General features: G+C 43.7%; 18 protein-coding genes and 2 pseudogenes across 35 annotated transcripts; 13 read left to right on the forward strand and 7 right to left on the reverse strand.

Moving 5' to 3' along the window:
• Positions 1 to 6,198: 6,198 nt before the first annotated feature.
• Positions 6,199 to 7,081, forward strand: LOC121603682 (gustatory receptor for sugar taste 64a-like). Its single transcript, XM_041932770.1, has 3 exons — positions 6,199 to 6,215; positions 6,372 to 6,646; positions 6,727 to 7,081. Exons 1-3 carry the CDS (start codon positions 6,204 to 6,206, stop codon positions 7,013 to 7,015), a joined length of 576 nt encoding a protein of 191 aa, XP_041788704.1. The 5' UTR covers positions 6,199 to 6,203; the 3' UTR covers positions 7,016 to 7,081.
• Positions 7,082 to 9,578: 2,497 nt separating this feature from the next.
• On the forward strand, positions 9,579 to 10,761 carry LOC121603681 (glutathione S-transferase 1-1-like). Its single transcript, XM_041932768.1, has 3 exons — positions 9,579 to 9,820; positions 9,898 to 10,320; positions 10,406 to 10,761. Exons 1-3 carry the CDS (start codon positions 9,731 to 9,733, stop codon positions 10,559 to 10,561), a joined length of 669 nt encoding a protein of 222 aa, XP_041788702.1. The 5' UTR covers positions 9,579 to 9,730; the 3' UTR covers positions 10,562 to 10,761.
• Positions 10,762 to 19,366: 8,605 nt separating this feature from the next.
• Positions 19,367 to 21,197, forward strand: LOC121590554 (gustatory receptor for sugar taste 64e-like). The gene is made up of 7 exons (XM_041910330.1): positions 19,367 to 19,397; positions 19,467 to 19,733; positions 19,809 to 19,897; positions 19,928 to 20,430; positions 20,510 to 20,675; positions 20,814 to 20,903; positions 21,065 to 21,197. Exons 1-7 carry the CDS (start codon positions 19,367 to 19,369, stop codon positions 21,152 to 21,154), a joined length of 1,236 nt encoding a protein of 411 aa, XP_041766264.1. The 3' UTR covers positions 21,155 to 21,197.
• A 1,022-nt stretch (positions 21,198 to 22,219) lies between these two features.
• Positions 22,220 to 25,793, forward strand: LOC121603683 (gustatory receptor for sugar taste 64e-like). The gene is made up of 3 exons (XM_041932771.1): positions 22,220 to 23,801; positions 23,867 to 24,021; positions 24,090 to 25,793. Exons 1-3 carry the CDS (start codon positions 22,971 to 22,973, stop codon positions 24,445 to 24,447), a joined length of 1,344 nt encoding a protein of 447 aa, XP_041788705.1. The 5' UTR covers positions 22,220 to 22,970; the 3' UTR covers positions 24,448 to 25,793.
• A 134-nt stretch (positions 25,794 to 25,927) lies between these two features.
• Positions 25,928 to 27,621, forward strand: LOC121603679 (CLIP domain-containing serine protease B9-like). Its single transcript, XM_041932766.1, has 5 exons — positions 25,928 to 26,113; positions 26,182 to 26,565; positions 26,632 to 26,728; positions 26,799 to 27,082; positions 27,171 to 27,621. Exons 1-5 carry the CDS (start codon positions 26,023 to 26,025, stop codon positions 27,497 to 27,499), a joined length of 1,185 nt encoding a protein of 394 aa, XP_041788700.1. The 5' UTR covers positions 25,928 to 26,022; the 3' UTR covers positions 27,500 to 27,621.
• Positions 27,131 to 32,789, reverse strand: LOC121590556. The gene is made up of 9 exons (XM_041910333.1): positions 32,292 to 32,789; positions 31,873 to 32,205; positions 31,696 to 31,798; positions 31,022 to 31,625; positions 29,068 to 29,317; positions 28,534 to 28,926; positions 28,365 to 28,464; positions 27,998 to 28,299; positions 27,131 to 27,929 (listed from the first exon to the last, which is right to left on the reverse strand). The coding sequence occupies exons 1-9, from the start codon at positions 32,365 to 32,367 to the stop codon at positions 27,622 to 27,624; spliced, it is 2,469 nt and encodes an 822-aa protein (XP_041766267.1). The 5' UTR covers positions 32,368 to 32,789; the 3' UTR covers positions 27,131 to 27,621.
• A 1,638-nt stretch (positions 32,790 to 34,427) lies between these two features.
• LOC121603680 (CLIP domain-containing serine protease 14D) lies at positions 34,428 to 36,349 on the forward strand. The gene is made up of 4 exons (XM_041932767.1): positions 34,428 to 34,757; positions 34,840 to 35,003; positions 35,316 to 35,566; positions 35,641 to 36,349. Exons 1-4 carry the CDS (start codon positions 34,682 to 34,684, stop codon positions 36,230 to 36,232), a joined length of 1,083 nt encoding a protein of 360 aa, XP_041788701.1. The 5' UTR covers positions 34,428 to 34,681; the 3' UTR covers positions 36,233 to 36,349.
• Positions 36,350 to 37,413: 1,064 nt separating this feature from the next.
• Positions 37,414 to 41,432, forward strand: LOC121590557 (annotated as a pseudogene).
• A 124-nt stretch (positions 41,433 to 41,556) lies between these two features.
• LOC121589736 (CLIP domain-containing serine protease 14D-like) lies at positions 41,557 to 42,634 on the forward strand. The gene is made up of 2 exons (XM_041908847.1): positions 41,557 to 41,954; positions 42,031 to 42,634. The coding sequence occupies exons 1-2, from the start codon at positions 41,644 to 41,646 to the stop codon at positions 42,608 to 42,610; spliced, it is 891 nt and encodes a 296-aa protein (XP_041764781.1). The 5' UTR covers positions 41,557 to 41,643; the 3' UTR covers positions 42,611 to 42,634.
• Positions 42,635 to 42,957: 323 nt separating this feature from the next.
• Positions 42,958 to 48,181, forward strand: LOC121590565 (annotated as a pseudogene).
• Positions 48,182 to 52,117: 3,936 nt separating this feature from the next.
• Positions 52,118 to 105,916, forward strand: LOC121589535 (neuropeptides capa receptor). 3 transcript variants are annotated; one of them, XM_041908530.1, is made up of 10 exons: positions 52,118 to 52,277; positions 67,213 to 68,250; positions 74,115 to 74,265; positions 84,385 to 84,675; positions 84,867 to 85,043; positions 85,201 to 85,272; positions 87,947 to 88,091; positions 97,541 to 97,736; positions 101,904 to 102,014; positions 103,904 to 105,916. In XM_041908530.1, exons 2-10 carry the CDS (start codon positions 67,945 to 67,947, stop codon positions 104,591 to 104,593), a joined length of 2,139 nt encoding a protein of 712 aa, XP_041764464.1. In that variant the 5' UTR covers positions 52,118 to 52,277; positions 67,213 to 67,944; the 3' UTR covers positions 104,594 to 105,916. The 3 variants fall into 3 exon arrangements, with proteins under 3 accessions (XP_041764464.1, XP_041764465.1, XP_041764466.1); XM_041908531.1 differs by having other exon boundaries at positions 52,124 to 52,203; XM_041908532.1 differs by lacking the exon at positions 52,118 to 52,277 and adding an exon at positions 67,090 to 67,110.
• Positions 105,917 to 106,887: 971 nt separating this feature from the next.
• Positions 106,888 to 109,178, reverse strand: LOC121589488 (DAP3-binding cell death enhancer 1-like). The gene is made up of 3 exons (XM_041908433.1): positions 108,662 to 109,178; positions 107,803 to 108,486; positions 106,888 to 107,726 (listed from the first exon to the last, which is right to left on the reverse strand). Exons 1-3 carry the CDS (start codon positions 108,983 to 108,985, stop codon positions 107,379 to 107,381), a joined length of 1,356 nt encoding a protein of 451 aa, XP_041764367.1. The 5' UTR covers positions 108,986 to 109,178; the 3' UTR covers positions 106,888 to 107,378.
• A 233-nt stretch (positions 109,179 to 109,411) lies between these two features.
• Positions 109,412 to 111,778, forward strand: LOC121587762 (another transcription unit protein). The gene is made up of 3 exons (XM_041904860.1): positions 109,412 to 109,544; positions 109,615 to 109,741; positions 109,803 to 111,778. The coding sequence occupies exons 1-3, from the start codon at positions 109,514 to 109,516 to the stop codon at positions 111,679 to 111,681; spliced, it is 2,037 nt and encodes a 678-aa protein (XP_041760794.1). The 5' UTR covers positions 109,412 to 109,513; the 3' UTR covers positions 111,682 to 111,778.
• Positions 111,779 to 111,857: 79 nt separating this feature from the next.
• Positions 111,858 to 127,447, forward strand: LOC121587761 (katanin p60 ATPase-containing subunit A1). 5 transcript variants are annotated; one of them, XM_041904857.1, is made up of 6 exons: positions 117,060 to 117,994; positions 118,169 to 118,241; positions 124,706 to 125,163; positions 125,489 to 126,419; positions 126,506 to 126,739; positions 126,821 to 127,446. In XM_041904857.1, exons 1-6 carry the CDS (start codon positions 117,826 to 117,828, stop codon positions 127,017 to 127,019), a joined length of 2,064 nt encoding a protein of 687 aa, XP_041760791.1. In that variant the 5' UTR covers positions 117,060 to 117,825; the 3' UTR covers positions 127,020 to 127,446. The 5 variants fall into 5 exon arrangements, with proteins under 5 accessions (XP_041760793.1, XP_041760792.1, XP_041760789.1 ...); XM_041904859.1 differs by lacking the exons at positions 117,060 to 117,994; positions 118,169 to 118,241 and adding an exon at positions 111,858 to 112,270 and having other exon boundaries at positions 126,821 to 127,444; XM_041904858.1 differs by lacking the exons at positions 117,060 to 117,994; positions 118,169 to 118,241 and adding an exon at positions 113,588 to 114,692 and having other exon boundaries at positions 126,821 to 127,444.
• Positions 127,448 to 127,621: 174 nt separating this feature from the next.
• LOC121587763 (protein jagunal) lies at positions 127,622 to 131,281 on the reverse strand. Of its 3 annotated transcripts, none has more exons than XM_041904862.1 (4): positions 131,186 to 131,281; positions 130,805 to 131,118; positions 129,548 to 129,926; positions 127,622 to 129,228 (listed from the first exon to the last, which is right to left on the reverse strand). In XM_041904862.1, exons 2-4 carry the CDS (start codon positions 130,891 to 130,893, stop codon positions 129,097 to 129,099), a joined length of 600 nt encoding a protein of 199 aa, XP_041760796.1. In that variant the 5' UTR covers positions 130,894 to 131,118; positions 131,186 to 131,281; the 3' UTR covers positions 127,622 to 129,096. The 3 variants fall into 3 exon arrangements, with proteins under 3 accessions (XP_041760796.1, XP_041760798.1, XP_041760795.1); XM_041904864.1 differs by having other exon boundaries at positions 129,554 to 129,926; positions 131,181 to 131,280; XM_041904861.1 differs by having other exon boundaries at positions 131,181 to 131,280.
• A 274-nt stretch (positions 131,282 to 131,555) lies between these two features.
• Positions 131,556 to 133,667, reverse strand: LOC121590936 (uncharacterized protein C11D3.03c). Of its 2 annotated transcripts, XM_041911132.1 has the most exons (3): positions 133,441 to 133,667; positions 132,218 to 133,312; positions 131,556 to 132,150 (listed from the first exon to the last, which is right to left on the reverse strand). In XM_041911132.1, exons 2-3 carry the CDS (start codon positions 132,878 to 132,880, stop codon positions 131,962 to 131,964), a joined length of 852 nt encoding a protein of 283 aa, XP_041767066.1. In that variant the 5' UTR covers positions 132,881 to 133,312; positions 133,441 to 133,667; the 3' UTR covers positions 131,556 to 131,961. The 2 variants fall into 2 exon arrangements, with proteins under 2 accessions (XP_041767066.1, XP_041767067.1); XM_041911133.1 differs by lacking the exon at positions 133,441 to 133,667 and having other exon boundaries at positions 132,218 to 133,322.
• Positions 133,668 to 139,264: 5,597 nt separating this feature from the next.
• On the forward strand, positions 139,265 to 183,962 carry LOC121590935 (uncharacterized protein ZK1073.1). 7 transcript variants are annotated; one of them, XM_041911127.1, is made up of 10 exons: positions 139,265 to 139,352; positions 146,204 to 146,451; positions 176,074 to 176,124; positions 177,126 to 177,189; positions 177,329 to 177,446; positions 178,068 to 178,350; positions 179,725 to 179,736; positions 181,782 to 181,894; positions 181,977 to 182,139; positions 182,229 to 183,962. In XM_041911127.1, exons 2-10 carry the CDS (start codon positions 146,389 to 146,391, stop codon positions 182,466 to 182,468), a joined length of 1,107 nt encoding a protein of 368 aa, XP_041767061.1. In that variant the 5' UTR covers positions 139,265 to 139,352; positions 146,204 to 146,388; the 3' UTR covers positions 182,469 to 183,962. The 7 variants fall into 7 exon arrangements, with proteins under 7 accessions (XP_041767061.1, XP_041767059.1, XP_041767064.1 ...); XM_041911125.1 differs by having other exon boundaries at positions 139,310 to 139,457; XM_041911126.1 differs by lacking the exon at positions 139,265 to 139,352 and adding an exon at positions 144,037 to 144,125.
• A 156-nt stretch (positions 183,963 to 184,118) lies between these two features.
• Positions 184,119 to 186,621, reverse strand: LOC121590932 (tubulin alpha-3 chain-like). The gene is made up of 7 exons (XM_041911122.1): positions 186,513 to 186,621; positions 186,207 to 186,447; positions 185,717 to 186,137; positions 185,435 to 185,640; positions 185,164 to 185,369; positions 184,843 to 185,092; positions 184,119 to 184,740 (listed from the first exon to the last, which is right to left on the reverse strand). The coding sequence occupies exons 1-7, from the start codon at positions 186,513 to 186,515 to the stop codon at positions 184,706 to 184,708; spliced, it is 1,362 nt and encodes a 453-aa protein (XP_041767056.1). The 5' UTR covers positions 186,516 to 186,621; the 3' UTR covers positions 184,119 to 184,705.
• A 148-nt stretch (positions 186,622 to 186,769) lies between these two features.
• On the reverse strand, positions 186,770 to 188,382 carry LOC121590933. The gene is made up of 2 exons (XM_041911123.1): positions 188,015 to 188,382; positions 186,770 to 187,946 (listed from the first exon to the last, which is right to left on the reverse strand). Exons 1-2 carry the CDS (start codon positions 188,197 to 188,199, stop codon positions 186,806 to 186,808), a joined length of 1,326 nt encoding a protein of 441 aa, XP_041767057.1. The 5' UTR covers positions 188,200 to 188,382; the 3' UTR covers positions 186,770 to 186,805.
• Positions 188,383 to 199,151: 10,769 nt separating this feature from the next.
• LOC121588974 (lachesin) lies at positions 199,152 to 262,913 on the reverse strand. 3 transcript variants are annotated; one of them, XM_041907472.1, is made up of 10 exons: positions 262,716 to 262,913; positions 251,889 to 252,071; positions 250,878 to 251,707; positions 245,170 to 245,508; positions 229,314 to 229,487; positions 217,623 to 217,751; positions 215,852 to 216,056; positions 215,226 to 215,374; positions 206,253 to 206,312; positions 199,152 to 205,394 (listed from the first exon to the last, which is right to left on the reverse strand). In XM_041907472.1, the coding sequence occupies exons 3-10, from the start codon at positions 250,987 to 250,989 to the stop codon at positions 205,213 to 205,215; spliced, it is 1,350 nt and encodes a 449-aa protein (XP_041763406.1). In that variant the 5' UTR covers positions 250,990 to 251,707; positions 251,889 to 252,071; positions 262,716 to 262,913; the 3' UTR covers positions 199,152 to 205,212. The 3 variants fall into 3 exon arrangements, with proteins under 3 accessions (XP_041763406.1, XP_041763404.1, XP_041763405.1); XM_041907470.1 differs by having other exon boundaries at positions 250,878 to 252,071; XM_041907471.1 differs by having other exon boundaries at positions 250,878 to 252,071; positions 262,592 to 262,913.
• Between the last annotated feature and the right edge of the window lie 22,648 nt (positions 262,914 to 285,561).

Raw genomic sequence — 285,561 nt, forward strand, 5'->3', positions numbered from 1 at the left:
CAGATAACGATCAATAACGTTTGTATTGGCAAACATTGAACATTCCTTTGAATTTTATTATAGTTCAAGAAGCTTTGATTCTAAAAATATGAACCTTTTTTACCAGGAGGAAAAGTGTCATACTATTAAGTGAAACATAAGTGTGTGGTATATGTTGACGAAAGATCCTAGCGCATTTTATATTGTTCTCTACTTGCTTATAAATTGTTTCCCCCTGCCAAATGCTGCCACTTGTAGAAATTGCATATGACTACATATGTGGTGTGCCAATTTGATTTGATGCCAATACTATTATCGATATCTTTAATGACCTTATTTGTGCTCAAGAATGTTTACCATAACAAAAATTCAATTGTGATGAAACTGGCTTATTAAAAAAATATTACTGGGAATCAACTACAAAAATCTTCCCAATTATAACTATTACAAAGATAATATTCATTTGACATTTTCAGTTGCGTATATGCCCTTTTTAACAGCACATTTGTGGTTATGGAACCAATGATTTTAATTTTTCTACGTATATGTAAAAGAGCCAGCCGCATAATGAGTTTATTTTCATAACGAAAGAGTCACTGGAACGAATTAAACTCATTATGAGGGGTTCCCCTGTATTTTTTTTTATTAATAGTTTGCTCTTGCTAACCGTGGAGCTATTAACTGCATCTATAAGAGGAATAAGAAGATATAAAATAAATTTACATCCATCCATACATCTATGCTTAAGACAAATACAACCTTTGAATAGTTCGATAGATATTCATCGCTTAGCTACACCTGTTGAACAAGTGGTGTTAAAAAGCTCTATTACCATAATCGCTGATAAGCGTGATGAGTGATTTGCTGTGCGGTTTTACCGAACGACAATATTTGCCTAACCGCTTAAGCTAATTGGTTGTCATGGATTACCGGTACTTAACGTTCGGGGTGATGGATGTCCACCGGCAATTGCATATCGGCGTACGATACGCAACGATGGATGGGAATGGGCGCGTAATAACTTCTGTGCAAGGACATCTTTTTGCGTACATGTCTTTTGATGAATGAAGTGTAATGTGAACTGGAATTTAAAGTTGATACTTTATTGTCACTGTATAGTAGTAGGAGGCCAAATGATCGCAACAAAGTTTTGCTGACTAGGTCACGAATTTTTTAAAGTGCTTTTAAACAGTCATATGCATAACTAAGATTAGTAAACTTTATCATATTATATATCTTATGATTGTAACTTTAACTGTTTAATAACTTGCGCTGTAAACTACCGCAAAAAAATCGATAAGTAAGTTCTGAATATAAACTTCCCTAATTATTTTTTAATTACCATCATTTTATCAGAAAAATTTTTAAGTTGAACGGAAAAACAAATTGAATAACAAAAATTAAACCAAACGTTGCTCGTAGCACAAGCGTCTATACAGAAAGTGGTAACTGGAAAACAACTTTCCTACCAGCTAACGACCTTTTCCATCACGTGCAGCAAAGCATATGTCTGTCCTATGGTTAGAAACGGTGGTAATTAAATTATTTAACCCTCCACCCATGTATGTGTGTTCGATCGAATCCCGATAAGGAAAATCGCGCACCTGCGCTCGAATCCGTGCGAACCCTTGCGACCACAATGTGCAGATCGGTGACCACAACCGCGATGAAGCTCGCAGCGAAAGGATACTCTCTACGCCAGCGAGTGCGCCAGAAGTTGTGTCCAAAGATTGTTGACGACGACCGGGACACCTTTCTGCGTGGTATTCGTCCGTGTAAGTTGTTTTCGTTGCTTGGTGTGGTTATGGATACAGCATATTTTGCTGCATTACCTTTCCTGTATACAGTTGTCATACTCGGGCAGATGTTTGGTATATTTCCCATCTACGGTGTTACCCGAAACGATCCGGAGAGATTTCGCCTGAAATGGTTTTCGCTGCGCGTCATTCTTAATCTAACCGTTGTGGTGACGGCCCTACTGCAGGCATACTATGAGTATGGGCGGTTAAAGACGATCGGCATTAACGCGAAGAACGTGAGCAGTTTAATCTTCTTCATTGATGCCTGTCTAATCAATGTGCTCTTTCTCAACCTGGCCACCAAGTGGCGCTCGGTAGCGATGAAATGGGACGAAGTAGATGACACGTTTAACAGACCTCCGTACCACATGCAGGGCTGGAGTCTCCGGAAGCGTCTGGGTGTGGTTTCCTTTACGTTGGTATTTCTAGCCGCTGGTAAGTGGATCAATAATTCAGTATCTATTGAATAAGTGTTTGACCATTTCACCTGTACCTGCTTCAGTCGAACATATACTGTCGATTGTAAGCAATGTGCACAATCAGATGGTGGAAATCAAGTACTGCAACTGGACGGAGCCCAACTACTTCCAGCATTATTCTTTGCGTAGGTTTGCGAACATTTATCTAAACTTCCCCTACAATAGCTTGAGTGCAGTATTCTTTACGGTAAGCGTGTACCCAGCGAACGGAAGGACGATTGTCCCGATTGAATGGATGTGTTTGTGTTTTGGTTGCTAATTTCTTCCCCCAGTACGTATCTTCCGCACTGACCATGTACTGGAACTATCAAGACATCTTCATCATCATGATCAGTATCGGGTTGGCGACACGGTTTCAGCAGATTAACAACTACCTGAAGATACTGTCGGACGGAGTGCTCATTCCTGGGGAGGACTTTTGGATCCGAGTCCGCACCAACTACGTCGCGGTTTGCGAGCTGCTGGACGATGTCGATCGAGCAATATCGTGGACAATGTTAATCTCGTGCGCCACCAACCTGTACTACATCTGTTTGCAGATTCTGCATGTCTCAAAGTAAGATCAGCTGAACCCGCGAGGTGAAGGTGTGATGGTGTATGATGGTGTATGAATTATGTTAACAATTTTCCAGGAAACTGGCCAACACGGTCGAGGACGCTTACTATGGGTTTTCGCTGGGCTTCTTGATCGTGCGCACCGTCATTGTGTTTCTGTCGGCAGCCCACATACATGACTGTGCGAAAAAACCATTGGATATTATTATGAAAATTCCCAACGTTGGCTGGTGTGTGGAGGTAGCGCTATTCATTCTAGAATAGATAGAATAGATAAAGGAGAATTGTTTTCGAACGCTCATAAATGTTCTTTTTCTCACAGCTTGAACGATTTTCTACGCAGCTGAAAAGCGAAAAGGTTGCCCTTTCCGGAATGGGCTTTTTCAGTCTTACGCGGCAGCTGCTCTTTTCAGTAAGGAAACAAAAATAAGCAAACATTTACATTTTAATAATTACTCTTTTTTTACAGATGGCTGGAACAATTGTAACGTATGAGTTGGTTATGCTGAAATTCGACCAAGAATCAGAAAGCAAGGGCAACATACCACTTTGCACCAAGTTTAGACGATTGGAACACGTGTCTGTTTAATTCATTTGATAATTTGCAACATAAAACATACTTTATGGCACCCAGTACAATATGTTTCAGCTTAAGATGAGATCATAGCCCAGCTCTTTTATCTATTCTTCTTCACTTTTACCAACAGTGGTACTATGCGACCGGTTTGTTATTTTATTTCCGTATGTGTGTTTGTATTTGTGTGTGTATGTGTGGGTTTAATCATCAATAAGCATTCATCAACGAAGCCACGATTGCGTTATGGGACGGCTTTTTGTATGCCTTCAATCACCGCGGATAAACATTAGTAAAAGACAACCGTATCCCAAAGGGTAAAGTCTGGGGAAAAGTTTTAAACTTAGTTCTAAGCAACCGTACCGATGGCATGTAGAGTCTTGAGCAACGAACCGGTCCGTCTAGTACGTCCGATAACTTCATCATCATTTTTTTTTTCCTTCTGACGTTCTCAATGCTGACTCAACAGCACTGCGTCAAGAGGCGGCGACCTACGTGCCCGTACCATACCGCCCGTTCGTACTTCTCTGAATGGTTAAGAAATCACTTCAAGCTTCGTTGCGGTCGTTGTGTTGGATTTCAGGGATGGCAAAGTTCAGCTAACAAGTTTTTTCGCGTAGATTCGAATTTGATTCCATCCGAAACCGATGACATTTACACCGTTCGGATATGTGGTGGACCTTGAGGGGCTCTGTGGGCACTTGTTTGTTGGGCAGGAGGTGATTGCCTCCTGTGCAAGGGATAATTTCTGGTGGCTTGATGTTGTAACACAAAGATCGAATGAAGAAAATGGTGGGATGAAATCCTGAAGGTAAAGGAATAAAAATAAATAAAACTGCGTTTAAACTGTTAACCTTGGATTGGCAAACTTATTGTATGTGTTGGTATAAAGAAGTGATTACGAAAGCATGTATTTTGTTAAAAAGCTATTGAACCACCAATTCTATGACTGTCAATCAACAATATATTTTATCATTATCCTTACAATATATTTTAATCAATAAAAGACCTGGACTAAAGACGTTGACATACTAAGTCATAGAAATATCCGTACAATGTTTATTGCAATACTAACATTGTATATTTAAACAAGTCGTTTGATATTATAATATGCGAAATAGCGTGCAAACGGTCGCTTAAATGTACACAAAAATATGCAATCGGTAAGTTTTGCATTATTTTAAAAACAAATCAGTATTTGGTTGATAACTGATAACTTTGGGTCTGGTATTATACATATATGTGAAAAAACGGGGTGTCCTGAACAAGTGATTTTCTATTGCTAACAAATCTCAGTCAGAGCATCAAAATTATATTTTATTATCCTAAGCACAATATTTCGAGAAGCGTAAAAAAACAATAGTTTCATGACAGTATTAGTACACAATTTTGTTACAAATATCCTTCGAACAAATCAATAGTTTAAATGGGTTTTCGTGCCTGCCGAGCAGCAAATTGCACCAGCTACCTCAATATCTGACGTTATTTTCTCTCTCGCACTGTTATATCTTTGCTTTGATCATGTGTACCCGTAGCGAGTAAACAAATCGAAAGGATTAATTTCGTGTTATGTGATTCTATTTGTTGGAGCAAAAAAAATCATAGAAAAGCGAAAAAAACACACACAAACACACGCACCAACCACGGATCCAATGTCAAGTGCTTCAAGTGGCGGTGCACTTTATGGCGTGCAGTAATATCATTAGATTATTAGGGACCTGGGTGGGTTGCTGCGTGTCTACCAAAACAATCTGGCTCGATGTGTACAATTTGACGCTTTCGATGGCCTTGCTGCTGCTTACGCTTTGCTGAGGTGCACCGGCGGACAAGCAACTCATTGGATGGTTATCCAGTGAGCGTGATTTATCCATACCATCGCGTATATTGTGCCGGTAAGATTCCAGCAATGGCGTTCGCCGGTGCACGATGATTGAGGTCGGTTTCGGGTTTCGTATGGTACCGGGGCCGGTGCGTTCAAGCAACGCAACCCGGCCCACCCGTTCCCGGTGGCACTGGTTGCGGAAGCGTGGCAACGTCACATTCGTTAGGCCTGCCGCGGAGATCGATGATCGGAAGGAGCGCTTCTATCTGGCCATCGCATCCGGTAAGCGTTTCTGTATTTATGTGCTTTTAGGCACAATATCCCAGTAACTGGAGAGTTGTCTATTTTTCTCTACATCCCCGGCCCGCCATCGTTCGCTGGAAAAGTGCTGCGCTGGGCTCGGCTTTTCGGAGTGTTTCCGCTGTCGAACATTGCGGCCACCGATCCGGACGCGTTTCGATTTCACCATTTTTCACCGTACATCGTGCTGAGCGCGCTCAGCATTGTGGGCGGTTTGTTTATTATGGCGGCGGCGCTGGTGCGGCTTAATCGCGTCGGCATCAACGCGATGAACATTGCCGAACCGATCTTTTTCGGGATGTGCACGCTGCTGCAGCTGCTGTTCGTTCGATTGGCCCAGGCGTGGCGTGGCTTTATGGTGTACTGGGCCGAACGGGAAGAGATGTTCTTTGCCCGCCCGTACGGTGCCATTAATTTGCGGCGAAAGGTGATCGGCTTAGCGGTTTGCATCCTTACGTCTGCATTGGGTAGGCATGTGGAGACGGGCGGTGGTGGCTTATCGTAGTTTCGATTTGATAATTTTGTATCGCAACTGCTTTTCAGTGGAACACGTGGTGTACGTGATCAACCAGGCGTACAACGTGTATCAGGAAAGCTTGACCTGCCAGTATAATGTAACGAATCCGCTCAAGCTGTATGGCACGCTGACATTCGGTTCGGTTTACCAATCCGTCCCGTACCATCATCTCTTGACCATGTACCTACTGGTGAGCATCTCCATCTACAAACACTGTTTGAGTTTACGGGAAAAAAAATCTAAATAGAAACATTTTGGCTAGCAGATAGCATAACTCTAGGCGATTTCGTTTGGTTAAATTATCTGTTAATGTCCTGAACTTTCATTCTTTCAAACATAACCACAGTACACGACAATTTCGCTTACATTCATTTGGACCTTCACCGACCTGTTCATCATGCTGGTGGCCTCCGGTATAGCGTGCCGCTTCGGCCAGCTAAACAAACGCATCAACAGCAACCTACAAAACGGCTCCGAAGCATTCTGGGGCGAAATGCGAACACACTTTGTCGGGCTGATCGAGCTGGTCGAGCGGACGAATCGAATTGTCGGCCCATTGTTGATCGCTTCCTGCGCAAACGATATGTACTTTCTCTGCCTGCAGACTCTGAACGCGCTGGAGTAAGTAACCTTATGATAATCAATAGATATGAGCTTGAGTTTCCCTTCTCTAAAAAAAAATAATAATAATTCCCCGACAGAGATAAACCGTTTGACATCAACGATTGGTACTTTCGATACTCGTTCACCTTTCTGATATTACGCACCTCCGTGAAGCTATGGTTTGCAGCGGACGTGGACGAAAAGTCGGTGCGAACGCACAAACTGGTGCAAAAGATACGCAGTGAGCACTACAACGATGAGCTGGAAATATTGCGCATTTGCTCGAGCGGTGGTGTATCCATCTCCGGAATGGGATTTTTTACTATTACCCGCAGAATATTTCTTACCGTAAGTGAGTGTTTGTTTGGGGTGAAGTGTCAAAGGTAATCGTTGGTTCCTTCATCCACAGATGGCTGGATCTATCTTGACGTACGAGCTGGTGTTGATGCGATTCCATCGCTCCTCGAAAGGCGTTGGAGTAGACCTTCCCTGTGGCTATATTGATTGAAGTGTTCGGCTCGTTTAGTTGGTTGTGATCTGCATCTTGGGCTGGAAGAGAAACTCCTCCGGGGAACATGCACGCACGATACCCTGGTTGGCGGTGCTCTGGGCAAAGTGTAGCATTACTAGCTCGTACGTAATAACTGCTCCAAGCATCTACAAATGAATGCGAAATAGATTTAACGTTTCGCATCGCATTTTGTTGTATAAATAAACTCTTTACAAATCATACCGTAAGCATTGTTTTCTTGGTCAGCCGGAACAGCCCCATTGCATTGATCGCGATTGAGCTCCTCCGGATGAAGCTGTAAAATCTTTCCAGCTGCAAAAAATGCCACTGTCAGTATACAAAGGTGACGAGGAAGGCATTCATTTAGGTGCTCAGCATTGGATTAAGTATGAAATTTGCATATTTACTGTTTAGCGGCTCCTACAATGCGGTTTGATTTGGCTGGAGAAACCTACCTCACTGCACCAATTGGTCGTTGGCACACGGCGGAATAGTTTCAGCGGTTTACGGGCGACCTCATGTACGGCTGAACAGTAATGCATCGTTAGAAAAGTTCTCAAAATTATGAAAAACAGGGAAAAGTAGGTAAACACCGTCACAATAATAAAATCATCAGTTCGACTAAAATACGTAAATAAAGAATAACATCAGGGACACTAACACAACGGTACAGAGCAACTTACTCAACGAGATGGAACAGTTGATAGCATATCAGGTACAGGTTAGTGCCACAAGAAACGACCAGCAATGGAGAGCAGATGCTCATCACATGCTCCAGTAGCTCGCATACCATCACGTAGTCAGAATGGATTTCGCTCCAGAACTTTTCTCTAGCAACAACCTGAACTGTGGTGTAGAATTGAATCCTTGAATTGATGCGCTTAAAGTAACCTGCAATCGAATTGCTTATCATAATAAGCAACACATCCTGCACGGTCCAGGCCATCGTTAAGGCTGTGTTTGCGTACTAAACAAAGATACGGGTGACTTGCTGTAATTTTCATGTCGGAAAATTCATATATTTACCTCTAAAAATATAAAGGATGGAAAGTTGTACGGTACTCTTCGGAAAAAGAACCCGTAAGTGCGCAGCGCATAGTACTCCGGAAGATTGCTGTAGTTCCAGTGGCAGGTGCGTGCTTCATCCACTCTCGCGTTCACGGTTTTCCCGATCGACAGCATATGTTCCGCTACATCCAATCCAATTGCGTTGTACAATATATATTTAAATATAAATAAATTCTTCTTTCCTTTCTTATTTTCATACCAAATCCCAATACCATTAGTAGCAACGCTATTGCACGGATTCTACGACACGATCGTGCGTTTTGTTGGCGTGCATTGTACTGCATCACCTCGAGCGACTCTATCTGTTCCCATTTCGGAACGACGGTTGGCCACCGATAGGCCACACGAAGCAGCAGCAGCATGATGATGATCACATCCAAATAGAACAGCGGTCCAATCAGGTTGTCCGCATTGACACCTATTGCATTAAGGCGATCATACTCCACGAAACACAGGAACAGTCCCACGTGTATCAGTCCTAACGAGAGCACTGTTTGAAGCGAACACCATCGAAAGTGCCAGCGAAGTGGTTTACGGGTCACGACACCGTACAGTGGAAATTGTCCAAATAGCAAAAATATGACCAGTATCGGACGGATCGTGTTGTGGAAATTCATCGCACTTTTAACCGTTCTGTTCCGGTGGTTACCGTTCTACTGCGAGGGAAATGAGATCAGCGGACAAATGACTTTGTTTGTGCTGGGTGCCTAGTACGTAAGTAATTAATTGTTCACGAATTACCTTTGGGTGAAAAATGGAAAATTCTCATAAATAGACGGAATGGGTAGATGAAACAGATTGTCGGTAGGCGCTGATGATTTATGAGCTGTAGTAGTACAGGTGGATGGGACAATGATTGTACTTCAGTAAGCTGGTCTAGAAATGACACAGACCTTGGCATTCCTTCTTTAGAACATTATGTAACGTGTTTTATGACCTAAACTGGTGTTGTTGAGTCAACAATGTGGTAAATAAATATTCTGTTTTTAATTTTACACCAAAATTAAACCACATTTAAGATGTTGACGAAAATTATACATTTGGGTGTTTTGAAACAAATAATTACTAAAATATATATTTTTTGTTTGTGGATTTTTACTGATTTTATGCATTAATACGACGAGAACAATCCAACTTCTGTCATCACACCGAGTGATAAACGATGTATGCAGGTATCGCACTTCAAGGAAAAGATAACGAACCCCTGGTAAAGCGCCACTGGTGAAGCATAATCAATGCTCTAATCATCGTTCAAAGCCACCAGCAAAAGCATATCACTTATCGGTCCTATCGCAGAAGCAGAAACGTATGGTGAGTGTGGGATATTCTCTTATCTCTGACCTAGCTACGGTACTGTTTTAACGTTTACCGGCCAAAATCCGAAGCTAGAATGCATTCGAACACATTCGCCAGACGCCTCACCTTGTTCAGTGTTCGACCGTCTGGACAGTTCGTCGCGTTGTAGGAGGCAGAAAGGATAGTGTTTTGCGTTCCCTTTTTAAAGATTACCACCAACTATCAGCATGCCCGTCCCAACACTGTACTACTTTCCGATGAGCCCACCGGCCCGTGCGGTGTTGCTGCTGATGAAGGAGCTTGAACTGCCGATGAATGTAAGTATATGCGAAAAATGTACAGCCAAGTGTTTTGCAGGCAGTGTGCACTAATTGTGTTCGATTATGTTCGCTAGCTAAAAGAAGTGAACCCACTCGCTGGTGAAACGCGCACCGAGGAATTCATGCGCATGAACCCGGAGCACACGATCCCAACGCTGGACGACAATGGCTTCTACCTGGGCGAATCACGTGCCATTTTGTCGTACCTAATCGATGCCTACCGTCCCGGGCACACGCTCTACCCGAACATTCCGAAGGAAAAGGCCCTCATTAATCGGGTGCTGCATCACGATTTGGGCTCTTTCTATCCCAAGTTCTTTGGCACCATCGGTGCACTGTTTTCTGGTGCAGCGACGGAAATTTCAGACGAAATGAAAACCACCACCCAGAAGGCGCTCACCGATTTGGAGCATTATCTGACACGGAACGATTACTTTGCCGGGGAAAATCTCACCATTGCAGACCTTTCCCTGGTGCCGACGATTGCTTCCGCCGTTGTAAGTAACACTTTTAAGACCACGAGTGTTCGTGCGTATTGTTTCATCGGAAAGTTTTAAACTACTGCCGTACTTTGGTTTACAGCATTGCGGTTTGGATTTGACCAACTATCCACGACTAAACGCGTGGTATGAGAGCTGCCGGGTGCTGAAAGGATTCGAGGATGATCAGGAAGCTGCCCGCCAGGTTGCTGAATATTTGCGCTCCAAGTTTCCCACCGGTCTGGAGGCGTTGAATTGACGTCAGATTCCGTTGAAAAGCCGTTACCAATACTGAAAGAATGTGCAAGATAATGATTGTAAAAATTGGCTTTGCTGTGAGATAGACTGTGCGGTGATGAAAGCGAGATAAGAAGCCGAAGTTGTTAAAGATTTACTGTGTTGCATTGATGTGCTGGGTTGGTATGTATGAATAAATGCGCGTTTGTTGTATTTGTGAGACATTTCTGAGCCGTTACATTTGATTATCGTATCGTGTGAAGGTTGAGACAAAATCCACGTAAGTAGTTGTAGTGAAGGGGAGTTTACTGTTACAGTTGAATAATAGTTTAGTGTACTTTAAATCCTCAAATTTTGCTAGTCGGTTTAGAAGGACGAACTGTGTAATTTAATTTAGTTTAGAGCTTAAATTACGGCTCGTGGATGCAGTGGTGGGTTGAGCTCGCGAAGCCTAAAATAAGTCGTTTTTCCGTTTTTCCATAAAACGAATGAACGGTACCAAAGTTTTCGCTTGCATCATGAACTGCTCTGAAGGGGGTTAAAGTCCGCCTATGATCGATATGTCACGGACCCTAACGAGTTAGCAAATATAAATAAATAAAAGGACAAATGCTTCTCCTTCAGAGACGTTTTTCCGAGAACTTCACCCGCATTCATAGTGTTGGTTAGGAAGAGGAAAGGAGGCTGTACCATGTCTGCATTTCGACCTATATCACTCCTTAACGCAGATTACAAGCTTCTGTCGCGGTTGGTCAAACACAGACTCGATGGCATCATCGGGAAGTGGGAGATTATTTCGGCAGCGCAAAAATGTTGTAATAAACCACGCAACATTTTTCAAGCTGTTCCTTCCGTTAAGGAGAGAGTGATTGATCTGCAGAGGAAACGAAAGTGTGGTAGGCTCATTTCCTTTGACCTTTCGCATGCTTTTGATCGCGTCAACAGGAATTTCCTTTTCAAAACCATGCTCTCTTTGGGATTCCATCCGAGGTTGGTAGGCCTTTGAGAACTATTGGTGAGCGGTCCACCTTCCGCATCCTCATTAATGGTCACCTCTCTCCTTCCTTCCCGATCCAACGTTCTGTCCGACAAGGTGACCCTCCTTCCATGCACCTTTTCATCCTTTACCTTCAACCGCTTATCACAAGACTAGAAGGCATTTGCTGCGGCCAGGATGACCTGGTCAACGCATATGCTAACGACATGTCTGTGGTGACAACCTCTTCTGACAAAATCGAGCGTGTGCGAGAACTATTTGAGGCATTTGGAAGTGTCTCTGGTGCTCGTCTCAACGTGGACAAAACCAACGCACTCGACGTAGGAATCGTTAGTGCTTCCACAATAGTCCACAATATCTGTCCCATGGCTACAAACTGTTCAACGGCTTCGACTGCTCGGAATTTTATTTTCGAATAACATCCGAGACGACATGGGACAGAATTGGGACGTCGTAATCCAGCACTTTAGATCTCCTGTGGCTGCATCGCATGAGAGATTCAAATCTTGTGCAGAAGGTATACCTTCTCAACACCTTCCTGCTACCGAAGCTGTGGTACGTGGCGTCAGTTTGTGGCGCCAGAGCATTGGACTTTACGAAGGTCACTAATGTTATTGGTTCCTTTCTGTGGCATGGCACTGGAGGAATTCGGATCTCATTTCATCAGCTGGCACTACCATGGAAGCGAGGTGGTCTGAATCTGCACATACCAGCAGTTACAGTTAATGTTCTCTTGACGAACAGGTATGTTGCAGAACGAGAGTGCCTAGCAATCGGTGAGCCACACATCATCAGGGCCGGTAATCCACAGGATCTCTCAAGCATTCCGACTACATATCCCTGCCTGAGAAATGTGATAAAGCAACTTGCGTACGTTCCACCAGACTACGATCAAAGGCCATTGTCTCGGCTGTTGCGGCGTATGCTTACGAGCAGACTATCAGATGCTAAGATAGTGCGTGAGACACGACAACACAGCTGGAGAAGGATCTGGAAAAGCGTCAATTGTCCAGCCTTATCATCCCTTTAACGTTCGACACTTTTCCTGCTGGTCAACGGAAAAATTCCTACATGCGATCTCCTTTTCCGAATGGGGCGAATTGTTACCAACTCTTGTTTGTTTTGTCCGTTCGTGGAAACCCTGGAGCATAAATTTTCATGTTTTCAGAAGAGTTTCTGCGGCTTGGGAGCTATTGCAACAGAAAATTACTGCGTTAGCTCCAGGTTGTGCTCGTTCTTTTAACTGTTTGCAATTCCCAGTACTAGCCGGAATTAGTACTGAACAGAGAATAGGTGTTTTGCGTTTGTTTGTAAACTATATCATCCACATCGTTGGTAGCAACGATGTTATGATTGATCTAGGCGTACTCAATTGTTGTCTAACGTTATAAAATATGTTATGTTTTTTCCCTGCGTTATTCTGTTTTTGTATATAAAGTCGTTCATAAGCATTAGACTCTACTCCCAAATATATAAATAAGTTTTATAAAAAAAAATCTGAACAAAATATCAAAATTCCTCCGTTTGTTCAAAGACCGATGCCATTTTTATATGTCTAATTAACTCTGGTCGGCAGCAACTGCCAAGCAACGTCTGCCAAGCGTCATAGGTACTGCAGTCAGAATTCAATAGTTGAACGCTTTTTAGTTGGCATGCTTTTTAGTTGAACGCTAGATAGTTGGCTGACAGTTCAATTAAAAAGCATGCGTTTGTATCGAAAAACCGTTTGAAATAATTAATAAAAAACAACCATGAAATAATTACAAATATGCTCAACAGAACCAAGTCATGGAGAAGGTGAAGACAACTGCCTAATTGTAGTAATTATGTAGCAGGTCTAATGTGGGTCAACAATTGAACGAACTAGAAAATAAATGAATCGTCATATTTTATGAGCGTCTTATTTTTAGAGAAATAGTCATATCATGCCGATTTATAAAATCATATCTTTTGATAATTTCGATGTCAGAATATTCTATTTTTTCCAACTCTAATTTTCATCTGGAGTCAAATCTTTAAATTTAACGCTCGTTCAATGAAAAGTAACGATAATTAATAGAGACATTCATTTTCCGGCCTATCGCAACACTAAATTTATCGAAACCATTTCCTGGTTACGCAAACGGCACCCTCACAACACACGTGACGATGCACGGTACAATCTGTAGTCACGCATTTTCGTTATTAGGAACCTCCAATAGGCGATCGCCCGAGGTCGATAGCGTAGCGTAACGTACAGCGCCGTGGAAGTAGCAAAAGTGGCATTACCTCTTGCGTTCTGGTTCGCGTTCGCATTCTCCACCGTTGCCTGCACACAGCGGTAGTAGGTAGCATCGGTGCAGATGTACGAAAAAGCGGCAAACCATTTCAACAAAACCATGAGCATCGAGAATCCCCACATTCGCCAGGGCAATGGGTATGGGCGTGGAAATTGGAAAAGTTTCGGTCGACAGTACGTTCGCCCGTGCGTTGGTTCGTTCCATCATGCCGTAGCACCGGGTAAACTGGAGAAACACTCTACCAATATTACACGTGATTTGTTTTTTTTTGTTATGTTTGGTGAAAATTGCATCATCTCTTTTATTGTTCTGCTTTTTCCTCCCGATCACGTTCAACATATTCCGGGCAAAAGTTCTGCTGCTCGGTCAGTGCATCACGTTACTGCCAGTGGTGAACATATTCAGTGCAAATTACCGCACGGCTCGCTTCAAGCTGCGAAGCTTCCGCTGCATCTACTCGCTGGTGTATCTTGCACTGACCGGCATTTACTGCACCTTCTTCATCCGGTGGTACATTAGGAAGGGACTGAACCTTGCCTACTTCGGTGCGTCGGAATGCTGCGAGTGGTTAAAAGTGTAATTGCAATAGAATGGGCTTTTTTAATGTGTGTGTGTATATCCTACCACATTCTCCTCAGCTAACTGCATCTATATGGTGGTGGTGTACCTGTCGGCCTGGCTGTTCTTCTTCATTGCCCTCCGCTGGCAGTCGATACTGGGTGCGTTCAGTCGCTGTGAGCGTTCATTTTTGAGCGACCACTATCGCCGCCAATCGAAGGGCCGCTTTGCGCTCGGCTGGAAGATACGGTTCACCGGCTTTGCCATCTTTGCTCTGGCCCTAGTCGAGGACTGGCTGAACTACTACTCCGCGTACCAGAGCAACATCGTACAGATAGCTACGTGCAATCGGACCAACGTGACGGTATGGCAGAACTTTTACCTTCGCGAGCACCCGCACGTTTTCCATTGGCTACCGTTCAATGGGTTTACGATTGCATTAACGGAGGTAATACATGATCGAGTTCAAGAGTTGTGGATTTTAAAAGAGTGACTTTACTTCAGTGGATCAACCGTTGCATGCGCTACACTTGGACGTACCTGGACATCTTCATCATCTCGTTCTGCTACGGTGCCCAGTTCCGGTACGAGCAGATCTTTCGACGCTTGGTCGCCGTGCAGGGTATCGCTTGTCCGACCAACTTTTGGCACGACGTGCGCATGGACTACGTGGCCGTGTCGGAGCTGGTGCAAATTTTGGACGCCCAGTTCGGACACCTGATCCTGCTCGCCTGTGCGAACGATATGTACTTCATCGCGACGCAGCTCTTCAATGGGTTTCAGTAAGTACTTGTTGGTGAGTTGTTTACAATGATTGGAAAAATTCATTCCCACTCCCCCCACAGACGCCGCAGAGCCATTGCAAACTACGTGTACTTCTGGTACTCGCTATTGCTTCTCATGTTCCGAACGATCGTGATGCTTTATGTTGGGTCGGGAGTGTACGCCGCCTCTATCAGCCCCCTTCAGCTGCTGCGAAACGTCCCTTCCAAGCATTGGGGCATTGATGTGAGTTGGTCCGGTGAGTAGAAATCATAACCATACTAATCGAACTTTCCCAACACTTTGCCAGCTGCAACGGCTAACGGACGAAGTCGCTTCGGGTGAAAATGTCCTTTCTGGAAAACAATTTTTCTTTCTAAAGCGTCAGCTAATTCTAGCGGTAAGTGATTGTTTGTATATGTTCAGCCCGTGGAACATGCAATGCAAGCATCAAATTGCAGTAATGCTTAGCGGTGTTGTTGTTTATGTCATTCCAGATGGCCGGGACATTGGTGACGTACGAGTTGGTACTGCTAGATCAGGTGAAAAAAATACCCGACACCTCGACCGACTGCTCGTACTTTTGAGTCGGTTGGATTTGATTTCTCCCTTCTGTAATCGCGTGACACTCAACGCACACACAGCACCGTAAACAGCACCTGCAAGCATTCGCACGCTTCGACGCTCTCCCGCTGCCGGGAGATTAATTAATCGCTTTCTCCTCGGGCCATGCTTGAATGTTTGATTGTTGGCGAGCCAGCCCATTTGACCGCAACCTTCACTAGCACCAGGATCCTTCGAAATCGTGTAGCGACGGGCAGCCAAGGGCACAAGCCACATTCGTTTCGTAGCAAAGGGCCGAAGCAGACGATACCACACCGCACACCACGCGGTAATGATACATGGTGGTAATTAACGCGCCGATCCCGATCAACCATGGAATCGCCGGCAATTGATGACTTCCACCGGGCGGTGAGGCCGTTTCTGCTGATTTCGCAACTGTTTTCGCTCTTTCCGCTTGGCGGCCTGTACGGTCGAACGCTGCAGGATATTCGGTTTCGGTGGTTTGGACCGGGTACCGTCTACAGCCTTTACTTCTTCCTGTCCGGGCTGCTCACGCTGGTGGCGCACATTTATTACAGCCTGACGGTGGACACGCTGGGCACCTCGGAAATCAGTAAGTAGCGTCGCGTATGGCCTGTGCGTAGAGCAGTAAGGCTCACTCAAGTGTCGCGTCTTCACTCCCAGGTAACATAATCTACTACATGCTGAATCTGTCCGGAGCAATCGTACTGCTGGCCATAGCGGCACGCTGGCGAACAATCATGGAGAAGTGGCGCAGCTTGGAGGAAAACTTTCTGCATCCTCCGTACGCCGAGCGACGGTTTTGGAGCTTGAAGCGTGTCGTCGCGGCGATTGGCAGTACGATGATTGTGCTCGCTTTTGGTAAGCTTACTTTAGGCGGCACACAACGAACGCGCACTGTTGCCATTTTACTACACATTGTATTCCTCATTTGCACCTCCCCCTTCAGTGGAGGACGCATTGCACGTCGCCTCGGTGTACTACACCAACCTGCAGTACTTTAAGCGCTGCGACAACAGTACACCCTTCTGGACGCTGTTCTACCAACGCGAGCATCCCAAGTTCTTCCACTATCTGCCGTACAGCTTGCCCGCTGTGCTGCTGCTCGAGCTGACGCACAAGATATTCCTGTACGTGTGGACGTTTATGGATCTGTTCATCATTTTTGTGGCCCTCGGGCTTGCCCGGCGGTACGAGCAGTTCTATCGCCATGCGGCCCAGTACAAGGGACGGCATGTGATGGGCCCGGTTTGGCAGCGTTTGCGGCTGGACTATGGCCGGATCTCGAGCTTGGTCGCGTACATGGAGGGCATCATGGCACCGATTATCGTCTGCACCACCGCGTCCGATCTTTACTTTATCTTTTACCAGATGTATAACGCTTTCCAGTAAGTTAGGGATTTTGGGAAGCTTTCCAGACACTAAAACACGCTTCTTCTCTACAGGTTCTCTGCCTCACTCATCTCGGAGTTGTACTTTAAATTTTCACTCGCATTTCTAATTTTTCGAACGCTCGTTATGCTGCTGATCGCTTCCAACATACATGTGGCGTCGTTGCGGCCGCTCGACATCTTACGCTCCGTGCCGATGAGCTGCTGGACTATCGATGTGAGTATGACGAACAGTGCGTGTTGTTCAATTGCAACTGAAGCTGGTTAATTTCAGGTACAACGATTTACGCAAGAGCTTCTGTCTGGTCGGAACTGTCTCTCGGGACATGGATTTTTCTTTCTCAATCGAAGCGTCATACTTGCGGTAAGTTGGATAAGTATTTTAACTCATTTTTATGCAACACTTGTTGCTTTTCACAGATGGCAGGCACGCTCATCACGTACGAGCTTGTGATGTTGAAGGAGGTTAACCCATCTTCGGAAAAGAGCGATTTTTGTGATGGTGTAAAAAGGCTTTACTGAACACCTTTCAACATGTGTGCATGTGTATTTGCGTGTGCCTGAGTGAGACTTTTATGCAGCACTAAAGCTCTGCCATTGCTTGTGATAATAAATCAATACATTTAAATGAGGTTCTTCATTCCACGTCATTTGCGCTGTTTGTGTTTTAATAAAGAAACCATTCAATCGCAAGAAACATTCGGCTGATTTTCATATGCACGATGATTTTACAAGTAGAGAACCTTTATTCAACGAAAATTTTCTCTCGACTGGTCTCGACATAAAATCGTCGTTGAAATTTCTCTTAAAACTGCTACCTATCGTTCTATTGAAAAATTTCAGCCACAAAGAAATTGCTTCAACTCAATATCTTCCCAAACGTACATTTCTTCTCAAATGAATTTTGCTAAGGCTGCTAGAGAAATAGCTGCAATGAAGTGGAAATAAACTTCTCTAGAAGTAATACTACTTGAACAAAATGAAGATGGAATAGTACATGTATAAAATGTAAATATCAATTGAACTTTTTCACCTACGCTTAGAATATAGAATTCTATTGCAAATCCCGCCACTCATAGGAATTGAAATATGAACATTTTCATTATAAAGTATAGATCAGTTTATAGGGTTGGGCGGCTTGGCCACTGCCAAGGGCGCCCGACCTTCGAGAACTACAAATTAAGAAAACGTCAGCCGGCTCTAGAGTTATGTTCAAAAGTGCTTAATATTCATATTGATTCAAATTCTATGAGAGCACACTTTAAATCCAATTATTGTAAACCCTCCAACACAATGAAACTGGTGAACATGAGTACTGAAGTGGATGTATTAGGACAGTACAAAACGCTGTTACATTACACGTTGGTCCTTGGTTCGGGTTTTCCATAAAATAAGTAGCAAACATATACCTATTCCCGGCCGCCAACGATAAACAAAATACTGTCGTAATAGTGACATAGTGAAAAAAGGCCGTATAATAAAATAGTATCGAAACACTTATTTTTGTTTTACTCATTGAAGAGTTAATTAAAATGAGTGTTTTTTTACAAAATAATTTAAATTTATGGTACCTAATCGTGAGAACTGAACTTCATTGTTATTTGTTTTTTAAATATTTGTTTGAAATGATTTTCGTTTCGTTTTAAATGTTGTTTAGAATTTGTCCTTAAGTTGGTTATTAAAACTAATAAAAAAGTGACGTAAAACATAATACTTGTTGCTGTTCAATGGTTCACCTAAATGTGCTTCTTGTGATAGCCTTTGAACGAGTTGATTTACTTATAAATTGCTAATATTATCGGCCGTTGTCAATACATTGTTTTAAGAAACAATTTCAATATCAAGTAAAATACGAAACTCTCGGAATAGTCGCCTTATTAGACTTTTCACAAGCTTAAACATTTTATTTAAAGAAACACATGTTTGTATCCGTTTGCGTTAACTATGAGTTTGCAAAATAGTTTTCTCCCTTGCATTGCTATACATTCAATGAACTTCCCAAGATGATTGATATCATAAGACATGTCTTCAACCATTCCCTCCAAACGCGCTCTTATTCACATTTTCTTACAAATGAACTTACATGATCATAAATGATTTGCACATTTCCTATTGCATTTCCAGCCAGGGAAACGTTTAAATGTTCCGGTCTGTATGTAGTCTCGGTTTAGTAATGTTTGTGTCGTTGCACCATCGCAGTTTCAATGGGTTTACAGAAAATATATCCAGTAGAGAAAAACAGCAATTCAACGGAAATGCTTTCCAAAACTGTGCGAATTCTTGAGAGTAAGTCGCATGTTTTGAACAGCATTATAATGTGGTGATGTGCTACAGCAATGTTCCCTTTGCTTACAGAAGAGTTTTACCAACCGCCAAACCGGCCGCGGTTCATCAACGGTGGAGGATACTTTTGCCGCTCAATCCAACCTGTGCTGATTGTGGGTCAAATGTTTGGGCTACTACCGCTCGATGGTGTGTGGTGTGGTCGTTGGTGGAGTATCCATTGGAGACTGCTATCGTGGCGCAACCTGTACGCACTATTCGTACAGCTGAGTGCACTCATAATGGCGTGCTTTTCCTTCGCCACCTTCTGGTATAGTGGTGTTGAGTTTGCTAAAATAAGTACGTCATGATGGTGTTGGCACAGCGGCTCGAGCAACTTAATTTAGGGCGATTTTTTATTACATTATATTCCAGTGTCCTGGTGGTTCTTCACTCTAAACCTGCTAATATCAATCAACTTTGCGGTACTTGCACGCAACTGGCCACAGCTTATGTCCCGCTGGGTATAGCTTGAGCAATCCCTGCCGGATCAGCCGAGACTGAGCGCTGCCTGCCGCAGAAATGCACGACAGGTCGGGCTAGTGGCGACAGTTTTGCTCACCAGTGGACTAATTGAACATGTGCTTTCGAAGCCGGCTGGACTGCATCGGGCCTACCGGTGTCCGATCCCGAACCTGCTGGAAGCACACTACAAACAAGCGTTTCCGGAAATGTTCTCCTTCGTGCCTTACAACCCATACGTTGGCTTTTTAGCACAAACGATCACGTCGCTGCTTACGGTGTACTGGAACTATGTGGATCTGTTCTTGATATCCGTCAGCGTCGGCCTCCGCACGAACTTGGCGCAGGTGAACGATGTGATCGCAAGCTCCGAAAAGCTGTACCATCGAGGCATCTTTTGGAAGGACCAATGTACGCACTACCGGCGTGTACTAGGTTTGATACGGCACGTGAACAATCATATTGGCGTGTTTATTGTCATTTCTTATGCGAGCAATCTGTTCTTCATCTGCGTCCAGCTAGTGAATGTTTTCCAGTGAGTTTGCTGGTTAGATCGGAGCTGTATAAAAGCACATCTTCATCAATCCGACATTCTATATTCCTTGATTCCATAGACAAAATTCGTCTTTCATCGTCACTTCGTATTTCTGGTATTCGCTGTTTCACCTTATTGGGCGCATTGTTGCCGTTTCCCTGTATGGTTCTGCAATCCATGACGAGTACTGCCGGACACGCGCCCTGTTCTACAATCTACCGGACGGGTACGGCTACACTGACGAGGTACGCATGATTTCGATGCTTATTTTACCAACATAACCGAAACCTAGCACACGTCATTTGAAGCTAACCTTTTTGGGACTGCAGAAAGTCAACATAAGATGTAACGATAGCATCTTTCTACATTCTCTCACCCTGCAGGTTCAGCGGTTCCATCGACAGGTCGAGCATGACTCGGTAGCATTGAACGGCTATGGCTTTTTCTATTTAACGCGCAAACTCATTCTGAAGGCATGTTTTACCATCACCCTCCGCCTACCATTACTTTCTCTCCTTTCCGATCACATCCCGGGTTAGAGGATCCTTTAGCCATGCTTTTTCCCTAGGTTGTTGCCATTTCTTTTGCCACCCTTTGCTAATCCAGTGTTTCTTCTAACCCCTTTCTTCCCCAGATCGCAGCTACAGTCGTAACGTACGAGTTGGTTTTGACGCAGGTTAACGAAGCGGAAGCCAAAAATGGTGACGATAATCCTTGCACGTGAGCAGCCTACAAAACAGTGTGCCAGCGTGTCTATGGGGTTTCCTTTTCCGGCCCGACCCGGCCCGGACGTAAGGCCAAGTATGCGAACCGGAACTTGGTGATGACAAGCGATGATGATGATGATGCTGATGGTCAAGCCCGTGCCGGTTGTCGCATTGGTTGTCGGAGAGTAAAAGTGGCAAGAAAAAATAAATTCAATCGATGTCACTGCGAAAGTAGCTGCGCTACGTTTGGTCAACAAGGCATAACATTCAAGGAAGTAGTTGTGGTGAAAAGTTTCGAACATAACGGAGGCGGTGAGGGTTAGCATAAGAGATAATGAAAAAGTAAGTAGATAATAAAACTTGACAGTAATACTCAATGGGAATGTGTGGGAACTGAATTGCTTCTAGCTGGGAAGTTGTTAGTCCACTTTAGCAATTCTTGTCGGTACTGCAGTCTCTCATTAATAAACAAAAACTCAAGGAATTGAAAGGTTGGTTGTTTTCTGCCAACAACGGCTTATAGTAACGATTAACAACAACTTCTGTAGTATACAAGATTCGTCTATTTCTATCGTTAATTGTATGCTGCAATGAGTGTGATAATTTTGACTTTCAATTCATCCATTTAATTAAATTTAGCTAAACAAAATTCCAAGTGACACTCATTGTTAATACAACGCTCAATAGTGGGACTGAAGGATACATTTTGATCAATTATGTCCTTGATAATTTTTGTTTGTATCAATTTTCTTTTGTGTAGTAAGTTCTTAAAGCTATTGTTCTAATTATTCTATTATTATGAATGGTGTGTTAAACTATCTATCAGCATAGTATGTAGTAGAACTTTATTTTAATTTAAACAAATGTATATTGGCACTTACATTCAGAGCTCAAGGATTTATGTTTAAGGGCATCCAAAATGTAAGTTGATCCAAACGAATTGAGATTTTCTATGAAAAGAAAAAAAAGGTTATTCAAGGGTAGAAGGCATAAATTTACTATCGTTCTGTGGGCCACATAATAAGAAAAGTATAAAAAAAAATTAAACCTTAAAACTGTCTGGTAGCAATTACCAGCTGTGGTGACAAATTGCGAAGCATAAGACAGTAGGATGTACACTTATGTAGTTGATTATGTAAACTGACTGATTCTATCGTTTATTTAAGGTTGTTAACTACCATTGGTTTTGGGAGGGTTGTTGTGAACTTATAAAGTTTAGTTGTTATTGATTTTTTGCTATGTAAGTTGATAAAGATTATAATAAGATAATTCATTTTATACAGTTTTTTCATTCTAATATAATAATAGTGTTCTTCATTTTGATTACCTATCTATTTTATCTCTTTAGAAAATTAATGGAAGTTTTATTGTATTCGAAAGTATTGTATTACATATTTTTGTATTGCAAACGGACACAAATACTTGTGTAGCGTAAGTGAAACAAACAATTATTATGACAAAGCAGGGCTCTAGGCTAGAGTCACATTACCATTTAAACTATGTTGTTTACAGCAAACGGTTAGATAGGATCACAATTGCATGTTCAAGGATTATAATGAGCTCATAAGTTATGTATTCTGCATGCCTGCTTTAAGGCCGCGCAAAACAGTGACTAATCTTTACCGCAGTCGTGTTTTGAATGCACAATACGCTTGAAGCTGTAGAATGGCTCTAAAGCTTCTCGAGAACAAACTTCTATTTCGGCGAAATAATGTAATAAGGTAAAAAGTGCAACATCAATTGCAAAAGTTTGTTCAAAGAGTTGCATTTCTTGTTATTTTCTTATTTTGAAGTCTGCAGATCGATGAGCTAGTGAGCGAGAAGCGGAGAAAGATGGGATTTGCCGTGAGTGAAAACCACGACACCAAACCACTAATTCAACCGACCTGGCACACCTTTCTGAAGCGCTGGTGTGCGTCCTGGCTCCACTGGCCAAGGGCGCAGCGGCGGGCCAGTCGCGAGGACTGGCTGTTCAATGGCACCTTTCACGAAGCGTCCCGCGGCGTACTGATGATGGCTCAGCTGTTCTCCATCATGCCCGTCTGTGGCATACTGGCGAAGGATCCGCGAAAGTTGCGCTTTTCCTACACGGCGGGCCGTGCGTTCTACGCCTACTTTTGTGCGATTGGCATCGGCTTTCTCACGACCATGTCGGTGTACTTCTTCGCCAGCAAGCGGTACCACTTTCAGAAGATGGTGACGGCGTTCTTCTACTGCTACAACCTGTATGCCATGTATCGGTTCGGCCGGCTCGGTCAACGGTGGCCAGCGTTGATGGTGAAGTGGACCCGCGTCGATGACTCGTTGCCACCGCAGAAGGGTCTGTTTGAGCGGGCGGTACTGGCGTACCGGATTAAGCTCTGCTCGATCATGGTGATGGCACTGTCGCTGTCCGAGCATTTGCTCTCGATCGTGGCGGCGGTACACTACTCGAACAACTGTCCCGCCGTGCACGATCCGTACGAAGCGTTCTTCAAGTCCAACTTTGCATTCGTGTACTACTACTTCCCATACTCCACGTGGCGCGGCTTTCTGACCAAATTCTTCAACGTGATTTGCAATTTTATGTGGAGCTATGTCGATTTGTTTGTGATCGTCATCAGCATGGGTTTGTCGCACGCCTTTCGACGCATCAACGCCCATCTGATCCTTCACAAACGGGAGGTACTTTTTCCGTGCAGATTGTTGAGGATGTGAGTAAATTTATTCGATATCTTTCGTTGCGCCAGAAAATGACGGAGCAGTTCTGGGACGAACAGCGGCAAAAGTATCGGAATGTGTGCGATCTTGTAACGACGGTGGACGATCACATCTCCGCCATCACGATGCTCTCCATTTCGAACAATCTGTTCTTCATCTGCGTTCAAATCCTCAACAGCATGAAGTAAGTGGCTCGGTGCTGGTGTCTGTCTAGATTCTTCAACTGCGTACAAGTGCGTTACTTTCTTCTAGCTCGCGACCCACCCTGGTGCACACAGTGTATTTTTGGTTCAATCTGATCATTCTCATCGGCCGAACGCTAGCCGTAGCCATGTTTGCGGCAGAAGTGAACGACGAATCGAAGCGCCCGATCGAGGTACTGCGAACGATTCCGCGCGAGGGCTGGTGTCTGGAGGCGAAACGGTTCGCCGAGGAGGTGACGACCGATACGGTCGCCCTGACCGGGCTCAAGTTTTTCAGCATGACCCGCCAGCTGGTGCTGAACGTGACGGGGGCAATCATTACGTACGAGCTGGTGCTGATACAGTTCCACAAGGACGAAGCATCGGATGTGGATTTGTGTAAGCTAAAGCGCATGGACACGTTGTAAGCGTGGTTCTGAATTGTTGCTGCGCTTGTATACGATGAGGACGATTGGTCGCTTTCCGTGTTTTTTGTCGTTGGACGTCGTTTGCTGTTTGTGTAGTTTGTATTCGATGTACTCGTACCGTAGCCGTTCCATGTTGAGTGTGAGTGTAGTGCCACTCCCGAGAGCTTGCCTCTAATATGGTTTCCCCTTTTTTTTGGGGTGTTTGATATAATTTCAGGTTTATTTGACCCGTTTGATGACAAATACTAATAGTGTAAGCATTCTGTTGCTTGTGTGAGCGTGCTTTGGATGTTTGGTGTTTACTATTTTCATTGGCGTTCATCCTTTCCCGATAACCCTTCCGGCAAGGGAAAACTATTTCCAGCGAACAGTGGGGAAAGACTGTATCTTATTTACCTCTCCAAAGACCCACGGTTTAAATTTGATCATCTAGGCTTCGCTTCAAAAATCAAACTGCGAACCGTCCTTCCTGGAAGCGTCTCTAGCGAGACATCTTTAACCGGGTATTTGGTATTAAACCGGCACCATCCTTCGCTTCGGTATCGGAAAAAGGGCTGAAATCTAATCGATTGTAAACGCTCCAACCGAGCATGCCGAGCTCATTAATAAACAATCGTTTCGGTATCAATATTGCATACCGTCTGTGCTGTCTCGCCTGGAATGCAAATGTGTGAAAAAGTGTACCGAAAAAAAAGAAGAAAAAAAAAACGATGCTTTGTCTGATTATCTGCATTTTTTTTACAAAGCCAGGCCACGGAGGGCCGATATTCATCATCTTTTCCCGATAACTTTATGCAAAGTTGATTCTTCCGCTGAGACGCCGTCGGTTCAGTTCGCTGACCGGACTGGACGGGCACAATGAATGTGGAAAATTTAATTAAATGGAAATGAGCAGCAGCGGCAGCATGGGTTTCAGTATCACCCGCCCCAAAAGCCCAATCTCGTTTGGTGATGAAAACTCACACCCCTTTTCACCCTCCCCGCCTGTTGGGGCCAGTGTGAAGACACACCGAAAATGAATTAACTCCAACGCACTAATGGCGATCGATGCTTGGGAGGAAGCTTGAATCTAGGCTAATTTAATAATAATTGTCCGGACGGAGGTCACGCAGCCGGTGGCCCGCGGACGGAAGCGACCTTTCTCACGTGCAGATGCTACGGAATGATGGTGTTTATTATGGTCAGCTTTTAGAGTGGTAGGTAGCCAATAACAGAACGGTTGAAAAGACAACAGCCACCATGGGTCAAGTTTGTACGTCGCTACGTTCCGGAGGTCATGAAAACGTCACGATCACATTCGAGCAGGGGAACTGTTAATTGTGGTTCAATCATAGAAAAATGGCTCGATGCGCCACTGAAATCTGAACTAATCAATGAGTTGGCGGCTGTGTGTCTGTGTTGCACAGTCGTGGCGCAATAAAGAGGAAACAAAAATTCCCCACTTAATCAGCGCGCCTGTTTGCGCAAGTATATAGCGCAGGTCTGCTGTGCGACCTACAGTGTGTGGAAGTTATCAGTACATCCCGCAGTCTTGAACAACTCTCAGCTGTGGTGTTTGTAGCGCATTGCAGGACGATGGTGAATTGCTTGCTCGAAGTAACCCGCTACCAATGGCTGGGTGCGATCGTGTTGGTGCTGCTCGTAGTACCAGGCTATGGCGGAAGACGTAAGTGATCCACATTTGCTGCAATTGTAAAGCATTTCCGGCCACTAAAAGGCTCCGTTTGGGCGTAGACTCTTTCCGACAGCTGTGCATCACCGAGGAGCAGCAGCGCGGACGCTGCGTACCGGTGAAACAGTGCGACAGTGTGATGACTACGCTGCGCAAAGACACGCTCACGCCTGAAGACATCCAATATCTGTACGGTACGGAGTGCGGTCGAACGGCGGAAGGAAAGGCTCTCGTCTGCTGTCCCCAGAGTTCGCTAGTCCCGGTGGGAGGACCGACGGAGAGCGGCATCAACACAACGATCCGAGTGAACGCCGAAGAGAAACAACCCACAGGAACCGACCTGGAAGTTGCTCCCAACGCTTGCGGATTGCAATCGGCAGTGAAGCTGACAAATTTCTCCATCGGGCATCATCCTTGGACGGTGCTGCTTCACTACGGTGGTCAGGGTGTGTTGAATACTTGTACTTAGCACGCTTTCGAGATGCCTGTGATTGACCCATTTCTTTTTCTAGCCCACAGTACCCAGTTTAACTGCAGTGGCACGCTTATCGCACCGAGCTACGTACTAACTTCGGCAAGCTGTGTGGACGATGAGGCGGCGTGGAATAAGTAAACCAATCTTTGAAACCTACATCCTTCAAGAACAAATTGAACAACAGTGCTGCAATCTCTCCCCCAGCTTAACCGTACGGCTTGGCGAGTGGGATCTCGAATCGACGGTCGACTGTATTCTTAACCCCGACAGTGACGATCTCGTCTGTGCCGACCCATCGTACGATGTACCGGTGGTGCAGGTGATCCTGCACGAAGCATATACCGGACGGCGGAACGATATTGCACTGCTGAAGCTGGCTCAACCGGCGCAGCTAAACGATTGGGTTAGTCCGATCTGCTTGCCCGAGTCGCCTGTGTTGAACGAAACGGCGAAGTACGGTGCGGCCGGTTGGAACCAGAACACTTGCGGTAGGTTGTGTGTGTATGTGTGTGAAACGGCAATACGAACTACATTACTGATGGCAATACTTGTGTGTATATTTGTCAAAACCATTAGCGGATCCAAGCAGCCGGTACAAGCAACTGTCCAGCTATGATGCACTCAGCCAGAAGGCTTGCGAGCGGTACGTTCCATCGGTAGCGGGCACCTCGTACGGATTTGTGTGTGTCGCAGTCGGGGAGGAGCAGCCGCTGGGTGATGCTGGCGGTGGATTGACGGCAGTGAGAACGATCGACACTGCCGGACGCTCGGTGCACGAGCTGGTCGGTGTGCTGAGCTCACTGTCGAGCTGTGCCAACTTTCAGGGTGTTTCCGTTTACACGCGAGTGGCGCAGTACGTGGATTGGATCGAGCGCAAGCTAGTAGCGTCGTCTGATGGAGCTTAACTCACATCACACTAATTGTAATAGATAATTACTTTTTTTTAATCGTACGTACACACTTAAATGGTAAAGCTTATGTAGCGATAACTTGCTAACTGAATAAATCACACACGCGACAGGTGCAATTACGGTTCTAGATTACCAACGATCCAATCGACGAACTGATTGACTCGGGTGTACACGCCCGGCACTCCCTCGAGCCCACACTGGCGGCCGTAACTGACCAGCCCGCCGAGATACATGACGCCTTCCGAGTTGCGCTGGCCCACGTACATCAGCGGTCCGCCAGAATCGCCCCGGCAGGAGTCTTGTTTCGCCGTTCCGCCGGCGCAAACCTGCGTCCGATCAATGCCGGCCTGTGGATACTGCTGCTGGCAGGTTTGTTCCGGCACGCCCGACACACCAACGTACAGCTTGTAGCGGCTTCTCGGTGCTGCAAGGAGCAGTGCAGAGTTCGGTGGTTAGTACGAACGCGGCTTGATTGCAAACGCCGCTACCTACCGTCCTCCGTTTGACCCCAGCCAGCCACGACGAACCGTTGGCCATCGTAGGAGATGGTCCGCTGCGCCGGCTCCAGCGGTAGACAGATCGGCTGCACGTAATCGTTAAACACAGCCGGCCGTGCGAGCCGTACCTGGGCGATGTCGTTCTTTACCGATTGCTTCTGCACGGAGTAGCCGGGATGCACGATATACTTCTCGATCGCAATGTCCTGCACCGGGTCGGCACACACACGCTCCCCGTACGAGTTGGCACAGTCCAGGTCGGAATCGATGTCCCATTCACCTAGCCGTACGGCCGTTCTGAAAGCAATGGCATTGTTAGGGCACTGGATCTGGTTTGTCCCTGCGCCGACCCGCATACTTACAGCGTCCAGGATCGTTGTATGTTCTCGATGCAGTGGGCCGCCGTCAGTACGTACCGGTCGCTAATGAGTGCACCGCCACAGTGGAACTTTAGCTCTCCATCTGTAAGTGGTCAAGGCTCGTGCGTTACATGGTGGCGAATGTTTTGGGCATGTTTCAGCCGCCACTTACTTTTCCGCCGATGCTGGATCAGAGCGGTCCACGGATACTCATCGAGCTGGGCTCGTTCGCCCCCGATGATACGGTCCGTGTACTGCACGCCACATTCGTCGGGCAGCAGCCGCAGCTGTGTCTCGTACGATAACCTATTGCCTAACGGTGTACTGGGGGGCGGACGCGTCTGTACGGGCAGTGGAGCAGCCGTGGTAGCTGGCTGGACGTTCTCGGGCTCGGCACAGCACACCAGCACCTTCCGGTCCTGCGCTCCACACCGACTAGCCTCGAGGAAACGGACCACGTTCGACGTCAGCAGCGGCTGGTTGAGCAGTCGCTGTATCAGCGGACATTGGGCAACCGTAACGCAGAGTCCGTTCTTCAAATCGGGCGTCCGGCACGGGTTCTGAACTGAGCGGAGAATAGAGCAATGAAAACACAGGTTTATCGTAACACGCACGCTATCCCGTCATGCACCTGTCAGCTGCTGTATGGGAACGTTTCACCTGACAGGCGAACAATAACACCAAGAGCCACAGCAACACAACTCACACTGCGCGGCGCTGGAATGTAGCACGCACATGATGACGGTAATTATCGGCACCAATGCTACCCCTCGTCCGAATCTACCACCACCACCACCACCACGGTGACGACGTACTGCTGTCATCTCGCCACGAGCCGGTTCGACAGGTCGGCGGATCGTCCACCACTTACGTTTACCGATCGGTCGGACAGCACAGGTAGCACAGCACACTGGTCGATGCGTATCGGTCGAGTGTACAACGGAAACTAACGCCGGTTAGGAAACTAACGTGAGCATAAGCAGGTGGACGTTTCGTGGACGACGTGCCGCAGGGGCGGACGATGAATCGGGCATATCTACCCCGGCTGCCAGGCGCTTTAGGGAACTCCTTTTGGGTGGTGGAAACGGGTTTTGCCTTCATATCGTGGGGATTTTTTTTAGTTTCTCTGTTCCCTAGGCTCGAATATATGTAGATTTAGCGTCGAGCATTTGTAATTACGCACGTGATTAGCATGTAGTTGTGTGCTGGGCCCGTGTGGGACCACACGTTCGATGGTTTCGTATTTGTACGGATTTGAAATCGGCAAATTTCACCAGCGCGATGACAGGTAGAGGGCTTTTCCCTTTCGCTGAGCTGCTTTCCGGTGCGTGCAACAAGTGGTCGCGTGATTCATGGAATAGGTAATTCACAATGGCAATCAAGTGCATTCTAAAGGGTTGCAGGGTTGCTCACTTAATCTCAAAGCGGTAGAACCCATTCATGCAGCGTTGTAATGTGAGAATGCAAAACAAAACACCCGAGCAAGTGCGTCATTATGAGGCATATTCTATAATGGCAATAAAGTCATATAGACGTCATTTTTTTTTGTTGTGTTTTCTAAAGAAATATTTGAAATTAATTATTGAGAATTGAGTCAAAATCTAAATAGTTTATACTTGTATGTCACAAAGAATCGAAAATCAGGTTTGTAATTTTTTCTCATTTATTCATTCTCACCTTAGCTCAAACAACCGGAACTAAGATAAAAAAATCCGTAACCCACAAACACAAAATCCCTCAAACTGCACAGTTTTAGCTAGTCATTTAAAATTATCCTTTGTCAGAATTTTTTAGTTGTTGTTTTTTTTAAGAGCGTGTTAAATTGTAGTATTGTAAAGTACCAGAATACTCTAAACGATTACTGCTCGCTTAGTGTACTGAAAAAAAGCAACAATTCGAATGAAATGAATAAAGAAACCACACCGTGCGATCTGGTTTTTATTATTTAATTATTTATTTATTCTTAATAATATTATTTCGCCCAACAACCTAAGCGATCTTGCCGTCTAATACAGGCTTTCGAGACTTATTAAGCACCAAGCAGTCGCTCAGTACTTGCTACAGGGGTTGGTCCACATGAGGCTTGAAACTACGATGGGTATGGTGTTAAGCCGTGCGAGCTGATGACTGTACCACGGGATCGTTACGTGGTGCTAATGCGACTCGGAAGCCTGTACAAATCGATCATGCATGACCACGCAGATAGGTATGCCAAACAGAAAAATTTCGAGGTTCAAATTTAATTGATCCTAATAACAAAGGAAAAAATAAGATGAAATGAATGTAAAACATTACCAAATTTCAGATAGATTGGAATAAAGGTTAACTATACCGTAGGTTATTTTGATTAGAACGAGTTTCAATGATGGTTGGATTAGAATTTTTTAAAGCTGTTCTTCAATAAAAATTTTAATGCATCCAGCATAGAATATACGATCTTTATTTCGATCAAGAGTCATTGGGCAAAACATATGAAACCCAAATTATATCTTATAAAGTGATATGTTTAAATCGATATTAAAATTCGTTTGATTGATCGTCAATATTTTTATTTAAGTCAATTATAGAACGCATCTAAATAGTCTGCTTCGTAGCTGCTTAAATGTTCCCTCTTCCCACTCTGCGATTCGCAATCCTGCAACTGCCACTCACCACGTCTACTCCATCGTATCCAGCACCCAGTCCATGTATTCGCTCATGCGCGTGTACACCCCGGGCACACCGTCGCTACCGCACTGCTCCAGCCCGAAGCTGACCAACCCGATCAGGTACCAGTGCTTGGAGGACGAACGACCATCGCCGTACCGCATCAGCGGTCCACCGGAGTCGCCGCGGCACGAGTCCTTACCCTTCTCGCCGCCGGCACACAGCTGGGTGGGAATGATTTCCAACCGTATCGAGCTGAACGCATCGGCACACACCTCATTGTCCACCACCGGCACGCGCAGATGGAGCTTCTTCGTGCTAGAGGTACTGTTTTCCGTCTGGCCCCAGCCGGCCACGGTTGCGTACTTGCCGGTCAGGTTAGCCGCCCTGCTTTCCTCGCTGGTCGGCAAACAGATCGGCCGTATAAAGTCGGTAAACTCGACCGTTTCCGACAGCTGCAGCAGCGCGATGTCGTTGTAATCGGCTCCGTTCTGTTTGTAGTAGTCCGGATGCACTACGTACGCATTGATCAGCACATCGCGCACTGGATCGGCACAATCGTCCTCCACGCAGTCGATGGTGGTCGTGGTGTCGAACTCACCGAGCCGCACCTGATACCTGAAACGAAGGCAAAGCAGGCAAATGGTGAGGTGAGCTGAGGTGAGGTTCATAAGATGGCCAGACTTACACGATCCAGGTTGATGGAACGCCCTCGATACAGTGGGCCGCCGTCAGGACGTACTGGTTGTGGATCAGTACTCCTCCACAGTGGAATCCATACCGGTTGCTGCCTGCAAGCGTCGAATAAAGGATGGAAAAACAGTGCTAGGGCCTAGAAACATCTTACTACACCACTCCGTCTTACCTTTGTAGTACTGAATTCTCGTTAGCCAAGGATAGCCATCTATCGAAGTGACTTCCCCACCGACGATACGATCCATTTGCATCTTGCCACACTCACCCGGTGGTGGCAGCTCAACCGGTGCATCGAACCGGCCGGTCAGCTTGCGAACGAGCGGGCAGCACACCAGCACCGAGCGGCCCTCCTGGCCACATTTCGATTTCATCACCAAGCTGCGATCTTCCGGGGTCATGTTCTCCTTCTTCAGCAGCACGTTGCGGATCGAGAGGCACGATCGAAGGTACACGCAGGTGCCACCCTTACCGTCCGGTGTTTCGCACGCATCCTGTAGGAACACTGCAAATTGTGGCGTGTAAAAAACGGCAGAAAACCCCAGTAAATTAGTTACCCGCGGAGGTCGAACCATCGCTTCCCATACTTACACGCGTCAGATGAACCGATCACACCGCAGACGACGCACACTAGCAGCAGTAGAAATCGTCCCGCCTGGGGTGACATTTTGCTGAGAGGCTAAATAGCAAAACGGCACTTTGCAAGGACAGGTGCGGACAGGACAGGGGTTAGGTGGTGCGAAAACAAAAGCGCCAAAAACGACTGCCAACCCGAATGAACACACAGTGCGCCCAACAGCCTCCGAAACAGCGCGCTACCACGAGCTCTAGTGTGTTTCGTAAGCCCGCTGGCACGGTTATGTTCGGGTCGTACGTGCTGCCCCGAAAGCTACCCAACCGGTCCGGCCGTGCGATGGCGCGCGGGAGCGACCAGACTGGTGTCGGGTAGAGCGGGATGTGCACTGCTCCGCGGAGATCTCTGCGGGAATCTCCCGTTGCGCCTGCAGCGCGCCCATCTTGCCGAGCAAGTGGAGGACATCGGAGATCGCTGCCAGGAGATGAGTAGCAGCGCTGTTCGCAGCGAGAGACTTTTTGGACTGTCATCTCCGTTCGGCTGTGGCTGTGGCTGCCGGTACCAATACCAATTCACGGATCGGTGGCGCTATCAGTACACTGCCGCAGAGGTCATTATCGAGGTGAGGCTTAGCGATATGAGTGACTACACACAGCGCTAGGCTGCACTAATGTACGTAGGCTGCTGGGTGCCCATGGGACAGTGGCTGTGACAAAACGGTGCTCGATCGGGAAGCAAACGGATTGCAGGAAGAATACGTCTCGTTTACGAAGGTTAACTGGTAGCCTTGTATGATTAGATTTCCGGCATCGGCATCTGTTTGGATGTTTTCGGTTCCCCAGACCGGTGGCTTCCTGGAGGAAGATGCGCGATTAGATGCATTTATTCTTCTTGAATGTGGTATAGTTTTTGGTGCTCCATTTGTAACCATATAAACATCGATGGCTGTTCAACGAATTGTTGTTGGTTCATGTTTTCTTTTCTTTTACTGTGAATTACATTCAGTAAGCTCTTTTCGTTCTCGTGCTATCCTATCATCCATCCTCCTTATCACTATCTACATATTCTTAATTTTCTTTCATTTTCTCTACAAATTTACGATTTTCTTTTGATGTTTTGCATTGTTTTCTTTTTTATTTTGTTCATGGACATTGCTATTATTTGTATTATTTTTGTTCTAATTTAGTTTTAAGATGCAAAGTAAAATTTATAGGCAGTTTTGGTAATTTACAAATGAAATGAGATTAAATAATTTATTCAAACCGTAATCTAATTCAATTAGGAAAACAGCCCTCCACAAATGGAAAAAAAATCTTACCCAGTTTGAAAAGCAGTCGTTCAAATATCAACGAGAAACGACGGTTGCCAAATTGGATTTCCCCAAGATTACATTAGCCCCTCCTTTTAGAGGAAAAATAGACCACTTGAAAGAGTTAACACTATAACCATAAACATCATCACGTATAAGAAAACCCCACACCTCCTCACATCAGCTGGAGAGCAAACCCAGCTCCCCCCCCTCCCCCACTCCAATTGAAGCAGGTTCTGCCGAGCACATTGCCACAATCAACGGTGGCGGTATTTTCGCTGGGAATTCCCCGATCGGTACGGTCGACGGCTCGCGATCGGGCCTACGCGCGCACTGGAACTCCCGAGTTCGGGCTAGAAACCCGAGAGCGTCGGAGCTGGAGAGAGTTGAAAACAGCAAGGGGAGGGGTAAACCGTCCATGGCAAGACGTACGAGAGCGATCGTTGTCACGGTCATTGGTGGTCGTCGTAAGATCGTCCACTGGCGTATACACACACCCGAACGTCAAGAACAAGTTTGCGCGCGTGCTGTGATCAAGTTCCACCACCCCCCACGCACCGGGTCTGCTCCAAACACGCCAAAACCTGTTCCGGTGCCCGGGGGAGGGATGAAGATGATCGCTATAGTGACAAGCGATCGAGCGGACTGCGCGGAGGCAACAGGGTTCACCCGGCACAAGGGTGGTGGGTTATCAACGATCGAAGGCTTTTTGTTGTTTTGTTATTGTTTTTGGGGCCACGGTTGCTTCTGCCGACTGGTCTTGATGGTGGTTATGGACGAGCGGGCGAGAGCGGACCCGTCGCCGAAAGCCGAGAGCAAAACCGGCCGACTGGTTGGCAGTGGTAGTGCGGCGAACAGCGCTGGAGCTGTAGCACCTTAGAAAATAGACCGATAGTTCTAGCAGATACAGTCCTCCGCCAACGCTGAGGAGTAGCGGTCGTGCATCAGAATTCGTGTGGCCCTCGTGTGGTCAATCAGCCAATCAGCGGTACGGAAGCGCATCGCGATTCTGTCTCTCTGTTGTGTGTGGATCTCTCGGATCATCGGTTTACGGGGGAAAGCGTTGCGTTGCACAAAGGGCCAACAGCAAATAAAACGATGACCGGTAATCGTGTGATCAATCTGCTGATCGTTGCGACGCTGGCTCTAGCAGGCCAAACAGTGCTGGCACTAGGTAGGTGTGGAAGGGTTTAGATGGGATGAAACACGGATTTGAACAACAGCCAAAGTATAACCTAATATTCCCATCTCTCCAGAGCTAGGTCAGGATTGCGTGAATCCGGTTGGTGAGGCCGGCAAGTGTGTCCTGTTTCGTGAGTGTCAACCCTTGGTCGACATTTACAACAAGCCGGTCAACACGCCGGACGATACGCAATTCCTCACCGAGAGTCGCTGCGGTCTCTTCGAGCGTAAAACTTTGGTGAGTATTGATATGGTGGGCTTTGATATGGAGTAACGTTGTGTGTGCGTGTGTATCAGAGTGCGTTTTATTTTTATCAAGTTCGTCCTAATGTGAGGGGCTCTTTACTATGTTTGGACTGCAAATTAGCTGCTGAGAAAAGAACATATTTTTACTAATAGTAAAAAGATGAACTTTGAAAATTAGTGCTGAGAAAAGTAATTTTACAGTAAACCGCCCGACAAAGCAGTTTCCAAAACCTGTTCCTGTTTTGCCGTGACATCCAACTCAAACCGTGAGCTCGTCGCTTTTGTTTACTCGCCTACGAAACAGGTTTGCTGTGCGGGGGTAAGATCAAAAGGCAAAACTTTGCTCCCAGAATCGCCAAACTGTGGTGTGCAGCTGACGGACCGTGTCATCGGCGGACAGCCGACCAAGATCGACGAATTCCCGTGGACGGCGCTGATCGAGTACGAGAAACCGAACGGCCGGTTCGGATTCCACTGCGGAGGTTCGGTCATCAACGAACGCTACATCCTCACCGCAGCCCATTGCATCACGTCGATTCCGCGCGGCTGGAAGGTGTAAGTGTGACGTGACTGTGCGCATAAGACCGGCTCCGAATGATTCTAGCTTTTCCCAAACCCTCCCCACACAGGCACCGAGTTCGTCTGGGTGAGTGGGATCTTTCCTCGACCACCGACCAGGAGGATGACTTCTACGCGGACGCCCCGATCGATCTGGACATTGAAAAGATTATCGTCCACCCCGGCTACAACCTGCAGGACAAGAGCCACCATAACGACATTGCGCTGATACGCTTCAACCGCGAGATTAACTACTCGAGCACGATACGCGCGATCTGTTTGCCGCTGTCCAACTCGCTGCGCAACCGGAAGCACGCGGGCCTGTCGAGCTACGCGGCCGGCTGGGGCAAAACGGAGACGGCTTCGGCGAGCCAGAAAAAGCTGAAGGTGGAGCTGACCGTGGTCGATGTGAAGGATTGCTCACCGGCGTACCAGCGCAACGGCATCTCCCTCGACTCGACACAGATGTGTGCCGGTGGCGTTCGTGGCAAGGATACGTGCAGCGGTGACTCGGGCGGCCCGCTGATGCGACAGATGACCGGATCGTGGTACCTGATCGGTGTGGTTAGCTTCGGACCGCAGAAGTGCGGAGCGCCTGGCGTGCCGGGCGTGTACACGAATGTGGCCGAGTATGTGGACTGGATAAAGGACAATATATACTAGGTGGGCGGGTTGTACTGGAGGGACCGCATTACTAAAAACGCGGACAAAATGATGCGCGGATTTGTACGACCTGTAACGAGCGATTCAAATAAAAACTAATGCATTTTAATACTCAAATGAAATGAAACGTGTTTTTAGTAGTAATTGATCGGAGAAACTGCTAATTGTCCATTTTGTTCCTCCTCTTCGATATAACACGACCGACGTGATCATGACGACTGATTCTGCAAAACTGGTTCTTATTAGAACTATCAAGCTGAAGAGTCAGTCATTGCTACAGGTCTGAATGTCAATCGAACTCAATCGGCGTTGAAAGAGACAGTGCGTAAGGATTGTGTATCATTTGTTTTTAAAACAGGGTGCAATTACAGCAGTGTTCTCCAACCTTTTTAGGAACGCGTACCACTTGGCTCTGTAAATACATTTGTCGTGATCCACATACATTGAGGGCACTCATTGTGCAGACGTAGTTCAACGTTTTTGATCAAACATATGTTTAAATGCCATATCTCATTCCTGTTGAAAATTTAAATGGCTCAATATGTATAGTAATAAGCTTTTAAAGAAAAAATACTTTCGCCGACCTCATCTGTTAACGCTACGGACTACAAGTGGTCTGCGGATCACAGGTTGGAGGTTTTAAGCATTCAACCATATGCACCATATGTATGCTATTTAAATACAATGCACCATATGTATGCTATTTAAATACAATTTCATCGTTTATGGCCATATTCATGGTTTGAAATCTCAATGTGCCCCAATATTAGTCATGCAAAAAGAGCATAAATAGGTAAATAGAGGATCCAAGGATTTTCTTGAAAAAAAGAAGAAGTTTATATAATCCGCTTTTATCGTTATTTATCGCAGATAGGTGAATCTTATCTGTAGGACGCAGAACATTTTTTACAGCCAGATAAGTCAGTTATGTCCCAGATCTCCCAGTGCTCACATGAAATAAAACGTGTTTAAATAAAACATACACATGTTCTTTATAATCAGTACTACAGCATATGCGTGAGTGAAGAATAAAAAAACCTCATTGCTATGAGCCGGTGAGATGCTTCTTATCGGAACCTGCTGGCAAAAATAATGGAGCATTGTCAAGGGGTCAAGCAAATCAGAAACTGGTCCTCTAAAAACTGGTTGTTATATACAGCGCCTTGCGCGTAATCTCGCCACCAGTAGGCTGACCAGGCGTATTGTAAACAGTAGCTTTGATGAGTTTTAATGTTTGCCTTGCAACAGTCTTCGCCGAGCGGTTGAATCCTCTGGTAGTGGTCAGTTCATAGCGAAAGCGTGTCAAATTATCACATGATGCTGTTAGGAGGTGTTAAAGTGCTCCGCGTATCGGGTGCTCCATTGCTCTTTGTGTTATTGTGGATGGAACATAGTGTTTTTGGGCTTGGTATGGTGATAAAAAAAAGAATGAATCGTATATTTGCAATCTTTTATTCTAAACGAATTAATATAAGTTTTCTAAACGCCAGATCTCAACGCAAACTGTGTAACTCCGTTGGGAGAGTCAGGAAAGTGTATTCTGTTCCGAGAGTGCCAACCACTGATCACCATCTACAACAAACCGATAAACACTCACGATGATACACAGCTACTAACGCAAAGCCGGTGCGGTATGCTGCAGCGAAAAACGCTGGTAAGCCCAGGGTTTCGGAATATTAATTAGCGGCTTAATAAAGAAGGTAACAAAGCTCAATTTACGCCACTGCGTCAACGCACATAGGTATGCTGCCCCGTGACCAGCCAGGCCAGATCTTCCCTACCCGAACCGCCGGTTTGTGGCATTCATCTGGCCGATCGGGTGATTGGTGGGCAGCCAACGCAAATCGACGAGTTCCCATGGACGGCACTGATCGAGTTCCAGAAACCGGACGATAGCTTTGGCTTCCACTGCGGAGGATCGCTGATCAATGAGCGGTACATCGTGACAGCAGCCCACTGTATTAAATCCATTCCACGCGGCTGGAAGGTGTAAGTATAGAAGAGGCTGGGAAGTTTTCTAATCTAGTGCCTAATACTCCTCAATTATTTTTCAATCCCTCGAGCAGCCATCGAGTGCGTCTTGGCGAGTGGGATTTGACATCGGCAAACGATTGCCAGAATGAGTTCTGTTCGGATGCACCGATCGATCTGGACATTGAGGAGATTGTCGTCCACACTGGCTACGATACGAAGGATCAGAGCAATGCGAACGATATCGCGCTAATACGCTTCACCCGGCCGGTAAACTACTCACAAACGGTGCGGCCTATCTGCCTGCCCCTGAGCAGCTCACTTCGCAACCGCAACCATGTCGGAATGCCCGCCTATGCGGCCGGCTGGGGCAAAACCGAATCAGCAACGGCCAGCGAGAAGAAACTGAAGGTCGAGATGAACATTAAAAGCCTGCAGGAGTGTGCGCCGGTCTATCAGCGAGGAGGCATCTTGCTGAAACAGACGCATATGTGTGCCGGGGGCGTTCGTGGCAAGGATACGTGCAGCGGTGATTCGGGTGGTCCGCTGATGCGACAGATGACAGGATCGTGGTACCTGATCGGTGTGGTTAGCTTCGGGCCGCAGAAGTGCGGAACGTACGGTGTGCCGGGCGTGTACACGAATGTGGCCGAGTATGTGGACTGGATAAAGGATAATATTTACTAGATGGGTGGAAAACACTAGGCTGAGAGCATTAAAAAGAAGTAGACATATTGATGGGTGGTTTGGGTGACTTGCAACGAACGACTCAAATAAATTTGATGCATTTTAATACTCTAACGACCTCAACAGCGTTTTTTGTAAATACTTAGGCACCTTTTCAGGTGATTTTTCTGATGTGACACATAGCTTGTATCCTTAAGATTTGCTTTCATTTTGATAAGACCACGCTGTCGAAAAGCTTGGTAGATCGAAATACGAAGTCCAACAGTGTGGATGAACACATTTTCCTTGAAAAATGTGATTTGAACAACCGAATAAGAATAAAAAGATTATGGTATTTTGAGGTTTGCCTGCAATACGCTTCATTGTTGACTAATTTTAAGCTTCTCAGGCTTTCTCAGGAGTTTATAAAGTATTTAAGCAAAAATGTTGGTGGAATATTTGTCAGACATGAATCATCAATGAACGGAATTGGTAAATGGTACCTACAAAGATTATTTTAAGGACAGATAAGTCTACTCATTTCGTTTTCGATACTGGATAATTTGCTCTGGGAAGTAGTGGATACGAAAGAAAAGTTTGTTTTTTTTGTGTCGCTTTATTGACCAACGTAACACCGCTGCGTTTGCGTCTGGCTAAGCCGCTTGCTACAAACAGAATGCCGTTTCAGTTCGAAATTCACCGCTCGCTCTTACCACTACTAATATAAATTCATCGCATACGCGTTTCTACCTGCTCTACCTCTACCTACAAGTCGTGCTCTTGCTCCCACGCTTGCTTGCCAAAAAGACTTCACGCACACCAAAACATCGACCGGCGTTTTCGCTCGACTTGTTGTATTTTGCATACGTGCCTACCGTCAACTACATACGTCGTCCGTTCCGTATGGCACAATGCCTTCCCTCTCTCTCTCTCTCCTCTTCATCTTCCGTTATCAACGGAACAGATATTTTATTTTATCACAGGATATTGCAACATGTTTATTTCATTAAATGAAATATTCATTCACATAAGTCAATGAAGGTTATTTAAGATCTCTCGATGCTTAAACGTCACAAAACGTTAATAATCAGATCTGCAGCAAATGCGTGAGAAAAGAACAAAAACAGCATCACCACACATTACTACTAGCCAATATGATGCTTCCTATCGGAAACTACTGGCAGAAAACTGGGGCATTGTCATGAGGACAAGCGAATCAGAAACTAATTCTCTAAAAAGTTGTTGTTATATGCAGTGATTTGCCAGTAATCTCACCCCACGCGCTGTATGTTGATGAAGAGTTTTGTGAACAGTATATAAATGAGTTTAAACGTTTGTCTTGCAACAGTCTTCGCCGAGCGGTTGAATCCTCTGGTAGTGGTCAGTCCATAACGAGAGCGTGTCAGTTTTTCATATGATGCTGTTAGGAGTTGTTCAAGTGCTCCGTGCACCGGGTGCTCCGTTGTTCTTTGTGTTATTGTGGATTGGACATGTTTTTGGGCTAGGTATGCTGATAGCATATAAACGATTTCAGATAATTTAAAGTATGTTTTTAAACGCCAGAACCAGTAAGTAGTACCCAGGCCACATCTTCCCTACCCGAATCACCGCATTGTGGCATTCAGTTGGGTGATCAGGTGCTCAGTGGGCAGCCAACGCAAATCGACGAGTTCCCATGGACGGCACAGATCGAGTTCCAGAAACCGGACGGCAGCTTTGGCTTCCACTGCGGAGGATCGCTGATCAATGAGCGGTACATCGTGACAGCAGCCCACTGTATTAAATCCATTCCACGCGGCTGGAAGGTGTAAGTATAGAAGAGGCTGGGAAGTTTTCTAATCTAGTGCCTAATACTCCTCAATTATTTTTCAATCCCTCGAGCAGCCATCGAGTGCGTCTTGGCGAGTGGGATTTGACATCGGCAAACGATTGCCAGAATGAGTTCTGTTCGGATGCACCGATCGATCTGGACATTGAGGAGATTGTCGTCCACACTGGCTACGATACGAAGGATCAGAGCAATGCGAACGATATCGCGCTAATACGCTTCACCCGGCCGGTAAACTACTCACAAACGGTGCGGCCTATCTGTCTGCCCCTGAGCAGCTCACTTCGCAACCGTAGCTATGATGGACTGATTAGCTACGCGGTTGGCTGGAGGAAAAACAATTCGGCAACGGCCAGCGAGAAGAAACTGAAGGTCGAGATGGAAATCAAAAGCCTGCAGGAGTGTGCGCCGATTTATGAGCGGGTTGGTATCTTGCTGAAACAGACGCATATGTGTGCCGAGGGTGTTCGTGGCAAGGATACGTGCAGCGGTGACTCGTATGGCCCGCTGATGCGACAGATGACAGGATCGTGGTATCTGATCGGTGTGAATAGTTTCGGGCCGCGGAAGTGCGAATGATTGGTGTGCCGGATGTGTACACGAATGTGGCCGAGTATGTGGACTGGATAAAGGACAATATCTACTAAGAGGGATCATCACAGGAGAACCACAGGACGCAATCTTTTTGAACAGGAGTTATCAATCAAAATTGAGCACTCCACCATTGCATTACAAAAAAAAAAACCTAAATAAACAATGTACTATCAACAATCGTTATAAGATGCAAAACTAGATTAATCATGTAACCTTTCTTGTGCTTGTTCAGTGTTCTGAGGAATCCTTCGCCTATATATAATCGAATCAAGTACTTTCAATCTACAGTTTGCAGTCGTCTGCTGAACGCAACCATAAATAGACGTAGTAGGGAAACCCTTCTCCCAACAGAATGTTATCTGCGAAAGGAAACGTATTAACGCTTTGGGTTGCATCTTGGATTGGTCTGATGTGCTTATCAGCCTACTGTACTTCAGCACAGATATCTCTGCTCCCGCAGCCTTCGATCTGTGGCAATGATGCACCAGAACGTCTCATTACTAGCCTAGTTACTCAACTCGATGAGGCCCCCTGGATGGCTTTGATCGAGTATTGGAAGCCGAACGGAAGCTTAAGCTATCTATGTGGAGGATCATTGATTAACGAGCGTTACGTCGTCACAGCTGCTCACTGCGTTACTTCACTGCCGCAAGGCTGGACAGTGTAAGTACACACAAACGGAATGGCAGGCAACGTAGACGGTAGTGGTAAATTAATCCTTTTCTCTATCACACTGCAGCCACCGGATACGGCTTGGTGAGTGGGATCTGAGCACTTCCGAGGACTGTGACCACAGCCGGTGCAACGATGCACCGATTGATGTGGCAGTTGATAAAATTACTGTTCATGAGGACTACAAATCACCGAGCAGAAATCATCGTAATGATATAGCGTTGATTCGCCTAGACCGACCGATGCCTTACACCGAAACAATTGCACCCATCTGTTTACGTCAGAATGGCTCGCTTCAAACACAACGGTACCGAACCATGCACAGCGTCGGTTGGATTAAGGAGGATTTCGGATCAATTGGCGGGAAGAAGCTACAGGTGCAACAGGACTTAGTGGATATTCAGAATTGCTCATCGATTTATCTGCAGGCTGGTATTGCCTTGGCGGACACCCAGCTTTGTGTAGCCCAGCAGAAGCACAATCGCATTGATGTCGCTGGTGGTCCATTGATGCAACGGATTGCAGGGCATTGGTATCTCTTTGGAGTGGCAAGTTTTGGGGCGCGGAACTATGGTACGGTGAAACTGCCCAACGTTTACACCAACGTGATGGAATATGTGGATTGGATTCAGAGTAACATTGAATAGAAATTAGCATTGCTATGAAGGATTTTGGAAGTTTCGGAAAGTTATTAAACTTTCATTGAGATTGTAATTTAAAAATAAATGAAATCTACATGCTAAAAGACATGTATATGCACTCCCTGTGATTGTGATTGAGAATTGTTTACTGTTCTTCATCATTTTTTTGCTTTGTCTGCTACATCACATTATTGATGTCGTGACGTTACATGGAATTCCCGACACATACAAGCATTCCATGCTATCGGACATGTGTTACGCTGCATGTGATTGTATGTGTAAAAGGAGAGGTGATGTGATGTTTATAGACCCTATAAAAACAATCAGCTTTGTAGATCACTGTCAGTCTGTTTGACAAGTTTGAATCAATCAGCGTTGCTTTAAGTTGCGTCTGCTGCAAAGCTCAGCATGGGAAACGGCGATGGGATGGGTTTAAAACTACGCTCAATAATTGTGATAGTCCAAGCGGTGGTTACGATACAAGCTGTACAAACTGAATGTAAGTTAATTTAATCATATTGAGCGTCATTCTGGGCAAATGATTAAATACAGCTATACCATTACTTATCAGACACATCAGCACAACCGAAGCCGGGAGCTTTCTGCATCAATCCTGCCGGCGAACCAGGAAAGTGTATTTCCATTCGAGAATGTGAGCCGCTGCTCCATGTACTCCTCCACAAAGCGCAAGTGTCAGCGAAAGAGCGAACGTTCTTGATCAAAAGTAGATGTAGCATGCACGAACGGCAGCCTTGGGTGAGTACGCACAGGAAGGGACATGGTCAGCATTCTTATAGGTGCTCAATGCTTCAGGTATGCTGTGCAGGTCCACCACCGGACGAACAGAACCCTTTACCATCACCACCGCACTGTGGTGTACGCACTAATACGCGACTCATTGGAGGCCAACTTACGCAGCTCGATGACTACCCTTGGACGGCGCTGATTGAGTACGAGAAACCAGACGGCAGTACCGGATTTCACTGCGGTGGAACGCTTATCAATCAAGGGCACATACTGACGGCTGCCCATTGCGTTAGCTCGCTTCCCGCCGGCTGGAAGGTGTAAGTAAACTGTTTGGATGGGTTTTCCCAGTACCGTTCCCTGACTCCAATTTTTTTAGACACGGTGTGCGACTTGGAGAGTGGGATCTATCAGAAGCACTGGATTGTGAACACAACTATTGTAACAATGCTCCAGTCAATTTGCAAATCTCCAAGATTATCATCCACGAGGGATATGATGCACGGAACGGAAGCTCCAGCCATGACATCGCACTCATTCGCTTCGAGCAACAAGTAAATTTCTCGGACACAATTCGGCCCATCTGTTTGCCGCTGGCGGAGTCAATTCGAAGCAAAAACGTTACGGATGGATTCAGCACGGTGGTTGGATGGGGAAAATCCCATTCTTCCGCTGGTGTGGTAAAGAGACTGAAGCTGAATCTTAAGGTGTGGGACTATCACTTGTGCTCTGCGCTGTTCGTACTGCCAGAAGAAGTGCAGCCATCTCAGCTGTGTGCGTTAGCGGAGCGATCTAACAACGAACTCTGCAGTGCTGACTCCGGAGCTGGTTTAGAGCGGTTTTTCTATGGCTTCCAGTATCTTACTGGGGTTGCTGGAAGTGGGGAACACAAGTGCGGAACGGGAAATATTCCCGGTTTATTCGTTAGCGTGGCGGACTACGTCGAATGGATACAGGAAAAGGTTAGAGAATGAATAGCGTGACCTTGAAATTCAATAAAAGTATAATACTGAATACGCATAGTAAGATTTGTGAATACGCATAGTAAGATAAGTAAGATGCATCGTACTAAAAAAATATGTTGAAGCTCTTCGTCATCGTGGAAGAAACAGAACAAAACAGAACCTAGTTTACGAGTAAGGCTGCGGTTAAGTAAGCAAACCTGTTACCAACCCATTAAGCCCATCCCGACTATGGTACAAACCATGGATTATATTTACCCTCGATTGGAAATATAATTTAAATTAGCAGAATTCAAATTTACATTAGGCTTGTGCAAGAGTCTTCTTTTTGATGATTGCTGATTTATGATTAAAATATAAAAAAAGTGGATAAATTCCAAATCCCAATTATGGCCTTCTTTCCATTCACCTGGTACCATGGTGCAAAAAAACCAGATTTTAAGACACAACTCGTCTTTATTTGTTTTATTGGCATTAAAAATGCTCTTTCTATGGCTCTCATTTCAATATGCGTTCTTGGGGCTTAGTTGGTGTTGGTGTGCTCTCAAGCATGTTGGTACAAATAAGTTTCCGACGTGTTTCGCTCACCCTTCGAACAGTTCGCGTGAGTCAACGGACAGCAGCGGTTGTGTCGTGCGTTTCAAGCACATTGCAAATCTAAGGTGATGGGTAAAGCTAAAGTATTTCCGCTTATTCTTGCGCTGTTCGGAGTTGCGGTTGCACTTGGTAAAGAGAAAATGGAAGAAATGAGTACTCTGGTGAATGCTGCATCTTGAGAGCTGAGCCCTTATTCTTGAACCCCTTATTTCTCAGAACAAGGACAGCGCTGTTTAAACCCGGCGAGGCAGTCGGGTAAGTGTGTCCTGGTTCGTGAATGTGCATCACTGCTCGCGATGTACAGTAAACGTTTTACAACGCCGGAGGAAACGCAGTTCCTCGCAAGCAGTCGGTGTGGTGAGATTGGCCGAAAAACGTTGGTGAGCTTGAAGTGTAATTAGAATCTTTACACATAATTCCTATGAAGTACGTAAAATTCGAATGTTCATTCACACCAGGTGTGCTGCGCAAGTGAACAACAAACCAGGACAAGCAGCTTTCCCACCTCACCCGAGTGTGGCGTTCAGGTGACGGATCGCATCATCGGTGCCGACCACTGAGCTGCAAGAGTTTCCATGGACGGCACTGATCGAGTACCGGAAACCGGGCAACCAGTACGATTTTCACTGCGGTGGTGCACTGATCAATGTACGCTACATACTAACGGCAGCTCACTGTGTTCAGTCACTTCCGCGCGGCTGGCAGCTGTAAGACATTGAAGCTCCACTGTTCTCATTTCTGTGCTAATAAAATATTCTCTCTTGATTATTTCGTCCCTCTTCAGAAATGGAGTACGGCTCGGTGAATGGGACCTAAGCACGGCAAACGATTGCTCGGGTGGGATCTGCTCGACCGGCCCCATCGATCTAGAGATTGAAAGTTTCGTTGCTCACGCCGGGTACGATGCGGCTGACACAGCCCATATCAACGACATAGCACTGATACGCCTTAGACAGGATGTGGCATCATCGGAAATGATTCGACCTATCTGTCTGCCGCTGGCCGAGCCGCAGCGCAGTCGCAATCGGGTGGGTACGGTCAGCTTTGCAGCCGGCTGGGGTAAAACGGAATCGGCCTCTGCCAGTGAGCGTAAGCTAAAGGTGGAGTTAACTGTGCAGGACCCAAGCCGGTGCAGGCAGATTTATCGAGGCATTAATATAGCACTGAAAGCCAGTCAGATGTGTGCCGGCGGTTTGCAGGGCAAGGACACGTGCACCGGTGACTCGGGGGGCCCACTAATGGCGAAGAGTGCGGGCGCCTGGTATCTGATCGGTGTGGTTAGTTTCGGGTTGAGCAAGTGCGGCACGGCCGGTTACCCGGGCGTGTACACCAACGTGGTGGAGTATTTGGACTGGATTGAGAGCAATGTGCAGTAGAAATCAATGCAGACCGGTTGGGAAGGGAAGATGTTTGTAAACTTACTCTGTGTTTAATGGATGTGGGAAAAGCCCTAATAATAGTGTGTGTGGTTTTTAATCATTGAGATGTGGCATGGAATGTAAGCAATTTGTTACAAGTTTTGTATTTGTTTTTTTTTGTTGTCTTTAAAAAACTGGCAAAAATGTTTAACCCGCCCGTTTTGTGGATTCGTGCTGATTCGCAGCGAGATAGCAGAACCGGGTGTGTTATTTTTTTGAGTGTGCGCCGAGTTCCCTGAAAACAGTGACAACGATTCAGAATGAGAAGGTAAACTGTATTGTAGATTTTGTGGAAGTTTTAAGAAGAATAATTTCCATCACACGATTGGAATGCATTTGTACCGACGCTTTCCTGGCCAGTCTGCAGAAAAAGTTCTGAATAAATTGCGTTTCTACAAATTTTACGATCAGGACCCACCGTTTTTTACGATCAGGAACTCTAACACAATGAGTATGGCTACTGAAAGCTTCTGTGAATTGTAATAAAATCAAACAGATTACTAAAGATGCCAATGACAGGCCGTATGTGTGGCAGAAGGGTACGATATTTTGACACGAGCTGCCAAATGTCAAACCACCACGGGGGAAATTCACCTTCCCACAACTGCAACCCTTTGTCTATTTGGTTTTTGGCGCAGTTGAAAGAAGTATTAATAGATCGTCCAGCAGCACCAAGGCAGAATTAGTGGTCAAACAAACAAAAAAAACATTAAAACATTGTTTCTGTAGATTTAACTGTCAAAATTACTGCAAACACCCTGTAGATGGGATTTTCTTCTTGTATTTGGCGTAACGTCCTAAGCGGACATGCCGGCCTATACAGCCTTACGAGACTCAATTTATTACCTCGCTGCCGGATAGGATAGTCAGTCCTTGTTATGGGGGGACGTTCCATTCTAGACTTGAACCCATGATGGGCATGTTATTGAGTCGTTCGAGTTGACGATTGTACCACGGGACCGCCCCGGTTTAGCACTGTACTACTGTAGCATGTACTACTGTAGATGGAATAGCAGTAGTAAATACCAGTATGTATTTGTAACACAATCTAATCGAATGCTGTGCCTGCAAACCCTCCAGCACACGGTGCTACAATGTGTTTGTGGTAGGTGATAGCAATTTTTTTCCATACACAGTACATATCATGCTTTTGAAGATTAAATTGATTTGCTTGTGACGTTGAAGTTATTGTGAAAAACAAAACATTGATCCATTTTAGACTTGTAAGCTTACCTGGGGCTTATTTTTACTTGTAGCAGGTTTGTGAAGTGAATATTCCTTCGCAAATACATCCTTTTTAAAATCGGATCAATCTGATCTAGAATGTGTACCAAGGAGGAGGGATTTTAATCCATCTATGAAAGTTGTGGTTCATACGTGTAGTTTATTACATGTTGTACACGCATTCCAGCCATGCAATTGGTAACATAGCGCGGCAGCGATGCAATAATTTCTCAGCATCAATAAACAATTGTAACGAACATGTGTATTGGTGCATGTTGTAGTATTTGTAGGAGCAATGAGTTCAATGATATGCATGACAGAGACATGCAAAAACTATATTTAGCCAGATTACGTTCAAGATCCGTCTGAGGAAATAGTCAATATGGAGCAACGCAATAGAAATCGATCAATATTATGGGTATTTTTTACAATAATTCTAACGATGTTGATGGCAGATGCTAACCAATCCATAGGTAAGTGTGTACATAATCTTTTTGTGAGCATCAAATTGTAATTGAATCTTTCCATCCGCAACTTCAGCCTTCTGTGTAAATCCTGCCGGTGACCTTGGAAAGTGTATTTACTTCCTCGATTGCAAACCACTGCCCCGTGCATTGAGTACGGATCTAAATTTCCTTAAAAATAGCCAATGCAATCAAAAAGAAGGGCCGGGCTTTGTAAGTATATGAGTTTCTTGGATACATAAATGGAGCACTTCATGGTGTGATAACAACTACTCGAAATAAATTCTCCAGATATGTTGTCCAGACAAACGGCACGTGTTACCAGCACCTCCGCACTGTGGTGTGCGGGCTGCAACGCAGCTTACAGGCGGCCATCTAACCCAGCCTGATGATTATCCTTGGACGGCGCTGATTGAGTACGAGAAACCAGATGGCAGTACCGGATTTCACTGCGGTGGAACGCTTATCAATCAAGGGCACATACTGACGGCTGCCCGTTGCGTTAGCTCGCTTCGCGCTGGCTGGAAAGTGTAAGTATTCCTTGTAAGTGTTACTACTTTATCATTGCAAGATCGAAAACCATCCGAAGTATTTCGATTATCTCTTCAGTCACCGTGTATTAATTGGAGAGTGGGATCTATCCTCCGTACTGGATTGTGCACATAATGTCTGCAACAATCCTCCGATCGAAGCGAAAGTCTCAAAGATCACCGTTCATGACGGATATGATGCGCAGAACGGAAGCTTCATCCATGATATTGCGCTCATTCGCCTCGAGGAGTTAGCGAACTTTCCTGATACAATTGTACCAATCTGTTTGCCGATAGCGCAGTCGTTTCCATGGGAAAACATTACGGATGGATTCAGCACGGTGGTTGGATGGGGAAAATCGAAATCTTCCACTGGTGTGACGAAGAAACTAAAACTGAATCTAAAGGTGAGGGACTTTGGAGAGTGCGCTTCGCTGTTGGAATGGCCAGAAAAAATGCAGCCATCTCAGTTGTGTGCGTTAGCGGAGCGATCGAACAGGAAAATCTGCAGTGCTGATGCTGGAGGTGGCTTAGCATGGTTTTACCGTCGCTTTCATTATCTCATAGGCGTTGCTGGAATTGATGAGCAAAAGTGCGGATCGGGCGATGTACCTGGTGTGTTTGTTAACGTGTCGTACTATATGAATTGGATAAAACATAACATTAAATAAATTATCATAGCTATATTATAAACTAAAAAACAAAAACATAAAGCCACCGGATAAGGTGTATCTCACCACTTTGATTCCTAGAAAGTTATCAATAGCATCAGAATAACAAGAAAATGGAAGAATAAAATTTTCGTTAATGTACGAAACATATCAACATATTTTTGCTTCCTAGTTTATTTAGCAAAGGCTAAATTAAGCTTTTTGAATGGCTGCAATATTTAACATCACAATTTTGTTCTTTGTTCTTGTCTCATAACCATGCCTCTTCTGCTCTCTAAATCTCTTCAACTGTTTCTCTTTTACTTCTTTATACCACATATTTCTTTCATGAGTCAGGGTAGTACCGCAGAATGTCAGACGTACATCTATTTTCACCTTTCTCCTTCTTCTTCTATTTGGCGTAACGTCCTACGCGGACATGCCGGCCTGTATAGGCTTTCGAGACTTAATTCATTACCACGTAGCCGGATAGTCAAATCCTTGCTACGGGGGGACGGTCCATTCTGGGCTTGAACCCATGACGGGCATGTTATTGAGTCGTTCGAGTTGACGACTGTACCACGGGACCGCCCCCACCTTTTTCATAGTAAACTTGAATATTTCTAAAAAAGAAAAAAAAACTTTTGCGCCTAAAGTTATGCTCTGAATGCGTACTGATTTCATCACAGTTGAGCTTTACCATAGTGTCCATGCTTGGACCCGAATCAAGAAGGCGGCACAACGCATCACCACAGTTCTGCAGCTGCGCTGGAGAGAGGATGACGCAGCGATGAACGCGCTTATCAATTCCGCCTCCGCAGAGGCGACAGTCAACGCAGAGCAGGCGCAGGACGATCAGGCTGCAGTACGACGAGTGGCCCGAAATCGCCGTACAAGGGCCCGTAGAGCTCGGCTACGTGCGGAGCAGCTTGGCGACATGGAACTGGCGTCCGCGTTAATACTGTTGTACCTGCCAGCAGCCAGCGATGCAACACCAGCCGAAGCCACACCAGCACCAGTAACAGCAGCAGTAGCACCTCCGACACCACAACGCAGCCGGAGGCGAACGCAAAGACGGGTCGAACTACAACAACCTTTATCCGACAGTCAGCTGCACAAGCGAACACAGCGCAACTTACTGCGGAAGTGGACCAGCGCCAAGCTACGGTGACACCATCATCGCCGTCACCATCGGGGCAGAGACTGGAGAGACGTACTGGCCTGACGCCAGAAGAAGAAGCAGCCGTTACCGCTCAAGTAATATCAGGGCGCTATTAGAGCTGCTCAAGGCACAGAGGATGACTCCCACGGAAATAACTGAAGGGCCCAAGCTAGGTTACAAGGTTTTTGTTTTCTCATGAAGGACGAAGGCACAATAGTGTATAAATGAGTAACAAAAAAAAAAAATAATAATAATAAAAAGGAAGGTCTACTCGGACGGTCTTATCCGGTGGGTAAATCCCTAACGGGTAGCCCCCATCAGGAAGGTGCACGCAGTTGAATGTTAAATATGTATTATTTATTTGTTATATATTTTTTTGACTAATAAACTGCAGATACATTTAAAAAAATAGTGTCCATGGGCTAAATTTGATTGGACGATGTGTGCTGGATAAAAGTGGGTTGGCTTTTATTTGCATGTTTTCGACTGTTCTTTAACACTGAGATAAATGCTACGAGACGCATAATAATAAATCAATAAATAACATAATTTTCAAAATAATATTAACATTTTTTCCCCAAAAGCTATCTATCATGCATCAAAAACATTCATGCTGTTGCTTCACGATAAAATGTGTATGGATATCTACAAATGAAGGTTTTTGACAACAACATTTCAAATCGCAAATATACGCAAGCTGAAATGATTATTGACCGAAGGAGTTTCACTCAAACTCAACAAAACAGAAATATTCTTCAAAGCAACCTCGAACCAGATAACACATAAACCACAAAGCAAGATTCAGTATACCATTCTTCGCCAGTTCGCTGGTACTGCTGTTTAAACGTTTAACGAATAGCGATATACATTGACCGTTTCGATGGTCGGAATTGTTAACGGCATTTATTCTTTTGCTCAGCTTCACGCTCTCGTTCGTAGAACACGCTGTAGCACCACCGGCAAGACCAGCAAGCAGGCAAGCAATCGACCATAAACCAACACCGAGCCATCATCAACGAAGGCATCGTAAATTGTTGCCCAAATGCCGGTCCAAACCGTTTCCAAACAGCATCGAAGCATCGAAAAAGCAAACAAAGCTACATGAACCAGCGGAAAGCGAAAGTGGCAAGCTCGGGCACCAGCGATGACGTCCCGGTGCAACAGGGCGAATAAATCACGGGTGTTAATAGGGGAGCGATTTTACGCGCACGGCACTAAATTACATTCCTCATCGAAGCGATCGTTGAGCAGATCGGGGTGACGGGTGGGAAAATAAATGGTTTGTCGGTATTTAAACACCCCAATCGCAGCTCCAAAAAGATTTCTAGGAATCACTCTTGTACAGCACAATAAAGAAATCAAACAGCCCATTCAGCATACATACAGCTTTTGAGTTATCGTGTAATTTATCTTATTATCTATAAAACTTATCCACTTTAACCACGTTTTCATTCTGTGAGCATAAGAAATTGTTAGAACATTTCTCCGATTATCTAAACCCAATAGCTTTCTGTTTTATTGTTCTCTTTGATTGACTTTGCTGGAACTAGTTAAAACATAATTGACATTTATCGCAATGTTCAACTGCGGCCCTACGCTGGTGCTCTGGGTGAGTGACGACCACGCGCCTCCATCGGCAGCCACTCGGCAGCACTCGTCCGACGACGAGACCGCCCGTGCCAGTAGCTCAGCGTGAGTCCCAGCAGCTGCAGCTTCTACGACCGATAAACCACCAAGGCGTTGCGGAAACGCAGTTATCATTCGCACCGTCTCGCGAACGGTTCACTCGGTTCTGGTTCTGGCGCGTGTTGGTCGCTTTCGAGTATCCGTACGATCAGGAGCAAGTCGGTGCGTTACAAAGCGTTACACACGTGAAGAAAACATTCGAACGGTTGCTAGTGCCAAAACGGAGTAGGCGCGGTGTAAGTTTAGATACGCATTGTGCATTACTGTGCTGTGAAGTGCGGTACGGGATCGTATCCTCTCAAGCGATGAATCGTGCATTAATTAAATTACCCGTGGCCGGGTACGGGTGGATCGTATCCATTCACGGGTGCACGATCTTGTTTGGATGAGATCTAGCCAAAGTTGGCCGTGCAATGCGCGTGGGAAGTCACACTTGTTGAATTCATCAGGCCAATTGAAGCAGCGTGTCGGTTGGATCAGCGCAAAGTGTTCGCCGTGAGATGATTCGTTCACTTGGCTGTCTGCTTGGTGTGCTGTTGTTGTGTTTCGTTTATATATTTGCGATCGCTACGACACTTTATTGATGGAGTGCATGTGCTTGAAAGTGTGGTTAAGATGTGACATAATATTGATGTGATGGTTCGGCTGAACCGTGCTTGCAAGAAAATTAGGAATAAAATTGCAAATGTAAGAAAGTGTATGGATACACGATGAACAAAATTTCCTCACACGGAGTACATGGTTGTAGAAAGCTACATTTGTGCGCACGGATGTATGTGATGTGTGGCGTGAAATACGCAATGAAAATTTCTTTCGTAAACTCAATTTAGCTTTGCCGTGTTTCCATATCACACCGATCCAGAAAGGTGTCAAATGTATTCCGGGCTCTTCACTCCCCCTGCTACGGCCGATTTCCACCAGCGCAACCTTAGAAAGCAAATATTGAAAGGTTTCGTGTGGAAGTCAGCACCAGATACGGTAACAATTCTATCTCGCCACTTTAAAGCAGCTCAATTTGTGCTCATGTGGAACGTTCATAAAAAAGGGAGGAAAAATAAACCAGTGTACCGGCTGCGGGTTGACTGCGAGTGTAAATCAGATAAGCGTGTAACCGAATTGTGCCGATTAATTGAATTCCATCGAGGGGTTGATTGATGCATTTTTCATTTCATCGATTATGTATATGAATACGGGTTCTATGGGTAGCAAAAACTGTCAGCTCAGAAATCAGCAATAAAATTGGTATCTCACACTTTTCCTTTTTGTTTCGCTTTGGTAAAGTAGAATGTAATAAACTTACTGTAACAAAAAAGAAACAAAAACACAGCGCTTCAGACTATATGGGCGATGGTCCTTTGTCTTCTACCTTATCAGACCCTAGTGTACCGAAAAGGGATTGTCTGAATATTTATTGAAATAAGTAATACCGGAACCAGACAATGGTCGACGGAACCGTGCCCTCTATCGGTTGAGTTATGAGCCTTCGCATTTCTCGCTTTCTTTCTTTAACAAAGTGTTTATTGGTTGTGGTGGTTATTATTACATTTTTCATGCCCTTAAATTGTTATTCAAACAGGAAAAAGTCAATACGAAATGCTGCCACACTGTAAGGATGCGGAGGAAGCAAAACCAGCATGGAACAAAAGCATTATTTTGTCACTAAAGGTGGACACCATGGATAAAGGGCTGTATATAAAGGTGAAACTACCTTAAAAAATCGTTAGTGTCAATTCAATGCCGAGGTCATTCAACCGTAGCATCGAGCATTTTCCATTGTTCGTGGTGATGGTGGGAGTGTGTAGTTTGAAGGATAATGATAGTGATGTGTTTGTGTACCGGATAAATAATAAAAAACTATTTGAGGCGTAAACCTGGATTGTTGGGGGAGTAAGCAACTGAATTAAATTAAATCAGTAAACAGTTAAAACTTCTAATATGAGCTCTAAATTATTTTGAAAATGTTTTCCATCTAACTTGCATTTTTATTCAGAAGGAGGAACGGCTTTGCCGTATTGCTTAATCTAAATTGCATTTGATTCGAATAAAAAAAATGGAAAAAATGGCATTCAACATACTGTGGGGCTGCTTTTCAGTCGTTTCCACTTTTTCACCCAATTTCGCTAATGGCTTGCCGTGTTGTGCACACCGTGCAGTGGTACACTGGTCGAATTTTCACACACCACGTGCTCAATCGATTCTCCCGCGCCCGGTCTAGCGCGGAGTGTAGTGTGCTATCATATTATATTTATTTTTTCACAAAGTAAACAAAGTCACGCCCTTCCACACTGCAATAGAGAGAAAGCCAAAAAAAAGTATAGCATAAGAAGATGATCTGCGAGGAAAGAGCAAAAACCAAAAAAGAAAAACACCGTCTGACACGGCCTGAAGTGTTGTGAGTTTAGTAAACACGCTCTCATAGTTTGTTTGTGTGTAATACTGAGAGCAAAATAAAACAATCCACCAACAGATACAAACCTATTGGGTTGATGGAGGAAAAAAAGCTATTTTAAAAATAGAACAAAAAACAAAATACCTTGTCTACCTTAGGTGGTTTTGGGTTTCAGTAGAAAAAACACGAAAGCTGCACCACAGTTAGTATTGAAAACAAGGTCTCTTTTTCTTCTCAATGCCAGCCATTTGCAGAATGTACACGTTCGGCCGGACAGATGGTCCACGATCAAAAATCTCAAATGAATGTCAAAAACTTTTCCACTTGCTTTTCGTTGCGCATTGTTTTTTTTTTCATCAAAAAATCAGAAGAAGCAAGACCACATTGAAAGCTTTCAAATCACATTGCAACACTTGGGCGCCGTTTGGGAGACGATACAAGCTCGTGAAACTTAAGTTACCCCTCATATTTTCGCGGTAACTTTATTTGTTGTTACTGCTAACAGACTGGTGCTTGGGTGTGCAGCACCATTTTCCTGGAGCCAGTTCCAAATCGGCTTGTTTTGGTGTGAGTTATTTAGGTTTTTTTATTTGTCTCCCGGTGCCTGACAAAACTTTCTCTCCGCACTGTCGAAAACCTGTGACGCAAAGTTATCTAGTCTCGAGTGCGGTATTTCCCAGTTTCTCGCACAATATTCCAATTCCTAGGATGTTTCCGGTACCCTACGGTCCCTCGGGTGCCAAAGTTTGTTTCTTACTTTACACCATTGCCCTGGTAAAATTTGATTGATTCTAAAGTGTTACTTTAGTCGAAACACCATTGCAGGGTTAAATGCAATTATGACGAAGACGATGATGATAATGATGGGTTCTAGCGCTATAAGAACTTTTTGTAGAAAATAGCACGACCTTGACACCGGTCGAAATTATGCACGATGAAATGAAGTGGAAAAATAGCACTACACACAGACAAGGGATCGCATTACAATAGGCTGTGAGATGAGATGATGTGCCCCGAATTCGGGCATGTTGTTAGTCTTATCCGGGCCGTGTTGTGTATCGTTCCCTGCATGGAATGATGCCGAAAAGTTTTGTTCGGCACTACCGAAGCTCCTGTCCCCGTTTTGCGCTTGTCAGCATTCTATCTTATCTGCATGCGGATGTTACGGTACACACAGCTCCTCCGGAATTATGGTAAAGAGTTCTTGTTTTTTTTTTAAATAAAGACGTGTACCAAGCTCAGATCCCTAGGGTAAGGCTGGGGATTGTCTTAACCACACAGAACTTTAACCCAATGCCTGGAAACCGGAACCCGGCTCGGCTTGTAAAGCAAAGTTTTGCATGATGTTCTTGCCAACCACCATCGCCCGGAATCAACACGGGAGAGAATCTTTAAAAAAAAAACAGCTGAAAGTTGAATGAATTTATTCAGAGCCTGTCTGAAGAGGCAGAAGCACTGCTGACACAAAACACAGCGCCCGTAGATAAAGGAATTGTAATTATCTGCATACTGATCCAGCACGAGGGCACTAGCAAACGTATATGCGTGTGTGTGTGAGTTTGGTTATTTATTTATTTACTTTGTTTGTTTATTTGTTTGTTTGTTTATTAGCACGGTATTTGCTTTCCATGGTTGAAAAGTTGACCCTCCACTGCTGATACTTGTCGTGCTACTTGTTCACATAGAAACACACGTGTCTTCACTGAGATTTGTCCTGGTTAATGAGATTTCTAGTCCAGGGTTGCTGTATCTATGGCATTACAAAAAGGGCTAGCAGCATTAGGTTAATCATTATCATTCGTTAGCATACATGATTTACATCTTGGAATGTAGATACATTTGAACATTAAATGTGTATGATTTTGTCGTCAAATTGAAATTATTTGAATTCAGGAAATGTTTTATACAAAAATTTCATATTTTATTTTATTTTTTAAGTGCCCAAACTTCTGGTTCAAGGTTTGGAGGTATAAAATGTTTATTACCAACATGCATAAGTCATTTTCTAATACAGTTTTTTTTAATGATTCTGAGGATTGTTTTAAGCCAAAATATTTTTTGATTTTAATTCGTATTACAAAGAAGCAAGAATTATGTTATTCATTTTAAGTTTTATTTCTTCTTAAAAATTAGTCTTTGATAATATTTTATTTATAGTTTTATTTATACGGCCAAATAGTCAGTTCTTACGAGAAATAAAAAAAGGGATTTTCTATGATGATGGTGAAGATTAGTTTCATCATTCCAGTAATAGCTGAAAATGCGGCGATGTGTCTACATCCCGCACCGTATCGAATCTCATCTGAAGTACCTCCTTCTGTTGAGTGAGATTGCTTGTGAGATTTCTATGTGGGTGGAAATGTAGGAGTACTTATCATTTTACTTCATAGTCTTATTGCTCTTCACACACACTCCCCCAGATTACCTTTACCCAAGGGCGATACCGTCGTTTTTCATTGCTGACTCCAGGTGTGTCTTCTTTGATCGATCTGCTCGTGTTTAATTAAAGCTGATCGGGAGAAGGCTTCACTCTCGATGAAATCCATAACACAATGCTGCGCCAAATTTTGCCCCCGGGTGCGTTGTTTGGTTTTTGGGCCCGACAACATTGGGCCGCTTGTTTGAGTTTTCTGCACGCTTAATTTAACAGCGTTTGTGATTGCCATGTTAGCCTATTGTCTGAATTTCTTTTTTGATTCTTTTTTTTAATAAAGTACGCGCAAACAACGCAAAACTAGCAGCACAAAGTCAAAGTTCCGGTAGGAAACAATGCCTCCGGCGGGCAAGAATAAGTTCGGCTCCTAACCAGGGTAAGATTTGTTGCCAAGAAGCCTTCATTGAGTCCTGGCGTGCCCTGCGGTCAAATGCGAGCAAGAGGGAGAGAGAGAGAGTTCTGTAACAAACTTAGCAAAACTGCCATTCTCCACCTTCCGCCCCTTCCAGTCCGGGCACATTGTGAGGACTCAAATGATGATTGAACTCTGCGTGGCAAAGCGTGCACTAAGTTTGGCAAAGTGACATCGATTATAGGTTGGGAAAATTAATTATGCTTATCGTGAGTTCGTGTTTCGTTTAAATAATGCTTTCCTCCTTTAGTTCACCGGTGCGGCGGAGGAGTCGGGATCGGATCGCAAAGGGGGCCAAATTAAATTCCAAACCTTGATTTATGCCATGTTGCTAGTGTACGAGTTTTCTGGGTGGTTTATTAGCCCATTGTGGTACTCTGGCAGTGACGTACACAGCATCACAGCGCCTGAGAAGACAGCGTCAGGCGCTCGCTCAGATTGAAGGTCGTGCTGACTAACTTTTGCTTCCCTTTCGGCTGCGAAAGCTTGTCATATTCGACACCGAGAGCGCTGTTTTTCCGTCAGACATCCCATCCATTACGATTCGTAATGATGAACTCGGCTCGGAAGCCGCTTACAGCGCGTCGTTCTGGGTGTTTAACGATACAGCCAACAGGACAAAAAAAACGGGAAGCTGTTATTTTCATGCCCATCCGACATTGCTTTGGTGAAGTAATAGGCGATACGACTGAACCACAATGTGAAGAGCTGTGGCTGAATCTCTTGTGTTGCTTGCGGATGCTGCCTTTTCCCTTTTCGCAGTGCGGTAAGCACTGTTGCTAAGTCTTGTTTCTTTTTGTATTGTTTTGGTTCTCGGTAAGAGGTACAACGTAAACACTTGCTTACCCTTGCTTTCCTGCGCACTGGATGTCGTGGGAGCAAAACCCAGTCCACATTAGCTTCGGAATGGTTTTGACGAACAAATGCATACTGATGAGTGTGGGGAATTGATAGGTTCTTTTTTATCATTGCAAACGAACGCCGCATGTGTTTCACTTGTCACAAAGATACGTGGGCAAGCAGACGAACCACACAGCACAAAACGAAATCATATTGATTTGAATTGAGTATGATGCTTTGATGCTAAAGCGAAGCACTTGCCAACACTTTTTACAGATTTAGCTTAGCTTTACATTTGGCGTCTAATATTTATGTGCACCCGTTACGGGAGAAACGTTGCTGATGCTGTTAAGGGTGTCCTAGTTTTATAGCTACCGGGTTGACGCTTTATCCTAGTGGTAGGCGATAAAACAGGAAACAAAAAGCTGGCCCAATAAAAAAGCAAACGTTAGACAGTTCATTTTCCGGCTATCATTTCACGGCCATCATCAGAGTGTCACTTTTATGGTAATCGTTTTTTTCCCTTTTTTCCTTTAGAAGGACAGTGGTTTAGGTTAACTAATAGCCAGATAGAAAGTGAGGCTCAATACCAGCCCAAAGAAGACGAGATCCCCGGGTTGGAATATTCATTTGTAAATAAATTTTACCGATCTTTGGAAACGAATCACGAAAGCATTTCGGCACACTGGATCAAACCGCCCACCGAAACGGGGCGAAGGAGCACTGTGTGTTGGGGTAAATATTTATACAGCGATACAATCACGTGGATGGAGATTTAAGGACAACAAAGTCTGAAAGCGCACCATTTCTTAGAAATAAAATGAACATCATTACGGATGGGTCGGGTGGGTTGGGTTTGAAGTAAATCTGAATTTTAAGTGCGTTAGGCAAACCATTATTGCTGATGCAGAAAGGGTGACGTAAGTGTTCAAGGAAAGGATGGTATTTATTTACACCAATACAATCAAACATAAAGCGGCCTGACGCAAGGGATAACATTTTAATGCAATGTCATGAAAGGGTTTGCGGGAAATGTTTAGCGTAAACTATCAAACAATTGAATACTAAATTTTGTTAATGGGGTAAATGTGAATAAATGATTATTTTACAATTTACAATTATATGCATCAACACTTTTTACTATTTTTTTTATTAATTACCATTATTAACTGATTAAATTCCAAATGCTATGTTTATTACAAAAATAAAATAAAAATAATTTAAATTAAATGACTGTTTAAATGTTGCTAATTTTGTTACTGTTTGTATTGTACACAGTTCAACATACTACACAAAGTTTATTTGTTCTTCCCTTAAGCTTTTCAATGAAAGCGTATCCCATTGTTCAATTTGAAATGAAATATTCAAGCTATCGGAGTAATTGTTATTTGCTATTTTAATATGTTTCGGGTCTATTATACTGTCTTTGTTTGCATTGCTCTGGAAAACGTTCTTTTTGGCTGTTCATGTGGTGAGTACACCATCAATGAATAGGAGACGAGTTAAAAAGCAGATAAGAATTAAAATGGCTTCTTCCCCGAAGAGCTTCGCTATGGGTTCCTACTGAAATCATTCGACTAGATTACAATGAACAAGAGTAATCAAGTTCATGGTAAAGCAACGTCAATATGAGGTACGCTTTTAATGTTTCGGGAATCATTGGGGATGGTACATAAAATGATAAATTTATTTAATTTAAATAAACCGATCGTTGAAAGACATTGGTATATACATCTACGAAAATATTTTACAAAAAATAATGTTTCAGGTGTTAGGAATTTTAAGTAAATCAATTAAAAGAGGTCAATCAATCCCAATATGCCGAGGTCTTTCTGTAAATAAATAAACAACAAACAAATTCGCTTAAACCAAAATATATGAGGATGTTAGGTGAAATGCTATTTTCTTTTCATTACAATCAATTATTATCAAAAAAACAATTAACTGCCATTATAAAATTGGTAGCAAACCGGCCTTTTCGGATCGTTACTCATGAATACAAAAATAATAAACCGCCATAATAAAAATGTTTGCAATTTATTACTTCTCATCTTTAAAATGGAAAGGCCATATTATGTATGATTTATTTTCGTCATAACAAAACAATAATGAATATTTACAGCTCAATTCAAACGAAATTATACAATTCATATTCGTCCAATGTGCTCCGGCTTATGTATGTAACTGGCAATACATTAATTTCATAAACAATCGCCCTATTGCGGTGTGGCAATCATTCGAAAAGCAAAATGGTGCAGCGAGACACATTCTGAATTCTGAATTCTTTAATTGCATATATTTGATTTACTTTCACACCCACATCAGTCGACTACACTGGTTGACAGCATTTTAACGTACATTTTGCTTTGTTTCATTCGATACTTTCTTTAAGGGAATGCTTTCCTTTACTGGTAAACAATTTTTACTGGCACAACAAACCTACAAGCTACAAAGCCATGTAAAGGTGGAATAATTCATGAATAATGATATGAATTTATAATTCTATCCCGGGCTACCTCTCTTTTTGCGTTCGGTTCTTCAGACATGGCGATTTGTCTGAGGTAAAAACAACTCAGTGGAATGTTTTCCTGGGTTGTTTGCATGCTAAGGAAGAAGTATTGTCCAACCCTGCTTAGCATATCTTGTAGTGACACTTCTGTTTACGTTTGTTACAGAGCTGGCTACAAAAACACACTCATTTTAAAACATAACCGTGCAATTATTTCGGGCAAATTGTAAAGAGAATAATTTCAGTACACTGTTAGACGAGACTGAGTAAGGCTCAACAAAGCAGCTTAATCCACTGTACTGGAGCTACTATTGAGCTGGCCGAAAGGAGCATGTCGGAAACAAGTTCTTCAGCACTGGGCACCAGTTGAACTTGACAGTGGTGTTCGGCCGACTGTATGCACTCGTATAGTCCGCCGAAAGACAGCGAACATATTCTGGTTGTGATCACGAACTGGTTACTGGTTTCAGTGACGTCGGTAGACAGCTGGCGCGTGGAATGTGGTCACCTACTGCCGGTCTTTTCGATAGCCATAGTGAACCAGTACCGCGTTAATCGGCCGCGCAAAGGGTGGAGTACTTCGATCGCATTCGGACCGGTTCCAGTGGGTCCATGCACTCATAGCGCTGAATTGGTGTCCATATCTGCACCATCGGTGGTGGGAGGCAATTTGTTCCATTTAATCTGGCAGAGGACGGAAGTGTAACGCATGTAAAATTTATTCTTTTGCGCACGACGGCTTCTAGGTAAAGCGATAGATGAAGGCTAGTGGTTGTAATGCAAATGGCACAATATATGCCGTAAATAAAAGCTTCTTATATTTTGAATAGTAACCAATTGAATGAATTTTAATAATCGACGTGTTCCTACGCAACATACGTATTGTGGAATATTTCTACTCACGCTTACTTCAATTATTATTTTCAACGATACTTTTTGCTTTCTGTATAACGCTAGTCAACCATTTTAAATTTCCGTTCAAGCTGTGCCGTTACAATGTGAATAGACAGATCGCTATGTCGTATTTTGCCTTTTTTTAGACAACATTATCGATTAGTTTGTTTTTATTTTATCAGCCGAAGCGAACTATCCTCTCCCCGTTGCTCAACATCGATATTTTCGTAGCAATTGGGCACCTTCTTGTAGCTTCACCGATCACGAAGCGCTATGTCAACACTTCGGGCAGCCCGTCGGAGAAGCTTTCTGATTAACCTCATCGTGTCATTTGCAGACACGAACGGTAATAACAAATTTTCAATGAAGCTACCGACTCAGTGCGGCAGGTGGAAGTGACCAACAAACAGTTTATTTATATTTTGCCTCGTGCTTTGATCGAGCGATAATTAAACATATCGCACGCCAGAACGATGTTCCATATTTGGGACTGGCTCCGCACCGGAGGATTCCGTGCGCGGTTACTTCAGGTTGGTGGCGGTGGAGGATTGACTTAATTCAATTGGTAATTAATATTCACGAGCTGTGGTCAGAACGTTCGGATGACAGTATTTTAGAATGAGTTTTTTTATTTTTGCTTTTGCTTAGAATGTTACTTATTCATTATTAGTGATACAGCTCCGTGTTGAAACAGTGGATTATGAACTCATGGAGAATGAGCTGAGGAAAATTGTTATGATAACCAACTTACCATTAACAGTAATTAGGCTTTTAAGTAGTATCAAGATCAAGTTTCCAAACCTAAAAGGCAATCGAATTGAACGGCAGACAAAATAGTGTCACGCAGCCAATCATAACTGATGATAGTTTGATCAATTTTGTTCAGCTGTACAATACGCAGCAAAATGTAAACAACTAGTATTCATTGTTTGTATTTATAACAAGCGTATTCATGAATTTACCATACGCCAACAGAAAAATCAATTCGAGTGTGCATATTTTTATTCAATTGATCTTTGCAGGCCCTATAAAACATATTGCATTTTTACGATTTATATCACGCGCTTTCTGCTTATTGAATTTGCAAGATAGAATACCAGTGTGCGAATACATTACCTGTTGCACCCAGACGGTAGAAAAACATTGTTTCCGTTTGATGCACGGATGCAACAAATTGCATCCGTTACTACACCGGTGCGATATTGTGCAGCAGCTGTGCTGGTTTATCATACCGAACAAAAAAGGGGAAAAAAGATAACATGCACCAGATGCATTTGCATGCAGACGATGTAACGAAGTACGGTTGATGATTGAACTGTCCTTCAGCATCCTTGCCGTACTGAATGTACCCATAGCAAAAGAGATAGGAAGGATGGTTGTAGTACATATTAAACAAAAAAAACTTTTCCAAACAGGACACGATTGCAGTTTTCTTTGCACCTGCCGATGCACTGAACGGCACAGAAGAATGGGAAACTGTACAAAAGCACTGTGCTTCTGCTAGCACACAAACACATACAGACACAAAAAACTGAAACCAACTCCCACGGTAGTGGCTGCGCGGTTGCCGTGAATAAGAAACGCGTGGCAGAATTTGAATTGCATTCCAAACGGAGCGAACGATCAATGCCGAGAGCGGCAAACAAGATGAAATCCTTCACTATGCTCTTCTATTGCCATGCTCTTTAACGCGATCGACAAAGTGTTTGCAACGTCGGGAAAAAAAACATTTTGTACGCTAAATGTGATCCTTTGCTTTTGCATTCTGAACGAACGTGCTTCGCGCTGGCAATGTATTCCCATTTTACCTAAACGAATGGATTGGAGTGAACGTGTACCTTTTCAAAGAAGTCTGGGGAAACAGAACATTGCTCATGATTTCATAGACCGTAAGATGTATTTAGTAATCGATACATGTGATGCAAAATGATGCCTTCATCGGAAGACAATATCAGACGGTACTGTGTTGCTATCCATCGTTTCATGATGGTTAAGTGCGTTGGATTGAGCAGTGGTCGGTTTTTGCTTGTTTTGAACCATTCCATAATCACTTTTTAATTTTTCCATTCAACTGGAACTCTGATGCGATGCTCGAGTTGTTGTAGGCAACATCATCATCATGTATGGATATTGATTTCCATCTGATTCAATCTGTTTGCATACACGGGGCAGGATTGACTTTCCTGTCATCCAAAAGTGTGTCACAGATAGTTAGAAAGGGCTAGACGAACCATTATCGTCATCATGACTGTGGTGTTAAACGAAAAAAAAAAAACACACAAACATAATAGAAGAAGTACAGCTCATATCATGTCCTCTAACAATTCTTAGCAACGATTGTTGACTGTTTAAATGTAAATCACTAAGTGTAGCTTTTATTGAAATATTTAGCAGTCGCTTAGTACACTTTAATAATTGAATGCAAAACACCTCTACCTAGCACAGCGTGGATCAATCGTGCTTCCTCGGTGAGATAATTGCTGTCCCGTAAAATCCTGCCTCAGTTTACAACCGGCCTTCGCAAAACTCTTTTCCATTAAGGCAATGGGCGCCAAATTCATCAGGCAGATTTATTTATGATCTACTTTGGGTTGAGTTTACAATTTCCCAAACGAGCCCGTAAATCCTTCATTTGATTCCGCGAGTTTTCGCTTTCGCAAGCGTAACTTGTTATGGGCAAGCTGTCGCATGCCGTTTTTACATCCACCAGCGCTTTACTACCGAACTGAGCCAGAGCAAAGAGCCTGGAAAGGGAGTAAACTGCTCGAGCCCCAAACGTCCAGTCCCGTGGGTGGATAATATCGCACAGACGAGTGGTGAGAGATCTCTTTATTTTATCGCCTTCTTTGCCACTGCTTCTCTCTCCCCCTCCCCCTTTTTTTGAGGCTCATTAACTTCCGAATGATGACTGGTTGGTGGGTTGGAAGCAGTAAATGAAACTTCATAGCCTGCCTCCTACCACGAGGAAGGTTTTAGGTGATACAGCGTGATATGATTCCATGCTTCCTCGTGCTGTCGCTGCCTCGCTGCATTCCGCTGGTGTAACTGCGCGTCGGGTCGATTTTTTGGCAACGTTTTGAGCGTCCCAGCGACACGCAGCACGATCGATTGAATTGGTGTGGCGATAAGATGGAATTTTTCGCTCTACTCGTGCCTGTGTGCTGCATCATCTATTGACCAACCGGTGCCAATTGCGGACAGCCGATCGATTAGGGGTTAATGATTTATGCGTCCGGGGGGTTACTTGTACCATCGAACAGCATAATGGATGATTACTCTCCATGGTATGTTTAATCAATCGATCGTGCTTCATGGTAATGAGAGAACGTTAAGCATCGTCCAAGTCTCAAAACAAAAAACTCCCAAAAATCATGGTTGGATTACTTTTTGAATGCCTTTTGGATGGATTGAAAAGCGCCATTAGTTTCTGCCTTTCCAAAAGCATATGAGTTTGCTTTTTTTTTAAATTTAGCTGAAACTTTCCCCAAAAGAAGACATGTTGTGGCTTTAACCTCGAATAAAACTATTAAATTTTATAACTACAATTAAAAACTTTTTTTTATGATATCATAATACGTTATAGGAATTTAGATTGTTTCTCGTGAAGTATATATGGAGTATAAGAGGGAACGGGGAATATCTCTGAATGTTGATATATCCTTCGTTACTATTAATATCCTCTCTTGCCATATTATCTTCTGTAAGTCACGTTCGCACTGTGCTAATCTCTAATATAGTTTCAACCACATTCAGTGATTTCAAATTATATAAAAAAATCAATTACAACAAACAAATATGATAACAAAAGAGCATATAATAAAATAATGTAATAAATTGCAACTGCTGCCAGACCTTCTCTTCTTCTTCTTTGGCACAACAACCGTTGTCGTTCAAGGCCTGGTAGTACCCACTAATGAAGTGAGCTTGGCTTTCAGTGACTTATTGTTACCATAGCAGGATAGTCAGTCCTACGTATGGGGGCACGGTCTATTCGGGACTTGAACCCATGACGGGCATGTTGTTACGTCGTACGAGTTGACGACTGTACCACCAGACCGGCCGCTGCCAGACCTACAATATATTAATAATATAAGCAACTAATATTACTAATATCCTTATAGCATTAGAACTCTTATACAAGTAATTTTCACGTTTTGCTTTGTTTATTTTGTTACACCAGCTAATGATGTATGACAGAAACCGTTTCATGTTGGTTGCAAATCGCAAGTTGATTCCATCCGAGGTAGCTACACAAAAACAATCGCTTTCATTTTTATAATCTCCCTCTGCAACATTACAACCTTCGCATACCCGGTACAATCTCGAGGCTGAAGCGCTCTAATTAGAACCCAACGCGGAGATACATTAAGTAGATGAGAAATTTCTTTTGCGACACAAATTAGCTTCCGGTCGGCTAACAGACCATTTGTACAGGGGCAGAATTCAAGGGACATCCGTGGCACACACACACACACACACACACACACACACACACACAAAACACATCTAATCGTCTTGCAACGCCCTAGAAACTGTGACGCACGTGAACATTATAATCGGCAAAAATTTGTTAAAACTAATTACCCCAAACCCAATTCCACGATAATGCTATTAGTACTCCCGTTGGTCGCATCCGGCCGGACCGGGGTAATTTCTTTTTTTTTGTGTTTGGTGCTTTTGCTTCTGGGAGGAAAATTTGCTTCACCGGTGTATAGCAGTACGTTCTGTGCATCGTACAGAATAGTAGAACCACTGAAAAAAGGTACAAAAAGCTGTCTCCTCGTCGTAGTGTACGGTTTATCAGCAAAAAAGACACAGCAATCAATGGGTAGAGCAAAAGCAAGAAAGAAAAAATCCGTTGTCAATCCACTCATCCAACGTGAAGCAATTTTCGTTCTACAACTTCCTGCCATCGGGTTGTAATCGTTCGCCCGGCACTGGGGCGGGAAGTAAAGCTCGCTCGGTATCACTATTTATCACACTGCGGTTGGATTAAATCATCAGACAGGGAGAGCAAGATCGAGTTCGCAGCATGCTTTGCCGTCATCGTTGAATGGACAGAGCCAACAAAACAGCACAAAAAAAAGAAGACCTCCGCCAAACACAAAAACGGGGGGTGTAGAAACTAACCTGGCTTGCCTAACCGTCGCGTTGCCTCCCTTACCTACCCCACTGTACAAACACTTCTTCACCCGTTCGTACGATAAACCGGGCGAGCAAGATGCGACACGGTTTTGAAACGCAAACTTTACACAGACCTTCAGCGTTTTGCCCCTCCCCTTGCTGCAAGACCGTTCTTGACGGTGGACCGTGCCAGCATCGGCGAAGATGAACTGGGCGACAAAAAGAGCTAATGAGCCGCTTTACTGCCGTATTACAGCGTCGTACCGTATTCGTCAGGTGATGGGGTGGGTTGATCTCTTATCTTGCATCTGAGCGTTCGTCAGATACTGGGGTGATAAAAAACAGAACCAGCAGATTTGAAGGTATGGTAAGTGGCACAGGGACGTGATGGAACGGGAACAACTACATCCCGCGCAATGTACTAGAGCGCAGTGCAACGGGTCTGTGGGGGGAAGAACTTTCAATTGGTACGCCGTGCGATCCGTCATTGCTGCAGCAGGGAACCAAAACAGTAAAAAAAGGCAGCTTCCTTAATATGCCTCTTGTTACGATATTGCCTCTCATTTCAGATTCCACATCATTTGCACCGTACTTGCCGCATCCGCGTTGCGTGCATCAATGTTAGCCTACCTTTCAGGCGCACTGTGCTAACGAGTGAAAAGTTCCGTTCCGATTGCGTATCGATCCAGCGGGTTGTGCGAACGTGCGAGAAAGCGCGCGAAAAACGGGAACCAGGCAGCGCTGGTTCTGTGGTGAAATGCATTTAAGTGCAATATAAAAATTAAACGACAAAGTTGTTTGGTGGTCAACCAGTCTGTGTGTGAGTGCGTAAGTGCTGTGTGCGGGTTAATGCAATTGACATCCGGTGTCATTGGCATTCCGGGCGAATACCGTGAGCGATAGCGTCCGGTACGTGACGGTCGTGCAGAGTGGTTGGTGCTACATGGGTCATATCTACATTTTATGGTAATTCCGGGAGTGTATTCCCCCCCCCCTTCCCCCCATTTGTAGCTGCATAGTGTTTTTGGTGCTTTCTTATCATCGTTGCGCTTGCTGACGCGCGGCTATAATTGCTTCCAACGAAAATGACGATAGACACGAATTGTTGCTAACTGCAGCTAAACACACACACAAATATAAAAAGGCTTTTGCCCTGCTAAAAAACGCAAAAAAAAACAAACATCCCAGCGACCCGACCACCATGCGAGAACGAACGAAAGTGAAACGAGCTCCGATTCTGCGGTAAGCCACCTGCCAGGTGTCTAATTGCGACCCAACTCCCACCGCCAAACAGCCAAACCATGGAGACGGTGGCGGCCAACGCGACGGCCCTCACGTGGCCAATGTCCTCCACCGTGCCGGCGATGCTACTGCCGGACAGTTCGTACGCAAGCTTTCCGACCGGTGGCGTCACCATGTCGCTGGATGTGCTGCTCGGGCTCGGTCTGTTCGATGCGAACGGGACCGGCACCGAGAACGCAACCGGCGACCCGCTGGAGCCGCCCCATCCGTGCGATCCATCGAGCGACCAGTTCGATTGCTCCGTGGACGAGTTCCTGGTGTACGCCCGGGGTCCACAGCGGATGCCGCTGTTCACCGCCATGCTGGTAAGTAGCCTGTGGGCGAGGCCTGCAGCAATCTGTGCCGCCCCTTTTTCCCATAGACAAATTCAGGTGAACCGTAAATTGGTGTGCTTAAATTTTGCCTAATTAATTTCCGTTCCGATTAATATCATCTTAATTAACGCAAACACATTGTGCCGTCCCGTACGCACGGCCCATTTGCAGGCGGCTGGTTGGGTCATAAGGTACAAGAGACAGAACCCCCCCCCCCTCGTTTTCGGGTGGACAGTGTGGTCTCTTGTCCTCATTCGGAGCATTCCCGTGACAAAAAGCGCTATTGAATTAATTTGATTACCCAAGGAGCAATCTTCAATCGCAGACTTTTGATGGCGTCTTGGCCCGGCGGCAAACGTTGTGAACTTAATCTTTTCGACACGAAAATAGCATCCAGCTAGCACGGAACCATCAACTAGGTTGAAAAGTAAAGTGAAAGATAGAGTGAGACGTAAAATGTAACGTAACCTGTGCGAACATCAGTTGGAAGGATGGAAAAGTTTTTAATAGCTTTCGGAATGAGTTCAAATTAGTTTTGAGCTAGGTTGGTTGAACCCGCCACGCTTAGCGGAGGAAATAGAGGAAACCAATGTTCTGGCGGAAGACGCACGAAGAGAAGTAACAGTACAGAAAACAAAAACAAAAAAAGATTGCCGCATAGCCTCTGAAAGATTACGGAAGTGAAAAGGTGTCCTTCTAGCTTTCTTTAAACTCCATTCAAAACAAGTTACTGCCATGCCGAGGATTTTCACCGATGGAAGAGCCGTTTTGAGGATTCACACCGGAATCCGGAATCTCATATTGCAAGGTATAAAAATGGAGCTCCCGATAACGCACCACCGGAGACCAACATCACCGTGGCGTGTTCGTGTATGTTTGCTAAGCTCTCTAGCTCTTCTTCTCACAATCGGTGTGGGTCAGGAAATTGGGAAATTTTACCATGCTCATGCACTCAGGTACAGATACAGGCTGCCAGTCAAACGGCTCCGCGGGGAGTGCTAGCCGGCAAGCGCAATGTTTGAGCGCGAGTGCGAACCCTCCACTTTATGGAGCGGTTCACACTCGGAGGCACACTGCAGCATGCGGGCTAAAGCTTTTAATGGCACTGATAAGTTCACACATTGTATGCCGAATTTTGTTTCCTTCTTTTTTAAACGCATGCGGCTAAACGAAACGAATCCTGTACGATCTTTAAGTACGACCGGGCACTGTCTGGGCGGGGAGGATGATGATGCACTTTGGCACCCGTGTCGGTGTTTCCAGTGTTTCCGCTGGCAATAAAATTACAACCTCTTGCGGTGTGGCTGCTAGATATTCAAACCGTCATGCTCGCACCGGCTTAAGTTAGTGGAGAGATGAATAAAAACGACTCCCACCGCCGTTCCGTGGGTGACCACTTTCGTAAGCGGCTTTGGTTCGTTATGGGTCGAGTTTTCGCTCGGTGGGTAGATTGTTCGGGTGGGCTTTAGTATCCTAGACTCCCGGGGGTTGCGATGCGAGCACAATGGGCAGGATCAGGTAGTATTGACCTTTGCTCGAGAAAGCCATTGCCGAGCTTTCGTGGGACGGGTGTCTATTGTTAGTAATTTTCAACGTTTACCATTATTTTGTTTGCTGCACCATTGAGGAATGCCATCGTGCTGTGCGCTTGTGTGAAAGAGAGGAAGTAATACACATACAAGTACTCATTGTACACGGCCCAGAGTTTGGATAATTATGTAACGAATTGATGAGCTTCGGTTACTTTCACGTAAATAATTGGACTGATAGCACAACAGATCAATAATCGAACAATGTTGCGATGGACAACGGCAATGACCGGACAGACAAACAGGCAACTGTGTGCTGAGGTAAAATAAAAAAATTTCAAGGTTTTTTTGTCAACTGGAATGTTTTCCAACTTACAATTCTAGACTCAACTTAAATAATACTAATTGAACAACACGAACAATTGAACAATTAAAATAATGAATTTTAGATTTGCTTTGAATTGTGTAATCCTGATCACTCGCTTTAAATTGAGTTATTGCGCCAAATACCAGTTCCAATTTTCCTAATTTCGCCTAAAAATATGAGATTTTAAGCAAATTGTCCATTTTAAATATTTTAAAAAACTTACAGTGACTAAAGCGACTTTCCTGTTCTGAATGAATTTAATCTTTAAAATAATTCTTGAAAGATGAAATAATTTTGAAAGCTACTTTAAGTTATGCTTCTTTTATGTTTAGGGTTTGCTATTGTTTGAATTGTATTGTTAATTATCGCTCATCCGTTGTTGTTCTTTAGTTGTTTCTCATTATTTTCCGAACCATATACAACACAATTATGTGTTTGTTGTTGTAGATCTAAGGGCGGGTTTGGCAATAGGCTCGGTGCTTTCAATCGTGCCAATTGTGATGTATATGTTACCTTATTTGTCATGACGAGATCATTACTGAAGAGCTTTTCTATCTTCGTCTAGAACTCATGCCGATTGTTTCGAGCGAGAACAAATACGTTTTTACTGAGTCAATGTTTTTGAAATGTAAAAAATGCTTTCAATACATTTGCATTTTTGAATTTACATATAGTATAATGATTTTGTTAACTTCTCACCACATATGTACTTAACACAGCAAAGCAATTTTAAAATAGCAACTTATAATTCCTAGCTTCAGTTACTGTTTGAGTGCATATTCAGGTTGTTAAAAATGTTTTTTTTTTCAGAATTTTGATTAGATCATTCATCTTGATTTATAGTTTGTTTATTCATGATAAATCCTGGTGTGAAAATATGTCCATCGTCCAACACTATCACACGCTACGCAAACTGCACACGGTAATAATTGATCAACAAACCGGTTCTAGCAACCGCAAAACAACATAATTAACTGGGTAACTCCATTCCAACCGGAAGCACCGGAAGCTGGGCGTAAAATGAACACGGTACAGGATCCAACTTCCAGCTGTATGCATATTCACAACAAGACAAGTTTCACATTTAAAGCGTCTGTCTGAGTTTACACATTCCCATTTAGTCACCGAGAAATTTGAATGCAGCAAGCGAACATTGCTATCTAAAGTTTCAGCACCAATCACGAGCCAATGTTAAAGGTGGGAAAGCTTATTCTACGGATAAGTTCCTGCTGCAGCTGCGAGCAAATGGAACCACCAGCTACCAGCAGTCAATGAAACTTCCCTAACAAAGGCATGGTTCAATAAATGCATTATGGTGCGAAAACAATTAAAGCGAACCATAGCATCCCTTTTCCCGCACTGAAAGACCCCTCAAGTCCCCCGCTCCATCCCTCCCACACGTACACATTGACCACAGATTGTGAGGTTATTTATGCGAAAATAAGGGAAATTAATGATGATCGGCTTTAGGGGTTCGGTAGCACAGTGAAACCATGGTTACCACATCGTGTGGCTCGTGTGTGCCATGTCGGTATTACGATTCCGGGTAGTCCATCGCTAGCCGTATTGGGCTGAGGTAGGAAGCGAATTGGCTGGCTGAAGCTTGATGCAGTGCGAGAACAATTACGGGTAGAAGGGACAAACTGTGTTGACGGTAGATAGTGTTATCAGACAACCTCGTTCATTCCGACAACATAATGCCGGTGGGCAACTTTTGATGACCGATTCTGCCACCGCAAAGTGGATCTGACGGACTGAATTGTCTCCATGAACACGCTTTTGTGTGAGCGGTCAGACGAGTTGTAGACGCTGAAGGGAAAAGAGATACTTTTATGAGGAAGATTATCATCGCAAGGGAAAACAAACAATTATATGTTTGGGAGCTGGGAATTTATTCTCAGAAACTATTCTACATTAAATATACATAACGTCTTGCTTGAACTATATTTTGGTTTATATATTTAAAAAGCTTTAGAGTGAATGTGTATTTGTTTATTTTTTTGATTCAATGAAAATGTAATATTATATTCTGCTGCTTATTAACATCACTTAGAATGTAATTATTTCGCCAAAGCGCCCTATTTAATGTAAATGGGATGAGTTATACAGAATTTGTAAAAAACCACTTGTTGCAAAATTGGGTTTCATTCATGACTAACACTTTTAGGCGGAACAACATCAACATGTTTCCGATGATATACTCTGCTAATGAAATGCATACCATGTTCTCCGTAAATGACGCTTCTGCTTCTCTGATAAACTCATATTCCACTACCATTATACTACTCAACCACTTGCCACGTTTGGCCACACATTATTATGGTCTACCATAAGGGATTTTCGTGCATGGTACCGTCTGTGTATTGGTTCAACGGAAGATATTACTATTGAAATTTTAATTAGCAAAGTTACTGCATCTATTCTAACTGCAGCTCTGGAATAACTGACGCTCAGTTCGGAGAAGCAAGCTGTGCCGTTTGTGGTCGGTAGTGGACATAAAGAGCTTCTCGTACGGTTGTACTACTACTCGTACGTTCCGGAGCAGAATAGGAATGTGTTGTGATGATTGATATGTGGCTCTACAGCTAACGTTTGCTTGCGAATCTCGTAATAATCGCAAACAGATTATGCTTTTGAATGAAAAACAATTTGTGATTTGTTTTCCAAACTTGTCAGATATTCTCAAAAATGATAAATATTTTGTAAATGAATTTTAACATGTAATACATACATTTATTTGTTGTGTAAAAAGAAGCATTTACATTGATGACTTCTACATTGGAACGAAATGGATTCTTTATAGTTCAATTATGGAAGTCTGCTCGTTCGTAGCCTCGTAATTTTCGTAATTCGTTTTTTAATGTATTGAGTAGCACAGGATAAAAGGGGAAAATACCTGAACAACACATTATTAGTAGGATTTATTGTTTACAATACATACACTTCGTTCTGGAAAAACCAACAAAATTGCGTACAAGAGAGAGTGGAATGGTTCGCAATAATTTTGGAATTCATAAAGGTCATTTTTATGAATGATACGGCACAGTTTAATATGCCTCGTTTCATGACGCCGGTGGGATATTTTTCATTTATAATTACTTCGCGCGTATGGTATGGCTATTCACCATCCGCTTCGAACCGGTACGTGTTGGCAAGACTCGAATTTCCACAATCCACAGCCCGAACTTTGCCGTTTTTCATACCGATGAAAATTGTACCGGTGGTGATTAATTTTCCATTCAATTCTCCATTCCCACTTTGCATTTGAAGAGGAAAATCAATTTTCGTCCAGATGCTTTCCCCGACCACCGGTTCGACGGGCGTGCTAGAAATGTTGGGATGAGGTGTGAGCGGGCAGACGTAAAGTGTGATTGAAAGAAGTGCTTTTTCCTCTTCGATTTCTTCACCCTGGCGAAGGAGGTGATGGTGTCTTTTAAGTCTGAAAATCCTGCTTAAGCTTCATCGCGTTCTTCGCGACGCTGCTGCTGGCGCCCGGTAATAAACATAAACTTTTGCCCCACTGTTCACAGATTGCCTTTATTGCATTCTGTTTGGATCGTACTCGGCATGGGAGTTGCTGCCATGCAGCAGGGCAAACACACAACGAGTAACGGTGTAAAACTTTTCGCATTACTATTTATCTTACCTGCTGAAGCAGCATTGACGCTAAAGCCGATAAAAAGGGATTGGTCGTAAAGGGGTTTACAAAGATTGAGCGAACATTTGCAGGGTGTGACTAATGGAGTGAATGTGATCATTATTGTGACATAAAAATTATCCGGAAAACTACATTTTTGAAAAATAAAACGACGTAACCTTTTTTATTGTGCTTTCCATGGCACATGATAAACGTCAGACCAGCTTCAGAGAGTTTGTAGGATTTTTGATTGCCTTCGATTCTCAGTATCTAACGGCTGCACTTTGCACTTCTTCTCTCTCTCTCTCTCTCTCTCTTCTAGGTCACAGTTCTGTTCGTCGGTATCCTGGTGACCGGTGTGATTGGAAACTTGATTGTGTGCCTCGTGATCGTTCGCCATCCGTCGATGCGTACCGCCACCAACTACTATTTGTTCAGTCTGGCCGTTTCTGATCTCATATTTCTGCTGCTCGGTAAGATTGAACGTTGCTTGTAAAGTTCGTTTTGTTGGTTTTAGTTGTTTAAACATTGCAAATGGTAGCAATGGTACAATTCAACAGGATCCATCTAAATAACGTGATAAGATTGGTTTCGGTTTCAGCACCCCTTTTTGGAAATATTTTTTCCTCTTGGATCGTAACGACATTCGGGACATTCGGGGCTTGAACCAATAATGGGCATATTGTTGGCAATGGTGGCATAATAAATTATTAAAATAGCCAAGTCAATAGAATATTCTACATTCGAAGCGCTCAATAACTATATTACCATCGCATTCATCTTAAGTAAGTTAATTAATCATGAAAAAAGGGTTTGCGGTTGGGTTGCTAATGGAAAGTAGTTTTTTTTTTTCGACTGAAACCATCAACCTCAATGTAGGGCTCGTTTAAGATCATTGGCATGAATTGGATACCAACGATTCTTTTCACAATAAAGTAAAAAAACTCAAATGCTAATGAAAGAGCAAACGCTCATTCATTATGTGCACTGAAATAGATGATTGATTTCCACCATCGATCGATGAAAATTAATTGAAGTGGGTCGAAGTAATTAGACACTGGCGGTAAACCTGAGCCATGGAGCGTAAAGAGATCAACTAATCAAAGCAAGTACAGTTGATACAGTTTTGCAATTCATAATTCGTTTCGTTTGTTTATTCGGTGGTAAAATAACTACCAGAACTTTGCAATAACGTGTCAGGTAAAACTGATACTTCATCCTAATCAGTATATCATAAGCGTGATAGCTTTTTCGCCTGCAACCAAAAATAAAACTGAGCGATGGAAAACATACAAACATTGCTGTAAAATGTGTTTCGACGCTGACCCCCAGCAAGGTTTGCACCAGCTCTCGCCGGCCCTTATGTATTCCATGATCGTTGTGAAATGGTCTTAGCGAATGTGACAACTTTTCATTCAGCATTTCGACTTTACCCTCATCAAATTGAGTTATGCTTCACCGGTCGTGACCTCCTTGCGAAAAGCTGTCGGAACATAAATACAGGCGTCGGATGTTTTGTTTCCCGCACGGGGAGGGATTTCAAAGAAGAAATACAAAAAAAAAACTAAATACACACGCCAGGCGGTCCTGGCGTCCCTTTCGCTACACAATCCCTATTACTGTGACTTTAAAGCGGCTTTTGCGGTGTTTGCGTCCCAAGGCAAGGACGTGCAATGTGCAATGCCTACCGAAGGGTCGTGCTGGTCGAAACAGACGGACAGAAAATCACGTCCCATGGTGCGAATGTTTCCATAGTACCCTGCCACTGCCATTCCGCGCGAAGCTGGCTTTTCAAAAGGGGGAAGAATAACACGACACCAAACGGAATGAACGGACCAGCCAACCCGCAAACAGCACGACAGTGAACAAATATTTTGGATTTATAAGCTTTTCGCTGGCACTGGGACTGTTTTTGAGGAAAGGTTTTGTGTTTCTCGCACAGCGCAGGTTGTGAAAATGGGGTACGTCTTTCTCACTAAGACAAGTGGGGTCACTTTCGGACTTATGTAAGGCGGCATCATTCACATGAGTACACTGAACTTTGAATACCAAAACACAAACACGAAAGATCAGATCGGTCCAGTTGATAAACTTGCCGGCGAGTCGTGCTGTAAGTCGTCGGGTAGAATCTTCACCGATCCCTTTACGTTATCCTTTTGATTTTTTTTTTTAATCTTTACACAACATACAAAACCAAGCTTAATTAAAATACATCTCTCTGGAGCAGTGAGTGTAAAGAACTGCTTTACAAACTAGAACGGTTCATTTTATGATGCAGTGCTGTCTCTGGGACACCATACTTGTCCCATTCTCTGTTGACACAGCATATAGAGGAGGAATTGCTTTCCCTGCTCTGAACAGTGTGCATTTGATTAGAGAGAAGATTTAGTTCGCGGAAAACGGGGCCAATACCAAAACCACGCACAACTCCAATTACAAACTCATACACACATCCAAGCAGATCGTTTGTGGTACCATTGGATGTCGGTACGAGCCACAATCATGAGTTTTCCCCGAACTGTACCGGACATACATGGCATGGCAAACTTTGAATACAATACGCTATTGCTCGACGAATGTTATCGTTTATCGTTACGGAGTTAAATAAACTGGAATGTCAAGATTACGAACTTGGTGACGTTCTTCAATATGGTCACTTGCAACATTGTACTGGAAATGTATCTGTATCGAGAAAAAAGGCATTTCAAAAAAAAACTCATCCAGGGTAATTTATTTAGTAAAAAATCATGCAGCATTGTAAAAACAATCATTTCAACTTATCCCATGATTGCGTCGGGTGAACTTCGTATCAGTTATTTTTCTCAAATTTAGCAACCACATCTATTCTTCATTACTTTTGCGTAGATTGTAAGCTCATTAGTCAATTTTTTGTTTTGTGCTCCAATAGTATTGTTAAGGCGTTATTTGATATGTTTCTTTGCGCTTTCAATGTTCTTTAGAGTACAAAATGTTTTTGAGGATTCTTATTCAACACAGCATTGTTTCTTTTGATGTTTATGAATTTATATTTAATTTACATCAAAATTCACTGCACGTATAAAAACAAGTACATAAATTGCACGTGTTTGAGAAAAAAAATCATCCCTAAACATCACTCTGCTGCAACGGTAGTTTCGTAGAAAAACCTAAACATAGCAAAAAAGACATGCTGATCATATTTTCTAAATTATTCCCAACTTACATGTTACTAGTATAAAAGTGATTATGGTGTATATCAAGTTTGTGGAAGGTTATTAACCTTTTTTTCCCCGACCGCTTTTTCAACGGAACGAGAGCAACGCTCAAAGCGGAAGGTAAAAGGCTGTCTATGTTTCGTTGTAGCTCTCTACACCTCTAACGAGCTTTGATGTATTTCCGTGTGGTTTATGTTTTCAACTATCTCAAACTTACAGACACTGCTTCGCTTCATTAGTCAGTGTTGTATCTCGTTAACCCTTTTTGCCCCATCTCAACCGGTGAGAAAATCGCATTTCACTCGTATTACCCATCCTTCTGCTTCCATGCCGTTTGGCATGCTTCCTTAAAACGGGGCACAAAAGAAAACCACTTTAAATTAGTCAAAGAAACCGCCCAACCTCAAGCTCATTGTATCGCAGCCAACTTCTTCCTTTCCTATTTGGAACGCGTAGGACGCGTGCTGGGAAAAGTACGGCCCGCCATGGCCGACCTGCAGGCTACCTAACCGCAAACCACCAACCAGGCAAACAGTTGACGAAACCTGTGCGGTCGGCTTGCTGTGCGGTTTGCATCCAAATTCGACACGAATCGACTTATCGGCTGTTCACTGTCGTCTGCAGGACGTGGGTCGTAGATTGTTGTGTCTGCCAAATGAGGCTCGTTCTGGACTGTCTTGTTCGTTTAGCCGCAGGGCATCGAAAGGGACACCAGAAGCTTGCGGTGCGGTGAAACGGGCACCGATGGGAGGGAAAACAGTGGCTCCATAATAAATTGAAGCCGAACATTTTATGCATTCATTTGCACGGTATGGCCAACCAACTCTCCGGCGGAGGGTTTTAATGCGGCTCAAACCCCTGTCTTGGTTGAGCGAGTTTAACGAACTAGTTGATTTGCAGGTGTAAATTGACCGATGAAGGTTGGATTATGCCAGGAGGCTCATTCATCAATTAGGGACAGAACATTCCACTTGACGGTGTTGCGCTTTAAATCGGTAGGCGTAAAGCTTTTTGTTATTTTAAGTTGTAAAAATGCGTAATATTTAATAAATAAAAACATTCAAATCCTTTCTTACTAAATCAAACACTGTAACGAACAAAGTTTGAGAGCTAAATGATTTGGAGCGCTTATCCGCAGTTTTGAATTTGCTGCATTTTATACAAAAAAATATTTTTTACAAAAATATTGAAATGAAGTTAAAGTTTCTTCCGGATGTGCTAAATGAGGTAAAAAAGCTAAAGTCAAATAAGTGATATTATATTATCAGTATCACGTTATCAATAATTTCGGCTTCACTATAAGTTCACTTAAAGTTTGTAATTGAAACATACCTTTAATAACTTTAAAACCTCAGCTAAAGCCAAATTTTAAATAAGATTATTTAAGGTATAAGTTAAAATATAGGTATTATACAAATAGAAGGTAAGCAACATTTTCTTTTTTGTTTAAACTTAAATTGTAAATAGAAACGAGTAGAATAAAGTGTTTTTTTTTCTTATAACTGTGAAAACTTTCCTTAACTGTCTCATTATCATCACCTTTAAACGATAAGTTTTTAGCAGCAATTGTCACGTTGTAGTGTCATCTGTTTAACGGCGGTAAAAAGAAATATCAATACTTTAACAACAATACCACTTATTTGCCACAACTGCTTCACAGGCACCACCGCAAACACCGCGTACAACCTTTCGTCTCCACATTGCTCTCTAAAGAGACATCACCATTAATGGCAAGTTTCGGCAAACACTTAAATCAACCACCGCAGCTGCTACTTTTCTATCGCTGCTGATCCCTAATCGCTCTACCATAACCGCACTAATTGCCCCGCCCTGCTTTCGGGGCGGCTAAGGCTACGATTAATTTTGCCACCGTCCGTCGCAACGGGCTTTGATCCTTCGTACCGCTTCGCGCCCCTGCTTCCGAGCGTTGGTTTCAATAGCGGTCTGGAGCCTTCTCAAAGGCAAACCAACCACCTGAGCACCAGCGACGGGTTCTGGTTGTGTTTGGATCACGCTGCCACGGTCACGCTCCAGCTTTAAGGTTGAAGTGGGCCCCATGGCAGCCGTACCACACTGACAAGACGCTGATGATGCCGATAATGAAATTGTCGACCTTCCGGGAACGATAGCCGATAGCCGAGCGCCGGTGATGAAGTGGACGTTGTTAGCCCGGCTGCACTCCGAGCCGCCGGCAAAAGGATCGATGCTGGGGTAAAAACGTTGGGCGCACATAATTGATCACGTCTCATTTTCACGACACGGACCACGGAGGTGACCGGTGCCTCAGGTTCCGTCCGGTAGGGCCTCATTGTGCCTGCGTTTATGGTGTGTTCTACAAGAACACTCAGCGTGAAGAGGAGAGGAGGAGTATGCTTTGTTCGGTAAATGAAGTCATCAACCAACTGGATACAGCGAGGGCAAAGAACCGCACCATTCGACGAGTAAGGATTTGTCCCAAGACGCATAGATTCAAATTGATTGCAGATTCAGAGCTTTTGCTCTGCCATGATCAAATTATGATCATTGGCATGAGCTGGTATAAAAATAACTGTTTGATGGCGGTATTGGTTGTGATTTAAATCTTCATAAATGATCAAATTTCAATATGTTGGTATATCAGTAGATGTTATTCAAAATACCAAGTACCACAAACAAGAACACAATATCTGAATTGTACAACTCATAAACGCCAATCTACTTCATTTAATCGTTTCAATGAGATTCCTTATGAGGAGCTCTGTTATAAATGGCCTTAACGCTTACTGTGCAATAGAATGTTGGAAATGTGCAATTTTCACTTCAATCAACACACTCCATAGACTCAAACGTTGCACTTCATGTATATAATAATGTGATTCGTTTTGTTATGACATTTTCAATTGCGTCTGCCAACACATTCCATGGCAGTAGCATCAGCAGCAGCAACTATCCATCGCAATAAAATGAACATTCCAGCTTCCCTGAAGTCATTCTAGGCAGTACTTCTGGGCACGAAAAATGCACAAAACGATCAACAGCATGCAACGGAAGCTCGGTAGCTCAACAGGTTCGTCCGTCGCACGGTACAGCGGTACACTCTGCACGTTCCGACTATCATGCCCCAAGGGACGGCAAAGACTAAACACAGGCCACAGAGCAATATGGTCTCCACTTGTTTCCATCCGAACATTCACAGCGCGCCGAAAGACACGCACGAACAAGATGCTCAGTTCTGTCGGGTGTGGTCTCGCCTTATGGATTTCTGCGCCTTTTCTCTGCGTATGAAGCTACGCCGGCGAGCCCAAAATTCCAATTCAATCTTCCCACTTTCATTTTAATGGAAAGGCAACTCAAAAAACCACCTACCGGAAACACTTCTCGCGTTGCGTGTCCTCAATTTTCTCAAAATGTGAGCGGGCGGCTGCCATCCTACATACGCCAGATCGCTTTTCAATTTTAATTGGAAGAGCCATTCAACAGCCACAGAGCGGAGGGTGGAGGGGACTGGTTCGCGTTTACTTCAATTACTCCATGCAACGCTACGAGGACACTTCAACACGTACATTTAAGCGTTTTTCGGCTTTGGCTTCATTTCCGGTCGGTTACGTGTGAAGAACCCATCGGCCGGACGTTTGTGCGCAAATCCTTTACCATCTACGGTTATTACTTAACCCAAGCCGTATATCAATATTCCTGTTTTGTTTCGTCACTGCGAGTAGAGATGCTCGGTGCGTAGAAAAATATGCGTAGGAAATGGGTTCAGCTTTTTGATAGGTTTCGTGTGTCTGCGTTCAGAATGTGATGCTCACTCTGAAACGGGGATGTTACCGTGTGACAAAAACACTGATTTATTACGCCGTGCAGATGCTTCCTTTCGAGCGATAAAAATGAAGCGAAATTAGTAGTAATTGGCTGAGCCCTCAAAATATTCTAAGAAAACTTTACAGAAATACCTACTACAAAGGAAGATTACCATAATAAAAATAGCACGATTGGTTTTGAAAGGAAATTTGCAAAAGTACGCGAAAAAATGCTTCCTTAAATTAAGACAAAAAACTGTCACCTGCCTCCTCAAAACATCGTGTCGTGCATGAACCTACCAGCTTTAATTCTGCGGAATTTTAATAATAACCTCTTTGTTGTGGTTTGAATGAAATTGTTACTCAGTTACTTTAGTCATAATTACACCCAACCCTTAGGTGGAGTTTTTTTTCACAATTCTCACTTCAGTTTAACATAGTCAGCAGTAGACTTTAATGTAATCGTTAAAATTAAATGTTTTGATTTTCTGAGCTCCCCAATTGGATTAGCTTTATTTAAAGGAGCATATTCTCCAGGAACATTTAGCATCAATCAACATGCTTGCGGATAGGAAGTACAAAACAGTAGCCCAAACAAGCTTACGCATCTGGGAACTTCAAAGGCGACATGACATCGGCAGTGGAAAGTTTCATACCACGGATTAACAACGACTTGTACGGTGATGGGTAGGGGAAACACAAAAACACAGCACATCTTGTGTTACCACGTAAAACCGATCGATGAAAAAAAATCACGCACGCATACGCTACACTGGCGTGCTACGTATAAACTTTTCCGTTTTGAGGAAGCTTGTCGGATGGATGAAAAAGACGCATATGAGACAGTTGCTATAAAAAAAAGGTGTAATCAGATGCAACAGAAAACGATAGAAAATGTGGAGAAGCATACAAAACAAAAGATAAAACTGTAAAGCAAAAACGTGTCGTATTCCGGACAGCTGTACGCCCTTCCCGGTAGCGTACCCGGTGGCTACATGTGCCCAATTAATGAAGTACTGGGCTGCTCCATCGCCCCAGAAGGCACATATGTTTGAGTGCACTGATGTGAAATGCTTCACTTGCAGTTTTCGTCCGGAAACAAGCTGCACTTGTAATCAAGCAGTAAAGTGTTTCAAAGTTTGACTCTGCATCGAGCTTGAGTGGTAGTAAAGTTATCCCTTTTTGTTCATTAAACCACATAAACCGCTATAGCACAATGTTTTAAGGAAAGGTGTTTGTTAGTGTGACTTATATCGTACTCCTATTGGTGTATATTTCAAAGTAAAAAATAACTTGCCTTGTAAGTAGCTTGATGCTGCCATGTGCATGGCAATTCAAAGCATAGATATCAAATGAGAATCCCGAAAGAATTTGGCTCGTGCCTGAAAAGTAATCGAAGAATCAAATAAATTGTTAAATTCTTTATTGTTGACTAAGTCTCTATCAAATGAATATAGAACACGCATTTCATCCATCTGTTAACATTTGGGTCCCATTCAAATCGGCTCTTCCCAACAATACCACAACAGCCTGTACGGGAACTGTTTCTCCGGATCTTGCAATAGGAACTGTCACCAAAGCAAATTATCGGCAGCGACGTCAACGCCGAATCATACATACTCATGCATACATAATACCACCAGTAGTAACCCCAATTCCGAGCACATCCCACGAGATACGCGTCACGTTACGCGCATACATAAATAATCCGAAACCCGCCGACGGGTCGTAATCAAATAACAGCTTTATGTTATTGAATACCATCGGGCGGATATTGGTACCAGTTGGCAGCAAAGTTTGCCAGGGAAATCACGTGAACACTATCTGTCCGCGCTTGCGACATGAAGCATGAATTTTGGTGCTTTCGTTTGCGTGGATGAGTTCCTACCATTCTGCACTGCTATGGGGGAAAAGGATTAGAGCACCTACAAATAGCTTCATTCGGCGGAACTAGACAACCATTCAGAGGAACCGCAGGAGCGGTAATCAGTTTGCGGCAAGAACAAACGCAATCAGTGCAGAATCGGATAAAGGGTGATTTGATTTCTACGAAAAGTTGTCAAAATAGACTGGAAGTGTTGCAATTTGCAGTCATGCAGACCGCTGTTAGAGAAGCTAAAACAAAAGCAAAACACATTAGTATTTTTTTAAGCCGTTTCCACTTGAAACCACCATCATCCACTACTGCCTCGTACCGATTACGGTTGTATGGTTTCTATTGTCATGATATCGTGTTCCAGAAATTGTTTATGCTATTCAAAGTTAGGTTTAAAAAAGATTAATGACGTGGGAATTTCGGGTAGTAGCCATGAAATATACAAGCGTCAAGTTACCCACACTGAAGTGAATAAGCATTTTTTGGCGCCTTAGTGCCTGGCAGAAGAATTTATTTGCTCTCGTTCGTTATTTGGATCGACGGTTTCTTACATTTGCCTAAAGATTCGTTGCTAGGTGCATTTTATCAAAAATGAAAGCTCCAGCAATAAAAGTCACATGAAGCTTTGTGAGAATGAAAAAGTGTGAATATTTCAAGCTAAGAGACGGATTAAAGGTTCTGATTGTTTTGATTGTTTTGCATTCTGCCGAATTTTTTTATGGCATCGACCAAAAATTCCCAAACGAATCACAAAAAAACAAACAATGTATTGTATCCGAAAGGTTTAGGTAGTAGTAGTAGATTGTTTGGATTGGTGATAGTTTATGTAATTATTTTTTACACCAATTTTTTTTTCTTTCGTGATAATGGGTTCGACCCTTGAGCTTTCCTCGTTGAAGTTTTCTGTTTGACAATTGCAGGATTTTTAGATTTACATTAAATATATGCTAGCTAAGCTCATCAACCTAGCTTTGCAAAATAAACTTATTAATATATCATTATATTATATATCAATATGTCATATGAGCCGGTCTCGTACTACAGTCGTCAACTCGTACGACTTAACAACATGCCCGTCATGGGTTCAAGCCCCAAATGGACCGTGCCGCCATACGTAGGACTGACTATCCTGATATAGGGGGATCAATAAGTCACTGAAAGCCAAACCCACAAGTAGTGTGGTACACGCAGGCGTTGACCGGCAATGGTTGTTGAGCCAAAAGAAGAAAAAGAAGAATATATCATTAAATATTTGCAAACCATAACTAATTACTAAGCCTACAATTTAGCTTATTTTTATGACAGACTACTGATCGATTTGGCGTTTGAAGTTTGATTAATTTTCAACTTTCGTGCTATTTTCTTCAAACACTTTCAATCATTTCTTTAATTGTACACATATTTGCAATCATCTGAAGCTCGCTTGAATTAAACCATGGAAGTATTAGTTATCATTTTAAGGGTACAAAAAGTTTTGGGAAAATTTTCTCTATTGACATACATATTCAGTATTCATGGAAGTATTAAGTGATAAATAAAGTAATTTGTCATGGAATACAAAATAAACAAAAATTTGATTTTAAGATTCTGTTTCTGGCAAACAGCATACGCGCTCATTCATTTTGGCTTTTAAGTCACATTTATTAATTCAAATGCTTACTTACAAAAGGACATTTAAAAAAAAAAATCTCCATTTTTTAAGCATATCACCAATTCAACTCCTTCCCGTTCTCTCCCATACAGGGCTCCCGTACGAGATCAGCCTCTACTGGCACCAGTATCCGTACAATCTCGGTTTGCCCTTCTGCAAAATTCGCGCACTCATCTCGGAAGCTTCCACCTACGTCTCGGTGCTGACCATCGTCGCCTTCTCGATGGAGCGCTTTCTTGCCATCTGCCACCCGCTGCACCTGTACACCATGTCGGGGCTGCAGCGGCCGGTGCGCATCATCGCCGGCCTGTGGGTCGTCAGCTTGCTGAGTGCGGTCCCGTTCGCCATCTTCACCGACATCGATTACATCGCTTATCCGCCAAGTGAGTTTTGCGTGTCCTGCCGCCAGCCGCATCATTTCTCTTCCCTGCGAACCGTTATTAAACGTGAGCGAAACACAACCACACCCTGCCATTGGCTCTCCATTTTTTTTTGTGTCTTTCCTGCTTCGCTACATGTGAACGGATGTGTGTGCTGGTGTTTGGGTATTGCTTCATTTCTCTACATTTCACAGCGAACGAGAAAATCCTCGACTCAGCGTTCTGCGCCATGCTCAGCAATCCGGAGGGATTTCCACTGTGGGAGCTGTCGACCTGTCTGTTCTTTGCCTTTCCGATGCTCATCATGGTGGTGCTGTACGGGCGCATGGGGATGCAGATACGATCCCGCACTCAGCGGACGGCCGAACTCGGTGAGCTGCTCAGGGCTGCGCCGGGCTTTGCTCAACCAAAGCAACTCCCCGGTCCCGTGGCTACTCCAAGGGGTAGTTTGCCGGGTAGCATTGCTCAACCTCATCCGCTCAACTCGACCTCGCTGTTTTTTTTTTTGCTCATTTTTTATTTTTGCAGGCGTTCGCAACGGATCAGTTAATGGACCATCGAGGATATCACAGTCACGGAAAGCCATCATCCGGATGCTGGGTAAGTGTAGTAGGTTACAAGTCATTCCTCCGGCCCTGCTGCAGGCGCACCGGTCGCGGGCAACGAGACCGTCGGATTAGGGAAGCATATTTCTCGCTAGTGAAACCAGGTGTCGGTACGTGGATGGCGTACGGTCGATGTGTTTCATCGCTGGCAGCTTAACACGGGCAGAGCTGCCTTTTTTCTGACCTACTGAAGCATCCGTTGTCGATTGCCCGCGGAATAAGCGCAACGGGAGGGTACGCTGTGCGGAGAAAACCGCTCGATCAGTAGCGTTGGGTAATCGCAGTCAGCAATATTTTTAAATTGAGTTTTACTTCATCAAGCAAACTGCAATTTGTGGCGATACCAAATGGGAGCAATTTTGTTGATGGATCGCTGATGGGAACATTTACAGCAGCAGCGAAAATGGTATCAATCTTTTTTAAATAATTTTCCTGTGATAATCAATAGTATGTAGAGGTAGTTTCTTCACAGTTTTCATAAATATTTTTTGATTCAGAGTCTCGTAGAAGACATCAAACAAAACCTGAACATGTTTCCTTTACAAATTGATACAGTTTTTTTAAATAAAAATATCTTAAAGTCAATTTAAAAATACTTCTAAAACAAAATGAAAATTTTAAAAGGTGTGGCTTTCAATTTCTCTGAAAATTGGTAGCGTTTTTATTTATTAGAAGGATAAAATAACACTTTTTCTTATGGAAGTACATTCGCAATAAGGCAACAGCACAAAATTTTCTATTTTCTCCATTGAGACAAGGTCATCCTTGCCTTTGTAGACTTCATTCGCAAAAAATAGTATAAACACTTATTAGAACATTACCTGGTCACTTGTAATGGTGCATAGCAACAGGAGATATACAAACATTCTTCCACAACTCGCACACGCACACCTGCGTTCGCTTTAACAGCGCCATAGCAATCATCACATATCCGGTCACCAACGTTGCCCATTTCAAAGACCATTCTGCAAGCCATAATGGTGGCGAAAGGTCAGAGCGATAGCGATTTCAGCCGAAGTAGCCCATCGCTGGCCAAGAGTTTGCTGCCGCTGTTAACAGTGATGATGTCTCTAATGGCCATTAATTTCAATTGTACCGACAATGAGCGGCTTTCAGCTCTTGGGTACCTTTATTCCCGCCTGTTCCCTTTGAAGATTAACACCTGTGGCGACCCTCGGGACAGTGCGATAAAACTCGATTACAACAATGATGGGTAAATGGTCTGAAACTCATCAACACTTCGGAACAGTGGAACAGAATAATGTAAATGTTTTTTAAGTATTTCAAAATTATTGTTGCTTTACCAGTGGAACTAACAAGTTGTTTGTCATACAAGAGTTTTTGAAACAAACCCTCCAAGTTTAAGATGCTCAACAAAAGCATTCGTAATGGATGTGTTTGATGGAATGCAGATCTCTGCGGCGCTCAAAGAAAAAGGGTCAAGCCATCAATTCCAGCGCCCCTCTCAGCAAACACATCTGACGACAACTTGAGCACGACCGTGCAAAACGCAAGGCTTTCCTTTTCTTTCGATTCACAGTGATTGCCCTTCGCGGGTAACTGTACTTCCTGTTTTTGTAACGCGATACGTTGTACCTATCAGCAGTTCACACTGTAACGGGTTTTTCCTTACTCAGTGCCAAGAATCAGCACGTGCTGTCAGGATCACCCGTACACATGCATCCACTCCGCAACAAGCTATAGACATGCTGAAGCGTACACTACGGTGTTCTTATCAGCGAACAAGGAGCTCGGCCATGAATCTCAAGGTGCAAAAATTGAATGGCCAACATAAATCAACACAGCAACCGGATACAGGAACGGGCAGGATATGAACCGGCGGAACTGCAGGGGCGTTTGCTATTCGGTTGCGTTCCCTCCACCACAGCGCTGACGATGACAAATGATCGTAATTTTTAGGGTGCTTCGCCACTTTGCCGGCCACAACGCTAAACAACGACATCCACTATCGCACAAATTTTGGGGGCACAATGTGTTTGGCACAATGTACATTTTGCTCTGCGGTTAAGATGCTTTCCGGGTGACATTTTGGTAAATTACTGTCCTCAAAAGATGACAAAGACTGACAAACGCTGTCAACGGAAAGTTAAACCGATGGGCCTTTGCTGGAATTTTCCAACTATCCCGGGCGCTCGTGCTGTGCTGGTCTCAGTGTTTAGCAAGCAGCGCAAACACTCGAAGCAACTTCAAAATCACAAGAAAGCACATGTGCAGCAAATGGAGCTGTTCTAGAAGGTCATCGTCGTCGGGGCGTGTAATAAGCGCAAACGATGTACTTGTAGAGAGTATCGAACCATGTGGTGTTGTTGTCAAGTGTTCGCTCTGCCTGTTGTAGAGCAAACACCAGAACGATGACTGAACGCAATGCAACTCATTTCCCAGCTGCGGGAAACAAATTCTAATTTTCCACCCCTCGCCCACCATAAACCGACGCGCCTTGGACCCGCTATGGTCTCCTTTAATCAAGTCCCTGCGCCACATTTGGCTGCGAGGGGATGAAAACATCGCACAGCATTCCAGGAGTCGAGTGAAGTATTTCGTTGCCTCCACTCTCCATTCAATTTCAATGCAAGCAGCAGCTTTTTTGTTGTCCGGGTATTTTTTTTTTTCATGCACGTTTTTCTTCTCTGTTCTCATTCGCTCTCTAGCTGCCGTCGTGATAACGTTCTTCGTCTGCTGGGCGCCCTTCCATGCACAGCGGCTACTGTTTCTGTACGCGCGCGACTGGCAACACTTCAACACGGTCAACACGTGGCTGTTCTCCGTGGCCGGCTGGCTGTACTACGTTTCCTGGTGAGTATAACCCTCCTTTCCCCCACCGTGCCAACCTTTGTCTTCTGTCATTTTCGTGCATATCCGACGTACACCCCCCCCCCCCCCCCTCGTAATCCCTACCAGCTGGGAGCGGACGTTGTTAATTGTTTTGCAACCGACCCGATGTTTGTTTGCCATTATGTTGGTCGGTCGAAAACCAAAGTTTGTTGACTCCGTTTAGATGGGGGTGAGGCTGACCCGCTGGAGGGTGAACATTACATACTGAGCGACTGTCACTTCATCACTCGCCGGTCAGCTTTACGGCGTTGCTGACGAAGATGCTGCGAGTCTGCGCGTAAGTCAGTGAACCTTTTTGTAGTTTAGCTGAGTTGTTGGGTTGTTGGGGTGTTTGTCTCCGTTGTGTTTGTCTCGTGCTAAGCTCCGGTACTCCCCGGAGCCCGGATGTCCCTTTTTGTGATGGTAAACGGTCAAGCTATCGCTTATTTACCAAGGTCAGTCTTCTGTGTACATATTGTCGTTGGCAATTTCTTCGAAAACTGCTCATGTTGATGGTGATGCGATATATTTAGATTCGCTTGTGCCAATTCTCCACACTTCCTGGAAGTCTTCAAAAGGTTGAATAATAAAATCGCTTTTTTTATTGGATCCATTATTCCTCCGCCATGGAAGGGATCAGTTGCCAGTGTCAAATGGAGCTAAAAGATTTTCGATTGCATCGGAAAAGTACAATCAAAGATACAATCGCTGTGTTTGATGCAGGGTTCGATGGGCTGGGGTCGACGATTCGAAGACTGCAAAGGCTGGGTTCCGTGTTTATTTTTGAACCTAGAGAAAAGCGACATGCTAATAAATTTGTTGACCTGAGCAGCATGGATCATTGGAAATGCTTCAATCAATGCATAGCTTTCGTTGAAACGTAGTCGTGTGTTGATTTTTTTTTTATGATGATATTTCAAACAATAAAGTTGTCCTAATCGTACCGGTACGAGACGGGTCCGTTTTTCGGTTCTTACTTTTAAAACTAGTCAATTTTGAAATAATGAACCCTCTGTTCAGCAATCGATCAAATCTAGAAATAGTACAGCCAATGTTCATACTGTCAAATACAGGCTGGTAAACCCAATAAACAACTGTCCTCTTGCTTAAAACAATAATAATGCTTAAAACACCGCTGTCTACCACTTGATAACATGCCACCTAGTGTAAGCTACACTGCCCACAAAGTGGTGTCCATTCAAAAGACGCAACATGTTCAAACAAATTTAAAATGGCACTCTCTACCATGCTCTATTTTTGTTTCAAAAATCATTTTACACGCTTTAATTCCTAGCCACAATCTAACTTGCTGCTTGTGGAGCATTGAAATTTGCTCGTTTGTGCTCTCCAAAACTTTCCTTTCACCTCTACCGGCTTCAATAGAGCAAGTGGACGGCTTCGTATCGTAATGAATTTTCGTGGAATTTTCGCACCAACATTGCCAAAATTATGGCCGCTAGTGTAGGCCGTATTCTACCATCGTTGATATTAATGATTACGTCGAACGCCAATAAACTTCTTGCGGCCAGCTAGCAAGTCAAGAGCGCCCACATTGCCCTAATGACACGCCGTCTAATGAAGTTTGCTCATTCGGCGTGACGATGCGTGACCGATTCATACGCCAATTTGCTATCAATATTTCCGAGCTGCTGCTGCTGCTGTTGTTGTGCACTGCAGCTGTTGCACGATTAACGGTCGACCAGATTCCCACCGAGTTCTACCAAATTGTTGTTCAAACTGGTCCCAAACTGGGTGACCTCTAATCACGGATTTAGCGGCACTAGAGAGCGGCAGGGTACGAGTGAGTGAGAATTTCTCACAACTTCGAACGCGAGCTGTGGCTGCCTGCCGAAGATAAACGGATGTTGATGTACGGTTCTGCGAAGTTGGGAAGCGAATTGCGGCTTTACGATTATTATGATTAGTATTACCATTAAAGCGGGCAACACATCACGCCTTTAGTGGTACTGTACGAAATGGTACAGTTTCATTCACACCTGCACCGAGCCTTCCGGGAAGGGGACGATTTTGAGTGATAAGCTTCTGAGCGGTTTTATTCGAGACCGAAAGTTTTCCAAAACTGGTTTCGCTAGAAGTTTGACACTCTACGCCTAGGAGTTGGAGGTCCAGTTTGATGTTTTTTTTTTTGTTTGGTTTTTGTTTTCACACTCACTCTCACTAGCTCGATGATGAAGTGACTCATTTACATAAACCAATTTGCGTCCGGCGCAACATAACAGCTTTGCGTATTAACGGTCGCCAGGATTGTTTCCGGTTTTCTGTTGCCACTTCCTCCTTCCCTTCACTTCGGAGTAAACAGATGTGTGGCACAGATGTTACAGTACCGTACTTTCTTTGCTGTCTCAGTCTCAAAAGCGGCGTACATTGAATACTTCTGCGGGTGTACATTTGTCGAGTTTGTCGAAAAGTTCAACGATGAGTTAGCCATAAAGAGTGAAAGAAAGGTGCGAGAAGAGAAAAAAAACCAGCCACACAAACGAAAGACAGTTTGCAAAATGAAGTTTATCTTTGCCCGAAAAAAGAACGAGCAGCTTAATCATGCAGCTCCGCTGCCAGTGGATTGTGTTTCGGATTTGTTGGGCACTGTTTCTCAAGCTTTTCGGTCATAAGCAGTTGGAACTTATTTTATGTCGTTTCGGTTTAATCCACGTGGCTTGTGCCAGATGTGGTGAAGTTCTAGGCAATAGAATTCGGTTGATAGTACTTTGTGTTTCGTATCGCTTCATTTTGAGCAATTCTGTTTTCGTGTCATTTTCTCTCAATATTCGCACTGTTAAACGTTGGGCGATTTATTATGATGCGTATTATCTAGCTGCTGTTTTTTCCTCGTAAGAATTGCCTAGCTGGCTGCATCACTTAGCTGAATTATCTTTTGTGGAATGAAATTAATTTTCGTATTTTCTGAGTAAATTAAAATTAACTCTTGTGGGAAAGAAATAAAACAAAAGTCGCGTACTAACTAACGTCCTTTTATGATAACAACACGAAACAGCGTTTCTTACCGAAATTAAATTAGAAAGCGTCGCAATGGCTTCAATTTTCCGAAATTTAACTTGTTGATGCAACTGGTCTGTCAATGGTCAATGGTTTTAATTTAAATTGTAGTTTTAACTTTAAGAATAAACAAAAAGGCACAAAATAACACGTGCGCTTGGGTAAATCTCAGTACCTGAACCCCCCAATAAACCGAAGCCCATTCCAACCATTCCAACGATCAACAACCACGATGACATCTCGAGGGCAGATAATTGTTCCAAGAACGCCACCAGCTTCTTTTTTGGTGGCTTTTTGCACACCAAGATCCAGTGTAGCACACGGTCTAGCGTCATCCTTTTCGCCGGTACGCATCATCTTGCGCATCGGATGTGTTGATGTTGTCGAGTGGGAATTGTGCGAAAAAGTTTTCCCATTGAAATGATAATGAGATTTGCCGGAAATTCTACCAACATTGGTGGAAGGGCACGGGCAAAGATGGCAGGGTGGTACCGTCAGTCGTGTAATAAAGCTGATCGTTAAGCAACCTCGATGGAATGCTTATGGAGGTAAGCGAAGAGAAAAACACACTCATCACACCCAAGAGAAACTGCTACAAGTTATGAACATTTACGGTGACGCTTTTGGGGTTTGCGCTGTGAAAAGGAAGTTGTTTCGTACATTACAATATATTAAATCATCATAGACGTTTAGTTGAAGGGACGAGCTAATCATTAAACTATCTGTGTATAGCACTTGTCTAACAATGTTTAGGAACAAACCAGACGCGAAACAACTGTTTGAGGTTGAAGTTGAGGCGATGTAATCTTTCAAAAGCCTTCTAACTAACTTCCAAACAATACAAGACTCCCGAAAGAGCACCTAAATGCATGCATTGCAATCGACAATATTACGCCAATAGATTATTTAGAGAGTAAACGGCATTGTTTTATGTTTTACTAGATTGGAAACTAATAATTAAATAGGACAGTGGAGCTTAGAACAGCTGACGTGTGAATGAAGTATATTTTTCTCCATGTATAATTTTATATTACAAGTTTAGTTAAATATTTGTTAAAAATTATCAAATGACATGGTATATGTTTTATGTATTTAAAACTTTGAAAAGTCTCTGTGAGCCGTCATTTCGACTCTCGAGTGTCGTATTTAAAGACGTAGTTTGTAGTCTGTTACTTGAAAAATCTGATAGAAAGACCAAACTTGTTGTAGATGCTTCAAAAGACAGATGTAGGTAAGCAACATGAACTATTACTAGACAGAACCAACCGAACAACTTAACATTTTTATTAGCCATAACACAAAACATACCTCCACTAAGGAATCATCTTTATTTAGCTCGCCTGTTTCACAGCAAACTGCATCCATCGTCCTACAATGTACTTCACATGTCCTGACATGCTCTAGCTCATACAGAAGGGAATTGTTTTGTATTGTCTTTAGATTTCCCATTCCAGCGAAAGCTCTAGTTGGAAATAAATTTCATCCTTCATTTGTTCGTTTGTTCCTCCCTCTTTGTGCAACACACCTGGCACCTGGCGATTGTGGCGGTACCGTGCACACCTTTCTTTGCGTTCTAGTTTGGTTTACGTGACACCCGTCCAGGCGAGCGGAATTTTCAATCTACTGCTCAGCACGTGGTGCTCGGAGCATTTTGTGTGTTCGGTTTCGTTCTGGATAATTTAACGGGGATTGAAACGAAGGTTTTCGATTATTATTTTTTATTATTATTATCATTATCTTCGGCAAAAACCCGCGCCAAGAGAGGTGGGAAGCCAGGCATGTAAGGATTAGCCGTTTGGCACACATCGCGCTTTTTACGGGATAGTGCAGCGACAGCAAGCCAACACTAGAGACGCACACGACCGTGTGTTTGCATAGTAGCTTCTGGCAATTTTCTCTGCACACTCACCCACCCCAGGAAGTGGCAACCGGAACCGATCTTTGACGAGGTACAATTTGGCATGTACGTTCCGCTTTTTTTTCATCGACACGATCCAACGCACCAGACGACGCCGGATGAACGGCAAGAGATAAGAATGGCACCGTGGCTTCATGCTGGAAGGATTAGAATACCCTTTTTTTCTCTTTTGTTCGCCCGCCACCATTCGTTGTCGGGGTTTATTTTGATCTTCCGTTCACCGTCCGCTCGCTAGCAAGGAAGGTCGGTGTACTCGTTTATCCGAAAACATTCAATTTATTCGCACGGAAGGGAAAAGATGGAAATTGCGTAACCATATCCGATGTTCGTTGGTTGCAGGTATCTTTTTTGCTTTTTTTTGAAACAGCAAGAAAACAGTTCTCATTCCCCTTGTCACTGTCGTTGTGCTGTGCTAAGAATTGAACCATTGTCAAGGTGAAATTATGCAAACGGGTTGCCACTTCGGTCGGAGTGGAAATGAACGTACGAACGAATGCAGAACAAATGTTGAAAGGAATGTTAACCGAGTGGGGATGAATTGCGATTTTATGGTACCATAAAGACGCCTCTAAGAAGTGCTTTCTTGGCGGGAGCAAGAAAAATGGAGAGATCTTTGAAAAATTAAGCACAGCTTCATACTATTGCAATCATTCGGTTGACAGTAATTCGCAGCGAAATATGTGTGCCATCGATGTGGGCATTCGTAATGATTTTAGTTGAAAAATGCACTTGAGTTTATAATGAAAGATGTAGGAATGAGTTTACTTTGCGATTCAAGCTAGCCATGATGTTGAAAGTGACATTGACATGTTGACGTTATTGAGATTGTGAGTTCTACGGTCACACCTGCTATTACAGGCTTATTGAATTGTTTCAACCGGCTCTATCTTTCATCCGCAGTTAATTATACGTTAACTAATAACAAAGGTTTTTTTTAGGCTGTCTATAAGTTATTTCTATTTAAAGACACTAAAAATTACCCGCTTGTCAACGGGTTTAGCGTGACCCCAGCCACATTCGGGATATTTTGGAAGAACATATCATTTCTGTAGTGTTCTCTGCTGATGAACGCAGGAGGCCAAGAAGCATGATCGAATCGATCGTTTAATATTTATTTAAACAAATCTTATAAGACCTATTCTGCTTCGTTACCGTGTATTCAAGTTGCTACGAGGATCCAGTGCGGAATCGGACCACGGAACACCTCGTCACTACAAAGGCTCTGTTATGTTTTTATGTAAAAAAAATCTTCATTGAATCCCGTAGGATGGTTTCTATGTCGAAATTTGTTACTCTTTTCCCTTACTACTGTTCAGGCAAGGAAATGATTCAGGTCTAAAATAAATTTTCAAAAAAACAAATATTTCTATAATAGCAATTGGTATATGATCAGTAACTATAAAAGAAAACTGCAGAATTTTAAAACATTCATTAAGTTCTCATTACCAAAAGTAACGTTAAAATGACCCTCCACAACGTTATTTAAGAAGCAATGCGGCCCGCGAATTGAAAAGTTTGGAGACCCCTGCTCTAGGGGAAAAACAGGAAGTCCAGCGGTCTGTAAACAATTTAAATTACCCAGTTTAATATAGAAAGGATATTTCATCACTATAATTATCCTTGAATACTGTATTTTGAATCAATAATAAATTGCACAACTATGGTAAAACTTTAATAAAAGTCTACACAAAATATCAACACGCTTCTGGTGGATAATTTTGCTTTACAAAACATTTTTAAAAAATCATCCAGTGAAACATAAATCAAACAATTCGCTCTCTTGTCATTCTTAAAGTACACGCCGGTGTACGGGAACTTTGCTGAGTTCATTCACTTCCAACTGATAGGGCCGTGTTGTGAATCAACCATTTACATATGCTTCCACATGTGTTTGGGTTTTATTCGTTTCCGATAGCACGCTCGCACCAATATCGGAGAAAAGGTAAGGCAATAGCGTATCGCCTTCGAGCAAACTTTACACACTAAGCGAAAACCAATTTGCGCTAGCCCTTCGTTCACGTACGTAGGTTTGGAGTGAGATTCTCGGCAACATGTGTGTGTGTGTGTGTGTGTGTGTGTGTGTGTGTGTGTGTGTGTGTGTGTGTGTGTGTGTGTGTGTGTGTGTGTGTGTGTGTGTGTGTGTGTGGTGTGTGGTGTGTGTGTGTGTGTGTGTGTGTGTGTGTGTGTGTGTGTGTGTGTGTGTGTGTGTGTGTGTGTGTGTGTGTGTCGGGCGTACCTTTGACTGCCGTCCCGTCCATCCACAACCACCCGCGACTAACCGTGCCCGGTGTGTTGATGCAAATTTCATTCCTACAGTGGTGTACCTACCGTCAAGCTTTCGGGAGGGAGAGTTTCACCCCCCCCCCCCCCCAACGCTCTCAAAAAGTATGCACGTTTGGAAGGAATTTGTTGCGGCACGTTCACACCAATGCCGCCAGCCGGTGCGCTGGAAATCCTTGCGAGACTCGTTAAGAAGCAGATCCACAAAAAAAGGGTCGCAAGTGCACACGGCACTTTGTTCTTGGCGCCGGTACCGTTTGGTGGACGTGATAAAATCGCATCCCTTTTATTTACATTCCATGCTTAGCTCATCATCCTCGCATTGGTTGCAGATGGGGAAATACAGCAAGGAGATGTGGAAGTAAACCGGAATAGTTTTAAAATTCTTCTCCATTTGCTGGTTTTTTTTTACTTTTCAAAACTCTGTGAAGCGATGGTCGACGGGAGGGAAATTTAAATAATGGACAAATTGCTTCAAACGCTTTCCGTGCGCAGACCAGCTTGCCGCGGGTAGCCCGTTTACTGTGCGCTCTTTTTGGAGGTCGCATGTGCTGCTTTTGGGGAATGGAATAACAATGAGCTGTTTCTTCGCTGCAATCGTGCGGTAAACGGCTCCTCATTCATACGGAACTGGGTGTCCGGGCACTTCTTTGAACTCGGAATGAGCTGCGGGGAGCGAGAAGAGTGAAAAGTTTCTCCACTAGGCTAGGGCTGGAAAAGTTTTGCAATCGATTCGCTAAGCAAAAACGGACGGTTAGGAGCATCTTTTCTAGCATCGATAGAATTGTTGTTTTGGTTTCTGGGGCCTGTTTGAGTGGCGTTCGTAATGCGATGGACTTACATTTGATTGTGTTTGAATTTATGACTTTCAACTTCTATCGCCGGCCCTAGACATTTCTAGCAACTTTTCAAACTTTTCAAACTGTTTGTTATTTTTGGTTGTTTGAAACAATTCTCTTTTATCATTTATCAGTGTAGCAATGGCATGGATAACATAATATTTATCGCAGAAAACGATGCCCTATTAAACTTTACTCTTTTTCCAACGGCCATTCTGAGGCAATCAAAAGTTTTTATAATAGTCGATCTATTAGTGAGATAATAAGGATAAGGATATAATCCCTTGGAAAGGAAGCACGATCAATTTGAGACGAATTTAGGTTTCACTTACTCATTTAAACCTAAATAAACTCGTAAACTCGTAAGTGGTAAACTCGTTAAAAGTTCATATTTAATTTACCTTCCAAGTTACTGTACTATCATTATTATGTTTAAAAAATCTCATTTATATTAATTTCCTAATTTCATTTCATTTGAATAAAGCCTATTGGATTTATTATTTAACATTTTTTCGCTCACAACATGACTATTTACATTTGGTTACACTTTGGTGCAATACGGTATGCGTTTGTATTACATTAGGTTGGTTTCACATAGCAAATATTTATAAAACCTTCAAAAACTCCATGGACCAGCAGAATGTAAAGCAAATAAAGCCTTACGTTATTAAATTAAATTAAATCAAACAAGAAACGCATCCCAACAACGCTCCGAACAGGTTAAATTGTTCTATTTCTGCACTCACCTGGCTCAAACCATTTGCCAACTCTACCTTCAATCTACCTCGAAAACTTTGATTGACAAACCAAACCAAGCAATATGTGCCATCTCAATAAAACCCGCCCCGGCGTACCGAGATTCGCAATAAATCGGGCGCATGGTGCCCTCTACCCGGGAAGCGGTACAAAGGACGCGCTTTTATTTTCACCAACGAGAGGGTTATGATTTTGCCACGTGTGTGTGTGTATGTATGCAGCTTACATACTCCTGGGTGTAGAAAATGGGCAATGAGCATAAAACGTATGCCGTCTGCTTATCGCACGTTATTAGAATATCTAACCGGTAGCGCAAGCTGGAAGAATGGAAAGTGGAGAAACCTACACAATTCACGTGATATGACATGAAATCTATCAACATTTGTGGAGTGAAAGGTTGCCGTAGCTTTTGAATTTTTTCCACCCCACCCTGCTCTGCTGCCCTCAACTGCAATCAGAGGCCCAGGGGTAACAACATATTTGCGTGCGAGCAATTCTATCCGTACCGCGAGCCCAATTTTACATCTCCATCACAGACGAGCTCTTCAGTCTTCGGTTGACGTAGGCTGTCCCGCTGCCATCAACAGTAACAGTGTTCCATCTTTCCCTCTCACCCATTACAGCACCATCAATCCGATACTGTACAATGTGATGTCACACCGGTACCGGGTCGCATTTCGGGAAACGCTCTGCGGACGACGGCGCGGCTTTGGTGCCGGTTTCGCTCGCGATCAGTCCAGCTTCCGGGAGACGACGATCGACGTGAATACGGCGGGCGGCGGCAACGGGTACGGCACGGGCTACGAAAGCTCCCGGCTGGTAAGTGTAGATTGCACCACGCAAGCCCAAAACAGTCACCCACCCGGGGGGCGGAAATGGATTGGCCTGGTTGTGGAGCAATGATTGTGTAAGCTTTCTGGGAACCTTGGAATGTTAGATAATTAACACATTCCATTCGGGAAATGCGGCTGAAAATGCCAAACGGTTCGTAATTAGACGGCTTGCTAATTAAAGTGTGTAGGGAAAAGGCTTTTGCTGTTATTGCTGAAGGTGAAATTTACATTTCTAAAACGTGAAGAAATGATTGAAGAAATTTGTGCTAACGTTTCGTTCGATCGGTATTGTGCAAATCAATTGTCTTCAATGAAGAAGAACTATCTTTCGTACATGACGAAATGTATCTTTTCGACAGGAAATTGGTTTACAATGATACAATTGTTTTCGATCTATTTGCATAGTCTTATTTAGATACAAACTAAGCGTATCATAATTTAGAAATTTATAAGCTCTTGCCAAAAAGCTTAAATTTTTGTAATTTGTTATTCGATATTGTTTTGTAATTAATACAGTATTGAGAAAAAATACACAGAACTTATTTCTTTAATGTTTCCATTATAAGAACTAATTATACCCGCTTTGCAAAAGCCCTTCCACGAAACATTGGCACACCGCTCCATTCAAAACTCAACGGGGACAACGAGGTTTCAACGTGTATCAAACAACGCCGGTCCCACAGGCCTATTAGCGATCCACCTCATCGCGTAAAATGTTTGGTGTCCACATTTAGCATTAATTTGGCTCGAAACAGAATAACACATCAGCGCACAACGCGCGGGAGCTAATTGAGATATTTTGTTTTTTGTTTTTACCAACGACCAGGCGCATCCACCACATCATGAACGACCAGGCGCTTCCATCGCCGTTCGCTGAAGGGGTGGTGCAGGACGAAACGGGCGAGCTATTCACAAAATCCATTATGCTCGCAAGGCTTTTTGTGAATTTTTGGAGGCTATCGTCATCATACAAAGCAGGCCTGCTACTTTCGGGGGTTATTGTTTTGTTATGATTTTCCTTTCAGGACGAAAAAGCTTCTAAAAGCTTCTAAGCCTTTCATGAGACAAACTTATTTTTTTAAATACACGCAAATGTGTATAATATATACATGCTAATTTGGTTTATTTTAATACCGCTATTCTGTTGCTCTAGTGTCAACTGAAAGAGCAAAATTAAATTTTCCATCTTGAATTCTTATTATAACAACCTTATTTTATAATGATTATAAGTCCTTTTATTAATTCCCATTGCCATAAACAAATACACAAAATAAAATCATTCAACGCATAGTTTTCCCGATACCGTACACCGCAACAGCGATTCTCCCGATTCGCTCGTGACGTTTGCTCTGCGAAAGCAACGAAAATGTAGCATAAACCCGAGCCGCCCACTCGCGAAATGGACTTGTCGTTTTGTCATTGGCAAGTGATGGGTTGGAAAATTGAATTGAACAATCCCACCTTCCACAACAAGCTGGTGATGGTGCTGCACGGTGGCTGCGTGTACTCTTTGCTGCCCGTGCTGCAAGTACGTTTCGTTCCGTTTCGAAGGCAATCATTTCCTTTCTCGGAACGCAATTTAAAGACGCGCTGCTCGCGTCTGTGTGCTGTATTGCGAGCCTAAAAAGGGAAGTATTTTTGCGTGCATATTTCAATAAAGCTTGGGTTGCTTCATAAAAGGATTACTATTTTTAGGCGAGCAGTACCGTACCGGGCTGCCTGTGGCAAGTGCGATAATGCCCAGAGCGCGTTTTTCTTCGGTACTCAGCTTCGAGCTCTCAGATTTCGTTACCTGATAGCCACTATCGTTTCGCGTGAAGTCTTTTTTTTTTCTTGAACCGGTGGTCTTTTTGTGTGGTGTGGAGATGTGTTTTAAAGATACATCCGTTAGGGGATCGTATAATTAAGGAGAATAACAAAAGATGATTTTTTTTTCTTAATCGGTTTAAGAAGACATCAACTGCGATACAAAAAATCAGTGCTGCAAAATGTCACTGTCAATGTCATACAAAAATCTGACTGAAACAAAATCGATGTAAGTGTCACGTACTCATTTGGGATAATCAGAGGTGATACTCAAAACGAATGGTGTGATCAATGTATGCTTCGTGACATTTTTGCGACCGACGCTTGGTCAGTCACTCTGTCATGGCTTTTTTACTGTGACCAAATCTGCAAAATTGTCATGACAAATTCCGACTGAAACAAAATCATGTCAGCGTCATGAGCTCTACTGTGAGGATTTGAGGTGAGACTCAAACAGTTGTTACGCCATCACATGCTTGGTGACATTGTGTGCAACCTGGTCGTGACATTTTCAGTCGGTGATCATCGCGATACTCATGGGAGATATGCAGTGCGTGCGAGTGGTTCCAAGAAACAAAATTAGCATGGTTTCTCGCTCTGGTTGACCCGACACTCCATCAAAGCAGACAGAGCGAGAAAGCATGCTCATTTTACTGCTTGGGACCACACACCAAGTATATTTCAAGAATTTCGTGATTATCATTGTAAGAAAATGTCGTGACCAAGTGAGTGATCAAGAGTTGGGTGCTTAACAAAATGTAATCAAGCATGTGATTGATACACCAACACTTTGAGTCTCACCTCTGATCAGCTCAGTTGTGTACGTGAGCTGATTTCAGCCTCGTTTCAGTCATGAGTGTTGGTCATATCATGACGCACTTTTATTGAGTATCAGCAATGACCATCAAGCTACCACAGATATGTTGATTGTTTTCGTTGGTGAATATCTCGTGATACTCATGACATTTTGCAGCACTACAAAAAAATTTAAATTTAACTTAATTAAATTGGTTGGTGAATTGAAACTTCCCTACATGACAGTAAAAAGTAAACGTCTCGCCAATAGCAAATTTCCAAACACTTCCTTGCTGCCCATCGAAGTTGCATTGGGCAAATCGCTTACCGCCTTCGGTACGGTGATATTTTTAGACAGCTGCTTGAGCCGACCAGCAAGCACTCTACTAAACCTCTCTTCCTTGCTGGGTGCCAAAAATTGTATCAACTGAATTGAAAAAGCAATTACGTATCATATCACTGAAATATTACGCTACCACATCATTGCGCCATTGCTTGAGATACTTATCCCTTAAACCTTCAAGCAAATCCCTTGTCCGTACGATTGCTTTCGGTTTTTGGAGGGTTTTGTTTTTCGATACCATCGTACCCAAGGGAATAGGGTTAGTGGTGTCATCCCATTTTTGTTTTTCCTCCTTTGTAGGATTTTCCAGAAAAGTCTTAGATTTATCGAACGTTGTAACAACAAAAAAATCGACTTGAAGAGTACCAAAGTGCTTTAATTTGTGTAAAAAAATTGAGCAAAAATAAATTGTTGAAAAATTGTAAGAAACACATTTCAACTTAAGTAAAATGTCCTCTCATTCAAAGGTTTTGGGAAAAAGAAAATAAAAAGAAAACAACATCATAAAAACCCGTTGCTGGTTAAAAATGAAGAGTCTGGTTTTTGCGGTTTCCAACTGCTGATTATGAATATTAAAAAAGTTCAACTTTGACGCAAAAATACCATCCCACACGGTTGCCCGATCGGCACTTCCTCCACCTGCGGATCCGTTGTTCAGAAACCGCTACACCACCGGTGAAATCAAACCAAAATAACCAAAAAGAAAAAAAAAACAACACCAGAGTGAAATGTGTTGTTTGTGTGCCCTGGTGAAAAAAAAAAAAACATGCCCGCCGCACCGCGAGAAACCCTATGGAGTGCAGAGCTTTCTAAGGGAATCTACCCCCCCCTCCCCACCGTGTCATGGTATTTAATTCCACGAACACAGCATGCAGCAGCGTAACTTTTGTCCCAAACCGCCCAACAACAAAGGCGAAAGAAAGCGAAACGCGTGCTTGCGCAACAAGCGTGCTTGCGTAAGAAAACAACCTTTAGGTTATGATGCTTCGAGAGCTTTTTCGTGAGGATTCACTGTTTAAAAAAAAAACAGACACGGGTCTAGCGTGCGGGTGCAGGATGAAGATTTTCTCTATTTTACGTCTGTTCTTTACGTATCCCACTCACCAGCGGAAGGAAAGTGCTTTTTTGCTTAAATGTAATGGTTGTTTATCCTGCTTTGTTTTTTTATTCTTATTTAACTATTACCTTCAACGTTTCATCCACTTTCAGCTACGCACACGGTCGATGATGCAATCGAAACGATCCCGATTCCGGGGCACACTGCACGCAAACAACAGTATACGGTACAGTGACAACTGCATTCGCCGAAATTCCCTACAGGTAAGGCCACCCTTTTCCCTTCGGCCATTGTCCCTAGACGGTTGAGTTTTGTCCATTCGTTTCCTTTCGAGAGGAACCATTCAGTGTCCCCGGAAGCGACCGAAAGCTACCAGCTGGCACATGGTCACATGTTTGACCCTACCCCCAAGGAACCCGATCATGGACAAATCAGCAACTCTCTTTACGCTATTCCATTTCATTAGCGTTCGATAAGGATCGCCCGGTTTCAGCAGACTGGCCCCAAGTGAAGGCACTTCAATCTCCAAACGCTCTGGTGCGGGTGGTTTTGCAGTTGACCTACATCATCGTTCAGCATGCCTGCTGCTGCCAGATAGTTTCGTTTCATTTCCCCTCGGCGCAGCGGCAAGTGGGCGGCCGTACGGGGCCGGGTTTTGGGGTGTGGTGGATGCTTTAATGGCAACTTGATTGGAAACCGTGCCGCCCTGTTGGCATCGGTTAACCTCATCCCCCTCATTTTTCCGCCAGCAAAGCGCGTGGAAGCCGCCAATCTTTGATCTCGTACGTATCCATCTTAACGAGATCTTCGGCGAGCGGCAAACTACAGAAACGGTGGTACGAGGCGAACACCGAAATACTTTCCCTGTTTGGATTTCTGCTTCTATTGTCTCTCTGTTTTTTTGTGTTTGCCAACATTGATCCATTGCACGCTCAAACGAACTGTGTTATATTGTTATCGATTTGATTACCGGCGCTTGATTACAGCAGAACATTTGCAGACACCAATACCACTTGACTGCGATCCCTTCCGTTGTTTCACGCTTCCGTGCGTTGTAATGTAAGTTGTCTTTCTTCTGCTTCCCCCTCCACCAGCAGCGACCCATCGTAAGCATCATACCCTGGACCACCGGCGTGTATTGGATGTACAAAGTAAGCACACAGACACTTGCAACGAGAAGGGCGGAGAGAAATGACTACTTCCTCACTTTAATCCTCTCAACCCGACGCGCGTTCCGATACATTAGATGCCCCTGTGTGTGTGTGTGTTTCTTTTTTCATCCCACCCAGTAGTGTGTCCCTTAATCTTGACCGATGGGTCACCCTCTACCGTGGAAAGGATTGTGATATGGTTGCAGCAATACGGTAACATCTGCTCGGCAGCATTTCGAGCAAACCTTGCTTCTTCCCATCGATTCCCAGAAGTGCTCCCGACCAGCTGCAGATTGAAACGGTACGCTGCTTGGACGTCGATTGTAAACAGGGCAGCAATGATGGGAGCACCCGGTTCCGGCAGCAGTTGATAGGAATGTGGAACGGGTGTAATGAGGTTACCATGCCCGCACCATATCTCCGTCCTCCGGGCAGGAGTGTGATCGGTTCGGTACGTGAAAAACGATCCATTTACAACGATCCAGCACGTGCTGCCAGGCTCAGCTTGCCAGTCTGTCCAGTGTACTGGTGTTGTCCGCACTGTCTCCCCCTTCCCACCCGGTACATTCCTAATGATAAAGTTGTTTGCTAATGGACACCTTCCCCCGAGCAGAAGCTCGGAGAATTGATTGTGTGCCATACGTGTTTGCTTTCTCTGCACGATGTCTCGTTGATTCGACAGCCCCCCGTTATCCCATTCGACTGTTCTTTCCTTTTCCCCTTTAAAAGGCTCCTTCTTCTTACCTTCTTCTTTCGAATTTGTTACCGCAGTAGCTGTGCCGTTTTCGACCCCAGACCGAAGATAGCGATCCTTTCCACCCAAATGTCACCCAGAAGAAGCAATTCCCAAGGATAAAAGAGATTACGACATGATAGTTAATATTATTTTCCCTCTCTTTCTCTCTCTCTCTCTCTCTCTCTCTCTCTCTCTCTCTCTCTCTCTCTCTCTCTCTCTCTCTCTCTCTGTCGTTCCCTCTAAATGCTTCCACCGCTTCGAACAGATTGGCAACATGCCCAGCAGCCGGAACTCGCTGTCGCCCAACCTTACCACCGACGTGGTGGTGATGCTGGAGAACAATCTCAACGGGCGGCCCCGGTGCTACACGACGTCCGCCACGACGCTCGCCACGAACGTGGTGTCCAGCAACTCGACGGTGACGGAGAACAGCTTCAAGATACCGCTGATCAGCATTGACAGGCCGGACCGGTACGGCCCGCCGCCCCCGACCAGCCCCAGCCCGAGCGGGGACAGCTGCATCAGTATGGAGCAGGCGACGAACGCACTGTCGAACGGTGGTGGTGGTGGTGGTGGCGGCAATATCACGCAACAAAGTAATGTTAATGTTAATAATAATAATAATAATAATAATAGTACGGTGTGCAACAATAGAAACTATGAGAGTGCGACCGTTTCCCCTGCCCCGACGCCGGACGGCGAACCGTCTCGATCGTCCCCGCTGCTCGTGCTGCCAGCCATTTCGATAGTGCTGCAGGAGGACAGCCACAACGAAGCCACCGAACCGAACCAGCCGGGTGACCCGTCGCCCCGGGAGGCAAGCCCGTCCGACCAGGCTGGGACCACCCCGCCAACGTTCCACTATCAGCCGAACCTGCTGGTGCAGCAGCGGTGCGGCGAGATGGAGGAAGCGGTCGTGCTGCTGACCGAGACGAAGCGTGAAACGTGCATTTAACAGTACTGCAGCTAGCAGGGCACAGTGAGCCGACACTGGGTAGTCTGTGAGGCGTGATAAGGGAGAGAAAGAGGGGGTGTTGATACGCAGACTTGGTATCAAGGTGCGCGCAAGTACTCGGTGTCGCAGTCTCCTGCCCCGAAACACGTGTCACCGGCAAACACCCAAAGAAAGTAGACAAGAAACGTTCATGGCGACGATAGTTTAGATTTGTTAAGGGAAAAAAACACACACACACACACAAGAAAGTGATTACACCACGTTCTACCGTAGTTGGTACGGAGAAACCAATCGATCGAAGCAAAGGTAGCGCGTGGCTAACGAAGCCGGAAGCGAGACAGGGAATCCGTGTGATGGATGTGCACAAGATCCTTCCCCCATTTGCCCGATGTACAACAATGTGATGATGAGCTTACTATAGAGAAATATCCTGTAGCTGTCTTCTGAGCTTTTTTTTCGTTTTTTTTTCGTTTGAATCTAATCTTCCCAAGACGTTGATGAATAAGGGTAACAGTTCTCGGTTTAACCGGATGTACCGGGTGTAAGGAGGGATAATAAAAAAAAAACTAGCCAAACAGAGCGTGTATAAAGTGAAGTGTTACATTAGGATATAATAAAGTAGCGAATAAAGAGAGAGAGAAACAGAGCGAGAGAGAGAAAAATAGAGGGAGAGAGAGAATGTGGGTGCAAATAAAAGGGCGAAAACTTATGGAAACGTTACGAGTGATGGAAACGAATGGTACAAAATGCAGTTAATATCCATTTAAAACACGCGCACACTAAACAACTAATCTTTAACAGAAACAACGTGTTAGTGTCTCACCCTCCTGTCGAGATCATTTGCTTTAACAGATGGATTTAACATGAGTCTTTAACACGCAAATTATTAGTGCATTTTTCCATTAAAACGTTGGTTAATTTCATCCGCTCTTGTGGCCGCAAAAGCATTGAACCAAAAACACATAGACACCCACAGTTCCCGTGTTGTTTTCCACTTCCGGTGGTCCGGTGGTGACGCACGCGGTGCCTGTATTGTATTGTGAGCGCAGTTCCACCTTTCCGCCAGCATTTGAGATAAGTGGACCGTTAGTGGACAAACAGCGATAAGAAGCAGCCAGAGTGGAGGGGAGAGGATTAGCGGCTTTAAACGATGACGCACCGGGCACAGGGGGATGAGGGCTGAGCGCACGCTGCTGTGGATGTGGATTCAAACATTTCCGGAAGTGCATGTTCTCTCACTCTCTCCTTCTCGGAAAGAAAAAAGCAAAACGAAAGTAAATCCCCCCAGAATTCGGTCGAAACGAGGGTGCAGCAACGAGAGAGCAAAAAACTGAACACACATACATGATACACTCCCTGGAACACTTAAACAGATACACACCCACACGCAATCCAGAACGGGTACACAGATCTTGGAAGGATATGTCTGTTGTAATATGAGAAGAAGATAAATAAAAAGTTTAAGATGATTGTAAACTTTTTCGTTCGTCGGCTCGGTTTGTCTCGACTGGCTCTGCTTTTGCGTTACTTTGGAGGAATGGTGCTTCCGGTGGCTAATTTCCTGCACGTGGTTTGCATGTTTGCTGGGGTGCGCCCTCTTGATTTCTTCTTGGATGGTGGATTTAGATGGATGGAAACTTTTTGGTCAAAGTTTAACGCGTGCAGAAGTAGAAGAAACGTTTCCGAAACGTGCACGGCCTAGTGGACGTGCCTGGGGAAGACGGCACAAAACAACATAAATCCACCGAAAAAAGGCAACCAAAGGCAGCGTGAAGATAAGGAGCAACATCGTACCCCTGGGGGAGCTGAGGCCAACTTTATTGATTTCCGGCCATAGGGTCTATAGGGCGTCTGTGGGGTTTGTGGTGAGTGGTGTCATAACTTTTCCGGGCCTCCGGGAGGGGATAAGCGCATACCACCCAACCCAACCCTAAGTGGTCATCCGTCACGTGGGGCTGAGATGATTTGGTCTTTTATATAGCGGAAGTTTTTGAAAAAGGGCCAGCTGAGTGGCTACGCGAGTGAACATGATTGGTAATGGACGGTTGATAAGAGCAGCGTGTGGTTGCTGTTTCCGCTTGAAGCACACTTCATTACACCGGAACAAATTGGTTTAGTGATGCGATCGTGGATGAGAACGCTTTTGTTTTCTCCCTCTTGTTTGTGTTACCATTTTCACACAATGTGACACCTTTATATGAAGTGAATTGGTTGGAATATAATTAAATTACCAAGAACATTACTGTTCAAAAGGAATTGGATTTTTGTTTTGTAATATATACAGAGATCTTAACTTTTCGACGCTAACAACGCACCTTTATTGGTTTCAGTTTCTGTTGTAATTTTACATAAAATCACACATTTTAAGCATAACCATGGCAAAAAAGCAGGTTTAAATTGTTTGAATCATTTCAAACGTATGTTTTGTTTTTATGACGATCTCTGATCCAACGGTAACACCAAAATCGAAAACCCAAACACCACAAACAAATCTTTACGCACCAACGGTTTGCGTTTGCTGCCACTAGAAATTGCAACAGCATTGGACATCGAAAAACAAGCTTAAAATGATTGACACATTGCTTGTTCATCTACGATCAGCTTACTGGCAATACTGTAATGGAAACGAACCTAAACCGTCTATGACGAGTGGATAAAGATAAAGAGAAAAGAGGAACAAAACTCAGGAACGTAAAAAAAACCGAGAAGAAAACACAGGAAACAGGTACTAATCTAGCAAAGATCGTACGTGGCGGCCGCCAAAGACTGCACCCCCCGGGCTCCTCTATCCACTGGATGCTACAAGCTGTAGCTGTACATTTGGCCGCTCACCGTTGTGCTTTACCGCGTGGAACTGGTCAACGTTCTCGAGTGCAAACTGGAACGATGGCAGCCCGTAGCCGCTGTCATGCTGTTGGCCACTGGCCAACGATTCCCGCCGACTGGTACGATACTTTGGTCCGAGAGCGACAATTGCATCCTGCAGCCCTAGCTCGGCGGCGGCGAGGAAATACTTCTTCGCCATCGCGCGATTCGGACGCAAACCAGCAAAACCGCGTGCATGAAAGACGCCAACGTTGTAGATCGCTTGCGGGTGTCCCTGCTTCGCTGCCAGCTGGTAGCATTCCAAGGCCTACAAACGTCACAGTACATTGTGGGGTGTATTATGATAAAATAAATTATCCATTGGTAGGAGAATCATTACTCACCATAGCCATGTCCTTCGGGATGCCGTAGCCCTGCTCGTAGCATATGCCGAGATTGAACGCGGCCCCCGCGTGCTGATGGCTCGTGCCCAGCTTCAGATGGGAAACGGCTGAAGCATACTCGCCCAGCTCCAGATTCCGGCAGCCTAGCTGATACTCAATCTCTCCCAGCACCGAGACCAAGTGTTTGAAAGCCCCTTCGACCGTTTCCGGTTGTTCCACGGTTTCCTTCGTTGGTACGTCCGCCACCGGATCAGTGCTACGCTGCGAGACAAACTCCTCGTGCGGTGCCTTAACCGTCGGTTTTGTTTCGTTGTTTACTTGAAAAACGAAACGCTGCACCTCACCCCGATGTCTGTCGGTGTAGTCCACAAAGTCGTGCCCCCCATCGCGAGGGATGAACGGTGCAAACAGCTGTACCAGAGTGTTCGCCTGCTGCTGCTTTCCCGCCTCCGTAGATCCATCCGTGATCGATGGATTAGGATACGGTGCTGTAAGGCTTCCGCTGGAGCGCAACCCAAAGTACTGCGCCAGTGCCTCGCAATGACGGGCCGAAAGTTTACGCTGCTCAGCCGCGGCATGAAGCAGCTGGGAAGGGGCGCAGCGGGACGGATGTTCAAACGGCTGGGTGCGACGATAAAGACAGAGCAGCTGGCTGGTGTACCAGCCACAGATAATGGCACTGGTCTGTGGAAAGAGGAATAAAAAGCCAAGCGCAAAAATAACTCAGATAAGCATCTTATCATTAGGTGATTGCGAATTTGTTTACATTTAGATGGGCGCCTTTTTGTTCCCGTTTTGTAGCAGCTTTCCGGGCAGGCTTGCCCTATCGCAATGAGTCAGCAGGATGGATCGAACTTACCCATGTTATTGCCCCAAGCCAGGAGTGTTCGAACGGTGTCTGGGGATACTCCTTCCGCCGGGTGCCCTCCCGATCGGACTGGTTCGAACCCGTGCCATACTCCTGCTGCGTCCGATCGCCGAGCTCGTTCGGGCGGGCAACGTAAAGCAAACAGTAGCGCCGACCGTTCGCTTCATGTTGCTCCTGTGCTCCTGTACCGTCTTCCGGCGGGGTTTCACCGCAGAACCGCTCTCCTGCACCACAGTTCCAGGTGCGCCGTACCTCTAGTACATGGGCAGTCTTGTCGTACACATCGCGTATACGACGGGAAACATATTTCCACATCGCTTGCCGCGCTCACTGCTGCATCGACGGTACGTAGTAACTGTGCCGGGCCCAAACTGTATGGTAGAAATTAGTTTTGCGGACCTGAAAGTGTTTTAAAACTTTGCTGAAAAAGAGACTTGTTGTGGAGCCAGCGGAGAAAAACAGACGCGAAATATGTCTGTTTTCCTTTCTCCTCATGGTGGCCTTGCGCTTTGACGTTTGTACGGGCTGGCAACACGTGATAACCGGTTGGACATCACGGTGGGACGCGTTTTTTATTCGAAATTTTTAGCTAACTTATTTTAAGAGCAATCATTTTTTTAAATTACGAACTCGATTTAAAATAAGAGATTCCATTTACTTTAAATAAAAATTACAATCAATACAATTTCATAACTGGCTGCGTACTTCATTTTCCACGTTTGACAGTACCCCGACCGATTCGCGACGCGCAGCTGTCAAACACAAACGAAGCGTCCGGAAAAGTTAAGGACGTGCTTGCAAAACAAAACTAATTCCGCCGTATTTCATTGAGAAAATACAAATATGGGCCACGATACAGAGTCAGATGGGTCAGGTAAGTGATGAAAAATCCTTAGTGAACGATTTGGCAGATAATTGATTGGTTTGTTTCGCCCTTGCGCTAGGCTCGGAGTCTGGTTCGAGTCGTGGTAGCCCGAGTCGAAGTCGCAGTAACAGCCGAAGCCGGAGTCGAAGCGGAACACCGCAAGTAGCGCCTACACCGGGCTTTTCCCTGGAGCATCATGATTCTCCGTAAGTCTTTCCGCTCACCGCCTTCTAAAAACACATACTAACAACAATATTACGATTGCAGATCCAACTCGCCCCCTCAGCGTTCACGTTCTGGTACACCGACGCAGAACAGAAGTCGGTCGAATTCGGCCGGTTCACAGCGTTCCCGGTCCGGTTCCGGTGCCCGGTCACGTTCCGGCAGCCGGTCGGCCACTCCGGGCAGTGCACAGAAACGGCATAGTCGATCGCGCAGCGGTTCTGGATCGCCTGCCGGTTCGCACCGGTCTGGTTCCGGTTCAAGACAGTCGCGGTCTCGCTCTCGCTCCCGCTCGCAAGGCTCTGGCAGTGGCCGTTCACGCAGCGGCACACCACAAAACCGTTCCGGCAGTGGTACACCGGTCAACAGATCCCGGAGCGGCACGCCCGCATCCGGTTCGCCGGGCTCGCCTGCGCGTAAATCCCGCTCCCGTTCCCGTTCGGCTCGTTCCGGTTCTGCGCGCAGTCGTTCCGGATCAGTACAGTCACCGGTGAACGAAAAGCGAAAGCGTGCGGTGCTCAGCGATTCGGACTCGGATGAGGGTGCAAAAATGGAGGCGAAAAAGAAAAACAAACTCATCGACACAGATTCGGACGAGGAGGCAGGACCGGTGAAGGATAGTGGTGCCAAGGGCAAGGATGTCACTGCCGATGCACTGTTTGGTGACGCTGATGATATCAGCTCGGACGAGGGCGCCGGAGGGGAGTCCGGTCGGGAGCGGGACGAATTGGACGACCTGGAAGATGAACAGCGCAAGGAGGAACAGTCTAGAAATCGCTCTAGATCACGTAGCCGTAGCCGTAGCAGAAGCCGGGACAGCGATCGCCGGTCGTCGGACGAGGAAGGCAATCGGGACCGGCTGGCCCGTTGGGAGGAACCGAAAGAGCCGGAACCGGAACCGGAACCAATCCCCGAGACCCGCATCGATGTGGAGATTCCGCGTATCGTTACCGATCTGGGGCGAGACATTCACTTCGTCAAGTTGCCCAACTTCTTGTCCGTCGAGACGCGCCCGTTCGATGTAGACACGTACGAGGATGAAATCGACGAGGAGGAAACGCTCGACGAGGAAGGTCGGCAGCGGTTGAAGCTGAAGGTAGAGAACACAATCCGCTGGAGGAACAATTTCGACCGGCAGGGCAATGCGCTGCGCGAAACGAACGCTCGGTTTGTGAAGTGGTCCGATGGTAGCATGAGTTTGCACCTTGGGTCGGAAATTTTCGACGTGTACAAACAGCCGCTGCAGGGTGACCACAACCATCTGTTCATCCGGCAGGGTACGGGTTTGCAGGGCCAGTCCGTGTTCCGCACCAAGCTTACCTTCCGGCCGCACTCGACCGAATCGTTCACCCATCAGAAGATGCTCATCTCGTTGGCCGATCGGTCGCAGAAAACGTCCGGCATCAAGATCCTCACGCAGGTCGGGTTCGATCCCGACGCGGACCGCAAACAGAACCTCAAGAAGGAGGAGGAAAAGCTGCGCATGGCGATGCGGGCGAAGCAAACCTCTTCCTCGAAGCCGAAGCGAGGCCGGGACTCGGGCGCTGGAATCGCTGGGAATGCGTACCACCACGACGAAGGTTCGGATGACGAGGGCGGCATATCGATTGCTGCTATCAAGAACAAATTCAAGGGTGACAAGGGGAAAGGAAGCGGTGCGAAAGGAAACGCGGGCATCTACTCTTCGGACGAGGAGGGCTCGGACGTGGAGACGGGCCGACGCAAGAAGAACATTGACAAGAAGAAGGCGCTCAAATCGTTGGCCGATTCAGACGACAGTGAGGCCGGGTCAGGTTCGGAGGGTTCGCGCGGAACGCGGTCACGATCCAATTCCGGGTCCGGATCGGGGTCGGGTGATGAAGGGTCGGGTAGCGAGAAGAGTGCCGAGGGCGGAAATCGTTCCGAAGGGGACAGTGACGAGTAGGTATGATAGGGCTTGCTGTACATTTCTATCAAAACTTTAGCAACCATAACTGATACAAAAAAAAGAAATAAAATTAACATTTAGTTTTACCAGTTAAGTTCCTCATCTTTGGTTTTAGGTAATCTTTTCGAAGAAAATCCCACTCCTCAAGACGGACAACGTGCATACGACACGCGCCATTGCCGTTAGCGTCCGGCTATTGTACTAATGACGCTTTATCGCCATAGCAATCTGTTGATGCACGATAAACATTCTTGCGGCACGCAGCAACCCATGGCACAAACGAACAGAACGAACGAAACGTTAACAACAGTCGTTACTTGCCATCACATGGACAAAGAAGACACTCTGTGGCACAATCGTGTCGTGCGTTCGGAACGGACTGACCGCGAGCTTGTGCTTTATTAGGTTTAAACGTGTTTAATTAGTATGTAGAGTGTTTACAAAGTTGATCGAATGATCGTATAGTTTAGAAGAAGAAAAAAACCCTGTTGAAACGAGAAGAAATGTTGTTCTCATCGATACCTTCATTGCCGCAACTGTTCGAGAATGTGGCCTCGGACCGGGTGCTATTCCGGAGAACTAGAATGTGAGTAGTGTGTTTTTTAAATTGTTTCCATTTAAATTAAAAAATGAGAGAGTTTATTGAAGGATTTCATTAGCTTTTTGGGGTAAAGAAATACATTTTCAAAATCATTAACTAACCTACCTCGACTACTCGGTTTCAATGTCAATCCCAAATTGGGACAGGTTAATGTACTGGCAGTAAGTGGGTCAAGTATATTGATAGACAACGATCCGTGCTACGATGAGCTTTTCGATACGGAAGCATAAAAAAGGCAACCCCACAACTTGTACTCCCTTCCGGCGGTGTAAATAATGATTGATTAGCATGATTCGTTAATGCTTTCGATTTGTTTGCTAGTTATGGATTGTGAGACCTCGAAATTGGGTAAAGTTTCTTGACATGCAATCCAGCTGTTGTTAAGTTTCTTTTCTATGTTCTGAGTGTGTAAAATGTGCCTAGTTCGCAATAATGGATCTATTCGTTTTCATTTGGTTTTTCTTTGTTACTTTTATTACTGTTTTCATGTACTAACATTTCTTATTTAAGTTCTATCAAACGCTTGTTCATTTTTAATACTTAGTTTAATATTGTCACTTTCTTTTATTTTGTCTGTTTATCTCTTTCTCACTTTATCACTTTTTTCATATTTCACTTCTTTTCTTGTTCTTAATTTTAAATCTTAAATGGTTTAATAATATTTACTTATGAAAAACACAGCAAATCTTTTTAAAGACAATTATGTACAATTTTACGCAACTTGAATCCAAAAAAATATATATAATTTTACAAAATGTGATGGTAAACACATTTGGTGACGAAACAGTGAAACCGTTAACGTAAAGTTTATCATTGTTTATGAGTTTGTTTTTTGTTCATTTGCATGCACATACCACACCTATCATTGAATTTATTTAATACGTTGCTGGAATTTGACAATAAATCTAAATCGAATGAAAATTTTAATCAATTTTACAAGACAACGACATACCTTTTTTATATCCTAAAGTGTCTACATATGGTTTGTTCTTTATTAGCTAGTACAGGGTAAATGCTTTTAAATGAACCTTCTCCAGTTCGTTGGTAAATATTTAAAATCCCGTCATAGACTTTCCGATCCCCATTGACTCCCATTGACCGCGCAAACATGCAACACTGCCTAGAGAGTGTACGTCCGGCAAGTCCTGCACTCGATGGTGGTCAGTTTGTCTAAGACTTGCAGCTGACAGAAAATCATACTCACACATACAGACATGCATAATGCACCCTGTGTCAGCCGATGACGCGGACCATCCCTTTAAACGGGAACTAACTGACCGTCAGTCAGTGGGCTGCCGGTGCTTGAAATCTGCGCATGTCCTTGCATTCAGTCAAGTGTCAATGTGCTCACCGTCGTCCACAATGTTGGGAGGCACGTCCATGCGAAGATGCAAAGATTGGGTTATCTTCCGGCTTGCGCCCGTTCTACGCATCACAAGTGTTTGACTGTTGGTTAAAGACGATCCGTAGTTTGTAATTCCCCGCTATTTTTGGGAGGAGATTTTCATCGCACAGTATATATCAATCGCTTCCGGTGCTCAGAGTGTGAGCTATCAGTGTGTTGTGTCGGTAGTAGTCGCTCTGCTACGTTTGCTTCCAATTTACTCGCATTATTTGCATACATTCTTCACCACCATTTATGGTTCCGTGAGCTGTGACCGCTAATTCAATGAGAAAATGAATCGTGGGCGATAAATGTTTCTTGCTGCTTGCGTCGTCTAACGCTTTAATTGAGTCGAACGCACAATCTGCCGCTGCTCCATACCGTGTGATGCTGGATGCTGAGCTAGTGGGTGAACAAAAACCACAAAGAATGTGTGCTTGGTCTAGTGAAAGTGAGGAATTGATGTGACAAAGAGCGCCGATTCCTTTTGCTTCCTTGGCAATGTTTCGAGTTAGTAGATGTGATACAGTAGCGTAAAGCTTACCCTACGTGGACGAAAAGGCTGATGCAGTTGTGCAGAATGTGTGTGTCTTAAGTGGTGTAATAAGAAAAGCCTCATACTATACGCGCGATAAGCAATTTTTGCACCGCACCAATACTCCTCTGGAATCGATTTTTACGTTCCAGTCCAGGCATGAACGGCACCCACTGCTGCCAGGCGGATGTGTACTACTTCCTCTACTTCCCCAAAGCTAAACATTAGTGCCAAAGCCCGCTATCCCAGTATCGTCATACCACCACCCACCGTCACGCGTATCCTTTTGGTACTATTTTTGGTTGCGCATTGTTGTGCTTCGCTGTGTGTGTGTGTGTGAGTGGTGTTTGTTTGGCTGTGTGGTGGTCTGCCAGGATGAGACGAGACGAAACGTACAGACGGATCACGCGGGAGAAGGTGGTGGTGCGAGGAAACACCACCATCCGGACGCTGGATTCAACAGTTTCCTTTCTGCCAATCGTGGAATCGTGAGTATTGAGTTTAGGGAAGGGTGGGTGGGTACCGTCTCTTGGGAAATGTCTAAAAATGGGAATTATTTATTGAATGGGAATGCTTGCCCTACGGAGGCTCGTAATGCTGGAAAGAATTTTAACCAGTATAACAAAGTTTTTCGCTTTATTTTTGTTTTTTTCACTAAGCAATAGAACATATTCTTCACAAGTCTATGAAAAAATCATGCTGCCACATGTTATACATGATTGAAGCGCTAGAAACAGTTGGATTTCGCGAGCAATTCCCTAATTTCATTATTTATTAATGCTACGTGAACCTTACTTCTTATTCTTTGTGCGTATCTAGAGGAAGTAGTATGTTCCAATGATTGATCAGATGCTGTTTAGATTAAATTAAGAAAATAAAGATTAATTTTCCCCTTGAATACAGAACGTAATAATATAATTTTGTCTCTTTCATCTGTAAGGGACAACTACAAAATCAACTTTGGGTAAATTGTACTGATTTGACACATACATTCCTATATTCAATGTAAACTGCCTCGATAATGCAAATTATAACTATAAAAAAATAAAAAGAAATTGGTTATGTACTAAAATAAACCCAATTCATCATTTGCTTTCACAATTCCCCGCATTTTGAGGTATTTTGAGTAAAAAAAGTGTAAATTTCTCAAATTTTTTTGTTGAACTCAAGAAAAAGTTTTCTGTTATTCTTTTTCTTTAAAATGCAAATATACGAAAAGAAAGGCTAAAAAATACCTCCCACGGAGGCAGTTAACGACGTTGTTGGTTTGCCCTTAGCACAGGACAGACATGTAAATAGGATCGAGTCTGTACGAGGCTTGAACTTGAACGCAGGACGGAAATATTTGCTGGCTTGACACGACTTGACGACTGTATCACGAGACCAGCTAATTCTATTTTTAGTAACATAAGATTAAATCACCCATGTATTGAGCCATTCTGATCGATGAATGCATTAACACAACTGACGATGATTTTGTTTGTGGTTTATTGTTCTCATTTCGGGACTATCATCTTTTAGCATAAGTAAACGAGCAGCTCAGAAGTAGATGGCTCTGCGTTAGCCGATTTTACGATTTAACATAATTTTATTATTAGACCTAGAGGTGGATTGGTATTCCCGGGAATCCAGGGAATCCAGGAATGATCAGTTCAATTGATTTTTTGTATTAATTTTCCACCTTGGGTCTGATATAGGTACCATGAGTCGACTAGCCTTGGTAATTGTAAAACCCTTTCTGGTTGCTTAGGTTTCACTTTTCACTGTATTATGCAGCAAAATTGTAAATAACTTCTATGAAAAAGTTATATAGCCAAATGTAGGACATGGACTCATAGTCTTTGATTAACATTGTTGCTGTTATGCATACTTTTATCCTTGGAGATATAACACGTGCTACTGATAAAATTAGCATATATTCTACCTCGTTTCCTCACCTCTTCTTTATCTTATCATTGCGTACAATCATTAAAAAAAACACATCCTTACATTTAAATATTATAATTGTACGGTGCTTTCGTGCTACCCAAGGGCTACAAACCACAACTGCCCTACTATTCCCACGCCCACTGCTGACCCGCTTTAACCAAGCGAAAAGTGCGTCACGGTTTGCTGGACAAACAAATGGCCAAACAATTGCATGAACAAAAATCCCGCATTTCACCTCCTAACCGTATTAACTCATCCCACAAGCACAACCACCACCACCACCGCCGCGAGTCCCAAGTATCACGTTCGCTCCACATTACTTCTACCGTGCTCATTCTTGATTGGAGACGGCCAAGGGGTCCACTTAAAAGTAGCCCCAGGCCGGTACACCGCCCAATCGATAGCAACGTTACTGCTCCACCACCAGCAGGGAATCGGTTTGCGAGACTTCAAGCGACACAGCGCCCGGTTTTGTTTGCCTTCTTTTGTCGCAGAACGCGTGTCTTGAATCTCCAGCAGCTATAAAGCTGGGGGTAACACATTCACACGAACGAAGTCCTCGGGAGAATTGGCGCGGTTCTAGCCCCAGGGGGGCGTAGTGGAGGTCTTGGAATGTTTTAACTGCACGCACAATGGCGCCCGATGGGGGTGTTTTTCGCTCGTGAGTTTGTGTTTAAGATGGCGCTAGAATGGCCAGTAAATAGAGTGGTAGGTATGGGGCCACAGTCACAGAGGAGCAGGTGGCGTTCGTACATACCCGATAGAATTCATTAGGCCTTTGGGTGTTTGCGTACGGACGCAAACGGTAACAGTAGAGGTGCCTCTGCTCACCAAAGTGGCGTTTCTTCGCCGTTCTAAAAAAGCTTCGCCTAACGCGTCTGTGGACCTATGAGCCTTGGTGGTGTTTCTTGTAGTGTTCTATTCGTGAACACGCGACTTCATCTAAGCTCTAGGACCATGGGGCGGAAAAAGGAGGCTCCGTTTCAATCCTCGAGAGGTTCTTTTGCCTACAGTTCTTCCCATTTCCTACCAGCGCGAACGCCAAGAAGTAAATAATAGCTCGGACGTCGGTCGTCCAGCTGCTTATTCATGTCCGTTTGCGTGTCACCCGAGTCACACTCACACACAGCTACACATTTCGTCCTGAATTCGATGGCGGCAGAACGTGGGACGGCCAGGACAGGTGAGGCAATGATTGACTTCACACGTTTGCTCCCTTTGCTATGTGCACCGCTCTCCCCCGACCAGGGGAAAGCATTGGTCAAGCCGTGAAGGTGGAGTAGGACCGGAGGTGGTCGAATTGGTCGTTTGCGGTCAGGCTGGGTCCTCACCAGCGCCGAACGGCCACAGTCCAGCAAGGCTCAGTTGCTGTTTGGTCGTGGTCGGGTTCGGTCGCAGTCGCGGTTAACCACCACCGCTACCATATCTCACTCCAATGGCACTGTGTGAGTGAGCCTCTAATAGTGGGTTGCGCTAGAGGCGCTAGTGTCCTTTTAGCTGGTACAACATTCAGTGGCGTTTGGTAGCAGGGTGATTGATTTTAGTGAATGTAACGTGGGGCAAATCGCCACCGATTAAGCTTGGTGAAAGTGATTTTTTAAAGGTTACTGTGAAGAGAGACGGCCGAAGTAAGCAGGGGTTAAGGGAGGAAACCGTTTGGTGGGTTTGTTTCGAAAGTACCGCGTTCCCTGGATGCTGGTACAGTACGGTGGTGCAACCGGAACACGCAGCAACGGGGTCAGCAGCAGCACCAGCAGCAGCAGCAGTGCGATGAACGAGTACCATCACGGCGGTTACCATCCGTCGCACGGGTACGCACCGCAGCCCTACGAACCGCCGACCCACGGGCACGTCGGCACCGGTAATAATCTGCTCGAGGCGGCACTTGGCGGCCGCCAAGGTCCGACCGGCGGCAGCACAGGTAGCACTGTTCCACACCACAACCCTTCTAACGCAAGCACGTACAAAATGTCTCGTACCGTTTCCAACTCGCACCCGGCCCTGGAACGGTCCGACGTACATGTGGAATACGAAGTCGCCGTCCCGATACACAGCATCGAGTCGATCCGGCACACGCCGTACCATTCGCTATGGAATCTGCACGAGTGGTAAGCTATGGGGTGTGTGTAGTGTTGAGATCGTTGAGTGGCGCGGTCAGATGATGGGAGAATGCAGCTGTGCTAAGCCAACCTATGGCTAGTGTCTTTAGTGTCTTTGGCACTCATTAGAGGAAGAAGCATAGTGAAGATATTTGTTGGATATGCTATGAAGTCTACTAGAGGTGATCTTCGAAGATATGCCAACTTGATTTTGACATAAAGTAGCTCAGATTCGAAAAAAGAGCTTGAGATATTATAGACGCAAGGTGATGCATCGAAGGTATAGTTCGCAGACACAAGTTGAACTTTGAATGCTTGTCAATTAGTGAACTTTTGCTTAAAAGATGTTTAAATATGTTTTATCAGTTACCAGTTTTCCAATAAAAAAGTGTGCTTCTTACTTTATCTGTCAGCGCACTATTCAACATTTATATTACTAATCAACTAATCTCTTGATCTCTTGAACTAATTTAACATAACTAATCAACTAATATCTAATCAACTACTGACTTTGAATGTGATTGCATTCTCGATAAAATTAATTTCTTTGAATATATTTTATAATGTTTTACGAAATAGGATAATTTGGAGCAAAAAACATAATATTTCGCCTTGTTGTTAAATAAATCCCCAACACTTTTGAAAGGACGATTTGAACTCCACTTTTGTTCGATCCATCTCCATCGTTCATTCTCCATCGGGCATTATTTTCGGCGTTCACCTTCAGAACTTTAACTCGAATGGTTTTCCCCCTCTTTTTCCTCTTTTCCCCCCCCTCTCTCTCTCTCTCTCACCGGTCTGTGATCAAATCGATAAAAATGTAATTGACCGTTGGCGGCAGCACCGCGTTTTCAGCACCGAACGCGGTTTGCGTTAACCAATTTGCCCTGCCGGCGCCCCCAGGCAAACGCTGGCCTGCCTGCCTGCCCTGTGTAGGAATTTGTATATAAACCGTCAACACTTGGCCACTTCATGCTAATCCTAGTACAGGGTCCCCGGGCCTACGGTGGTACCCTATGTTCAAAATGAACATGTGTGTGTGTGTGTTTCTGTGCCTCTGTAGGTTGCAGGAAGGTCTGTGTAGGTTGCAGGTAAAGTGTTGCACGGCACAGGACCTCCGAACGACTGAAAGTGACCGTGTATGTGAGCGAGAGCGTGTTCGGAAGCCGAGTAAATAAGCACCATGCCCACCACACACACATACACACTCAGACAACGGTGGAGTCACTGTCCGCACCGGAACGGTCCGTTGGGGCTCCGAAGGTTTGATGAACCCACGGCGGGCTGACCAGTAGGAAAATCCCATTCCTTTCAGTGGAGTCGTTTTCTTTTCGAACAACGGTCCAAGAAGTTGCTTCTGCGTCGTGCAACTTTCTTGAAGGGTCCCGTTTTTAGTCTCCAAAGAATTAAAATGGTGGAAATCTATTGTCATGTTTGGTAACAATCACTCCTGTAACCAATGCGCCTAAATTGTTGACCTAATTTTTTTTATTCCACCCTTAATTCCAATTTGCTATGTTCCCGTATACACGGTGACTATAAAATTAATTTCGCATTGAAATGTACTGCTTACCCCTTTTGAAGTACGTAATTCTTTTCCGTTTCCTTACCCAGTTGCAAACCCCGGGGATGTTATAAATTTTAACTCTAACTCAGAGGAAGAGACAATGAGAGAGAGAGAGAGAGAGAGAGAGTGAAAGAGGCTACTCGTGGTTGTATAGTTGAAGAAATTTGTCTTCCTGCCGGTTCGGTGATTTCCGGCAGGAAGTCATTGTCCCACTTGGGACCCGCGCGTATGTGTTGGTACCCGCGGGCCGGGACCCTCAGCCATTACATAAGCGTACCAACAGCGCCCCACTGGACGAATACACTTCCGTAGTACGGCAAGCCACGTGGTCGTCAGCCGTCCGGTAAATAATTGACCAACGCAAACATCGGGAGTAATGGGTCTGGGGAGAGGCTTGAGGCTGAAAAATTAAACTTCCCAACCCAGTGGTAAACATACATACAGGGTCGTTGAACTGTTTCTACGTTCCAAAGGGAGTGTGAAACCTGGGACAGAATTCTTGTTGAATCTATCCCGTTACAGCAGTGCAACAGTGCGCGATGATGGGGTACAATCTGTCACCATCTGCTGTAAAAATGGTACGTTCGATGCAGCTTGCTTTTCCAGACATGCCATCAGAGGTTCTGTGTATGAGGAATTTCAATTCCACTGCACACGCCAGAGACGATAGCAATCTGAACCACCGTAATTGATATAAATCACTCTTTCAGTGAACGGAAATTGTCATACAACGAGTGTCGTACGTTGCGAATCAGTGCGACCATCGGTGTATCATGATGGTCTGCCCAGAGTTCGTTCAACTTTTTTTCAGGATGGAAATGCGATAGAAAGCAAAAATACGATCTGCGCATAAAATGGCCAAAGGATACCGATCTAGCTGTGCTAGACTTCATATTACGGAGAGAAATATGTTGTTATTTTTGTTTTGAATTAATTGAATCCATCTACAGCACGCTGTGTGTGTTTGTTCCATGCCTGATTTACTAATACTATATACTAGCAGGCAGTGAAGGTCACAGACACACCGTGCGGGGAACCTAAGGGACCCAATTTTCCCAAGATATTTTCCGGACAAAGTTTTCCAAAAAACTTTCCCCACGCGGGAACACTAACCTATTCGGCCAACTATCACAACTAACGAAGGTCACCAATTACCCGGTCCGGTGCGCTCTGGGAATTCTTTGGAATGATGACTATCCGGTCCGGTTCTTGGAGAACCATTTCTCCGTTCTCCGTTACCTCGTTGTGTGGTAGTTTAGGACAACATTAAATCAAATCGACCGTGAAAAATGATACCACACGGGGCAGGATACCACACGGGGCGTTCCCTACAAACGATGATGAGTAGACTCCGGAAACATTGGGTGACATTGAAGGGGTGAAGGGGGGATGAGTTGCGTAAAATGTGGCACAACGGGAGTCGAAGATCCTTCAAGGCTATTTCGTCGTAAAAAGTGCCTGACGCAGGGTGTCAATGGAATATCGAGCCCAATTCTACATCACATGCTGTGCGATGGAATGAGGCTCCTTGAAATTGGGCTCGAAATATTCTAATCGGAAATAAAGTTTTTTTTGCTGTTGTTAGTTTAATAACGGTGCGTGTCGAAGGTTACTTTATCCCGGCGTCCATCGCCCTCTCTCCGTACAGATTGCCAGGTTTTTGGTCCCATGAAACATCCCTTACCTTGACACCGTTCGGCGAGGAAATTGGTCGTTTCTCGGTTTCATCACAAGAACTCGTCGCGGGGGGGGTGAGGTTTAACGGTAATTATATTTCCACCTATCATCATCTCCGGAACCGATATGTGTATGGGGGGGGTGTTTAGTCTGAGTCAGCCACGCTCATAACAACTGTGGCTGCACGCAAACGACACCGTGACCGGCAGGGAGACCGTGTCGCAAGTACGTTCAAGCAAGTACGCCGGATCCTTGTGCACCATTACGCTAGACATGGTCCCGAAATTAACCGGAGCAAGCAACCTGGAACTCCAAGGACACAAGTACTCAAGGATAACGGACTTTTCAGTAGCAGGTGCTAGCAGTAGTAGCTGTTGTTCGATCCATCATCCAAAAGAATCTGTCACCATAAAGGTTAAGGATCCGCGCAGCATAACAACGTACGGAACGAAGCTTTGTTTAAACATTCCACACATTTTCTACGGTCCAGTGGAACACGTTTTTCCGAAACGATTTGTTCCACCCATTGACCATGAGTTCCCCAGGTACAAGCGACCCGACAAAGCGAACCAATCATGTATGCACGTGAGAGGACCGATCTTTATCGCCCATTCGTTTGACGCACTCGCACGGTGAGTGCTAGTAGCCAAGGTCTTTGAACTGCGGGCATCATTTGTCAGCAGACGGGACGGGATTCATGGGAGGACACACACACACACATATATTCAGGACCTTAGTGAACGAATGGTGGACGCTTTGTCAAAATGGCCTGTCCCTGAGGCGCCCAACGTATATGCGGCGTGTTAGTGGGTCAAGCAAGAACCGCTGTATCAACAACTCGGTCTCGGCTTGATATCGCCAAAGGAAGCACAGGTGTATTAATAGGGTGAATGATTATTTACATGCATGGTTTGGTTGTTGTCGCGCCGCGGCCAACCCATAAGGTACTTGGAATTGGGTTGCGAGTAGCACGCTGGCAAAGTGTTGTGACATGTTGCCGTGCAGAATGGATTCATATTTCTCAAGAATGTTGTGTGTAGGGCACGATATGTTTAAGGAAATGCAGATCATTATCCTTGCCCGGACGGCCTTGCATTAGTTTTATGATGGTACAGGGGGAGGGGTTCATTTTAAATTTAAATATGTTCTACTCCACTGGTAATATGGTCTCTAACCGCTTTTGGCTAGGGTGAAACACATTGTTTGTGTTCGTGATTTATGCAATGAACGATTTATTGGAAAATAAGAATATAAGATATAAATTAATAAGGAAAAGGAAAATCGTAAAATGTTGGATTTTGGGGCAACACTTCTTTGGAGTTTGTTTAAATTCATATTAAAAACTCAATATTTTTTTTGTTATACTTTTAACATAATCATACAGGGTTTTCCAAGGATTATCATAGTTGTGGGACACTTCCTTGACTCTTTCTTCTGGGAAGTGGACTTCATATGGTGAAAATTTGCCACTATGCCACCCTTTTTAGATAGGCTACTTGGAAATTCCTATTAGATTTGTCCAACAACTGTACTATAGAGTAAAACTCCTATTACATTAAGTTCATTTTACGCAAGCAGCAGTCAATAAAGTGTCCCACTGCTATGATAACTCCTGGAAAACCCTGTATAATAACAATTGATATTTAAAATATCACAAGGTACTATTTAAAAAGTAATTAAATTATGTGTACCCGAACGATACTAAATCAATACTGCTTTATTGCAAGTTATTAATAGTTTTGCAGTTTTGCATTAACCAAAATTTGGGTGGCAAATTTCCTAACCATCATCATGCATTAATCCAATTGCCGCTGGACGCATACAGATATATTACGATTAGTTAGCATCCAAATAATAATGCTTTGCTGCAGGTGGTTTGTAAGACCAAACTTTACCAAAGTTCCGCGAACTACATTGCTTCGCAAATAACGACGTAAAAAGGCATTTTTGATGCTACCTTTAGCTAAACAGAAGGTTTAAATCTTGCTTTGATACGAAAATACTAAGTCAATCTATCGAATTAATGCAGCCATCTGTTATTGTAGCTTCAGTTTTTACTTTGAAATGTAAAGATATTATGTTTGTTGATAATAGTTAACATAATAGGCTTATTTATTTATCTTTTGCATGCTCAATGCGAGCCATATTACAGGCTCTCGAGAGCCGCATGCGGACCGCGGGTCGTAGTTTGGAGATTCCTGTGTTAGGCCAAAGACTTTGTCTTAAGACATGGAACCATCAATGTATGCTTTATGAATGTTTGTTTTATGTAAGTTTGCGGTGATCTACGTTGGTATGGAATTTTATTTTAAGTATCACCAGCTTAGAATGGGAGTTTAAGTGTACAATTGGTCCGGTCGTCAAATTGATGGATACGCTGACTCCAGTGAAGCCCCGATGTGGCCTCTTTTCTTACGGTGCATATTTTTACCATCTCAGCAAGAATTGCATAGAATTGAAGTATATTACAGTGCTTTATTCCCAATTCGAACATTCTTGAATGTATCTGTATAACATCTAAATTTCATAGTTCTTACACTAATTTTATGATTCGATGCGATTAAAGATCTTAATTTTTACATAAAATATAGGTTAAATTCAATAACTAGAATCTCATTAACGAGACATAACGTGTTGAAGAAACTACTAAAAGGAACTAATTGTATTGATAAAACTTGTTTAACAAAATTCTTCTCTAGAATACTTTCATGTTCTCAAGTCTTTTTGTTATTGTGATCTCAAGACAAATTAAAAAGTAATTTAGCTCTTTAAAAGGTTGTGACTATTAGCAATTTGGTTATGAACGAATAAAACGTGTGTCTAGTGTCACATATCAGTAAATTGGAGGAAAGACCGTAGAAAAATAATTAAAATAAATAAAAAAGATAATAGAAAGGTTAAAAGGTCCAAAACTCGTTCAATATTTCTCCTCCACTGTTGTCCTACTTGCCTTGAAACCCTTTGCGGTCCAATTTTCCCAGACCTCCTTTACGCGCAATAATCTGACCTCCTTTTAAAGCCACCTCATATGCTCTCGCAGCAACTTACTGACCCACATTTTATTACAACTCCCCTCCCTCGTCCAAAGATAACCAAAGTTTGAGTGTTTAGGGCCACGATTGGATGTATTCTACATCAGCGCCTTTAAGTAGCTCGCCTAATCTATTGACACGATTTTCCTCTTCTCTTCTCTCTCCTTCCCTTTACTGCTCTCTCCGGCACCGGACAGCTCTGCACCGTCCACGTCCGGCTTCCAGCATATGGCCCGCATGATGGACACGCTGATCCTGGACAATTTGGCACCGTTTGCGTTCACGAAAATCACCACCACGCACCGCCCGACCAGGATCAGCGGGGGTGGTGGTGGAACTGGCGGCGGTGGCAGCAGCGGCAGTGGTGGCAGCGGAGGCTCGGGCAGTAATGGTGTGCCCGGCGGTGGTGGTGGCGGAGGCGTCGGGCTGCTCGAGACCCGCAACGGACCGCTGGGCGGCATGGGCCAGGAGGGGATCCTGCGCGGCGGCCCGGGCGGGCTCGGCAGCGGGGGCAGCATGGGCGTCAAGAAGGCAACCAGCACGAGCAACGTCAGCAATCTGATCGGTGCCGGTACGGTCAGCACGTCCACGATTCGGGTGAACCTGCAGAAGAACAAAATACCGACACAAGGTCAGTGCGGTCCGCTACCTGGTGGTGGGTATGAGCTTCCTTTAACACCAATTAGTGGTCAAAGTGGAGCACCGCGAGCGGGAAAGTAGGTCCCTGGGAGGGCGTAAGTGTGACCCCCCCCCATGAAGGGTGGAGGAGTTAATGAGTGCCGACACACTTTTGACTCTGTGTATCCTCGTGCTACTTTGGCACGACCGTCCGACCGAAAAGCGAGAGGACACTGCTCGTTAACCTCAATCCCTACCCCAATCTTACGACCGATCCACAAGCCGGTTTGCTTGGTGCCGCACCTGGTGTTGGATTCGCAAAGATTTTCCTTTATGTTTCCCTCTTTTTTTTTGCTTTCCAGAAGTCCACCCTAACCCGCGCCATGCTAGCCTCGCCTCGAACGCAGCATCGCCCCCGACGGCGACCGATTCGCGCTGGATCTCGTCGCTGCGGCGCCGCGATCCGGAGCTGCAACCGACACTGCCCTCGATCAATCACTCCAACCACCACAGTACCTCCTCGCTGACGCAGCAGCACAGCATCGGCTACACCAGCTCCTCCAACACGCCGAACACGGACCGGCGCAGCAGCCGGACGAGCGGCCAGAAGTCGTCCCTGCGCAAGAGCCGCTCGGTCGAGCGCATACGGGCCCGCAAGCTGGCCACCTCGAAGGTGAAGGAGCGGCCGAAAAAGTCCTCCTCCGAGGAGGGCGGCGCGTCCGACGACCAGGAGGTGACCTCGGTGGAGGAAAACTCGCCCCAGCAGCAGCACTCGCCGGTCAAGCGGCTCGAGAAGCAGAAGCTGTTCAGCCCGATCGGGTACGAGCCGCACCTGATCGACACGCTCGAGAAGGACATGCTGCAGAAGAACCCGAACGTCCAGTGGAACGATGTGGCCGGGCTGAACGAGGCGAAGGCGATCCTGCAGGAGGCGGTCGTGCTGCCGGTGATACTGCCCGACTTCTTCCGCGGCATCCGGCGCCCGTGGAAGGGTGTGCTGATGGTGGGCCCGCCCGGCACCGGCAAAACGATGCTGGCCAAGGCGGTCGCGACCGAGTGCGGCACCACGTTCTTCAACGTGTCGTCCAGCACGCTCACGTCCAAGTATCGCGGGGAGAGCGAGAAGCTCGTCCGGCTGCTGTTCGAGATGGCCCGGTTCTACGCGCCGAGCACAATCTTTATCGACGAGATCGATTCACTGTGTGCCTGCCGGGGTAGCGACTCGGAGCATGAGGCTAGCCGGCGCTTCAAGGCGGAACTGCTCATCCAGATGGATGGGTTGAATGCGGCCAAGTAAGTTCAGTCCGGTGTTTTTGCCTTTATGCAAATCTTAAATGCTATTCCTCCTCTAATGTTGCGTTTGTCCATGTCTGCTGCAGCGATGATAAGGTGATCATGGTGCTGGCCGCTACCAACCATCCCTGGGACATCGATGAAGCCTTCCGGCGCCGGTTCGAGAAGCGCGTCTACATTGGTCTTCCGAACGACAACACCCGCAAGGCGCTGCTGGAGCTCTGCCTGAAGGGCGTGAACATTTCGCCGGACTTGAACACGGACACCATTACGGAGCAGCTGAACGGGTACACCGGGTCCGACATTGCGAACGTGTGTCGGTACGTATTGGCTTGGTAGCAATGGTGGCAGGGACGCACTGCATCACTAATCGGACTCACACTACTCTGGCACACTTCCAGCGATGCAGCAATGATGGCGATGCGACGGCACATCAACGGTTTAAGCCCGTCCGAGATCAAGATGATACGGCGGGAGGAGGTCGATCTACCGGTCACGGCGCAGGACTTCCAGGACGCGATGGTCAAGACGCGCAAATCCGTCTCGGCGAACGATGTCGCCCGCTACGAAACGTGGATGGACGAGTACGGATCGTGCTAGTGCTATGTGTGTGTGTGTGTAGCAATGGCAATAGGGCCTTAACGTGTTTACGCTACTACGGATCGGGGCACCGCAGTAGGGCAGACGGCATAAACCTCCAATTCTCGACCACTCTCTCCCTCGTCTCCCACTAGTGTTTTCTAGCTAAGCAAATTAACGACGGTATCGGTAGAGAAAACACGTGCCTAGTGAAGCACGTGTAATCGGGGATCGAGATCAATCTTTCGTTTCGGTTTTCGGTTACATTCTATGTTTCGTTTTAAATCCCAACAGTGTTTGATGTTGTTTTTTGGTGGATCCGTTTACCCTTCATAACTAATAGCCCAATAAATCGCTCATGTTAATCACTAACACTTGGCAAACGATCTGGGAAATCAATTGAGGGGAAGAGAAGCGTCTGAACAACTGTTACCTCTAGACATTTGATCGTTTTTTTTTTGTAAGTAAACCAGTTTTTATTCAATATACTCTTAAGCACAGTTCAATTTCTCTACAAACTTCATAAGAACAGTTTTCGATTATATTTACTCAGTGTTTTTGTTTTCTACTAAAAAAATATTTCCTCTTCACAGTCATTCCTTCTTTTCGTTCTTCTTTCATTCTTTCCCCCCCCCCCCCCTTACTATTCGTGTTTTACAGCTTGTCTTGCTCGTTTAAATAGTCGTCATTGTTGTCGTCGTCGTCATTTTTCCATTCGCCGTTTACTTAACATCATGTCAGCAGTACAGCACAAAGCAAAACCCCATTTAAGTAAGACCGGATTTCATTTAAATTAAAATCAATTCCCGTCGCGGGTTGGGGTTGGGCGGGCAGAGGTGTGATCGTTCATTGCACTAGGATCGGTTAAACTTGGGAAAACAGAGAGAGATCACTAAGGAAAACAAAAACAATGTATATTAACAAAATCAAACATTACACTTTAAAAAAACACACACACAACCAAACAAAAGATCGATAGAAATTGGTGAAGGAGATCTAATTTCTAGATCTAGCTTCAACGCAAGCAACGGGGGCAGTTGGCAAAACCTTGCTGTGCTGTCGAGGTTATTCCAGGTATCCACAAAGAGAGCGTCGTCCATCTTTCTCCGGTTCTGTTTTCGCTTTTCCATTCGTTCGTCTTCGGCGATGTTGGTATCTCTCCCGTGTGTTCCTTCGCTTCCTTTACAAGGGGAATAGCTTTTTTTGTCATTACTATGGACGATGATAACGATGCAAAACGATGCTAGTCTTATTCATCATCTACACATTAAATAGTTGAGCACAGTGTATGTTAAACGTTTCCTCCTTGCTTCAAGTTGTTGGTTACTTTACGTTGCTTTGTCCATGGGGGCAGTACGAGCATTAAACATTACCTCAACGGAGCTTAGATTCGTTGTCTAGAGCTAAACAAAAGCTTCCTACAACGCGATGCATCCAAGCATAATGCGGGCAATGATGATGAAACTAAATCGATTAAAAAACAGCTACTAATTTGGAAGCGAAAACGAAACACAGGTTGTTTCTGTACGTGTTTCTACTTAGTCAACTAGATAAGAAAACATAACAAGCGAACGGGATACGTTTTTTGCTAACCAAAATCCGGAAACAGTATGCCCGTCCACAGGCAGGATTGGTTCAACTGGGGGGATCGTTTCTATCATTCATTGCTAGCTGCTGTCCGCTAAACGTAACACCATGCCATGCGAAGCAGTCGCTTTTCGGCTCATTAGAGTAAGCTACCGGATGCTTTCGTCGTTACGGAATAGTAACACAGTTCTACCATTATCGTTTACATCAACAGACTAGTCGTGTGACACACTTCACCCACACGAACACTAGGTATATTGTCTTTGTCGAATGGGGTTTTGCTTGGGAAGGGTGAAGTGTCTGCATCTTTCCAGGCCGCTCGCATGGTGGGCAATTGATTGAGCAAAGCGCCCGTACAGTGCTGTTCCAGGGGGGTTTTCGGGTGGTTCTGGTGCTTATAAGAGTGTGTGTGTGTGTGTTAGTGGGTGCAGTTTGAGCGTTGTCGAGCGGTGCGCCGCCATACACGCGGCTTCGGAGGATGGAAGGATAGCGCGCTCTGTGCATTCCCTTCTTACTGGCCCTTCTTGAGTGCGCCACGCTGTCTCCAGGCTTTGATCAGATTCCAGGCAAAGAACAGCGAGAAAAAGTGCACCTGGAAGGCCATTAGCACGAACCCGTACCACAGCAGTCCGTACGGATAGCCCTACGAAAGAGTGGATCGGTTTAGAACCACGGAAAGATAAAGAAAGAAAACGTTTGTTTAACAGTGATGAGTGGGTGCGCAATTGTGCCAAATGTTGAAGGAAGAAAGTAGAAAATCGTGTAAAAAAATAACGTGAAAATGTGCAGCAGGTGCAGGCCAGAAAGCGCAACACCCAAACAGACACAAAAGCACAGCAGAAGAAAGGTTCGAAAGCAAAGTGGTGAAGAAAATGAAAAGAAAGAATGGAAAGGAAAATTAAGTTGACATTGGATCCGTCGCGCGCCACTTGCTGTATGTCGTCGCCAATCGGGGTACTAACAATTACCTGCCAGACGAATATGTCGGTATCGTCTAGTTCGGTACCTTCCTCCAGGTTGAGATACTCGAGCACATCGTTCAGGTAGTAGAAGATGCAGTAGAGCAGCGGCACGAACCCGATCGTGCTAATACCAACCATGTACTTTTTCATATCGTTCACGCGATTGCCGCGCACCGCCGCCAGCCCGATGAAGGAAAGAAACACGGACAGGCACCAGAAGTATTCCCACCAGAGCGGGGGCGGTATCTGCAGCTCCTCGATTTCCAGTATGAAGATGTCGAGCCGGTCCAGTATGTCGGCGGACAGTTTGACGAGCATCACGAAGAACAGCAGATAGTGGAAGAAGATGCAGTACTTTAATCGGGATTTGTTGAGGGCGCTAGAAAAGGGAAGGATATTGCATTAGTTTAGCTAAACTAAAATTTAAATAATTTTGATAACGGTCATTTTGAAGCAAATAATTACGATAGCATTTTTATCTCTTCTGTGCGGACATGATGAAGCATTTAATTGTTCATGCATGTACTACAAATCGCCTTTAAATGACCTTAGCATCATGCAGTACAGGCTAGAGGCCGGGTCAAAATAAAAAATCACCCTTATTCGCGCGCTCATCACCCCCCAAACCCCCCTTTTGGGGTGATCGTTTGAAGTGACGTTTGCCGCATCAAAACAAACCTCTTCCCTCTCTGTCACACGCGTGTGTACACGTTGCAGAAACGGAAGATCCAAGTTGGCACGGACAGCGGGTGTGTTTTGGTGTTCGTGGAAAGCCACAGCGCACAGTCGGTGCATCACAAGGATAATTGATGCATCGTAGCGTATCAATATCCTGGTTGAGAATTGATGCACCATCACGCTTGCCTCAAAATTGACACACATGCACGCAAAATTGAACTCGCATACTCAAACCGACAACGGTATGCCTGCTCGCTCTTTCTCTCTCACTCTCACGTCTTCCCTCACTCACAAACCGCTCGCGGGGCGTTCCTGATTGTACGGCTATTTTTAACAATGAAGCAAAATTCTATCGCACTACCAAAGGGAAAAATAAAATATTCCAATGCTTCTGAACATGCTTCGGCAGCGCGCACCTCAGCTCTACACAGGACACACTGTCGCACGTTACCAAACCGCGGAACGATTTTTAGGCGCTTTTCCCACCCCAGCGAGGAAAGGCGCTTTGTTTTGCAACCCTCGCCCTGCTATAATCCCTTGGCATAATCGCTCCCTGACAGTGGAAAACATAATTAGCACCTGATTTGGTAGTGTGCGGCCACGCGCTGTCTGTGCTCGAAGTCGGTTCCATCTGTCCCGAGCACCATCGGTCCGCCACGGGAAGCCATCGCGTTTGCTGGCGGGAAGGGAAGGGCGGCGAGATGCTTCTCACTAACTCGGAGTCGTTAGTATTTTTGCCGTGCACACTACGGGCCACCCGGTGCACTGCAATCGTCGGAGTGATTTCGGTCGCTCGCTGGCTCCTGGTACCGTATGGTCCTCCAACAGGTTCCCGGGGGCGGCTGACTTTTGGTGTCCTGTTCCTTGCACACCGCTGAAGCCACCAAAAGCGCCTGGAAAAGGGATCGTACTATAGCGCGAGCACGATTGGGAAGAATTGTCGGATGAAACGAACCGTACTTTCGCTGCTTTTTGGATACCGAATTAAAAAAAAGTGTGTGCGTGTGTGTGTGCGAAATTCTCAAAACTGACAACAGTTCGCCAGATCGTCTTTTGGTACGGTGGGAAGCGTCTAGGACAAACCGGGTGATAACAAACTATTTAATTGTGAAATAAATTGTTATTAAAACCATGCATCTTGTCTGGAGAAGATTTTATTAATAAAAAAACAAAAAGAAAAGGCAACAGGTCAGAAGTTTTTTAGAAATAATGAAAACTAATTATTATATTTGAAAACTTGAGCGGTTACCATTGTTCAAACACCCGTACAACATGGCGAGGGTTTTTGACGTTCGAATAATGCTGCATCTCGCTCATATTCTTTACCCTTCCTTTACTTGCCGGCAGTGTTCGTTTCGATTAATTTTGCCGTTAATTTTGCCCACCAACACAATCGGACATCAGCGCACCTTCAAAAGTCGTCGCTCGAAATGTAAAAAACCATCACAACGACTTACAAAAAACATCGCCAGTGAGGAAAATTCGCGTTGGCGAGTTCACAAAACCGGTTTTAGGGCTGCTGATATACCTGGCTGCGTACGTTCAGGGTGTCATTTTCGAATTTGAAATTGACGTTACTGAGCAGAATTTGAACACATTTTCACACGCACGTAAACGACCAAGAGACCAACCAACAGTTTAACATCCAAACAAAGCTGATTAAAAGCGTAGCAAACATTTAATTTCATAAAGAGCTGCATTAATGTATTATGGTCTTAATTCTATCGTGCAGCGCATCAATTCGCTCGAAAAACCTCCACCAGCAATGGGAAACACTTTTCGTCCGGCACTTTCTGGCCGACCTGTATCGAAACATCACCCTGTGGGCAAGCGCTGAGCGCAACGAGCAGATTCATTTCCGCCAAAAACTCAATACAGTCCCCTTTCCGAGCGGGACTTGGCTTACAAAAGTACTGCTGAGTGTCCTGAAAACAAACAAACAAAAAATGTAAGAAATGCACTTTCCGCAATCCATCCGACCAAGCTACTCACCCGCGTAAACCCGGTGCACATGAAAATGTTCCACGTGTCGTGCACATCCTCCTCGCCCAAACCGTGCTCCTTCACGGCCTCGGTCAGGTAGCTGTGGCAGCTGCCGAACCGATCCTGCCCCGTAATAAGCTTGTAGATGTAGTCATCACACCTCGTCCCGACCACATCGTGCAGCGATCCGCCATCCCGATCGATGCCGTAGTCTTCGAGCGAATCCCGCACAAACGTGGCCATCGGCCGCAGGTACGGAACGCAGCTCCACAGCCGATCGTACGTTTTCAGGTGCGTCGAATGGATCTGGCGCGTTTTGCCCGAATAGAACCGTTCCTGCCGGGGGTGCTCCAGGTTCCACAGATTCAAATCGCCGACCTGCGACCCTTCCGGAAGGGATACGCGGCACACATCGCCGGCCTGCATCGTCCACGTGCGGGCCGATCGTTTCGGCACGATCAGCTGCAGCACGCGGGTGCCGGCCAGCGCCTGAATCCGACGGGATTCATACTCGTCCCTGGGCACGACGGCCATCGCTGGCTTGTCGTAGCAAATCGTTGGCGGATGGTAGTCGAAAGTGCGCTTCATCGTGCCAGCGAACGGAGCACGATCGTACCGAACGCTGTAATCAAACTGAACGGCGTTGGAGCGTTCGACAGGGAAGCAAGTCATGAATGGTTCATGCTAGTGGAATGATTAATAAACAAAACAAAAAGGCCTGATAACCTCAAACAACAGAAGCAATCGTACGCGTAACGCACACTACCTTGCATGTGGGTTTGACACCCCAGCCACTGGTTGTTTACATCGGTACGAGCACACTAGACAAATGTCCATCCTCGTGATTACCCCCCACCATGAACGTCCCCGTTCCCGATCCCTCCCGCTCCGACCGATATGATTTCGCAACGGTGAGTTTATGCTGACACACGATCAAGTGATCTGCACCTGAATACGGGCACCAGCACATGATGTAAATTACACAATCCACGATCTATTCTCGGCTCGCACAGGAAGCGACAACTTCGCGGTCCCGTCTGGAAGCCATCACTTCCGACGCACACTGCTGACGTGCGGCACGTAACACTTATCATCTCGTTGGACCTGGAAATTGCCAGAAACGGTTGGTCGTGATTTTTCACAATTGCCACCTGCCCGGCCCCAACGATGGTCCCTCATTAGAATGCACTTTGGTGGTGTGCACAAACCGAGACGCACCACAGTACACTTACCTCCCGAAACCGTTCGCTTACTCGCGATGCTACTAAATGGTGCAAATTGAACGATAATCAGCAGTGCCATTAGTGGCCAGCGTATGGTGGAAGCCAACGGTTTGGGTCCGGACGAGGTGCAACTTCCCACTAATGAAAGCTAGTTTCGTGATGGCGGTGCGATGCCGCCCGGTTGCTACAAACCAACCCGTGTCAAGTGATCAACTCCGACATCCGATTAGAACTCGTTATGAGCTGCTTGGCATGCCCGTCTCGGGCGCGGGAAAGTGTATGCCTAATCATGCACTGTTTGCTCGGCAGCCCATGTGTGTGTGTGTGTGTGTGTTTGAACGTGGATCATACTGACACCCAGCTGCAATTGAATGGGGCAAGTGCTAACTGCGCCTTTTGATGGACAAACTGGTGGATTTTTTTGTATGTTGTTTCTGTCTGTTTATTTTGATGACTTGTTGGCCTCGTTGCATCGCTCGCAATACTGATTAGCGTCGGCCGGTGTAAGTGCTCACGTGCGTAATTCCTCCATTGCGTAATTGTTCATATGTCTGGATTGCGCAGGATGTACGTAAGGACAGGTAAGTATAGTACGGCGTGAAGTGCAGAGAATACTTCTTTCAATTTCTTGCAATTATTGCAAAATTATGTGATTTTACGTTTAACCAAATGTTGTTAGGCATAGTCATACCAAGGGCGAATGTCTGGCATAAAACCCAAAGATTGTATTAAAGAGAAACAAAAAAAAATACAATAAAAAAGGATAGTTGTATATAAAATCAATCTTTCATGCCAATCTATTGAACATTATGTTTAACACGTTCAGCCCAGTGGACTTTCCCGCATGCCAGTGGGCCTGCCATTGGGCTTTTGGTAGGGAAACATACAACATTGCGAACAACTGTACTGTTCTCGTATGAATAGCAGCAGTGAGCAAGTCAAAGAATGGTGTTCTAAGAATTATTGCAGTTGATGAAAACCTCATCCCACACACAACAATGTTGATTAATAGAGTAGAGTTGAAATTATAGCGAAAAAACTGATTTTTTCTACATGCAAGTTTGGTTCAAAATCCACTGCTTGCGTTCGAGATGCCGGCGGAACGGAAAGTTGATGAAAATCAGCGCCGGGCTGAACGTGTTTAGTTAATTTCGTATCGCATTACAAGTGTAAGCTTTTAATGATTGTTGTTATATTATTTCTGAAAAAAATAAAACTATCCTTGAAAGGTTATGGTGTAATATTTTGCTGTTCATATCTTACATAAACTCAATGAAAACGGATGCGAGACAATAATGGAATGTAAATTAATTGCCATTCTAAATATTTTTTTAACAGTGATATGTTTCGCATTGGGATTTAATTGTTTCCGTTGTATTTGTCAGAAATTACCAAGAAAAAATTATGGGGATTCAATATAAACGAAATTTGGAACTTACATGCTTGGTAGAACTGGTTTTAAAGGGTTTTTTTTAAAATTCCATTTAAAAGAGAAATGTTCTACTCGTTTCATGCATTGTATAACGATGAAATATCATTTTGTTTGTAAAAAATATATTTTGATTCAGCGCCACAGCTTATTAGTAATTAAACAGACAAATTTTAGCCACCAGCCCTACAACATGTTACACAAGTCCTCTGTTTACTAGTAGATTGATAGATATTTAAAAAAAAAAAACAAACAAATTATATATGTTTGGTGTAATTCATGATCAACAGAGTATCAGAGATAATCCTTTAACCAGGAGAACGGTTCGAATGGAACAATCGGAAATGATAGTGAATAGTGGGTCATAGTGATCCATTCGTGAAGGCAATACAATCATCTTCAATGGTTAACTTTATGGAATAGAGCCTTCCTAACAACGATTTGATCGTTCAATGTGCCATCAACTGGTACGGACTAGCCTCGTATTTATGAGACTAACTTTAAACGTAATAATTACAAAAGCAATATTTACATAAAAAATGGGAAATAAGTTCCCTATGATTGCTTTTTACTTAAAAACACTTCGAAGATTATATGCTTAATATTTTTTAAAAATGTAGCTCTATTATTTTAGAACACAATTGAAACTTATTATTTATTTAAATTTTTGAAATTTATTTATTTTTGCTCAGTATCTGATGGAACAAATACATTTTTGAAAATAAATTTTCCGAAGCAAACGACAAATTACATTTGTTGAAAATATTTTTCATAGTAATTGTTCGTAATATGTTTTCCCGATGTTGCTTTCTTCTTCGTGAGCAATTGGTGCATTCGCGTTTCATGGGCCACACAGCAACAAATTAAACGATTCTACGAAGCAAAACTTTCCAATCACACTCGATCGGCCAATTCAGGTTGGTGAACTAATAATCACCTCCGCTCGGTTCCCCGAACTGAACGCATTTTCCAAACCCGCTCCCGCTCCGTAGGGTGGATTTATTTCCTTGCAAACCTGTTGCTGTTGGTACCTTGCCAAACAACTTCTTCCAATTATTTCACCTTCCATGCGGCCCGATGCCATTTAAACTGCTCGGCAAAAGCCCTTCGGTTCCCGATAGACTAGTGAGGAGAAAAATTAACGGAGGTTTTCCTATATTTTCCCTTTTCCACTTTCCCCGCATAAAGAACAAACGAATTCGTTGCGTTTCGTTGAAATGTTCGCTCGGTTCCGTTCCGCTCCTTCGCTTACCACGCATCTGCATAACATACACTGTGGTGCATCGTACTCGAGCTGCCCACCAAACGACCGATACGTGCGATCGATGTTCTCTGTTCACCCCAAAATAAACCATCTCTTCCCCTTTTTTGCCCGTACCGCTCACACAACCCCGAACACAATGTTTCTTGTTTTTCACCAAACTCGCTCTCACACACACACACACACGTGCATACAGCACGTTCCTTCGGGTGTTTTCCTTCGGGGTGTTGAGATTTTCATATATTTTTGTTTGAGAATGCAGAGGCTTGGCGGTGTGTTTTTGCCCGGGGCCAGCCAAAAGCTACGATCCGCTACTGGTCTTTTCAGTAAAACTCTCTCTCTCTCTCTCTCTCTCTCTCTCTCTCTCTCTAATGGAGTGGAATAGGTGATTGGGAGTGGTAGTAAAGGGGATTGCCTTTGCACCATAGAAGCCAGCAGCAGCAGCAGCCGCAGCAGCAGGCAAACAAACCACGAAGCACAAGACGTTCCCGGGACCAATGGGATGCTTAATATGTCCCGAGGGGAATTGCCACCGGGCCGAACCACCAGCACGTCTCGTTTTCGATGAGTTGGGCTGAGAGGCATGTGTGTGTGTGTGTGTGGCTGTTGGTGAATAATTCCAGATGGAAGGTTACTTTTTAAGGTACATGGGAAAGCATTTCTTCTGAAAATGGGCTTTGGTTAATGAATATGATGGCTAAATAGAGCAGTTTAAAGCAGAGTTTAAAGTGAAAATTTAAAAATGGAAATGATTGAAATAAACCCAGAGAAAACAGATTTTACGTCAATAAGATAACGATAAATTGAAACGTTAACTAAGACATTTAAAATACTCTTCCATTTTTGTGTAAAAATATTGGAAAGAATGGATGGACCAAAAGATGTTGACCCAAACAATAAAGCAAAATTACGAGGAAAACAAACTAAACTCGCTCACACACAACCAAAAAATGATTCTAAAAATGTCACACCGATCTTAATGACCGTCCCAGCGTCCAACCCGCTTCACAATGTTGGTTCCCCCAGTCGTTATGCGTTTCGTAAAATTCGGTCACCGTGAGCAGTCACCGAAGACACCGAGGGCACCAAACGGTTCACAAATTCCGTCAGAACGTGCACGGTGCACGGTGACGATTCGTAGCACGGTGCAAGAACATTTAGTCCCGGACCGGGGGACGTCCGCGGCTGGTCGAGGTGTATTTTTACTTGACGAATGCACCGGCGGGATCTTACTTTATGACTTCAGCACGCTTTATCCACCGGCGTGAACAGGGAGTCATCGCCCGGTTCGGTGGGAATTTAAGAAATTGTTACGAGGAACAAACCTTGTATAAACCCTCTACTGATGACATTTGTCGTTTGTAAGGTTTTTGTTGGAACCAACCTTCCCTCCCTGCTAGAGCCGGATGGAAACGAAGAGGAAAACTAGTGAGGCTTATGTATATGCAGGGGTTGGCAAAGTATTCAAGAAAAGGGCCATCAATTAATGTGAATAGAATGTGAAGTAAGTTAAATTAATTAATTAATGTCAAGTCTTTAAATAAAAAAACAAAATCTTTTTCATAAAAATAACGTTTACAGTTTTGGTAGCTATTCCAACAGTTTCTTTAAGCAGGTAAAAATTAAAATACAACATTAAGCTTCTAATTTAGCCTCGAATAACCCGAGATTATGTGCTTCAGATAAGCAGTTGGAATTGATTCGCAAAGAAGCGAGCATTTTAGTCAAATATCAGGATACACAAGTTTATAAGTTGTTTTATATTTTATGCCTTATTAGATAGATGGTTTGCTTGAAACTCTTTATGTGTATTAAAAATGTATAATTCAAAAATGCTCTTGTATTTCTTTAACCGCTGAACACAATTAAAAGGAAGGGTTGAGAGAAAAACTGGACCGATCGAAACCGGATCGAAACCGGAAGCAAAAGCGCACATTTTTCCCCTGAAATATGAATATTATTTTAGAATATTTTTTAATTATAAATTATAACTAAACGTAAAGGATTTAACAAAAATCATCTAATTTATCAGAAAAAAAAACATAAAACAATAAAAAAATGCAGAATTTTATTAATAGAGCCATTTGACTTAAAATAATATTTTGATAAACAGTTTTAAAAAATACCATAAAAATGTGTACTTTATAGGTAAACTATCAACCTTAAAAAAAATAATGTCTAATTCCGATAACTGAACACTATTTTGTCCAGTCGATGAAGAAGAAGGGCATAACAAAAACTCCTGAGCCCTTTGCCGACCCCTGACAAAGAGGATTAAAAGTGAAACCGCAAGAAATGGAAACACGCTGCAAAGATTATCTATTGAACTAGATTATGTTGTTTAAAATATTTAAAATCATTCATACAATAGTTTTATTTAAAACTCAACACAACTTAAATAGTAATCAACAGCTATTAAAATTGCACAAACACTATAACATCTCCTTCCTTTAAGAAGTTTTGAAAAGAACACTCCCACACAATTTTTCAAAATTTTCCACCCCTCCAAAATGACAGACGAACTGATACTGGCAATTAGGTTGGAACCGAAAAAACGCACACACACACACACACACTCTCCCCACCCTAAAAACCAGCAACAGCTGGCGTGACAGTGTGTGTTCGAGTCGATTGTGTTAAAAGATGCACCCAGTTGGGGAGGGGGGGGGGGTTTAAAGGGACGCCCTTCTCTCGCCCCTACACCCACAGTGTGCGGAGAAGAAGCGGCGCATGTGGCGGGGAAAAAGTGGTAATTATTTTCCTTTGGTCACAACCACCACCGTCACCCTGCCGCCCACGATCTTGATCCGAAAAAAAAAAAAAACAAGAGACAGACGATCGTGTTTTGAGCGCGCATGTGTGTGTGTGTGCCTCCTTTAGCATGTGTGTACGTGTCAGAGAAGGCGTTAGAATCAAGATCGCCGGTTTCCTTCGTGACACGTACGTACCGCAGAGAGGGAAAAAGCGAAATAAAGCGCACCCTTCCCATCCAACACCACCAACACCACCACCAGCCGGCCGGCCGAGCCGACCCTGCACCATGGTGGTCGAGCGCGGAGGGATCGCAAGGGGTAAAGCCGTACTACAGCATACTACCAAACCGCGCTGCAATCGCTACCGCTTGCCGCTGCTCGGTGCTCGATGCTCGCTGTGTTTTGTGCCGCTGCGTCGATTCGAGGGCGGTCAGTTTGATTTGTGTAATCTGATCGGACGGATTCTCAGAGATTCAGAGTGAGCGTTGCGTGAGGAAAAGCTTGGCTCTTAGCACAGGGGCAAACCGAACAAGACAAGGAACAGTTTCCCGTGTGCGTTGGCGGCGTTTGGAGTGTTGCTTCGGTAACTGCATTTACGGGGGAGGTGTACCTTTTGTTGTGGCACAGTTTTGCTTCTTTGCCGACTTTGGAACAGTGTGACAGTGTGAATACGCGATACGTTAAAACTCTCATCGCGCATCGTGGGTTTGTTGCTGGCCAGTGATTTTGCACCGTGTAGCGTGAAAGTGTTGCATAAAGTGTCCCAGCAACGGCACGATTGAATTTGACAACGGTCGCCAAATTCGATCGTCGGCCCAGCATGATCGTCTTCGATTGACTTTGAACTTCACCTTTGCAGGGCCTATGTGCCACCGGTCGTCCTCAGGATACTTCACTCTGCACGCGTGTGTGTGTGTGTGTGATGGACGGAAATGGCAAAAAGACCGATATTGAATGGTTAATTTTAACGCACGTTTCTCCTCCCAATTGCTCGTCGGTCGACCCGAGAGTTGTAACCAACCTTTAATGTTCTCGGACCTGTGCATGGTTAAAACATTCCCACCCACCCTCTCTTTCCCTTTCTGGTCCGTTGTGTTTGTTTTAAAATCAACCTCATTCCACCCACATTGACACCTCCCCTCCCCACAAACCACCCAGGGGACCGATTAAACTGGGTGCATCTCGTGTCGAAGCATTAAAACAATTCGTGCGCACGGTCGCTGGGTGTGAAGCCGTGAGTGAGTGAATGAGCGGGACACCCTCCCCCACTTCCCGCTCGTCTTCACACCTCGGTCCCTCGATCGATTCGAATAACGAAATTCAATCAAATTGGTCAAACGCTATTAGCGAGCCGAAGGCCAGGTCAATATGGCAGTGCTGCTCCGGCCAGCCCTCCCATTCCAGCAATCGTGTGTGTGCGCATGTGTGTGTGTGTTTGTGTGTGTTTGTTTGTGACTATTATATCGAACGATTCCATCCCAACGGCACGTGTCGGATGAGTATCGGGCGTTTGGTAGATGCATCAGCAGTAAGAACAACTGAACAGATTCTGCATTCACGGCACGTCTTCAATGGCTCGATAAGCGTTTGTTTGGCGGTAAATGGCAAGAGGAATATAATGGACGATGTGTTTTGCTATCGATACGATTGGCCAAACTCATAGTTAGATCATACTGCATAAAGAAAATACAAATTAGTGATGAAAAGGGGATGAAATTTGTATCACGTCAGTGGTGCGATGTTAGCAGTTGGCATTAATAGACCATTCAATTCACTCTGCTCTAGGCATTATTGGGCTTGGTGGAAGTAGCAATCAATAGGTTATCTTCAGATTGGTTCGTTGTAGCTAAAATTGACCAGAAAATTATGCCTTTTTGGACCAAAAGCTCCAATAATTGTCTGAAAAATTCGAACTGTTGTGGCAGTGAGCTACTTAAGTACCAATATTTGCTTCTTTGTCAACAATTCTTGTTTGTAAAGCACCAATTTATGCTTTTTGTATCAATATTTATGCTTCAAATATTTATATATGTTTTATAATATTTCCTGAAGATGATTTACATCTAACAATTTGAATATTAATAAAAAATTTAGTTATAATATTAATTAAATTAGAGCTTTTCAAACAAAACATGTCTTTTAAGTTGACCAACAGTTTTTATGATTTGGGTACTTTTAATAGTTAAAAAAGGCACTATAAATTTTATTGAAATTGCTTATAACATAACATATAGATGATTCAAACGCAATTCAATCTTGAATAATTAATCTATAATCTTTTCTGATTGATATAAACATTGTAGCATAAAAAATACCAAAAAAGTAGAGGAAAAAATGAACCACACTGTAATAAATTAGTGACTTTGGTAACAAAAATTTAAACACACCGTCATAAAGAAAACTGAAACCTGTAGCGAGAACGACTCTATCTTAAACGGTTTTAAATTGCTTTATTCTAACCCAAATTAAAACAGAATTGCATAAGTTCAGGCGCTCAAACTGGGTCATTATTTTGGGCACTTCGAACGCATGCAATCCAGTTCGCTGCCGAGTTCCGATAACGATAGCGCGCACCAGATTGGCCGGTGTGTACAATACCCAAGATTACCCATTAATTGCCGGACTATATTAAAGCCCCCTCCCCCCACTCTGGAGTTCACCTTCTGGAGGAACCTTCAATGGGGCCGATTTGTTTGTTTGGTTTGGGGTGGTTAGTTAAAAATAGTTCACGCTACCGAACCCTGCCGTCGCCGCACTTTACTTCGGCGACCTTGTAGCAACCGAGACAACAAAGCTTCCGGTCCCACCGGTACCACCTTTTCGGGCAAATAGATCAAAACAGCCCCATCAACTTCCCCCCGCTCATGAAGGTGTGTGCGTGCGGTACCAGAAATTGACCTCGTGCGCGCTGTAAACATTCGCAGCAAACGCAACGTTGTAAATGGAAATTATTGCGTACGCTATTTAAGACGAACCATGGCGCAATATACTGTCTGTTTGCGTGCATGTGTCTTTGTGTAACGATATATCACGCATTGCTGCTCACTACAGCTGAAGCGAAATATTAGAGACACATCAAACTGTTTGCTCGCTTTCATCGAATTCCGTTAAGGCCACACTTGTCGCAACAAAGATTATCGATTCATTGACATTGTGGACGTGTGTGTGTGTGTGTGTGTGTGTGAGAGTGGCTGTGTTGCAAAATTGATGCAAAATCATAAAGTCAAATGAACACGCTTCGGGCGGCTTACGATCGACCCTACAAACGGTTGTTGGTGTGTATGCGTGTGCGTTCGTAGTGCTTCTGTTTGTTTACAAACGTTGCCATGTTGTTTGCCGTTCGCCGATGGAAGCCCCCCCCCCGGGTTACTTACTCCCGGTTCCGGATAATGCTCCGACCAATGCATTCCACCCTGGGTACTGGGTGTACGTGCCTGGGAGCATAAAAAAGCGACAACAACGTACCGATGAGCTTATCGAACGGTTTCTTCCAGAACAGGTTCGCTCTGGTAGTGAAGGAAATGTGTAAGCAAAAGTCATTTCAAAAGCTACATCTTTAACAGGTTCTTCCGCAACATGCAGTGGATGCTCACCACACTCGCTCGACGCGCGTACGTTTTGGCCGGTCCGACCCGTCGGGGGGGGGGCAGGGGGCTAGAATTATCGTTCCCGATAAACAAACGCGGGCAATAAATAGTAATTAAAATTAATTTACTTGTTTTCGGATGGCAGCAGTGGCGGCGGCGGCGGCGACGGCATAATGCCCGCCTTACCGTGGCGTTGCGCTAGTTTAAAGGGGTTGAGCGTAACTAGCTCACACAAGATCTCTCTCTCTCTCTCTCTCTCTCTCTCTCTCTCTCTCTTACTCCCTCACCTTCTCTCTGTCTGTCTATTTGACACCCCCACCCCCCGACTCGCGGGGTACGTGCCAAAGGCAAACGAGGAGAATGGAGAATGGGTCGGTTTTGTATAATTCAGCAACACGATGCATGCATACACACGGGTGAGGCGAACAGGCGAGAAGCATGCGTCCGCTCAATGTCCCCAAGATGCGTCATGTTTCGTCTTCGCTTCCCACCGCTCCTTCGAACGGCGCACTGTGTCTTCCTGTGGAATGTGAACTATCAACACGAGCACCACCCGCACCCGCTTCGCATAGCTTCGCGCTGGATGCACTGGCCGGCCGGCTGGCTGGCTGGTTGGCTCGATTTAATTAAAAGTTATCGTTCTCATGTTCCGTCGCGGTACCGTGCTATGTGTACTATGTGTTGTTGGCCAAACCATCGGTACCGGCTGTCCGGCGTGCCATATTGCTGCTGGTAGCCCATCGCCCGACGGTAATGCCATCGTGGAACGGGCAACACGAAGTTGTCGCCTCATGATCCCCCTCCCCCTCCGGGGGCTGATGGGAATATAATTGCCTACTGACCACTTTACGACCGTTCCGGGACTTGGAGCGTGATGGGTGGGGTGAGTCGATTTTTTTCTTCTTCTTTCTTTCTTGCTACCGTTGCCGTTTTCGTGGACGTTTTGCTTCCGATAACGATCAAGCTGCTGGAGCTTATGGGGCACTTTTTCTTTCCGCGTGTCAAAGGTGTGTCCAGCGAAGACGAACGATTGGAACAAGACGTGAAATATAACACTTTGTTGTACCGTGGCCCACACTCGTGTGTCGGGCCAGAGCAGGGTGGTATTGTCGGTGGCAAAATCTTTCACCGTACGACCGGAAGCACTTTGGAAGACAAATTAATGATTTTCCAGCCAATAGTTTCACACCGCTCCATCGCTTCGAACCGGTTTTGCAGTCGGTTCTAAACCCCTAAACGCTTTAGCTTTATCTTGCCAACGACTCGTCTTGGGTGCTGTCAAACGTCTTCCAATCTGTGTCCGCGCGTTTACAAATTGTTGTTGCTTATCAAACCGCGTTGTCGAACTACGCCGGCTGCCTAACAAACAGCTGTTGGGGGCCCCTTGTTGCCCCGTTGCCCCCACAAACGCGCACTAACGTCTTCGAACGGCCGACACGCTCAACATGCTTATCACAGTGGTTGTTGGGGTGGGGTGGGGTACAAAATAAAATGAAAAAAAAAAACAAAAAACGATTCCACCAACAACCGGCTTTGGTGATAATGGTACCAGCGGCTCGTACCCTTGTACAGTCGGTGTGCATTTGGCAGTGGACGGGATTTTCAGTCGATTCTGTTCACGTGTGGCGTTCGCATTCGATGTACGATGATGGTGGTAATTATTGGTGAGATTGTTGACACTTTCGGTTGGGTGGTTGGTGGCTTTTCTTTAAGACGAGGTGTTGCGGGTGTGGATTAATGCAAGCGTAATCGCTGATTGTGGTAGTGCTGATAAGGGATTGTTTATTTAACAAAAAAAGGAAGATTTAAGCGATACGAAAGGTTGAATGTGTTTGAGCACTTAAACTGAAGAGGGGAAGTAGTGTTGTCGAATGTAAATAAAAAGTTAAAAATATCTGAAATTGTCTCATTACTAAGTTTGTGTTGCTATATCAAGCAAGGCTTATTTATGCTTTACGCAATTAACTTAATTCACCGCTTGTCAGCGTTTTTTTTGATAATGCCAGGTTGAAATTGCTAGTACATCCATCAGCTAGTACATACATCAATCCAGAATTCCAGTAGCACCAAATCATGTTTTACAGACGATAAGCATTATCATAGCCCTGTTTAGACATAAGTCTATGCTTAACATATAATAATTTCGGTGTGTTAATGTTATGCTCTTATGAGAAATAATATAACAATTAATCTTCATATTATAAAAAATACAGTAGAATCGTCCCATAAAAAATGTTAATTATAGTTTATGAATCCTATTCAAGTCAAGTAATTTGAGTGTATCAAAAATGAAAGGTTATCAGTTTATTTGTATCTTGTATCTCAAACTCATATCTTGTATCTCAAACTCATACGTGGAAGTGTATCATGCATCAAACGCTCGACAAACGGATTGGGACTCGGTAGAGCATTTTGAAATCGTCTGGTTATGCTCTTAAACCCTATTTATAGCAACATTTCATGAGAAATACACATCCATCTAATGGTTTCCAGAAGACAGGTGCAAAAAAGTTCTTGTTCGAATGTTAGCTCCAGGAATCAGAAAATGATTAACAGCAGTGCTCGGCAAACTTTTTGCATGAAAAAAGGTCAATATTCATAGAAATGTAGACATTGAATTCAAGGAAGAGCTACAGAGCAAAATACAGAGTGATGAGAGAGATTGTGAGAGTGAGACTAGGTCACCTTGATTTGATCATCATTTTTTATGTAGATGTGTCAGTCCCGGCCCGGGAATCTATATATTTGGAATCTATTTCCCACCAGCATACTACAGAAATAATATTTTCAAATCATTCGGAAAATAAAGCGATAGAATTCCTAAATTGATGTTATATTTCATGCTTAATTACATAAATCACAATAGTCTGCTGCTACTATCTTCCAAATAATTTAACACTCAATGTCTGAACTTTAAAACCGTTTTCGCTAAATATTATTGTTATCCTACTTACTTTGGATACATAAATCTGCTCATTACCTAACCTGAAGTATGGAATAATTTCATTATAACCAACATTTTTAACGTCTTTTTTGCGTTTAAATCTGTCCAATATCTTCAAGCTCGGAATATTTACCCCCCCCCCCCCTCCTCCAACCCATTTACCCAAGTTCAGAAATTTTATTTTCTTGGAATCATTTTATGTACGTTTGATCGCCTCGTTTAACATCCATAGGCGCAAATACGGACAGTTCAAAATAACCCTAATACAGCTCATAAGCCATTGGTCTAGGATGATTCTTAAAGATCAAACTTTTTATTTCCGAGCAAAAAAGTATTTTATTTCAACCTTGCTTTACAAAACTATACCACTGATACAGATTTTGGTAGCTGTTACTTGCAAGCTAGGCAAACAACTTTAATTATTTTATAATATCCTACTGTTTACTAATAAAAATAAAAATAAAACTAGAAGAAAGTATCAGTGGCAGTGATCGCATCTGCGATTGCGTTACGCTCCGTGATCTACGACACATATTATCATCATTCATTGTTGCTGATACTCATACGCTAATCGAAAGCACTCTTTTTCGCCCGGCCCGATATCCCTTTGAATGATTAATCGCGTTCAATCGATTGTAGAAGCAGAAAACAACCCGAAGGCGGTGCCTTTCCGTGTCACAACAAATATAAGATTGATGCAAAAAGGGTGTTCGCCGGACGAGCATTTCTTCTCAGCGTACTGAGCACACCTGAACCTTCGTCAGCATTTTGACAGCATGCTTTCCTTTCTACCTACAGGACCAACAGCGGCTTAAAGTGATTTAGCGTAAAATAAAGCAAACGTTTGCTACGTGTTTAAAGTTCTAGCCTGTTTAGTGCAGTGTTTGTGTGTGTTCTAGTGTATCTGTGTGTGTGTGTGTAAGTGCCCGTGTTGGTGTATCCATTTCCAGTTCGACCTAGCGTAACAAGCAACCGAGGGCAAGATGAGCAGTGCCCAGGATCGCCGAGCTTCGTTTGCACGTCGTGCCGAAAGTTTAATGGAGAAGGTAAGTGCAACGGGTGAACGGTTTTTTTCTGCTTTTGGATTATTGCAAACTTTATTAACGCTTCCCACCGCTCTTGACTTCATTATTCGAGAGATGAAAGGTGTGTAAATTTTAAAATAATTGCCAACTTTTGCATTCCACCGTAATGTTTGCGTCAGTTCGGGTAATAACTTGTTCGCGCGGTGGAATGCATAAACTTGCCGTCGACATTGAGCTGCTTGAGTTACTTGCTTTCGGGGGAATCAAATTTCTCACCCAGCTAAACACCCTTGCCATAAGAAGGGAATGTTGGCGAATCGGCCACTTAGCACTAGCAAAGCGTTATATTTACGAGACAACCTTTCAAACAGTACCCCTCCGTGTGGAGGAAGAATCTACGATTGGGGAACGATTTATACGCGTTTTTTGGTGCTACATTCGTTGTGGGGAAATATGGGCAAAAATAGGGGAACTGAGCTAAGGTGGTCGGCTTGTTCAATAGTCCGGTTGATTGATGGAGATGCTGTGTGGCAACGTGGCACACATTTCCCGGCGTGGAAAAGAAAGTATGGTTTGATTTTTGACTTTCCACAAGGTACTAGGAATGCCGTTGTAACACATTTGGGTGAATGTAGGAAAATGTTACTGTATTGGCTATACGATGGAATATTTTTCTTTAACATTTCTTCAGTTTGTACTTCATAAGCTAATCTTGTTTTTAAATGCCCTCGAAAAAATCGGTGCTCAGCGATGAAAACTGTTTTTTTTTTGTGAGAAGGAATTTGCTGGAAAATTACTCCGCAAAGCTGGTGCAAAGCATGATTATCATTATGCTAATTGGATTGAGCATTGCTAACGCTTTCGGTACGACGCCGTTGCTTAGCGGTGGAGCTAAGTTTTCCTTTAGCGGGCAAGCTTTAATATTATACCGAGCGATTAAGCTCCACATCGTTGAGTGATCAAGGCTGTTAGGATTTGTTGGACGAGATGGCAGGCTGGAGCGATATTTACAGGTTGATAAATGTTTAGAATAGCTGGAATAGAATGTAGTACTACTGGTAAATCTGTTAAATTTCAGATCTCTCCGTAATCAAGGTGCGACGAGCATGAAATACACATTGAATTATGCGGCAGAAAACTTGAAATATGGCAGATAAGAAACCATTTCGACGAAATAATCCTCTGAACATCCTGATTAAATCCAACACAGCATTTCTCAGGATTGAAATTATAAACATGCAGTCATTCGTCATTCATAGCAGTAAACAAACGCCCTCTATGTGCATCAACAATTAATGAAACGTTCATGATTTACATGAGAAGCAGATAATTGAAATAAAAAAGAAACTGAATTGTTGTGGTTATATACACCCCCTGAGGAGTTAGGTTCTTTGAAGGTGCACAATTCTTCCTTTTTCGGTATAACTTAAAACAAACATCATCAAAATATCATAATAATGACGTTTTGATCCTCCACAGCTAGAACGTGACTGAATGAAACTTGCTATACTCAGAAACATATCGACTGAGTGAAAGAATTATAATTACCAAAGAAAAATTACTATCATTCTACGGTGCTAGATTGTGCTTGTGGTACCGATGTGTCATGACCGGTTTGCTTGGATAATGGTTCCTATTTCCAACCATTCACAACCATCAACGAAGTGTCTCTCGCTTGAGCCTGAGAGTAGAAGGATATCTGTTTTATTACGAACATAACCCATTTCCATAAACCACCATAAACCCACCCAACGATAATGGCAAACGGTGGCTCTGGCCCGCAGCCACGCAGCTTTGTGTTTATTTATTCCGGTCTTAGCATGATAGTGGGTGAAATTTTAGACATCCCAAGGTGCCCGAAGGCTGCCCGAAAACTCATCCACCGTCACGTCGGGTGCCCATGCGTAACTGTGCCTGTTCCGCAGGATACGCGCATAGGTGTCGGGGCACCTCGAAACCCCCCGTGAGGTATTTATCATTGTCAGCCGCGTGAGGGACGGTGTGTGTGTGTGTGACCCAGGTCGTTTGTTGTCCTTGCATAAGCGTGCGACCGAACAGGTGTCGACGAAAGGGAATGAGTAATAGCCACCGGCACCGGTACGAAAGCATGGTGTTTTTTGATTATTATTTCGGGGTTTTCGTGTGTCTGTTGGCGTTCGCATGCGTGGTGTGAGTGTCCGCAAACGACGCGAGAAAATTAGAAATCCGCGCAAGATGATGGTCTCTTTACAGTTTCAGCACACAACACTAAGATGATTGCAATTATTAGCGGTGTTGAAGACATAAGCGATTTGGGGCATGCTTGATTAAGGCTGTAAAGATCCTGCGCAACAACTTTGTTATTGTGCATTTAAAGGTTTAAGGTTTTTACAATTTAAAGGAAAAATTCATAAGGTAACAATTTTTAATTTCCATTTTTTGAAAAATTTTATATGTTGATTCTTACGCGAAAGGCTACAAAAAAGCAAAAATCGAAAAAAATAAAAACATGAAATTTGTCCTTCTTTACGCTTTTGTCACTTTTGCGTCGCCCTAGGTGAAGCAGAATAAAACTCATCAAAAATAGGAAATAGTTGCTTCGAAGTAGGTATATGTTGTCGTTCATCGAAGAAGCGATTTTGTAAATTTACGAAAAAGCTTTGTGCAGAGAAATGCTTTATTTTTCAGCTAAACTTTTTTATCAATTTTGTTTCTCCATTTTTTCGTATGTCGTTGGCCTGTGCCTTTTGTTGTTTGTCTTAAGACCAAATGAAATAATCAAATAATTGGGAGGAATATATAGAGATCATGAATGAGATTTAAAGCAAGTATTTTGGTGTACTGTCCCTTTTATATGCGTGAAACAGTCTTCGTGAGGTGTTCAAGGTGTCAAAAAATAATAAAACCATAACCATTTTCAGTAAATAGCTCCCCTTGGGGCATGCTTTTCTTACCCATATTCGTATCTTTGCTGGCCGTTTATCATTGACTTTAAATTTGCCTTCGTTCTAAAGATTCCTTCCCTATCTGTCGCCGGACGGTCTAAAATTGGTACCCGTCCCACAGTCAAGTCAAGCGAAACAATCATCAACTGCTACGGGACATAAATCCGGGCTGGGTCAGATAAGTGTGACAATTTCGAGCTGCCATCGTAACACGTGCCTCACTAATGAGCCCAAAATCGGTAGCACTCGGCCGGAAAGATAAGAGCACTGACGTAGGTGTAGCGGTGTACCGATAATGTACCGATCGTGACAGATCTACCCCTGCAAAGTTATTGTAAACAGTAAGTGGCGCATCGGCTAGTTAAAGATAAATTTAGACCCCGTTTCATTATCTCTCTCTCTCTCTTCCCGTGACGCAATCCCGTGACCGACTGCAGTGCACCGAACCGAACCACGGACGCTGGGTGCTTCCATCGAGGGGAGCTTTTAAATTCGTCTTCTGCTCGATCGATTAGACCGGACGGCAATTATCTACTGTTGCGCCATCAGCTAGCCCTTTTTTGCCAATTGATACAACGGTGATAAATTAGCCTTAACTATGAGCTGGAGGAAAAAAGGGGAGAAGAAATAGAGCGCCTTTTGTCAATAGCGAACGGTTCGTATCGGTTCGGATGGGTGGGTGCAATTTATGAACGCTTGCCAAGCTATTTCCCTTATCGATGCAGCACGTTGCCAGGTACCAGCAGTTTCGATAGAGGCAAGAAACGATCTTTGCTGTTCCTTTCGACTGGCTGGGACGATACAAACTAGCAGGGCAGTGAGCAGTACATCGTTGTTGACAGCGTTGGAAAAGGAACAGAGGAAGAGGGAGGGGGAGGGGCAAGTGCGCAGTGCGGGACTGACCGTTAATTGAAATGGCAAATGTGAGCAATTGCTCCGGATGCAAACGAGCCCTTTCGTTCGGCTGGCCGCACCTAGCCTTAATTCATGCATCCACAACACAACGGCACAAACAAAGCTACACATACACACACGTATGCGCACTGTTAGATGTAACCCCCCTTCCTACCTCAGCCCCGCCCCTTACCCCTTTTTGAGGAGAGGAAGATCGTGCGAAACGCACAGGACGTGGGGTGTTTGTTTGCGAGATCGTTTATTTTTCGATTTGCTTAGCTGCTGCGGTAAAGTCGTACACTTCATTTCAAAGGCCTTCAAAAGGTCCCACCCACCCCACTCGCTTCTCCCTTCAAGCCCACCGTGCGAGCGAGATATGAAAACATAAACAAGAAGATTATTACAACCTTCCCATGCCAAGCCGGTGGCGCATTCGGGGCGTAAGCGGTACCGCGCGATGGATGATGATTTTTCGCTTCGAATGCAAAACAGCAGAAGCAACCACCAACAGAAAAATATGTGCTGCGCGATATCGTTCGTCCGTTTTGCTGCTGATGGCAATGATGGCGTCGATGGCAATGATGGCCAATGATGATGGTCCGATCGTACCCGTACACACTCAGGCGCTCGCTTGATGGGTTAATTATTTTTAGCGAGATGCGAGATGAATTGGTTCCGCTGCGTATCGTGTTTGCGTGCGGTGCCGAAATGGTAACCGCGCGGGACAGGACGAGCGACAGAGTGGAAAGGGTACGAGCGGGCAGGGCGGTTTGTTTTTCTTCGTTGGGTGGAAGCGGCGGCCAGTGCGGCGGGACGGGTGGTTGTACAAGTGGTTGCTGGTTTTCTCTACTTAGCACCTCGCAGTCGTCTTGCGCTTCTGCAGTGCGGGTAATAAGTGTAAGGAGATTATTACATTAAGTATAGATGGCTGTGATGGGTCGTTGGTGGGGCATACATTTGGTTATTTAGAAAGCAATTTAGAACATATTGATCGATTTACAAAGTGGTACAGTGACTGCTAGTAAAGTATAACTGGTCGCTAACAGGAAGATATAAAACAGTTATGTTTAATAAATAAAAATTTGGCATAGAAAGGATCTCAACCGAGTTCTAACGGAGGTTTTTGATACAAAAAATAGAACAATTTTGTTTTAAATGCAAAACCAGTTTTATTTGTTAAATAAAATGAAATCAAAGACATCAAATCAATGATATTATAACAGAAAAAATTAAACCACAATACTTGTTAGAGGAGTTTTTATTCCAAATTTCTAATATTTTGATGATCTAAATGTTTCGATCAAATAACTTATATTCATGTTTGAGTGAAGTGAATCAAGCTTTGAAAAATGTACTTTAAACCCTTTTTGCTTATTTTCGAATTGCTTATAGAGAACTTACAAGCTTAAGAATTGATTAAAAGAATTAAATTGATAAAACGCTACAAACAAACAATTACATGAAGTGTGCAGCTTTTTTTTAAACATGATGAGTATTTTATATTGCAATATGAACATTTATAATATTTGGCTCTACTACTACCACAATATTTATGCCAAGCGCATATTGATAATACTAAATATTATAATACTTATAATATGGTTACTTACTTACTATAACCATGAAATCTGCTTAAAGAGTTTATACTGTACAAATCAAGCATAAAATATAACAAAACTAAACGCAAAAATTGACTATTTCGCATACTTTTATAATAATTACTTACAAAAAGAACATTGGTTGTTGATGCAGAATCATTATTGCTTTCTAAGAAGCCATTTCTTTTTTACTATAATGTGATCATGTTATTATCATCAAACATTGTATAGCTATACTTCTAGTCCGCAGATTTCTAATGAAACACAACACGCCCGGTATATGAGAAATCGCTCGAGGGAATGCTATTTTGGTCTTCATCTGCTGGCAGATAAACGTGCTGGACTTGCTATGAGCCGAGTGGCTCATTATATACCTTTTGCGGTATTATTCATTCACAGAAAGGTACAGCCCTCGGCAAGATATTTTCATTCTCGTTGCTCTCATCTCTGTTAAACTCTATCCTCTACCAACTCATCGTTCAGCTCAATACTGCTTCATCTTATTCCAGCTTCCATCTTCCACAGTCATTCAAATCAAACTGCAACTGTACGACTGCCAAGGGTATCGTACTACCGCGAATGCTTAATAAGGCAAAGCTTTCCTCCGTACAACGCACCGGCCAAGAGTGGCAGTAGCACAAATTGCCACCAAACAAGCCGCACACGGAGTGAAAGTGGTTCACTTGTTTTCACTTGTCCTACACTTTAAGAGGCACAACAGCTCTCACCTACATTTTTGTACTGTTTTTTTTTCGATGACACCAACGCACTCGCCAAGGTGCCAGCGATGATCAGTACGATTCATTCGCAAAGCACACCGAACCGCCCAGCCAGGCACAAAGCTGTGTAGAGCTTGCTCCCAGCGGCCCTTAAGCAGTCTCGGTCGTTGTATCGCTCGGTCGTTCCTTCCTTGCTTCGCTGAGCTTTCCACTGACGTCATGATGGAGGAGGACACTCCTTACAGTATGGTAGCGCTCCCATACAAAACTATGTTCATGTCTGGTGCCGTAAGGTATGGTGCCTTATTATCCATCTTACCACGACGCTATGCCATCAGTCCCGCTAGTGAGCTAGCCCACTGTTGCGCGGAAAGTGTTCTTCCACGCTGTTCCGACACCCTATCACCCCATCCGGCACATCCGGCCGCTGGGATTGCATGAATTGTTAACGGTGTTTGAAGCATTCCCCTCGCAGGCCAAACCAAGGTTGACATTACCATCCGCTCGGGTAGCCCGGTTGAAAGGGGGAAAAGGGGCCACATTGTTCCAGTGCTGTGCTAGTGTTCCGGGTGCGGGACGCGTGCGGGTGTCACCTTAGGAGCTATGTTCATAATTCATGAGATTAGAAATAAGCTCGGCGGCCGGAGCTGGTAAGCAAGAGAACCCGACGAAACCGTCACTGTAAGCGAAAAGGGTAAAAACACAGACAGAAAGGAAGAGTAAAGTTAACTGCTGAGCGAACGTGCTACTTACCAGTGTCTTGGTACTTTCACTCACGCATGGACGGTGAAGAAGCTGTACAAGGTGTTTGAATGTGTGCCGGTTTGTAGGGGCTTTCAAGATTGGACACATTCTGCACTTCAAGCTACAGAAAGGCAAAGGCCAAAGAAGGCCCAAGTGTAGCGCTCATGCTCGTGTAAACTCGTCCACGTTGCTGCTGGCCATCGTTCGATCATCGCCGGTGTGGCAGTAGTTTGTGGGTTTTGTCGCTGCAACTGCAAGTCAAGCTCAGACCTGTGGCAGACCGTAAAGTGCATATGGCAGCGATGGTTTAAAATTTCCCTCCACCCCGGGCTCCCCCAGATTAGCCTAAACGGGAGCGGGTATGCAGCTCGGTACCGTGTTTGATAATTTGATATCTCTGATCCAGACCCTACCTGGCCAGGTGTGTGTGTGTGTGTTTGTGCTAGGAGAGGGAGGAGGTTGCAGGTTGCCCTAGATAATGCCCGGATTGTCATGCAGTCTGCATTATGGTTTGAGATGTCCTCGTCCGACCGACTTTGCGCAGAGTTTATGCATTTTTCTTACAATGCATTCTGCAGGCAGCGGTGTGCCTTTGTGCTGGTGTAGTTTTGATAAATAGTTTATGCTTTGTAGTTTACTTTAATGAATGATATCATGGCACTGGCTTCTGAGAAATTTACCATCAAAGTGCGGTAGGCGGGCGGCGAGGGCTTTGGAGCTATAGCAAAACATCCTACACTGCTTGTTGCTAGCAGATCAGAGCGATGATAGTCAGGTTGGGTTTGGTTAGGAAATAAATAAATATGTAAATATCATGTATGAACTTTTTAATATTATTCATACTTTTTGCACTTTTATCAGCGCATTGGTGAGTAGGTACAGGCAGGTGGGAAACATGATTTAGTTCATCATATCAGCAAACTTTAATGAATGACACTTTCCCATAAGTTTTGACATTTTCTTCTATTGTTTTTGTTCTATTGTGCGAATCAGGCTATACGGCTCGTTTCTTTTAAAAAAGGAAAAATTACATTACTAATTAACAAATATATAAGAAAATATAACAATTATAATTAACAATTTTCTTTGCTACTGTTCTGTAGATTAAACGAATAATTTTGAACCAAATATATGAACACGAAAAAATCCCTTTCCATGTTTACAAAAGTATTTATTAAACTTTTTGTTATGGAGTTTTCATGTTTAATTGTTTCCTGTAAAGCTTAAAAATTACAATTCCATCTAATACAAATGAAATATTTAAGCACAAACGAATGAAGGTTTCAACTGCTTTATACATTTGTATAAATTACACAAAAAAACCTTAAACCTATCAATCCTTCAAGCAATGGTTCGTTCGCAGTCGCAGTTTGCTTCCCTGTAAAAGCAGAAGTATCATCATTCATCCCTTTATCGTATTACCTTAACCGTCACGAAATGAAGCGGCCCCGCAGTCAAACTTTACAGCTGCCGGTCGGAGCGCAGATAAAATGGGTTGACCACCTTCAAGATTCACCCCTCAAAAGTGTCCCCCCCCCCCCCCAAAAGTCAGCGGAAGGAAAGGCCACCGCCAATTTGACCACAAACCAACATCGGCCATGCATCTGGTTTTGGTCGTACATGAGGTTAAATTTTGCCTTCGGTGTTACATTTCGCTGCTTCTACGAAGGAAAAGACGGGAGATGTCCCTAACGGTGCCCGTAACAGGGCGAAAGGTTAACAAACGACGCAATTCGACGCCGTTTTGGTCGATGAAAGGGAAGGGGCTGGGTAGAGCGAACATGTTTCCAGGGTGGGAGAAAAAGCGCGCACAAGGAAACAATGTTATTCCTGGTATTCCTTCAGGACAAGCATTTTCAACCATTTTGAGAGAGAGAGAGAGCGCTCACAAACAAATGTGCTCCCATTCTCTGAGATTTCCCGATAACTTTCCCGGTTCTCGTTGTGTGAGTGCCTGGTGCGCATGTGTGTGTGTGCAGGGAATCAGGAACGTGGAACTCATTGTTGGCTCAAGTGTGCCTTGCCTTTCTCTTCTTTCTATGGATTTTTACTCACTCGTTCCTCATGTCCGCGCTTATCGGCGTAGCTGGAAAAGCAGAATCACAACAAACAAAGCAAACGCGTGATGGCAAACAGAGACACTCAAACACTCGCGCCCTTTTTCTGAGCAACAATGTTTTTGTTGCTCCGAGAATGGGGTGTACTAAGTGGGTGCCCTATTCGAACGGGCTCAGGAAAGCAGGTTGGCCTGCTCCTTGTGATAGAAGAACACAAAAAAGAGACGGTATGAAGGAAAATGTATGACGTACTTAGGAAACCCTACCAATCCACCCGGGGTCGAGCGACGCTCCCGGTCGCCCATGCTTGCCCGTACCTACCCGAGTTCTGCACGAGTGATAAAAGCGTCGGGCCCCTTACCGGAGTCCCTTTTCTGCCCTTTTCCCCTTCGTCGTTCGCGCACCGGAATGGTGAATGAGTCCCACGCATCGGGGCTGCGCTTATCGATGGCGTACGGGCTGTGGCGCATTTCAGTTTACCTTCGTTGCTCGAACAGTTCGCAAGGTTGGTTGTCCGTTTTGACCGCTTCCACAACGAAATAGTAACGACGTCATTCGGTGTCCTCCGTTAAGGGAGGTTATCTGTTTGCCATCGTCGTACATCCAAATTTTGACATGTTTTAAGTGTAGTGTGTAGAAAAAGAATAAAAACGTGAACGGATGGTAGAAACGGAAAAAAAACAAACACAAACGATGAGAAATTAGTGAACCACCACCGCTGAAACTACTCCCCAACGGCCCCCAAACGTGTGGCGACTGTGGTGTGGAATTCAGGCGGAAAAGCATTGTCGGGCCGAGCTCATTCCATTCACCACTGCTGTTTGGCTTCTGTTTGATTCGCTTTTGCAAATTGCAGCTAGCCAGAAGGGAAGAAAGCACAGCAAAAAAAAAAAAAAAAAAAAAAACACGCCAAGCACGCTTTTGTCCACCCGCCGAACAATAGCTGCCAGTGGGATGGCAATGGTTGTGGACTGAATTCTGCTTTTCCGTCTCGATTTTGAATTCCGCCACATTGCCCGTCAGGTCAACGGTTGAGGGAAAACTATATGTGTGTGTGTTTGTATGTGTGCCGTAGAGGTGCGTCGTTCGCTTTCCAGTGATATGGCGTTGAGTGCAGTGAAAACAAAGGCAAACTTTTTCCCCAGGTCTAGCTCCCCAGGCTTTATGAGATTTTAGTGTTAGGATAGAATTTTTGTTTGATTATTTTTGAAATATTCATAATTTTATTCTATAAAAAAAACATCACTAGCAAAACAACACATGTGTAAAAAGCAGAGGAAGATATCATACGTGCAGTGATTGTGGTAAGAGTGATAAAGCTTGGCACCCATTTGTGAGTAAGCAGCTTAACAAGCTAACGCGCAAAATAGTGACATAAAGCTTCTGAAATCAAGTCACCAACGTTTTTGCGTAGTTACGTACAGGCGAAACGAAACGCAAAAAATAACATAATCAGCCGGAACCAGTTTAGGGTGAAGAAACGCATAAAACCGACAAAAAAAAAGAGGCACAGGAAGTTGATCCCTTTGAACAAGCACCCAAACATCAACACACATACACCTGCAACTACCCTACGGAAGAACATCCATCCAACAGCAGCGCCAGCAGAACCGGGAGGATGGAAAAGCCGAAAGCGAACGACACAGCATCGGCCATTCCGGTGGGCTCTCCGTCGGCGAAGGGCGTTCATGTACGTATCTACTGCTGTCGTTGTGGTGTTGGGTAGGGAACGAAGGGAGTGGTATTCCATGATGGCGAGGCGCAGCGAAACCTAGAACAGACATTTCAGCGACGGTAAGAAGGACGTTGCCAATATCCTGTTGTAGCGACAGCAGAACGCGAGCAAGTTGTTTCTGGCCCTGGCTGGCGACCGTAGGCAGCAGCAGCTCGCTTGGCTCTCTTTCGCTAGGCACGTTGTATTTTATGGCCACCTAATCTGTGTTCCGTTTAGGTTGACTTAACGTAAGGATACAAAATGGTTGGTTGGTTGGTTGAGGAGACAAGTGAAAACAGTTTTTCGCTCGAAAACTCCAGATGAATGGGATGTTGTTAGAAGGGCTTTAACTCTGCAAGGTTGCAATGGTATGTTGTTTTGAATAGGTGTTGCTATAATTGATTGGGGCAATTACAGCATGGTGCCAATTTGCGCCGTTTTTTGTGTGAATGGGTTCTATCAAAAAACAAAAAAGATGCAAGACTATATGGAATTTATTCTGAGCGCTTATACTTGTCTTTTTAACCTAGCCAGCTGCTAGTCAAGTAGCTATGCGACTATAAAAGTAAATGATGGAATATTTATGACTGCAAAGGTATTGTACAAAAGGCAACAGAATATCAGAGTTGATAAGAGATCAAGAGATTCATTAGAGCTTTTAAGGCGATGTCCTGGTAGCATTATACCCAGCCAAAGCTTATGTTATTATGTTTACTTATGTTTTTAATGCCTCAGCATTGTGATACACTTCGCAAAAGTATGGTGAATAAACGGAGAACATTAATTCGAAGCAAGTATCGCTTGACAATCTATACTCCTCATTGTTGAGAGCCAAATGTGCGTGTGGTTTTTTTTTACTAAATTTAAGATAAAAAAATATGCCAAGAGAATTCAGGAGAGAATCCTTATTTGCTACGCTGTTAGGTTTATTCCATTTGTCAGATTGTGATCGTTATCGTTTAAGTCTTACAGTAGACCACATTCCAAAATGTTCCCTACTTGTATTAGCGTAGAATTCTTAATTACAATAAATTAGATTTGTACATGTTCCACTCTTTTTATTAATAACAGAGACGGGCCATATCGATCAATCGACGGGCCATATCGATTCATTATCGGGGTTGTTGATTCATTCGAGAGTTACGTTACGACATTTGTAATTCCAAAGAAAGATTTTTCAAGATGCATTTCAAAAATGTTTTGTATTCTTTTTTATGGGTGAAAAGTGTTATAACACTTTCAAATCGAATTGGAAATTATCGAAACCCTTGTTAACCTTTTTCCACCAAGCATATTTGGTTCTGATAAAATGAATAATAATAATCATTCATGAACTAAGCTGATCGTTCCGGGCTGAAATAATCATAGCAGCAAATCTGAGGCAATTTTGATGATGATGATTTCAGCCACCAACAGTCAAACTCCATGTAAAGAAGCGAGCTAAAATCGTAAAACCTTCCATAGCTTAGTTTACGGGATTTTTTTTTACCTACCGAACATGCAATAGAAATGAATGGAGTCCTAGTCCTTGCACCTTTTTTTGTTTTGCATAGACAAAGATTATCACAGCTATGCGATACTAAAAGCGTCAATGGAAAAGCTGTATTGATAAAAAAAGATTCTTAAGGCCGGGCTACATTGATCGTACTCCGTAGTGTAATTTTGATTTTCACTAGCGCATCTGGCGGCGGCTGACCGAAGCATTTTGCCAAACAATTTGGAGCCGCTTCAGAAAATACGTTATTTTTCCATGTTTTTTACTTTAACTGGATTGGAAAAGCTTTGTAATTGATAGATAAATATGTCGTGCAAGTATTTCAGCAGTTTTCGAATAAAAAAACGGTGTAAAAACTAATTAATTTTAAGATTCAACACGACCATTCCCCCGACGACCAAAAAAAGCTTCCACCAGCCACCGCCAGATGCGCTAGTGAAAATCAAAATTACACTACGGAGTACGATCAATGTAGCCCGGCCTTTAAATTTTGTCAAAACAGTCCCCAAGTTCTGTATCATGTTCACAAAGTTTTTTTAAAATATTTATCATAATTATAAGCAATACGATAGTTTTAAGATACTCCCCTTGAATAAAAAAAATATATTTTAAAATAAGATCTTCTGATTATTAATGATATGATTGGTTTACAACAGTTTTAATGGATCTATAATAACTTCAATCGTTTATTTATTTTATAATTCTTCTTCTATGACACCGACAACCGTTGTCGGTCATGGCCTGCCTCTACCACACACTAGTGGGGGGGCTAGGCATTCAGTGACTTATTGATTTATCCATAGCAGGATAGTCAGTCCTACGTATAGTGACACGGTCCATTTGGGGCTTGAACCTATGACGGGCATGTTGTAAAGTAGCACGAGTTGACTACTGTACCACGAGACGGACCATTCTATACATGCATGCTGATAATGTTCACCGTAAAACATTACTTTCCCTTCGAACGAGTATCATCGTCAAAAAGTTGATAAAACTGTTGTTCTATCTTCCCATGGATGGAAAATCGATTCTTCGTTGATGCTGATGCATTGAACCAGTGCACGGAATACACCACCGAATAGCAAATGAACTTTCGAAAACTTTATAATAACAGACGAAGCAACTCTTGCCATTTCTCCGAATCCACCGAAAGCAAACGAATAATTGATCATTTAAAGCTACCCGGGCACGGTTCTAACGATGAATGATCATCATTTTAATATGCAGGACGCTGAACGCCCAGCGTTATACAAATAGTCTGCACAATAACAAAAAAAAAAGAAGAAAGTCAAGCAATATTAAGCAGCCCTCCCTTTTTGGTGTGTTTTCTGTCCGTCGATTTCCCCAACGGCGAACGATTCCACATCCCTAAACCATCGATGTCCCCTTTTTATTCCATCCATGGTACGCTGTGCCATTCGCATCACCCGATGAGATGATAAATGACAACCACACCAGACCCTTACGAACGCTGTGACGCCACGTTCACGAGCATTCTGCAGCGAGTTTAATATTTGTATCGCCCTGCAGCATAGCGAGGGCGGCACAAAAAGCCTACCAGCCTACCAAAGGCAACGGGGATGGGGGAGGGTGGGGCCCGTTTTCTGCACTCATAATGTGCAGGCTACAAAATGAGGTCGACACTGATGTTGCTGAAGCGCATTCCCGGGGAGGGAATGGGGAGGGAATGTTAGGCTTTGTGCATGCGGCAGCAGCAGCAGACACTGTTTGCGGCTCAAACAGTGCATGCTTTTGTAGAAGTCTTTCCGGGTAGGGAAAAGTGCCATGGCTGGGGAAAAATAATCAACAACAGCGAATGGAGAATTGATACCCGGGCAGAGTGAATGTGAATGGGAGGAAGAAAAAAAAAACGAAACAAGCCCGTAAAAGGGAACTGTCCTAGAAAAAGTGCCCCCAGGATGAAGGACGGCAAAGGCAAATGAAAGCTGTGGAAAAGTTTTACAGTGACGTAGACGAACCGACTGAAGAAAGGGGAAAAAAATGGATGCAGAGCATATGGAAACGGAAAAGAGAGCAAAAAAAAACATGTTGTGTAAAAAATATTAAACCAGAAAACGTCACACGCTGGCGAGATGAGCAGAAAGTGTCCTGATAACTTTTTTTTTGTTTGATCCCTCAAAAGTGTTATCCATCCATCGTGAAAAATTGGCACGCGACTAGCTTGATGGAGAAACTTTCAAGCAAAAAGTGTGAGCAAACGGAAAGGTAAACAGCGAGGGCTGAAAATGTGTATATCATATTTATGATTGCATTTTGTTTTTTGCCTTATCTAGCGCCATTCCCCTTATTGAAAAACGCTAAATTGAATGAAACGAACGAAGACAACCAGCTCCCAGCCCATCCGAAACTGTGATCGAGTGTTTCCGAACCGTGGATTGATGATGTTGTGCTCCTGGTTGTTACCATATTCCCGTACTTGTGCCTTGTTGCGGGTACGTCAACTCGAATCACGCCCGCCCGTAATCACGATGCGGGCTTATCGATTATTTCGTGTTTGGCCATTGTCTTTGGTCGTTGTTTATCATTACCCGTGCGCTTCGCAGCGCATATCGTGCGTATGTGCGAACGTGTGAGTTTTTTGTACGGATTTAAAGTGAAAACAAATGTGATCGATTAAAGAGACCAGCAAGGGTAATGTATTTATGGAGCTTTTGGTAACACAAAAGCCTTCCTTTTTCTCACAGTCACGTCACAAATGGGCTACTGATTTATGATTCACATCCACTGGCAACTCAATTACTCTTGCTGCACTCTATAAATCACTGCAAGCAGATGGTTTATTCCAACGCCGTACTGTATGTAATCAAGCCGAGTCATTTTGTGCCCGTTTGCAATGGAGACGCATTTCCTTCATGGAGACGCCTGGTAGCTGTGGACGATCTCTTGAACGATCTTGCTGAAGTGAACCAAGCTTCAAATTGTAGGAAGCAGGGGCACTACATTTCAACATTGATTATCAAACTCGCTCACCCGTTGCAAAGAATCATCCCTGTTTCCCCAGGGTGAGGATTGATGAACAGTCCGGAAATTGGTAATCTCCGGCCAGTAGTTCCGAGCGGTAGCTTCCTCGAAACGCTCCACCCGTAATTAAGTGCATGCTTATGCAAATTCTAGCCTGTGGAAGCTTTCAAGCAACATGTCTTTAGGCTGCGTTACGGATGGATGTTATAGTTTTCATCATTAAGTCTCTGAGGGGCTTCGGCGCTGTATGGGAAGTGGGTTTTGGTCGATTTGCCGTTTTGCCTGTTTTGAATAAAGTCGCCGAGAGCGTGCTAGAGAAGAACGAACGGTAGGCATGCATAATGTAAGCGGGTATAAGAGCGCCTTAAGACTACTAGGGATTGCTTTTTTACTTTGCACGAGAAGTCGAGCTCAAGAGTTGTTGAGAATGTTAACAGAAGCTGTCTTTCGCATCCTTGTGGAGCGTAAATAACATGGTAACTGGTTGCATGTAGAAGCTTTTCTAAGAAATTAAAGATCAGGTATCCAACCGTCAAATAAGTGGTCCGTACTGGTCCAACAGAGTTGTATAAAAGCTTAAATTAATAAACTACTTACGAAACAAAAGTGATGAAGATAACTTTTAGTTAATATCAGTACAATATTAACTAACCCAAACAATGATTTAAAATTATGTAAACATTTAACTTTTGTAACGCGATATGACATTTTATAAAGAGATACGGTATTATTTCACGAATCAGCTTAGCCTAGCTTAATGAATAAAACTTAGGACTCACAAACCAAACAAAAAGCAAAGAAAAAAGCACAAACACATCACACGCAGATCAACACAACATACGTAGACGGACGGCTGTCACTATGCTTACTAAACCGGTCGAAACCAATGATCGTAACGATGAGTTCGAGATGCTTCTGCTTCAACTGACAGCTGACAGGTTTCTTATTGAACGTAACAATCTTCCCAATAAATCGTTTTTCCAAGTAAAGACAACTAAACTTAACCTTCGCCGAACGTACAATCACAAACGAGCAGGTGGATGAAGCTCGGGCAGGGATACGGGCCCGGCGACAAGCATGTTTGTGCGATCGATCAAATCGCAAAGAAATCACGTCCATTACGAGTATCACCATTGGGGCTGGCTGTGTTGATGTTTGACGATTGCGTTGCTTCTTCATCTGCTCGTCTGCCCATTCGCCTGCTTGATGCTTCACGATGCCTTAATTCGTTACGACGATCGACCACAACGAGAACGTGGCCAGTATGCTAAATGTCTGAATGTGACCCCATCTACCGGTAAAAGTGGTCTGCTGAGCTGGTTGGTACGATACTAAACGATGGATGCGGAGGGTGCGTTTGAAAGCAGCTTTGTTTCTACTGCGGATGGAAGATGTATGGGGATGTACGATGATGTCAATGCTTTAACACTAGAAGCAGTTTTTTGCGACTCATTCGCAGAAAACGTGCTTTTCTTTTGCTCCTCAATCTGGTGCGTCTGTGCGTTCACTCGGACAAGTGGATGGATGAGGTGAACAATAAAAACGAATGACGTATAGGGCATGGTTACGCTGACTGAATTGGGAAAGAATGAAGAAGTAGTACGGGTAGAAAAAGAATAGCCAAAATGTACGTGAAGGCTAGTGAATGAGTTTATGGTATTGAGCCATAAACCAAGAAATCATCCAATGCGTACCACATCAGCTGGTTGTCGACGTATAGTGATGATATGATGATAACGACGAATGTCATTTTCGTTGATATTTTGTGATGCACCAGTGTCTTCTCTTACTTTTGTACAAATGGACAGTGAAAAGCGAAACGCAAAAGTGTTTGTTATGCAATACTATTGTTCACAGTACATCGAGAAGCGCGTACTTTAATTGAATGCAATTTATTCGGAATGTTGCAACATCAGCAGCCGATAGTGCCGAATGTCATAACAACAGCTCAGTATTGACATTGTAGTTCCTGTGCACTTTATATTAAGTGCAATTACTGTCGGGCCATCGAAGAAGGGTGGGTTTGTCATGCGATCGTTTTATCGCATCAAGTGCGTTTGGCGACAGCACTTGAGACACAGCGACGGACATCACTCATACGGCATCTGATTTGCTACAAATTATCGACACAAACTATTGATTAATTTGTGGTGTGTGTAACGTTTTTGAAAATCCATCAAGTGTGGTGATAATGGTTCGGTAATGTTGTTATCGGTGCTATCATTTGCTATCTCCATGCGGAAAAGTGTTGTTTGCATAAAGTTTTGCTCTATAGCCTATGTACCTATGTAAGAAATTGATTCCAGTTGCTAGGGAAGTAGAACTTTGGTCAAATTTGTGTGTTTGTTTCTAGCCAAATGGACTGTACTGTAGTTTTTTTCAATGAACTTAACTTGTAATAGTTATCAATAGTAAATTGAAGAAAACAGACTGCAACAGACAGACAGAAGAAAACAGACAAAACTGCCCACTATATGAGCGAAAGCACAAAAAAAACTAAAAAGATGAAAATAAAAAATCTTTGTTTTTACGTAACGCCTCATGTCGTCATTCCGGCCTATACAAGCTTCCGAGACTTATTAGGGTTACGCATCCGGATAGTGAGGAAAAATGGGTAATTTAAAAATTATTTTAAATCGATGTAGATTGTTGCAGCATATATTTACAACAGTATTTATTGACAGTTCTGTTCACATTATTCTGGATTAAGGATGTACTTTAGGAGCCCAGGTGATGAGGGCGTGGCAGTAAGCCTTTGGATCTCATTTCGACTTAATATATTACGTTGTATGTATATATTTAGGCTGTAGTATAAACTGCTCATAAAATGGTTCTCCTTTACATATTGGAATCCATAAGATGCTCGCACCTCTCTTCATTTAAACAGAATCTACGATGTGCTTTACGTATAGTCATCTACTTGAAAGGTGTAGGATAAAGACAAATTTCGATCTCAATGATGTAAGCCCGATATCGACCTATTTGCCCGAACCTATTCTGTTTAGCTAGGTGCTGCCCGTCCTTCAAAACAGATATTGGGGTCCTTTCCGTTTTAAGTTCGTAGGCTGAAGTTTTAGCCTGTCAGCTGTTTGCATTTTATAGCAGTTTTCGAGCAGCCTTCTAACTGGGTATAATATGCAGGTGGGCTTATCCCTAGGTGTATGAATTTAGAAGGCTGATTTTTATCGCTTCTGCTTCTGAATGAAGGTTTTAAGAGTATTTTGTGTATTCGTCAAGCCTCCAGAAAGCTTGTTTGAGCAAAAGTGTTCACCCATCCTGTCAAAAATATTCAAATTTGGTTATAAAAAACATGCTATGAGACCACCTGGACTACATACACTTTGATTCTGGATTCCATCACCAAATTTCTTTTATGCACCTTGGGATAAATGTAAACATCACCTTGTTTTGCCATTTTTCGAGCAGGTACTCGAATCTAATTTTAGCTTTGAGGGTAGAATAATCTAGACTGAAAATTGCAGACTAGTTTTGTGTGTGGTTTTGTTAACTCGTTACAAAAAACTGACTAGAATCGTGAAGGGCCCCATTTTTATAAAATTAAAGTTTCTTGTTTTAGTGTTGAACATTACCGAAGTTGCTGCAGAGGCGATGTTTGATGCCTTTGTTATAGCCATGAAATGTGCCTCGGCAATGATTCATAAGTAGAGCAGTATCTCAACCATTTTACAAACATTTTTTTCCTTTGCAATAAAAATGCTTAACAAACCTCTAAACAAATTTCCTTTCCCATCGGATTTCCTTCATTTCTCAAAAAGGTTTACTTAATCAGCTATCATTTATGCATGAAATTCGATATTTTCGATGCTCGCTGCTTTCCTCTGTACCACTTCCGATACAGAAAGCTCCCCCCACCGCCACTTCTTGCTAAGCTCGAGGTTAACGAACTGGTACGTCCCCGGCCCGTGGGCCCTTTAACTCGTAGTACGCTCTACCTTTCGGCTTAACCGAAGTAACTGATGGATAATTGATTAATCCGAAGGGATTCCCACGGTTTGCCGGGACAGTATCCCAACATGCGCTGCGGTGGTGGCTGTAAGCGATATGGCCATGGGAAACGGCCTTTTTCCCCCTTCTATCATCAACCTTTCCAGATGGAGAACAAAAAGCGTCCTAAAAAGCGTCCTTCTACGTTAAGCCTGCAGCGCTAGGCCGTAGGTTGGGTGTGTCATTTTTTGCGGATCCATTTGCGGCGGTTGCCGATCGATACGCGTGGTATCAAATTTCCATCTTTGTTTGGCGGGTATAGTGTACACAGGGGTCACCGCGACAGGGCTGTGCCATTGTGTGTTGTTTCTAAACCAAAAACAAAAAACCAATGTTTCACCTCATTTAACCACCAACCCACACACACACATACACATTGATAAATGCACGATGGTTGGTTAGGGAGTGTTGATTGAATTTTGCTCACCAATTTGTATCGCCCCGCATCGAAGCAAAACGATACCGACGCATAAAAATAGTATCGAAATGGAAGTGATGCGCATGCATTCCGTTCTAGCTTACGTTCGCCTGTGCCATGATGCACGGCCAATGGACCCCGCACAAGAAAGAGCGACAGAGAACGCCACACAAAACAAAACACAACCAGCTTGGGCGATGATGATTTGTGGAGCTAATTTAAACGTTCAACCACTACGCTCCAACCATCAAACCAATCACTGCCAATCGAGCGGAAGCTGAGCTGATGGGAAGCCCATTGCCAATCAGGATGGTCAGGCGGAGTGTAACCCTGACCGAGCTGCAGGGCAGCAGCGGGAGAAGTGGCGATGAAAATGCCAATAATTTCAATTCCAATACGGGGAGGGCAATGCAAATCAATCGAACGGCTGTTTGCTAGCGCGCTTGCGGGGGGTTTTCACACCAATCTCAGACGATGCGCAAATGCTGGCCGTTCAGTCTTTGCTGAACTATCAACGCAACTGGCGACTAGTTATCCGTCCCAGTCCGAAAAGCGGTCGAAAAGTGCTTCGCGATTCGGTAGTGGCAGTGGAATTATTTTTGGTGAACTTTACAGTTGCTTTAATTTTCCTAGAATCATAATCAATACCTGCCTCAGTGAGATTCACAGTGCTGTGCTTTCGAAAGTGACGCAAACGATGCTTTACGTTTTATTACGCCTTGGCCCAGCGGGAGCAACAGTATCGCTTCAATCATAATTCCAATTCCAATTACACGCAAACGCTTCGGGTTATTAGTGGTGCGGTGCGTTCATCACTCTCACCAGCCCTTCGTCCTTCGCCGCTCGCTGCGTAAAGTACAGTAAAGTGAGCTGCTCCGTAGCAAGCGAGCCGTGATGTGGTGCAATTTATTGACCATGAAAGCAGCCCAACATTAAGCGAACATAAAAGAGCGGGCTGGAAAGCGAACAATCGTGTTTGCTTAGTGGCGTGCGGCGGTGATTGCGTGGTGCGTTCGCGCTGCCAAAGGACGAGAAACGTGGCAGCTTGGTGGATGTCTCTAGACAAAGATGTTTACCGTGAGCGATGGTTAAGATGGTTAAGATGAGGCACCGTGCGGCGTCATTTACAAATGCGATATTTGAGAAGCTCTAGGTACAAGGGCAGCGTGGTGGAGATTGTTTTCACTCGCCAGTTTCTTTGTGTGATTGATGAATAATGTTTCTGTGCTTTTTGGGTGGTTCCGCGGACTTGAGCTGCTTAATGATGTATGGTTTTAATAGCAAATTAAGCTTTATTGGTGTCCATGGCCAAGTCAGTTGTAGGGTTAGCGTAAACAAATAGATTCAATTGAAATGTTTAAGTTTCTAAAAAGGTTTACTTGCATGTTTGAGGCTATTTCAGTAACCTAGAAGCCGCAAGTAAAACAAACATCATACTTTGTGCTTTAAGGTGGTGGCAAAATTTGATAATAATGATGAGATATTGTTTTTACTCTTTTTATAAAACATTCAATCTAACCAACTATTTTAAAAGCATGAAGCTTCTCAAACTATGTTTACAAATTACGAAGCGACCAAATCACCAACTAGCTCCTCATCCGGCTCAAGCCAGCTCCGTGCAGTGCTGGCCAGTTCATGGCTGCCAGCAACTGGAATCGCTCCACTGCTGCTGTGCACATTGCCTGCCTGTCTTAACTGGCTTCGAGCGCGAGAAAAGCGATTTAATTTAAAAGCAATTATCTGCAATTGAAAAGTTCATTGCAACGCACATGCTGCCAATAAACCGGCTGGCACGGACGCACATGTAGCTGCCAGGCGTCAACACGCCACAGCCTTCAGTCACGCCCAGGCTGGGACGGTAGCCGATCCCAAGCCTGCTTTCTTTCGATCGATCGAACGAACTTTCGTTGATTGGAAATTGATCGGAAATGAAGTTTTCTGCGTCGTAATTTCGGTTTGTGCTTGGCTGGTGGAGTGAAGCGTGAAGAGACGCAACCGAAGATGTTGTTTTCACTAAATGCGATTGATGGAGAGCTGGTGTGTGTGTGTGTGTGTGTGTGTGTGTGTTTTCTCTACACGAGCAAGGGTACTTTATTTATGGCACTTGATTGCGGAATGAAACCATCGTCGAGATGCGGTTAAGTGCATTTTCGCATAATTCATACAAGTGCACTTCGAGTTGTGATGTGTGCGGTGTTAGGCAGCTCCATTAAACGTTGCAGAGTAGTCCTCTGGGTTGATAAATGAAATGAAATGTAACAAAAACAAGGAATGTAGCGTATTTATTATCTTGGATTGAATTGGGCTATTCATGTAATTCGAGGCTGTAGGATAAATTGAGTGTTTGTTTACGTGTTTGTTTTTATCATATTTTAGTTTTTGATATTTTATCTCAACCTGGAGCAAGTTGAAATTAAGCGGAAACTAAATTCTATACTTAGTTCAAAAACAAACAGCTCACACAAATTTAAGTAAAAACTCCCTACACTGTTTTAAATGAATCAATGGAGATGTGTTTGATCGTTTGGTGTTAAACAACATTATACACTTTGCAATTTTATACTTTATGCTATACTGTGCTCAAAGGTCCACTCCATTGGCTACATTTAGGGTCGCTAATTGAAAATAAATAACCAAAAAAAGCTAAGGGAAAGGTTGTCCGAGATGGAACTATACCGGTAGTTGACCTGATGCGAACCAAAGCGAAACGTTGGCGACCAAACGACGATCATCAAATGACGATCTTTATTCAATAAGTAAAACCGTCATAACGACTATGACTCAAATAATAGCAATAAATAAATAAATGCTGTAAATTGATTTAAAACACATTAGTTCATGTTATGCTGATGCATTATAATTCACTAGTTTTTGTTATGCTTTTATTCTCTGCCCAGTTAAAGCAGTTACCATAACATTTCCACAGATTTTTTTGCTCCTGAACACTTCATTACCTATGCATTGCGTGAGTTTCATACTGGAATGCCAACGGCATTGCCAATAAAAAAACAGAGTTGTCCCATTTTTTAAATGAAAATAACATCAGCATCATGATGTTAGTGGAAACGTTCCTAAAACCGGTGCACGTGTTTAATATGCCAGGATACAATAGCTATAGACTAGATAGATTATCGGGCCCCAAAGGAGGAGTGATGGTTCTTGTTAGTAAAAAAATTAAACACCAGTTGATAAAACACTTAAACCTTTCAATAATTGAAACAATAGGAGTTAAAATTTTCACGGAGCAAAATAGTTTAACATTTATCACTGCATATCATCCCGGCTCGAATATTAATATGCAGACATTCAAAAATGACATTATAAAACTAACGTCAAGAAAAGATAATTTTTTCATCTGTGGTGATCTTAATGCTCGCCACAAAATGTGGAATTGTGCTTCTCGTAATCAAGCAGGAAAAATCCTTTTTGAGGAATCACAAAGAGGTCAATTTTCTATTTATTACCCAAATAAACCAACTTACATCCCTAGAGATCCCTCTAGAAAGCCATCAATACTTGACCTAGCTTTAACTAATAACCTTAACCTTTTTTCTCAATTAAAAACAATCACAGCGCTAACTTCTGATCATTTACCGATTTCCTTTACAATTTACAATTCTAGAGCAAATATAATCCCTGAGTATAAAATCCCTGACTATAGCAAAGCAGATTGGAACAATTTTAAATCCCTTGTTAATCAATCTATTGACTTAACCTCAACGCATTTATGTAATATTCATAATGTGTCTCAAATCGATGAAATGATTAAAAAATTTACTTCAAACATAACCAGAGCACATGACAGAGCCATACCAACAGTGATTCCAGGTAAATTTAACATTATACTACCTGTTCTTATAAAAACCTTGATAAAACTTAGAAATCAATTTAGGAAAAAATGGCAAAGACACAGATTAGATTCTTCATATCAAAACTTTTATTATTTTCTTAAACGGAAAATTGAATACTTAATAACCCTGGAACGGAATAAGGCATGGGCTAATACCCTAGAAAGTATAAATCCCCGTCATAATAACACGAATCGCTTCTGGAAGCTCGTAGGCACTATAAAAAACCAACAAAGAAATATTCCTATACTCAAAAACCACAACCACTATTTACTTACGACTACAGAAAAATGTGAAGCTCTTAAAAATCATTTTCAAAATGCGCATAATATAACACATCATAATGTTAGTCCCATTGAAAGTAGGATAGTTAACAAAAATGAAAAATATTTGACTTCCAATATGAGAAAACAACCACATTCATCTGAACTTATTAAACCAAGCGAGCTTACGAGATTAATTAAAAACTTAATAAATAAAAAATCAACTGGTTGTGATAGAGTCAACAACAAAACCATTAAGCATCTCCCGAGAAAAGCCATAGTCTATCTAGTTCTTATTTTTAACGCATGTCTACAACTAGGATATTTTCCTTCTGAATGGAAAATTGCTAAAATAATTGCTATTCCTAAACCTGGTAAAGACCATACGAATCCTGAAAGCTACAGACCAATCAGTCTGCTAAGTTGTTTGGGAAAACTTTTGGAAAAACTGATTGCTATCAGAATTCGCAAACATGTCGATAACAATAATATTATACCTGAATCTCAATTTGGGTTTCAGCCTGCAAGATGTACAACACATCAGATCCATCGATTAAAAAATAGTATTGTTGAAAATAGGGAATTAAAACAATCTACTGGTTTAGTCCTTTTAGACAATGAAAAGGCTTTTGATTCGATATGGCACCAGGGACTACTTTTCAAACTTAATAAGTTTAATTTTCCTCCTTACATAACAAACATAGTAAGATCATTTTTAAATAACCGGAAAAACTCTGTACACATTGGAAAATCCAAATCGAAACCATACCATAATGTAGCTGGTGTACCACAAGGAAGCGTGCTGTCTCCTCTGTTATTCAATATTTACTTAGCAGATATACCTAACACAAGATATTGTTCTAATTTCCTTTATGCTGATGATTTCGCTATATCGTCCTCAGCGAAAAATCCTAAAACAATCATTAGACGCTTAAACATCGCACTAGAGGCGTATGCTAAATATTGTATAAACTGGAAGCTCAAAACCAATAGTACCAAGTCAGAAGCAATCTTTTTCACAAGGAATACGTGTATGAGAAGACTTCCCCAAAGAGATCTAGTGATGAGACAAGAAAACATACCATGGAAAAGGAGTATAAAATACCTTGGTATGCACTTTGAACAGCGTGTTACATTCAAAACACAAACTGAGAATACCCTTATAAAATTAGACAAAATGGTTAAAACTATGTATCCCTTCTTAAACCGGAAATCGAAATTGAATTTAAAAAACAAATTACTCATTTATAAGGCATTTTTTCGGCCAGTAATGACATATGCTGCACCAGCCTGGAAAGGAATTGCTCAGTCTCATTATAAAAAGCTACAAATTAAGCAAAACAAAATCCTTAAAATGATTATTAATGTCCATCCATGGTTTAACACAAGAGAGCTTCATAGGATTACAAATATGGCTACAATTAAAGAATACATTGAAAGAATCTATAGAAAATATCACGATAATTGTGAATCGAGCGAAATTCCCATATTAAATCAATTGGTAGCTTAGCATATAATTTAGCTAAATGTTAGGCTAAGTTATAGGTTATGGTCTTGTTTGTAATATTTAATGTAAAGTTAGTTAGTGTAGTTTGCATAGCTAGGTTAGTTAGTTTAGTTAGCATAGTTAGATAGGATAGTCTCTAAAACAAAATTTGTGGGTTTTTTTTGTAAATTTTTCCCACGCTACTACTCAACATCAGAACAAAATCGAAAAATCCAGCAATTGCTACACACAAAACATTAATGAGGAAAGCTTAAGAGTCGAACCCATTATCGCAAGGAAAATTTGTAAAACATAATTACATATAATGCTTCGAATTCAAATAAACTACTACTACTACTACTACTACTACTATGCATTGCGTTGCTTGACGACTTGCCTCGTGAGTGACTGCCGGGTCGAGAGCACTCAATCCCCATTTACGCTGATTAATCGCTCCATTACGCTTCGCTTCTTTCTGGGCTATTTTCGAGTGATTTTGTCTAACTGTCAGCCACAGACCATTTCCTTCCATCGCTCGAAAAGATGCTCCAGTTTTTTTTTCATCCCTTTTTGTTATGCAGATGAGCTATTATCCTGTCAACCCGTTCGTATCGTTAAAGTTAATTCCGATCCATCCGCGATGCCTATCGCGGCGTAGTTAAAACACCCAAGCTTTCGTGACTGGAAGGACTGGAAAGCAAATTGTTGAGCAAAACATCTCAATGAAGAGAGAACAAAATTAATAGCAAAAAAAAACTCTCACAGAATGTCTCACTAGCTAAACAAAATCGCAACCGGTGAAACAAAAATAGACAACGCTTTTAAATCGAGGACACAAGGAAATGGGCACGAACGCTCCAAGCCTATCGTTTGCTGTGCCAGGCGCACCATTTACAGTCCGGTTCGCACCTTGCTTCGGTGACGTGTTGCCCCGCCGTACACAGAGCCGATTCCATCGCGTATTTCCGTGGTGGTGCTGCAAAACGTTCCTAGGCACGTAACGAAATGTGCTCCAAGTGCTCGAAAGTCTATCGATGGAACGGTGATTGCATATCGCAACGGCGCCACAGCAAACGACCACTCACACGAGAAGCTCTTCGGCTTGCACGAAGAACCGTTGAACATGGAACCTCGATAAGTGGCCACTTGTTGACGTTGGCACTGAAAGGCATTTCCTGGCCGAATTCAATCGAATCGATACGGTACGGTAACGGAAACGGCCAGCGGGACGGGTTCTTGCACTTTCACGCCTAACAAACTTTTGCGTGTCGAGGTTCCCGATCGTCCGTCGTGCGCGTCCATTTCGTCCTTCGCTCGCTCGTCGTTAAGATTCTGCCCGCTGTGCGCGGCAAAGGCATATGTTTACGCTTGCTGTAAAATAAATATTAGCTTGCTGTTAAAATGAGCCCACCCACCGGGTAGCCACGAAGGACGAGCGAAAGTAAGGACGCTCAGGTGCGGTGTGGAGCTTGGAAAGTGAAAGGGTTCCGATGTGGCTGTCAATATTGTAAAAATGGGAAGCGTGGTAGCGAGCGAGCAGTTGATTGTTTGCTAGCAGGGTGCAGCAGCGGAAATGGAATGGAAGCGCACGAGCCAAACATGCGGGCCGGAGGATGAAATTGAAACTCAAATATTGACCGAGAGCAATGGAAAAAAGCGCATTTTTGTGTGTGGGTGTGCAACGTTCTGTAAGGAATGTAAAATTGTGAAAGTGTTCGATGGAATCGATGGATGGAACGAAATTGTAAGAAACGTATAGGAAACAGAGAAAAAAAGTTTAATTTTTAGAAATGGTTATTCAGGACACATGAACAAAGCAGCCACCCAAAACTGGAAACATTCTCTACCAATACATAATGTCATTTCAATGGTGTTAGAACAATTACTGATATTTTTTATACTTTATCTTTAATAATCATTTCTGCGTTGTAATTAATTATGAAGAATTCAATTACTAACTAACATTACTATATGAAACTATCTCCAATCACAGAACAAAAATGATGTCAAATTTATAAAAATGCGTTAATAAAAAGAATAATGATTACATGAATATTATTGGTTGTTATTACCAACATAATATGGGTTAAAGTTAAATCCATTGAAAATATCGTTTAGCAATCAAATTGAAAATAAAAAAAAGCATTCGATGAGAGATCATAACATAATACATACATATACAGATGCTAGAATATGTTAAAATATTTAAATAATATAAAGCAAAGCATTCGAATATCAATCCAAACAAGAAAAAGATCATTGAGTGACGATATAATTGTTTATTCTCTGAAAGCACCCCTTAAACTGAATTGTAAAGTGTGTGTATTTATGTGTTTATCTGTAATGTGGCTCCAAACAAGCACGGCAACACGGGCATTCTGTAGAACTTTCAATCCTAACCCAACGCCCGTCCGGTAAACAGAAGCGCAACAAGTTGAGCCAGAGCAAAGTGAAACGATAAATAAGAATATAAAAAAAATATCATAAAATTGACCCTAAACAAAACAGGGAAGCCAAGAAGCTGTGTGCGAAGTGGCCGAGGTGAAAACTTTCCCGTAACGAAGCGCACGGCAGAAAGCGGAGTGGACACACAGCGACGGCATCGGCGAAAACCGGAACCGGGCTCGCTTCACAGCATCGTAACGCAGCGTTCGATTTATGTTTGTGCTGCCAAATGGGACGACGGGTAAATGCGAAAAATATGTTTCAAATACCTGTATTACCGTGTGAGCGTGTGTTCGGTGGGTGGGAAGAAGCGAGGTGAGCAGAGCAGGGATACGAAAGTGCAAGAATTCTTTTTTTACAAGCGAGTGAGTTTTTCATGCAAATGAAACAATGCATTCGAGTGGGAATAGCTTTTCCTGTTGCTTTCCAACTAACACACACACACATACACTCACACACAAATCCCCTTATCGTACGATAGCGTCCAGATGGATCTGGTTGATTTAGCTCATGGATTATTCATCCCTCACCACATACCCAGGGCGGTACGAATCGGAGTCGCTGAGCTGCCGCACCGGAACGGATCCAATCCGAGCACAATGCGCGAGTAGGAGTTTTCATAAATTTACAACAGCAGTACCATTCGAGCGAGTGAAATATGGACGGCACTATGTGCATGGGCAAGGAATTGATTCGAGTGACTTAATGGAATTGTGCAAAATCGGCACTACGCAAATGTGTTGGTTTCTTTTTTTTTTGTAAATGGCAACACAAACAATCTGTATAATGGTGTGGTTCATCAGTGTTAAAGTCTCATATAAACAGATGCCTTTACAGATGCATCTTTAAACCGTCAGAGCTGCAAAGCTTTGGCGATAAGAGAGTAGTAGGAAGCAGTATATCTTCATCCGTCATTGCGCTGTGAATTGTGAACAAAGCAAAAGAAGCAGATGAAATTGGAAAACTGGATTTTCTCCAGAGAAATATAGCATTTCGCATGGTAAACAGAAACCATTTGTGATGCCCCTCGTTGACAAGCTGAACTGGGGCATTGAGATTTATCGTTGATTGTACTGTGAATGGATAGTGTCGTGGGTAGGTGTGGCAGATGAGCAGATTAGGATTAGGAGGTTCTGCTTTCATTCATGTTTTATGAAGCCTTCTATAAGCAAGTATGCAAAGTACTTTAAAAATGCTTTGAAAGGTGATCGAAAAAAATAATACGGGTCAACCAAGTAACTAGCTCAACTATGAAGAAGATTGTTTGACACAAAAAATATAAAATATAGTAAAAGGGAAACTAATTCATCTTTTTTCGCATTTCTAAAAGCAGTTCTATAATCTAATTCAACAGAATTCCCTGCACAATTCTTGCCTGTCGCTGGCTCCATTACGTTCCACTGAGCGAATGCTTACATTGAGTTGGAACACATGACACCGGCAATGTAACATTCATCTCAATACTTGCCGTCCTGATTGTGACAACGTGTGAAACCGGCATCAAGTATCTCGTCTAGATAACTTACCATCCTCTGTATCGCATTACTGTATGCAGAGTGCTGGAACTCGTTCGCTCCAGCCTTCCTCCACCATCGGTCATCTGCAGTGGAGGATGCAATTTGAATGTAATGGCCGCTTGCTGATTGCAATTTTCGATCGATCCATCCCGGCCTAGCTTGGGTGGGCGGACTGGGCGGACGTGTTTGCATCACGACGAGTGCCACAATCCAGGGCGTGTGTACGGGCGGGCTGTGTTTTATGATGCGATATTGATTTCGTTTGATGAATGTATAAACCCTTCGTTAACGATTATCCATCATGTGATAAGATAATTCCCCCCCCCCCGGGTCCACGGGATAATGAAGCGGGAGAGGTGCAAGAAGGATGTAATGCAATTATATTGCCTGGGTGTTGATTAATGTTAACATCGGCTTAAGTTTGACATGTGCACTGAAGGGTGTAATAAATATACGAATGAAGTTCGCCGATGCAAGCTTAACGTTTATTTAATAGTGATTTTGTTCTTTTCCTTTTTTCATTTACCCCTACAGCGCTATGCAGTTAATACGGAGAAGAGCGGTGAAATCATCGTCACAGTACAGGTAAGCTATTAAAAACATTTGTAACTGGTACAAAAAAGACCTCAAACATCATTAAATACCCTTGAATGTAATGCAATTATTACTTTATTTTTCACTTCAAAACGTCCAACATAAACATTGAAAAACCTATATTTGTATATTGCTTAAGTTTCTATGTTCGAAACTTTCATTCACTTTTCCACTTTCGATGGTAGCTCGATCTTGCTGATTCAATATCCTTGTTATCATCATACTATTCCCTTCCATTGGGACAGGCACTAATTATATTTACATTGCTGTGAGATAAACAAAATTGGTAGAAAAAAACTATTATTCAGCTTGTTTTTAACCCAAGTTTCTGCATTCCTGCTCAGCGTTGTGAAGAAAATTAAAGACAAAACAAGAAACAATACAAAACAAAAAATAACACAAAAAGCGAACAAATATATTGCTTCGAAAAAGGGCAAATTCTTCCATCGATTGCTTTTCATGAGTCACATAAACTCGAAAAAACAAAACTTTCCCACGATGACGGGTGAGATAGTTTCCCCAAACTCTACCCTACCTCACTCAGCTTTGTTTAACAGACATCATATTGCTCACATTTCCGAGAGAAAACTTTCCTTCCTACAGTGACAGAAAACTTTCCTGCCGCATCTCGGGCAGATCTTATACCGTTGATCAGTTGTTTCGCTGTTCCCTCTCTCTCTCTCTATCTCTCTCTCTCTCTCTCTCTCTCTCTCTCTCTCTCTCCCTCTGTATCTCTCTCTGGGCGTTGGTTTCTCCACCATCGCACGTACACTCAATACCGGGGTAACGCCTCTACCCCAAGACACAATGTTAGAAAAGCGCAAAGTGCAAACAGGGCACGAGCAGCGGAACAAAATGAAACTGGATGAATGAATAAACTTGCTCCTAACTTGCTACTTCCCTTTAGATGGGATCGTATTTTCCCAACTTTCTTCGTATTGCTTTGCCATTAAAGCCAGCTCGTGTTTTTTGTCTGTTCGTTCGTTTCACAGGGCGATCTTTCACAACAGGAAAAGCGAGCCGTCTTCCTTACCGTGCACGATCTGGGGACGAACCGTAAGTATCTGCGGTGCCAAAAATCAAATGAACAAAAGCCCATCCATCGTTACTAATGGGTGCGTGTGCGTGTCTATGTGTTGTACTTTTGTCTTTCTCTTCATTTGCACTTGCCTGAACCACTTGTTCTGGCGGGTAGATTCATCGTTCGAGGAGTTCGTCAACAGTGCGTGCATGATTGAAATCAAAGAACGGTCGTGCTTTATTCACATCGATGTACCCGGCCATGCGGATAATGCGCCCAATTTGGCCGACTCGTAAGTATACCGACAAGGAGGGTTGTGGGGAGGGGGAGGGGAGAGGGAGGGGAGAGAAGTATCCACGTATATCATCTGAATGAAAATGAGCTTAGCAATGAAGAGATTACAAATTAATACTGAAGCTTACGGGGTTTTTGCCTTTTTGCCTGGGATTTGCTTGGAAGCTGAAGCTTTCCGTTTGATGATGAAATAAATAAGTTATTATAATGGATATGGTTCATTTGTGTGATATGATTGGAGAGTTTTTTACATGCAAGCGTCCTGGTTTGGCCGTTTGATTCAATATACATCCAAGGTTATGTACAAAGTACCAGGCGCCCTCTATCAATTGACGTCATTGACGAATGACGCGGTTTGTCATTTAAAATATTACTTTTTGAAATAAAAAAAAAATCTGGAAAACAGTAAGGAAACATACCTTTCAATATGTGTCGATTATTCAACAAAAAAAAACATAAATGGTAATAAATGCAATATATAATTAAATAAAGAAGTTGCACAATAGAAAACACTTTGAATACTAATTTTTTCAACTAAAACATTTCCTTCTTTCTAAAACTTTTCCTAAACTAAACACTTTCTCTTCACCTATACTCCCTACCTGATGACTCCCTAAAGCTTCCAGTTCCCATCGCTGCAGCTGCTGGGCGAAGAGTTGGTCACGGTGCTCGACTTCCTGCACGTAAAGTACGTGATCGGTGTTGGCGAGGGTGCGGGCGCTAACGTGCTGGCCCGGTTCGGACTCGCCCATCCTTCCCGCTGCCTGGGGCTGATTCTGATCAACGTTACCGGTTCGGCCGCGTCCGTGCTGGACGTGTTTAAGACGAAGTTTATCTCGTGGAAGGGCGACGAAGTGGGCCAGTCGGCCGAGGACTTTCTGCTGTATCACAAGTTTGGCTACGTAAGTATTGAAAAGGTAGATGGTTTAGATGGGGATCACACGATACTGTACGATCAAGACGATCGTTGTATCGCTCACGAACTCAAAAAAAAAACGGAACGCGTTTGGGGAAAATCTACATTATTTTCTTTTTTGTTTTGTTTTGAGGGGGAAGTGTTATTTTCTTGATGTCGTCAAGCACGAAATTAGTTTGGCATTTTCGTTTTGGCCACTTTTTACGATAAAGTTTAAAGTGTTTTTTTACTTCCATTTTGAATTGGCTTTCGATGTTTTACTAGATGGTTTAGGGAGCGGTGTCGTTAGAGATTGCCGTTTCTTACGATTCTGTTCTGTTCTTCGTTCGTGACCGTTTCGGTGTCCAGTGTATTTTTGCACCTGTTTTCAAAAGTAAACCTTTACACGTATGTTTTCATGTTAATCACTGGAGAATAGTGCAATGTTCATACGAATGAACATGTATGGTTCTCCGCCTTATTGCATTTAAATAATTATTTAATCCCGATCAATCTTACGTTATAAAAGGAGTCTAAAAACTATTCTTAAATGAGTTAAAAAGTCTGTTAAACATACATTTTACCAAGTGGTTCACTAGTTTTAATGATAACATGTTGCAAAGGTAGAATGCAAAAGCAGAGTAAGTAATAATTAACAGCCTCATATCGATGTATGAGGTATTTGAAAGTATATTCCATTAGAGAGATGAGAGCAAAAGAAAGCTAAAACTATTTCTAAGAAAGTTAATTCTTGGAATAAACATCCTAAACGCTACTATCTCGATATTGAACACTAATAGCCAATACAATAATCGTTATAGGATGTTTAAACCATTCATCAACAGCAACAAAACTGCATAATGAACGCACCTAATGAACCGTACAATTCATACAAACATACAGTGTTATCAGCATCCAATTATTAAACATAAATGTTTTCCTTTTCTCTTTTTTCTCCCCTTTACCCCGACGTGTCGTTCATTTACGACGAATGATTTATGATCGGAAACTATTCATACGGTTTTTTGTTGCGTTTGTATTGCGATTGTGGCAAAAACAAAACCGTTACATTGTATACATTGTGTACGTGTGATGCGGCTTAATTACTACTGAATCGAATCGATTTACATTTCTGCTGTGGAAATGATAATCACAAAACAAAAATGTCCCCTCAACAATTCAATCGCAATAAAAATGCAAAATCAATGCAACACATCGCTAACACATAAAAAAAATCAAACAAAAAACAACAAATTAAAACCAAATATCAATTACAACGAATATACTCCACCATGCAACCTCGACATCCTCCGCATCCTGCAAAACATCACAATTTATGTTTCGTTCTGCCAACCAAACCCAAAACCAAAATCTCACGCAGGTTTTCTCCGAGGTATTTAGCGTAATCGTGTTGATTGTGTTTTTAGCTAGCTTTGTTAGTATGTGTTCTCTTAGCTTCTGTTTTTCACTAGAACCTGCTCGTTAGACTCACTGGGAGGAAGGACCCACCTACCTTTGCTCGCTTTGCGTGGCTGATCGTTTTCTCTTTGTGTGCACACAAATGAAAAGATCGTTCTGCTGCACCTTTCAAACGTTACTTAATACTGGTTGAATTTGGTGGTTTGGTTTCTTTGTTCGATGTTGTTGCTGTTTAGAGGTAGTTTTATGGTTACGCAGTAAGATGGTTGTTTCCAGGGGATGAATAAAGTCGATATCAAATCGATCATAAATGTTACGTTATGATGCTACTAACACAAATCTATCCTGTAAATATGAAGAAAAACCTTTAAAAAAACTATTCACTTTAAGGATAAGTTATACTAATCGGATTCTGAAATGGAAACTCAATTGTTGCGTAACTAACTAAACAAAATACCTGTATTATTTAGATATTTTTTTACAAATTGTATACAAAGATCTATCAATTTATTTTGTAGTTATTAAGAATCTTTCGGGAAAACAAAACTTCCGGAACTAACCCTGTCTATTTGTGTTGAATTTTATTGTTTTAAACGTTGTTCACAATATTTTTTGTTTATTAACGAAACTCAGCCTACCAGAGTATTCCAAACACATGTTTGCTATATACTGTCTATACCCGAGTTACGCGATTATCGACTTAGAATGGGCTATTTTGTGAAATTTAAAGTTATTACATTTTGCAGTATACTATATTAAAATATGATAGATATGATAGAGAGACATGTTTCAGTGATGTTACCGGATTTGATTCGGTAGCTCGGGAACATGCCAAATCTAACAACTCCCTTCCGTAGTCAAACTGTTGAGTAGACAAATGTTATGATGATCGAATGATTACATTTTCTAGTACAGGAGAAACCCTCGACATACGACTGTGTTTGGAACCGCTGAAAGGTCCCAGAGCAAGGCGTTAATTGAAAAAAAAATCTATGTCGAATATCCGTCAATGCATCGCATTCCAAGATACACTACAAATACAGACCGAAGGCAACCGCGTATCTCGACTTTTCGTGTTAGACGAATTTTGAGATTTTCAGTCCGATTATAGCTAATTTTCGTATAATTCTACTTGAATTGTAATGCTTTAGATAAATTAGTCAATTAATATGATTTCAACTGATGATTGCATTTTAAGATCTTTTTAAATATTTTTTAAAATTCAAAAAAGTGTTATTTTAATGAATTGATGTGTAGAATCAGTACAATTTGTATATATCCTATATCCGTATAGCTTTACTTAGTTGATGAGCGTATATCGGGGAATACCTGAATAGTGTGTTTAAACTAAATTAGTTTTTTGGAAATTCGATGCAAAATCAAAAATTAAATCTTTTCATTGATGCAACAACTGTAAACTGACAAAATCAACATCGTCGTTTCAATTAATAATCGTAACTCGGGTCGGTCGTATATCATGGGTCTCCTATATAAGCTTTAATAACATATTTTAAAATGAAATATATAAACAATTTTATGATATAAGTTATATTAACATTAAGCTTAGGCGTTATGTATTATGTAAGTTAATGGTATTAGTGTAAGACAAATTCCTAGCAATTGACATACTTGAGCTAATTGTTGCTAATTGACAATCAGAAGAAAACGTTTCTCAGTAAAGCAAAGCAATGACCAATCTCTGCTGGAGCGTAACATGGGACCTAGCGAGGTGTAGCTGTTTACTGTAGCTCACGAATGAAATCGTTGCAGCCCGTCACGTTCAATGTTGTGTTATGTGTGTTTAGCCCGTTTAGCCGTTGTTGCATTATTGCTGCCCGTTTCTTACACTTCCTGCTCTGTCCTGTAGTGCCTCCTAAATGATCACTCGATCGTTCTATCCTCCTCGATCGAGTGCAATACATCATTGTGAAGGTGTCCTTTTCTTTAATTACTCCTTTTTTCTTACCCTTCTTCCGTTCCCGTTCGATTGAACACCTGAAACTCATTACGGCAATGCAGCAACTGGTGGGCGACAACCCGGACAAGGAGAAGATTGTGTCCGAGTTCCAGAGCCGTCTGCATAGTTCGCTGAACAGCAAAAATCTAAAGCAATACGTCAAAGCATTTATGTCGTAAGTACAGCGGAAGCGACGGAGCAGTTCCGTTTGGGGCGGTTGCACGGGCACACGCTTATCTTTTGCTTTTCATATGCAGGCGCAAAGATTTGCCCCTGAAGAATTGCAAGGTCGATTGTCTGCTGATTACCGGCATCATGAGCCCGTACGCCAGCGTTGTCGAGAAGCTGTACAAGGATCTGAACAAGGAGAAGGTTACGCTGCTGAAGGTGGAACGTGCTGGTGACGTGTTGGCGGACGCTGTAAGTGCAAACCACTGTCTGCACCGCACTGCGAACAGGTTATCGAACTCAAAAGTTGTATCTCATATTCACAATATTACTTATTTCAGCCCGCCAAGGTGGCCCAGTCCATTCTGCTGTTCTGCAAGGGCCAGGGCCTGCTGACGTCGGTCGCTATGCCCGGTGTCGACCGGAACCGTGCGTTCTCGACCAGCTCCAGCGGCTCGACCGAAGGATCGACGGGCGCACGGCGCCTGTCCCGTGGCATGTCCATGGAGGACTACGACAAGCCCAACATCCGGCGGCTCAGCGTCACGATCAACGAACAGCTGCCCCCGATCAAGAAATAGAACGATCTGTGCCGGTCGGGTAACAACGGGCCGGAATTCGACGAGGAAGTGCCGGACGAAGCGGAGGAACAGTAAGGGCTCAGGTTTTGTTTCCCCTCGGCAAAGCTTCCCCATTTTCCGATGATGTTTCTCGACTGCGACCGTTTCGCAGTGAGTGGTTTAGAGAGAAAAAAAGAAAACAGAGAGAGCGAGATAGAGTACGTGTGTCCCGATGATAGCTGGAAAATGATATCCAATTTCGCGGAACGTTTGAATTTGCAACACACAAGAAACCAGAAACAAAACCACCATTTAAAGAAAAAAAAACATAAACAAAACCAACGTCAAACGACATCTACTTCCTTGCATATACCTAGCGTAGTGAACGATGTATTCAAGTATAGCAACATTTAGCGCATGAACAAGCACGTACTGTTAACTCGTGGGAAATATTTTTATCTAAATGTAGAGCCACAGAATAGGCAAAATAAAAATAAAAACAAAACAAAACAAAACCAAAACGAAACCTTTGTAACCTCAAACACTGAAAACTAAAAGCGTTTTTAACGAATCGGCTCCCAAACAAACTCTCTGACTGTTGCTTTACTACAGACCGAGGGTACGTGTGCACCATTATCAAATTGGTTGCTCTTGTTGCACAATTTCCGCAGAAACAAACATTGTCTTGCCGGAAGGGCTTTCAGGAACGGACAGCCGAAGGGGAGTCACTTCGAGCATCATTTCGCTCCCAAACTTCTCGGCGAAGCTGAGCGATTTCAGATTTTGTATGAGGGCACTACTGCTGCCACTACCATTGCTGCTTCTATTTGATATATTTCGCTGCTTCTGCGAGATATATTCGATAGAGTATCGATCGATTTGTATGATTTCTAGAGAGCCTATATATATACACAAACCCCTTACAAACTCCTTACTCATATAGAGCAGGCGTATACACTCACACACAACTATTTAAAAATTAGCCAGCCCTGGTGGGGAAGACGGCTGAAGAAGTGGAATGAAGCAACGTATAATTAACTCGTAACACATATATACATGTAGCAAGTAGAGCGATGGAGCAGCACCGTTTTCATAATCATAATTGAAAGAAAAGTCTTCAGCAGAGAAGCAACAAAGTACGAGAACAACTCATTAAAACTATACACAAAAAGTATATACAAAAAGCCTATATACCTATATTTTGTCTCTTTTTACCCTGAACCAAATACGATGGCGAGAAGGTGGCGGAGAGGATGCCAAGAGTGGCCAACATTTAACCACACATAACAAAGACAGCAAAACGAAACTTGGAAAAGGGAGCTAGTGCGTGTAAGTCTTTCTAAGTATTCTGCGTTGAAAGTGAAAAAGGAAGCAAACGGAAAAGAATGAAAGTGGAAAAAGGTAACAAAAAAAAAGGATTGCAAACAAACAGGACACATTGATTAACAAGCCAATATAAACTAAATATGCCAACAGAAGTAGAAGAAGCTAATAAAAAAACAAAACAAAAAAAAACAAACGAAATCGTCAAAAATGCAAAATTGGAGACCTTTAACAGGTAGAAAATGAATACAAAGAAAAAACTGCATCGGAAAATGCTAATTTACGCGCATTAGCCAGTCTTCTCCTAGAGGGAGCCATTGTCTAGCGTTGAGCGTTTAGGCTTTCGTTGCACGAGCGCAATAACCAAGCCGCTTTGATCGTCTAGTTGCGTGTTGTGATCATTAGGCAGGCTACCGAGCTGAGGAGCTAGGCACAAACAGCATGTGTTCTATTGGTTTTTTTTTAGTTTTAATCATTCAGGTTGATGCGCGCCATGCGTCACTTGCTCCGAAGGCAAGGAGGCAAACAAGGAGGCTACCTTTGAGCAAAGAACGTTGCGAAACTTCTCACCGTGGACCGGTACTGGATGCCGCCGTTGGCTAACATGTGTAGAAGCTGCAACAATTAGAAAGCCGACCGCGGTTGAATGAATGATGGTCGCAAATTATTGGTAGAGGACGCGTAGTCCTCCTCAAAAAAAAAAGAAAACAAAAAACAAGCGCCATTTGCATCTTATAACTAATACCACCATTAATCATGCGAAACGATTAAATGCGTGCGCGTCAGAACGCCCAAACACGCCCTCTAAACGCAAATATTAGTACATATATCTTACTTAGTGAATATAGTTGACGAAAACCGTGCGCGTGTGTGTGTGTGCGTTTGTTGCCATTTTTATCTTTTCCGAAACGAAATTGTTTGATTTGCTTGATTTGCTAAAATTCAGACGCGTCACTGGACACTCCACTATCTGCGAAAAGAGGGAAATAAAAAGCAAAAACCAATCGATTAGACGAAGCCTTTCAGCTGCAGCTCAAACAGATATGCTACTGCCGGACGCAACCAGACGAACCTGCCTCCCGATAGTCCATCTCGAGACAGGCGAGATTTTCGCGAGCCTCACTAAACTCCTGCATCTCCATGCCCTCCCCGACGAACCAGTGCACGAACGCACGCTTCCGGTACATGGTGTCGAACTTCTCGTCGATGTTGCTCCACGCGTCCGAGATGGCGGTAGTGGAGGCGAGCATCGTTACGCACCGTCGGACCGGCGCTAGATCGCCATTGGGGGCCATTTTCGGAGGCATCGCGTTAATGCCAATCTGCAAGCGAAAAAAAAAGCTAAACTTCCGCAGTACTAGCTCCTGCTCCACACTGCGTGTGCAGTCCTAACCTTGAACCCGGTGGGACACCAATCGACGAACCGCACACTGCGCGTGGCCTTGATACTTGCAATGGCTTCGTTAATGTCTTTCGGCAGTATGTGCCCTCGGTAGAGCAGGCAGCAGGCCATGTATTTGCCCCGTCTGGGCGACCCGCACCGGACCATCTGGCAGGCGGGTTCGAACAGCTGCCTCGTCATTGCACCGATATCATGATCTGAATGGGTGAGAAGCACATTCATTACACGGATGCCGGCGGAAACACTGCTACGCAAGACTCACTTTCATGGTTAACATTTTCACAGGTAATGATGGGTGCGAAAGAAATCAGTGGAAAGTGTAGCCTTGGGTAAGGGACGAGATTGGTTTGGAACTCGCTCATGTCTACGTTGAGATCGCCCCCGAAGCGTAGCGAGGCCGTCACACCGGAAACAACCTGACCGATCAGTTGATTAAGGTTCGCATAGCTGGGCCGTTCGATAGCAAGCCTAGAAGGGAAGCGGATGGGAAATGTCACTTAAAATTTAAACTTATTTCCTTTCAAAGAAAACCAAATCCGTCCACCTGGAACTGCAAATGCTGTAGATCGCTTGGTTGTCCATCATAAACGAACACTCCATGCTGTTCATGCTGCGGTGCGTCATCAGCACGGTGTTGTACGGTTCGACGACGCTCGTGCACAGGTAAGGGGAAGGATAGACGGAAAACGAGAGGCGAGTCTTCCGCGGGAACTCTTCCTCTAGCTGCTGAAGCAGATGTGCCGTCACGCCGGAACCCGTGCCTCCTCCAAACGAGTGGTACAGCAGCATGCCCTGTAAGTTGTCCGCGTCCTCCGCCATTTGCCGAATGGCTTCGAGTGCTCCGACAAGCGTGCGGTGGGATAGGCTGTAGTATCCGCGGGCATAGTTGTTGGCCGCATCTTCCTTACCGCGGACGAGATAGTCCGGGTTAAACAGTTCACCGATCTCAGCCGCCTGCAGTTGGTCTGTAGGGGCGGGTGGACAGAGAGACAGAAATTACATTAAAAGGTAGGAGCAGGAATGCTTTTACCCACCAATCACCATCGGTTCCGTGTCGATGAAGACGGCCCGCGGGACGTAGCGCCCTTCACCGTTCTCGGAATAAAATGCAGGACACTCATGGAACTGTGTGTCGCATCCGTCCGCCATCTCTGCCATCCGTTGGCCATCCATTCCAATGCCGTGCTCCAGACCGTACTGGGTCCAGATTGCTTCACCCATCTGCACACCGGCCTGTCCGAGGTGGATGCTCATCGTTTCACGGTTGCGTTTCGGCTGCGTTAAGAATTGTTAATTATTATTCAGCAGCATTTGCGTTGCATTTATTTATTATTTTATACCATTTTTTATTGGAAGTTTTCTGTTTACTATTTTTTTGAATTTTCACTTGATAAATTTAGAACATCCTTATCGTTGCACGGGAAATTTGTTTATTGTTTAAGCTGAAGGTTTACAAAAACACGACTACTTTGATGATTACCCCAATGTAATGGTATGAATACTAGCTTTATTGACTGTTTTGTAATAAATGCACTTTCGACGGGATACAAAAATTAACAAAAAATAAATGATTTTTCTGCATCAAATTATTAAACAAATTATACAAAATAGTAAATCATTTTAAAAGCGTGATCTACTCCTTCACGATCTCAAAATATCCCTTGCTGCTGGCATGTCGCAACACTCCCACCAGCCTTTTGTCTACCTCCTCGCCACCGCACACCAGCGTCCAGTGGGCCAGCTCTTTCGAGTGTACGTCTCGCGCAAAATGGTGCGCCAACTGTTCGCACTCCTCCTCCGGGCACATCATCCAGGGTAGAAAGTGTAACGTCACAATCACCCCGTACATGGCATGACGCTTGAAATGTTCCAAAAAAGGCTCGAGCCGATACGGATCCAGCAGACCATCCTCTTGTGGTACTTTTAGAATAGCGGCCAGACTTTCCAGCAGTGCGGTATGATATTCCAGTACTACCGCATCCCAGCACCGGTTGCGCATCTCCTCCGTCATGCTCATGTACATATAAAACGTCAAATCGATAACGGGCGTTGCGTAGCGATTTTCCTGAAAGTCGAACATCTTTAGCTCGACCGGCTTGCCAGCGCCATCCGCACGGAACAGCACATTGTTGCGGTTGTAGTCACCGTGCAGTATGACCGAGAATGTCTCATCCTTACGAAGTAAATCCTGCATCAGACTGATCGGCGTTGTACCGTACCGCTGGCGAAGATTGTTCATGTCCCGCTTGAACGCTTCACTATCCAGCTGCTCGGGATGATCGTCCAGATACGTGTACAGCCTGTTTGCGCCCAACTTTAGCAGCACATCGTAGCTGGTGAACGTTTTATCTCCTGACACAAAGTCCAGCGGAGCAATGCCTTCGATTAGGAAGGATAATCGGGCATCGTTGCGGATACGCATGGCGTATGTGCACGCGTGAAACGATGCTATATGACGTGCCATTAAGCGCAGATGCTCCTCCTCCAGATCTAGCCGGGGTCCCGCTTTGTAACCCAGCGGAGAGATATCCTCCAGCACTAGGATGGTTTCGTACTGGTCGCTGTAGGTTGGAAAGTGACCCGCCTCTCCGTAGTACACCCTCGGACACCAGTCTCCCGCTAGGCCGGTATCGGTTAGGAGTTCCTGAAACACGGGCAGCACCTTTGTGTAGATGTAGATTTCATTGGTGAATTGTGTTTTGCCCATGGACGATTCCCGGAACTCGTCGCTACCCTTCATCACCTTAACCATCAGTTTCAACGTTTGCGCGACACTGAAATAGCAAACATATGTTTGAATAATGCTGGTTTTCCCTTTTTAAGTGGAATTCATATCACTTACGTTCCATCGTTGCTTTCGTACCTAAACGAAAGCTTGTGAATCGTCGACATAAAACCATCCAAATGATCTGGCGTTGATAGTTGAACATCGGAAATCTTACCCTCGCCATCGAGTTCTGGGCAGTAGTGAAGAATTTTTCGTGGCAGCTCTTCAGTGAGGAAAGTTGTTTTTCTATCCGTAGTCATGATTTGGCCAGTTTAAAACAGCAAAACAAACACCCGCTCGCTGTGAAACAACGAGAACAATTGCCGTGCAAAATGGTCGAATGGGATGTCGAGATAAGCGGCGGTCTTCGTGTTCTTTTACTATTTTTATGTGCTGCTTTTCGGCAATGATAGCAATGTCCGGTGTTATCAGTTTATTTATCCACAATTGGATGGTTTGTTGTTGTTTGGATTCCATGCCAGCTGTCAAAGTAGAAACCACAGTTCATCATGTGCCACAGTTGATCAGTGGTAATTAGAACAGCGACATCTATGTGTGGAACTTTTAAGCACACTAACAGATTCTAACGGTTGAATATTTGAAAAAGATGGTTGTTGACAAAAAGTGCCATCAAAAAGTTTGATAATTAGGGTAAGTGTACCAAATATGGCTATAGCACCAATTATGGCTATAACGAACGCTATTTTCGCTCTAAAACAGTATATTTGCATTCTAAAAACAAGGCAGGATTTTTCATTTCAAATATGAACATTTTAAAACATTTGTGCTTCATTAGTTCCATACTGGTCACTTCCGTTTGTTACATATCATCCTTTTAAAATGTGTAGCAAAGATTTTTGGTATCTCTTACCATTTTGCTAAGAGCAGCACTGTAGGATATATGCAATTTTCAAGCACCTAACCATTATTTTATGTTAAAATTATCATTTTGGTGCAAAATACTAGTTATTTGACGACTTCATATCAAAATTTACCTTCCAAAAATATCGCATATCGAAAAAATGGCATTTTTCCGTAAGTCCATAATTGGTACGCTAACGTTTGGTGCACTAAATATCGCAGTATACTATGGATGCTTTGTTGACAACTGTCGTTTTGCTTGTAATCCTTAGTTAACTAGTGAACAAATCGGACTTCTCATTTATTTTCGCAATCTAAAGTGTTAATATGTGTTTTAAGCATCATTTATTTGTAAAGTGTTCGAATCAGTAATAGTCAGTAGAATGAAATCGAATCAGTTTCACCGAAATAATACAGCCTTTAATGACTTTCATACGAAGAAAGCGAAATCTGAAGCCGCTCGTGTCGCCTTATTGCCAAATGAGCTCTTGTTCTTTCCTGATCGATAGCTAGTGCTTATCTTGGCCAGAAGATAGTTTAACTATGGCTACGATTCTTCATTTAAACAAATTCAAACAAACCACCCTGATTTGTGCTCCTCTTCGTATCGCGCTGAAACGGTAGCTGGCTTCCAGGTGATATGAAAGATTGTCAGGTGTGTGTCCAAGCCCGGTGTCATCAGAAAGGCGTACGAAATTATTTTTTTTAGGATTAGCCTCATCAATTGTGCGGTTAATTGCGCGTGGATACCAATACAACCAGTGATAGAAAACGGATTTTTTTAAATGTTATTTTATGTATTTAATGGTGGTTACATACTAATATTAGTGCAGTGAACTTATTATACTTGATTTCAGTTAAAACAATGTCACAAATTATTTTTTGGCGTAAATATCAACGAGTTTTAGAATACAGCCACAATTGGTACAGCTATGGCGAATTGCTAGGAACACTATAGCCATAATTGGTACCTTGAGATGCAATTTTGAATTGGAATTTTGATAAACATTGAGTGAAAATAAAAAATACCCTCGTGTTCTACACATTGTAGGCTATAAGAAAACATAAAGAAGTTTGAAATTTTACCCAATACTAATTTTTATAGGCGTAAAATCGGTATCATGATGTCATGTTATAGCCACAATTGGTACACTTACCCTACTTGAAAGAAGCGTTCTGTTGCAGTCTTGCTCCGTTTAGTCCATTTGCATAATGTTAATTCCTTCCATTAGTTAGTTAGTTAGTTAGAGTTAGTTAGTTAGTTTTCTACGATTTATAGTTTTCCATAAAAGTTTTATTTGATTACTTCAAGAAAAGACGGCAAGTCGAGATAATGTATATTTCCCAGTTTTGTGTGAATTCGTTCCACAATTAAAATATCGCCGCAAGCATATTTTTAATTTCTGTGACTCTCACAACCCTGACTACAGCTTCTGATTCATATAAACTCCCGATCTCTGACCCGTCCTCTTTCACCTGATCTAGTCAACGAATTGGCTTTGCTTCCCTATCGAACCTTCATTTCCCATTAGAAAATTATCAATTAATATTTATTATTACTTTTATTACTGACTTAAACTTTACGATTTTTACACAACTAGCACGTCAAAAAAGCTTTAAGAGATATTTTATTTCGCATGATCGTACAACGCAATGAAAATGGACTTTTGATAGTAAGATCGTTTCTTTCTTTAGATATCGTTGCACTTGATCAGTCTTAGCATTCCTATAAAAATGAATGACTTAATATGCATCTGTAAACAGACTTTGACTAGCCAATTATGCCTATAAGGACATTCCAAACAGGATTCGATACCCTTTCGACACTGTAATATGTCTGCTCGAGCAATGTTTGCCGTTTTGTTCGCGCAAACTTTCCTTCAGAAACAAAGCAAACAGACAAAAAAGGGTTCACACAAATGGCATACATTAACGGCAATAAATTTATATTAACATGATATATGGCACCCACTTAAGGTTGGGGCAAATTGGGTGAGTTTGTTTTTTTCCCACGCTTTCTCTCTCTATCTTCACTTGCTATTGCCTACTGACCTGTCTGGCCTGCGATGCGCGCAGCTCATGTCGTTACGACAACTTCATTCACAGCAGATTGAAGTGGAAAATACGAATCACCAGCAACCAGGCCGAGCATTTGCCTACAAGATTAGACCTGTATCTGTTGAGCTATGTGCTCCTCGCCGTTCAATTCCCACCCGATTTCAATTGGGCTCGGTTTGTAGCGCCAAAAAAAGGACTTTTTTTTTTGCTAGGAAAATAACCAGCCTAGGGAATAAAAAATCCCATCCTGCCTGCTATCGCACTTTACGCAGCCATTTTGCACTACGGCATCGGATCGGTTTCGTTCCGTGTCGCATGATTTATGGGACAGCTTAAATGCCGACCATAAATCCACCGACCACAACAATCGACAATATTGGCACGCAGGTGATCGGAACGGGTCGACAATTGAGCGCGCCGGAAATTGAGATACCCGACCGTGTTCCTTCCTTCCGGTGCATTTGCCTCCCCCCCCCCCGTCACCAACCTCTCAGGTATCGCTGGGAGCTGGGCTAACAGCCGGAAGACGGTACCGTTCCGGTTCAATTTGTCTGCCAATCGGTTCGTTTGGTCGGCCGGTCACAAACCACTTCCAAAACACAAATCGTCTCCCTTTATGATGTCTAATCTCTCGGTTCCGGAGGAGGTGTTTTTTCTGCGCTGGCGTACGTGTGAGTGTGTGTATGTGTGTGCGAGCTGTCGATTTATGCACACCCTCGAAACCCGGAAACCCTTAAGCTCGTAGATGAAGGTTGTCCGTTACGCATGGTCAACAGTTCGGTTCTAGATTACACGCACACATACGCACATGCACGACAGACAGAGCAGCACAGATCAACAGCTCGACATGCGAGCGGATGTTCGGACACTCGGTGCTCGCTGCTCGTTACACGTTAATTTTGATTCGGCGCCCACACACCGACCGTACATCAAACTCCACATGCTGGGGTTTGATGTGGGGAGACAGACCGTCCCGTGGGAAATTAATTGAAGTGTAATTCCTGTGGTCGTCTCCATCGGGTGCGCATTGAAGCGGGAACACATTGGCACGACTTTTTAAACGTGTGTGAAAGCTAACATGTGAATGAAGCTAAGCAAAGGTCAGTTAGGAGATGAACGTTAGAAGATATGTAAAAAATGTTTATAAAGAGGTTTCAATAAAGCTGCAAACATTTAGGAAAACATATCGATATGCATTCACAGACAGGTTAATTTCTATGGCTTTCGTTATTTAGACACTGGATGATTATGACAAATACATGGTTGACATGGAGTTTAGGTAGACAATTAACCTTAAAAGGATCAGTGCTAGAATGGACGCCAAGACGGAAAGTAACTAAAATGACACTTAACATATCAATAATCAGAATAGAATATTAAATATTTATCATGTTTTAAATTAAATAATTAGAATTAAACAGCAAAAGTTCCATCCTTAAACAAATTGAGGTAAATTCTTATTATAACTTCCACACTATACGTTTACTACCGGAATTAGTTTATCGACCGGCAGAATCAGTTACTGGATCCAGAGTTACTGGAACATATTCCGGAACAATTTTAGCTTTAATCCAGTCTCAATTGCAGTACCATTATGGTTATAGTATTAGTTCTAGGATTAGCAAGGGTTGAGGTTCAGTTCCAAGGCAGGTTAGGTATGGGGCAGTATAAACAGTTCCTTTACTAGTTTGGGATTAGTATCCGTTCCAGGACAAGCTAAGGTTTCGTGATCTGTACTGATGTAGGATAATTTCAAGGACTGGTATGGGTTCAGTATTAGGATTCAGTAGAGGATACCGGCTGTGGCTACGTTTCGTTTTCATGGCCGGTATCGAATTGATTTATTGAATTTACTTGCAAATTTTAATTTATTTCCCATTTTTGCATTTACTGTTTATAATTCTGCATTTATACAACGCGCTAAAGTTGAGTTATCGAAAACAAACATACTATTTGACGACAGAAAACATTAACAAAAAAAAAAACAGCAGTAAATTGAAAGGTAAAATGATATGCTTGCTGTGTAATGCAACAGCAACGTCACAACTCCTTGCAGCTGATATGTTACACCATGCAATTAGTTCACCTTGCAACACCTTTAAAGGTGTGAAACTGTGTGCGTGGGTAGTGTTTGCATACAAATGCAAAAATAAACATCAACAAATTGGAATCCATTTGAAATGCCACATCAAACGTAAAAAAGGAGTAGTATTACTAAGCCCTTTCCAACAATGGCATTGCGAAACGATTGAAATTGCCCGTTTGCGTTAAAAAACTAATTGTTCCAAATTGGCAGGTTATTATGGTGATTCATTGTAGCTGGTGTTATCACCTTCATCCGCCTAGCGAAAGTAACAAAAAACGTTACTAATGAACCGCAAAACATTGTTCGCCTACCTGGAGCAGTATAACGAGCGTGTTGTTAGTGTTGAATTTCGATTTAATTGATCAATGCGGTTTGCTGCTCCGGGGTAGATCAAACATCCTAATAGTAGGAAGGGGAACGCATTAAATGTGGTTTTGTGATGATGATATCTATTGCAGCTTTTGTGACGGATAGTGTGCAAAAAACAGACAGTGCATTTTAAATTGTTATTGTTATGTTGATGTGTTATAGTTTTTCTTTCAACACTAAACTATCGCTTTGTTAATGATGTTCGTTCATGGTTTCAATTTACTGCTTATGTTTCTGTTTGCAGCAGCACACGCTTTTGCGACAGTTGAGCTTACATTTTAAAATATAAAAATAGGCTGTTTGAACATTTATAAACGAATTAGTTGTGTTTTTATGTATTTCTTACGTTATTCACATCATTTAACGGTGGTTGCCATCAAACTTTCCGCTCTGGCTATGATCACAACGGGTTCCTTACACTGCAGTGAAGCCACGCGTATGTAACTAAAATGAAGATCGAACTATGCTTAAGCCATATTGTAGCAAATATTTCATCTCTGAACATTTTAATGCCTTTGTGATTGAAAGGTTGATACAGCTTTATCGTTTCGGAATTTGCCTATTTTGGTCAGTTCTTAAAACCAAATTCAACGTACTATGAAACTCATACGATAAGATCACTATCCTGAGTTTAGACAATAAAAACCAGGAATGGGCATGCACGGAAGATTATGTTTTTTTCTCATTAAGATGAGAAGATAACAATTGGGTCAAAATATCTAAAAAATGAAGAAAAAAAAGAAAATTCAACCTTATCCGGTTTTTTTCGAATCTCTCGGTAATAATGGAGTTGTCTACGTGATATTATACTGATTATATCCATACTTACCTTCATATTCACTTATTTTATGATAAATAAAAACTGCCAAATAATTATCGTACTTTTGAATAATTGAGCCAATGGCGAATTTAGGTTGTCGGGGGCCCTAAGCGGTAAAAGAAGTTTAGGCCCCCTGTTGATGTCGAACGAGGGAGGTAATGGGGGTGGGAGGGGGAGGGGGGTGTTGATCCAGATCCCTCGACTACTAGGCCCATAAAGTTTGTTTCTTTATTCGTCAATTAAACATTTAATTAATTTGTTTAGCTATTCTACACATATCCCTAACTTATTCCCCTAACATCTGGCTTAATTCGGTGACGCCAAAATTGGAAATTACTAAAATATTCTCTTTAAATGCGTTGTTTATTAAATTAAAATCTAAGTGATTAGACCATGTACTGAATTGCTTTGTCATAGCTAGTAACGGCTCATTGTATCCATATAAGGTACGCCTGTGATCGCCGACAAGTAAGTTACGAGAGCGAAAAGAAGCTCTTTTCTAATAAACAACGTCTAATTTGTTTTTTTTTTTTTTAATTTTAGCAACATATACATTGGTTTACCTTAAAACGGTGTTCGAGCGTCTGTAGATCAAGCAAAAGGCAACGCGAAAAATAACCTAGCATGGTTGTAAGTCCTCTGAATTGGTCGCATTTTTAAGTAAGTCTTGTAAACTTGTAAAAAATCATGGGCTAGCTCTAGTTGATTTTTAGATACTTGGTACCAAACACCAATTATGAGTCTCTTCGTCCGTGGGGCTCCTATTGGGCACAGAAGTTCTCGATGAGGTTACTGTACACAGTGTTGAATATGCTGGAATTACCCTCCACGGTGCTCTTAAATTGACGGGACCCCCCCGCAGTCGTCCAGTCCGCGTACCGTTAAATCCGCCACTGAACCGAGCAGTAATTACCTCTCAATACCGATGACCGACTGGTACAATGCCGAACATGGAGTTAATATGAAGTTATTGAGCCGTCTTTTCGCGCTAATATGTGAGAATTAAATAACAATCATAAGAAACATGCTACCATCTCGTCCCCATCCCAGACCCAACCATCACAAACTTTTGGCCAAATATTTACCTTCCCCAACGATTTCGCCTTCCATGCCATGCAGGAGCTAGCTTCCATCGACCCGGCCTGATGGTGGTCCGATCCGCAGAAGCAACAGCTCTCGGGGGCATCCGTTAATCAACCGGAACGCACGTATGTTTGCGGAAAAAGTTACTCCAAGAAGCTCAGCCCGAGCTGCCCGGGCACACAATTTGCGCACAAACACCTACAGCGTTAAATCTTCGTTAGACACACTGCTGCACACACTTTGAGCTGCTGCTGGCTGTCTCTCGTCTCTCCAGGTTGGCATGTTTCATTTCCCTCCACCTAATCGATTCTCTAATTTCCTACAAATGATACGTTCATCGCTTTCCACTCGACAGGTCGATAGTCGATGGCCCAGCCGCGGCGGAGCTGGGCGGACGGTGTGCATGGAGTTTAGGCAAAGTTGTCCGTTTGTGTCTGGGCAAAAGTTGTCCAAATATTTACCGACCTAATAATGGAGCGGCTGGGCTGAGAGAAGAGACCCGGGGCCGGGATATATCTGAAGATGCGATCGAAACTTTGTACCCGTTGTTCCAAAAGGGTCAGCCGTTTCCAAGATGGCAACCACAACAAAAAAAAACAACAACAAGGAAACGGGCAGGTGTAAATTTAGTGCATAATTCATCTCTAGCTATCCGCCCCGTTCCCCAGTGCGAGGCATCAAAAGCATATTCATAGGTGTCGGGCAGAACGGGGTTCGTGGGCAGTGCGCCGTTCGTTCAAAGCGAAGCAACCGGACCCGGGTGGTTCGAAACAAAACTTCATCAAGGCGAAAACCTTTATCAAAGAATGTATCATCATCTGCCATCACAACCGATTTCATTCACTTTCCACTGCGGTTGGCTGACTCTTTCTAGCACGGGCCGGACTGGGACGGGAAGCCGTTTCGGACCTCGGCTATATTATATCCCACCCAGCACGTTCCATCCCAAAACCCTCGCTCTTGGGATGATATTAAGACACCGAACCGTAGACAGCAGCATCTCTTCCATCTCCTGAACAACCCCGGCTCCAAAAGCCGGCAGACGAACGATCCATCAAATTTTTATCTTTTCTACGGCATTCCCTCTGCTGCTCGCACTGGCTCCAACCTGTCCGATAAGAAACATTCGGCAGCCAGCAGCGCTCAACCTTCCCTTGCATATCTCCCCCTCCGGGTCGTTTCCATGGTCGGACAGGAGTGTGAAGGCACACGCCTCGCAGCACAATGGAAGCGGTTCGATGGTTTCTGCCGGAGAAGTCAGAGCAAAGCGTTGGGCTCGATTTGCAATCATGGAGCTGATTTTTGGTTGCGTGGTGCTTCTCCTTTTTTCCATGTTACAATGTGCGGGAGTGTATGCGTTCGTGTTTGCCTAATCGTATGTGATCGGTCGCTCTGGTGTGATAATATTTTATTCAAGCATTTTCAAAAACAAGACCATAAATCTCACGCTTGGGAGCCGTGTTTCATACCACGCTGCCGGCAGGTGGTACATTGTTTGCCATCGAAGGGCTAAAATTGTAAGACAATTTTCACAATGTATATGGTACCTTTTGAAACAATGTTTGGCACAGCTTCGCTCGCTTCAGAAGTAATAATATTTTCACCCATTTTTGCATCGCTTTAGCCCATCAAAGCCAAGATGGATCACAAGTCACCTGCTGTACCGTTTAAGGCAATCCATTTCCCACCGGTTTCCGATAAAAGCGCTGGCGAAATATCCATCCCCCTGACATCCCCAAACTTCATTCCAATCGGCGCCTACGAGATCGGGCTTTCCGGGAAATCCAGACACGGAACGATGTCGCTCCACGTGCAGCCGACAATAACCGGGGCCGTATGATATGATGGAAGCCTACAACCGACGGCATTTGACAGCTTGCATCATCCGGGCTGTCGCGGTTTGAACTGGGTCGCCCACACTGATCAATAGTCACCCATGGTCCATGGTTTCCCCCCCCAACCCATCTACTCATCCCCCCGGAGGAAGGGAAGGCTGGTGACGACCAGACCGACGCGCCGTCACTGGAATCGGTTTAGAATTGACATTTATATTTAATGTGCCATGAGCCCCACGTCACACGTCAACGCTGGGGAGGGATGGGGGAGACTTCAGACTCACCATTTGTCTTCCATATTTGTGGGTGTGTTGTATGTATGTGTGTGGTTAAGTTTGAAGTGAAAACCAACGCAGCACACTAATGGAAGCGCTAAGGACATTTGATTGGTGCCCGAAATTGACGTTTCCACGGAACGGGGTACGGAGCAGTGGCAAACATGGCCATTTGCATGACTGCTTTCGATTCGATTTTGTCCCGCACGGAGGCTGGTACTCCTAGCACTAAACTTCCCGCACATTCCCAGTATGAACCGGGCGGGTACCGTACGGGGAAGATGCTTCTCTCCCGTGGGATCTTAATTGTGTTCGCTTTTCGTTCGTTTTGCGTCCGCCACCGTTCGGGGAGCTGGAAGAGATACGAGCGAGCCTGCTGTCGCTGAGGCTGCTGCCTCGAACGCATTCGGCTGAACGAGCATTCCTGTAGGTTTGGTGGCAATTTGGTGGCAATTTTCGATTCCCATTCAGGAGCGAAGGATGCTCGGAGGCTCCAAGGCGCTACGGCTCACGCGGCACAAAATCGATTCCCATGGCTGGGCTGGGCCAAACGGTAAAGTTTGCTTATCAAATTATTGAACTGCACAGCAAACGGAAACTGACCAACCAATCGGATGATGGGAGGGAGAACGGGCGAGCCAAACTGTTGCTTGGCCGGTGCCGGCGCTGTGCCTTTTGCCGTGGGTCAAACTGTCGGACTGTCCTTGCAAACTGTTGAATATTCGGACGGCAGCATCCGGGGCCCACATCCTTCGGGATCGGGTTTAGCTTCGTGCACTATCAGCAATCGGTCCGCACCGTACGGTGTACGAACGTTCCACCGGTTGAACAACGGGTTCGGAGGCTTCCGGAGCCATCGATACGCACATTGACATCATCTTCCTGAGCGATGGTGCGTTCCTGGGGCTCGCACACGTTCGCACCACATTGCGGAGGAATCGACGTAATCGATATTTTAGAACGCTTGCCTGGGTCTGGGAGTACGGTTGTGTTCGTAGTCGAAGAATGGGCGGGATAAATTCTATGTTGAACTTTGGTAACTCAATTCCAGCATAAGCTTCATTCCTCTAACGGTGAAGCTTGATATTACCCCCTATCCGGTGGATGAGCGTGTTGTTAATCGGAGCGTAGAAAAATGTTTCTATTGTGTGGATGTATGCGGCTGCTTGTGTGTGTGTTTTTGTAAGGAAAGAGGCATTGAAATGGATAGCGGAAGATTTGTATGGACTGAGAGCTCAATTTGATATCGACAGCTTCTGAAAATACAAATCAAATTAAAGCATTTCAAGCTTACAATGGTGTCGGGAATAAGCAGAAAAATATTTATCAGTGCAATATAAATAATAATATAAACGCATAAATGTGAATTATTATTATTATTGTAATGTAAAAAGCGACAGTATAATTACAAATTAATTCGATTTTTTCACACATTTTTTACGATGTCGTTAATGGGTTAGAACGGTGTTGATTTGGAGTGAAATTAAAACTACAATCAAGAATGGGTATTTCAGAAAGCAACCCTGTTATGTGATATGTATTCGCCATGGATCTTGATCAGTTTCAAAAGGTTATATTATTTTCAATCCTAACGTATTTAATGAGTCTTATAGATATTCTACAGTTATTCTGTAATATTTAGTCAACATAATCTAAATTACTAATCTACTTACGTCCAATACTTACGCTAAATCTGTCAGCTAATAAAGAAAACAACCGTCAATTGCTCTGCAACCGTTCAACCAGATAAAAGTGCACCAAAAGCAACATTTTTATTCCTTCTCTCGACTGGATACAGCACACGGCATCAACCATTTACGAGACCATTCATACAATATTTACAAACAGTTGATATCCCTTCTACAGTCGTCTGAAAGCAATCGAGCCGAGGGAAATGAAATGGTTTCCCATTTTCATCTCTCATCCTGCGTTAAACTCTTGCCTTAAATCAAAGCGAACCCAACACAAACCGATTCAAGATTAAGGATAAACATTTACCGATGCACTCTACTCGCGGGATAAGTGCTTTCGGGCGGTAGGTAGGTTGTTTATTCTGCGCGAGCCAAATCTCGGACCGTTAAAGACCGAACGACCCACTTACCACCGGCATTCCAACGGCACTTCGAGCAGCGTTGATGGATGCAATACAGAACAAAGCAAGAAAGCAAAAAATGGCACCAGTGAAAAAAAATATACCAATATCATAAAACTTTTACCCTTTCTGACGCAACTGGCAGCTCCTTCCGGTGGCGGTAAGCGATGGAGGCATACATTATTCACCAGTCACAAAGTCTTACTGCGAACGGGTGGTGACTGTTACGGATTGGGCATTGTGAACCCTCGTCCCAACAGTACAGTAACTTGTGTGCCCAGTGACAGCTACGGACAGATAGTGTACGAGTCCCCAAAGCACATCCTGTCAAACTTAGTCACCTCTCGGATGCATTGTTTCTTTTTGGTTTTTTTTAATGATCAACTTCAATACCCTCAGAGGGCAGAGGTTTATGTCAGAGGCGATTGCAAAGAAGAAAAAAAACAGCAACACTTTTGGGTGTATGTGAGTACCTACTCGCGTCCCAATTGCACCACTATCGTCACTTGACAGCTGTATGAGGGAGTGTGAGCGAGTGAAAGAGAGAGAAAAAAGCGACATACTACTACGATACTACGAACTGGGCTACTCGTCTGGGACACGGTTAGTTAAGCGTGAGCAAGTTGACGTTTGACGTTCGGTCGCGTTCGTTTTACGGGTGGTGCGCCGAGCCCGTTTGATCGTTGCACAGCTGCTGTCAGCTGTCATTTGCCGTCAGATTCCCGTCCGATTTCCACTCTGCCCTCTGTGTACATGCATGAACGTGTGTGTGTGTGTGTGTGTGTGTGTGTGTGTGTGTGTGTGTGTACGTGTGTGTGTGTGTGTGCATTTGGCGCGCTGAAACTAAATGTCAACCGTGAGATAACGTAAAAGCGTACGGCACAAAGCTTCTGCAAAGAATAGTAAAAAAAAAGAACAGCGAAATACACAGAATCCACAAACTGAATCCAACCAAATGAAACAGCGCCAATGAGCGGCACTGAACGGACGAGTCAGAGATTATGCTGGAGCACACAAATGGATGCAAAAAAAAAACAGACAATACCTGCAAAAAAGCGACCTCTGCTCCATAGCGACGATTCCCACCCGAATGCCCTTTTCGGTGTGTTGGCGCGCATCGGAGCGGAATGATGAGATTGAAATAGTATCTCCGGTGACATGCACACACACACACACATACACAGGCATGGGGATCAAAGCTGAGCCTGACAGCCGAACGGACGACCCGGTCTGTTCCCTGTAGCAAACCGTCCGAGGTCATCATGAGGTCGCGTTTGCTTTGCCCTAGGATCATCGGCCCCCGTCCAGGGGGGCACAACTACACCTAACCGTGTCTCACCCGGCACGATGAGGCTGGCACGATGTTAGCTAAGCTTTCCGCTTTGCCGCGACAATCTGATCCTCAAACAAAGGGAGTCACCGTTCACCGGGATGAATCTGCGCGGCCGCTCGGTAGCGCTGCGAATTTCCGGCTGTGACTGACAGGTTTCTGGAGGTACGAATTCACCATGGTAGAGAAAAGAATGAGACCCAAAAAAAAACTGAAAGCAAATCTTGTTACCTTTCTCCCTTCCGTTCCAAAGCTTGCTGGCAGCTGTTCCTCCTACCTGCTCGTATGCTGCCAAGCTGCAGTTCGGTCCGTCAGTTTCGTCCAGCCAGCTATTAGCCATTAGCAGTGGGTGAAGGTAAGGAATGTGCCCTCTTTCGGTTACCGTTCGGCGACGAACACATCGGCGCCCACACCACCAGCGTGACAGCAACATTCCAGCGCTTCGAACGACCGGCGGCTGTGAAGAAAGGTCGAGACCATCAACGTACGACCGAAAATGCCGGAAAACTCATTTCCATGCGAGAATGAGATTCGGAGGGGTTTTTGTGTTTTGTGGTGCTGCGTTCGGAACGTTTCGGGTGCGGGTTTTACATTTCTTCAGATCATCAGATTTATTGGAACAGTTCCGTTATGCATACACACAGACAAACGCCTCTACACGCTGCGACACACAGATTGACTGTTTTGCTCAATGTTTGCTGCTTTCAAATTTATTACTCACTCGGCCGTTTTTTTTTTGCTGGATGTAGGGGAAGGTGTGGAGGGGTGGTATGGGTTGCAAGGGGGGAGGGATGGATGGATTTTGTAACACCGTTAACGCAAATATGTACAGGGCTTCTGAATTTCGGCGTATGATTATGTGTAGTGTTCGGTTTGTTCATTTACTCTTGGTTTTGACCATTCTTTTGTTTTCCATATTTATCGATCATATCGAAGCGTGTTGCTTTATCTTACTGCTTTCTCTTGTTTCCGTTTTAATTTTACTTATCTTTCTTGCCTCGTTTTGCATCTGTTTTATCAACTCTCTTTTTTGCTTAACTCTCTAATACTTTCTTCCCCCGATTAGCTACTTTGCATTTGCTTTATGTGTATTCAACTCATATATTCGCTCACTCTGCGTTTATGTTTTAGTTGCTTATGCTATAGCATCGAGCTCAGATTAGTTTGCCCACATTCCCCTTATCTAATGTAGCTTTGCACAAATACACCTGGCCTGGTTGTGTGTGTGTGTCTAGTTCATTCTTGTCAGCCAGATGTCAACAGCTGGCAGCAAACACATCAACACTTCCAACCTCTGCATTTAACTATTCGTTCCTATACAATAGAGACTTTAGTAAACATTAAAGCTATTAGAAAACAAGCTATTACGGGCATGCCATGGGAGTGGATGTTTATTGATAGACTGTCTTTATAGTACAAGTGTAGCGGAACACGATGCAATTTGAGATTGTGCGAAGTGTGACATTGACACTTGTGTTGTTAAAATAAAAACCATGCCAAAAAGAGCTTCAATTTTACAACGTGTCAATTAACTACTGCCACTCATTACACTCCGAGCACAGTGAAATAAACTTTCGCAATAAAAATGACGCAAACTGACTTTGCTGAATGCTCTTCAAACTCATTTGTACACATCAGACCCCGTTTCCACGATCGACCAACCATCATCGATAATGAGCTGCGCTTTGCAGCTCATCAAACGCCATTTGCAAATGGTGAAAAAAAGGCAACTGCAGTACAGTAATCAAACACAACAAAGAATGAATGTCGGGAATGGTTATGAAAAATCATGTTTAATTCATCTACGGAAAATTATTCCCTCCACCCCAACGCTTCCCCGACCGTTCGATTGGCTTTGTCAACCGTGGAAAGACTACGCCGCTGCCACTTTGTTAGCACGAGCACAGTGGAGATTCAAAAGTAGACTGCAAAACACAACGACACAAAAAAAGCAACGCTCATCGATGATCAGTGCTATAGGGTTGATAAAAAATTAAGCAACAACATCAAGCATACCGACATGATCGATGGTACAAAACCAAAAACCATCCGAAAGGAGGGGAAAATAAAAGAGAAACAGGAAAATGCAACCACCCAAATTAAGCTTTGAAGACGCGAAAGCGTTCAGCTTGCGAGTGGCCCGTTTCGACCCGCAAATCACCCGTACAAAAGCAAGTAAGCGGGTAATCACGAATCAACTCCCCCCTTTCAGTTGGGGATGGTTGGTAGAAGAAGCACGGGTGATATCATTAATTTTCATAATTAATTACTCACCCTTCGAATGGAATTCAGTCATAAATTATGTGCCAGGCAAACCCCATCTCTCGCGAGATGGGTTCGGATTGCATCCTTTTGTAGCGAAGCTATGTTTTCGGTTGTTGCACTTGTTCCGTCCAGTTGTAGTGCCGTGTGCGGTGCAGTTGTTGCTGTGGTGGTTGTTGCGAGGCGTATCTTTTTTTTACTTCTTCTTTCCCACTCCGTGTGAATGGGGTTTTTAAATTTACCTCATCGATATTGGCTGTCTGGGTTATGTTTTTTACTTTTGTATTCTTTTGTGATGGTTTTCAATTTTTTCGGACCACCTCTTATTATCCCGCTTTATCCTCCAGCTCGTACGAGGGGGGGGGGGCACATTGTGTGCACAGATAAATCGCGCTATAGCTTTTGCGGTCATCTGTCCCGCACAAGGCTCGCCAGCTCGTCGGTCTTGCAAGTGAGTCAAAGAGGTGAAAATTTATTAAACCAAATGCACGATACACAAACAGGACCGGCGGGGATGATTCGGGATGATTAAAAACGGAAAACATGGCTTGGAGCATCGTGTTCGCTGTGGAAAAGTTCACATACACACGCAGATTTGAATGTGTACGTTGGCTGAATAGTGCAGGCAGGTGTCTGGCGAAATTAATTACCTCTAGATATTTACAACGTTCTCCACCAGACTGTATCGCGCATTGTCCTCGCCTCAATCGAAGCAACGTATCGGGTGATCTTGCATGGGTAGATCGTGCACCTTACCACTATCGATCTTTAATTTGTATTATGTTGGAAGTTTTCGTTTGCATGCCATTTGGTTTAATCTTACTATTTTCTGTATGATTTCAAATACTTTTCTACTACAGGGAACGAGCACAGCCAAAGACAGTACAGGTAAAATAAGCTTGAAATCGAAATAACCATTTTCATCAATAGATCTTGTCATTTGTCATCAATAGATCTTGTGTAGATGGGTTAATTTTTGAATTTAAATCTTTGTTTCTAGCACGATGTCGTTTGCCAGTTTCAAATGGTGTATATCAGTAAACAAAAAAGAAAAAATAGTGTTAATCAAGCTCCCTTCTTCTTATCTCCCATTGGTTTTTATCTTCATTCTTCCCTTTCTACGGAGCTGGAATAGTTATTGTCTGTGTGAAATGCACCAAGCAAAGAAAAACAACCAAAAATCTAACTAGTAACACATGGGTTGAAAAGTTAGGGAAAAAAGTTCTAGCATCGATGCAGCGCTGAAACGTTTCACACCAGACGCCATCGGCAATGACTGTTCGAAAGTAGCGGTGTAAGTTACACAGCTTAACGGCAGCTTTATCGATGCTTGCGGCAATTAAATTTGATTCACAGTTTAACATCATTCAAAAACTTGCTCACCCATCGGTTGGTCGATGCTAGTGCACGGTGTTGGATGAGATGGCAAGGAGTTTGTTGAATGGAAGCGTCGAGTCGATGAAGACGCCTGGTCGATGGAGACGCCCGGTCAGTGGAGAAGCCCGGTACTTCATGAAACATGCAGAAGAAAGCGAACGTCTGGGAAGTTTGCGAAAGGGCTAAACAAGTATGCAAGCTGCTCGTTACTGGGTGACGATTCTTTGTGCAACTGTTGCCACCACTCCGGACATGAAAGTTTTCCACCAACCGGTATGTTAACTGATTATGGAGAAGTTTGGTTTTGCGTTAAGCAGGATTTTGCTTTAGCCGGTTTGCAGGAAGTCAGCTAGCCAGCTAAACAGCGCTTGTGATACACTTTTGAAAACAGTTTGAGTTGGTTAAATTTTTACAATGTTTAGGATGATTTTCATACTCCCTATACCACTGTTCTGGCCTTTAGCTGGTTCGCATCGCTACAGCACGCTTTATAGTCGCTCCTATCCAATCACCATTCAAGCTGTGCTGTAGGGGAAAATAGAGAGCCGTCTCAGCTTTACCGCTTCCTAGCCCGTACCATCTTCGGCTTATGCTTATGCTCCCCCTAGCAGATGATTATTGTTGCTGTTGAGTTGAAGTTCAATAAAACCTAATCGTTGCCGCATCGCTGGCCACCATTGTGCTCCGGACAGGTGTGGACGTTGCTATCGATGCGACCGACATTTTCCCACGCTGCTGCTGTGCACTATCACATTCGCTGCCCTCGGATGGCGGCCAGCAGCTTTTGCCGGTGCGATATCACGCACCGGATATGTCGGAACGGTGTCATCTGTTACCGGTTCGGGCGTGGCTGCTGCTATCGCTGCTGGCGGAAATGACCGTTCGTATCGTGCCAAGCGAAAGCGATACAATCAGCAGCAGTACCGTTGGGAGCAAGTGGTGCGTTCGGGTGGGGTGGTGCGAGCTGGTGGCAGAGTTGCCACGGCCACGGGCTGCCTCTGCCAGACCTGGTCGAGAAGGAAGCACCGTTTAAGTTGAGGTTAAAAAGTTGAGTCAGAGTTGTGGTGTGGTATGTTCTCTACATGGATTATTTTGTTTCGTTGTGTAAAACTTGTTTAGTGAAAACATCAAATGTAAAATGACGGAAAACAGGCAATAATTAATTCGCTCTGTAAGCTACCTGAATTGTAGGATGCAATGTTTTTTGCGTATGTATGTACGGATCTTATCAGCATGTTCGTAAAATATCATTTCATCTAAAAATCATTGGAATAATATTTAAAAAAGAAGTTTGAAGAAAATCTACTCTTAACAATCTTACAAACTTTAAATTTTCAACTTTTAATAAGCGAACAATTTTAAGACATTGTTATACTTCTATTTCTTCCCGCAAATCTCTATGCACAATCATTTACTCACAGTTGTATCGGTTACTGCTCACACAAAACCATCTTTAAGTAACCATCGTACTGTGTTCAAATTCTTTAACACACCATCAACGTCAACATACAACAACAGCCCAAAAGAAAACAACAATCCTCTATCTTCACGCTCGTTACATTACAATCTCACAACGACCGGCAATGTGCGTTCGGGTGATTACAACCATCCTCGCCCAAAATGTGTCCCATCAACATTATGCTCTATCGCTTCATTACGCATGCTGGTGGGAACGAGCCGCTGTCAAATGAAGGGAGCGTTGTTCCTTTGCGTTTTCGTTGTCCGTTTCAAAATGCGAAGAAATTGGCATGGTTTGTCCCACCTACCCAAAAACTGCAAGCTAAGAAGGTGTTTTGTGCACGTGTATGTGTGTAGGTTTGTTTGTGTGGTGGTAAAAAGAAACCAACCCTGCCGTAACCACTTACCTCCAATTATATTTAATTGATCGTCCGTTGTTTGCACACCGCCCGGATGAATTTTTATTTCTGCCGTTGCATGTGGAAGAGAAGAAAACAAAAAATGTGGAAGAGAAAATGAAGCGAATGAAATTTGACAGTCGCCAGCCGGTGGTTGATTAGGGGGGAAAAAAAGCGCGACGAAAGTAAAGGAACGAAAGAAACACCCCACAAAGGCAGGATTAACACCGGCCAAGAATGGACCGAAATGTAATGACGTCGTATCTTTTGTCAGCTGAAACCGGGAACCACGCCATGCCGAACCGGCAGCAAGGAATGAATGGGTCGTTTCGCAACAACTTTAGCGCCGGTCAGTAAGCAACGTGGAGCAGGCGTTAAAGAAAAACGTGTGAACTGTGTTCGCATCGCTCGGAGGGCTGCTTGTTTTGGCGTTTTGTTCTCGCTGTTCTTTTTCCCTTTTTTTCTACTCGCTCCAAACACAAACACAATGCATCAATTTGTGTGCGAAATTTGTTGCCCGTTGCGTTGAACTAAAAGCACACACCAGGACAGAATCTTTGCAACACTTTGCAGGGTGAAGGAAGCGTGCGAGGAGAGTCACCCGAAAAAGAGCACCGAAAGCAAAGCAACACCAATAAAAACAAATTCCACCGAAAATTCCATCCGTGGAAACAGTCGTGTGCCCGCAGCACGAAACCGAACACCGAATCCGCCGGAAATCCTTCCCTTTGATGATGCCGATGGAAATGGGATTTTTCTGTGTCGGGTTGGAGATGGGGCAGGGGTTTTTTTCTGTTGTAGTTGTTGTTCCTGGCCACTCTAGTCGCTTTCGTCCGTGCGTTTCTGGTTGCGTTTTCGGGGTGGATGAGTTGTTTTTTGTAGTGGTTGTTGCTGTCCTTTTCAGCTGCGACTGTTTGGACGGAGACGGACGAGAAACGTACAGCTTTCGTGTCGTGTGCGGTGTCGTATTGAGCCATCGACGCAACAATGAATCTCACGACCATTTGCTGGGGCCACCAACAGGAACCACCACCAGGCAGCGCTGACCGTACGTAGCCGGGCGTCGGCTGATGATGATTATGTTGATGCTGACGAGCTGCCATTTCGGTTGCGGGTCCGTGCTTGCCCGTTTGCCACCGCCCGATAATGATGTTGTACGCGCCTCGGATCAGGGCGCCGTAATGCGCCGAAAATGCGACAAATGGTCAATGTGACGTGGACACGGCCGGGGAGCGCGAAAGGCAGAACAAAACGAAACACGAAACACGACCGGCAAATGGGGCGGAGTTTGATCAGCTAATGCTCTTTTCCAGTTGAAAGCCTGCTGCATAATGGGTGACAGGCGGCGTTTCAGCGGCCGGGGGGGTTGGTGGGACACGGGTGAGTAGGACGGTGGAAGGAACAAAAAGTCCATTCAAAACTGGAACTCATCATCTCATCTGTTTTTATTGCACTTCGTGTGCGGCGCCGCTGTCTTTTCGGTCACTTCGGTACCTTTTGACGGTTTTGTTCTCTCTCGTTTGCTTGGTTTGTTTTTGCATGGAAGAGATTTGATGGTTTCTTGAAGGCACATTGGTGAGAAATGGGTATCAACATTTAGAGATTATAATGCGTAATTGGCAAAGGGATCATTTTGTTGTGGTATTTGTCGGCAGTAAGCTGGCAGAACGTACTGCCATAAAAGTGTTGTTGATAAAGCAGAACTAATATGAAGATTTTGAACACGATTTGATGAATTTTCGTGTACTTATCACACTTATACACTAAATGCAAATGATTAAATGAAAAAGAGCTCTCGAGAAATTGAAATTGAACGATATGATTTTGATTAATTATATTGAAACCTTTACACCACTCGAGCTAATCAGTGGTTTCAATACACATAAAAATCTAATTACAATACGCACAAACCAATTTCAATTTAATGAACTGTGTGCTTTTTGAAAACCCCGATTTTGGTACAACCAGTTTTACCCGTTTTCCTTAGAATATAATTTCTCTATTCACACAATTTGTGCCATTGATATACACTGTTGCACTGAGCTCCATAATTAAGATCAACCACTGTGAAACGTAATTTCAAATCCACGCCGCTAGTTCCTCGAAAAAGGCTCCATAATCCGCGAACCAGCATTTCGTTCAATAGAATGACCGACTGGAGTGTTCAAACAGCGTTAGCTTAAAATGATAATTTTAACTCCATTTCCACTACACTACCAAGGGCCATTGCTATCATTCGAGTAACTCTCAAGCACAAAACCGAACGAGAGTCGGATTTCGGAAGGAAAAACACCACACACACACACAGCTCCCGTAGTGACTGGACAGTGCTATGCTTACTGGTTTGTTGTAGGTACTGATCTTTTTTTATTTAATTATTAGCTATTGTCGGGCCGCAAGCCAGTGCACTCACAATAGAACCCTTCCGTTTGAACCGAACGAGATGGGGTCAGGATAATCTTTCAATCTGCTATGGTTGGCACATTAAATGGAAACGAAAGCCGTCCGTTTTGTTGAGTCGATTTCAAAAGCGCTGACTTGAAAGCGATGAAATGATGAAAGGATATGGTTGCAGGAACAATGACGCTTCTGTAGGTTGTATTTTAGACCAATTTTCTTTTTCTGGTGACAATGATTCTGGAATGGTTGTTCGTTAGTAGTGAAGTGAATGGAGACGGGCGAAGCATTTGCGCTGCGTGCTTAATTATTATGCTCTGTATTGTGCTCTTCAAAGAACTACATCTTGGAACGAACTCTTAAGGGTCTCTTTGAAATAGACGACACAAAATTTATAAAGCCCTTACTACTGATGAGACATTTATATCTGATAACTTCAAACAGATCTCATTTAGTAAACGATGTTAATCAGAATAAAAACTGATACATCAATCTTACAGAATTACCAAAACTGCATCCTAAAAAGCAATGCGTCAATGTGTTTTTCTCTTGTATTTGCAAGCATCTTATTTATGCTTTAATTTATTTGAAGCAATACTCAACATTTTTACCCTAACTACATCATACCCAGCCACTTGTGTAGTAACGTTCAATGCTAGCAAATTCATCCCCATAGTACTAATATAGCCAGCGGAAAAGACCCAATATGATACGCATAAATCTTCATAAGCAATAAATATTACCACTGAAACAAGCTTAATGCTCCGCAACAAGCAAACAGGCAACGAAAATCACTCACAAAACAAACGCTAAAGCTCTCTGCTAGGCAGCTGAGTGCCCGCCATCAATCCCGCGGTATGCAGCGATAAACAAGCTTTTATTTTACCCCCGTTCACAGCTGCAGTAATGGATCATAAACATTGTTTACGTCCACTGATTGCAATATCCTCCCAACCTGGCCGCACCAAAGCAGAGCAAATATCGATGCAAACACTGCCGCATGATTATAGTTTTCCGGTTTGCAGAATAAACGATCCTACATTTTGCAGCGACCTTTGCTCCCTCCGCTCTCGTCCCGTGCCTCCTATTTATCGGCTGCACAATAGTATCGATCGGCGGAAATCGAGGTGCGGGTAGGCACCATTTCAAAGGAGTCAATGGAAAAGGGGGCACACCACTTCAGTGTACGTTATCCGAAATGCTAAAAACAAAGTCAGCCTTTGTGCAAAAGGCTGGTGCGCTCGGGTGGGTGGGTAAAGAAGATATTCACCTTCGCGCGCACACAAGCGAAGGGATCTTCTGTTTAGCGATTCCTCTCAAGCATGTCTGGCTTCGGCTATCCGCTCTGCTCGCAATCAGGATGATTTTCCATCCGTGCCAGAGCATCACGTAGCACACATTTCCGCTACCTGTGCGATGCCATTTGCATGCGCCTGCAATGGCAGATCGTTTGCTGCGTGTTATGTTTATTTTACACGATTTATAGCCGCCCGGGCCCGGGCCCGGCAGCTATCGTTAAGGATTGTACGGTGGGATGAGATATCGCTGGTGGCGGCTGGAAATAAAGCACGGGAAAATATGCTTCCACTCGTCTCGAAAATGCAATCAAAATTACTGTGTCTGTCGGCGGATGGTCGGACGGTGGAGCAGCGTAAGGCGATTTGAACACACTCAGAGTATACTGGATAAAGAAAATTTTGTATTTTTGCACCGTAGATTTTGTGCAACAATTCAATGGTGCAACAATTCGTACTTTGAATCATGCCATGCTCATGTATTGATTATATTTCACCATTATTATATACCACCTCCACCATTTTCGCTCGCTTCAATCAAACATGTGTTCTATTATTGAACAATTTTATTTGATTACTTGGTTTGATTCCCGTTGTGCAGATTATTTTTTAAAGTTTCTCTAAATTATCATGTTTTCTCGTTTACCGTGATTGCCTTTATCGGTCCCTGGAAACTGTTTCTCATCAACCAACATGCATTAAATGAAGTGTAATTGTATGTCAGTGAGTTTACATTACTGTTCTCCCATTTCCAACTACACTGCACAAGAAATACTAGCACGTACTTCCTAATGCTTTGAAATGTCCCTTGATCATGACTCTCTAATTCATCAGTGTCTTCCTACTTCCTACAGCCAATGTTTACCTTGTGTTGACAATGCTCAAGCACAACTCCGGGAGGTATTGTGCTTCATTCTCTCAGCAACAAACTTCATCCGATCCATCATAATCCCGCTGCTGTATTGAATTTCTATTCAAATCACGTGCCGCGATTGTGTTTCGCGACACCGCCCCAGTCCACCGAATAATCCCACATTTCCGAAGTTACTGTCAGGATTAGGCGAAAGTGAGATAGGTGAGCAAGTGACACTAAATCGGACGAGACAGGTCGTTGAAACATTCTCACCTTGCACGGGCATAATTTTTCATTTCTTCCCCCAATCGAAACGGGGCGGCAGTGGAATGGAGGCAGCAGAATGTGCAACAGTAAAAAGAATAACGCGCTCCACGGTTCGCGCAAGGGATATTGTGATACATTTTTACCGCTCACTATTGCTTCGCTTTACTTTCCTGTGAACCAGGGCACCCGTCACGTCTTTTACCCCTTGCCGTCCTTCGGGAAGTGGTGGAAGTGAACGTAAATCGAGAAAAATAAAGGCTTTCCTTTTAGTTGTCCTCCGTCGTAGCACCCCGAGAACATCCGGATGTGTGTTGGGGTAGAGGGTGGAGTTTTTGCACTTCCTAGGGTGGACAGTGCCATCTTACTGAGATGAAAAAATACGACCCAACGCTAAGATGCAAAGGGGAGTTAAGCCCATCGCAGTGATTGTCGTATTTTTCATGCTTTACTGTCACACGTTGGGAGGGGGTGATTGTGCATACAATTCTCGTTTCACTCGTCTGCACTAGTTTGTTATTTTGTTGTCCTCTCTTTTTGCTATTTTATTAGCAGTGCAACCATATTTTTTACTTAACTATATATCCTGGACGTACATCGATAGACTAAGGTAATTCTTGTGAATATTTTTAGTGAAATTGTCCCTCCTTGATAGTTTTGAGGCATACATATTGAGCTTTACATATTTGATAACTTCAAAATAGGAATTTATCATAAAAAAGTTGTAAGCTGCTGAAAATATCAACTAACTAATGATACATTTCCATCAGTCCAGCTTGTGTCACACTGTAGCCTTTTGCACCAAAGATGCACTGTAGGTAAATAGAAAAGAATGCAGAATGGGAAGCATTCTTGCCACGTTTCCCTGCCACAGCACGAAACATCTCATCGTCTTTTCAATCCCTTTCCCGACGTTTCCTTTCCACATCTTCTCACCCGGGCAATTCATCTAAGTGAAAGCGTTCTCTTCATTGCTGACCCGCTGAAACGATCCTCCCACCCACGCTAAACCTTTTGCAACAAGGTTCAACACAACGAAAACTGCATGACACATTTCGGTGGGGGGAGCGTAAACACATAATTAATTTATTCATGATAAATGCTGATGACCGTCCGTTCGTTCGCTTGCTTGCACATTTTTCCTGGCGCAGCGAATGGATGAGCCATGAGTTTCGGCACGCCTGTCAGCTGGCACTGCATTAATCTAATAATCTGACTGACTATGGGGAGTTTTTTTTCCCCCTGCTAACGCTGCATTTAACATTAAGCCTGTCATCGTGATTGCATCGGTGCAGTCTACAGTGCATTAATTTGCCAGCTCTGCACAAAGGGGAAGGGATGCGGATGGGGGTTAAAGGACGGTAGAGTCGAGCAACGAAATTAACTAAACTTCAAAATGTCATAATTCATGAGGCGTCCGACACTGGGCACTGGGGAGAAAATCTGAAGCGCTCAAGCGCACGACACCGCTGTTTGCCGTGTTTGGTGGGGAAAGTTAATTAATATACATATTGACAGGCTACGGATGGGCAGCGTGGATGCTGGGACGGTGCAATCTCAGCGCTTAGCAATTTACCAGGACCGATCGATTGGTGCTTGTTTTGGTGGATTCGAAGAAAATTGAAATGAATTCAAAGGAGGAACATTGGTTAAATGCAAAGTAAAACGTATAGAATTACTACGTGGAAGGATATCACAGTACTATCGCTTGCACGCATCAGTCACTGGAATGATGACATTTTTGGTAGTTCGATAGTGATTTTGAGTGCGTGTATGTGGGTTAAAGCAAATGACGTTGTCCTAGGAAGGAACAACCGACATGGTATGATGACACATGGGAATGTTTATTTTGGTTTATTAATTACACCCACGAATACACCACATTCTTTGGCGGTTGACGCTTTGTTTAACATTATCTTCTAAAAGTACAACAAACCCAGTCAAGTTTATACTTTATGAATGACTTTTATCAAAACAGTATGTTATGCAAAAATATGCACTCATTTTCAAAAATATAAAACAAACTTGAAAAAAACTTGAAAAAAGACTGAAACACACTGAAACACACAATTAACATGTGTTTTGAAGATTTTCGTTTTATTCGACAATGCTTCGAAATTGCACATTGAATTCTACAACAAATAAAACGTGACGCTATAAACAATCTAATTCAAAAACTAAACATATAAAATTGCAGCACAAAACATGTTCTAAATATTAATATTAAATAAGTTTGTAAATGGTATCGAGAGCTCCTCATAAACAGGTGAAAATTTTGAAGAATTGATTTTAATGACACAATGCTGAGAAGGTACACTTACTCTCAGTCAGAATCTTTCTAAATGAATCAGATTCAACAGCGTTTGCATCATTCGATTAAAATCCATTTCCTGTGTTCCAAGAACTCATGAATCCATTAATAGAAATCCATAGTAACTGAATAAGGATTAAAAGCGTACTGCTGGAGGATAGAAGTGAAATAAAATGGTACATCAATCGAAAATCCTTCCTAACATATAGTGTTACCTGTTATCACTTGACTGGATTATGAACTATCGATATGTGTTTATTATAATACTCGATTTTGAAAGTGAAAATCTACATGTTTAAAACCCGATTCGTTATACTCTGTATCATGTTGAAAAAATAATAAAAAAGCATGATTGGGATGGATCATGTTCTGGTGCTAGAATTCAAAAGGATGATTCATCACACATTTCTCAACGTAGGGAAAGTATTTGGCTCTTCTATTCCAACATATAAACCGTATCAAATGTAAGTCAACGAGCAATCTCAAATGTATCTAAGATTCTCTAGAATATGCTTCGCCCTATGTTCGAACAAGTAATCGAACAAGTAATTGCCACAGGATTATTTAATTCGTAAACAATTTGTGTGCTTTCACACTAATACTACCAAACATTATGAGAACAGTAACCAGTTATATCATGAGACCTAAGAATTGACTCTTCTTTGAACGACTTAAAACGATCAAATAATTCAGCATTTTTCTTTCTTCAGTTTGCTGTAGCAATCGTTTTCATCATTATTTAAAAGAACAGCTGTAACGCTGCCACAAAAAGAAAAAAAAGCCCGTACTATTCAATAAAAACTAGGCCACAGGAACCTTTAGTCTGGCTTGCAGAAAAACATCTGCAAAAAAGACACTTTCCCCACACGTACGATATTAATTTGTAGTTTCTGTTCCATCACTCCGTGGCAAACCCATCGAGGAAATTGTTTTCCATCCCGCCTGCGGTGGCAGAACCCGGCAGCGCTGCAAAAGTGCAGAAAACAACGCCAAAATCCCACCATAATTGCCTGCAGCTTGCAGTTGTGCTATCAGCACAGCATGAAAGCAGCCAACCGGCCAGCCTGAGGGGTTTCCCCGAGCAACACGAAACATGCTGCACCCGGACACGAATGGGCACGTTGGCCGGAGGAAGCGAAGGTGAACAATCAATTTACTTCTCCGCAAGCTCGTAACGAGACAACAGGTTTCGCCATTAAACAGCGATAATCGTAAACCTAGGGACCCCCCCGAGCTAGCCGAGGCACACGGTACGGTCGAAATTACTTGCACGAAGGAAAGGGTGAACAGCAACAAAAGAGGAGTGAGCGAAATAAGCGAAAAACAATCAACTCGAACATTTCCTTCTGTGCATGGGAACTGCAAGCATGGGGCGCTTTTCGGAGTGGAAAATTGCAAAATTTGATCATTTAATGTGGTTGCAATTTTCTCCCACCGATCATGCTGACGGTGAGCGTTTCGTGTCCGATAACGCTGCAGTGGTTGGCAAGCTCGTGCCTTTGAGCGGAATTGGATGTGTTTTACAATCAAACGTAACCTTATACAATGGGGACAAAAGTGTAACGTTTTGTGGAACAACACAACCACCTGCTTGAAACGCACGCTTGCATGTGCATCATGCGAGTGAGTTGTTCACCACTGGGGAAGGAAAAAAGGCAATAAAAAGGTAAGCAAAACCAGGCAACATGGCATGAGCAAAGATTGGGTAAGGTAAGGAATCTCCTTTCCAACCTTATTCGCTGACGACAGACCGATTCAGGTAATGAGCTTCGAAATGAGAAAACGATCACAAATCCTGCAACAACGGCATGCCCAGCCACTCCATACGTTTTGAGTGCTGTAGAACGCACACGGATACTTACCGTACAGTCTCATGGTGCCGTCGGCGCGGCCTAGCGAGTTGGTGCTGACACAGTGGTACGTCCCGACGTCAGCCGGTGAAAAGGATCGCACCACTAGCCGCATGTTGGTGCGAAAGCCATGCCGATCCTCGGTGATGCCGTACTTGGGCCTGCGGAACAAAACCGAAGAGAAGTGAACAAATTAGTACTGGAACTGAAGCACCGAAATCGCTAATTGGTTTTACAGCGCTGCCCAAGCGACACGGTGCACTTGTTAACTGGCAACAAATAAGCGTCGAAAACGAACTGGTGACGAATTGGCCTGCTTCATGCAATTTCAAACATGTCGCTAGCTGTTGTTGCTAAAGTGAATTGTCTTTCTGGCAAGAAATAAGGTATAACAAAACATGAACTCAAAAATGGAAAACACTTTCCATGTGACAATCCACTTTAAGACAACTGGTCACATGAACCTGCGAACAAAAGGATAGTTGATTCGTTTTTTTTTTTTGTTTTGCTACAAAACTCCATCATTCCACGAATCGCAACGAATGGCTCTGGGGGTTTCCGGGAAACAGCTCGGGAAAAATCAATTACTAGCCCGTACTACCCTATTTGTGAGTGTTTAGGTTAGGTCCATCACTTACCCGTCCAGCAGCATTTCCGGCCGGCTCAGTCCCGGTTGCTCGTAGTTGCCGTTCGCTGCACCGGCGAAGCTGTTCGGCAGAACGCGGCCTCCCTTCAGCCAGTAGGACACCGGCATGGGCGAAGCTTCTACCGTGCATTCGAGCTGCACGTCCGAGCCGAGCGGTGCTCCCAGCAGCTGGCTCGTAGGTCGTACCGATGGTGCAACTGGTGATGGTGGTGGTGTGCAATAAGGTAGAACATGCAGAAACGGTAAAAGGTAAGTTGCGAAACAATTTTTCAATCATACACCAAAATATGCCGAACCAACTGTGAACGGACTTATTCATTTAACACTTTCCCGGAAAAGATCATCGAAACAAGTTGCTTTTGTGTACGGTTCTGATAGCTAGGATGAATGGAGATGAACACGCAAATGGTCGATGGCATAGCGCATAGATGATCATACCATTGCATTGGTGGAATTGATTGTTTTGCATTCCAAGTACTCAGCTTTTGATAGCGTACTATGTGATGAGATTTCGATGAACATGGATTGGACACAATTCGTACTTTCGGAATATTTTATTCTACTTGCACTTCGTTGGAAAAGGATTACACTATGATAAAGGTCTAGCAAAGAACTTTACGTATATAGGCAACGGATATACGGGATGATACGAGTCTCGACCAAAATACCTAACATCACGTGTCGTTAAAACACATTCCATGGCTGTGCTGCGCGTGTCGTGGATTGAATTTCATTAAGCAGGTGCGTTCCTGGCGTAGTTTTAACTTTACCCAAAATTTAACTTTACCAAAAGGTTTCAAGTTTGTTTCATGATTTAAAAAAAAGGCCTTGAGATGCTTCAGTAAATCTCATAATTCAAGAATTGTATTGCACCTTACAAGTATATTTGAATAAGTAATGTTGCGTGATGAAAACCAACGCGGTGTAATTTATGTACCGAAATGATCTAAGGCTCAACTTTTGTGAAACATAAAATTTTAAAGCTTACCACGGTTTTTACTGCTCCGTTGAAGACTCGTTGAATATTAGACAATATTTAAATTGAATGTGGGAAAGTTAATGACTTGATGATGTTTAGCTTCCAGTTTGAGCTTACATCATTCAATAGTCCAAAACCTCATTTGCCTTTTTTCAAGTTTTCGATAGTGAATTTAATGAAACTATGTATATGCTGTTTTGAGGTTGATACAGTTCCATCATCAGATTAGCAGAATTTTAAAATTGTTTCACTGTGCAAAGATCTTGTTAGACTTGATTTTTATAAACTGGATTTACTTGAAGTAAACCTAATAAACACGTATAATATTTCGTCACGTTTTAAAGTCTCCCAAATTCCGATGACAGTAGAATTCTTAGTATAATATCCTCATTCGAGATACTTTTTAATTCAGATAATTCAAAATTAATTAATTTCAAAATTAGTAAAGCTTTGTTCAAGCTAAATGTGTCAAACGAAGTGTGTATATTCTCGTGTGTGTATAAATGTTGTGTATCGAAGGACAACGTTCGATCACTACTTGTGCTTATGCTTGGGTGGATGATAGAACTAATGCATGAGTGAATGAGGTTTTTAAATAAAATGGAGCAAATTCTTCCAAGCCTTAAGGTCGAACGCGCTTTAGAAATACCCTTTTTTCCCGCTGGAGCCTGGAAGTATTTGGCATCGATTTAATTTTGTTCACGTTACGGTTCCGTTCAAAGTTGGTTGGCATCGTTGTTAAAAAAAAAAAAACGGGCTGTGCGCAGATACGCATTGTACTTACAGTGAACACTCAATGAAACACGTTTGCTAACGGCAGGCGGAACATCGTTGGACGCGATGCACAGATACGCACCCATTTGTCTTCGCTCCAGCTTGGGCAGATGTAGATGGGTACCGTTGTATGCCTCCACTATGCGCGGGAAAGATGGGAAGAGAAATGGTAAGGCAGGAATTAGAATAGATGGCAGGCAAATAATGGTCAATCACAATTAAAACTCCCGTTTTATTCTCTCGCAGTATAAAACACTCCACTGCTGTGAGTCCGTGTACAAGCAGTGCGGGAAGTGGCAAACTATTGACGGAAAAAATGGAACCGACTTTTCGAGCTTCTTGCTAGCTATCCCACTAAGAGCGAGAGAGGGAGGCGATCCGGCAGACAGCGAGCGAATAATTGTTCCCCTTTCCTCAGTTTTGATTGGAGCAGGAAGCCAAACCGGAATGGAGCTGGTCAATGGCTCTTGAATATCCAATGGAACACATGAACATAACCACACACATGGAGAACCCTTCCTTCCTGAATCCAATTGCTGAAGAGTACATTCATTCGCGGGTATAAATTTATGTAATTGGAACTTTAATGGGATTTTGTAACAACCGTGCCCGGCGACCCCTCGAGCGAACGATAAACGACAATGAGAATGGGAAGTGCACCGTTAGCACCGGTCGGGTTCGAAAGATTGACGGTCCTGGCAAGTGCAACAGAAGGCCTGGAGTGGTTCCTGCGAAAAGGGGTTTTTTTAAGCTTCTGGTGTGGTGTCTGTGTGCACGTGTGTTTGTCTTCGTCATCGCTCATGGCCAGTGGTGCAGGTCATACTTCACCGAGGGTGCACACGTACAGCCTAGGAGGGGGTAATGGTGAGCAGCCCTTGCCACCAGTCAATCGAAATGTACTTCGCTTCGGGATGGGTTTGCACGCTCGTTGTGGTTTCTGTGTGGCATTGTGTTTTTCTTCGTATGGCGAAATGGCCATGAGGCGACTGTGAGCGGGTTAAATCCGAACGAGAGGGACGCTTGTGTGTTTGTGTGTGACGCAATGCAATCCACATTCCGGCTTAACTGCAAATCGAATGCAATTTATGGTGCCATCCCGTAACCGGTGAGGCAATGCATTTCGGTTAATTTATAGACAAGAAGCCACCAAAATGGGTAATTTAAAATCCGACTCAAGACAAAAGGTTTGCTCGCGCTTTGTACTGCCGGGTATAGGTTGGAAATTTAGAAATGAAAAAAGGCACAAGTTTGAGTGATCATAGCGCTGTTTTAAACTTTGATTGAATATAAAAATCGTAGGAAATTGTTCAAAACACTGTAAAATAAACGCTTCGTTAAGTGAATTGCATAACTTTAGGAGTATTTGCACAACACAATAAGAGAAGTCAACAAATTTAAACGTTTAAAGCTTGCAAATTTTGAACCAATCTTGAAACAAAAAAGCTTTAAACAACCCATAAACATTTCCCTTAGGAACATGTTAGTGATTGCAATCGACAAAAAGGCAAGGGAAAAGAAAACATCTCACTCGGCCCATTATGGTTACAGCAAACTGGTCGTAAAAACCGACACATCTTCACCGGCAACATCAGCGTCCGGCGAGCAACAAGGTGCAGCCCAACGGTTGGAGGGGGGCAACAACCGAAAGACCAAATGCTTTTCACACCGCCTGAGCAGCAACATCTACGCAGCACGCAATCATTGTAGATACGGCTGAAGCTTCGCTTAAAAACTAGCCTTCCCTTGTTTGCCGGATGCCGTAATCGCACGGATATTGTCACATTTATGGAAACACATTCGCAAGAAGCTGCCGGGGTCCGACGAGGGCTCCCTATGTTAGCGCTCCGGATGGAAGAATCCAATCATCAACCGTCCTTCGTAGAAAGTGGTCATTTAAGTGGCGGCAGGATCGCCTTCGGGGCACACACGAACAACAATCGATATCGATTTCCTATCCCTCCCCAATGCCAAGCCTGCTGCTGAAACTTCTGCCCCTGGTAGGATGAGTCATGGGGGTTTGTTGGGTTTATTTTACGTCTCGTTTATAAAGATACCCCTCGAGAGCTTTACCTTTAGCGAAAAACCATCTGCTCGGTGGCTTAAGGCATGGAAGTGGTGAAGAAAGCAGCAGCAGCAGCAGCAGGAGGCAAATAAACACTCGTACCCGTCAGCGCCGCAAAGCGAAAGCTCCTAAACTACCGCCGTTCCGTCGTTCCACCCACTACTCCATTCTCGGGACCGATTTTCGGCACACACGTTTTGGGTTTTAGTTTTGCGGCGGGGTTCGGTTTTAAGCAACTTTCACTCTCCGAAACGGCACCACGGGCAGGGGGTGGGTTTGAATTTACGAGGATAATTTTTCACAGCAAAACAAACAAAGAAACAAACATTCCGGTCAGTGGCATTGGGACGCAGTACGGGCTACCGTGGCTGTGGTTTTATAGAGAACTAAACGACCCTTCCGGTGCAACACTGGTGCACCGAACTTTGGCACCGAAAGCAGTTGGAACTTTGGCACACACTCTCAATGCTCGGCGTTCGTTAGCGCTGCAGCCTTCGGAAGGCTCAACCGTACTTGCACGGGACACTAGGCATGAGCTTGCTTTGCTTGAAAACTTGAAGCAAGACAACGGAACACGCGCCGAGTCCGAACGGAAGCAAAGTTTCATAAAGTGCAAGTCTGTTTCGAAGAGAGTGAGTTGAAGTTTGTTTCAGGAAACGTATCTTGCTTGTTGGTGAAACTATGGAAGAGCGTGAATGAACACGGTCCCGGTCGATGTTTCGATGAGATTTCGTTGGCTAAGCGACGGGAAAATGAATCAGTGGAAAGTGAATCATTGTCCAATATTTTATCTTCTTCATACGGCTGTGAAGTGCGGGGCTGTGGAGCTGTCGCTGAGTTTAATTTTGATTTTTTTGTGCTCTTGGTATGGTATACACAGAATCATTCACCACGAGATTTGGCAAAAAATATGATACGTCTAGTTTTTCTTTTCAAACATCTATCCACCATACGTTGTGTTTTTCTTCTTTGTTTTTAGATATAGCAACCAGCCTTTTACCAATAAAAAACAGTCATTTACTGTTTTACCACCACTAATTTTCAAGTGTCTTAAATCTATCATCTTGCATATCTTCAACCTCCGATTTTGCACAATCATTTACATTGAAACGGTTCGTGATCCATGAAAAGGTCAATTTATACTATTATTTTAAAAATAAACCAATCTAAACACATATTTAATAAAATTTTAAGGACCATTCAACCCATGGTATTAAAGCCACTGTGAAACACTTTGCAGCAATACGATTGATTATCAGTTTTTTGTTTTATATCTGCCAACACAGCTATGGGTCTTTAACGAAATGGAATTAAAGCTTGCAATCTTGAGCCAGATAGATTTTCTACGTACACAATTGCATTTTAATAAACTTCACCTATCACACTGTAGCAAGGCGATCAAAACAACAAAAGAACCGTGCCGGCTTTGAAGCGGAAAAGAGCTCACGCTCCTAAGATACGACCACCAATCTCACATCGTGTGGCGGATCACAGCGGACGGCACACAAAAGAAAGGCCGCTTTGAAGTACCGGAACGCTTAACCGTGAGTAGTGGTTTTAATGGACGTACGGCGAGACAAACAAAAAAGTCGCTCCGTAATAAACAAAATCGAAAGGCAAAAAAAAAACACGATCAACTAAACAACCCGCAGCACGTCCGGAAGCTCGGGAGCCTTCATTTTCTCCCTAGATTGGGTTCAGTTTTCCGGATCATTTGTCGGTTCATGCACCAGCCAACCGGCGAGACAAAGGGAAAGTGATGCTTCTGCTGCTGCTGCATCGTGAAAGCATCATCAAATTGGTCCGGATATTAAAACCGAGAAAACCGTCCACCCCGACTCCGCGTTCATACCGACCGAACCAATTTCTGAAGAATCTTCAATCATTCGCTCGGGCGGGTAAAAGTTGCGCTAAAAATGAAATAGTGGGGCAAGAAAAGTTGAGTGTGGCTTGCTCACGGTTAGGCGTGATGGACGGAAGAAATGGTAAAATGTTTCCGTCTCTTTCAGCAAACCATCATGCCTCAGTCGTACCGTTTGCTGTCTCCTCCTCGAACACGCAAACACTGTTTATTTTTTGTATTTTTTATGTTAAGTGATGTGCAGCTTGAATTATCTTTATCTTTCCCACCGCCAAGGCTGCTGCAGGTTCCATTTTTCACTAATTTATTACGTGCATCCTCGTGCCTTTTCAATCCTCGTTCCATCCGGGCCCGTGCGTCAGGTGAAGACTGACCGGTGCTGGCAGTTTGCTTTCCCGCACGGTAAGCCCTCTTCCTATTCCCGCGGTTGATGTTTATGGTGAGATAAAAAAGCACCTCTCTCCCCCTGCAGTGAGTGCGCGGCTGCCGATCGAGAGTCATGAAATCTGAACCGGAAAATCAACCTCCTGCGCGGAAATCTGCGCCCGTAGAAAACAATCTTCCCCTTGCCTCTCAGCCTTTCTGTCCCGCTGGTCGATGGTGATGCTCTTCCTGCTCGTGCCCGTTCAGCTGCATCACAGCATTCGGGCCAGCATTTAACTGTGCTTTGCACTTCCGCAACGACGGCACCCTCCCGGTCCGGTTCAGCCACCGCCAAACGACCGCAAACCACCACCCTGAGAGAGGGTATTATATTTTACGACGCGACCGACCGGCTCATAAAAACTGACCGGAGGGAACACGAAGAAATCACTGTCATCTGGGTTTCGTTGCTGGAGTGTGTGTGTATATTTCTTCTTTTTTTTCATGGCACAGAAAGCGGGTGGCCAGATAATGAGAAAGTGTCATGAGGCCTTCTCAGTGGGCAGGATACCTTTCACCGGGATGAAGACTGATTTAATAAACCATTTCCCCCGCCCGTTCAATGGTACGGGGAATCCGCTGTACGTGCGCGATTCCCGCGAATGGTTCGTGAGGGCAGGGTAGTATAAATATACTTCCCGCAACCACAGTTCTTCCTGCCATCTCTGTCCCTTCCTTTGCACTGCTAAAGCATGAGCAAGGTAATAGTGACAGTGAAAGGGAGAAAAGGATCGGCCCCCATTTCGTGCCTGTTTAGAGCGAGCTAGCCCGGTAGCTAGAACACATTAATCAATGGATGACTCACGGCGGGTGGGAAATTGTTTTCCAGGGCTTACGCTCAAGTGGAAAACACTGCTAAGACAGTCCGTGCCTGTCTGGGCCGGGTGAAAGCGAAAAAACGGCAGCAAAACTTCCAGGCCCACAATAAATCATCAGCGGAATCGTTTCACGTAGCGAAGGGCATGAAATTAATTATTCGTCTCCCCCGCGTGTGTATTGAACGCAGTGAAGTAATTGTTGGGAAATATGGGCATGGGATTTATCATAAAATTTAAATTATTGAAGAAGAAAATTTCTAGCCCTTCAGTACGCCAGTGAAAGGTTAACGAATACGTCAGTTTGTAATTCTTGGAACTGTACGGCTCATTACATTTGATGCATTATTCGTTTGATTTACATTTATATTAAAGTCATTTCTTGCAACTTTCTTCACAAGAAACACAACAATATGTTTATTTTTAGACGGAAAAAATATATATTGTATTTACATGAGGAAACAAGCAACAATCGATGGATGAGTTTGATGTTGGCATCTAATTATTTGCTTCCGCAAACTCTTCTAATAATTTCAAATGCATTTTTAATATATATTTACAATTTAGAAAATTTGCAAATAGACTCGAACACCACTGTACCTTAAGCTTCAAGAATATGTGTAAGAAACATATAACATTAACATGATTCTATTTTGACCGTTTATTTCCCCGAAACGCGGAAACACTACGAAAAATAAACAAATAGAAACAAGTAAGTATAATTCTGACTCGTATGAAATAATTCGGAAAGGACTCCTTTGAAACTCTTCACGCTTTTTTAACGCCAGCGCTCTCCATAAATCTGTCAGTCCATCAGCAAACCATACAGTATGCACAGTATCACTTAATGTCACCCACACACGGACCGTTTGTCTTCTCGCGCTCGGAAATGAATACCAGCAGACAGGAAAGCACCATGTACAAGAACGTGGATTCGAAAGAAATCGCGACTGCACCACGGCAAAGAATATATTCACATCTAATCCAGTGCGGCCCCTGCCCAACCGCGCTCACCGGTACACACGGTAAAGATCACGTCAAATATTAGCACAGGATACATTTCATTTTTCATCTGCGTACCAGCCGACGACGGCTGGTGGTGAAAGCCCAAACCTACCCCGCAAAGGAAAGTACACGCGCGATGCCGCCTTACATTTGTTATGCAAATGTGTACATTATGCTTATCCTGTCGTTTTTCTCGCACCTCGTCCACCAGCCCAAAAGCCCAACGCACGCTTTCGGGAACCCCTACCTCTACCCCCTGCACAGAAATCCGATTCCAGGCCGGATGATTCCATTGTCTTTTTGCTTTCACCTCTTTCGACCCCGAAACAAGGCTTCCGTTCGCGCAATTCTTCGGCAACGCGATTTTCACTTCTTCATTCTGTGCAACAACCTGCGCTCCACAGCCCAGTTCACACCACTTCGCGGTGAGGGTGGATGCGAGCACAGGCGAGTAAATCATGTCCTTACGAAATAAATTGAATAATTCACTCAGGATGGTATCACACTTCGCCTCGCCTTTTTGCCAGTGGTGATTGTTACGGCACGGTGGCAGGACGCGAGATGAGATGTGACTGTTGAGCGTGTTCGTGATCATAATGCTGGTGGTGTCGACGAACAGGTGTTGGCAGGTGCATGCATTGCAAAAAAGTGTTCCGGAAATGTAGACATACTTTTTTACTCATTCCTTCACACTCAATCATACGAAATTGTTGATGAAAATAATAGATAAGTGCACGTTACGAGGATAGTATAGCACTCTGTACGTCAAACTGTCTTCTATTTGGTGGATGTTTTGGCTGAAATAGAATTTATTAATAACATTATAGTTAATTTCACATTTGTTTATCACCGTCAACAGGAGTGAAATGTACATAATGCATGCTTAAAAGTGTGCAATATGATGTATTTAGGCTGCAATCGAATCCACAATATGCGTTCTTACTACAAATAAGTTTTCCACAGCAGAATGAAGTTGTAAATAGTTTAATTTCGATTTTAATTATCTAATGCTTGTTTCAGACTCTATGTTGGCTATGTTTTGTTTATTACCAGTTATGATAAAATTTACCTATAAAAGTATTTTAATTTATAATGAAATAGTCATTTACAGGGAAAAACAGACAAAAACTTCTTCTTCTTCTTATTTTGGCTCAACAAATTTGGCTAGCAGGAGAGTCAGTTATACGTACGGTGGCACGGTCCATACGGGGCTTGAACCCATGATGGACATGTTGTTAAGTCGTACGAGCTGACGACTGTACTACCAGACCGGCTAAATAAAAAGAAAAAAATTGTTTTTTTTCTCTATCCGCATTGGTTTTTTTTGAGAACTTTATTTTCTTCTAAATTTCCGAATTTGTTTTTCAAATCGTATACTTTCTACCCATACAGCTCACTTCCAATTGTGCCGTTGGACATACAATCTGAATTCATAGAAATGATACTTAAACATCAAACACATTGCAAGCAAAAGGGCACAAAAGCAGTAGGGAAATAATATACACACTCAGGGGTATGCAAAACTACGCACTTGAATCGTTTTATGAATTTAGAGTGTGAAGTAAAACAAAAAAAAAACATACACACACACTCTGTGCGAGACATTCAAACGAGAAAAAGGGGAGTGAAACACGGGCGCCAAAAGGGTAGCGCGAACACCGGGTGGTGTTGCTAAAATATTGCATTCTCTAGTCTTGCACCATTTCGTGCACATAAAACCGGGCAACATACGGATGCCGCGCTTCCCAGACGTGCTACCGTTTGCTGGGACCGTGCAAACGGAGGAAACATGAGCCGAGTGGTGGGGTCACATTAAGGATAAAATGTTTGCCTCCAAAATGTGTACGTGTGTGATTGTGTGTATGCGAGCGCGCGTGTATGTGCCACAGTGACAATATAGGTTCGCAGAACGAGAGCCACGGCAAAGGAAGGAACAGTTTGTAGAGACAGGCAGCGACAGGAAGGTAGCAAAGGTATCAACAAAAAAGGGAAGAAGAAACAAACCTGTCAAGGAAAAGCTTTGCACAGGTGGTTCGTTTCGGGTGGTTGCAAAAAAGGACACTACAGTCTTAAAAAAATGCCGCGACGTCAAGCTCGCGGATGGGAGCGTGCAGCTGAGAGTAGCGGAACGGGTGCGAACGGCTGCGAAGGTGGTAACATAAAAGACAGGAACCAAGTCATAAGCCACCGGTAGCAGCAGAAGCTGCTCAACCCATGCTGAAACACTGAAAACAATGAAATCCTTTTTCCCAGCTACTCGCTCGCGCACATTATGCCGCACGTTTCGTGGACCTCCGGTTTGCCGTGCGCGAAGGAAAGCACTCCGGATCATCATGCACCTTCGCTCTGCCAGCGCGTAAGCCCGCCTTGGCAGTGCTAATGCTCTGGCACTGCACACTTTTGCTGCTGCCGATGCATACATGTGTGTTTGTGCTCGGTGTGTGTGTGTGTGTGTATGTGTGTGTGTGTGTGTGTGTGTGTGTCAACGACTCGCATGAGTGCCTTCTTGCGTTAACGAAAGAAAATGGAATTAACAGACACACACACACACGCGCGCGTAACACGTACAGCAACACCGAAAAATGAAACAGCCTTCCAATGCTCTCTTTCGAAGTTCCAGCGCAAGGAAGGGAAGCAGGTTTACAGCTGGGGGTCGCTTTTATCATTGTTTTGCCACGGCTTGCGCTAGCACTCCCTCGCTCTCGTGCTGGTAAATGGGCATCCCCGTACACAGGGCACACAGCGCGCGGAAAGCAGGCAACCCACCAAGACGACGACATTTAATCTTATTTTCCCACGACATTAAACATAAATTATGCGAATATTTTTCACCCTTCGCCGTGGTCTTCGCCTTCCTTTCTTCCGCGCTGCACCGAACCAAACATAAAAACAGCACATCATTTCTGCACAGTACTGGGCGTCTCCATCTGGGCGGTGCCATGCAAGTGCAGTGCGTTTCGGCACTAAATGTTCGTCAAAGTGACACTTATTAGTAGTTTTCTTTTGAATGAGCCATTCGCTCACGTTTGCCCCACACATACACACGCGCACACATGTATCCGATCCCCGCCCATCTTTGTGCGACAGTTTAATGTTGTATTTATGTTTCCGGTTCCGCTAACGAATGGGGTACGCTTTCCGCAATGCCACTCAAGCCCCGCCAGGCGCAAGAACATTCGCGTTGACATATTACATGAAAGGAAGCGACACTGTCTCACAAGCAAACACACACATAAGTTTACAGTGTACAAAAATGTTTGCTATCAACCTTTGCTGCGACAAGAGCCTTACAGTGTGCAAATCAGAAAAGGGTTGAGAAGGTGGGAGGGAGGTGGGAGGCATTTATTTATTCACTTGCAAAATGCATTTCGAGGGACAAACATCTCTGCCGCTTACCGAGCGCAAGGAGAGGGGCGTTTAAAATGACTTCGAACCGGAATTCATCTGAAGGAGAAAAATGTGCAATACTTGTCGGATCGGAACGATTTGTTGCATGCCGTCACTATAGCGCTAAAAGAAAACAAGACTTTTGCGATAGAAAAACGGGCATACAAAAACTACACATTTTTTGCAAGTATCGCTGTTATAACTGTGATAACAGAGTGCAGGAACAGGGACAGTAAAATGCTTGGCAAACGAATGTTATGGTGGCAGATTTTATGCATCGCAGGTTATTGTTACTGTCGCTAGGTTCCAATCTCGGTTTTCTAAGCTTTCCCAGTATCATTATACTGTGTTTGATCAGACATTTTGATTTCATTAATGTGCACTTGAAAGGGCGCACGGTTGATCAGAAACAGTTCAATGTCTTTAATTATAATTAAGACACAGCTCTGAACGCTGTCAACCAATATAAACAAACAGGAGAGTATTAATAATTTGTGTTCCGTTTGTTGATTCGTAGATAATTCACTCGTTGCCTTAAAATCAACATATTTTTGTTGTATAAAAAAGCCAAATTTATATCGTCTATCATACAAAGCGATGACAAAACATACATAGTGCGCACTAATACACATAAAATTGTATGTAATGACATTAGTCAACAGCAAGAAATTGTAAATAAACGCTCATTACTGAAAACATTGAGCTTTTGAGCGAGTATACCCGTTATGGATTGCAGATGAGTATCTAAATTCGATGTAATTTAACCGACGTTTTGTAGTCTGACGTCTTGCTGGAAGGCTCACAAGGAGCGAACTATATTTTTCAGCTAGTAGGTAAGCAAATTATACGCACTATTTTAGCATGACTTAACACTTTCGCTATAATGCTCTATGATCAATTAAAAGATTAAAGCACATGAAAAGTTTTACTAAACAGTCATTTACCATTGAGCTGAATGAATGCGAGGCCACGACCGTGACAAAAATCTACCAAATTTGTTAAATTTGATGAAATTGCTCCTGCATACATTCCTCATAATGTTGGGCGAGAAAATCCCTAACATCGATTTTAAATTGGTACATATATATATACACACGAGCTGCCCTTTATAACATTTTACAAATATCACTTTCAGTATCATTTCCTCAGCAATATATCGCAGAATGCCACTTTAAAGCCAACATTTGTTCAACACTATTCTGCCAACGCTCATAGGGCTTAACAGCTTGAGAAGCCAATTATCGATTTTAAGGATGCTTACTGAATGTGATGTTTTGTGTATCCAAGCCATCAAAATATAAAAATATCTCCAACCCTTGATTTAATGATGTATAATGACGCAGTATTATACATTATACATTATACCTTACTTACTTCACATGTTCACATATTAGCTGCGCTTGCAACCCAACACCAAAAGCCAACATTGTGCAACGTTCACCTGCGGAAATGACAAAGTACACTGCATTGCACGGCATAGCTCGGAGCAATGGCACGATGATGATTAAATTATGATGATTATAATAATCGCATTATAGCCACTCCATTAGCATTCCGTCTAGCGTGCGTGGCCCAAGCTCTGTCCTCTAGACGACGCTGTCGGGACTTTACCGGCAGAAATGGTAAAATGTTGTTGAAGCAGGTGTAAGACAATAAGAAAACAAATGTAATTATAACTTTTCCCACTGCTTAACAGTTTCTAAAACTAATAAGATGATAAAACAAGTATATTCTTCAATCACACAGATAATACAGCTTCTACCTTTCTCTAGCAGAAGCTTCATCGCCAAACGTTACATTGTGAGCACGCTGAAATGCATTGCGGTCTGGACCGGTTTTAAGCGCGGATAATCCTTACCCAACTAACGAGATAGCAACAGACTTGAAGCGATGCTTCTCTACACCAGAGGTGCTTGCGAGGTCCACCAAGCCGTGTGCTCACAATCAATTGGTTGATTAATTAATTTTACCTAGCTTCAACCGACCCCAAGTGCCAAGCTGTCGATTGTACATGCTTCAGTAAAGCCGTACCACCAGCCGCACCGCCCGGAGGCAAGTGTAAGTAGGATTTCCAACGTCCTTAAGCACCGATTACCGATGCCCGCTGTACGCTCACGGCAATCAAGCGGACTGTACCCACGGACCTACCTCGTATCAGTTCGCGGCTTTGAGGCTTCCTTAGCAGCATGTACTCGCCGTCCTCCCGCTTCCAGGTGACGCGGGGTGTCGGATGTCCCACGGCTTTGCAGACGATCGTCGCATCCTCGCCCTCCTGCACCGCAATGTCTGCGGATGATTCCTCGTTGATAATATCCGGTGGAACTGTCAGGCGTAGGTGGGAAAGAAGAAAGAGCAGAAGCTGGATTACGTACGGGGATAAAGTCAAGTAAACATAATCGTACAGTGTAAGATTCTTAACCGGTGGAGGCTGTGTTAGTTTGTGTGTTTGTGAATGTCTGTAAGTGTTTACTTCGAGTGGTGCTTTGCGTTTCTGCGAGCGTTTCCACTAATCCAGCAAAGCTTCTGTGCACGTCTTGGGCAGATTAGGCTGCCTGGTAGAAATCTTGGCACCCTTTGCAGACAAAATCTTAAAGCCCACAGCTGTCTTCGGGATTCATCAATATTGAATTTCCAGAGATTCGAGATACGACGCGCAAGCTTCATCGGTGCTGCTGCTAGTGGCGGTAAATGGTGCTACTCGATGCTGCCTCCTGGCAAGCTTTGGGAATAATCCGAGTAGGCTGTTGCGTTGTGCGTGTACACCGGCTCAGGTCGTACCTGGCAGCCAGGCGGATGGAAAGCGAGAGTAATTCGATATTGAACATTGAATATTATATTCTCATTTAATGATGTTTAACTCGACTTCGGAGGCAGTTGAGCAGGCAGCCGGTAACGAGACTACTGGGAGGCACGCCAGTGTAGCCCGTATCGGGTTTGCTGCACTAATAGGACGGAATGGCTTTGACAGATGCGTTGCGGTACGGTCGCTTCACTGATATGACCGAGGTTTGTGATGAGCTGGCTGCATGCCGTACGGTATTGCACCGCCACGAGCAAAGTAAAACGCATTGTTTCGCAGATTAAACTAGAGTGCACTGCTCTGTGCTGGTAAAAGTCTTACGCATTGAATTTCAATAAAAGATTGATGCGGTCGGTGATGCTGCTTGCTAAGACAAAGAGCTTAGAACCGACCCATCGGACAAAGGATGTTCGAAAGGTAAGATTGATTGCTATGCATTATTGATAAAGCTGGCCTGGTAGGTTACCGACAAAGAACAAGCCTCATGGGCAGCAGCTAGGAAATGAAGATATTAGTGTGGCATGCACTTTGTCTATTGAGTAGTGATGTTGGCATTCTTCTCATTGTCAATCATGGTCGATTGATAGTGTGATAATATTTTATGAAGTCAGCGTGAATTTTTGAATGCCTGTAAAGCGTATAACAATCGAGAGGTTATTATGTTTAAATTCTTCCAACACATTTCTCTAAATTATGCAACTTTTCGTTTCACAGGAATGGTCAAAATTCAAGGCTATACCATGCTTTTTGATGAAATAAATTTGGAATTGTAAAGAAATGCTAAGATTATTTCAACAACGCGATTTTCTGAAAGGGTTAACCGATGCTTACAAAACTTTACCAAAATTGGAGGCTTATTCCATAAAGTTTGATAGTCGGCGGCTGAAATGATATCAATACCGAATCTACAAACCACTAGGTTCATGTTAGATTTTAAGCTTAGAATTAATCAACCGATGTAAAGAGGCGAATGAGGCTAATTGGCTCAAAATCTGTATAAAAACAAAAAAAAAACAAAATAATATAGTATTAAAATATAATTGTGCTTATGCATGATCTTTTTTTTTTTTTGCTGAAGCATAAGTATGTTGTCGAGAATGGTTAAACATAGTTTAAAACTATGTTGAAACAAATAACGTAGCGGAAGGTTGAAAATGGTTTCAAACGATATTATGAATAGAATTTAAGGTATTATAACTCATTTAAAACAGAGAAAGATTTTGCTGTGTATAATTTGTACATAGTTATTGAAATCCAATATGGCAGTTAGTTAGTTTAGCAGCGCTTTCATTTTCCAATAATCGTTTCAAAATCCCGATAATCTTTGTCCCTCGAATACACATAGAACAATAAAATACTGATAAGAATGTTAAAGCTTTAGTAAATTTTAAAAGAAATTTCTATCAGACATGAACAGAACAGATATTTCACATAACCAATTAAACTTAACTTTTCTTCTACAGGACATTATTCATGAGCCTATTGTTGATAATTTCACACATTTTTTTTAAATTAAAACACTTTTTCTACGTTTTTTTAAAACACATTCACTTGTTTGAACATTCGATAAAGAGAAAAACTTGAAAGTCATTTTAAGTCATGTACATATTACTTCATTTGTTACTCTTTTGCTACAGCATTCTTCACTTTACTCTATGCTCCTGTACAGTTGCCCTTGCTTGAGTTTCTTCTGAAAGCAGATCTCCTACCATCATGGAAATGTGTACATAATTGAACATAAAACAGCAAATAAAATTGCATATCACCCATTCAGCACACTCAACCGTACGCTGTAGTCGCAGTAATTAAAATATCCACCGAAGCCAATGAACTAGCAACTGGACTTTTGAACGATACAATTTCTTTACGTTTTCTCGTCTTTCATTGCGGATAGAAAAAAGCCAGCATTTCAGCAAAGTGAATCTTTTCACCCGTTCGAGGTAAATAATAATAAAAAGGGATACGGAAACCGACCACCATACGGTCAGTTCACCGCGGTTCCGTACACCAAAACCTAATCAAGCTCTTATCAAGCGCAGCGCACTGTCTGTTGCGGCAACAGTAGCGCCGGATCCCTCATGCGCTGATTCGGCTTCCATGCACCATCCGGCTGCTTTAAACCATTCCCGACAAGCGCGATTGAGGTTTTCCAGCTTCCCCTTACTCACCGTCATCCTTTTCGGGATGCAGCCGGAGTGCGACCGTAGATGGACTTGCCGACTTTTCCGTTCGCAAGTACGAGATCGGTTGGTGAACATAGTACAACACCAAGCGCCGGGATTTGGAAAAAAATATGTCCCGAAGGATAAGTACGATGGACGGATGAGCGAAAGGAAAGGAAAGTTTCCCACTGTGCACCATTGGAAACGAGCAATCAGCAACAGCACCAGCAGCAGCAGCAGCAAAAAGAAGCCAACGCAAAAATTGCACGGAAGCGAGTGCAACAAAAGCAGCGCTGGAAAAACGGGCGCAGGCAAAAGGGATAATTACTCCCAGTGCAAGCCCCGAGAAAGTAATTACACCTCGAAAATCGCAACACGTTGAGCAATCGGTCGTAGCCAAGGGGAAAGCGTGGACCCCAGTACCGAGACCGGGACCGTGTAAACGAAGAGTCAAGCACAGATAGATCGTATAAATGGTTTGTGCCAATGGAGAGGAACTGCACTGCTAAAGGGATAAAGAAGACACAACAACAGCGAAGAAAAAAGAACACCAGGACCAATACCAGAATGGTACGCGTAGTGAGAATGGTACTGGTGCGCTGGCTGTGACCTGTAGGGAAGAAAACAAGCGAACGAGCGAAGCGGGAACCCATTCACACCGTGCACCGTGTACCGGATAAGGGGTGCAACCGAGAGCAAGGGTATTGTTACGTTCGGGCAAAAGCAATTTCATGATTCCGAAACCGAGGGCAACCCATTTGCGTCCCCATTTGTCTTGGTCTCGGGCTCTACCGTCTGGCCCGGTTTTACTGGGCCCAGCGTGAAAGGGCGCGAAAGCTGCCCTATCTCCCCTCTCCCATCACGCGGGTACGCCAGGGCACAGAAGGTGCGAGCGCCTCTTCCGGCTTCTTTCATTGTCGTTAATGAAAAGATTCCTGCTCGCTGCCATTACCTTTGCCGCTGGAAAACCGGCCATTACACTTTTCCACCGCTGAGGGAGGTGTTTTTGCCTCCCAACCACTACCCCGCTTCACAACATCGGCTTGAAGGTGGTTGGCAACGAAGGGTGAATCTCAGACAGGTGGCAAAATGGTGAAACGCACCCTAAGAAGCTGTTCCGCCTAAGCAAGCACGCCGGCATAACGACAATGTTGCTGTTAGAATGCTTCGGCTATGGAATGAAGATACCGAAGGAAATGCGCTACAAAGAGGCAAATGAATCCTTTTTACACCCTTCCCGTTCTTCGACACAGCATCCTCCTTTAATGGAAGGTACCGAGAGAAGCAAAATCTACCTCCGAAGAACACCGAACCATCAAAGAGCACGCACAAATTGCAGGGAACAAAGGCACAACATTCGGAAGAGGAAGCAGGACTGCTTTTTTTCTATCTTGGTGTGTGTGTGTGGGAGGTTTGTTTTGGATTTTATGATTTTACGCTACGCTTTTGCTGATTCCTTTCGCTTCCGTTGTAGCTGTCCAATCACATCCGCCGTGTCTTTGTGTGAAGAAAGAAGGGTGTCGATTTTGGGCATCGTTTGTGGTGCGCTTGGGAAAAGGAAAACGGCACCCGACTTCCTTCCGTTATCTTATATTCCCATTGCTTCACAACAAGGTGTACTTTGGCCCCCTCACTCCCTCCGCACAAAAATCTTCAATTGGCAATGATGGGATGGTATTTGAGATGGCGTCTACTTCCTCTCTTCCTTCCTGCGTGGGGTTTACCCACGGCACAATGTCCAATCATGGCTGGCGAAGATAGGCAAAGGTGAAAAGAATGGCAAAAAGAACTCGCAAAGGCAACACGATTTGCTTACCTTCGGCTCATCACCCGGTTGGAGCGAGGAAGGGGAAGCCACACTCATTGCCATTGGAATGCTCCTGGCTGCTGAATGAATGTTTGGAATTATTTTGCTCTTTGCGCTTTCCCATCGTCTGGGGCAGCACATTGGAAGCAATGGCTCTTTTGATCATTTGTAGCTGTGGCATCTTACCAGCCCTGAACAACGACGCTGAAATGGAAACATTCGTCAAGTCATTCGGGGCCGTGGTGATGAGTGCCAGGAGGGTCTGCGCCACCCTTTGCGCTTTGCCAAATGATGCTGTTTTGGTGTAGCGTTGTACACACGGCTCTCTAGCACAAAGCGTTACTGCTATCTGGCATGCTATGTGTTCTATTTCAAAGCACTGTTTGTTTTTTGTTTCTTCATGACCTATTCTTAGCTCACGCGGAATCGCCTTTACCAGCGGGAAGGAAATAAGTTATGCAAATATTTATCGAACCATGTCGAAGGTGGGCTGGGGCCTCAAGTCTGTAATTGGAAGCAGACAAGGACTTATTTATGTTCCGGTGGGAATGTTCGTGTGGAGGTATTTAAGGAATGACACGACAAACGAAGGCATTCGAAAGTAATGCTATTAATATACTCGGTTCCGGCTGGTAAGCATTGGATTCCAGACTATTTTGCGAACTCATTTCCGGATACGATATTTGCTGTACGCGGCGCGGTTTACTTTACTAGAAACGAATAGCGAATGAAGATCGTGATTAATACACCTTTTAGATTTTAGCTGTAATTAAAATTTCGTGTAATTTAGCTTGGAATGTTTAGTAAAAAATTACTTTTTTAGCTAAAAATATACTGTCTAGCTGAGATGGTTAAACTAATAGAAAGTGTTTATTATTTCGTTACATAGCATCATCGCATTGCACATCGCTTCAAGGAACGTCGGTACTAAGCAAACATTTAGCTTTTATTTTCAAAACCTTCAACATTCTCTACCTAGTACAGCTCAAATAAACAGCACCCTACTAATGAAGCACAAATTACCTTTTTGCTAGCAACACAAAAATAATCTCTATCGTCGAAATGGTTTCTTCATTATCGAGCGGGGTGTTAGAATCTCGTCCGAAATAATTGCTACTACAGTCTGTAGGCCAGGGAGCGATTATAAAAAAAAGAAACGGAAACCCAATTGAAATCCAAGCCAACAAAACCTCAGCAACAGCAGGAATCGTTTCAACAACTTAATTATTCCGCCCTTTTAGTCCAACCTCCACGCTCGGCCTCCCTTCACCCCTTTACCGACGTTCTTCGCACCGTTGTATCCGTGACGTTCTGCGGCTTGGGTCCGAATGTGATTAGTTTCTCAGGGCCCCGGGATAATCTTTGCTTTCGATAAAGTCATCCGACACCGGGAGCCCAGGAATCCCTTCGGAGAATTCTGTTTAATTATTCCGTCCAATGCTTGCAACTGCTCGCTTTCCTTTCCGCTTTTCCTGCCTGCTTGAAAATTGCAATTTTCTTCAAATGGACCGATTGGGCAAATGAAAAAAAGGCTGAGTTGGTAGTGGAGAAACAGAAAAAAAGGGGAGTGAAAAACGCTCCATCCGAGGATGGGTGTTTTCTTTGCACTCTTTTTGCAAGGATCTACTTTCCAGAAGGAAAAAGCTTTCCCTTGTATGGCGTGTGGTCGATTATTCGAACGTTGGAATGATGCTACGAGAATGCAGCTTGTTTGGTCGCAGAAGAAGTGCATTCAAAATGGAATTCAATTGCCTCCCTTGCGGCACAGCAGCATGCAAACCGAAAGCGTACTTTAGCAGTCGCTTCCGATCGTATGGAAAGAAAGCAAAAACATTTCTTTCAACGATTTTTCAAACTTTTTTGCCCCTCTATGGCTCAACTAGACTCTTTCTCTTTTTATCTTTCTCTCTCTCTCTCTCTCTTTCTCTCTCACTCGCTCTTTCTAATATACATGCCAACTGCTAGACGCTCTCTACAGACATGACTACACGTTAGCTCGGTTATTGTTTTATCGCCATTCGAACGGCATCCAGCAATGCAAAAACTGAGACACATTGGTGACGAAAAATGGAACTGAAGGAAGCAAGAAAATAAATACAACAACAAAATATAAAACAAAATGTATTAATGCAAAATTGAGTGGCGGTTGTGGCTTCGTGAAAAAAACCAACTAAAACATTATTCTTGTATTTTGCGGGCTGGAACTACAAAAAGGATCGGTATGCATTCAAATTTCAACGTATCGAGTGTAGGACTAGAGTGCATGTGGCTAGAATCGAACCATAAGATAGTGTAAAAATATGAAAAAGCAAAATGTATTTGATTTTTTTTCTTCTTTTGACTCAACAACCGTTGTGTCGGTCAAGACCTGCCTGTATCACTTGTGTGGGATTGGCTTCCAGTGACTTATGGATTGCCCCCCATAGAAAGATAATCAAGTCCTTCGTATGGCGACACGAAGTCACACAGACACTCTTAATTTACGAACGATTCAATTTATTTACAACGAATTCACTAGCACGCAGTCAGATAGTGAATCCATGCCACCCCACCCAAAGCTCCATTCTAGGCTTGAACCCATGACGGCCATGTTATTGAGTAGTTCGTATTGACGACTGTACCACGGGATCGCTCCCAACCAACTACCAAACTGAATTGATTAGCAGAAAAGAACAGCACTATTACCAACAATGGTAAATTAAAAATAACAATGAAATCCATATTTTATTGATCTTATAGAAGCTCTTCCAGGTGAGTACGGAAATGCAGATACACGACACAAACCAGCACTCCTGATGAGCACGAAACAACTAGCAACATAAGTATGATCAGCACTACTTCGCCCGTCAGCTCAACGTAGCTCGTTGTTTGTGGTAGCTCAGATTCCTCCGTGTTTAATGATGTCGGATTTTGCTTGTCTTCATTTTTGGAAATGGTTGCGCCGAATGGCATTTGGCAACGCTTAATCGAACGGAAGATACTCTCAACCTCATGGCACCGACAGGGTTCCTTTTTGCTGGCATTCCCGCCGTGCACGAACAGTTGATCTATCGCCGTCGCTGGTAATGGAAGCTGCTGTACAATCTTCCTATTCTGTTCCGGTGTGTTACGTCTGTTCACAAACAACCAGTAGGCCACATTGCCAACCTTTTTATCCTTCACAACATTCCGACATTGCGACAGTAGCAAATAGTTATAACCGTCACCTTCCAGCTGAAACTGATGGCTGTACGGCACCAAGCATGCCGGTATGTTCATCAACAAATGCTGATCCATTTGCTCTAAAAAATTTTGTAACAATTACCCAGCTTCGAGAATTGGGCTACATAGGAGACGCTGAAATGATCACAGCGCATGTTGAGCTGCAGCACACGCTTCTTTGAATCTTTTGTCTGCGAACTGAGCGGTAAAGCTGCCGAACAGTGCAGCGACAGCTCCATACAGTGCGGCTGAATGTCGGGGATGGTAAAGATGGAGAGTCGCTTGTTGTACTTCCGCACGAAGGGTTGATATACGAGCGATGATAGAAACTCAGTATCAAAGGCTCCACTCGCGGTACGGTTAACTAGCGGTAAATTTTGATCACAGTACCAGCTGCAGCTTTTTTGGTTGTTGTTGCAATTCGAAAAGCTGGCAAACCACTGGGCGAATACGTTTGCGTCTAAGATAACTAGTGACAAAATCGGCACAAACCTTACCGGACGCATGGTGTTCGCGTACTGCCGAGTCGGACGAGGTAATGCCGCAATAACAACGTGCTCCCCACGCAGCCATTATTGAATCGTTATTATTGCATTAAACATGAGGCTTAAAAGCAATACCATCGCTTATATCGAATGTGTGACGCAAAGGTTCTGGTAACCGTGTTGTAGCAATACTTCGCTGATACGGGAATGGAACCGAAACCTATATAAGCAGTGGCGGATTAACACGAGTGTAGGCCCTAAGCTCTCAATCCCCTATTCCTTCCCAATACGTCCCCGTCGTACAGAATGGTAACATATCTTTCAATTATCCATGCTAGGGTATACGGTGAAACCCAACTTCTTGGGCGGATGGTTTGCATGACTAAATTGAGAAGGGGTCAGATGATTGATCTTCAAGGCGCTACTTGACAGCGTCTCGCTATGAAAAAGGACTTACGATTGAAAGGTGAAACGTGAAACTGCTGAACTCTTTCGTTGGATGGAAGTACCCGTATTCTGTTTGACGAGGTCTAGACCCACGGTTTCGAGATTGTAGCACTTTTTTGCAGCTTGGATGCATCGATGACGAAAAGTAGTTCTTATATACGCAGCTAAAGAGGGAATTCGACCGATTGCCCAACACACTACACGACCGGGGGAAGCGCTTCCAGTCAACAACAGAATCGCCGCGATGTCCCTTGCAGACCTATGGTGACGTATGGTGTAACGACCCAGCAACACTGCAGCCAAACTAAAGATTGGCCGCTTACCACGTGGAGAGCGCATGAAACGATTCGACGAAGAGCGCAGACGAGCACTATCCGAGAAGAATGAAGCGCGTGCCCACATGGTGCAGAATGAAACTCCGTCAGAACGTGGAGAACTATAGACATCTCTGATCAAACCCGTAAGGTATCCGGAGCGGAAGGTGATCGAAAGGTGGAAGTACTACTTCGAAAGACACCTGAATGGAGCAGTGACAAGAAAGGTGTAAGTGCTAGTACAAGGCAACCACCACAGCAACAGCACAGCAGCAACAGTGACAGCATTGGTGCAGACGACGTGGTGCCTCCGCTACCTCTGGATGAGATTGCCAGCGCCATTAAGCATCTTAAGAGTGATAAGTCTGCTGGCAGCGACCGGTTGGCGACCGAGCTCTTCAAGATAGGACTGGAGAGGCTTACCGTCGAAATGTATCAGCTTAGCAGGAGGAACTACCGGGGGATTGGAGGCTGGATGTCAAGATCATGTCCCAGATCCTGTTATGCAGACATGAGCTCCTTGCTACAAATTTCGTAGGCAGCTACCAATCAGAATTTGTTCTAGGCAAATCCACTACCGACCAAATTTTTACTCTATAGCAAATACTCCAGAAGTGCCGAGAGCATCAGATCCCTACACACCACGACACCATATACCGGATTGAACTATGGAACATCATGCGGCCGTACCAGAAAGTTGATCCGGCTGTCAGAGGATACCATGAATTAGAGGGTGCAATGCAACGTGAGAGTATCGAACTTGATGTCGGATTCATTCGAATCTCACAGGGGTCTGAGGCGAGGTGTTCTCGAAGTGACTCTCCTGTCTGCTCTTTACAGGGTTTTCCAGGAGTTCTCATAGCTGTGAGACACTTTATTGAGTCTTTCTTACGCGAAATGAACTTTATGTAATGGAAAATGAACTCTATAGCACTCTTGTTGGACAAATCCGAGAGGAATTTCCAAGGAGCCTGTCCAAAAAGCGTGCCATAGAGTCTAATTTCCAACCTATGTAGTTCACTTCCCACAAGAAAAAGTCAATAAAGAGTCTCACATCTATGAGAACCCCTGGAAACCCCTATAAAATCGCTCTAGAAGGTGTCATTCGAAGCGTGGGGCTAGACAACGACATCCGTGGCACGATCCACTATCGGTCTCTGATATTTCTTGGCTTCGCGAATGATATCGACATCATCGGTAGGACAACAGTTGAAGGTGTGTGAGGCGTACAACCGACTCAAACGCGAAGCAGCAAGAATTGGATTGATAATCAATGCGACAAAGACGAAGTACCCGCTTTCCGGAGACTTATACATCGATATCGGCCCAATCGATGTATCGTAAAAGCTCCAATATTTTTTTTTTTATCCAATCGGAAAAATGTCAGCCAAGATGCAAAACAACAAAATGAGAAAAACAACAATTGATCCAAACGTCAACAAACCCTGCAGGAACGTGTTAATTAAATGGCATTCCTTGCAGAAGATCATTCACTAGTGTTTGTCGATGTTGAAATTTTTTTCGGTTCCAAAGAATTTGAGTCTGTAAACGATGCCAAAGACACACACAAACAAAAATCCTTCCAAAAATCTCGTTCCTATCTGGGTCCCACTGGATGGGTATATTTTCCGCCAGTCGACGCAGACTAACCATCTCACAAAACAGTACTCCATCCCTCGTCCGTGCTGGGAACGTGTTGCCCGAAAGCAGATTCTTGTGACATAGTTTCCTTTTTTTGCTATCGTTTTCTTTTTTTTGCAAAGCGCTAATCACGATATACGGTGCTGAGCCGGTAACTTTAGCTCCCTCCTCGCGCTTGATATCACAAACAAGACGAGCAAGCGGAATTGGCTGCTTTGTAGGGACGAACCCTTACCCTACAGGCGGGCAGGAGTGAGTTAAGAAAGTCAGCTTTGTCAGCGGCAACACGTGGCATACCGCTACGTCCGACTTTTGCGTCTCGCTAATTAAGTTGTCCTTTCACGCTGCCGATGCTTCGAAACCGAGAAGGTTGCATTTATCGAACACTCTCACACACTAAAACAGTAAAGCAACACAAGAAAAAAAAGCAAACAGAAAATTTCATTTTCTTTCTCGAACAGGAGCAGAGTTTGACGCTGCGGCAGGTGATTGCGGAACGGCATTAATGAAGCGACTGGTACAACTTTGCTACTTCTGGGGCGTACGAAGTGAAACGACGAGTGGGCATCGCAAGCAAACCCCCAACCCAAGCGGAATGTCGATCATTGTGGCAGGTTACTGCAGCAGCAATGTGACGTGCTTTTTTACATTAAGGGTATGCTTCTAATGCTTCGTTTGCGGTTCGCTTTCACGCTCATTTCTTCCGATGGCGGTGGTGACCGTTTGCGGTTAGTTAGGGCTTTGAATAATTCATTAGCAACATTGTCCTTGCCGTTTTGGGTCGGTGAGCAGCCGCACAAAAAAAAAAAAAGAAAAATTAAGGAACGGAAGCAATCGAAGCACATTCTCGGGTGGAAGAATTACTTTATTAATGCTCTATTTGTTCCATTTGACGGGAATCGTCGTACATTGGGGGTGTTTTTTTTTTTTTTTTTTTTTTTTTTGACTAGAGGAAAGTACCTAGGACAAGTTTTTACTACCAAATGAAGCTTTATTGGGACTAATTGTTTACTTACAGAAAAACGTGAATTAGTTTGCAGTAGGGTATAAGTAAGGTGTATCATAATTTATTATTGTTTGATTTGAATACGTTGAAAGGAAAAGAATGCAATCAGAAGCTCAGCAGACGTACGAAAGAAGCAATAACGTTTATGGCTGTTAGAGAAAACTGAAAATTCGGCCCTTTCCGTTTTAAGTTGATAGGCTGAAGATTCAGCCTGTCAGCTGTTTGCATTGTATACCAGTTTTCGAGTAGTTATCTATGTGGCTATAATATACAGGTAGTGATGGGTCAAGTAGCACAGTGCTACCACGCACGCACAGCACATCAATATGTGCGAGCACACTTGCACACCAAACAAAATTGTGGTACCACTTTTTGCAACCGCACAATTTTGTGCTACCGCACAATTTTGTGCAACCGCACAATTTTGTGCAACCGCACAATTTTGTGGTACCGCACAATTTTGTGGTACCGCACAATTTTGTGCGCGCACAATTTTGTGCTATAGCACAATTTTGTGCACGCACTATTTTGTGCTTTGACGCACTATTTTGAGCTATAGCACAATATGTGCAGCATATTTTTCGTATGTAGCCCAACAATGGTGCTCAATAAAAAAGGGCATCACAAAAACTGTCCGCAGAACCAAACTGACGTAGCACGAGAATATAGAACCGCACATTCGATGTGGTAAAACATTTACTACAGTTGCGCAAAACTGTGCGCACACAAAATTGTGCTATAGCTCAAAATTGTGCTCTACCACAAAATTGTGCTCTTTCAAAAATTGTGCTCTACCACAAAATTGAGCTCTACCGCAAAATTGCTTGCGCACAAAATTGTGCGCACACGAAATTGCGTCATAGCACAAAATAGTACACGCACAAAATTGTGCTATAGCACAAAATAGTGCGCGCACAAAACTGTGCGGTACCACAAAATTGTGCGGTACCACAAAATTGTGCGGTTGCACAAAATTGTGCGGTTGCACAAAATTGTGCGGTTGCACAAAAGTGGCACCACCACAACACCGCACACTTATTTGTGTGTGGTAGCACCGCACCACACAGTAAAAAGTGCAACTTGACCCATCACTATATACAGGTGGGCTTATCCCAAGGTGTATGAATTAAGCAGGCTGATTGTTATCGCTTCTGTTTCTCAATGCAGATTTTAAGAGTATTTTGTGTGTTCGTTAAGCCTTTCAGAAAGTTTTTTCAAATTGTTCAAATTTGGTTATAAAAAACATGCTATGAGACCACCTGGACTGCATACATTTTGATTCTATATTCCATCACCTGATCTCTTTAATGCACTTTGGGATAAATGTAAACAACACCGTGTTTTCGAGCAGATACTGGAATCTAATTCTAGCTTTGAGGCTAGAATAATCTAGACTGAAAATTGCAGGCTAGTTTTTGTGTGGTTTTGTATGGAGTGTTTACATGATTTCAGCCTCCAACTGTCAAACTCCATACCAAAAAGCTAACTAAAATCGTGAAGGGTCCCAATAATCGTAAGAGAGAGTGTTTATCTGACGTCATTCCGTCTTGTACAAAGATAAGTAATGCGATGCATAATGAATATCATTGTCTTTATACAAGCACACGAGTATGCACACGAGTTATAAAAATCACACTTTACTCGTAGACTATTCTACATTTCATCGTACGTTTTGCAGCTGTTCAAAAGATGTCAACAACACTAGCAGCTTTGAATTATACTTTTATTTGCACTTTTTTCGTCATTATTCGAGGCAAATAATATAACAGCGATCAGTTCATCACGATTCCCATCAACCGTAGCGCACTATGCTCGTATACATAATCGAACAATCGTTCTACGGCCATTATTCTATAAGAATAGAACCCAAAACCAATCCAAAACCCCCGCTAAACCGACAGTGCACACCGGCGTCGATATTGAGCTCCACGCCAAATGCGCACCGAGTCTTATAACAAGCATTTCTCATATTGTACTGATTCTTCCGATGAAATGCCCTTCTTTGTGCTAGCGGCACGGCACTGCTTCCCGGGATTTGATAATGCAATCGAACACAGTTAGCATCAAGTGGAAAGAACCTTCATTCTTCACACGGTACGCCACACGCTCGTTCACAGGATTTTTGACGAAAAGAACATGAGGGTCGGTGGATAGATTCCTTCGCAAGACATTCGTTGAGATCTGGTGAACTTTGCTCACATACACCCTCCAGCATCTGTGTGTGTGTGTATGTGTGTGTTTATGTGTGTGTGTGTGTGATTCAAGAAATGTATTGTTCGAATTGCTTCGAGAAACTAAATCGAAAACTTTATCCATCATCTTTCGTCTACGCACAACAAAACCGTTCACCGTGTGTCTGATTCCGCGAGGACTGTGTTCCCCCGAACAGCGTTTGAGGCGGACGGAGGGTCCGTAAAATAGGGCACGAGTGGGGTGCATTATCTACCGCTGTACCATTCCCTTTCGGCCTGTCGGTTTTCCCGAGAGACTGCGTGAGAGGAGCGAAAGCGTTGGCACCATGACAGGCTGCCGACGGTCGGACTGTTCCGCCAAATCGGCCGAAGCACACCGCACGTGTGGCGCACGGAAAATTGTATCCCCAAATTCCAATCATATATTCAATATTGATTTTGCAATTCGCAAATTTTCATCCCCAGACAGGGGACAGTATAGAAAGTTTCTGCGATGGTGAAGCTGGAAGCGTATCGTATGAAGCTGGAGCGGGCCCATATTAACGTCAATGGGTCACCGTCGCCCACCTTCATTATCAGGTCGGACGTTGCCAAATCGAAGCCTTGCCCAGGGGGAAGCGACTGGCGTGTGCGGGAGACGGAAAAATGCTTTATGTTTCGCTGCACACCAGTAAAGGGATAAGTGCGTACGATAACTTTATTCCAGGGATGGGCAATCAGTTATTAATACAGACAACAAATGCATACTTTTAATTTGATTTTTGGATGGTTAGATAATTTAAATGTTTTATTTGAGTTTACGTTCTTATTTTCAAATATTATTCAATGCATTGTTTTTTCATTCCAAATACCAAATATCATATGCTTCTTTGTTTCTAAACTCATTCAACTCGTTTCCTCTTTAGAATTCTTATTTTTACCGCCAATGTGTATGTAAAAATTAAATGTATTTAAAACGTCGATCCTTGAAATAAATAATCAAATAGTATAACTAATATTCTTTTCGATTTAAAACTTAATCCAAATGCTGTAGCGGCCCAACTTGCTCATCCCTGTTTTTGCAACGTTTATTCCGTACCCTCCAACAAAAGCAGTAGAACTCTCCACACTCTCATATGCACACATACATTCTGTCCCCAAATTCCTTCTCCCTTCCCGGGCGGGGATTGAATCGATGCCAATATGCCTAAATTTAACATACTTCCTTTTCGTCTACCCAACCAATTACCCTTTCGCCATTCCCCAGGAACGGAAGTCCTTCGCTAGCAACGATTCCATCAATCGAAGTTTTCGCGTTCGATCCGACCCGGTCGGATAATACAATTTTAATTAAAAACATAGTTCCTTCCGCTCCTTTGCACCCGTCTCCACTGCCACCGTTTTACCGCGCTCAAAAGGGACTGAAAAACTTTTCCAAAAACACACATTCCCCCGCATACAAGCACGCGCGCACGCATAGTGGAATGTAGGCGCGCGTGAAGGATACTTCAAACTAACCTGCACACTCACAATGGCGTTCGGTCAATATTTAATTTAATTTTGTGCTTCACAGAGTCACGCATGCTGAGCGCGAATGTTCGCATGGGCGCATGGGACGCAGCCTACTGATGGTATTCGGAAAAATGCGCCATATTGGTACGCATACAGTAAAATGCTCTTGAAATGCCGCTTCAGTTTTTGAGTACCGATCGGCACGGTGCACAAGTTATACTAAAAGAGAGTTAGAGAAAGAAGTGGAGAGGAGGGAGGGTTTAGTTGATGTTCTTCTTTTTTTTGTCCTGCTCTTGTGTTTCCATTCCACAATATTTGCTGCTACCTAAGAAAGCGATAAAATGCCACACAGCTTGCCTTTAAATGCTAGAACGCGGTCCACTGTATGGAGTGTTAGTGATTGGTGTGAAGAGCGGGACGGGAGAGGACGCAACCATGAACAGGAAACCCATACTCACCTTGCACATCGATGCAGCCGATCTGCTTCTTCATCGGGCTGGCATTTATCTGACACATGTAGCAGCCTCGGTCGGATTCGCGCAACTGTCGAATACGCAACCGCCACGTACGAAAGTCCTCGTGTACGACGCTGATGCGTGAGTTGTGCGTTACGACGCGACCCTGCAACGCTAGCACGGTTTGGTCCGATGCTCGCAGCCAGCCGACCTTGTACCGGCCAAGGTTCTTGACCGAGCAGGTCAGGATCGCTTCACGCCCGGTCGGGGACGAGATGTTCTGTATCGTACCCTCGAACTCGGGCTCTAGGTCAACTGGTAGCTGCTGTGATTGGTTTAGGTCTGGAAGGGAGAACATTTAAGAGATAAAATTTTAAAAAAATGGTCGTTTGATGATCGAAGTTGTTGTCAAAATATTTGATGATATAAATATTTGAATTGTTTTATAAAGTTCATTAAACTCAAATAAAAAAAATGGCATTTAAAAAAGAAACCAAATATTTTAATAATAGCAACTTGTCCCTGCCAGTGTAAGACCGTTATTTAACGGAGAGGAGCGCTGCTCGTCTTTTGGCTCCTCTGATCTTTTTCTTGTCATGTATCGTGTATTCAATACTATCTGTGATCGTTACACCAGTCAAATAGTTCATTTCGCCGTATATTTCACCATGTATAGCCGCGCAGTGAAGTCCCAATCTACGTTCCTAAATTGTATTCGTTCTGTGCGCGTTACCTCGACTTGACAAGATTGTACTAATTTAGATGTTAAAAGTGTGTTTTATTAAGATGTGGTCTGCGGTGCTTAAAAATTAAGATGTGGTCTGTTAAATTTTAACAATAAATAACAAAATTATCGATATTATCTGATAAAGAATGAACATAAATCAAACTTTCAAAACAATTTATAAGCAAAGCAATAAGTAAGTTTCTATGGTTGTTTTTGTAAACATAATACATAACGTTAAATAGGGTCGTAAAATGCGGTGGGCGGTCCCGTGGTATGGTCGCCAACTCGTACGAGTCAATAACATGCCCGTCATGTGGTCAAACCTAGAATGAACCATCTCTCCCTAGCAAGGATTGGATTTAAGTCTCGAAAGCTTGTACAGGCCGGGCATGAAATTTTTCTCAGCATGAAATTTTTGTGAATTTTTCAAAAACCCGTTTTTCTCATACAAATGGATGCTTTTTAAATTGAACTGTCAGTCAACTATTGAGCGTTCAACTAAAACGCATGCTTACTAAAGTTGAAACTAAAGCGTTCAACTATTAAATTCTGACTGTATATAGCATATTCAATTGTATTTTAATAGAATTAATAAAGACTTTGAAATTTTATATTTAACCTAACACGAACAATTATTTTACTTTTCATGAAAAACAAACTACAAAAAATGTAGATGTAAAAAATATCTACAAAATATATATTTCTGGTATTTTGATCTTTTTATCTACTTTCATGTATTTTTGTTTTAATGAAACGTTAAACCATTATAAAGATATTTACACAATGGGCTCAAAACGGACCTACACCTTGTTTGTATTAATATTTCAAAAGTTCATTTTTACATTTTATACCTTATCGTATCCATATTGACTGTACTTTCATTTATAAACATTTCATTGCATGCTTTTCGGCAGAAAACTTTTCCCCCGTGAGACCTTGCCCTCTTGTTTGCCTAGCAAAAGCAACACACATACCCACAAACACAACCTACGCTAATTGAAGCCATAGTCGAAGTTTATCCCTTTCCGCCTCGGGGTTTATCCGTTCGGCGAAAAAAAGGGTTTGATTGCAAAGTTGGGATTTTATCTACAAATCCTTTTGCTCTATGCAGTTTTGGCCGGAGTCAAAACCCCGAACCTTCAATCCCACCCAGCATCGTAATGTAATAGCACGGCATGTGACTGGCCCTGTGGTCCGGGGTGACCGGGCACCGGAAAATACCGTAACATTCGTTTAACATATTCATATGAAAGTTTTCACCGCTTGGGTTATGGTGTATTTTTTCCACACAAACGTCGCATTCGCAACTGCCCCTTGCAGAACCATTCCGCCAGGCTGGTGACCTGGCGAGCTATCTGGTCTGGTGGGCAGCACTCTAATGCTGCCAGATTTATCTCTGGCTTTATCGTTCCGTTACTTCCGCTGGCCGAAGTTGATGAATAATTTTAAAACACAAAACCGCCCGACTATGGCTTCCGCTGTGGGCGAGGCAACCGGGTGTGCAGGAGTGCAACTACATTTTTCGAGGTTTTCAGGCTTATTTTGAGCCAAATGAAAAGAAAAAAGAAAACGCTGAGAACAGCTGAAGGGATGAAACCGAGGAAGGAACGCCTTCGTTGCATTAAAAAAAGCAACGAAAGCTGAAGGATTTTGAGCTGACCATATCAAATAAGAGTAGACTGTAGCGAGCAAACCAGGAAAAAACGGGTAAGTACAAAACCCTCAATGCCAGTGAGAAAGAATAGAATGAACAGCAAATAGAGCGAAAGTTTATCGAATTTCATGGCGATGGAGGTTCCCTCGCAGTCTAGGTTAAAATCCACTTTCTTTATCGTTTCATTTCGTTGTGGCCTAAGGGAAGCCTAACTCGTCCGACCTGAAGAGCGAGGCTTTTGGCAAGATAAAATCAGTGCATACAAAGCAGTGGGCAGGCCAGGCATGCAGATTAGCTGGGTCCAAGGGGCCATCGTTTGATGTTCAAAATGGCTCAGTAAAAACTGAAGCAATCGTAAAACGTGAAAGTCACCTCAATACAGCACCGGTGGTTAGCAGCTTATGATCCAATATTTCCAACGATGTTTCTTACTGCACACAATACTTCCAATACCTTGTAGTTTGTAGCAAATGTGAAGTAGCCATCAAAGGATTCCTTGTTCGAAGGGGGTTTTGTAAATTTGGTAATCTGAGATTTGCTGTTCGCTGTCCGAGGTGAGCATGTATCTTTTGCATGCACTCATTGGTAAGCGTTTGATAATGCAATAGCTCAAGAATTTAATGCAGGATAATAGTGCCACACAAAACGGAACGTATTTGATCGAGCCTGTAGAATTATCAAGCAGGCAGGCGTCCTATGCGGCCATGTCAGCCTGTAGAGGCATCTTATTTTGTACCAAGCAGCCAGATAGTCATTCCTTGCTACGGACTCCGTCCGTGTGGGGCTCGATCCCATAACGGGCATGTTATTAAGTCACACGAGTTGACGATCCGTCCTCTGTACCATTGTTGTTCGAGGTTGTTTTCCCTTTTTAAGGATTGCTTTTTCTTGTTGCATTTGTATACATAAGTTGGCCGGTCTGATGGCACAGTCGTCAACGCTTCTACCTAAAAACATGCTCGTCATGGGTTCAAGATCCGAATGGACCGTGCCCCCATACGTAAAACTTGACTATCTTGCTATATTAATAAGACACTGAAACATATGTCTTCAGTGCGTTTCGAATTCTAATTTAGTGCCTATAAATATGCAATGAATGGCCGAATATGTCAATTTGTTGTCTCCAATAAGGACTAATAAAAATTCCATTCATTTTTAATTTTGTACTATCTGATTGGGCGAAAAAATGAAATCTAATTGGAAATAAAACCGATCGAGCTACAAGTTCAAAACATCCCGGTATCATCAATTTGTATAGCAAAGAATCAACTTGTATAACAGCAAACATTAGTATTTATTTGTTTCTTTACATCAAGCTTTAGAAAAAGAACGATTTCTAGCAATTATATCCTATGACAACTACAGCAAACTACAACTCACAGGAGATTTATTCTGTAACTAGTATAACAGGATGCCAAACAATTTTCCGTCAAATTTTACATCACATTACAACACATTATTCACAAAGAGCCTCCATTCATTTCGAGCTGCATTAAGCCCACCCATTTGTACTGGAATCTTGTTTACAAAAACGTCATACAGCATATTGTTTTGCTCTCTTTAAATGTGTTACAAAACGCCCGAGCAGATGCTTCGGTTTCAGTGCAGCAGCAGCAGCTGTGTCAGCTTCAATATCCTGTTCAAGCTCCTGCCAACACAAAACAGTGGCAAATGTTTCCCATGTTGCCACGAAACAGTGCTCTTACCACCGGGGAGTCGACCAGACTCCGGACCATTGCCGTGTTGTTGGTGTTTCATCTCCATAAAGCTAATGAATTAATTGGAGAATAAACATGAATGAAATGTTTCTCCCGAGCCACTCCGACCGGTGCAGCAGTGGTGTACACCGAACGTGTACCTACCACTCGGCCAGCCGTCCACTTACATGTGCTGAATGTGCTGCCCATGTTGTACACTTTTCGGTACTTAATGGATGGCCAGTGGGATGTACTGCCACACGGTCCGCACAGCAAACGGCACAGCCGGGGTAAATCGACCAAAGGAAAACTGCCCGTGTGCATGTATGTATGTATGTGCGCTGTGAAACTTTACCACTCACAAACAAAGCAGCCAGTGCAGTGGCTGGGCAGTGTTTGTAACGAATGCAACCGACATTCGTCCACCGGCACACGCTCGCCAGCATCGTCCTTTGGAAAGGCGTAATCTTTCTATAATTTGACAACTTCTAACACGACTCGGCACTTTGTCGCTTACAAGTCTCGCTGGCCAACGAAACGACTGAGATTGTCTGCAAGAAGCCGTCGGTCGTTGGTTGAAGTTAGTTTGTGCTTCTCTTTCTCAAAGCCCTGCTTGTAACCATACAATGTGCAGCTAGCGCACTTCGGCCTTTTTTTTTTACATGCACAGTAACCGGAACGAGCTTGTTAAAATGTTGACCATTGTTGCTTAGTGTAAGCTTTACAAAGTTTTCATTGGTTAAAGAAGAAATGCAAATGATTTTTTTACTGTAATCGAGCGAATGATGCATCGTTATATATCCATCCTCGATAACGGTTGAGCTACCATCAGCGCTACGAACACACACACATGTACATTTCACATTAAATTCAATATAATAAACAAACTATCTTCCCCACATGCAATGCAGTCGAAGCCTGATTCTTTAATCTTTTTACAACATTAAATAGTCAAATGTAAATTGGAAATGGAATTCAATCGAAGTCACAATACATAAATGTGTGTCTGTCAGTCTGTCAAAGGATTGAAAGTGATTTTGATCCTTATGAACTCTTTCGTCACTGGAAATAAATAAATATATTTTTGGCATGCATTTGTTGCATTGTTTAATACAAATGTTATATAAAGCCAAATAATATACATTTGCAACAAACTTAATAGAAATAAAACTCACGATAGCTATCCAGGCAGAGCTCTCTTTGTGGTTGTGTGAATTACTTGATAATTTATGTGAAAAAGGTTTAACTATTATAGGGTGTGTTTTCTATTTTTTTATAAATAATTGCTGCTAATATGATCCTCATAAAATGTTTAATAGTTTAAAAATAACAAATTTTATATTTACGATTAATTACGCTTTTGGCGTAAACACGTATTGCCTCAACTATTGTACATTTTTTGTCAATGTTCAAAAGATAAAACATATTGACGATAAAACTATATGAAATGACTTGAAATATTATCCTGAAGCACTTGAAATCTCTTAATATAACCCCAATCTTTGAAAGAATTTAAATTAAAACCCCTGCTACAGCATACACCTTCTTCTTTCTCCTTCCAGCAACTTCTTACAATCTTACAACAACAACAACAACAACACTCAACGGTGGCTGAACAACAGCAACAACTTACCTTGCAGGGCCGGAGAAAGCGAACCATCCAGCCGGTGAACTATCAGCAGCAGCAGCACGAGCACAATTTGCATGCAAACCGTCTCCATTGTCGGGGAACGGCGTAAAAGCATCGAATCGACTTTCGCTCTGACACGTTCAATTCTGCTCCGGAAAGAACCGATTTCACATTCAGCACTGGTTTGGCGAGCCACCTTCTGCCCGATTACGGGTGCCGCGGGTAAAAGGGCCTGCAGTGGGGAGTTTTTATTTCTTTCCGTATCGTCCCGGTAAGCACTACACTCTGTGCCTTATTTTCTCCGGTCCCTCTTTCTCGCTCTCTCTCTCTCTCACACACACACACACACACACCCTCTGTCTGCACTGTACCGTGCAGCGCAGCAATGATTGTTGATTTCACGGAAAAAATGTGTAAAAAGACTTTTCCCACTTGACACTGCACCGGAAATCGTAAGCCCGCAAAATGGGGCTCCACACACACACACACACACACACACACTTTAAACCGATCGGATCGCGTCGCGTCGTTTCGATCTGCTCCCGTTCTTCCCTCCCATCTGCCTACGTTACAGATTGAAAGGAAAAGTAAGACGACAGCACCACAGCCACCTGACCGTGCGAAGGTTCCGAAGCCATCGCGTTAGATTCACTCCAGCACCGCCAGCCCGCCTGCTCCGTGTCAGATGGGCGGATTTGAATAAAATAAACAACACTTTTCACTCACGGCGATTTTTCACGCTGTTCCCTCCATTATGCCCGTACGACCGGTTGCTGCCAGCGATGGGCACAGCTTTTCACTGCCATGCTAACCTACGTACGCGAACCCGCATACTAATCCACGGAAAATGAAGGGAAAATGCGAAGCAAGGGGAAAGAAAAATAACTCAAATGGAATCTTTCACATTCACAAATTCTAACCGGAACTCAATGGCAAACGCCCTCCAAAAAAAAAACGGCAATTGTGTACACAAAACCAAAGACACACACACTGACACGACACCGATTCACTCACCGCACGTTATCCGACACCTGTAACGCGCGGGTCACGATTTTTTTTTTCCTTCCGCAAATTTCCTTCCTTTATTTCGCTTCACTTAACCCTTTTAACTGTATAGAAGATTGTTTTTTTTACATCGGAACACTCACGTTTCTCCACTCACCACCGATGGGTGTGTTTTTTATACGCCTTCACCACCTGGACCAGAAATGGAAGGAAAAAGAGAGAAAAATAAGAACCAATGCACTCTGTTGGTCGTTTTCTGCCATACAGTTTTCCTGTTCGGAATGCTCATTCAGCCCCCGATTCGCTAATCCTTTAGCATTACGCGAAAAATCACTTTTCATCGCACAATTCAGGTTGAAGAGGTTTTTGTGGGCAAGCGATTGGGCTACGGTTTGGTCGTACTGTCTGTTCTGCAGTCGCACGAACGCATCACTCAGTGGATTGGATGAAAACAGTCTGAGACAGTGCAGGCAAAGTGGAGGCTGTCTACTAGTAGCAACCGATGTCAAATGATGATCGATCTAAAACCGATCATGCTTATCTCGTACTAGTCGGCTTAGGGACAATCCTTCCCAAATCTGAAGTACTTTTGCATGTTGTGCTACGGTACGAATGGGCTATTTAGCTCCGAATAAAAACAACGGCCATGTATAAGTCACTGACTTTAATCAAAGCATGCATAAAGGTAAGACTTATGTTAAAGCTATTTTACTATCTTACAAAAAATCACTTTCTAATGGTTTGAATTTCTGCACAATCATGCAGAAAAGAAAACATAAACCTTATGTTATGCATTGGGCAATATAATAAATTAATGGAAACAAATGGTGAATAATTGGCTAATAAATCATTTAATCTTATCCGGGTGATTTTCTATAATTATATTTGTATCCAATTTCCAACCAAATCCAAATTGCCGGTCTCGTAGTACAGTCGTCAACTCGTACGACTTAACAACATGCCCGTCATGGGTTCAAGCCCCAAATGGACCGTGCCGCCATACATAGGACTGACTATCCTACTATGGTAACAATAAGTCACTGAAAGCCAAACCCACAAGTGGTGCAGGCAGGCCTTGACCGGCAACGGTTGTTGAGCCAAAAGAAGAAGAAAATCCAATTTCCAACAGTTTTTATGTGTAAATCTTTAAATTATTTTACGATCAACTTATTTGCTTATCGTTTATTTTACTTTAACTTAAACAGTCATTTAAGTCACCGTTTAACTGAATACAGTCATTATATCCAGGAGAAACATTATTTAAAACTCTTGAAAATCCCTACAATCCACCTTCAAGCCAAGCAAAGGCAGTTACTTTAAAAACCATATTCATATTCATAATCAAGATATTTAAAATCATACGTAGCTTGTGCCTACAATTTACATCAAACAAACCATTACAATAAGGATCGAAATCGACAACGGGTTAACAAGAGAAATTGAAATTACAAAATCTACTCCGACTTGTAATGCTCCGCCTAGTTAAGGGTGAACTTATTTTGTCACCAATTGAAGTATTATTTGATGTACCTCCTTCACAATGCATTTGACTATTCCCACACTATCCCACAAAACACACACTCTCACAGTATCACGCAACAACTGAAATCATAATTATACCCACTTCTGCACGAACTACCTTCAACCACGGTTCAAACCGATTCACCCTCCATAAAGTACACCATCATGCTGGGCATCGTTGAACACACTTAATAGGATTATTACATTATCTGCCGAGAAGGGTCGATCCCGTTCGTCTAAATTTGCCATCATTACCATCAACTAGCAGCATCGTAACGCGGCATCCGCTCATCGTCAGCTTCACCGTATTCGAAACTTCTGGCTTCACTCACGCTGATGACTTCTCATTAAGAAAACGAGACCGAAAAGTTACTGCAAAACGAACGTAACGGACGGGCGGGGATGGGCGTGACAGTATCAAAGCACATACCACGAGCTTCAGCTGTCACAAGAATTCTACACCCGTGAGCGCCTTTCACCGTTCATGGCCAGTCACCGGTACGCCCGGCCACTCGGTGCCTAATCCTTTTCGCACGGCAAACTCTACCGCGTGCTCATCCTGCGTAAGTGTACCCACCAGTCTTCGCCAGCGTCTCGTTACATTTCATTTTACAACCCAACGCTCCTTCCCGTTCAATCGATCGAGCAGGTTTAATTAACACTAAACGGTTTTAATTACATTCCATTGCCTTGGAACAAACGGCTGTTTCGGCCTGGCTGGCGGGCTTGGTGTGGCTTGTCTTTGGCCTCGAAAGCCAATCGTTTAAAATACCTTCCCGGGGGGGTTTGGCGCTTCATCGCAAACGAACCGGCTAAGCACGGCCGTCAGAAGTTTGTCAAAGTTTACTGGTGCTCGAAGGCAGAGTGTCCTCAACCCCTATCCATTACCTTCGAGGTATCACCTGCAGCGCTTAGATGTTTTGGATTGACTTTCACTGCACATTAGGCACGATCGGGTGCGCTGAAGTTCAATTGGAGTTTTAACCTCTACCAATACCGCTTCAAGCGCTATGCTGACGCATGCTGTAACCGATTCAATCAGCGAGCGAACATTCACAAAACGGTAAATCAACCGGTACCGTTCGCCAACCGTGCAGACGGTTCGCAAACAAACAGGCAAACAAACTTCCACCACTGTCAACAAGCAACCATCGGCGAACGGAACACGACGGACGCGAATGCGGTGTGTGTGTGGCGTCCGCGTCACAAGCGACGAACCCGTCCGTTCTCGGTTTGCTTTTGAGAAAATTATCTTTCCGAAAAAGCTTTCGCAAGGAGTGCACTAGCGTTCCGGAAATTGTTTCTTGCCCTCAGCCGGTCAGCCGTTTTTCAGTCGATCGATTTCAATGTTTCCAACAGTGGAACACGGTGTGGCGCGGCGTGATCCAGGGTACGAGGAATGAATTGCGTCTCTGTGAGTGCCTTGCCTAACTGATTCATTTCCGATTTCCTAACTAAGCCTGGGTGCTGTTGCTGCTTCTATCGGTCCGACCGGAAGCTACCCGTAGGCACTCTTGACAGCGCTGCAACGGTTTGGGACAAAAACACGAAACAAACCTTCCCCATTCGTCTTTTTTAAAGTGTCATGGTGTACGAAGGGGGACGCCGAGCGCGAAGAGTTTGAAGTTTTGTCACCCCCAGGGGTGGAAAGTGTATGAAAGTTGTTTCTTTCCGTGTGGTGTGTTTTTTTTTCTCTTCATGTTCCTTTGCGCCTTTTATTTGCGCTTCTATTGCGTTTCTTTTACTCGCCCGAACTGAAACGAACCTTAAATTGCAACCGTTAAAATGGAACGAGCAAGATAAAAGAAACCCAACAGGCAGCGGACTGTAGCAGCAGCAAGAGCACAGACCACCCGGAAGCCATCCACCATTCGAATCGGAACGAACTGTTTTATTTACTTTTTTCCACCCTCGTCCTCATTTCCCCCACCGTTCTTCCGCTAGTTGACTCAACCGTCCGGTCAGGTGGTCGGAGAACAAATAAAAAAAACGGGAGCGAGTAAAGTGGCCGCTTGAGGGAATGAAGAAAAACCCGAACGCCCGATTGCAACTCGAACCGGGAGCCTCATTTACTGCAGCAACTCGGGTGCAGTATGGGTCGCATTGCTGCAGCACATTTTTGCAGCGTTACAAAGCGCGACCTACCCTAAGGCACACAGAACAGAAGCCGAGGGAAAAACAAAAAACAAAATCACGCACACCTTCATACACACCTCCCGCGCGGGTCGTGAACCCAGTGATCGGGGGAAGCTTTTTGTAAAGCTGTATTTTGCAGCATTTGCGTCCTTTCAGTATATTTACGATACTTTTATCTCTTTCTCCCTCTCTATCTCTCTCTCTCTCTCTTTCTCTCTCTCTCTCTCTTTCTCTCTCTCTCTCCCTCTCTACCTCTCTCTCTTTCTTGCATACTTCCAAAACACACATTTTAAATGCGGCTCTCCGATTGCAACTACTTGACCAATCCGTATCGAGTGCAATAAAATAAGCTTGTGCCGTAGCGATGGGGGAAAAAAGTATCGCGCACGGTAATGGAACGAAGTGGAAGGGAACGTCCACAGCTGCCATGTTCATGATAGAATGTAATAACTTTCCACCGCAGGCACCACCGCATGCTCGTTCGCCAAGGAGTGGTGAGTTTTTCCGCTGCTTTACCAACGAAGCAAATTTCCCATTGCACATTGGACAAGCACCTGCCCTTCACAAGGGACGCACACATGAGCATTGTCGAAGGCCGTCGCTGACTTTAATCCATTTGTCAGCGCACGGGGGCGTCAACAAGCGGTTTTAAGCAGTGTTATGGTGTATGTGTGCACCCGTGCACACAATTTGATGGTCCTTGAAAGGGGTTTTGTGTAGCGGGTAGAAGGAAAACGAGTTTCCGCCAATTGTAAGTAGCAATCGAAATTGCAGCATATGCCAGTATTGGATGGAGGCGCGTTTGAAGAGCTTGATTTACTGTTTCCGAGGGTGATTATTTAATGGAGTTAATTGGAGTGGATTGTACAGGAACATTTAAAATGGGCTGCGTGTAAAGGTGAATCCTGCATTTTTTGAAACTGAAAACAGAGACGCTTTAAAATTGTGGCATGCAGTAGAAACTTCATGCATTTTTGGCGTTCGATTTTACCCTATCACCTCACCAGAAGTTCAGAAAGTGTTTAGTTTCAGAAGCAGTTTTTTTTACATATTAATTGAATTCAATTTTAGGGCAAACCGTGTCTACATCTCCAAACGAATTAAAAACATTATTTTCAAATTTTCATAATTAGTTTGACAGATTTTCAGTGGTATATGGTTTAGTGGTACAACTTGCAAGTGGTGGCATTATTTTAACCGTCAAATGTGAAATTCGATATCCAGTATAGTCGTTGGCGTCATAAAGTACTCCTGCATCGGAACCGCTGAGCCACCCTGCATGCCTCCGCCTGATTGTACAATCTAACCAAAGTTGGTATAAACATGTTACGTTCCACCTATCTTCATGGTTTCCTGTTCGATCACTTCAACTCCCTTACAACATAGCGACTCGATCGAATTAAATGTCATTCCCATAATGTCGCTTAAAGTCACGTCTAACATACACCAAACGATTTACCCTTTGGTTCACCACCGCCACCAACACCGACTGCGGTGGTGCTATTAAATTGTTGCACCGTCAATGTGTCACCATTTGCTACGCAATTGCTCAATTGTGTGATCGATATTTTGACACATCTGTGACCAACGATTGTTGCTTGTATACCGAATCGGTGTCGTTACCATTCTGTCAAACCATGCGTGTCCACTTTGACGCGAGTGTGCGGGTATGTGTGGGTAGGGTGTGGGCCAACTATTGCAACCCAATCGTGACCCAATTGGGCGTACAAGTCAGTTACGGTCAGCCCATTCATCCGTGCGTAACCTTAGCGGTTGCATGGTTTGCCAACCAACGTTCGAGCCGCCGTATCAGGTCGGTTGATATTTATTCCTGGCTAGCCTAGGAAACCAGCTGCACGAATAGATGGATGCATTCACCACTGCTGCGCATGATGCATTGTGTAAAGAATGTGTGTTATTTAATTTTATTACAAAATGGAACCATTTAATTGTGCAAAAATTATTCATAAATAGTCTTTTGTATTGTAAATTTCATATTTGGGAGCGTTTTGTTCAGGACACAAAGACCACTTGCGCCCAAATGAATGCAATCTGCAATCAAAAGTAAATATTTTTTATTGCTTTATTACTCACGAATTAAATTACATGTTGTATGCTGCATTTTAGAATCAGTTCAGTAAAACACAATTCCAACTACATTCGAAAAATAATAAACAACATTCTACGTAAAAAAACCCAAAAACACAAAGAATTGTCGACCATTAGCCCAAAACGATGCTCCAATTCGCATGTTCACTGAACAGCTTAATTCATAGATTCGTTTGATACGATGCGATACGGGCCCGCTCCCATCATGCACCCTTCCCGGGACAGAAATGTCCATCAAGAAGCAAGCAATAATGTTGTCCCACATCGGTTGGCAGATAAATTGCACGCCGCATGCATGTGGAAAGCGGGGAAGAACCCCGGAAAGCAAGTGACAATGGTAACGCATTCCAGGACACGTTTTGCCGGCACACCACACCAGCCACGGGATCAAATGCGATAAATTTTCGTGTTCGTAGCGGTCAAAGCGCCCGCCCGCATCGCAACCGGACCACCGGTCACGTGTGAGGTGCCAATCTGGTGAATGGTCGGTGAGCTTAGAATGCTCGATCGTTGCCGGAACGGTCAGCCTCCGCTGAGTGATGCTAGAAATTGCATTTTCACTTGCCCTTGTCTCTCTTGGCAACTCAGGAACCCGTTCCACGGCTCTAGTGCGAACTCCATGCCATGTCATGACCTCACTTTGATCTGTCACCGTGAGCTTCTAGGCGACTGTTAAAGGAATGGCTTTAAGTATAGGCTAAAAATGTGGACAAACAAAAAAGCAGAGACGGTTGGACATCCAGAAAACGGTTCACACACGCAATAACAACAACAACAACGGTGTACTTATTGCACGATGGATGAATGGTATAAATTTCGTTCACGAGCTAATCGACGATCAAAGGCGATGTGTCCGTTGATATACGACCCGGTACCGAAATATGAAACCCAGCATCGAACATTTTCGCAGACACACACGCACACACACACAGAGACAAAAGCAAACACAAGCACGCATAGTAGACAACCTTTAAAAATTAATTCACTTCCACCTGCGGCAACGGCTCGCTCGTTTTCTCACGCCTTTCACCATGCTTGCTTGCCGCCAGATGACACTTGTATAGCCGAGCATCACTTCCGAAATAAATTTATGTTTGTGATAACCACCACTACCACCACCACAACCTCCACCGCCCCGAAAGAACACCGCCACCTGGGTACCGGGGCCAGGGGTTATATCGAACCGAAAATCGACGCCCATCCACACCCCCAGTGTAGTGGCGCTGCCGAAAGATAGCAATCAGTTCCGGCAGCACTTCCGGGCGGAACCGGGGCACAGCGACGCGAAGCTGGCCCACTGTGCTGGCACAAGGTTTCGAGGTTTTTCGGCAAAACTCTCAGCGGCCCTCGTTCACCAGCGCCAGGCGACTCGTATCGACACCGGGACGCTCGAGCGAAAACGCTCGCTAGCCGTACCAGCCAGCTCGGAGGATGAACGACGAAACTGCTTTGTTTGGGTTGTTGTCCCATATATTGGTACAGCGGCCGTGCAGCTGCTGCACGAGTTTGCTTCCGGTTTTCGTATCCGGGCGACGCGCACGAGCGTTTCAGTTAGCTGTGTGGGAACCATAAATCTGTCAGATTACACAGCGCCTGGGAAAAAGTGGTCAGGCCCGGAGAAGAAACGATGGCGAACGATAGCGATTGGTCCCGCCAGGCAACGCTTCGCCGAAGAACGCAGACACCACTAACGAGAGAACGATCGTCGCCGGGGCTAGTTTGCCGCTAGTCGCTACCGAACGGTGATCAATTTTCTGGCCTTTCTCGTTGCCAAAATCGAACCCCGGGCCACCCCCGGGGGCACCCTGGAGCGCCGTTCGATTCGTACGGAAACGGATAATGGCACCATTCTGCCTGTTAGCCCATGAGATGCTTGCGTTTCCCGGGACGAGCAGTGTGCTAACGCTAAGAAAACGTGTCAAAGCGTCGCTGTCTGCGTTGCTGCCACAGCTCACATCCTCACACTCTATGGGTGACAATCTTTTAACAACCTCATAACTTGATTTTATGAGCTCGAGCCGCATACGAACCGTCGCCAGGCAGTGGGTCTTTCCAGGAGAAAACTGCAGGAACGCAGCGAGAAAGCAGCTGCACTTGTTCACGTTGTCGCCGCTTCCCTTTGCTTGTTCCTCATTCCAGGCTCTGCCTCTCTTTCGGCACAATGAGTATATTGGTTTTAGAGTGTGAAACTCACTGTGCAACTTCTACCGAAGCAGCTCGGAAGCACAAAACCTGCGCATCACGGTGAAACATGTAAAATAAAAGCCCCGAGTCTGATCCGAGTCCCCGGAGCTGGTGTGTGGAGCGTCGTGAGCAAGCCCAAACCCAACCACAACCACTGCCGCATGTGGGTTTCATTTATGTCATTTTTTATCACCAGTGTCTCCCGCCCTCGCCCCTTACCGCTTAGCGGACACGAAAAGGAAATTCGTGTTAATTTTCCCACTCTCTCTTCTGGTACCTTGCCCACCACACCACGTTAGTGGTCGTTCATTACCCAGTCTTCCACGCTGCCACCTTTTAAATTTCGGTTTTATTTGAACACAGCTCCCCCCATCCTCTCCACACTAGCTACGGGTTGACCTAATTTTACTATTTCGATGACATCGGGTTTTCGGTGCAGTATGCTGAAGCTCACTGATGTGCACCTGACGTTTGACAGTGGAGTACAATGGTCTGCTCACTGCAACGGTTGTCAGAGCTCATGTTCACCGCGCAACAAGCGCCTAAATGTAGACTTACCGAGTGTCATCAATCGCTTACGCTGATGGGTAATAGTCGACATTACGTACACGCGGTATGCTTTGAAGTTTTTTTTTTTTTTGCTAGCAAACAACAATAGCGCGTTTGACATGTATAGGTTCCCTTTTTCCTGCCCGTAACACAAACAAATAAACAACCATCAGCAATCAACCGGGACAAACCACAAATCGAGCTCGTTCGCCTATCGGTTCGCCTCTATATTCACATATTCACACAAACTAGCACAGAACAACAAAAAGAAAGCATATAACATTCATTCACGACAAAAAAGGTGTCACAGCACCTCACCATCCGACACATAATTAGCATATCGATGCTATGCGATCATTGGTGCCATCAGTGGGCTCAATAGGCTTATCGGCAGGTCGTTCCCATCATCGTCCTGTAGCGCTTTCCACGTTCCTTCGCACACAGATCGAGCGGCTTGGCTTTCCGGCCGGTGCGGATATTTGTGTGGACGCATGGACGCGAAAAAGAATCGAGCGTCAATGATGTGCTGTCTGTGGTACGATGGGAGTATCGGCATCGTCGGTTTCTCCCTGCACGTTGTTGCCTTTGTTTCGCCCAGTGCTCTATTTTGCACACAAAGCAACGGATGGTGAAAACATCCAAACCCAATAAAACACACACACACACACATAGACAGTAACAAATCCGACTGCACGATTGATGTGAATGATGCTTTGATTAGAGGTGTCAGTGCTTTCCTTTCCCTTTTATTACAATTTCCTTTGCAGGCCGTTCCTGCTTCAAGGGTTCCCTCATTTCCGGGAACCTTTTTGTAGTAGCGCGCAGTGTGTACCCCCCCAAAAAAAGGGAAATGCGAATCACTTTTTCCTATTTTCCCCCGCAATGTAGAATTGGCGAGCTTGGCGAGTTTGGATAAAAAAACAAAATTGCCTCCAACGCTATCGCAATGTTCTCACACCTTTTGTCGGTCGTCCTTTGCCCGTTGTTTGTTTGTATGCCCTGTCATCCGAATAGGACACAAACACACGCACACACACATAGATACAGAACAACACATGAATGTTACAAGACAAGAAAAAAACATGTCTGATGTCACCCCCAACAGAAATGTAGCAGGGTGTTACACAAAATCACACAATGTTGATGTGTCTATCCATCTGTACGGCCTGAGGATGTTCAAAATGGATGGGAATTTCGAAGTGAAGGAATTTTTTTGTTTTTTTTATTGGTTATCTACTTCCATTTGGTTTCACTGTGGTCGCGCACACATGTGAGATTTGCTGAAAGCTATGTGAACGAGCATGCGTGAGCAATTTTACAAAAAAATACACAATTGATGACCTTTGTCGCTGCAAATTGCCTTCAAACTATTGCACGGTAGGTGATGAAGCGGAACAAATGCTATTAAAATGACACGAAGCAATGCTGCATGACTACAGTATGAACAGTGTACATTATGTTTTGCCGGCCCGCACAATTTAAACAGTTTTGTCAAACTTGCTGATATAAGTAAAAAAAAAAGATTGGTTGCGGTTTATACAGAACTCAATCTGCTGACAAAATCACTCTCTTCACACTTAAGTTTACTTTAAAAGGGGCCTTTGTGTTCTTGTTTTGTCATTCTTTTTGTTTGCTTTAGGGACCATTCCATGTTTAGTCCGTGCTTCTTTTTGTAAAACTTCTCCACCCAAATTCACACGAACCAATCCGGCACCAATTCTTTATAAATCCTTTCTCTCCTTTGACCCCAAACACCTTCACACACACACACAAACACACATTCACACGCGGTACACAAACAAATACATACATACACACAACAAGATGAATGGGGCACGGGAGGACTTTTGACAACTTCGGTCGCACTGGTATTTCTTTCCACTTTCAACACACTAACACGGCTCACACATAATCAAGCGGTCAGACGGGGCCCGTTCCCGGGGAAGGGCGACGGATGGGAGTGAAAAAGCCACACAGCCCCACGCTCCGTTTACATCGTGGGCTGGGACCGAATTGTTAATGTTTCCTTTCGTATCTCACCCGCCCACCAAAAGCTCCCACCACCACTTGGGAAGACGCACCAGTTCCACCCACCGAGATGGTTGTGCGAGTTTTCACATAAATTTCGTTCGCCAAGTTTCCATCCTCACAACTTTTGTTGCTGTTGTTTTTGTGGCACACCGCTCATCGTAGTTTACGGTCACTACACTCACACAAGCGTTCGATTGCGTTGCTGCTGCCGTTGGGGTTTTTTGCACCTCTCTTTGTTCCACAATTCCACACCATTGCACCAGTTGGCTCCGAGATTTTTTTGTTCACTCAATTCGTTTTGCTCACCGTTGATACGCGAAACGACCAACCCGCAAACTGCGGATGGCATTGACACGCTTTGGTACAGATGATGGCGAAAGCAGATTGCCGGCAAAATCGAATCTACCGGCGTATCCTTTGTGCGCGTCCTTCGGGCTCGATGCCAAACCGTACACTGAACTCGGGAAAGCCCATCATCGAAAACTGCATGCCAGCCCGAGACACCTGGCCACCCGCTTTCGGCGCGTGTCTGCATATGTGCGTGTTCCATGAGGGGAAAGGAAACGGTTCCACATTTTCCGAAATTATAAACAGAGGGAACATGGAACCATTCTCGCGCCGGATCCGTTTGGTAAATGTCCTTAGGCATTAAGCTCTCTCTCTCTCTCTCTCTCTCTCTTTCTCTGTTTCTCTCAAAATCTTTACTCTCGTGTTGTAACCACTCTTTGTGCCTGGTAAGTGGTTCCCCTCATTTTCGAACAACACGAAAGCTTCTTGTACGCCGAAGTGAAAGCTTTCTCGTTCGGATTACAATCGCTCGACTGCCGAATTTCCCCTCATCGTACTAGGACATTTGGTTATCCACATGCTGAATAAGATATTTTCTTCTCTCCAACTAGAACCGATTAGCTGAATCCAGGTGATTGTAGTCGACAGTGCTGTACTGGCCATCGTCGAGTTCAGACGGAATTCACCGTAGTACAGCATTGTCTCCAATTTATATCCGTTCCCATGCTCAAAACAAGACTTGTATAGCTTCGTTTTTCCTTTTGCTATGCTTCGCTACTTAAGGATGGGATGGATGGGATGTTGTGTGTGTGTGTTTGCATAGGAGTGTCTGATCTGACGCTGCAAGCAACGGCCCACATCACAAGACAAGTCGCTTTATATCTCGGGAAATGATTGATTTCATGCATCCGCATCCACTCAAACCAAGGCCGAGGGATTTATCGTCTCGGCAAAGTTTTTTCCTGACCCCGTAGCTGAATAAAATCCATCCCATGACCACGGTGGTTACTGACCCGCAAGCTTTGCGAGCGGTTTTTTGCTGGCTTGTTTTAAATATTCTTCTGTTGAAAAAACCTCAGTAAATATCCCAGTTTTTCATGCTTCCTTTTTTACCAGATACCCTAAACCCGTCATAAAGTCGCGACAAAACGTTCCAAGAATTTTTCTGTTCGTCTATTTTTTCTCTTCTTATCCCGAGATGTTTGCTTTCCTGGAGCAAGCTGTTTGAGATGCATGAATAGGGAGAATCGATAGAAAACAAATTTTCGAATAATGATGATACTTTCCGGTGTGTTTACGTGCAATAGACAGGATGAGTGGACGATCTACATTTTGTATCGGTTATTTATGCTATCCGGCCGTATGTTTTGAGGCTGCAGTGCATTGACAGTTGTTCTTCGAAACGTTTTAAAGCGGAACATTTTAATTGTTTTTATAAGCGCAACTGAAGTTGAGATGAAATCGTTGAGCACTTTTTTGCAGAATTGTTAGCGTATTTATTGCTAAACGTGATGTTTCACTGCTTGGGACTTGCAGTGGGATTCATTCCAATGTAACTATCTCATGTTTTCGAAAGAGAAGTCTCATAAACACTCAAACAATATTTTCAATCAGTAAGTTCTTGTCTACACTACCAAACAATTGCCAATCGTTCACTTCGTATCGACGTCACACAATACATACAAAAATCCGATCCAAATCCTGCTACTTCTCCCCGCAATCAGCCTATTTCAATTAATCCTCCCGTCTATTGTCATCCAATACAGACGCCGACTAATTTCACCTAACGCTAAACCATAATTACCGCTCTGTATGCATTTCATCTCCTTTTGTCAATGGATCTGGCTCGCTTTCGCCCGCAGGGGTGAGAAACCCGGAAAACGTATCATCGCAAACATTTCGTGCCACAGCAGCCTCGACCGGGTATTAGCCATTTCTCAATTTCCTGTACTAATTCTACGCGCCTTCCGTGTCGCCCCAAACCAGCTAGCCAGCCAGCCAGGACAGCTTAGTGTGTAACTCAACCCGGCCGAAGGGATTAGCCAACTGTTGGGCCGCCAGTGGACTGCTCCAACCCCCCGTCTCTCTCTCTCTCTCTCTCTCTCTCTCTCTCTTTGGCACCATCGGCTTGCTGCCCTATTTGATTCACGGCACGGTGCTATAACTTTTTCCTGCAGGATTATCGAGAGCCCCGGAGACGAGCCCCCTGTTCACCCCCTGGGATGAGGACAAACAGAGAGATGTCCTTTGACACTCGGGGTAGTAGGAGAAGCTGGAATGTAACAAATGCTCCAATAAATCCCAAGTTCTGAGGTGAAGACTCCCGTTTGAGCTCGGGACTCAGGAGTGACTGGCTCTTTCGTTTTCCTTCCTCTTACTTTACCACAATCCGTCACAACCATGCAATCATGTTTGTGTCTATATGAGAGAGAGAGAGAGAGAGAGAAAAAAAAAGAGAGAGAGATGGGGAGGGGGGGGGGGGTAAAAGAAATATCTATCAAAGCGTCCCCGGACGTCCCAAAACTAACAGAATGAATGGCCGTTAACTTTTCTCACCGAGCGCCCGATCCTGTCCATCACGGGGGATGAGTGATGGGCCAGTAGTTTGGGGGCACGGATGGATACATCAACAGAAGCAACAACCAAATACACACGAACGGCAAAAAAAAGAAGCGAAGCGGTCAGTAAGCGGATTAGAACTTTTCTGCAATGCAGAACCGAAGAGGGGTAAACAAAAACAATTTAATTTCATTACGATGCTCTCGACAGTGCTGGCCAAGCGGATGAAGTTAGTAACACAGTGAACGGAGCGAACGGAACCGCTCGGTGTGGGGCGTGGAGGATTGAGCTGTAAATGATGTCACAGGATTTGCGGATCTTGGCAAATTTGAATCGCTTTGTTCCATTTTCGCTTCCGTGAGTTGTTAAGAACTGTTCTGTTTGCAACTACTGCCAGTGGACTGTACTATACTATAAAAAAAAATCAGCAAAATATAATAAAAAAACCATAACTTTTTCTCATACATCCATGTACTAAAAAATATTTTTTTATTATTTATTTCTGCTTCATTTATGTATTCAAATTACCAAATTAATGTTACAAATGTTTTTATGCAATAAAATAAACAAATAGAATACTACTCTCTGGACAACTGTAGTACCTACTAAGCCTTTTCACCAAAATAAAACGTCCAAAACAAGCATGGAAGATGAGATTCTAATGATATGATGTTATAGTTTGATACTCAAATAAAAGCAGGAGCACATTGTGTAAAATTTTGAATATTTTTTTCTTTGTGTACTTATGAAAGTTAGTTTAAGAATTGATACAAATGCTGATATCTGGAATGATGTAGTATGATCGTATGTTGTGTGTGATATAAAAGACTTTTTACACCAATAATGGGGGCCTTCACGATTCTAGTTAGTTTTTTGTATGGAGTTTGACTGTATTGGAGTTTGAGCTGGAGGCTGAAATCATGTAAACACTCCATACAATACCACACAAAAAACTAGCCTGCAATTTTCAGTCTAGATTAACTAGCCACAAAGCTAGAATTAGATTCGAGTACCTGCTCGAAAACACGGATTTGTTTACATTTATCCCGAGGTGCATTAAAGAGATCTGGTGATGGAATCCAGAATCAAAATGCATGTAGTCCAGGTGGTCTCATAGTATGTTTTATAACCAAATTTGAATATCACTTTCTGACAGGATGGGTGAACACTTTTGTTCAAACAAGCTTTCTGAAGGCATGACGAATACACAAAACACTCTTAAAATATTTATTCAGAAGCAGAAGCGATGAAAATCAGCCTTCTAAATTCATACACCTTGGGATAAGCCCACCTGTATATTATACCCACTTAGATAGCTGCTCGAAAACTGATATACAATGCAAAAAGCTGACAGGCTGAAATTTCAGCCTACGAGCTTAAAACGGAAAGGCCAAATGATTGACTAAGTTGATTGACTTGATCGGTGATCACATAAAAAACTGAAAAAATGTGTACAACATGATTAAAGTATTCTTTAATGGAAAAATGAGGCATATGAGTAAATATGTTTGATCTTGTTCCCATACATCAAAAATAAAGTCGACAAAGTCTTTCTATAGGGCTTGCGCAGAACTTTACTTATTTATCCGGCACTACAACCGCTTTGCTGTCTTGGCCTGACTCACGAGTATCCGAAACCGGTCGTGCGCCAGTCCGTTATCCCGGCCTTAATGGCGGACGCCTCTATCCTCGTGGACGGCCTAGAAAGACTTTACGGAATGGGTCGTCCGTTTCGATGCGTACAACATGGCCAGCCCACCGGAGCCTGGCGAGCTTGATACGCTGTACGATAGTGAGGTCGCCGTACATCTCGTATAGCTCGTATAGCGGCTCCTTCATTGTCCTTCCACACATACAGGGCCAAGTATCCTTCTGAGCATCTTCCGCTCGAACGCGACTAAGAGGGTTTCGTCAGATTTGGACAGTGTCCATGTCTCAGAGGCGTACGTGAGTACCGGTTCTATATAAGTGCTATATATTCCCAGCTTTGTCCGTCGCGACAGGTTCTTTGAGCTGAATTGATTTCTCAGGCAGTAGAATGTCCGGTTGGCAGTCAGCATCCTTGCGCGAAACTCTGCTACCGTGCCATTTTCGTTGTTGACCTCATAGCGCCGTATAGTTTTACCCTGGCTGCGCTATCATCTGCAGCTTATAAGTTTAAAAAAAGATGGTACATGTTACCCTATTTAAAAACAGGTTTTTTTCATTCTCAATCCTGACTTTTGCTCATCCTTCATCTTTCAAATTTGAGAAGTGTGTTTCAAAAATTACGGAAGATTTTTCAAATCCCTTTTCTTTTGTTAATTTGCTGAAGTAATAATTTCAAATATTTTTCATAAATGTTTTCATCAACTTCCACAAGTACCTTAAAAACTCTCACATACACACACACGGGCACGCGCGCACACACACACGGGCACACACACACGGGCACACACACACACACACATACGCAATTCAAGCAGTAAAGTTACCCCACGAAAAACATCATCTTGTCATCGTACAGGAAATGCCGTCCAACAGCGAACATCAGCCATCCCAGCTCACCGTCACCGGCATTTGTGGGCTAACTAAGGAAAGCTTTCAAACCATCCTACCCGGAAAAGGCAATCGGAGCATACGGACCAAACGACCGACCGACGGCACCTCACTGACCGTGCTACCATTCGTCGTCTGCGTGGCATGAAGAAAGGTCCGAGCGATGCTGGGCAAGATGCTGAAAGCTGGTCCCACACTGACACAGAGGCTGATGAAATGTTGCGCTGTCATCGTCGACTTTCTCGACGGTGGGTTCAGGTATCATACCCGGGCTGGTACGTACTCGCGGCTGAACCTGGGACTGCACTCTGCACGCCCGAGCCCTTCTCCCTTCCGTGCGCAAACAAGCAAACAGTCAGAACGGACTCTGATTGCCAGTTCAGCTGTTTGTTGTCCTGCTTGAGGACACGGTGTGAGCGCGGAAACCCGATCCCTTTCGCCGACCGAACCGAACAGCGGAACCGTGACTACGTGACGTCGAATGCGGTAATAAAGTTAGAAATAATTGTGTTTCCTCCACCAAAGTACTTACTACTTGTCGCACGGTGGTGGCCGTCGCTGGTTGATGCCTTTTGTGCCCGTTGAGTCACGCGCTTCGTTCAGCACCGACCGCCCACAACCCGGCAGCCGGTAAACAAAGCATTTAAACGGCTCCTTTGATGGCATTGCGCTGACCGAAAGGTGTTCTCGAATGCCTCGGGCAAGAAACTATTGAAGGATGCACTGGAAGCGCCGGACACGGAATAGGGAAGCGGTGAATGCAATGAATAGACCCAACTGTTTGGAGGCTAATGCGGCGTTTCGTTTCCTCATTTCAATTTCATTTGCCCGACTGCCCTTCATCCATAAAGGGCACCCGGGTCTGGTCTGGGAGTCTGGTGCTAGATTCAATAAGCACCCGCATCACAATTTCCTGTCCGGTAATGCACTTAACACTACTCCCGGGAGCGAACGTCCTTCGGAAGCTTCGGAATGAGCCGAAAGATAATTGATTGGTTGGTGGAAAAACTAAGACTATATGGTGAAGGGTGAAAGGTGTCCTTCATCTCGTCGTTTGTAAACCCAGCTTACTTAATGGTTGGAAAAAGCATCCGTTCATATGCAACATAATTCATGATAGTTGGTAGTGTAAATTTACTATCCAATAACAGTCGAGCTTCATAAGCATCCTTTTTTGATAAAAATATAGCCATTTTTCTAAAATGTCTCCTTTAGGAAAACAGCTTTCCCATCAAGTGAAAACTTATAAGATACATATAAGGAATGAAAAAAAACCCATCGAAAAGGTCTGACTTGTTTCTCTGCAGATGAACCGAATCGAATAATCTTTTTTTCCACCTTTTTGGCGATGAAAAACAGCGCACCAAATAATTTATTAAAGCATAAAAATGAAAAACGATTTTCGTACCACTACTCGCAAGCACCGTTTTCTCCACAAACCATTAAGCCGTTCCACCGGCAAGAGACAAACATTATATGCCGTACCGAGCTTCAAACGCATTACTCTCGTTCAGGTTCAATGGTGTACAACGGCCAATCGGACCCATAAACCACCGTTCCGTAAACCCCTTCCTAGCTAATCCCTGCTCGAGCCCCTGTGATCCCTGCTCGAGCCCCGTGGCGGTGCCCCTGTGCTAGCTTTCATCATACTCGAACGTGCAAAACCTCTCTCTCACTCGCTTTCTCTGCAAGAAGAAAGGGCGCTTGGAGGGAAGAACAGGAAACAACTTACTTCTGGTCACCTTCACACGCAAAACTTGGCCACACACAAGTACGCACCCCGGGCTCGAGAGTGCTTGGCGGAGTTTAACCTACCGGGTGCGGTTAAGGCCTACCCACCTTGCCCACCATTCACCGGAATCGTCTAAGTCCGGTTTGGGGGGGGGGGAGGCAGCGGGCAAAGGATGCTACACACAGTGCCAGTGCCTTGTAGCGGAAAGGAATGGCCCTCCCTGGCCAATCGATGTCCTTTGCACAACCTCCGGCACTGGGATCATTTTTCATCGAACAAAAGGTCCACAAAACATCGAACCACCACTGTCACCTGTCACCCGTCTCTCTGCGGGATCCGCGGAAGGGCGGGTGGAATCGGAATCCCGAACCCCACACCGTGTGGAAAGCAAACATCCACAATCACACGTCTTTCTGATGTTCTGTGCTGGTTTTTCGTGGCGTTCTCGCTTCCACCACTCGCTCTTTGAAGCTTCGCAAGGATGTGTGTGTGTGTGTGTGTGCAGCGTGGAAAACGGCACCCAAAGAGCCGGAAATCAACAAGACAAATGGTTCGGTGGAGGCTTACAATCTTCACAAGATCTACACCAACGCCCAACTATCACGGTGCTGAAGGTTGGTTTATGTTAGGCGGGCTGGGTTTACTGCGTTCGCCGCTCTCTCTCTCTCTCTCTCCAGCGACAAGATCACACGACCCAAGGACGGGAGGCGTATTTCGCGATTTTGTCGCAATATTTTCGCTACGGCGTGAGATTAACAGCCCCCGCCCCCCTTCCCACATTCCCCTGACTTCCAAGCTAAAACCAAACTCCACCCCTTCGTGGCAAGAAGGCAAATGGTGTGCAATAAACAAGATTACGATAATGTTGGTTGCCGCGCTCGGATCCTGGTCTGGAACGCTGTAGCAAAGGAAAACCAGCGTGCAGCAACGCACACCACCCAACCGACTTCCCTCCCTCCACCTAACCCCTTTCAAATCATGACCGAGTAATGAAACGTGAAACATGGGGTTTGCGGGAGGGTGTGCTTTGGAAAATTGAATTCACCTGCCCTTTGACGGAGGTCTTTGTTTCGATGGTATGGTGCGTTCGCCGTCAACCAAGTAAAGTGACTTTGTTCAAAGAAGAATCCTGACGCAGTGCGCAATTACACACCTTTTTCATGCATTAGGAATCAAACTCGACGGTTGACGAATGACCTTCGGTGTTGAAAAATCGAACAAGATTTAAGATGTTATGCTGCTCAAGCAATACGTTACAGGATAATGGCATCGAACTTACTACTGAAACCTATTCCGAGGTTAAAGATACTCATACCATTGTTTCTAATAATTATATTATCAACTAAAGACTTTATTTTCGGTAATCAGTGTAAGGTAAATTGAAAAATTGATGACGGTACCTAAATGTTATCAATTCACCACAACTGACAGCGAGAGGAGCGGTAGGAGCAGAGATACATACTAAATAGACTAAAAGATATGAAGTAACTTGGTTAAAGGAAATTAAAGCCATCATATGACAAAAGAAAATCAAAGGGAAGCTTAGTTGGTAGCAGTGCTGCAAAATGTCAATGTCAATGTCATAAAAAATTTCGAATGAAACAAAATCCATGTTAGCGTTACGTAATTGCGATTATCAAAGGTGATGCTCAAACAGTTGGTGTGCCGAATACATGCTTGGTGGCATTTTAGCTCACTCGTTCCTCAGTCACTTTGTCCTGATTTATTTTACTGTGATCAGTTTTGCAAAATATCACTGACCTATTCATGAAAAATTCCGAATGAAACAAAATAATGTCAGCATTGCGGATCCCGTGGTACAGTCGTCCACTCGAACGACTCAATAACATGCCCGTCATGGGTTCAAGCCTGAAAACGTTGCAAGGATTGACTATCAGGCAGCGTGCTAATGAATTAAGTCTCGAAAGCCTGTCTAGACTGGCATGTCCGCATAGGACGTTACGCCAAATAGAAGAAGAAAAATGTCAGCATCACGAGCTCTACTGTGATGATCAGAAGTGAGACTCAAACAGTTGTTGTGATCATCACATGCTTGGTGACTTTTTGTTTAGCACCCACCCATTGGCCAGTCACTTTGTCGCAACATTTTCTGTCGGTGATCACCACGATAGTCATGGGCAGTGTTGTAAAATGTTGACATTTTTTTTACGTTCGCAGTAGGCTAGTGGTCAAAATCATTTTTCGTACATAACATTCACTGTTGCCATGACACGACTGTTGAAGAACGACATTCATTTCTGTGGTTACCGTCAGTGTCTTTCGGATGACATGACTGTTAAAAAAAAAGTAGTTTGAATGTCAATTGACATTCATCTTATGAATCCAGAACTGCCTGGTGCCTTTACCGATCGTAAGTGACTGAAAAATTAAATATTTTTACTTGGCCAGTGCGAAAATCAGTGTCTTCTTGCTGTAGTACACGAATTTTAAAGAAAAAATGTTATAAAGGAGAAGGCGATGTAGTGCACTCGAAAATGAAAGTCAAATGAATGTCGCCAAAAAATGTCGTCGAATTAAACGACATTTTTTGACATGACCGTAGAATGAAAGAGTGAAAACTGAATGCGAAGCTTCAAATCGTGTCAAAGTAGGCAATTTCATGTCGAAGAACGTCACCGCTAACAACACTGGTCATGGGAGATATGCGATACTTGCAAGTGGTCACAAGCAACAAAATGAGCATGTTTTCACGCTCTGTTTTAGCCGACACACCATCAAAGCAGACAGAGCGAGATAGCATGCTCATTTTGCTGTTTGGGACAACACATCAAGTATATTCCAAGAATGTCGTAATTATCACCGACGCAAAATGTCATGACCAAGTGACTGACCAAGAGTTAGGTGCTAAACGAAGTGTCACCAAGCATGTGTTTGGTCCACCAACAGTTTGAGTCTCACCTCTGATCAGCGCTGTTGTGTACGTGAGCTGATTTGAGCTTCGTTTCAGTCATGAGTGAAACAGTGGCATTTGGTAGCACTGTTCACAGCCAGAAAAAGAATCATGATTATACTTGTGACGGCATTAAGCGCAGCTTGTGAGTCATAGTATCGCGTTGGACTCAAGCACTCGCATGTCGAGTTCGGCCTGTCATGATGCACTGTCATTGAGTATCAGCAATGAGCATCAAGCTACATCATCATCATCATCATCATCATGGTGAACACCTTGTGATGCTCATAAAATTTTGCAGCAGGAGTTGGAAGTACGAAATCATCAAACCTGCACAAGTATAAAATCACACGAGACATGTTGGCTATTGTTGTTTGGCTCTTTCTTTTGCAGGTTTATTTACCATACCTGTGTATCATACAACCTAAAACTGGTGTGTTCGAAGTATTATGCATTTTGTATGTTTGCGCTTGTCCGACCGAGAACCTTACACATAACTCGATACGATTGTGATAGTAAGTCTTTTGACATCCTCCACAGCTAGAACGTCTCCTTAGTTTACTGAGCGAGTTAAGGTGGTACTCTGAGTTGAAGCCTAACATCTATTGTTTCTCTTTTATCAATTTTCTTTTGTTAATGTACTATATCCTACTAAATAAATCCCTTTTTATTGCTAAATTGAAAATAACACACAGCAAACATCAAACCGCTTTACCACAAGGTGAAACGTGCAATTATACCATCATCAGCATTATATCATACCGCCTTTCGAAAACCATTTCGAAACACAACAATTACACCTTTCAATGCAATCACCTTTCTGCTTTTGTTTTCTTTCCTCCCGATTAGCTTCGCCACCGTTTCGCCATAATCAGTGCTGAATCGAACAATAAAAAATAAATCAACTCACCGATTATGCCGCACCATTGATTCACGAAACCACACAACGATTGCCCATTAGCTGCGTACCACTTAAATTTTGATAGCACACCATTTAGCTTGGCCACTCTCGGTACACAGCGTGCCTCCTTCCCGAGGGCTGCGTGCGTTACACCGTGCCCAGCAACCGCCACAAAACCGGCCGCAAAAACTATTGAACGATTATTGCTGATCGTTAAAATATTGCCGATAAAGCAACAATCGTCTAGGACGGGCAGATCGTTAAATTTAAAGACTGTTCAATCGTTCTTCCACCCCCCCCCCCCCCCCCCCACTCCTTTCGCTTCGCTTTGTTATGCGCCGTCGTCCGGTCAGTCATGCCTTCGGGAATGTTTTGTTTATGAATCAATACCACCTTCAAGGTTCAATATTTCTTCAAGGGTAACGGTGTGAGGGGTTTCTTACATTTTCTTGCGATACCCAACACAACATGAAAGAGCAGAAAAGAAGCTATTCCGATGGGCAGGAGGCACTCTCGGGTCTAGACGTCAAGCGGGCTTGTAGGTTCATTTTTCACCCCCACCCCATTGATACCACGCTGGATCTTGGCTTGGCATTACATCGCGGTTAGGCTTCTCGTACGGCAGGCGCACGGAGGTTTCTTGCAGTGAGCTTACCATCGCTAGAAACTCTTTCCCCGTTTCGCAGCATCCCATCGGTTGCGAAGGTGGTAATCCGCCGGAACGAGACCGTTTGCACGTGGCCACGAGGGAAAACCTGGGCCGGTGCGTGGAGGAAAATAAAACATGATCCTTTTTTCCACCCACCCGTTCCCACCTCACATCCACAGGGGAGCGAAACTCGCGGCCTTAGTCGTATTACCTTAATAAATCCAATCGAAGCGTATTTGTTCATGGGCAGAAAAGTTGCGGGCCCTTGTTTTTGGCCGCGTACCGGATAATCACGCTTACGGCTAGATGTTTTTCACGCCGCAACGGTTTGTGCCGGCTTTTCCGACGCGCGCAAAGGTAGTAAGCGCGATCAAAACAATCTTGCACTTTGTTAACAATCGATAAAACCGATAACCGTTCAGTTATTGGTATTACGGGGTAACGATTTGTGGAAAATGATTTCTTCAGTTTCCTTTCTGAGTGCACCTTTTCTTTCACGCCGCCCTGTAACGTTTCTTACAAAACTGCTCCTTCCTCTTCTCCTTAACAGTCCGAATACCGATACAAACTGATGATAGTGTTTGCTTCGAAGCAGAAATAAAATCAAAATGAAATGGTTATCCCTGTTAGCGAAGCACTTTTATTTTTCATCTTTTTCGCCAGCACCTTTCACCTTTTCGTTACTGCTTACATGGCGCTCCAGATTGTTCCGATAGCAATGTTTTGCCTCTCTGAAATGGGTACACTTGGCCTGTCTGCTTGTTGGTATCGATAGCTATCGAAGATGTTATTTCATACAACGTCGTATTTTTCCGTTCGGGTTTTGACACTTGGTATGTTTATTTTTATTGCTTTGGAATCGATTTCTTGCAGCTTGGTGTCCCGCAAACAGGGGAAGGATGCTTTTGCAACACAGCTCGACTGTGTTTGATCATTTGCAACATACTAATGGTTGGATAAATTTTCTTATACTTTTCACCGAACCATAGTATTTTGATTTCACTATGAGGTATAAAAACTTTCTAACTACAAATCAAAAAATAATGAAAGCGCAAAGAAACAATTCTCCCAGTACAATCGCTATAAATCTTGCACCCGTGTCACGCCTTACATGTCACATACTGTAGGCGATTTATCAAAATCCGTATGTCCCATTTGACCCATTTGAGCAAATCCGTTACGTTTGATGAAACGCTTCCCGTCAACTTCGCTAATCCCTGGACACAACAATCAACCATTGCGATCTATTCAAATCTACTTGAGCGATTGCCAGTGAAGCGTGCCACCCGTTCGGACCGTCGCACAGCATGCCCCGTGCAAGGTCGCACTGTCAATCTCCGTGTCCGCCAAAAGTGTCCGCCCGACGACATTGACCGGAGCCGGAAATGGATCAAATAAAATGGATGAACAGCTTTTATCGCGATCTCTCGCGACACAATTCGCAAACTAAAACGCTTTTAATTAAGATTGATAGCCTGCCAAAATGCGGCAAGCGGTCAAAGTCAAACGATTCATTCCGGCACCGCCAGACTTCCGTGGAAGGCTTCTTCCACCTTTGCTTTGGCGGGCTTGGGCAAATATGTGCTGGAACAAGGGTTGCAAAAGCATCCGACAACAGGAATGCGTTTGTGGTTGACCGTCTCACCAGCACGTACCAACACCGGCCACGCCCGGCCACTCTCATGCCGGCCGGGCCCGAAACCCCAGTATCTTCTGGATCATTAAGTATGTTTCTTGTCGGTTTGGTCGGTTTGTCGATGGCGTCGGCTTGATTGACTGCCCGTGTCGTGGGGTAATTTATGGTAGTACCCGCGCAGTTCCTGGACGGGCCCATGTCGGCAACCTCATCAACCATCAACACTGTCATCCTCCTGCGAGCCGAGAGAAAGCTTTCCAACCGATTGATCGATTCCAGAAGGTACCAAGCAAAACACGAGGTTCCGTCCCTCTGTGCCGCGGTGGCGTGCTGATGAAGATCGTAGCGGCACATGCAGGTTACAATGCTGCCGTCACTGGATAAAGCGAGCGATTACGGCACGGGTGAATGCGCCCAGCCGCCCGAAAACGATGACTCGAAAACAAAGGCAGGCTATTAATCGAGTGCTAATGGAAGGTACAAACATTAAACTTTCATTGTACCTCCGGCAATGGTGACAGCCTGGCCACCCAGCACCGAACCGCTGACAGGGACAGCGCGGGACCACTAAGCCTGCTGACGCTCTCATCAACGTCGTCACCCGCTGACTGACAGGTGCGTAAAAATGGCCGCTCAGAATGAGATCACTTTGACTACCGCCGGTGAAAGGGTCGTTAAAAAAAGAGCTTCCCAGCTGAAAGAGCTTCATTCCAGTTCGGTTAGAAGGGAGAGAAAATTAAAACAAAAAAAAACAGCAAGCCTTCCAGAAAGCATGCGGTTGATTATTTTCCATCACCGTTCGGCGTGTTTTTAAAAGCTTCCTTCTTATCGCGTCTCCGGTATGATAATCCATTAAAACACGACGCGGCTATTTAATGGACCGAACTTTTGATAATCGGGCAGAGTGTTTCCACTTTCCAGTACAATCCCTTCCGCTTCTTTTCGGGTGGATTAATTCTTTTGACCTGTTCTTTTTTCGTTTGTTCAAAGGATTAGTGTGTATTGTAGAACACAACTTCTACCAAAGTTGAATGTTTGATTGTGGCTTTTCTCTTTTTCCTTTTTTTCGATGAAGGTGGTTAAACGAGTGATCTCTTAAAAATACCATTTTTTTGGTAAATCTCAAGCAAGTCCTTGCGTTCATGCAACACCAACACAGCGATTCGCTCTCTTTAACAGTGTAATTAATGAACCGACAAGAAGACGCTCATGCCAAATTCTCGGTAAAACTATTTCTTTGCTGGAAAATGTGTATCAAGGGAAAGAAAATCACGCATACTTTTTGTTGTAAGTAGGTATGCTCACAAAACCAGTGTGTCTGGTACAGTCAACTCCTTTGGCGATGTTCTGTCCCTCCGGGAGCTAACAACAAAGTGGAATTAAAATCTCAGCAAAAAAAAAAGGAGTTAACGCGTTCAAGTGAATTTTCTCGCAATTCCGCATGCTCTCATTTTCCCTCATGAGTCCCAAGATGTTTTTGCGGCGCAAACGGTTGTCGTCGGCAGATGAAGAGCTCCCGGAGGGATCATTTCCGCAATAAGTTCTTAGCTTTGGTTGCGCAGTACTGCTACTTTTTTAAAAATTGATATTATTCTTTTGTGTTTTGATGAATGAAAACCAACATTTTGAGGTTAAACTTGCTTAATAATTTGCATGAATTCTTCGCAAAAAATAATTTGTAAACTAAATACAACAAGAAGCGTCAGAAACATTGTAATCAGAGATCAATTGATATAAAATTTACAATTTGTATTGCAATTACAATCAAGAGATCAACTTGAGTAAAATTGCTGCATATGTTACAATAATTTAACTGTAAGCAATACAGTCAGGCAGTGTCTACTGAACAATGGAAAATAATTATTTTATATAATTATGTTCACGATAGCCCGGAGTAAGTTTTAAAAAAATATTACTGGGGATCTTTATTTGCGAACTGCTAAACTAAGACTGAAGCTAACTTCTGGATTCGGTACTATTTAGCTAGGCTGGTGTTTTCGGTGCTGCCAGGTTTGCCGGTCATGTTGTCGTCCACGTTTATGATTATCATGTTGCCTCGGTCCGTCTGAACATACGACACCACACCTGGTCGTGGGAACCTGCTTCCAGTGGAGTTCCCGTTGGAACCTGACTCCGCGCGTGGAGTAACATCGATGGCTCGCTTGCGACCGTTTTCTTACTCAGCACCTGTATCATAGCGCGTAGCGCATGTGTACATATCTATATATTGTCCAACGGATACAGTTCGATCCAAAAGAACACTTCCAACCCCGACTCCCAAACTCCGACAACTACGATAGCTTTATCCTAACCTGATCCAGTAACTGACCCAATTCGGATTTTAAAACAATCTACACTGAGGTTGAAGTCAAAGTATTTGTTATGTTTATGTTTTTCTTGAAGCTCCTACTCATGTAGGTAATGGGTTCGTAATCTGCGTAACGTGATTTCTTTCTGATGCATTCATGATTAAGTTCGCCAGTAAAGATGGAGCATCAATCTCGCCTCGTAAAATATTTGCCACAAATGCACATTGCACATTCATGTGTCTCAAATGTACATTTAAAAAAAATAATAATAACTTTATATATGTTCACCTTCTTTCCAGCCCTTAAGTCCCTTAAAGATAAAGATTTTATATTAGCTAAGTATAATTTGTGAAATCCCAAGAAATAAATCGACTGAGCAACACTGAGCCAAAAATTTCTAATTCATTTAAAATTAGGTAAATCAAGGCAAAGATCATGATCTTCCTCATAAGCAATTGACTAATTTAATAAAAAAGAATACTAGACAAACTTTATTGCTTCATCCTCTTCAAAGCATCCTCTATTCAACTCAGTTTGCAAATAAACCGGCTAATATCAATTTCCTAATTGAGTTTGTTTTCCGATAAACCTACCATTGAACATTTCTTCATCACAAACACCCCCCCCCCCCCCCCCCCCAAACAGACCAGTCTTCCTTAGAGCATCTTCGCCGTGGACACCACATCACATAGCCGCTGAACACGCCCCATTGCCATCCACCTGGTGAGAGGGGGTGGATTTATTTTCGTTGTTCATCCTACTTGATAAATTATCTGTTTCTGTCGAATTCACTCTCCTTCAACCTAAAAAAAACGCCAGCCAAACTGTGCACGCGCCAAGGTGGCACACGCTGCTGGGTGACGAGACGAAATAAGGCTTACCCGCCTATCCGACACAACAATGTAGTATACAGATCCGTTGGTGAGCGGTGAAAAACATTTAAATTCCAACCACACAGTGGATTTCTTATGCCTTCAACACGTGCCCGGCATGGCAAAGCGATGCGCAGCCAAAATGAAAAACTTTCCAACGTAACAAATCGACACGCGAACAGTAACGGCAAAATCGCATCGATGGCAGGAAGGTGTTTTATTTTACGCCCGCTTCGTGCGGCCGCCGCTAGATTTATGTCCCTCGGGGACACAGCTCCACCAGGCTGTGGATCCCGGATGGGTGGCCGAATAATTTACTTCACAATGCGCTACCGAGTGGTGTTCTGTTACTGTTGGAATGTGATTCTGGTAGAGCCGTCGATGTGTTGCGGTTGTTGTCTTTTTTAGCCTTGTCTTCCGTTTCGACACCAAGACTATTTCGATCGGTTAGTTTATATTGTTTTCCTTCCGGTGGTGGTAGGTGTTAATTTTTAAGAAAGAAAGAAAAATGATGTTTTCGAGATGTTTCAGGGAGCGACCAAGCAGGCTCTAAGCTTCCTATTTGTATGCGGATGATGATATCGACCAATATATATGACCCAATAATCTATGCCAATCAGCATGTCGTTGTTTATATGGTTTGAGTAGATTAAGTTTTGCTGCTGCTTTATTGCTAATTCATCAGTAACTGCTATAATTGGATATAATTCTACTATAAGCAATATATTTGTGTTTTAAGGCAAATGCGCTAAGGAATTTGATGTTTAATTTATGTTAAAGAGTTCAAATTGATCAATCTAAATTCAAGTATGAAGAATATTTATAGATTTATTTTAAAACTGTTATAGAAACATCAGATATAGAGGCATTTAGCAAACAGTTTTATTCAGGAGGAACGGCGACAGCAAGTCTTCGTAAGCCAACATAAATTTCAAGCCCCGATGCTCAGACCAGTCACACCAAATAAGAATACCAAACACCACATCTACGGTATTTAATCGCTACTCTTTATCTGATGATAGTAAAGCTCCCAGTAAGGACGCATCCTGTCAAAACCTTCGTCGTAGATGCTCGGTGCATGAAAGGGATAAGCAGACCCATATAGTAAAAAAAAAACTCGATTATCCCATTCACCCAGTTAAGTGCTTCTATCGGCCTGCTCCAGATAGATTCGATTTGGATCGAAATTCAAATATGTAACACTATTCTGATCGGAAGGAAAATCATCTTACTCACAGCAACAACAAAAAAAAGGAAACCCTTTGCCATCACGCTTGCCCGCCCCAGAAGAAGCACTCTGCTGCACGTCTTCTGGCTTAGCACCTTGAACGGCACCATACAGTCCATTCATTTCTGTGCAACTCCACGCCAGCCCGTGCGATCCGAACGATAGATGCCCAATACCCATGAACATTCAATGAGCGGGATAAATCCAACCCAGCACAGGAATCTTGCACAATAAATTTCCACCATTGGTTTATCTTATCTGAAAGGAACGGATTTGGTCGTACGCGCCCGGGTGTGTCCTTCGAACTTTTGCTGCTCGGGCACTGTCGGGCAGCATTATTCCACAAGTTCTGTGTCGCATTACGAGTGATATTCATTCGCAGGTGGAAAATTGAATTCTGCTTCAATGTAAGACGTGTGAAGAGAGGGACCACAAAAAAAGCGGAAGATCATCTAAATTCTCGTAACCGACCGGGTGAGGGTATGTACCAGTTTTCCCTTACTCAGCAAAGGACCAACTGAGTTTGGGCACTCTGGTCTGGCTTTGGAGCCTTTTTCTTTTTGTCCCAACCAGCTCTGGCTAGGACCTTAGCACGAATAGAATACACCAAGAGCAAATAGTACCCTTTCGGGAAATGGAAGACCTTTTGCACCCTAGCCGGATAGCCGGAAACCGGACAGCGCACCGTCTGGCGACAGCAACGGCTCACGCAGCGGCTTCCGGGTGGACGGGCAAGCTGTCACCGGGACGAGACCTCGTTGCAATGTCGTTGACGTTGCTGAATTTTTGCTCAGCAGCAGCAGCAGCAGCACAGGAAGTCCGCACAGCCCTGTACGGAAACTTTCAGTTTACATGCACCGTTACGAGTGACCTGGGAAAGCGACACGTGAAAATCCAGCCACTGGACAGCTCGCTAACACCGGTTGTGTGCCAGCGAACGGCTTCACAAAGAGAGTAAAACCACTAGCTTGAATGTGGAAAGTGTACCTATGCTACTGGTACGGCTCGTAGCAAGCCACCGGTAAAATCCAACGTTTCGTCGCACCTTTTCATCGCAACTTATGTCAGCGGGCGTCCCGTACCGTTCTGCGCAGTTGAAACCGAAAGCTGCCACGGCACACAAAGTGTCAGAAGACGAGATCTCTCGCTGCATTTCTTACCGTTTTGCGGGCGAGGGCAGCTTCTTGCTACGAATGGAATGATACCTTTACGATAATGTTTTTTTTTATTCCATTCCTTCACCGTGCTTGTGACGCACTTCGTCTTTCGGTGTAGTCGTGAATCACCGGATTAGGTCACATCTAGCTGTGGATGGAAAGACAAAACCACAGCAAAGGTAGAACGTAAAGCATCGCTGAGAACCATTATAAATTTTATGCCATCAGGTTTTATGGTACGGAATGATTCGTAAAGGGAACATGAAGCCTAGGGAACATGAATCCTAGGAGTGAAAGCCACACACACACGCGGTCGCATACAAACGTATTTTCAAAAGGATTTTTATGCGCAGTAATCAGGTTGCTTGGAAAAAAAGCGCGGAAAATTGCTTTGAAAGTATAATTAATGCGTTTGATTAATGAAAATTTGGAAATATACATCAAATATCTAACATACACAGCACAAAATTATTTTTTTTCTGTGTGTGAGCTTACCAAACACTAGCTTAGGCAATTCAATGTTCGAGCTAAACACATTTAACATACTTCTCTTAAGTAAAAGGTCCTCTTTCCAATAAATATCCACATCAATACATCAACTCAATGAATATCCCAATAAAATTCCTAATTAACTGATCAAACAATTCCTCAAAGCAATTGATCGGTAATTGCTCGTCGCATAGTGTTGTTGTTGTTGATCACACTTTTCACACATATGAAAACTATGCTCATAAACTTAAAGCTGTTCGAGAAGTTTGTTAATTACGAGGTTTCAAAACAAGCTTTTAAAGTACCAAGTTAAAAATGAAAATCTTTTCATTTAAACTACATTACACGTTAATGTTCCGTTCTGATCGTAGTTTTACAAAAATTATCTTTTTCTAGAGTATCAAACTAAAAGTGATACTAGCAAATAATTGCTTCAGATAAAAGATAAATAGTGTTTTTGCACATAAAGTTTGCATTAAAGCAATGGGCAAAAATTGTAGATTTTCTATGGGGTTATCTTAATTCGAACTAACAAAACGTTGATTGTTTTTTCAATAAAAATATCCCATGAATCAGCAGACATAATTTGACACCTCTATCAGTCGAACTCTAACCGTGATGGCCAAAAAAGTAAAGCAACTTCATTCAGGTACGTATGCGATCAAAGAACTACATACTGCATCTTCTAAAACGGAACCCGTGGTCAGTTTTTGATCGTCGTATAAACCCGTTTCGGCATTTACAATATCTCGGCACTGTTAGACAACAATCTGAGCATCGAAAGAAAGCTCAGTTCTTAATGATCGATCCCTGAGCGACAAAAAGCTTCAAAATAAGCTTAAAATGGAAACATCGGTACCAAATTGCGTTCGCTTGGCTGGAAGGTCGATGCAACCGGCCAAACAGTGAAACAGCAGCTGAGAAACATGAACAAACGTATCAGGCATCAGAAATTGTGTCCTCTGGCTTCGCAGCGGCAAGCAATGACACCAAAACTCAATGCGATCATTTGAGGTTAATTTCAACTGAATTTCGATATTACTAGTCCCTAGTCCCTAGGGTCCGGTCTAGTGTTACAGTCGTCAACTCGTACGACTTAACAACTTTCCCGTCATGGGTTCAAGCCGCGATTGGAACGTGCCTCCATACGTAGGACTGACTATCCTGCTACGAGTAAATCAATAAGTCACTGAAAGTCAAGCCTAGTAGTACAGGCAGGCCTTGACCGACAATGGTTGTTGTGCCAAACAAGAAGAAGTCCCTAATCCGCAAACTGGTCTAATGTCGCTCGGCAGTGTACCGACGAAATTTTCTGAACCAACACAATAAAAAAGCTCTATTTAAACCATTTTGTCGCGAAAACCGAAAAAGATTTTTTTAAAGTCAAGGTTAATCTTCAAAACATGTCAGCAAGCATGTCTTCATCCTCCCTGGCGAAAATTCTGTATAAGTGAGGAAAGGCTGATCGCAAGGTCATAGATTTATTTTTTCTTGGCTTGAATAATTACCTTTCAAAAGATATTCATCGAATAAAAATATATTTCTTATGTTTTTTTTTTCAACAGCCAGCCGAATAAATCTTTTTTTAAGCAAACTCACAGGTATGGTTCTTTGTATTATATATTAATACATTTAAAATTCACATTTATTTTTATTTTTTTGAATAATAAACGACTCTAATATTATTAAAAAAAACTCACATCATAGACGAAATAACACTGCCCTTTGCCACATTCACGTTCGATCTGCCTGAAAGATAACAACATAAAATAGAACCATTCAATTTCCATCCCACCCATTGCTGGCACTAATCACCATTTTCCCGTGGTGACTCACAACGAGCTAAATTTTCATGAATCTTCAATGGAGTGTCTTCGTCTCTCGTCATAAACGATAGAGACTTTCTGGAAAGTAAAAGCTCATAAAAATAGCAAAAAAAAACATTAACGCAACCAACCATCCTCGACCGTTGACCGCGTAAACAAATTGTTTTCTCCGCTTGCCCGCGTGCGCACTCTTCTGTCTTCGTCCCTCCCAGACATACCATCTTCGGTGCTTTCATCATCTTCTCCACTAAGCCAAATAACCTTCATAACATGGTCCACCTGCGACGGGAGGATGATCCCAGGTGCCGGACGAAGCGAACTGTCGTCCGTCAATGGCCGGAGCTATGGCTGATTGGATGCGAACGATGTCCCGTCGGGGCGAAGCTTAACACCGAAGCAAAGGGTAGACTAATTTATGTAAATTGAAAATCATAATTTATCCCATTCCGCTCACTTTCGGTGAGGCCCTTTATCGGGGCATCTTTGAAAAAAAAAAGGATTGCGTTCTTTTTTCTCCTTTACGTTAGCACTTGACGGCTGAGCGAGCGACTTTTGACCGGACAGGTGTGAATGGTTCGAGCGTTTCACAGCACTTTCCAAACATTTTACGCTTTATACGCGTAGATAAACAAGCGAAAGCTTGGTTTTGTGCAAATAGAAATGAAAACGTTCACATTTTTGTGTTTCTTTTCAACGGTCATACAGTATGGAAATCTGGTTCCAAATCGCAAGCTTCAACGTCAACTCATTGCCACACGTTTCCATTATCCTTTCATTTCACTCGACCTTCCCTAAGTTGTTCAATGATTGCGTTTACCGCTGTCACTTTCCGAACCAACACGGACGGGATTGGTTAGAAACTCAAATTGAAAATTAATGAAGATGTAAGAAATTGAAAAGGCTTCCCTCCCTGATTGTCGGTCCCCGATACAAGGCCGCAATGCGTCAGTGCCTTGTATTACAGCACAGAAGAGAGCCGCACACAGCAAAAAAAACATATACTTCCCCACTCACTCCATTTCCCCCGAATGTAGTTGAAAAGTTTTCGATTCCGATAAATTGCTGTTGCGTTTTATTTTCTCACCCGATGATCCACTTTGCATCTGTGCCAAATAGGGTAAACGGACGGCTTTGGCTTTTTTGCGCTCTTTGAAGGGATAATGTACCCCGGTTCCAGTTTACTAGCATAGAGCAGAATAAACAGTGCTCAGGCAACAGCTTTTCCAAAACTCAAGGAGTGGTAAGGGAGTGAAATGTTTTCAAAGTTAAACCATTAATCAAACTTGTTAATTTATAACGTTTTTGAGTGAAGCCAAACTGTGAGTAGAACGCTTTACGTCTACGCTTCTACCCTGATGCGGTCTTCCTTACGTTGCGCAGACTCTTGAAAACGTTGTAGGTAGCTTGTTTTATCTGCTCATTTCGGAACGAAACACCCTCCAAACATCTTGCTTTCCGCTGAACAGTCGTTATGTCTCGTACAAGTTCATTGACGATCAGTTTTCTCTTTTTGCGTTTAAATGCGTTTTTCTGTCAAAACCATCCAAGAAATGGAAAAAACAACTACAACTTCTCCCGAATCCAACGTCAATGACAGCTGGTTTCAGAGCTTGTATCCATTGGTTTGTATAATGTGTTCACCTACAACCGCTCTTTCCGCCTCCCGCCGCAGATGCAAAGGAAAGGCACACACATTAAGCGAATAAACTTTGACTGCTCATGTAAATGAACGTAAAATATAGCAGCTCTTCAGAATTCGCGTTAACCGCACTGTACAAGGTTTAAACTCAACTCGCACACAAACACACGCGTTTCTGGTTAATCAGGTGAAGGTGAAAGGTACAGTGGTTTTACCTTAGTTTTTAGTGGTCGTTCTGAGGACATCCGATTTGATTGAACTCTTCTAGGAGCACCAGTTGGGTGTAGTGTGGTTGGGCCGCCGCCGAACAGAGCTCCTAACATTGCTAGCAACAAAACAGACTTTGCTGGATGGTCAACCCCGTGGTCGTAAAGTAAAAGTGTCTTAATGAAGATAAATAAAACGGAAGAGTTTTACG

The sequence above is a fragment of the Anopheles merus genome, chromosome 2R (assembly GCF_017562075.2).
Source record: "Anopheles merus strain MAF chromosome 2R, AmerM5.1, whole genome shotgun sequence".
Lineage (NCBI taxonomy): Eukaryota > Metazoa > Arthropoda > Insecta > Diptera > Culicidae > Anopheles > Anopheles merus.

Excerpts from the sequence above, each read along its gene's own strand:
- LOC121603682 (XM_041932770.1), top strand. Across the intron at positions 6,647-6,726 it reads CAGACTCTGAACGCGCTGGA|AGATAAACCGTTTGACATCA; the intron begins GTAAGTAACCTT and ends ATTCCCCGACAG.
- LOC121603681 (XM_041932768.1), top strand. The coding sequence starts at position 9,731 with ATGCCCGTCCCAACACTGTACTACTTTCCGATGAGCCCACCGGCCCGT. Across the intron at positions 9,821-9,897 it reads AGCTTGAACTGCCGATGAAT|CTAAAAGAAGTGAACCCACT; the intron begins GTAAGTATATGC and ends TATGTTCGCTAG. Across the intron at positions 10,321-10,405 it reads CGACGATTGCTTCCGCCGTT|CATTGCGGTTTGGATTTGAC; the intron begins GTAAGTAACACT and ends TTTGGTTTACAG.
- LOC121590554 (XM_041910330.1), top strand. The coding sequence starts at position 19,367 with ATGCTTTCCAAAACTGTGCGAATTCTTGAGA. Across the intron at positions 19,734-19,808 it reads TGTTGAGTTTGCTAAAATAA|TGTCCTGGTGGTTCTTCACT; the intron begins GTACGTCATGAT and ends ATTATATTCCAG. Across the intron at positions 19,898-19,927 it reads CACAGCTTATGTCCCGCTGG|CCGAGACTGAGCGCTGCCTG; the intron begins GTATAGCTTGAG and ends CTGCCGGATCAG.
- LOC121603683 (XM_041932771.1), top strand. The coding sequence starts at position 22,971 with ATGGGATTTGCCGTGAGTGAAAACCACGACACCAAACCACTAATTCAA. Across the intron at positions 23,802-23,866 it reads TGATCCTTCACAAACGGGAG|AAAATGACGGAGCAGTTCTG; the intron begins GTACTTTTTCCG and ends TCGTTGCGCCAG. Across the intron at positions 24,022-24,089 it reads CAAATCCTCAACAGCATGAA|CTCGCGACCCACCCTGGTGC; the intron begins GTAAGTGGCTCG and ends ACTTTCTTCTAG.
- LOC121603679 (XM_041932766.1), top strand. The coding sequence starts at position 26,023 with ATGGTGAATTGCTTGCTCGAAGTAACCCGCTACCAATGGCTGGGTGCG. Across the intron at positions 26,114-26,181 it reads ACCAGGCTATGGCGGAAGAC|ACTCTTTCCGACAGCTGTGC; the intron begins GTAAGTGATCCA and ends GTTTGGGCGTAG. Across the intron at positions 26,566-26,631 it reads GCTTCACTACGGTGGTCAGG|CCCACAGTACCCAGTTTAAC; the intron begins GTGTGTTGAATA and ends TTCTTTTTCTAG.
- LOC121590556 (XM_041910333.1), bottom strand. The coding sequence starts at position 32,367 with ATGTCACCCCAGGCGGGACGATTTCTACTGCTGCTAGTGTGCGTCGTC. Across the intron at positions 31,626-31,695 it reads GTTCCATCAACCTGGATCGT|GTATCAGGTGCGGCTCGGTG; the intron begins GTAAGTCTGGCC and ends CCTTCGTTTCAG. Across the intron at positions 28,465-28,533 it reads GATCCAGCATCGGCGGAAAA|ATGGAGAGCTAAAGTTCCAC; the intron begins GTAAGTGGCGGC and ends GACCACTTACAG.
- LOC121603680 (XM_041932767.1), top strand. The coding sequence starts at position 34,682 with ATGACCGGTAATCGTGTGATCAATCTGCTGATCGTTGCGACGCTGGCT. Across the intron at positions 35,004-35,315 it reads TCTTCGAGCGTAAAACTTTG|GTTTGCTGTGCGGGGGTAAG; the intron begins GTGAGTATTGAT and ends CCTACGAAACAG. Across the intron at positions 35,567-35,640 it reads ATTCCGCGCGGCTGGAAGGT|GCACCGAGTTCGTCTGGGTG; the intron begins GTAAGTGTGACG and ends CTCCCCACACAG.
- LOC121589736 (XM_041908847.1), top strand. The coding sequence starts at position 41,644 with ATGTTATCTGCGAAAGGAAACGTATTAACGCTTTGGGTTGCATCTTGG. Across the intron at positions 41,955-42,030 it reads CTGCCGCAAGGCTGGACAGT|CCACCGGATACGGCTTGGTG; the intron begins GTAAGTACACAC and ends ATCACACTGCAG.
- LOC121589535 (XM_041908530.1), top strand. The coding sequence starts at position 67,945 with ATGGAGACGGTGGCGGCCAACGCGACGGCCCTCACGTGGCCAATGTCC. Across the intron at positions 74,266-84,384 it reads TCTCATATTTCTGCTGCTCG|GGCTCCCGTACGAGATCAGC; the intron begins GTAAGATTGAAC and ends TCTCCCATACAG. Across the intron at positions 88,092-97,540 it reads TGGCTGTACTACGTTTCCTG|CACCATCAATCCGATACTGT; the intron begins GTGAGTATAACC and ends CACCCATTACAG.
- LOC121589488 (XM_041908433.1), bottom strand. The coding sequence starts at position 108,985 with ATGTGGAAATATGTTTCCCGTCGTATACGCGATGTGTACGACAAGACT. Across the intron at positions 108,487-108,661 it reads GGCTTGGGGCAATAACATGG|ACCAGTGCCATTATCTGTGG; the intron begins GTAAGTTCGATC and ends CTCTTTCCACAG. Across the intron at positions 107,727-107,802 it reads TCCCGAAGGACATGGCTATG|GCCTTGGAATGCTACCAGCT; the intron begins GTGAGTAATGAT and ends TGACGTTTGTAG.
- LOC121587762 (XM_041904860.1), top strand. The coding sequence starts at position 109,514 with ATGGGCCACGATACAGAGTCAGATGGGTCAG. Across the intron at positions 109,545-109,614 it reads TACAGAGTCAGATGGGTCAG|GCTCGGAGTCTGGTTCGAGT; the intron begins GTAAGTGATGAA and ends CCCTTGCGCTAG. Across the intron at positions 109,742-109,802 it reads CTGGAGCATCATGATTCTCC|ATCCAACTCGCCCCCTCAGC; the intron begins GTAAGTCTTTCC and ends TTACGATTGCAG.
- LOC121587761 (XM_041904855.1), top strand. The coding sequence starts at position 117,826 with ATGCTGGTACAGTACGGTGGTGCAACCGGAACACGCAGCAACGGGGTC. Across the intron at positions 126,420-126,505 it reads GATGGGTTGAATGCGGCCAA|CGATGATAAGGTGATCATGG; the intron begins GTAAGTTCAGTC and ends TGTCTGCTGCAG. Across the intron at positions 126,740-126,820 it reads GACATTGCGAACGTGTGTCG|CGATGCAGCAATGATGGCGA; the intron begins GTACGTATTGGC and ends GCACACTTCCAG.
- LOC121587763 (XM_041904862.1), bottom strand. The coding sequence starts at position 130,893 with ATGGCTTCCCGTGGCGGACCGATGGTGCTCGGGACAGATGGAACCGAC. Across the intron at positions 129,927-130,804 it reads GCCGCACACTACCAAATCAG|CGCCCTCAACAAATCCCGAT; the intron begins GTGCTAATTATG and ends TCCCTTTTCTAG. Across the intron at positions 129,229-129,547 it reads TATTCGTCTGGCAGGTAATT|GGCTATCCGTACGGACTGCT; the intron begins GTTAGTACCCCG and ends ACTCTTTCGTAG.
- LOC121590936 (XM_041911132.1), bottom strand. The coding sequence starts at position 132,880 with ATGACTTGCTTCCCTGTCGAACGCTCCAACGCCGTTCAGTTTGATTAC. Across the intron at positions 132,151-132,217 it reads TGTGCACCGGGTTTACGCGG|GACACTCAGCAGTACTTTTG; the intron begins GTGAGTAGCTTG and ends GTTTGTTTTCAG.
- LOC121590935 (XM_041911124.1), top strand. The coding sequence starts at position 156,985 with ATGGAAAAGCCGAAAGCGAACGACACAGCATCGGCCATTCCGGTGGGC. Across the intron at positions 176,125-177,125 it reads AAATCATCGTCACAGTACAG|GGCGATCTTTCACAACAGGA; the intron begins GTAAGCTATTAA and ends TTCGTTTCACAG. Across the intron at positions 181,895-181,976 it reads TACGTCAAAGCATTTATGTC|GCGCAAAGATTTGCCCCTGA; the intron begins GTAAGTACAGCG and ends TTTCATATGCAG.
- LOC121590932 (XM_041911122.1), bottom strand. Across the intron at positions 185,641-185,716 it reads TACAGCATTTGCAGTTCCAG|GCTTGCTATCGAACGGCCCA; the intron begins GTGGACGGATTT and ends CTTCCCTTCTAG. Across the intron at positions 185,370-185,434 it reads TGAAAATGTTAACCATGAAA|ATCATGATATCGGTGCAATG; the intron begins GTGAGTCTTGCG and ends TCACCCATTCAG.
- LOC121590933 (XM_041911123.1), bottom strand. The coding sequence starts at position 188,199 with ATGACTACGGATAGAAAAACAACTTTCCTCACTGAAGAGCTGCCACGA. Across the intron at positions 187,947-188,014 it reads TACGAAAGCAACGATGGAAC|TGTCGCGCAAACGTTGAAAC; the intron begins GTAAGTGATATG and ends TTGCTATTTCAG.
- LOC121588974 (XM_041907472.1), bottom strand. The coding sequence starts at position 250,989 with ATGCTTTTACGCCGTTCCCCGACAATGGAGACGGTTTGCATGCAAATT. Across the intron at positions 229,488-245,169 it reads CGGCTGCATCGATGTGCAAG|TTCCACCGGATATTATCAAC; the intron begins GTGAGTATGGGT and ends TACGCCTGACAG. Across the intron at positions 206,313-215,225 it reads CGGCACCATGAGACTGTACG|AAATAAAAATTCATCCGGGC; the intron begins GTAAGTATCCGT and ends ATGCAACGGCAG.